At 45.5% G+C, this 246,419-nt stretch overlaps 5 protein-coding genes across 19 annotated transcripts; 4 read left to right on the top strand and 1 right to left on the bottom strand.

Moving 5' to 3' along the window:
* The first annotated feature begins 5,680 nt into the window (after positions 1 to 5,680).
* PGAP4 (post-GPI attachment to proteins GalNAc transferase 4) lies at positions 5,681 to 21,080 on the top strand. 8 transcript variants are annotated; one of them, XR_012159137.1, is made up of 3 exons: positions 5,681 to 6,809; positions 16,053 to 17,437; positions 18,225 to 21,080. XR_012159137.1 is itself a non-coding variant. In XM_073345707.1 (3 exons), exon 3 carries the CDS (start codon positions 16,178 to 16,180, stop codon positions 17,363 to 17,365), a length of 1,188 nt encoding a protein of 395 aa, XP_073201808.1. In that variant the 5' UTR covers positions 5,681 to 6,809; positions 12,949 to 13,291; positions 16,053 to 16,177; the 3' UTR covers positions 17,366 to 21,080. The 8 variants fall into 8 exon arrangements, 7 of the variants coding, with proteins under 7 accessions (XP_073201808.1, XP_073201806.1, XP_073201805.1 ...); XM_073345707.1 differs by adding an exon at positions 12,949 to 13,291 and having other exon boundaries at positions 16,053 to 21,080; XM_073345708.1 differs by lacking the exon at positions 5,681 to 6,809 and adding exons at positions 6,824 to 6,964; positions 12,949 to 13,291 and having other exon boundaries at positions 16,053 to 21,080.
* A 5,068-nt stretch (positions 21,081 to 26,148) lies between these two features.
* Positions 26,149 to 37,829, top strand: ALDOB (aldolase, fructose-bisphosphate B). Its single transcript, XM_073345696.1, has 9 exons — positions 26,149 to 26,257; positions 32,092 to 32,213; positions 32,516 to 32,727; positions 33,305 to 33,359; positions 34,359 to 34,519; positions 34,779 to 34,862; positions 35,508 to 35,682; positions 36,244 to 36,443; positions 37,283 to 37,829. Exons 2-9 carry the CDS (start codon positions 32,102 to 32,104, stop codon positions 37,376 to 37,378), a joined length of 1,095 nt encoding a protein of 364 aa, XP_073201797.1. The 5' UTR covers positions 26,149 to 26,257; positions 32,092 to 32,101; the 3' UTR covers positions 37,379 to 37,829.
* Positions 37,830 to 40,734: 2,905 nt separating this feature from the next.
* MRPL50 (mitochondrial ribosomal protein L50) lies at positions 40,735 to 43,960 on the top strand. Its single transcript, XM_073345703.1, has 2 exons — positions 40,735 to 40,875; positions 42,448 to 43,960. Exons 1-2 carry the CDS (start codon positions 40,790 to 40,792, stop codon positions 42,836 to 42,838), a joined length of 477 nt encoding a protein of 158 aa, XP_073201804.1. The 5' UTR covers positions 40,735 to 40,789; the 3' UTR covers positions 42,839 to 43,960.
* Positions 40,788 to 62,342, top strand: BAAT (bile acid-CoA:amino acid N-acyltransferase). 5 transcript variants are annotated; one of them, XM_073345693.1, is made up of 5 exons: positions 40,792 to 40,875; positions 50,237 to 50,325; positions 51,814 to 52,311; positions 57,334 to 57,536; positions 58,996 to 62,342. In XM_073345693.1, exons 3-5 carry the CDS (start codon positions 51,849 to 51,851, stop codon positions 59,590 to 59,592), a joined length of 1,263 nt encoding a protein of 420 aa, XP_073201794.1. In that variant the 5' UTR covers positions 40,792 to 40,875; positions 50,237 to 50,325; positions 51,814 to 51,848; the 3' UTR covers positions 59,593 to 62,342. The 5 variants fall into 5 exon arrangements, with proteins under 5 accessions (XP_073201796.1, XP_073201794.1, XP_073201792.1 ...); XM_073345691.1 differs by lacking the exon at positions 40,792 to 40,875 and adding an exon at positions 49,642 to 50,026; XM_073345692.1 differs by lacking the exon at positions 40,792 to 40,875 and adding an exon at positions 49,642 to 50,026 and having other exon boundaries at positions 50,237 to 50,363.
* Positions 60,486 to 240,291, bottom strand: PLPPR1 (phospholipid phosphatase related 1). Of its 4 annotated transcripts, XM_073345701.1 has the most exons (9): positions 239,577 to 239,998; positions 195,673 to 195,822; positions 171,057 to 171,165; positions 109,821 to 110,009; positions 88,256 to 88,388; positions 70,706 to 70,956; positions 65,983 to 66,159; positions 64,305 to 64,436; positions 60,486 to 62,067 (listed from the first exon to the last, which is right to left on the bottom strand). In XM_073345701.1, exons 3-9 carry the CDS (start codon positions 171,117 to 171,119, stop codon positions 62,035 to 62,037), a joined length of 978 nt encoding a protein of 325 aa, XP_073201802.1. In that variant the 5' UTR covers positions 171,120 to 171,165; positions 195,673 to 195,822; positions 239,577 to 239,998; the 3' UTR covers positions 60,486 to 62,034. The 4 variants fall into 4 exon arrangements, with proteins under 4 accessions (XP_073201802.1, XP_073201799.1, XP_073201798.1 ...); XM_073345698.1 differs by lacking the exons at positions 195,673 to 195,822; positions 239,577 to 239,998 and adding an exon at positions 240,016 to 240,291; XM_073345697.1 differs by lacking the exon at positions 195,673 to 195,822.
* Positions 240,292 to 246,419: the final 6,128 nt, after the last annotated feature.

Below are 246,419 nucleotides of genomic sequence, written 5' to 3'. Positions count from 1 at the left end.
TTCCATTGCCCTCCGCAGTCACTAGCATTTACAGCTGTGTGGTAGCAAAACAGCCCAACCAAGGGGATGGGAGAGGCACTTGGGAGGTAGAAGGGTCGTAACTACGTGGTTAATTTGATGGCAGCCCATTTCTTTTACCATTTATTGGGCTGGGGGGGGGAGAGAGAGAGAGAGAGAGGGAGATTAAATTGCATTGTGCAATATAATTCAGCAGGTGGCAGAGTTCCCTCTGAGTCAGTAGTGAGGCGAGGGGCCAGCCTGGTGCTAGCAGGCACTGCATACCTAGAGATGCTACCTTTCAGATGAAAACCCAAACCTGCATAAACAACGGGGAGTCCGTGTGGCACCTTAGAAACTAACACATTTATTTGGGCCCAAATAAATTTATTAGTCTCTAAGGTGCCACAAGGACTCCTCGTTGTTTTTGCTGATACAGACTAACAGGGCTCCCACTCTGAAACCTGTCAAACCTGCAGGTTGACAATTTGTAAAGCAAGTGAGCAGGGACCAGAGGTCAGCAGTAGGAAACATAAAATCAGTCTACAATTATTCTGTGACTGGGGCAAGTTAGTTCACCTCTCTGTGCCTTAGTTTCCCACATCCACAGTGATGCATTAATGAACATGACAGGAATGTTGTGAGGATTAATTAATGTTTGTGAAGGGAATTGAACGTGAAAGTGCTAATATCACTGCAGGTAACTAGACTATAGGATTTGACATAGCTCAGTTTTCTATCTGATTTTTAAATCTAGTTCCTCTCTCTTTCAGACCTATGCCAGAGGAAGACAAATCTCAATCCGCACAGCACACCGAGCCACTGGCGCTTGAGTTTTGATTATCCTTATTTTATCATGCATGTTATTAATGGCTGTAACATTATCCAGCCTTTGTTAAAATCCAGCTATAGCATTTCACTCTGTGATTTCTTGCAATGGCAAATTCCATCAGCTGAGCATATGATATATAAAGAAATATTTCTTTTTGTTTTAAACTGTTTTGCCACTAACTTCATTAAGAACCAAACATTTTTTTTCTTATTATGGGATCATATAAGAATGAGGGGGCTGATCAGTTTTCACTGTATCTTTCATAATCATAAATACTGTATTTCAGTGATGTCCTTTTCCTCTTCTTCTTTCAAAGATAACCCCAGTTTTTGCAGTGCCTCATGTCAAAGTCCCATTGATCCCATCTACATTGACATTCTCTGGACCTTTTCTGTCTGAGTTATATGCCTTTCTTAAAGAGAGACAAACTTTATACTCCACAAGAGAGTGTATCATTGTTCAGTATAATGTGATTATAATACAGTCTATATTGCATTCAGAGGACAGAGATGCTTTTTAATTGCTGTTATATAGTAGGCGTATCTCATTAAAGACCATGTTGCACTTTATGTTTGAATAAGGATGTTAACACTTATGTGCTAGAAAAATTCCAATTCATTTAATTACCATCTACCTCCCAAATCTCATGCTGGTAGTTACATTCTGCCATCCCATGAGGTACTTAGAATCCTCAGCTCCCACTGAAGTAATAGCTCATAACACGTAAGCAGATAGCTCGTCTGTGCAGGAGACAGAACTTTCTTGGGGGTGGGTTTGAGGCGGTGGCATGAATATCCATAGGAACAAAGGACCATCACAAACTTCACCACCTTCCACTCCAGGTGCAAGGTATTCTTCTTCAACCTGCCTTCTGTAATATAAACATAGAGCAGCATGCAGATTAAAATAAATAAATGCACACACACGCAAACACACACCCATAAAAAAGTCCAAAAACAAAAATCTACACTGCACACACAATTCTCCTCCAGGGGAGAGAATGAGAAAGAATGAATCACATGTGACAGATGTTAGTTACATCACTTAAGTCTTAATGCACTTTTGGAAGGTGCTCAGATACTGCAGTGATGAGGCCAGTGTAAGGATTTATATAGAATAGAATAGGTAGCCTCTAACCTGTGTGGAACAGTTGCACAACATTCCCAAACTGGCAAAATCAGACATTTTCACAGCACTGTCCATGCAGACATTTCTAGCTAGTATTTATGAACATTTCCCTGTCCCCTCTGAAGGAAAGAAGGTGCCAAATAGCACATCAAACCCAACCGCCCTGAACTAAGATATAAATATGTATCTGAAATTGACACCTCGGGCCTCTCTCTAATTTAAATAAGATGTCCTGACACTAAAGTTTTATTCTACCCTAATGAAATTCCCTCATTGGGCAATGACAGGTCTGGCATGTCCTAGCGTCCATTTTAAGCTTCATCTATATTAAGGAATTGCTGAAACCCTGTGAAACCAGTAGCACTTTCTCTGTGATTAGTAAGAATGAACTGGAGAGTTTCATCAAGGATTGTGCAATCCATATAGCATGGAAGGGAGTTCTCAAACATCTTAAATCACTTCTGGGCTTTATGGACTTTGGTTTACAATCCCTGTGTGCCTTAGGCTTTTCGAGCTAAATACACAAATGGATTTAGGTGCCTAACTGGCACACTAGATGCCTAAGTCCAAAATTTAGATCCTCAAAACTCCTGTTTAGTTGCAGCCGCATACTTAGATGATGTGATCATCCGTACCACAGACTGGGGAACCCACTTGGAGAAAGTTGAGGCAGTACTGCGCACATTAAGGCTGGCCTCACCGCTAATCACTCTGAGAGTGTCACACACATCTTTCAAAGGAACAGTAGCTAAAACTCTGTAAATTGTTAAATAATATGAGCTTGGAGAAATTGAGGGTGGGGAGGAGGGTTGTTTGAAGGCCAGAAAAGGGAGTTCAGGAGGGGATCCCGATAAAGTATGAGTTGTAGCTGTTTGATGATACCCCATATGGGTTCCAGTGTAGGGTGTGATAGGTGACATCTAGGGGCATGTGACTGGAGGAGGTTTCCAAGCACATCATCAGAAGCAAGCTCCCCACAGCCTAGGACACACCAAAGCCAAGCAATGTCAGACCCTGCCAAAACAACAGGTGCAAAATCTGCAGATATATCTCCAATGATCTACACCCCCAACAACACACCTTTCAAGACCCCGGGGTCCTATAAGTGCCTATTACAACATGTGGTGTTCCTCAGCCAGTGCACTAAATCCCCCAATAACAACTATGTGGGTGAAACCAGACACTCACTCTTGAATGAACTCACAAAGGAAACTGATAAAAGACAAAAATACCCTGTCACCTGTGGGTGAACACTTTTCACAAAGTGATCACTCTGCATCTGACCTCAGTCCCCCTCCTCAAAGGACACCTGCACAACACTTTCAAAAGATAAGTGTGGGAGATTAAATTCATAACTTTGCTAGACACTAAAATCATGAACTGAATAGAGACAATGGATTTATGGCTTATTACAACAATCTATAACCCACTAACGACCCTCCCCCAGCCACTTGGCCATGAATGGTCCCTTGATATGTGTTAACAATTTATGCTAAACCATCTGTTCCACCTTGTATTTAGCTGTGACTTTCTGCACAGGTGCCCGGGCTCCAGGAATATTCAGGGCCGGGGGCCTAGCTCCACCAATGTTTGGAGCCGGGTCTCTCCCCCGGCCCTTCCTGGAGTCTCCCCCGGCCCCTGCCTGCTGCCCCCAGGGTCCCAGAGCATCCCTGCCTGATTGAAAGCAGGCTGCTGCCCTGCCTCTCTGTGCTGCTCTCCCTCGCCTATCCTGCTGGCCGCTGCACAAGAGCGGCATCAGCAGCAGGCAGCTGCCTTAGCCTGCTGCTGCACCTGTGGAGGGGAGGAGGTGCACACATGATTGGCAACCCTCCTCTCCCCCAGCACCTACCTGCAGGCAATGCCCAAGAGGCTTCGGGCCTGGAGACATCTGGAGCGGACCTCACTCACCTGAGCAGCTGCTGGGGTTTTGGTGAGTGTCTGACCCTGTGATTCCCCCCAACTCCCACAGCCACCACTTCTGCCCCACGCTGGCCAAGGGGCAGCCCGATCCCCCACCACCTGTGAGGCTACAGTGAGGGGCAACAGCAGGGGAGGATGATGGTATGCCCTCCCCCCCCCACCACAGGGGAGGCAAGGGGCTTCTTGGACCTGAGAAGGGCCCTAGGTACATGTGCAGTGACAGGGATGTGAGGTGAGTGTGCTGCTGGGTTGGGGGAGAGTCCTCTCTGGCCCTAGCCCCAGGGCAGCCTGTCTGCACCCCAAGCTCCTCATCCCTGGCTCCTCCCCACCCCAGAGCCTGTGCCCCCAGCCACAGCCCTCACCCCCTGAACCCCAACCCCCTGCCCCAGCCCAGACCCCTCACCCAAACTCCCTCTTGAAGCCTGCCTCCTACATCCCCGCCTGCACCCCAACTCCCCCAACCCAGAGCCTGCACCCAAACTCCGTCCCAGAGCCCACCCACTGCACTCTAACCCCCTGCCCCAGCCTAGAGCCCGCGCCCCGCACCCAATCGCCCTCCCAGAGCCTGACCCCTCCTGCACCCAGACTTCCTCCCAGACCCTTAGGGATGGTGGGGTGGGGGGAGCACAACTTGGACCTGTTCTGGGTACCACCAAAAATTACACAAACCTGCTGCCCCTGACTCTGCAGAAGAGTGCTGTGCAAACTCTAAGGCAGTGGTTTTCAAACTTTTTTTCTGGCAACCCAATTGAAGAAAATTGTTGATGCCCGTGACCCAACGGAGCTGGGGATGAGGAGGTTGGGGTCTGGGAGGGGCTCAGGGCTAGGGCTGAGGGTTGGGGTGAGGGTTGGGAATGAAGGGTTCAGGATGTGGGAGGGGACTCTGGCTGGACAGGGGGTTGGGGAGGGGGTCAGGGCTCTGTGCTGGGGGTGCAGGCTCTGGGGTGGGGCTGGAGATGAGGGATTTGGGGTGCAGGAAGGGGCTCTGGGTTTGCATGGGAGCTAAGGGCTGTGGTAGGGGGTTGAGGTGCAGGCTTACCTCCGTCAGCTCCCAGTCTGTGGTGCAGCCGGGGTTCAGAGGCAGGCTTCTTGCCTATCCTAGCGCCATGGACCGTGCTGTGCCCCGGAAGCGGCCAGGCCCTATCCTGCCTTAGCTGGGCAGGACCACCAACAGGACTTTTAGGGATCTAGTCGGCAGTGCTGACTAGAGTCGCCGTGACCCCATCCCTTCCATTCTGTGACCCAGTTCTGGGTCACGACCCACGGTTTGAAAACCGCTGCTCTAAGGCCTTGTCTACATTACATTCACTCTCCCCTCAACATATACAGTGGTTCTCTCTCTCTCTCCTATACCCTCCACTCCCACCCCCCAGCGATTTAATTACAACTGTACATTGGCGTAACTTACATCAATAAAACTCTGTAGTGTAGACAAGGCCTAAATCTTGTCTCTCACCAACAGAAGTTAGTCCAATAAAGATTTTACCTCACCCACACAGTCTCTCTAATATCCTCAAACCCACACAGCCACAACAACACTGCATAAATCAAGAAAGACCTTTATTCTGGAGAATATAGTGGTATCACGGTGCATGACAGAAGAGCAACCGGGTTATGTCATAAAGGATCAGATGGAGGAAGGAGCTTTTAAACATAGCCAGAGAATGATCAGTGTACATGAAATCCTGAGTAGGAAAAGGGCAAATTGGGGGTAATCTGGATTACGAGCCAGAACAGGGAATTGCAACTGTCTCCAACAGTGAAGGGGTTAACATTTCATTCGTCCTACTGGAATGTTAATGGACCACAGCAGAAATCCGGGAGTCTGGCTGCAACAGGAGCTCAGTCCTTGGCTTTGTTAACATTTGTGCTGGTTATTTTTCCTCTCATTCTTTCACACCTCTTCTTTCTCTCTCGTTTTTGGTCTCTCTCTCTCTCTCTCTCTCTCTGTGGCTTGTGTGGTCACGTTTGGTTTTAAGTGCCTGTTGTAATCCCATCCTCCTGGCCTGAGAGGGAGGAGGAGGGAAACGGCATGCGAGAAGCGAGCAACAAGATAAAATGGATAGCAGAGGCAAGAAGCCTGGAGGGTGGAAGATTGTGCTGCGAGGGAACATTAGAAAGGAAAGGGGAGACGCCCAGGATTTATAAAAACCAGCGGCTCAGGTTTTCAGGATTCCTAGCTCTTTCCTTCTCTACATGCGGGGCAAGACTCCAGCTAGGAAAACCCGCAATTCCTTCTTACTGTATTTTCCAGCCCAGCTTCGGTGCCGTTTTTCCATTATGGCTTTTGCTGCTGTGGTGAGTTTGGTTGTTGTTGTTTGTTATACAGGGGTGCCAGGAGGCTTAATAAATCAATGGTCCTTTGAGATCCCCAGATGAAAGGCACTAGCTCGTCCAAGTACATGATATGTCGCTCCCGCCAGCTGTACCGTTCCTGTGGGGGAGATATAAGCGGGGGGGCGGAAACTGAATGGCTGCAGGGAGCTTTGCATGAGGGTCAACAGGGGGACTGCCGTTCTGGGAGCGAACCGCAGGGCGCTCTGATCACCGGGGCAGGGGAACAGGCACTGCGGAAGCCCCAGCAGGGACAAGATGGATGCTTCGTGCTTGCTGAAGGTTGGGGGGGGGGCAGGAGAGGTGGAGAGCAGGGGAAACGGATCGTGGTCAGGGCACGGAAGAACAAGCCGCCCGGAGGAAAATGTAATGAAGAGCTCGTGTAAGGAAGCAAATGACGGCTTCCCAAAACGATTCCTGAAGTCAGGCTGAGTGAACGTAGCCCGAATTTCCGAGGACAACCTCCCTGCAAGGGGCTTGCGGCCTGTTGGCATCTAAGGAGCAGCTGCGGCTCCCTTGCCTTGGGAGAGACTGGGAAGGGGCGAGGGCGAGAATCGGCTCAGCCGACGCTCCCTCCTCTTGGGCCACCATCACCAAGGTAACCGCCCTTCTCCCCAAGCGGCCCCGCGGCCTGTCTCCCGGCCTCCCTGCAGGAGAAGAAAGCCCCGGGGGGAAACGAGGGCTGAGGTGTGAGATGGTCACAAACTGTTGCACGGGAAGCTTGCAGCCGCGCTGGGCGTGCGGTAAACCCGCGTGAGTACCCTGGCGAGCCCTGTGCGCCTGTGGCGGGGGGAAGTGCTTGTAACCGGAACCACTGCGGGCCGGGGCCGGCTCTAGGCCCCAGCAAAACAAGCCGGTGCTAGGGGCGGCTTCCCGTGCCCCCCGCCGCCCCGGCTCGCCTCCGCCTGCCCCGCCCAGCGCCCCGCCGCTGCTCCGCTCTTTGGCCTGCCCAGCCTGGGGGGGACCCGCAGGAAGCAATGCGGGATGCCGCAGGCCCGGTGGAGGAGGAGGGGCCGGGGATTTGGGGAAGGGGTTGGAAAGGGGGCGGACCCGAGGGGGGGGGCACGAAAAAAAAGCGAGGGCGGCCAAAAATCCTAGAGCCGGCCCAGCTGGGGATGGCTCTCTCTAAAGTCGCTGGGAAGATGGCTTCATGCACAACTTCTGAACTGCCATCAATGCGCCGTGCTTCAGCACCTCAACTAGCATTTGCTGGGAGGGCAGGGGAAGGAGCTGCTCCCCTTTACCGTTAGTCAAAGCCTGCTGCTTTGCTGCCTCTCAAAGGAGGGGTGTGCAAAATATGTGTGCGCAGGCAACCTACTTTCCAGCTGCTCTATTTTTTCCCATTCACCCTCCCTTACCAGCTGTAGGGATGGGCCTAAATAGATCAGTCCTCTGCCCTAGAGCCAGTAGCATCAGGTTTGCTGTCACTTCTTGCTGGGTGGTGGGGGTGGCACATAGGGGAAAAGGCTGCCCACAGAGCTCTGAATCTTTCCGAGTTGAATACAAAGAAAATGATCTGATGCTGCTTAAGATTTCCAACTGTGTCGTTCAAAATAGGTGACTAATGTTTGCCTCTGAACTCTGGCTGGAATCTAGATCCTCTGGTTCACATTTTTATTGTGCAGGCTGGAAACTTTCAGACTTATTTGCAAAGGCCTTTGATCACAAGGAAGTATGTGCCTGAGGCTGTTTTTAGACAACTGAGAGGCAATAAAGATAAAGCATTTCCTGAGTGGCACAATGATGACCCCATTCCCCTGTGTTTTGTGCCCCTCAGGGGAATGGGGAGTTGTACTGCCATGCATGTGGCTAATGCAGAGGTTTTGCTAGTAATGAGTGTTAAATACCTGGGGTGCGGGGTGGTAGGAACAGCTCCTGACCTTGTGAGATCCTAGACAACAAGTCACTTTTCTACACCCTTCTGATTCCCCTCCTACCTTTCTTCTGTCAGGTTTTGTCTATTTAGGCAGGGCGCTCTTCAGGGCAGGGCTTGTCTCTTCCTATATTTATGTACAGTGCCTAGTCAAGGGGGCTCCAATCTCAGATGGGGCCTCTAATTGCTACATCATACAGATGATGATGATAACACCAGGGAGAGGAAGTCACCTGTAGGTCTGAAATTCCTGTAGTGCAGAGTAAATGACACTGAGAGCTGGAGCCCCACCCCTCCAGGACAGAAAGTCAGAACCCCACTTCCTCCAATCTGCTAATCAGCAGAGCTAAGCCAGCATGGAGGAGCTTTTTGGCCAAGAGCAAAGCAGATTAACTTCACCCCTGAAGTAAAGGCGGCAACGGGGAAGGAACTATAACTGAGTCATAGTTTGGTGGTTGGTCTGCTCCTGGGATGGCATAGTTTACTCAGGGCAAATTGTAAGGGTAACCTCTGGCTATGACACCCATTTACTCACTTATTTAACAGCTTGCCTCTGGTTTCACCTTCCTTTTTCAGTACTCTTTCAGTAAGCCTGCTCAAACAGAGGTAAACAAGGTTTAATTCTTTTCCGTCAATCTCCATCAATCTCCATGCACTTGTCTAGGCTAAGAAACAAAGCCAGCTGGACAAAACACGGCCCTTTCTGACTGGTGTGGAAAATGACTGTCCCACTGTTGTAGATGAAGCCGAACAAGTTCAACACCTGCCATAAGCCAGCCTGGCCAATCGCTAACTCTAGCAGGGGTCAGTCATGCTTTAGGTTTGTCTATATCAGCATGACAACCATTTTCACGACTGGTTGAAGTGGATGATGAGGGACCGAGAGCAGCGTCTAGCTGATAGCGGTCATTCACAGGCCACATTTAAGTGACCAGTCTCTAGCTGTTCTTATATGTGTAAGTAGAGTTTTGCAATGAAGGCCTAATTTGTTATAACAGCTCTGTTGTCACTTAGGCATCTAAATGAAATGACCAGATTTTTCATGAGTGCTCAGCACGCAACAGATCCCATTACTGTCAGTGGGAGCAATTGGGTGCTGAGCTCTTTAGAAAATCTAGCCTGAAAATGACCTCTCGAAACTAATCTCCAGCCTATCAGAATTTAGGGTATGAGTTGCTGTACTAGGTCAGACGAGTAGTCCATCCTAGTCCAGTATCTTGTCTCTAGCAATGCTTGGGACCTGAGGCTTCAGCAGAACTTGAAACCCCTGTAATATACCTAGCTGATGGTGTGAAGTGATACATGAAGTGGGAGTGAGAACAAAGGGAATTCTCTTATTTTTTCTTATGCGTTTAAGCTGGTCTGCCAGCAGGGTCTTTGCAGACCCTGTTTATTGCAACTGTTAACCTCTAAAAGTTCTTTATATTTTAGTGGGTTTTAACTACCTGACTTCCGCTTAAATCACCACACTAAAAATATCACCCCACAGCCAGAACTCATCTTCTCTGGCAAAGTGGGTTAGTAGTCAGAGCTGCTAGGCCCTGAGCCTGCAATTGAATCCCATGTAGGTGGACCTTGAACCTCCCGTGATGCCCGGGGGCTTGGTGTAGATGCAAAATTTCGCTCACATGGATGTAATTGCAGGAGCAGGGCACAAGTCAGACTTTCCCATTAACAGGGCCAGCTCTAGGCCCCAGCAAAACAAGCAGGTGCTTGGGGTGGCACATTTCTAGGGGCGCCATTCCGGTGCTGGCCATGCTGCCCCCCGAAATGTGCCCCCGCCGCCCCAGCTCGCCTCCGCCTGCTCCCCTGAGCGCGCCGCTGCCACTCCGCTTCTCCCCCCTCCCTTCCAGGCTTGCTGCCTGCGAAACAACTGTTTGTTACAGTCACCGTTTTGCGCAGCAAGCCTCGGAGGTGGGGGTGGAGCAGAGGTGAGCTGGGGCGGGGAGCGGTTCCTCTTCCCCCCTCCCCGCTACTTCCTGCACTCCCCCCACACCCTTGCTCACCTCCGCTCTGCCTGCTCCCCTGAACGCACTCCTCTCCCTCACCTGAGAGGAAGGGGGGAGAAGCAGAGTGGCGGCGTGTTCAGGGGCGCAGGCGGAGCAGAGGTGAGCAAGGGCGGGGCGTTGCTGGGCGGGAGGGAATGCGGCATGCCCAGGGGAGGAAGTGGGGCCCGGGAATTGGGGATGGGGTTGGGAAGAAGCGGAGTTGGGGTGGAGCCGGGGGGCATGAAAAAAAGCGTGGGCGGCCAACATTTTTTTTGCTTGGGACAGCAAAAATCCTAGAGCTGGCCCTGCCATTATACACAACCACACATTGCTGCACACGTCTGTAATCATAACAGCTGATATTTCCATAACACCTTCTATCCTGAGGGTCTACATATTGTGAGCTGGGTGAAACATTGTTACAGGTAGAGTTAAAACCTCAGGAAGTTTGATAGGTGTGAACATAGCCTTCAATTAACATAACAGTAAGGGAAAGCACTCACCGAAGACAAAAGGAGTACAGTAGAACCTCAGAGTTACGAACTGACTGGTCAGCCACACAACTCATTTGGGCAGCAGCAGCAGCGACACCCTCCCCCCCCCCCAAAACAACAAAACAAAAACCAAATACAGTACAGTACTGTGATAAATGTAAACTTAAAAAAAAAAAAGGGCGGGGGAGAGTTTGACAAGGTAAGGAAACTATCTGTGCTTGTTTCATTTAAATGAAGATGGTTTTCTTCCGCATAGTAAAGTTTCAAAGCTATATTAAGACAATGTTCAGTTGTAAACCTTTGAAAGAACCACCATAATGTTTTGTTCAGAGTTACAAACAACCTCTAGTCCCCAGGTGTGTGTAACTCTGAGGTTTTACTGTATGTGAACCCACTCAGGAGCTTTTGCTGAATATTGTTTTGAGGAGGTTTGCATGTAGGCATGTGTGTAGGCAGAACAGAAAATAAACTAGGAGAGACAAGCAGAAGAATGGAGGGATAGCTCAGTGGTTTGAGCATTGGCCTGCTAAACCCAGGATTGTGAGTTCAGTCCTTGAGGGGGCCATTTAGGGATCTGGGGCAAAAATTGGGGATTGGTTCTGCTTTGAGCAGGGGTTTGGACTATAAGATCTCCTAAGGTCCCTTCCAACCCTGATATTCTGTTCTATGAAAGCAGTGTCTGACCCTGGAAGAAGCATGAGGACAGGTTTTTGGGTCAGGAACACAGGCAGAGAAGATTATTCTTAGTTCTGTTCACAAAATAAGCTGTTTCTTACTGTTTGATTCCTACTGTGTTCAGAGACACAGGACTCTGTATATTCTGTGTAAATAAACAAAACTGCATCAGAGAAATACCAATCTGTCACCAATTTCTACTCCTACCTGGAACATCCCCAGGGCCTCAAACTTTGGCTAGCCACTTGGGTCAAAAAGGAGCAACAATATGGTTCACAAAGAGAACTCATCAGGAAGTGTGGTCACTTTCAGGTGGAGCTGTAAAGCAGTGACTTTGGAGAACAGGTTTTGTTATGGTAGGAGAGGAATGGAAGAATTTCTCTCTTCATCTTTCATGGCCTAGCCTTCCAGCCAGGTCATCTCTTTGCAGTTCTATCTCCTTCCAGCTAAAGAATCCACACCAACACCCAAACAGAGCTCCTTCTGTCCCTCTCAAGCTGTTGAAGTTCTAAGCTTTTTTACCCTTGCTGGGCACTGCAGAGTTATTTCTTTGCTCCTTTGACTCAGGACTACCTCCTAGGCTTTTTTCCCCACTCCCTCCCCTTCCTGGGGACTCTGGCAACTTCTACCAGCGACCTCCCTGCTTCATAGACACTCTATTTCCAAGGCCCCCACAGGAGTTTAATTTGCTCCGTGGTTCTCTCTACCCTGCCTTCACCAGGCTCTTCCCAGAAAGCTGGCACTTCCACTGGTCCTCTGTCCTAGATTTCCCCTTTCTGACAAAGTTTTGCCTCTACGAAGTCCTCCCTGACTCTTTCCCAGCTGGGGTCACTACTGGTAATTAAGCCACCAGATCAGGATCTGCTTGGGGGGTGGGGCAGGTAAACTGCTAAGTAACAGGTAAGGCTAAGGCTGACTTTCCTTAAAGGGCCTGCTAGCCTTTGGCAGGCCATTATACAGATGATAGGGCCAGTCTAGTTCTCTTGGCCCCTTTGACTTGAGTTCCCCCCCACACCTCTACATACCTAGGAAACAGCCTCTTGCTCCCATCTGGCTGCGCTCGAGTCCCACAAGCTGTGGTGATTCCCTTCCTCCTCCACCTGTTTATGTCTTGGTGACCCTTCTACTACTCCTATGTGAACAGGAAGTCAGTAGATGGAGCCACAACACAACTTTCCAGGCCAGGAGAAAGACAGGAAATTGCAAGCACCTCTGCGGTGACCTGCAGGCACAGTGATCTGGGGATGGCACCCGGATGACTGGCTGTGTGTGTACAGCACGGATCCCAGAGAGTGAGACCCTATGCAAGCGCACAGGTCTCAGGGTACCTCTGATTCACCAAACTGTGTTCCATCCAAGTGTCTGTTTTGCTGGCAGCCAGTCCCGCATTCCTCTCTTTCCCAAGTAGTTCAAAGATGCCTCTCCTGAAGGGTATGTGAAGAATAGGTGGCATCCACTTCCTGCTCTTCACTGCCTCAGACATGCCACCCTCAGATAATGATCATCTTTCGTGGGAGGGACCTTCTCAGACAGGGATTTCCTAGCACCCAAGTATGTGTTTCTGAAAACTACAGAGCCAGAACAGCTTGCTGCGGGCCCACAGCTCCTCCAGCGCTGGCTTCCAGTTTGTTCGGCGGAGGGAGCGTGATTTCCTTCTTCTACTCTGAGAATGTTAATGCCACCATTGATTGTGCTCCCCACTCACAGATGCGGGGCCTGATCCTGAAGGGCCTTACAGACACAAGCAGCCCTGCTGATATCAATGTGCCCACACCCATGTACTTGTGCAAGCGAGGCTTTGCAGCATCCGGCCCTTCATGCAAGTGCTCCCTTCACCACTGCGCCTGACAAACTGAGGAGCAGGGGCAGTACATTCACCAAATTAGCCCAAGATAGCTTCAGAAGTGGACCTCAAGTCTATAGCGTCCTTAGGCCTTCAGGTCCTCATGCCCTGATTCCTGAGGACCCTGGGCCCATATGCAGAACAGCAGTACAACTCTGCTGTAATACCCTTTCTGGGGTTGTGAGACATGCAAGATTTTTTTAGAAGGTAAGTCATCAAACACAAATTAAGCACAGGCACATAAGTACAACTACTTTGTTTCATCAAACCTATGTATTTCTTAACATTATACTTTTTTTTTTTTAATGATTACTGTAATAGGCAAAGTTTTTAAGATAATTGTAGTGTAATTTTTGATAAGGGCTTCAGCGCCCTAGCTGGCAGGAGGGCTGAGCAGGGCCGGAGGCTCGGACCCCGGCTGGCAGGGGTCCAGGTGGCTGGAACCCCAGACCAGCAGCGAAGTGAGCAGGGCCGGCGGCTGGTATCCCAGGCCGGCAGCAGGCAGAGCAGGGCCGACGGCCGGGACCCCTGGTGGCAAGGGGCCGGCGACTGGAACCCCAGACTGTCAGCAGGCTGAGCTAGGTGGCAGACAGAACCCCAGACCGGCAGTGGCTCACCCGCCGGTTCCTGCCAGCCGGGGTCCCGGCCGCCGGCCCCGCTCAGGACCCAGGCTGGCAGCGGGCTGAGCGGGGCCAGCGGCTGGGACCCCAGCTGGCAGCAGCGTGCCAGTAAAAATTAGCATGTGTGCCGCAGGTTGCCAACCCCTGTGTTAATGTAACCTATGTGCCTAATAGGGAGATGTCTCTTTAAGAGACCCACTGTGGGATGTAGGAGTGAGCTGTGTCTGGGTCACTGTTGCTAGGCAGATTAAGCACTCCACAGCCAGAAGTTTCTGGAATTGGGTATGGATGGTAGCATTGAGTCTGCTCCTATAGGTTCCCTGTTGCTGGGGTCAGACTCCATGGGGGCAGGCAGTCAGGGCACCTGCTGTACAAAGGGCCAACATGTGCCCTGTGTGAGTTGGGAGAAGCTGAGCCCAGGAGCAGGAAGCAGGCTGTTGTCCCTAACTCAAGCATTTTGCAGGTTAGTGATACTGTTACCTTCTAACAGGGAAGCCTGGGCAATGCTAATTATAGCAAGGGGAAATTGGGAGGAAAAAAATAACAACTTCCGTTTTAATTGTACTGTACGCTTCGAATGTTTTGATTTTAGCCAAACTGGTCCAGTTACATTGTCTCAGCTAGTGTGATTCACCAACTTTTCTTTAAATGTAGTAATGGGGAAAGAGTCACTTCTATTTTACTATTCTCAGTGTTGTATTTTCTTGTAACAGGGTTTTCTTTAAATCTAAATATGTAACTGAGCAGTTGGTTAATCCGTCAGCTGACTGGCTAGCAGTGATTTCAGCAGAGGAAGAGTCTGTCCGGAGTCCAACTGAAGATTCCTACAAGCTAGGGGAGGGATGATGTTGTTTTAGACTCAGCAGACTGTATAGATTTGGTGATCAAAGGCTCTGAGATTTAGGTGAACTAAACCTAAGATTTGGGGAACTTTCAGTTTCTTCTCACTGTGTTTCTGTGGGGACTGAAGATTTTAATTTTTCTTTATTTATGTTTATGTATAAATGAAGGCAATATATGTAGATTGTAAAATAGGCATGTTATGCTGTAAAATTAGATTATTTGTTTATCATAAGATTTTATAAAGTTATTTAAATTCATTTCTTAGTTCCTTTAGGGCCTTGAATGTGGGGAGGTTGACACTGTGCAATCCTTGCTGAAAATCCTTAGAGATTCTGGGTCTCCAGCTACTTTCCTATGGGAGTTGGGTATTTTTAGGCACTGGAGAAGGGCAATGAAGTGGACTATAGCCCACCCAAAGGTTACACTAACTGTGTAAACCAAGTGCATTAAGACTGTTAGGAGTGGGCTAGTGGCAGCCCAGAAGAGTGGGGCAGAGTAGATGGACATGGCAAAGACTAATTTTTAGGAAGTTAGAGGGGGTTGATTGGTTCAGCTTTGAATTCAAATGTTTAATTAACTCTTAATTCTGAATCTGAGTTAACTGCTCAATCAGAAGATACATCCAGTTGCTCCTGAATATACTGAGTCTTTGTCTATCCTCACACTTTTGTTGGTAAAACTTTTGCCGGTCCGGGTGTGAAAAAATACCCCCTGACCAACATACGTTTCACCAACAGAAGTGCTGGTGTGCACAGCACTATATTGGCGGGAGTTGCTCTCCTGCTGACATAGCTCCCACCACCCATTGGGGTGGTTTAATTATGCCAATGGGAGAGCTCTCTCCTGCCAGTGTAGAGCGGCTCCATGGGAGACCTTACACTGGCCAGCTGCAGCGGTACAGCTGTGCATCTATAAGGTCTGTAATGTAGACACAGCTTGAGAGGCTTGATCTGCCTCTTTAACGTGGTCCAGAAAGAGGGAGCAACCTGGGAGTAGGGGATCGGAATTGCTTTATTTAATAGAAGGAGAGGGGGGTTAATAATGCATTCTTCCACTGAGTCTGAGTTGTCTACTTAGATTGCAAGCTTTTTGAGACAGACACAGGTGTATGTACGTCACCCAATACAGTAGGGTCCCAATCTCAGTTATGATAATATCAGTATCATCATAATAATGGTACTAACAAGATCAGAGTCCCCAGCAATCTCATGGGACTCTCTGACCATTGTGCATGATGTAGTAGCCCCAATGAACTCAGCGACTCAGGATGGAACCCTGGACTCCTTCATAAGTCCTTCTATTATTTCTTATGCTGTCCCAGTACGGGACCCACTGAGCATGATGCCCAAGGACCTTTTCCCACTGCTGCTTCCGTGGCATGGCATTAATTTCCCCATGAGCACGTCACAAATTTTTGCTTTCACCAGAATGTTCGGTCTGGAAGTTCTTCCTTTGATACTGGTGGATTTGTGCATATTTTTAAATGTTTCCTTCTTTCCCTGTAGGTTGGCTGCATTGGTTGGGCCTCACTCATGTTGCACCACTGATGGCTTGCTACTCAGAGCAGAAGCAGAGGAGTGAATGAATTGGGGCATGAGCACAGGGAGGCCACACCTTGTATCCAGCAGCCATGCTCCTCCAAGGACTGCGGCTCTATGGGAAGTGGTGCCGTTTTTCTCGCCCCATTACTCAGCTCCTTACCTTAACTGTGGTGACGTTTGGCGTGTTGGCTCCCTTGATTTGCCACCGGCTCCTCCACTCCTATTTTTACTTACGCCGCTGGCATCTGAACCCCATGAGCCAGGAGTTCCTGGAGCAGAACCAGGAGGATGGCCAGGCCGCCCTCCGTTACTTCGAGGACCTGCGGACTCCTAACTCCTCGGAGATCTCAGGCGACAAGGCCCTCAGACCGTGGCTGCTCATCACTATCATCACCGTGCAGAGGCGGAACGAGTTCCACTACGTCCTGCAGGTGGCTTCCCGCTTCCACCGCCTCCTCCAGCAGTGTGGCCCTCGCTGCCGGAGCCACCAGATCTTTCTCTGTAACGTGGAGCAGGAGCCAGGCAGCCACCAGGACGCCAGGCTGTTGGGTACCTTCTTTGCAATGGTCAGCCGCTACAAAAACTGGGAGGACCCCAATGCCTCAGTGAACCAGTTTGAGAAGGAGAAGCGGGACTATGCCTTCTGTCTGGAGCAATCGCTGTTGGCCTACAGTCCAGAGTACGTCCTTCTGGTGGAAGACGATGCTGTTCCCGAAGAGGAGATATTCCCTGTCCTGCAGCACCTGCTGTTGGCACGGCTCTCAAAGCCACACCTCAAAGATGCCCTCTACCTGAAGCTGTACCATCCCGAGCGGCTTCAGCGCTATATCAACCCGGAGCCCATGAGGATCCTGGAGTGGCTCGGCCTGGGCATGTTTCTGGGCCCTCTGCTGAGCTTTGTGTACTCCTGGGTGTCTGGCCGCCCAAGCCTTACCTGGCCCATTGTCCTGTTTTTTGCCTTGTACAGCATGGCACTAGCAGAACTGGTGGGGCGCCACTACCTGCTGGAGCTGCGCCGGCTGGCTCCTGCGCTCTACAACGTGGTGCCAGCCACTGAGTGCTGCACGCCTGCCATGCTGTTCTCCGCCCCCTCCGCCCGCCGTGTCTTAGGTTACCTTCAGGAGCTGCACTGCCGTCGGGGCTTCGCCAAGGACATTGCACTCTACTCGCTGTTGCGCACCAAGGGTGAGAAGGCCTATGTGGTGGAGCCCAATCTGATCATGCACGTGGGGATGTTTTCCAGCCTCAGGCCAAATGACAGCCCTAAGCTACTGTGACCCGCCGAGAAATGCCTTTATGGAAAGGCTGGGAGGAGCCAAGGGAGCCTTGTCTGTGGACAGACATATCAGGTGTGACTTCAGATAGCATGCCAGTTGCAACTGTGCTCAGAACTACCGGCGCCACCTAGTGGAGGGAAAGGAACTTTAAAAAAAAAAAGTTTACTTAAACCTGTAGATGCATTATTTATTTTATAATGAAGTGAAAAGAGGGTGGAGGTTTTCAGGGAAGGGAAGGGTTTGCTACTATCCTTAGTCTTTTTTGGGGGGGGAGACCCCCCAATACACACACACACACACACACACACACAGGCCATTTGCACATGAAAGTGCCTCCTACAGCAGTGTCCAAGAAACCAGTCTCTGGTATCACAGACCCAAGACAGTTTGGCTGTATCAGCTGTTGTTTGAGATCTCCTTTGTCTTTTTAGCTGCCCCATCCAACCCCCCCCCCCCCCCCCACCACCACCACACAAACACACACACACTCGTCCTTCCTCACCTACAATGGCCTTGTTTCAATTCCTTCCACATTAGTCAATGCCACTCCTGTGGTCACATATATCCCAGTCTCAAGGCACTGGAAATGCTAGCCAGCGTAAGTGCATCAGGCTCAAGCTGACCTAGGAGGAAGTATGGAGTTGGAGAATAGCCCGTTTCCCCCAACCTTCTCCACGTCTTACCCCAATGATCTATTCATCTCTTCAAATAAAAACATGAAGAGACCTTTACAAGAGGCATGATGCATATAATGAGCCCCTTACCCCAGATTCTGCACATGGTTCTGGGAACACGTTTCATGCTGCTTCAGCACCTCCGGGTCTTCTCCTTTGTGGATAACACACCTCTTCCCCCACAGCTCTCCTTTCACCTTGGAGCAGAGGAGCATTGCCAGCAGATTGAGGGAAGTGATTATTCCCCTCTATTCGGCACTGGTGAGGCCACATCTGGAGTATTAGGTCCAGTTTTGGGGCCCCCACTACAGAAAGGATGTGGACAAATTGGAGAGAGTCCAGCGGAGGGCAACGAAAATGATCAGGGGGCTGGGGCACATGACTTACAAGGAGAGGCTGAGGGAACTGGGCTTGTTTAGTCTGCATAAGAGAAGAGTGAGGAGGCATTTGATAGCAGCCTTCAACTACCGGAAGGGGAGTTCCGAAGAGGATGGAGCTCGGCTGTTCTCAGTGCTGGCAGATGACAGAACAAGGAGCAATGGTCTCAAGTTGCAGTGGGGGAGGTTTAGGTTGGATATTAGGAAAAACTATGTCACTAGGAGGGTGGGGAAGCACTGGAATGGGTTGCCTAGGGAGGTGGTGGAATCTCCATCCTTAGAGGTTTTTAAGGCCTGGCTTGACAAAGCCCTGGCTGGGATGATTTAGTTGGCGTTGGCCCTGCTTTGAGCAGGGGGTTGACTAAATGACCTCCTGAGGTCTCTTCCAACCCTAATCTTCTATGATTCTATGATCTGAAACACAAAGTCCATGTTCTTCCCCTTTGTTTCAGCTTCCCCAAACAACCTCCAGCTCGCCGTATGTGGCTTGGATTCGCTGGCCCACGCACATACTCTCACACTCCCGCACAGCCTCACATCAGAACAACCTTTGAGATTGCACATACAGCTACCTCTCATAGGTGAGGAAGAGCAGATTCCCCATTTAGGCCCTGATCCTGTATCACCAGGAGCTCACTCATTAACTTTGAGTGCAAGCCCTTTAAACTGGCCCTAGATGGGTTGCCACCTATCCTGATTGTCCATGGATTCTACCTGCGACATCGAGAAGCTCCAGTTTGCCTTGGGCAGCCCAATGGATGATCCAGGATGATCATGCTTTGACATCATGTTATTTATAGGAAAGGCAAAGGAAGAATTGCAGCAGCATGGTGTGTCAGTGCACTTATCTTGCCTCAACTTGCAGTTAGATATAGATGACAGCTGCAGAAGTCACAGTTCACTGCTCCTACCATGAATAGCTGGGCACGGTCAGATGAGCATGCTTCAGTAATGTGCCCTATTGAAGGGGCCACTCCTAAATAGACACGTTAAATAACTAATCTTCTGGTCCAACTGGTGGGGAGTTTGGATGGTTTCCAAGAGTTGGCTGTTTTCTAGCAGAACTGCTCTGTGTGCATTGAAAACCAAAACCACATGAGAAATAAGATCCTGGGGATTTGTTACAAATTCAAAAGTGCCTTTGAAAGGGTTTGTACCCCATGGTCCTGATCTACAGCCCATTGCAGTCAATGAGAGTCTTTTTATTGACTTTAGGGTGCTTTGGACCCGGCACTATATGAGGAGACCTACTCCCAGTTTTGAGAGGCACTGAGGTGAAACTGTGTGCAAATCGCAAATTTTCCTGGCTTCAGAATGAACCGAGTGAAACAGTTTGGGGGCAGAAAGAGTTCCATTTGCAATTTTCTTTCTTTCATTTGTCAGAGCCTGGAACTCATGGTAAAACTAGGATTAGTAAGGGCAGATGCGTGTCTGTGTGTGAACCCATGTGGACCAAAACCAAAGAGAATATTTGCACAAGCCCCGGAGGAAGTAAGTTTCGCACAGTTCATTTTCAGGCCGTGAGGGGCAACTGACCTGTAAACTGCTCAGCACACAGGAGAGAGGCAGTCAGGCACAGGGTGTCACTAGAGCACAGAACAATGCCTGCTCAAGCTGCTGAACATCATCTCTTGCTAGATCAGCTGGGATTCTTTCAGAGGATCACTGTGGCTTTCACAAGGGCATGGACTCTAAGAGCTGACAAAACACTATGTTTTATTTTCACCTGATGAAAATTCCAAAGGTTCCACACAACAGTCACCAGCATCCCTCAGGATAGATGCTGAAACCTGTTCCCAGACTGAGTGCAGCTGGTATGGCTTCCCCGTGTCTCCCTCGCAGAGAGCCACACACAAATACCTTCTTGGTAGTGTTGTTCTTTGTTAGGTTGTAGAATTTGGGGGTCATTGTGAATTTATTCCACTAAGTGCCTGGGCATGTAGAGGGAAAGGTGACTATCTATTTATGCTGCCTCGACTGTTGAATGTTTCAGATGTGGGGTATGTTTTTTTTTCTTCTTTGTTTTTTAATCTTTGTACTGTATGGATCCAGAACAACACCCCTTTTTTTGGTGGTTGGTTGGTCATGTTAGTGCAAAAGAAAAGCCCACAGCAAGGGGTTACAAATTGTTTGGCTTAAAAAAGAGAGAGAGAAAGAACCAAGTGATGATGTTCAGTTAATAAATGCTCTGGCGTGGGAAATGATTTATCATTTTGTCAGCATGTTACTTGTCTTCCTTACCACCTCTCCATTTGGATAGTGTCTCTGAAGCAATGCATTGCTCATTTGGTGCCCTCTCCAAAGCCCACAGCAGGAGTCTTTCTATTCACGTCAGGCCCACACACAATATATATTTCACGCGGATTCTCTTTATTAATCATTTTGAATTTTTTTTTAAATGCTTGGAAAGAGACCTTAAGTACTTATTTGGCCCTCCTCCCCATAACATGTGAGTGCCTCACTGATGGATTTTGTCCTCCCAACACCCCTGAGAGAGAGAAATATTGATCCCATTTTACAGCTAGGGAACCGAGGTACAAGATGATTAAGGGTCTGTCTGCACTCGGAGCTGGGGATGTAATCCCCATCTTGAGAAGACATACCGCCCCTAAAAAAACATACCGCCCATGCTAAAAAGAGAGCGTAGTTGCAGCAGTGTGAGTGGCATGCTGCCCCAAAGATGTACCCAGCCAAGCTGCTAGATATGTACTCGGGGTGGCAAGCCCATCCTGCTGGTTGTGCTGCCGTAACTATGCTGTTTTTAGCATGCTGGCTCGACCAGAGTTAGCGCAGGTATGTCTCCTTGAGCTGGAATTTACATCTCCAGCTCCAAGTGGAGACGTACCCTAAGCGACTTGGCCAAGGTCTGAGATGGTCTGTGGTGGAGAAGGGAACAGAACCCTGAGCCCCAGCCCAGTGTCTTGCCCCTCAGCCCAAAAGCACTCCTTCTCCCCTACGTCCTTCCATGTGCAGGGCACGTGTGTATGTTGATGCTGTGTGAGTGTGTCAGGGACGTGTGTGTGAGAGGTTGTGCTTGTGGGGAAGAATTTGTGGTTGTGTATAGGGAGGATATAGTTGGGCATATATGAGGAAAGGGGAGTGTGTGATAGTGGGCATATCAGAGGGTGTGTTTTGTGATTGTCAGTAAAGGGATAAAAGGACTGGGGCGGGGGACAGTGCAGTGCATGATTGTGTGTGTGAGTACAGGGGCCCTGTGATTGTGTGCAGGGATGTATGTGTCGAGGGCAAAGTTTGTGAAGGGTTTGTGTGTGTGCGTGTAGGTGGCTGTTGAAGAGAGCTGGGATTGTGGGGGAGTCTGTGCATACATGTGGGAGGGGAGTGTCTGCTAATGGGAAACTCTGTGTCTGTATTAGTGGGTATTGGCAACACTGGGGGCCATTTTGTGTTTGGGCCCAGTGCAGACTCCAAGAGCCTTCACCCTTGCGCCTTCCATGAAGGGCACGGGCCAACTGCTGTCCCTCCTAGTGCCTCTTTGGTGTAAGTAATCCACAAGCAGGTGGCTTAGAGGCCAGGGTGAGGGCCTCTCCCCTTCTGCACATGCTGGTGGAACTGGCCAAATGCAGAGAGGAGGGTACTGTGCAGGGATGGTGCAGCAAGCCAATTCCCTCTGTAGAGCAGGAGATCTGGGATCCACGGTGCCGGCTGGTGCACCTGCTGACAAGAGGCAAACCCCACATGTCAGGGAGATAGACAGTTTTGCCAGGAGGCTGCCCTGATTGCTGTGGAGCCAGGACTGCGGCAGAATTCTCATAACACTGATTAAAGGCCAGTGTTTCTGAGATGAGGACTGTGGGATGGGGTGGGGAAACAGACTACTTAAACCACTTTCCTGATTAGATAGTGACAAACCAGCTGGACTTTGAGATGGTTGAGCAAGACTCTAAGGCATAGAAAACAGCCAGATGGCAGCTCTCCCCAGTGTGACAGGAGAGATGAAAGGTGAACAGTCACGCATGAATACTAATCTACATCAGATCGCACTTTAACCCCACCATGCACAGAGCACCCTTTCTGTGTTTTGTCAGTCCTGTCTTTCCACGTGCACACACATACACGCTCACACACACTTCCACCAATCAGTATATTTCCAGTTCCGTTTCAGTCACTTTATGGACATAACCAGGCATACAACACGGCTAGGGACAGGCTTTACGCTGCAGACTGGGTTTTAATCTAACTTTGCCCATTTCTGATGTGGTGGCAGATTGTGAAATGGTGTGAGGCAACTTCAGACATCACGTTCCTTTCCCCCAAAGTTAGGGCACAGTTTTCCTTCCTTGCATCATCATCAATCTTTATTTAAATACTTATATTAGGGTAGGACGTGAAGGCCTCAATCAGTATTTGAGGTTGGGAAGCTCAGATTGAGGGAGATCTTGGAAGTTTTTTGCTCCAACAGGGGGCATATGTCACTTCCTGATTTGAACTAGAGTAAATGGGGGATTCTCTGTAACTTGAAGTCTTTAAATCAAGATTTGAGGATGTCAGTAACTCAGCCAGAGGTTAGAGGTTTAGTACAGGAGTGGGTGGGTGAAGTTCTTCGGCCTGCAATTATGATGGTCCCTTCTGGACTTAAAGTCTGTTTGCTAGAAGCTGGGAATGGGTGACAGGGGATGGATCATTTGATGATTACCTGTTCTGTTCATTCCCTCTGGAGCACCTGGCATTGGCCACTGTCAGAAGATGGAGCTTTGGTCTGATCCAGTATGGACGGCTAGATAGACCTTTGGTCTGACCCAGTATGGCCGGTCTTAGGAGTATCAGGGACATGTTGGGCTAGGCCCTGTAGAAAAACACACACACACAGAGTCCCTGACCCAAAGAATTTAAAATAATCCTAAAGGGTGGTTCTTCAAACGGTTGCAGACGTGTATTCCACTGAGGTATGTATGTGCCATGCACACCAAAGCCAGAGAACTTTGCCTAGCAGTACCCGTGCACACCTGAGTGGAATAAACATCTCAAAGAACAAAAGTTATGGTGCAAGTAACCGACTTTTTATCATCATTGGGCCAAATCCTTAGCTGGCTCTCACCTATCAACGAGCACACTAGCTTTCTAGAGTTTTGCTCTAGCCTCTACACTTTTCCCATTATGGCTGTTTGCGTCATGGCTCTTGATTTCAATGTGGCTGGGGCTCAGTGCGACATCACGTAGGAATGCTCGCTCACTCCCAATCCTGTCTGGAAGACCACTCTCTCTAGGACTGGAAGTAGGGTTTCTAGGTGTCTGGTTTTCGACCGGAATGCCTGGTCGAAAAGGGACTGCTGAGTGGGCCGTTAGAAGTCCAGTTGGTGCAGCAGGGATAAGGCAGCTTCCCTGCCTGCCGTGGCTTTGCTCAGCTCCCGGAAGCAGCAGCATGTCCCTCCTCTGGCTCCCACGCATAGGGGCAGCCAGGGGGCTCTGTACGTTGCCCCCGCCCCAAGTGCTGGTTCCGCAGCACCCATTGGCTGGGAACCGCGACCACCCATGCCGCTGCCTCAGCCCTGATCCCCCTCCTGCCCTCCGAACCCCTCGGTCCCTGCCCGGAGCACCCTCCTGCACCCCCCAGAGCTCTCTCCTGCACCCCAAATCCCTCATTTCTGGCCCCACCCCAGAGCTGCACCCCAGCCAGAGCCCTCACCCACTCCCGCACCCCAGTCCCCTGAGCCAGCCTGGTGAAAATGAGCAAGAGCGTGAGTGTGGGGAGAGCGAATGACAGAGGCAGTGAGTGTGGGTGGGGCTTTGAAGAAGGGGCGGGGCAGGAGACGGGGCAACAGTGTTCAGTTTTGTGCGGGTAGAAAGTTGTCAACCCTAACTGGAAACAGAATTGAGTCTCCATATTTAGTCACTTTCAGAGTATTTTTAAAATTCTTCCTGGCTGCTCAGAGACGCTTCTGGGCCTGTAATTCCTGTAGTGCTGGATTTCAGCCCAGAAGGAATTGCATGGTAGGTGACATCAGATTCTTCAGAAAAACAAATCCTTTCAAAAAATGCACATTGGGCGATGGGATGTTACACTGTGTTTTCAAAAATACCCAGCAAGACTTTTAGGAATTTTGCCCAGAGTCGTTGCCCTTCTGCCCAATTTCTTTCAAGGGCCCCTGTCATATCACTTCCCCATCATGAGGGGAACGATACACCCTGGAGCACCACTGAGCTTTCAAAAGGATCAGGAGAAACAAGGTTCCAAGCTGGGTTTTCTCTGGGGCATTCAAAGGAGCAGGACAAATTTGAAAAGAGCATGTTGGTATGGTAATTACCCCGTCCTGCTTACCCCCACCAGATCCCTTTAATAAGGCTTGTCACGATAAATATCGGTTGTTACTATATAGGATCACAGCAGTTAGCGGTGAAGAACAGTTAATTAGATCACTGAATCCATCTCTCTGGAAGGGATGGAGTCCCCAGGTGAGAGATGTATCAAATAATGAAACAGATACCACAAGGCAGTTAGGGTTTTCTGGCCATAGATATTCACCACAATGGCTATACATCCATGTTATTCTGCAAACAGGCTTATCAGGAAGGAAGTAAAAAGTGAAAGGAAGAAATAACAGACCACATCCTCAGCTAGGGCGAATCACTGTAACGCCAATGACTTTCATGGAGCTATGTTTATTTACACCAGCTGAGGGTTTGGCCCTGCATTAGCTCTAATTGTGCATTTGCCATGGTCCAAGTCTCACACCATAAGGGGTGGAGAAGCTCAGTGTGGGAGGGTGCTGGCCTCGTGAAGGTGCCCTCCTTTGATAAGAAGCCACAATTCCTTCAACAAGTGTCTGGCAGCTGCTGCTCACCTGAAGGTTATGACACACGCCATAAAAAACAGACAGAGAACGTCAGTGGCCAAGCAAACATTGCATTGTTCAGTTAAAACAAGCTCTAACGTCCAAGGCTACTATGTGTGCCATTGCTAAGAGTCTGACGTTGGCTTAATGCAGTCCCTGTACTATATGTGTCCAACCCCACTGTGGTGGGCTACCTAGAATATGAAAAGCCTAAGGAAAAAATCAGCCTTGTCTATTGTGATTTGACAAACTGAAAGTATCAGCAGTATGAGCATAGATGCCCTGGAAGCCACGTACAGAGAATTCATTTGTTTTTCACAGTGAATAGTATGTACCACATAAGCCTAATCTGAGGGTTTAAGTGTTGAATAGGTCTTGTGCTCACCTGTCCTCCTCGGGTGAATTTCACCCCACAAACAGAATTCCAATTTGCACACTGCAATGCACTGAAGCAATTTGTGACTTTCATTCTGCTGCACTATTACCAGAGACTGACTCTATTACTAAGATTGCAAACTGAGCTTCATCACTTTGCAAGCCATATACAAAATCCAAGGGAACACATGGGCCCTGGCCCCAAGGGACCAAATCAGAGGGTTGCAATGCCATGGAGCTATGCTGATTTACACCAGCTAAGGATCTGGCCCTAAAATGCAAGCTCTAGCCAGGTTCACTGTAAGCATGTTCCAGTGTAGGTCTTGCAATAATTTGTTCTATGTCTTGAAAGGGACAAGGAAGCTGTTGAACTGATCTGTCAAAAGAATCTTTACGGAATTTGTCATTCTCACTTGGAAAGAAACAAAACTATAATTCTTCCAAGCCGGTATATGAGAAAGAGAATAAATCTGATTGGCTGGGCAGATTTATGGTCCTTCAGCCAATCAGAGGTGTTGCATAGAGACACCACCTCAAACAGCCTGAAGAGGAGGGAGAAAAAAAAATATTGGTGAGAAAGTTATAAAAAGTTTGGGAGTTGGGAGATTGGACCTATTTGGCCGCAGCTACCTTAGAAGGAACTTTTAGCAGAGAAGGAGAAACTGTCCTCAAACAGTGAGTGATAATAAACTACTGATTCATTTCTGATCTGAATGTGGGGGGAGGAGAGAATATGTATCTTTTCTGTAAATGTGTGGATTTTGCTTTGTCAGGAACAGCTTGTAAAACTATGACATCGCTAGCCAAATCAGGAAAGAAACGCGTTCATTCTTAGTTTTTCTTTTTTCTGCAGTGATCTCTCTCATCTATCTTCTATAAATGTAATAAGCCCCATTTGATGAAATTGCTAACTATTTTGGCTTAAATTTGTAACAAAGAACACCTGGAAGAAGCGAATGTGAACACATAATCCTCATCCGTAATTCAGGAGACTGGATCAATAGCCTGTGTGTTTGTCTCTGTGTCATTTTCTGCTACTTTGTTTAAATGGTGATTTGTGTAAGTGCATGTGGGAAGATCTGGGCTGTAGCTGCAGAATGCAATCTTCTTTTTATTCCTTGCATGCACATTGCACAGTCAGGGATGATGAAGTGTTGCAACCTGCATTCAGTGTTTAATTTCCTCTGAAGTATTATAGCAGTAGTGCTGGTGAGACTGACTTTGATAAGGGGACATAGGATAGTCTTGAAAAAAGGCTACATGAAAAGAGGTAACAGAAGCTGTTGGCAGAAATATTCCACTGTACTAGCAGTGGAGTTGGACCCCTTTGAATACAGAGGATGAGAACAGTCATCTTCAGTAAATTGCTCAGAGCTACGGAACATGAATAGGCTCGTTGGCAGCTGCGGACCCCTCCATCATCCCCAAGCCAGCACCCTCAACCTCCTAATTCACCAAAACACCAACACTGCCCCTGCTAGCATCCCAAGGACTAGAGCTCTCGAGGGGACCTGCCAGAACTTTCCATCTACTCCAGGGAAAAGTGCCAACTGCCAGCATGGCAGAACCCTCCCACAATCCCTCAGTCCTACCACTACCCACCAGGGCATGCCACCACCGCAGTCACCACCAAGAAGAAACTATCCTCAGCACCTGAAAACGAGTGCTCTAACCCACCTGTCTTCCAGCTGCTGGAATAGTCCCGTATATGACCCAGCCACTCCCTAGTCCTCAGGGCACCTGTTTCCCGGTGCCCGTCACCAAAAAGGAGATGCAGCAGCATTGAGCATAGAGGGGAATGCAGAGCAGTGTCCATTCCCTTCTGCAGCCATAAGCTCTGCTGGCCAGTGGAGACATGTGCCCTATACCCTCCCACCCACTTTGGAGCGGACAATGTGACCTTAGCTAGTCTGGTGCAAGGGCCACTTGATGCCTGCCCCCAAAGCAAAGGATAAGATGGGGGAAAGTTCCTCGCTCCCTCTCCTCTCCCCTACAACACCCATAGATATTTAGTATTCTTTCAGCAAAACCTTACCTTACAAGTTGCTATAAGAAAAGCCATGGTGCATGTATGCCCACTACCTGCACACAGAAAACCAAACAGCTGGCAATCAGGTTTTTTAGGGAATTGGGAGGTCTGATCTTCCAGCCACTTGAGAGAACTTGGACAAAATCACCATCTTCATCATAAGTGCTTGCTCATTTTCCTAAGGCAGTGGCAGTCTGAATCCTTCATCTAGGCGTTTTTCCAGATCTGAGGCATTTTGCTACATTACACTCCCCACTCCTTTTCTGTGCACAAAGGGGAAACTTCCTCTTCTGTAAGACACACAGAAAGGATCCCTTACAAACCTTCCTCCTCTGACACTTGGCAGAGGGGACCCACCCCCTAATCTACATGCTTTACATCTACAGTTTTGTCTTTGCGCCTGTAGGACAGTGCAGTATATATACTCACCACCATCAAAGCCACATGAGATGCTGATTGGCACTGGGATGGCTTTTCTCTCTCTAGCAGTTATTTTAGTTTTGTAAACATGGCTGTTGATTTAATGTTCAGCATGTATGCTTGTATGTGTAAAATTCAGTGCTTTAACTATTTCTGGATAATGTTCCCATTCACGGCATGGTAGGACAGTGCCCTGGCTTTCTGTCTTATGAGCACCAGAATGAATGTAAGTACAAGATTGCTGTACAAGAGAGGAAAAGGGAGCCCCTGCTTCACGCTCCTCATTTCCTGTAGTCATGAACGGTTAATTCCTCACTTGTTCCTCTAACAGCCGCCTCTCTGTCCCTCATGCACTCTTGGGTGTGCGTGTTACTTTCTCTCTTCCTTCACATCTGTTTTGGGCCAACCAGCCTTTTTAATTCTAAATGCATTTCCGAAAGGGCAATTTGCCTTGTATTCTACACCAATGCTTCTTTGTTTCTTCTCTTAGAGGTTCTTACTTATTTTCTTTGCCATACTTTCAGGCAATTCCCTTCCTCATTTCCCCGGGAATGAGAGGATTTTCCCCGCTTTTGTTTAGGAGGAATAATTTTTCTCAAGTCAATAGAATAATACAAGTATTAAGCATTTTAGAGCAGTTTGCATCTTCCAAGTTTAACACACGTATCAGTGTGTCACATATCACTCTCTGTACATGATCCACAGAGAATGCAGATCTGTTGCAGGTCTCATAGGGGAAGCCTGGTTCCATAGCTCAAGCAACTCATGCGTTTAGCTCTGGCGGTCCCCAATTAAATCCTTTTTGTTGGCCAAGATGCCAGCCATTGCACAAGCACTTATTACTTTTGTTTCCATTATGCAAAAGGTTAAATTTTCCATCCCAGTGTCCCCAACAGACAGCTGAACCAGAAATCAGACTCAGGTCTTGTACTTTTTGCCTGTTTGTTATGAGCCACATTTTAAAACCCCCACCCACATCCAATGGTACACATTCAGCTTTTACTCATTCAAATCACTTTCACACACTTTAAGCACTACCATTTCTGTGCACAATGGTAAAATTCACTCACACAGATCTACTTGCACATGATTTGTGCATACAAATGGGGTTTTGAGTGTGTAAATGTGAATGTACACAAGTGCTGAAGAATTGTGCTCACAAGTAATTGTGCAGACAAAGCTGCACAAACCCAGAGAGGGCCAAGTGGTCAACATGTTCCCTGCACATTTGACATATTTTATATAAAGGAGAGATAAAAGACAATCATGATCACCTGTGCCAATTGCATCCCCTCTTTTCTGCTGTCCAGAACCCAGATGTTATAACACAACTGGTTTCTCCAATGGGCAAATGATATTCTAAACCTGACACTGAAAGTATGTAAGAAACAAAGTACTGAGGGTAATAGCCAAGGGAAAGGCATAAAGAAAGAACAGATGTTTCTAACCCGCTCTGAAGTGCAACATGCTAACACCACTGAAATTCTTCCCCAGGTTCCCTCTCCCATCCCCATGTGTGCCTGCACTTTAGTCCATTTTGTTGTAATATTAACTGAATGCAATGTTTGTGCTGATGTCTGTGACAATATTTCCCTTCTGCATTGCACCACTGCGCCTACTGGGGAAAGGTCTAAATTCCAACACAGCAATATTGACTTTCATTGCTGTGTTTTTCTGGGCCAGCTGCCTCTCTGCAGGGACTGGGTTAGACAAACAGCCCTGTTTGTTTAAAGCACCAGCAGAGCTTGCTGGAAAGCTCTGCAGAACATTCTATTTAGCCACCACGCTGCATCTGATTTTGTGCATTTTCTGTATTTTTCTTCCTTTGTTGTTGCTCTTCCTCCCCTCTATCTGTTTTGTGAACAATTACAATAAACAGAAAAACAACACTCATGGGCCAGAAGCTGAAACTCAAAAGTGAGATTCTGATTGGCTGGTGGTGTATGTGTTATGTTATCACTCTCAAATTTTCTCAGCTCAAGGGTCATCACTAAGCAGGTATACAGGGCACCTAGAAATCACCATGCCTTGGTCTAACTTCCAGCAAAACCACCATCCCATACTGTGATTCACAGCTGTCTCCCACACAACTGCTGTGCACCACAGAGAGCTAACTACTCACTTGTTACATCATCTCATTGCCACTCTTAACAGGTAGATTCCATCTACTGTATCACAGATTTCCTTGCCATACGCACTGGGTGTAGATATTTGTCCTGACCCTTTTCCAAGACCTCAGAAAATAGTGGAGAAAAAAAATCTAAATATATCTTTTTCTCTGGGAGGATTCTACAGTGCCCTGTAGTAAGGGTCCAGAACACAAAGGACCAGCTTGTACAACCCTTACATTAGGGAACACTTAAAGTGAATGTGACTGCTCATGTGAATTACTGCTTGTTGACCTGAGTAAGGGTGCCCCAGATTGGCCCTAAAACTTACAGTAATGCTACTGAAGTGTTTTGAGCTAGCTCAGTGCTAGCTCTTGTTTAGGCCGTATTATAGGATACCAAGCGCATGCTAAAAGCTGGTCTGCACAGAGTCCCATTGAAGACAGTGGGGTTCAAGGATCGGTGCCTAAGCATGTAAATTAGAGAATTAAATGGGACGCGACATGTCTAATGGGTAGATGCAAGCAGTTCCACTCACCACAATAGCATCCTCTGTCATCATGTCATGGCATTGCAGGAGTCTTCACTTCTTGCATCCCCTGTTGATCGTTTCCCTGAACCTGCAATGGCCTGTTTGTGCCCACGACTTAGCCCTTCAAAGTCATGTCTAGTTTGGACCCCCTCTGGGGTAACAAGAGATCCTTTCACCCCTCGCAGGCTACTCCCTAACCCATCCTCTGGGCTCACACCTCAGCCCCATCCTGTGCTCAGTAATCCTTGTGTCGATGCTTCTAGATCCCCCTCCTTGGGGCTGATGAGGGAGCACAGAGACACTTTCTGCTCTGGGTTCCAGCTGTGTTAAAATGGGCTGCTCCTTCTAGAGGTGTAATCCTAATCTGCACCATTGCCCTGCCAGCCTGGCTCTATAACCCCACCCCAACCGCTCTAACTCTGGCCCCATGCTGTGGCAGGCAAGGCATTGTGGTGTACTCAGCACCACTACACCATTCACATGTGCTGCTGTTTCCCTGGCTACTTCCTACCTCTGAGCCCCTAGTGTTGTTTCCCAGTAAGCTGTGGTTAACACAGCCTCTCCTTTGGTTCCCAGGCTTCTCCCTAGGTCTTTCCTGGAACCAATCCCCGTAGCAAACCTCGTTGCCTACTCTGTCCCCATATCTACTGTAGCGACACCATCAGAGGACCCAACCACATCAGCCACACCACCAGAGGCTCATTCACCTGCACGTCTACTAATGTTATTTATGCCATCAAGTGCCCACAATGCCCCTCTGCCATGTACATTGGCCAAACCGGACAGTCCCTACGTAAAAGAATAAATGGACACAAATCGGACATCAGGAAATGTAACATACAAAAGCCAGTGGGAGAACACTTCCGTCTTCCTGGACATTCTATAACAGATTTGAAAGTAGCGATACTTGAACAAAAAAACTTCAGAAACAGACTTCAAAGAGAAACAGCAGAACTAAACTTCATTTGCAAATTTAACACCATTCATTTGGGCTTGAATAGGGACTTGGAGTGGCTGGCTCATTACAGAAACAGCTTTGCCTCTCCTGGAATTGACACCTCCTCCTCTATTGTTGGGAGTGGACTACATCCACCCTGATCAAATTGGCCCTGTCAACACTCGTTCTCCACTTGTGAGGTAACTCCCTTCTCTTCATGTGTCAGTATATTTATGTCTGCATCTGTCATTTTCATTCCATGCATCTGAAGAAGTGGGGTTTTTACCCACGAAAGCTTATGCTCAAATAAATCTGTTAGTCTTTAAGGTGCCACCGGACTCCTTGAAGAATATAGAGAACCTCACTCCCACCAGAAGGAGATACATGAGATTGTTGTGTCTATATCCAATCAATGTGATTTTACAAACACTATCCACAACAGACCTCAGTATGAAACAATGGGTGTCTCTGTGTCTTCTCCAGAATAGCCATCATGACCCACCAGTTTCCAGCGCTGACTCCAGAGCAGAAGAAGGCTCTGTCTGACATAGCACAGCGGATTGTGGCTCCAGGAAAGGGGATCCTGGCTGCGGATGAGTCTGTGGGTGAGTTGAACAGTTATTGATATTTCTTAGTGACCTTCAAGCCATTTTGCTTTTCAAATAATTTGAGATCCCAAGCAGGAGTCAATCAATCTCCATCTTTCTTCAGGAGCAAGTGGTCCATCAGGGCAGGGTTGGTGTCCGTAGACAGAACTATGAGGGCATGGGCTGAGGAGAGAAGCCCAGGTCTGCACAGTCACAGAAGGCCTAATTCTAAGTTACACCATCCTTGCAATTATACAAGATAAGTGAAAGGACAATCATTCCCAATATCATGTTCTCTGACCTTCAGCCCCTCTTGCTAGGTACTATGGGGAGCAGACTGCAGAGGATCAAGGTGGAGAACACAGAGGAAAATCGCCGTGCCTTCCGAGAGATCCTCTTTTCTTCGGATGCCTCCATCAATCAGAGCATTGGGGGCGTGATCTTTTTCCATGAGACCCTCTATCAGAAGGACAGCAGTGGAAAGCCATTCCCAGATGTCATCAAAGACAAAGGCATTGTGGTGGGAATAAAGGTGAATCTCTCCAAGGGCCCTGCTGGCACAATAGCCCCAGAGCCCTTCCCAGTGTGAACTGTGCCCAGGCAGGGATCTCGCTGACAAGCAATGCTCTTTTGTCATTCTGGCACCATTCTCTGCATTACCGCTGCAGCCAGTGCTCCTGTACTATTAGCCAAGGCACGGCTAAAGCCACTGATCCTGACCTGTTTTATCCAGCAAATCCCACCACCCCCTAGAGCTCTTGCTTCACCCTTCCATCCCCTTGTCCTCAAGGCTCTTGATTCCATCCTCTCCAGTGACTCTCCCCAACTCCTTGAGTTCTGGGGTTGTTCCCACCAACAATTCTGCTTCCCACTCCCAATGCTTTGTTTGTTCATTGTCATGCATTGTTCTCTCCTGCAATTTCCCCATTCCCCAGCGCTTGTTTTCTGTCTCTTCCAGTGACTCTGCCCACCGAGCTCCTGCACCATTTGTCACAGTGACTCCTGCTGATGAAGGCTGAGGAGTCTATACTAGCTCTGGGTTACAGTAGCAGAAATTATACTGATCTGTTAATTGTTAACACGTCTTCCTTTCCATGTACCTCCCGTAGCTTGATAAAGGAACAGCCCCGCTGGCAGGAACTAATGGAGAAACCACCATTCAAGGTGAGACATTTCCTCTAAACCATGAAGAATGGGGTTGCATTTCCTGACAAGGAGAGATTTAAATGACTGGAGTATTTAGGGCTCAGCTATGGTTCTTAAAGTGAAAGCCATGTGGGGCAGGGAAAAGCAGGTGCACTATACAAGCAGCAGTAGCTGAAAGTATTGTGCTTGCAGAGGGCAGGAGCAAAAGAGTACCTCCAAAGGCACAGGAGGGTGTGGGGGGGGGCATGTGCTCACTGGCACCCCTTGCTCCCCTCTTACACACTTAGGCATAATGCACTCCACCACCACCACAGCCCTCCAGGTACCAGCCAGCATGCAGAGAGCAGCCTCCCCCCGCCCAGAAACATCCCTTTTGGCTTGATGAGCGCTGCCAGCAGCACCAGGGGCTGCAAGGTAATAAGTAGGCAGAAGGGTAGTAAGTTACAAGAACTCTGTCTTGCTTCAAGGCATAAAACTGATCACCAGCTGGGATCAGAAAGGGTTTATCCCTTCACCCCCCACAAGTTAACATTACAGGGTTGTTCATGTGTATTTTGGGGGGTGAAATTAGATGGGACTAGTGGTCCTCTGAGGTATCAGGTTTTACATAGTCAGAATCAGGAGATCAGATTTTATGTACTAATCCTCTGACCTTGTGCAGCAGTTCCTGTTTCCAACACTATGCACTATGCATGATTACTGTCCCAGAGGCTTTGCTAACCATAGGTTATACCCAGGGTTTCCCTAGTTACCATCCTAGCTCTGTCCATTTAAGGAACCCCATTCCCTGAGGGCCATACTGTGAGCAGCTACTGCATTGGGCATGTAGTCTGCACAGGGACCACACAATAGCAGTCTCCATGAGAAGAAGGTAGGAGCCACAGGCCACCTCCACCCCCGCACTCACTCTGCATCCCCACCTCCACAGGGTTGCGTAGAGGACACAAAGTTCAGCCCCGGCCACATAAATCTGGAGGCTCTAACTAAGGCACCTTCCTTTCCCTTTAATACTTGCAGGGCTGGATGGGCTCGCTGAGCGCTGCGCCCAGTATAAGAAGGATGGTGCTGATTTTGGCAAGTGGCGTGCTGTGCTGAAGATCACAGAAACAACTCCCTCCACTCTAGCCATCCAGGAGAATGCCAACACACTGGCACGCTATGCCAGCATCTGCCAGCAGGTATAAACTCTCAATGTGTGTGTGAAATAGTTCCCTCCCTTCTTATGATGTGGGAATAAGTGGTGTCCTTTCCTACTCTTTTTTGAAATAGTTCCCATGTGTTTGAGAGGAGGCTTCTTTGTCTGTCATGCTGAGAGAGTCTGTTGGTATCTTCTCTTTTCCGGTAGTTCTCTTTGCTTTACTACCCCTTTCTCAGGTTATCCCTGATAGGGCAGTCTCTTGTCCAGACCTCCACTGACTTCTGTTTTTCCATTCTTAGCATGGGTTGGTGCCCATTGTAGAACCGGAGGTCCTACCCGATGGAGAGCATGACCTCCAGCGCTGTCAGTATGTTACAGAGAAGGTAAGATTCTTACCTACCAGACATTTTCATCAATCAGCATAATAATAACAACAATACTTAGCTCTTAAACAGAGCTTTATATCCATAAGTCTCAAAGCACTTTCTTTTCTCCATTTTACAGATGGAGGGTGGGGTGGGGGATGGAAGGAGGCACTGAAAGGTTGAGCAAGTTGCCTAAGGTCACACAGTAAGTAGGTGGCAGAAGTGGGAATAGTGCCCTAGCCACGAGGCTACCCTGTTTCCTCGCTGAGAAGGGCTCACCCTTCTAAGAGAAGAGGTATCATCCATGTTTCCACTACCATTCCATATTTTGTAACTTTCCCATTCCAGAGCAAGGTAGGTTTGAGGGGCTAAAGCCAAGAATTCCATAACTATGGAGAATGAATTTCTCTATCATCCCAAGGGACAAATATTTCTCCATAGCAGGTTTGGAGGGCTTGTTGGTAAAGTGATGGAAGGAGGGTTGAAGCCTAGCCTGGATAAAACATGGACAGTGAATTCCACTCTCACCCCAGATATAGGTTGTCCCTCTACAGCAGGTTTGCAGACCTGGATCCCACTGGTGAATCAGTATGGGAGTGAAGCCAAGCATTGAGCGAACATGAATAAGCATTGAACGATCCTCCTGTTCTCATTGTTTCCCAGGTCCTGGCTACTGTCTACAAAGCCCTGAATGATCATCATGTCTACCTGGAGGGAACACTGCTGAAACCGAATATGGTGACTGCTGGGCATTCCTGCCCCAAGAAGTACACCCCTCAGGAGGTAGCCATGGCAACAGTCACTGCCCTCGATCGCACTGTTCCTGCTGCTGTTCCTGGTAACTCATTATTATCCATTGCTTCTCCATGCAGACACAAGGATCATCCATCCAAGTGACTCAAACGCTTATTAGGGTTGCTTGTAGGACCTATCGTGATTTGAAACCATCAAGTCTCATGTACTGAGGTGCAGTAAGACCTGAGTGGGAGGGGTCAGTCCACCATGTCTCCCTTGTTGAGTCTCCCTTTATATGTCTCCATTTGCTTCCATTTAATGACCTGTTCTGTTCCCAAGGGGCTGGGTTGTGTGGTTGTTGCACTGGTAGATTTTAAGAGAATTTGTTGCATCTCCAGTTATGGACAGAACAGCAGACACCAGTGGTAGATTTGACTGGGCATCATATGTAATTTCACTGAGGACTGATAGGATACATTATCTATGGATATACAGTTGACCTAATTCTCTTCAGTCTCACCTAAATGCCTTCCCTGGGAAAACAGTGATTTGTGATTCTTTATGTTCCTGCTCCCTCCACTACAAGATTCTGCTTCATCTCAGGACATCAGAGTGAATCAGTGGTCTCTAAACTTTTAAGTCTTCTTTTTTTCCCCTCCTGCAGGAATCTGCTTCCTGTCTGGAGGCCAAAGTGAAGAGGAAGCTTCTCTCAACCTCAGTGCCATCAACCAGTGTTCTTTGCCCAAACCCTGGAAGCTGACATTCTCATATGGACGGGCTCTGCAGGCATCAGCACTTGCTGCTTGGGCTGGCAAACCTGAGAACAAGAAGGCTACGCAGGAGGCATTTTGCAAACGGGCACAGGTATGGGACCTTCACTTCATTATCATGACTGAGCAGACTCCAGACCTTCCAGTTCTAAGTCCAGATCTTTAAAAGAACCATCACCCTACTTCAGAGAGATACTGCACAACACATTGTGTGATAAATGGGGACATGTTCCCCAAGTTCTAAAGATGCCTGTTGCTTTGATCCATCCTTGTGTTTCATGTTCATCCAAGGATGTTTCTTTCTTGAGTTTGGTTCTTGGCTGACAGCCCCACATACAAGTCTAACACAGGAAACTGCTGTGCAAACTTCCCCTCAAAGCCCCAATAATAGTCCTCAGATCTACTCTGCAGACATCTGTAAGCATAAGTAGGTGGTTTATTCTTAGGGTGACCACATATCCCGATTTTATAGGGACAGTCCTGATTTTGGGAGCTTTTTCTTCTATAGGCACCTATTTCCCCCCACCCCCATCCTGATTTTTTACACTTGCTATCTGGTCACTCTATTTATTCTCCTTACCCAATCAATCTTTGGTTTCTTTGCTGAGACTGTCAACTAGGATGCTAATTAAAGGTAATTTCTGTGGACATGTTTACAATATGGGTAAAGTTGTCTGAGATGGTTAGCTCATTTTATATAGGCCTACAGATAGCTATCAGATGCAATAACTTTTGATCATTACCATTCTGCCTTAGAAGTATAACAGTCTTTATCTTATCTGTTTCCTAAATTCTCCAATCCCCCTCGTAAATTTTGTTTGGGAATTCACAGAAGCACTCCTTATTTCCCTGTGTTCTTTACTTCTCCCTGTTTTTTTTTTTTTTTACTCTCTCCTCTGGGTAACTGTTTCTCCCTCCTTTTTGTTTTTTCAGATTAACGGGTTAGCATCCAAAGGACAATATATTGTCTCTGGGAAGAGTGATGGAGCTGCGAAACAGTCCCTTTTCACTGCCAGCTACACATATTAGGGTGTGGGATTATACTACCACCCTGTCCCTCTAGGGGGACTGAAAAAGGAAAAATCCTAACTCTGTAAAGGAACCTGGAAATCATGTGGGTTCAAACTATGGGCTCAACCGCACACTTTAATCCTAAAATGTAGGGAGAAAATCACCTAATCTTATCCAAGAAAATGGTACCTGTTTTACAGACTTAGCCCCTACTGCCATTGATAATTTACCAAATCGGTCTCTCCCCCTGAAAGGGTGGTTTTTTACTTTGTACCCTAGAAACATGGGAATGCGGGCATCAATTTTCATCCCATGCCATCAATTTTCTCTGTTCACTAGCAAATAAAGCACAGGCCCCCTCCAAAACCACACTCTGCAGCTGGAGAGAGCACACTGGACTCCTGTATTACACATTCTAGATATTGGTTTCAATCTATGGGCTGTGAATAAAGCATCTGCAACTGTGAAATTATGTGCATCTGATTCACACACAATTAAAATGTAAGTTTAATTCTGTCTCACAAGTGCACATATACACCTTGGGCTTACTTTCAACTGCTTGTTGAATTTTACGTGTACAAACTAAACCAGACAAAATAATTGCCTGTGAACAGCCAATGAGATCAAAAACATATTTAAAAAAAATAAGAAACTCTGCATTTCTGATAATGACTTAGGCCTTGATCCTGCAATGTGAGTTCAGAGGGCCTTCAGGTGAGCTCAGGGTTCTGCCTGCAAGGCACAGCTTTCAGGGTCATAGCCATAGACAGTTAAAGCTACCTCCAAAGACTGTGTCCAGAGAATCCTTCTCTTCAATTTTATCCTGAGCCTGGTGCATATTGGGACAGGACTTTGAGAGCTGAGTTAATGATGTGCGTATAATACCTAACTCTTACATGGCACTTTTCATACACAGATCCCAAAGCACTTTACAAAGGAAATAAACAGTACTATCCCCATTTTACAGACTGAGGAAACTGAAGCACAGACACATTATGTGATTTGTCCAAAGCTACTCAGAACCCCAGAAAGAGAACCCGTCTCCTGAGTTCCCAGGCAGACTCTGTCCACTAGGTCCTGCTGCCTCTTAGATACTGATCCAGTGCACACTCTCTGTAAACTTGTAGTCACTATCACATTCTGGGGTTCAATCCAAACGAGCGAGGGGTTGTATCACAGCCTGCCCTGTAACCCTGGATGCCTCACAATGCTTTGCAGTTGTATTTCCCAACCTGAGCTGCTCACAGTCTACCACCATGCAGGTTACACCCTGAGGGTCTGTATCCAGCCACAGCCCTGGTCCAGCAGCTCTGACCCCGACAGCCTGTTAGCAAAACATCAGTCACACTCTGGCTTTCACCAGACTTGGTTACTACTTGCAGGGTGACCCCAACACACTCCCAGTTCCAAATTTTCCAAAATCAGGTGTTCTGCACTGTCCAGCCCTTTCGTGAACAGTTCCAATACTAAAGGTTGATTGCTCCTGTAAAGAGTCAATATTCAACAGTTTGCTACTTTAACTGGAGTTACCGAACAATTCAGTCTAAACTCAGCATTGGATTGGTTTAGATTTTAAAAAAAGAAAACAGGTTTATTAACAAAAGAAGATACGATTTTAAGTGAATTCAAGTATGACAGATAAAGTTAGAAATGGTTATAAGCAAATAAAAGTGAAAATACACATCTACAAGTCTAAAACTTAATCTAGCAAGGCTTTGTTCAAGATCGCCTCTCTCACCCAGTCTTCCAGTACGATGGTGACTGACCCTTTCCTTGGTAAGGATCTCTCCCCAAGGCCCAACAATATTGGTGCCTTTGTTTTCTTAGGTGAAAGAGAGCGATCACTAGGGGTTCTCTGCTCCTTTCTTTTATAGTCTAGTGAACCCATGAACTAGGTTATTCTGAAGATTCCCCTCAAAGCAAAGATTATTCAAACAATAAAGGACACAATATGGAATAGGGTGGTGAAGGAGGCACCTTTCTTCCCACCTGTGTTTGCAGAAATGCAAATTTGCTTCATCTTCTGTCAATTCCTCTCCCTGCTATCTTGAGGCCCCACTTTACTATTTATATATAAACTGAGGTAAAACACACATTCCTCTGTTTAGGATAGACCTGTTTAACAACCTTTGCCTAGGCATGGCTGTGTGGTTTTGAATGTGTGCTAACATCATACAGGGGGATTTCTTAATGTCCCATATAATGCTGCTACACACATTGCACCAAGACATTATTGACCAGCAAGTTATTAGTTTTCAAATGATACCTCACAAGGTATCTTTGTACAAAGATCATTACAATAGCGCATAGGGTGTGACTATGGGGTGCTTTTGGTCAAGTCACCCTATGTAACTCACGGTTGTGTGCAATATAACAGTACCTTTCTTCCCCTAAAAGATTACATTTCTCTGCAAAAAGTTCCCAAGATTGAAAAACACCTCTGCCATTCAAAAGTGAATGCTGCAACTGTTTCAACGGCTGCTCCTCTGCTGGGCAGCCCAGCCAAGAAGGAATGGTGGGCTGGAGTCAGCCCCCTGCAGTATGTGGTGATGTGTAATGCACCATCCTCATTGCCTGCCGGCTCTATTCTAGGTACCCCAAGTAGGGGCTTGTTAACCGAATGCATTGCTGAGTCAGGAGGCTGAACAAAGGGATTTAATGATGCAAGTGAGCACATGCACCACACCAATACCCGTGAACCAAGGCATGGCTGATGCAACCATCTCAGGCTTGCAGCTTTCGCAGCAGCTCAGTTTTGTCACTGTCATCGTTCAAAAACCGCGAGTCAGGCCCCAATGACGAGACAGGCCTAAAAAAACGGAGATCTGAAAAGTACACGTTGGGCTCTTGTTGAGTCTTCAGGCTGCACCGGGACACGCTCTCCAGCTTTCCTCCGCACCCATGAGGGCTAGAAACTTACTTTAAGCCCCCGGTCCCCGCGAAAGCTGAGATTCCCACATAATCACGGCTCTGGATCAAGACCTGGGCTTTATGAAAAGCATTTAAAAAAAAAAAAGTCACAACACTCAACATAAGATCAGGGGCCCGGCGTGACACGGAGCCGCCGCTCCCCCGCCCCAGCTGGGCCACCACCAGCAGCTCCCCACGGGCACGGAGGAGGCCCCATCCCGGTTGCTATGGCAACAAGCGCCCCGGCAGCTGCAGACCCTTCCCGCATCCTCCGGGCCTCACCCCGCTCAGCTCCACCCAGGGCACGAGCCCCCGGAGGCCGCAGCCGCGCGCCGCTCCGCGGCGAACTACATCCCCCAGAGCGCCCCGCGGCGCCGTGCCTCGCCCACGTGACCGAAACAGCCCATGACTCCCCTTCCCGTGAGGCAACGCGCGCTCCCGGAAACAGTCCGACCTCTCCCGTCGTGCCACGGGCCTTACGTCCGGGGGCGGGGGCAGTCTTTCTGCGGCCCTTCCAAGATGGCTACCGCCCGTGGGCTCGTGCGCGCCTGGAGGCGGCTGCGTCTGGGGGTCCCGCCGCGCAGGGCATTGTGGGGAGGCCTGAGGTAACCGCGAGGGAGGCGCCCGGTGCGGGGCCGGGCCCGGAGTGGGGAGGGACGGCGGCTTGGGGCTGGGGTTCGAGTGCCCGCCGCGCCGCCGGCCCGAGCCGCGCTAGCCTCGTTCTAGCCTTCAGCCCCGCCCCCCGCGGGCTGGGGCCGCGCGGCACGCCGGCGGTTGGCCCCTGCTCGAGCTCGCCGCCAGCTGTCGCGAGCTTCCTCGCCTCCCCAGCCCGGGCTCGCCTGGCAGCGGCGGGTAGCGAGTGGGCAGGGCCAGGGCCGGCTCTAGGATTGTTGCTTCCCCAAGCAAAAAAAAAAATTTTTGGCCGTCTCTCTTTCCCCCCCCCCGTTCCCGGCTCTGCCCCAACTCCACCGCTTCCCACCCCCTCCCCCACCTCCTCCCCCGGGCGTGCCGCATTTCCCCCACCCCCGCAACCCCCTGCCCTCGCTCACCGCCGCTCCCGCCAGGGAGAGGAGCGCGTTCAGGGGAGCAGGCGGAGCGCCTCCTCTCGGCTTCTCCCCCCTCCCTCCCAGGCTTGCCGCCAAACCGCTGTTTCCTGCCCAGCAAGCCTGGGAGGGAGGGAGGGAGGGAGGGGGGAGAAGCGGAGCGGCGGCGGCGCGCTCAGGGGAGCAGGCGGAGGCGAGCTGGGGCGGCGGGGCCACATTTCGAGGGGCGGCCTGGCCAGCGCCGGAATCCCGCCCCTAGAAATGTGCCGCCCCGAACACCTGCTTGTTTTGCTGGGGCCTAGAGCCGGCCCTGGGCACCGCGTAGCCCTACTAACACTGCCCGCGCCACAGCAGCTGAGCTCGCGGAGAGCTCGTATCTGCCTGGCTTGTCCTGTAGACTTAGGGCTTGTCTACACTGCGACGTTGTGGACAAAGCTTGTTTCTTTCATGGGTACTTTAAAAAGTCCCCTTGGGAAGGACAAATTTTGCTGAAGCAAATGGCAGTGTGAACACTGCCTTGTCTCCTGCTGACAGAGCTAACGCCGCTTGTGGGACTGGAAGTATTTTGTCTGCAGAAGTGCCGACAAAATACCGACAGAGCGTTTACACACGCTGGCTTTTAGCGACAAGGCTGTGTTGGCACAGCCTTGTCGCTAAAAGCTGCGTAGTGTAGACAGGCCCTCAGCGACACAGACTCCAAGGGCAGCGTAGACATGCCGCCAGGGCCCGGCTACCCGACAGCTGCTACATTAGCACAATACCCCGCTGCAGGTGTGCCACTAAAGTACCATAAACCTTTGTTCAGTCATTGTGAGCACCTCAGTCTGAGGCTTCACAGAGATGCTGTGAAAGTGCAGGGGCACTTGCTCCGTGAATATTATTGAAGGTGGGCTTTCTGGAAAAAGCTGGGACTAGGCTCAGAGTGCTAATGTTTGTATTGAGTGTGTATGCAAATTAGTGAAGGAAACAGCTTGCTCTGTCTTCAGTGCTGGCATATGTAAGCGCTATCAAATTGTGGTAGCGAAACCAAAAATGAGTGTGAATCAGGGGAGGAGGGGAATCTAACCTAAATGGAAAAGGACACTCAATTCAATAGCCACTGGGAGATTTAAAATACTTCCTTCTGATTAACAGGAAGAAGGTGAAAGAACCAGAGGAGGTTGAAACAGCTGTACTAGTGAAAGAACCACCCATCCTGGTGTGTCCCCCACCACGCAGTAGGAAGTACCTTCCCCCAGAGGATCTCCAGAGTCGTCTTGAGTCTCATGTCAGGGAAATTTTTGGACCCTCACTCTCTGAGGACTGGCAAAAGGCTTCACTAAAAGAAAGCAAGTTAAAGTATCACCTGCTGGCACAATTGGCTGCAGAACTAGGCCATGCGGTCCCCAATTCACAACTCCACCAGATGTGCACTGCTGGGGATGTCTTAGCTTTCTACAGCACACAGGTCAAAGATGCCTCAAAATTTGATGAGCTATGCACTGCAGAGCTGCCCTCAAACCTAAAGATTATGTGGGAATACTGAGTCATGCCAGAGAAGAGGGATGACTTCTGGGATGATGTCTAGGTGAGATTCATCATGGTGATGGTCTACGCATCATATACTCCATTGGGAGTTCATTTAAATATCTTCAGATTTAAAGGACACTGCTTACTGCTTCAAAAAAAAAAAAAAAACCATGCTTTTGTTATGATGCGTCAGTGACAGCGTGGTCAGTAAAGAGAACAACGTTTGTATCCCCTCTATTCCAGGCCATGCTCCTTATTTAAGGGTACATACAACTGTAAAAACAAACAAAACTAGCATCGAGTTTCAGAGCCTGTGTCAACTGACTCTGGCTTATACTAGGAGGCTCAGACTCAGAGCTGTAGGTCTCTTTTGCTGTGTAGACGTACCCTACAAGTAATAGAGATTGAGGATAAACAGAGGGCACTGATCCTTGCACCACTGTAAACTTCATTACTGGAATCTGTATTGCATAATGCGGCTTTGTGACCTTGCATATATATGATGTAGAGAGAGACTGATACTGAGGGAATCTGTCAGACTTATTCATGTGTGCTGGAGCTAGCAGATTGTGGAGGAGGGGTGGGGAAAAAGTCACCCTCTCCTTTTCTCCAGTGTATCTTGTAACAGTCAGCCTTCTCTGGATGGGGTGGAAATGTAGGTCCTATCAGCAATAGTACAATCAAAAGCAATTCCAGATGCACAGTCTGTAAATCCATTAGATGTTGGGTGTTTAGATTACAAATTGGCTGCTCTTGAAGAAACTGCTATGTGGATGTACCAAAACAAACTGAACTGGTTGCTTTTAGACAATGAGCTCCAGCCTAACTCAAAACAACCATGGTCTTAAGTAAACATTTTCAGGTATCACCAAGATTCAGTATCGCGATTACATTTCCTAGTTAAGGACTCCCACCATATGCTAGGAAACTGAGTTCTGGTCCCCTCAGCAGTTGCTTATTACAGTGTTCACTCTATTCAGAAGTTTTCCTTACCACACAGCGTAAGTGCATCTCCAATAGTTAGTCCGCAAGAGTAGATGGTGGTGATTTGATATACATACCCATCAACGATGTATGAAACAAAAATAGAAACATTTTGTAAGGAGATGTAAAATAAATGACAAGGTGTGGAAATGTACTGGTGTTGATTATGTGTGACTTCTGTCTTTCACAGACAAGTTTAAATGCAAGAGTGGTCATCTGTGGGTATGTGTGAGCGTGGGTCTGGGGGAGGATGAATGTATCTACACCATCACACATGGTGAGCCTGGGTGGATCCCTTTGGGTAGGAGGCATTTACAGTAACTTGTATTAACAGATAATGCAGCATTGTGGAGCAGGCATAGAACTGCTTGGATTGTATTGCTCAGCAGACCTTTTCATCATCTACATGTGGCACTCCTGCTCTAGGATTTATTTTTACTTGAGTGCAAACATAGGTTGTGTCAGTTTTGAAGTACAGTGAGCAGCTTTCCTTTTCAATTGCGGATTCCTATTACAAAGGTTATTTTGCTGCTTTAATCAACAAATTTCATAGCCATCACTTTATCACAATTCCCAAAAAGTTACTAGGGAACTCATACTCCCAAGTGCCTCTTCCCTTCCCAGTCCAGAGGAGTTCTAGCTTTGCCTCACAGCGATTCTTTTAATTGTTTTGGATGACGCTTTAGTAGAAACAGTGCTACTTCTGGTAGCTATGTATATGGGTGGGCTGGGAGAGGTGTGTAGAAGTTAACTCACCATAGGTGCATCCCTTTGTGACTGGGCATGGCATAACAGGCTCTCCTCCTCTAGCACCTTATGCTGACAATCACTCTGGTTCTTGCACTGGTCTCCCTCTTCTTGTACCTCCGCTCTCTAGTCAGGTCACATTTAGTCTTGCCCCTTCTAGGATAATAGGAAGTCTAACAAACAAATGTGTGATCCCTCCAGCCAGTCTGCCACTATCAATTCAGAGCCCAGTAGTCCATTCACTGTTTTCTCAGGGTATCCAGTAGTCCATGTCACCTTAGAGGCTTCACACCACCTTATCAGGTGAACCCAGGCCTGCCTTCTACACTGGGTTCTAATCCAGGGACCCTAGGGCAGGCAGTCAAGGTTCACTTCACCAGACTCATTGCTGCTATCCTTCCTACAAAGCCTTTCCCTGGGCTTTCTCCTCACAGTGCAAGAGCCTTCTCATTCCCTCCAAGCCTCTTCACTGCCTGCCCTAGGGAAAATGATTGCAGAGTTTCTCCCTATAGCCCCTTCTGTTCCAAACTTCCTCTGTTTATAGCACCACCCAGCTCCTTCCCAGCTCGGCTTCATCATTAATTAGGCCTGGCCCACCTCCAGGTCCCACTAAGGTCCACGTTAACCCTTTCTGAGCCAGGACAGGGTATACACTGCATCACATTTAGAAGAGTTGACTCAGCACAAGCACACTTCTGGAGATACCCATGTCATACTACAAGTTAGGAATTGTAAACGCATCATAGAAGATTAGAGTTGGAAGAGATCTCGGGAGGTCATCTAGACCAACCCTTTGCTCAAACAAGGACCAACCCCAACTAAACTATCCTCACCTAAACTATGAAAGATCTTCATTTGTAATGCAAATACCTTTCATATCAGCACCTAGCATAGTGTGTGTAAATAGAGGCAATGTAGCAAACCCAAAATATATAAATCTGTCCATAATTGTGGGAGGCAGGCAATGGTTGAGGGCTGATTCATAGATTCCAAGGCTAGAAGGGAGCATTGTGATCATCTACTCTGACTCCTCTATAACACAGGCCATAGAACTCCCTCAGAATAAGTTCTATAGCTCCAATAAGATGAAGAAACCACAGAGGCATTGTTGGGTCCTTAATAACTCTGTTTACTAACTACAGTCTTAGCTATATACAGCCTGCTGCACTAGCAGCATCTAAAACACAGAACATGGTGAGTGTTTCTAAACAATTTACATAAGAACGGCCATACTGGGTCAAACCAAAGGTCCATCTAGCCCAGTATCCTGTCTTCTGACAGTGGCCAATGCCAGGTGCCCCAGAGGGAATGAACAGAACAGGTAATCAAGTGATCCATCCCCTGTCACCCATTCCCAGCTTCTGGCAAACAGAGGCTAGGGACACCATCCCTGTCCATCCTGGCTAATAGCCATTGATGGACCTATCCTCCATGAATGTATCTAGTTCTTTTTTGAACCCTGTTACAGTCTTGGCCTTCACAAAATCCTCTGGCAAGGAGTTCCACAGGTTGACTCTGCATTGTGTGAAAAAAAATACTTCCTTTTGTTTGTTTTAAACCTGCTGCCTATTAAATTTACATTATTTCTGTGTAATAAAGATGTTCTAAATACTGGAGTCTTGTTAGTGGTTTCTGGTGAGTCAAGTTTGCAAGTACCTTGCAAAAAGGATTGGAATGGAGAATGACCAAATCCTATAGGGTTTCTCATATATTTATGGAGTGCCCTAATTTCAAGGAGCCCAAAGTACATAATAAACTATGTATCTATAAGAATGGCTTCACTGTTGCAATTGAGCCATAGGGGAGGTGAAAGGGAGCAGGCAGGTGGCATGTGTGGAATAGCAGGTGTAGGAGAAGTGACGACAAAAAGATAGGTTTCAGAGTAACAGCCGTGTTAGTCTGTATTCGCAAAAAGAAAAGGAGTACTTGTGGCACCTTAGAGACTAACCAATTTATTTGACCATAAGCTTTCGTGGGTTTTTCTCACCCCGCCCCCCCAACACACACACAAACTCACTCTCCTGCTGGTAATAGTTCATCCAAATTGACCACTCTCCTTACAATGTGTATGATAATCAAGGTGGGCCATTTCCAGCATAAATCCAAGTTTAACCAGAACGTCGGGGGGGGGGGGGGGTTGTAGGAAAAAATAAGGGGAAATAGGCTACCTTGCATAATGACTTAGCCACTCCCAGTCTCTATTTAAGCCTAAATTAATAGTATCCAATTTGCAAATTAATTCAAATTTCCTTTTGACAAAAATTTCCTTTTGACTAACTTTGAATTTCCTTTTGACAAAAAGATACCCGCCCAAAGTCAAAATTTCACAGAAAGCACTGGGGATCTTTAATGTTTATACTAAGTGACAGAACCTGGTTTTTGAACCAAGTTACCTGAGGGTCTTTGTCCTAAAGATCCATGGATGGTAAACTGTATGGAGTTCAATGATCTACCTCGGCAGAATCAGGGCTGGCCCTAGACCAAATGGCGCCATAGGCAAGGAGTGTCTTCAGCGCCCCCTCCCTCCATTTGTTAAACTTTTGAATACCTTATTTTTTATTGCATTTGTAGCCCATTTCATGACTTTGATGCATGTCTTGCATGCATGATTGATCCCTGTGATATAAGATGATAAATTTGATATAAGATGCTATAAGATGATAAATTTACACTAGGATCTGTAAATCTGTATTTATTCATGCCATATATAAGCAAATAAAAAAATTAGTTTCCTCTAAGCTTATGGAAACTTTTTAATTGTAAGAATAACTGATATGTACTAACATCAAGAAATTAAACTGTGCACCAACATTGTATGGACCACTATTAAATAGTGTTACACTAGGTGACAGCCTTAGAATGTTAACCCTCGTCCGTTAGTTCAGAAAGTCATTTTTCTCGCCTTTTCCCCGCAAAATGAAGCACAGCATCAGAGAGATCTAAAGACTGGCCAATTCATTTCCTCTAAGCTTACAGAAACATTCCAGGAGGTTAGTGAAACATGAATCCATGTATGGACCACCTGAAATATTTTCCTTCAAACATTCTGTTTTCCCTTTTGTCGCTAACAACAAAAACAGCACCCCAGGCCAGGCACCCCTCAAGCCCGGCACCCTGGGTCACCTGCCCCTAAATCCAGCCCTTGACAGGATGACGGACTGAGTTGACTCTTTTGAAATCTGAACATTTGTTTTGAGGGAGTTGAAATATTTCAAACCTAATATTTGCCCACTATGTTATCCCTTCTGGACGGATGGAGAGAAGCACACATGCACTCTTTTTGATGTTCAGCTAACATGGTCAAAGGTGCCAATATAATAGGTAGATAACTGCTGGTCTTTTCTGAACAGCTGGAAAAATATTTTTGGGGATTTTTTTTTTTTTAAATTTCAATTGGATGTTATTTAAATTACAAGTTTTTCTTTTGTTTAAAAAAATCTGTTTAAAATGAGATCTGAATTTAATATAAAATAGAGTAAGGCCAAAATTTACTATAATCTCTTAAAACATTTAAATTAAAATATGCTGAATCCATGAGCCTCTATCAAGAATTTTGAGCTAAAGGCTGCTTTTCTATATAATGAAAGAATCAGGGGGCAAATATCTAACTTTTATGGTCAAGCTTTATAAATATGGCACAATAGGTTATGTCCTGTATTAAGGACTTGATCCTGTGGGGGACCCAGGGACTTTGCTAAAAATGCAAGAGACTGGCAAAGTCATCACAAGCCTCGGGACTTGGCCTCAATACCATCATGTATCTCTCAGGTGCCTCCCCTGAGCCCAGTGGCGTGGTCTAATACTCCTACTTTCTAACTTCTCCCTACCTGAGCTCTGATGGACTCAGTTCTCAAATTATGAATACTCATGACTCCATATATCAGTTTCTAAAATACTAAAAATGCACAATAGGCATCTGAAAATACTAAGCTACATAATGACTTAAATAAATGTATGATAATCAAGGTGGGCCATTTCCAGCACAAATCCAGGTTTTCTCACCCCCCCTCCCTTTTTTTTTTTCCAAAAACCACACACACAAACTCACTCTCCTGCTGGTAATAGCTTATCCAAAGTGACCACTCTCCCTACAATGCGCATGATAATCAAGGTGGGCCATTTCCGCACAAATCCAGGTTTTCTCACCCCCCACCTCCATACACACACAAACTCACTCTCCTGCTGGTAATAGTTCATCCAAAGTGACCACTCTCCCTACAATGTGCATGATAATCAAGGTGGGCCATTTCCAGCACAAATCCAGGTTTTCTGACCCCCCCCCCCAAAAGGGGGGGGTGAGAAAACCTGGATTTGTGCTGGAAATGGCCCACCTTGATTATCATACACATTGTAAAGAGAGTGGTCACTTTGGATGGGCTATTACCAGCAGGAGAGTGAGTTTGTGTGTGGGGGGGGGGGGGTGCGGAGGGTGAGAAAACCTGGATTTGTGCTGGAAATGGCCCAACTTGATTATCATACACATTGTAAGGAGAGTGATCACTTTAGATAAGCTATTACCAGCAGGAGAGTGGAGTGGGAGGAGGTATTGTTTCATGGTCTCTGTGTATATAATGTCTTCTGTAGTTTCCACAGTATGCATCCGACGAAGTGAGCTGTAGCTCACGAAAGCTCATGCTCCAATAAATTGGTTAGTCTCTAATGTGCCACAAGTACTCCTTTTCTTTTTACAAATGGAACAGTTGATTCAAATCAGTGATTTAACTCAAGGCTTTCCGCTCAGTGATTTACCTGGTTGATTTAAGTCACTCCACCCTGCTTGTGAAGCACTCTCTTGGCAGTGCTGAATCAAATTAAACCAGTTTTAGTGGCAATCTGAATGGTGATGTTCCATCCACAGAGCACACAAAAGAGACTCAGGGTGACTTACATCCAGGCAGCAAGGAAAGGGTTACAGAGCTCACCTCTCCAATCCGCTTCCTAGTGCTTTTCCTTGGCCTTGCCCTGAAATCCTCCTCCTCTTTTCTGATGAAGTGGGTTTCAGCCCACGAAAGTTTATGCCCAAATAAATTTGCTAGTCTCTAAGGTGCCACAAGGACTCCTCTTGTTTTTGCTGATACAGACTAACATGGCTACCACTCTGATACCTCCTCTCTCTCTCCTGACTCTTCCTTCTCACAGGAGGGGACAGGACAGGAAGATCAGGGAGGGAAAAGGGGACGGCTTAGGAAAGAGATGCGGAGGGAAGGAGACAAGAGACAGGCTGGGAGCCTGGGAAGAAAGGGGAGGAGATTGAATCTATTGGTCTGGCCAGCCTCTCCCCTTTTAACGAGCAGTCGTTTACTGCATAATCCAGCCAAACTAAGATTTCTCGGGGCAAAGGTCTTCCTCTCAATGGTGTTTTCACAGTAGCCCTGCAGGAAGCTATGGGTAAACTGACTGGGGCTGATTTGCAATGAGACAGGATCGGACTTGGGAACAGAGGAGTCAGGCTTGTGAAGCCTAGAGGGCGCAGGTAAGAACTGGCCTCAAAGGCTTGTGCAAAACTGCTGAGCACTGGGGTGCTAAGGGCTAGATGTTAAAAGCTACGTGCCCACCTCAAACTGCAGCCAGGCACTTAGGTGCTTTTGAGAAGCTCACTGGGTGCCTAACTCCCCTTGATTTCAGTGATATTTGCATCTTCAGGTGGCTAAATATGTGTAAAAATCTGTTCTTAAATTTGCAGGAGGCTAATCTCCCTTTGTTGCATCTCAAGCCAGGAGAGGGGAAGAGAAAGGAGGTGAAAGACACTGCGACAGGAGCTTATTGTGATTGGTGAGAGAGGTAGTCTTGTGAACCTGTAGGGACTGAGGGTAGGTGTGTGAGCCTCTGTGGAATCAGCAATGTACTCAGGGAATGTCTTTGTGAGTGTGTCTGTTAGGAAATAATTAAGGGAGAATGTCCTGTGTATAACCAAGGGGTCATTAGGTAAGGGCAAAGTCCCACATTCCCAAAACAAGTGGCCTCACGCATACCAAGAATAGATTTAGGAGTCAGGGCAGCTTGGAAGTAGTCCTGGCTCTGATCCTGACTTGTTGTGTGGCTTTAGGCATGTCACGTGAGTGCTCTGTGCGGGAAATGTAAGTCACACTGTAGAACTGGACATACTGATTTTTTTCCTATATGTGGATTTGGAAAATGAGCAATTGTTTCTAACACGTGGCCGTGCATTCTGGCAGAGGATGCCCTGGAGGATGAACACACAAAGATGGTGCTTTGGAACCAGCACCTCTAGTACTAAAGTGAACAGCTCTACAGAAATAGTTCTCTGTCTTGCAGGAGTGCTGAGGCTAACTGTGTCACAGATGCTCGCATGAATGCTTGTCAAATGCTTTGAGGTCCTGGCATGGAAGGTGCTACTGAAGTACAAAACATTACCACTATTTCTGCCCAGAGAGCTGTACTTCATACCCAGCTCTCACTGTCGAGGGGCCCTCAATAACTAATACAATAGAAAAAGCAGAGACAACCAGTTGACACAAATAAAGTTGAGCACTTTGGGCACCAAATAAGTGCCTTAGCCGATACAGGCTTTCATAGGATCACTCTGCTTAGTTCTGGAAAATAATCAGCTCTCAAACCTTTCCTCTAAGGCCCCATAATTCAGAAACCCTCAGTTTCAGCTAAAGATGAGCCTGGCCTCTAACTCCCTCTGTTTTAGGTATTTACAGAGCACCAGTCCCTGAATTATCTGGGGTGCTGTAACATACTGAAAGAAAAGAGGAACAAGTTTCAAACAAAAGTTGGCTCTACTCAGTGGGATCTCAGCATGTTCTTCCTCAAACCCGGAGAAATGTGGTCCTTGTACCTCTAGCACATTGCTATTTACATCTTAACTGGGTGTGGAGGTTGCAGTAAAAACTATTCCAAGCAGGGAACTAGCAGACGAGCCCCTTGTTCTGTGATCAGCAATCCCTGTGGCATCCAGAAATCCTAAGCCCCACAATCAATCGAGCTGTTCGATGGTTTTTTCACGAGTTTCTCTGAACCGTGAGCTCCACTCAGACCTTTGATTCAGTGATACCTTGGTGACTGCCGCTGAAACCTCCTAGTGCACCACATAGCCACATGCACAAATGCTGCTCACGGTGCACAAGTGTTCACGCCATTGTGATTGCATTTGCTGTGAGCAAGACGAAGTATTACCAGGCAATGGGCTGGATGGCCTGACTTAATAGGAATCTTCCATGCCTGCCTACCTCCTATTTCAGCACACTGTAGTTTAACCGTTTGGTATTCCTTTCATCTCTACTTGTTTCCCAGGTACCTGAGGGCTACCGGCAGCCCCTGCTTTAGCAATGATCAGGCTCACAGTCACCCCGAAGATAGCCCTTGCTGATGAACCACTGAAAATCCAGGTCTCTGGCTTGCCCCCCTCCCAGCTGGTGACCCTCCAAGCCTCTCTGACCGATGAGAAAGGGGTGCTCTTCTGCTCCAAAGCATTCTACTGGTCAGATAAGGCTGGTGAGGTGGACCTGGAGCGGGCTGCTGCCACTGGAGGGGATTACACTGGTGTGCAGCCCATGGGTCTGTTTCAGTTCCTGAAGCCGGAAAAGCTGTTCCATAGGCTGATGAAGCGGGATGTGATGCAGAGTCCCTTCCGGGTCCGCCTGGACGTGTTCAACTCATATCACATGCTTTCCTCACCCCACAATCAGCCTGCAGCCAGCCAGACTGTGGAGCGGTGGTACGTGGCACCTGGAGTACAACGGGTCCAGATCAGGGGCAGCAGAGTCCGTGGAGCCCTCTTCCTCCCTCCAGGTGAGAGAATCCCCGTCTCCTTGGTTCTAGAACTGGGTGAATGAGTCCTAAATAAGGTCTTGATTCAGCAAAGCTTACTTTTTCTGTTCACGAATGGTTTGCCAACTGATTGCAATCTTCTCCAATGTATTTGTTTGCCAGATAATTTCTGTGACTAATTCCTGGCCTAAAGATTGTCCCCAGCAGTTTGTCATGGGTGTAAAAAATCTCAGCTGCGTTGGTTAGTTATGATTGGATCAATGGGTCACGTGGTGGTGATTTTGCTTTATGACTGGATGAGCATGACTTTCAGGATTCGGTTTCCATTGAGAATACTCAGATTGATGAGTTCTGACTTACTCTCAGTGACGCTCTTCCAGCATTGGCTTGCCATTTGCTGTTTCCACAAACATTCCTGCGAGTAAAACGCAAACACAAACACACACAGAGCAAAGCACATTCATTCAAAAAAATTCATTCATGAGTATTCAAATTTTCCTTGCTTTTTTCACCCAATTCCATTCCTTTCTGGTATCTCTATCTTCTCTTTTCTGTCCTCCACCTCCTTCTCATCTGCCTCGTCTTTCTACGTAAGGTATAAGCCCCAATTCTTGTGAACAGCCAGGCAGAGCTTTCTTCATCTTAGTAACCGAGCTCTCTGTGTACAAACTGGAGATCCCAAGGCGGTTACACTGTTCACGTGGAAAAACAACGATCTGTTTGCACATGCCTATCTGTGTGTGTGAATGTGTGGTGAGCAGAGGGATGGGGTGGTTGTAAAGTGCACAGTCATCCAGCTGCATGAGGGGGCTCTGTAAAGGGTCATTATTCATTTTGTGGTCTAAAATTAGAAATAGGTCTATAGGCTATTCCTGGAGCCCAGGAATCCAGTTAAGGCTCTTCTCTTTCAAAGGTCTATCTTCAAACATTTCAGGTGGGCAAGTCCTTTCCACATAACTAGAGAAATCAAGTTCAGACTCTTCCTCAGTGGTTTCCCCAATTTCCACTTCTGCACAGCCCCATCCCTCCCTAGGGTGTATAACCAGCTGAGAGGGTTAATCTACTTTTTAGACTGTAGCCTCTTTGGGGCAGGGACAGTTTCTAACGATGTGTTTGGGGCTTTGTCTAGTACCTAGTGTGGGAGTGTATTGACAAGATGAGGTATTGTTATCACATCACTTAGTTGGCTCTGTTGGACCGATTGCTTTGTTTACTTTAAATGCAAATATACTTTCATTGTCTCTGGCTTACAAAGCTTGACCCAGGACTGGCAAATCCAGGTACCTTTGTCTAGCACAATCCTGGTTATCAGCCCGACTTGGATTGCTTGGTCTAAACATGTTTTGGTAACACATTTCCAGCATACTGATATAGCTCTACACGTTAACCATACATACATCATGCAGTGATATCCATGACCAGTACGTCACCAGTTTTCATAGGATGCCTTACAACACACTGGTTAGATAACTATTCTGACAACTTTGTGTTGTCGGTAGCACATATGTCAGACTTGCTGAGATTTATTTTTACATATCACTGTGCACCCTGTGCCAGTCAGGATAAAAGGGCTCTTCAGGTCACACCATCTTGGCTGGGCTCCACGTCACAGCAGTTGTGGGGCTGTTGTCCTAGGGTTCTAGTCGATTCATCTGAAAGTAGAAAGGCAGATACCAGAATTCTGCTCTGCTCCCAGGAGTGGGCTATGAGAGGTAAGAATGGGAAAGGCTGGGTTCAGTGGCGCTGTTAGCTAGTGACAACAATTCCAGTTCTAGCCATTTTGACACTGAATCGTGTTCTCATCGTGCAAGTCGTGTTCTCGTCCATCCTCCCTGTTGAAGGAAAGGCCCAGGTAGGGACCATCGAATTGTGGAAATAAATGCGTGGTTGCACAGGTGGTGTTTGAGAGAGGGCTTTGAATTCTTCGACCATGGGATGCTGTTCCAGGAAGAAGGATTGGTACGAAGAGATGGGATCCACCTAACAAAGAGAGGGAAGAGCATCTTCGCAGGCAGGCTTGCTAACCTAGTGAGAAGGGCTTTAAACTAGGTTCGCTGCGGGATGAGACCTAAGCCCAGAGGTAACTGGGGAAGTGGGATTCCGGGAGGGAATAAAAGGAGGAGGGTGCGAGGGGGAGGGCCTCCTCATCTCCACTGAGAAAGTAGGGCAATCGGCTAGCTATCTTAGGTGCCTGTACACGAACGCAAGAAGCCTGGGAAACAAGCAGGAAGAACTGGAAGTCCTGGAACAGTCAAGGAACTATGATGTGATTGGAATAACAGAGACTTGGTGGGGTAACTCACATGACTGGAGCACTGTCATGGATGGGTATAAACTGTTCAGGAAGGACAGGCGGGGGAGAAAGGGTGGAGGAGTTGCACTGTAAGTAAGAGAGCAGTATGATTGCTCAGAGCTCCAGTATGAAACTGGAGAAAATCCTGTTGAGAGTCTTTGGGTTAAGTTTAGAGGTGGAGCAACGTGGTGGGCATCTGCTATAGACCACCAAACCAGGAGAATGAGGTAGATGAGGCTTTATTTGAACAACTAACAGAAGTTTCCACATCACAGACCCCGGTTCTCATGGGGGACTTCAATCACCCTGACATCTGCTGGGAGAGCAATACAGCAGTGCCCAGACCATCCAGGAAGTTTTTGGAGAGTACTGGGGACAACTTCCTGACGCAAGTGCTGGAGGAACCAACCAGGGGCCATGCTCCTCTTGACCTGCTGCTCACAAAAAGGGAAGAATTGGTAGGGGAAGTAGAAGTGGGTGGCAACCTGGGCAGCAGTGACCATGAAATGATTGAGTTCAAGATCCTGACAAAAGGAAAGAAGGAGAGCAGCAGAATACAGACCCTGGACTTCAGAAAAGCAGACTTTCACTCCCTCAGGGAATTGATGGGCAGAATCCCCTGAGAGCCTAATATGAGGGGGAAAGGAGCCCAGGAGAGCTGGCTATATTTTAAAGAAGCCTTATTGAGGGCAGAAAGAATAGCAAATGTGGCAGGCAACCAGCTTGGCTTAACAGAGAAATCTTTGGTGAGCTTAAACACAAAAAAGGAAGTTTACAAGAAGTGGAAACGTGGACAGATGACTAGGGAGGAGAATATAAATATTGCTTAAGTATGCAGGGGTGTAATCAGGAAGGCCAAAACACAATTGGAGTTGCAGCTAGGAAGGGATGTGAAGGGTAACAAGAAGGGTTTCTACAGGTATGTTAGCAACAAGAAGGTGGTCAGGGAAAGTGTGGGACCCTCACTGAATGGGGGAGGCAACCTAGTGACAGATGATGTGAAAAAAGCTGAAGTACTCAATCCTTTTTTTGCCTCGGTCTTCACAGACAAGGTCAGCTCCCAGACTGCTGCACTGGGCAGCACAGAATGGGGAGGAAGTGAGTAACCCTCACTGGTGAAAGGACAGATTAAGGACTATTTAGAAAAGCTGGACATGCACAATCCATGCATCCGGATCTAATGCATCCGAGGGTGCTGAGGGACTTGGCTGATGTGATTGCAGGGCCATTGGCCATTATCTTTGAAAACTCGTGCGATGGGGGAGGTCCTGGATGATTGGAAAAAGGCAAATATAGTGCCCATCTTTAAAAAAGGGAAGAAGGAGAATCCAGGGAACTACAGACCGGTGAGCCTCATCTCAGTCCCTGGAAAAATCATGGAGCAGGTGCTCAAGGAATTCATTTTGAAGCACTTGGAGGAGAGGAAGGTTATCAGGAACAGTCAACTTGGATTCACCAAGGGCAAGTCATGGCTGATCAACCTGATAGCCTTCTATGATGAGATAAGTAGCTCCGTGAATATGGGGAAAGCGGTGAACATGATATAACCTGACTTTAGCAAATACGGTCTCCCACAGTATTCTTGCCAGCAAGTTAAAGAAGTATGGATTGGATGAATGGACTATAAGATGGATAGAAACCTGGCTAGATCGTCAGGCTCAACGGGTAGTGATCAACGGCTCAATGTCTAGTTGGCAGCCGGTATCAAGCGGAGTGACCCAGGGGTCGGTCCTGGGGCCGGTTTTGTTCAAAACCTTCATTAATGATCTGGATGACGGGATGGATTGCACCCTCAGCAAATTCGCAGATGACACTAAGCTGTGGGGAGATGTAGATATGCTAGAGGTTAGGGATAGGGTCCAGAGTGACCTAAACAAATTGGAGGATTGGGCCAAAAGAAATCTGATGAGGTTCAACAAGGACAAGTGCAGAGTCCTGCACTTAGGACGGAAGAATCCCATGCGCTGGTACAGGCTGTGGACTGACTGGCAGTTCTGCAGAAAAGGACCTGGGGATTACAGTGGATGACTCATATTCAGCTTCTCAACAGTGTGCCCTTGTTACCAAGATGGCTAACAGCATATTGGGCTGCTTTAGTAGGAGCATTGCCAGCAGATCGAGGGAAGTGATTATTCCCTTCTATTTGGCACTGGTGAGGCCACATTTGGAGTATAGTGTCCAGTTTTGGACTCCCACTACAGAAAGGATGTGGACAAATCGGACAGAGTCCAGCAGAGGGCAAGGCAAATGATTAGGGGGCTGGGGTACATGACTTATTGAGGAGAGGCTGAAGGAACTGGGCTCATTTAGTCTGCAGAAGAGAAGAGTGAGAGGGGATTTGATAGCAGCCTTCAACTGCCTGAAGGGGGGTTCTAAAGGGGATGGAGCTAGTCTGTTCCCAGTAATGGCAGATGACAGAACAAGGAGAAATGGTCTCAAGTTGCAGTCAGGGAGGTCTAGGTTGGATATTAGGAAACACTATTTCACTAGGAGGGTGGTCAAGCACTGGAAAGGGTTACCTAGGGAGGTGGTGGAATATCCATCCTTAGAGGTTTTTAAGGCCTGGCTTGACAAAGCCCTGGCTGGGATGATTTAGTTGGTGTTGGTCCTGCTTTGAGCAGGGGATTAGACCAGATGGCCTCCTGAGGTCTCTTCCAACCCCAATCTTCTATGATTCTGTGAGTCTATGCTTTCCTTTCCTTGTTCATGTCTCTGGTTTTCACTCATTTTCTCTTCCTTGTTCTCCTCAGGGGAAGGTCCTTTTCCAGGGCTGATTGACATGTTTGGTGGTGTGGGTGGACTCACTGAATTCCGAGCCAGCCTCCTTGCCAGTCGTGGCTTTGCTGCACTGGCCTTAGCTTACTTTGCGTATGAAGACCTGCCCAGGTGTCTAGATGTGGTGGATCTGGAATATTTTGAGGAAGCTGCCAACATACTCTTGGGACATCCAAAGGTATTTTCTGCTCACAGATAAGTTCTATATCGTTTCTCCCTAATGCAACCACTGCTGAAGAAAGCCAACAAACCTCCATAGGGTGTAGCTTGTGTGTCTAAGGATATAAGTACCCTGCAAAAAACAGTGTTTTCTTAACTTGGGTTAGCTGACCCAGGTTAGAAGAGCAAGGAGGACACAGCAATGTGGCTTTTAACTCAGGTTAGCAACTCGAGTTCACCCCCATTCTCCCATATAATCTTTAACTTGAGCTACTAACTTGAGTCGAAAGCTGAATTGCTGTGTCGTCACTGCTATTTTAACCCAAGTTAGTTAATGTTGGTTAGCTAAGCTGAGTTAAAAACACACCATTTTTTTGCAGTGTAGACATATCTTGAATTACTGCCTGAGCCATATTGCAACTCCCTGCAATCCCCTCCATGAACGGGGTATTCTTCCCCGCTGTCACACCTGGGGAAGACAAAGATGACCAACTGCAAGTTTTATTCTCCTCCTGTTGAGTTTGCTCAGAGCTGCTCCAGACTTCAAATTATCTTTGGCCTTCTGACTAGATCTCAGTCTTCTCTGCTCCACAGAATGGGTCCTGTTGGGTCTGTAGGAAAACTAGCTCTGCGTTCAAAGAGGAACATGTCCGATCATTTTGAGTCTCACTGAGCGTTAGGCACTATAACTTGTTATTGAGCAAGGCAATAGGGTCGAGACACCAGGGTTTTTATTGAACATTTTTTTGGGGGGGGGGAATGCAATGGGATTTCGATGGGGATGGACGAGACGGAACCTCATCGAAACTTCTTCCGAAGGATGACACGTCTAGTGGTGCAACCCCATTCTCTTCGCTCATATTGCTCAGCAGGGTTAACATCACGAGGTCAAGCCCCTGCCTGCTATCTCAAATGTCTACCCAGCTATCAACAAGCATGTATGGAATCAAAGTTGGGTTTTTTTTTAAAAAAGCAGAGCTGGTGATGGTGGTGGTAGGGAGACAGAGAGAGAATTTCCAAGGTAATTGTGACAGCCACATTTAAACTGGAAAATATGGGAAGTGGATACATAGTTCTGGAGATGGAGATAGCAAGATGGACATTTGCCGTTAATACTTACAACTGCACATTTAATTTAATTGCACAACTGCACGTAGCAAGCTGAATATTTACATACATCTAACTGGCCATGTGCAAATACAGTCCGCATTTGCAGCCTTGGTGTTTGCCTTGCATAATTTAAGGTGCAATGGTGAATATCCATCTTTCAGACTTATGTCAGTTGGATGCTTATGTTATCTTGACCTACTAGTGAAGGTCCAGATATCTTCGTGATGGCCACACTAAATATGCTTAGATAAGACTGTCACTGTTGTGCCACTTGATCAGAGAACAGGAATCATTAAAAGGCAGAATAAACACACAAAGGCTGGACATTAGTTTAATGTTTAATGTATTTCTTTATGGTGTGTTTTCAGGTGGGAGGGGCAGGAGTTGGTGTAGTTGCAATCTGCAAAGGCGCTGAGATTGCACTGGCGATGGCAACGTTCCTACCACAGATCACAGCCGCAGTTTGCATTAACGGGACCAGTGCCATTCACGGGACTGCGCTGCACTACCGTGATCTCCACATCAGCCCAATACCTTACAGACCTGAGTGTGTGCGGCTCACACCCGCGGGGCTGCTCTCTCTCTCCAGTGTCTTTGGGGACACTCAAGCGGAGGCAAATCAAGGTAGCATCATCCCTGTTGAAAAGGCTCAGGGTCAGATCCTCCTCGTCGTGGGAGAGAGCGACCAGAACTATGACAGCAAAGCATATGCTGAGGAAGTGATGGAGAGGATGAGGAGACATGGGCGAAAGAACTGCACCCTGCTGTCTTATCCAGGCGCTGGGCACCTGATAGAGCCCCCGGGGTCCCCGTTCTGCCACAGCTCAAGGAGCCCCTTTTTCGTCTTTCCCGTGATGTGGGGAGGTGAAGCTCAACCCCACGCCGCAGCACAGGAACATTTTTGGAGAGAGATCCAAAAATTCCTTTGGCACCACCTGTGCCCAACAGGAAACAGCAAGCTCTGAAAACAGGGATGTAGCCGTGTTGGTCCCAGGATATTAGGGAGACAAGGTGGGTGAGGTGATATGTTTTACTGGCCCAACTTCTGTTGGTGAGGTGATATGTTTTAGTGGCCCAACTTCTGTTGGTGAGACAGACTAGGTTTCACGCCACACAGAGCTCTTCTTCAGGTCTGGGAAAGGTACTCCCAGTGACACAGCAGGGGGTAACAGATTGTTTTTAGCGTAAGTAGTTAGCGTCTATACACATGCACTCTACCTTGAATGGTCCCTTAGAATATGTGCTAACTACATATGTGAAACAATGGTTCCATCTTCTAGTCAGCTGGGATACTCGGAGATCCTTTCCCAGACGTGAAGAAGAGCTCTGTGGAAGCTCGTCTCTCTCACCAACAGAAGTTGGTCCAATAAAAGATATTACCTCACCCAACTTGTCTCTCTAATAACCTGGACAGGACGGTTCTTAAAAAAAGTCTCCCTTCATCCATGCCAGGGAATCAATGGTAGAACTATTCTCACTGATCTGTTTTCAGCTGTAGTGGGGTAGAACCTGTAAGAGGCAGACCTGCACACTTTGGATCTACCTCACCCAGCTGACAGAAACACGGTTCTTTCTCATCTCCTTTCTATTGGTGTTTGAAAATGGCTGAGCTGCTATTGCAGAGAGCAGATTTCACTGGGCTTTGGCTCAAGGCCCAAGTGTGGAAACCTGAGACCTATCAGTAGTTCCATCGGGGGTCGCTCAGGAACCCTAAGACCAATCCCATGTCTACATTCTGCCACTCCCAAGGCAAAAAGTAGATTCCCAAGACAATAGCAAGCCAGAAGAATCACGTATAAGGCAAGACACAAAGAACCATCCCAGCATTTCTTCAAAAAACAAATGACAGAACCCTGGATGCAAGTTTTTTTGTGATTTTTTTTTTCCATCGGTTTTGGGAAAAAAATATACAAAAAAGCCAAGAAGCACCAACTTGGAAGAGTCAGGTAAACATTCCAGTGAAAGTACAGAGAGAGGCTCTATTCCTTAAAAGGGCTATACATCAGTTATCACCATGCTAGAAAAACGAGAGGCAGGAAAACCTGAAGAACAAATAAAAGCCACAAAGTGAAACTATTGCTCTGGTTCTGTTTGTTGTAAAGAGGGTCCCCTTAGTTTATTTCTAACAATACTGTGCAAACTGTAGAAGAGCAGGTTTGTTAAAAACTCTGGACAATATGATTTACAAAAAGTGCAGACTCAGCTATTATGGCCTGTGCTGTTTATTCTTATGGCTCATTGGAGGCTCGGAATGAAACAGCATGCTAGACCCCATGGAGATCATCAGGGCCAAATTGACCTCTTGGTCACACCAGTCCAAATCCCAAGTAACTCCCTTGACTTTAGTGATTTTGCTTTTCATTTGCACCAGTGTAACAAAGGACACCGATTAAGTGCAAGGTTCATGTTAGGACACTATAATGCAGTTATGAAACATGGACACTCCCACCTAAGAAAAATCTGGGGCAAATCCACAGTAATGCCCTCAAGCCCATATGGCCCTATTTCTGCCCTTAAATGTGCACACCTTACCTCAAGCAGGAGTTGTGTGCGTATATCCGAGGGTGGAACTGGGCCCTGCACCAATGCTATTGTCAATTGGAGTACCGTGGGTCGTCGTTGCAGAATAGTCGAGCATTTTTTAAAGTGACCAACTTATTCTCACAAAAATCAATTACAAACACTGACCCTATTATTTTAGTTATTTTCTAAGAACTAGCACAATCTTCCTCCTGCCCCAGCTCAATCAGGCCCTGATACAGCAAGATTCTAAAGCCCTTCCTAACTTCAAGCACATGAGTTGTCCCATCAGTTTCAATTGGATTATTCCCATACTTAAAGATAAGTACATGCTTAAGTAACTTGTTGAATCAGAGCCTGAGGGTGTATTATTTGTCAGTACCCTTTGGGCTAGATTCCTGATCTCAGCCAAATCTGAAGTATCTTTATGCAGCTAATACAGATTTACACTAAGATTCCTGAGGTCAGAATCTGTCCCTTTGTTTGAAGTGTTTCCTATGATAACAAAAGGTAAAAGTGAATTATTATAATTATTTTATTTCAATGTATATAAAACAAAAAAGGAAAAGTCTGTGTACAAATATCACATAACAACATCAACAAGTCCATAGATGTAGTTCCTCAGTGCACACTTTAAACAAGAAAAGAGGTTGGGTTCTTTTTGTTTGTTTGTGTTTTGTTTTTAAATTCTGGCATAAATATATTAAAGCTGACAAAAAAATCCGGGCAAGCTACATCACTTCCTCATACAAAAAATGTACAAAACATCAGCCTCTAACTAGACATAACATAATACTGGTTGTCACTGTTGGACATTTAGTAACTGTGTGTCTTGGAGCATTGTACTGAAGGGTAATAAAAAATAACTTCTCTTGCCATCTTCCAGCTCAGGTTACTTCAGTCATAGAGGCAGAGTGATTCTACAGAGAGGAAAATGCAAACACAGGAAAGCTTTCAATACAGTTTGATTAGGGTGTCGAGATATTTGAAAGGGAGGGGAAGAATCTGTATACTGACTCATCGGGAAATAGTCCCTCAATCTCTAAGAGCTTAAAAAGAAAAGATCACAGCAGAGGGATCATTGCTGATTCTTAACCCGGGCCAAGATTTCCAAGAGAAACTAGTGATTTTGGGTGCCTAACTTGGGACACCTTAAAGGGGCCTGGTTCTCAAAGTGTTGAGCACCCTTCTCCCCACCCCTTGAAAATCAGGCCCCAAATTGGGCACTGCAGAATTGAGCCACCCACACTCACTGGTGGCTCTTGAGAATCTTGGTGCCAGTCATATTCCTAATTTGGAATCTCAGGGGACTTCAGTTATAAATGCAACCCCAGGGAGAGTTCTCCCTTCCTTATGGACTGGACTAAGCTCTATCCATGGACAGGTGCCATGCAGCTACAAAGGAGAGTGACTCAAGATGCACTGGATGCAAATGTTGTCTAACAATTCTGTCCTCATGCATGCAGAGTTCTGCAGAAAATGGTCCAGCTGTCCATGCAAACTGTGCATATGGGGGGAAATGGGTAAAAGGGGGCATGTTGGGTCCTGCCCAGCTTGATGATCCTGTAGTGCTAGGCGAATTCATGTCAGGGGGCAAGGAAATATAATGTAGAGCTTACACATGCATAGAGGTGGAATAAATCTAGCATAGCAATGCACAGCCAGCAACAATCCAACAAAAAGATCAAGCGATGGAGAGGTGCATATTGTGCAGACACAGCCAGGGTAATAATACTACCACCCAAGGTAGACATAACCTCCTTGGCTGCCAGTATCCTGCACCTCACCGTGCTGCTTTGAGGGGATGGGGCATCCGTTTGGTAGGGCCATTCCATAACTATGGTACTTGGGAGGTGCAAAGGAAAATGAAGTGGGGCCATCTGCAGAAACCTGTGCAGCTGGGGGTGGATCCCTTTCCCATATTTGTAGAATTAGTCCAATAGGTAACCACTCACATGGTAAACCATAGAGTAAAACCTCACTCTGGGCCTACTCAGTGTATGTGTTTTTACAGCCTGATCCAGAGCCCACTGAAGTAAATGGAGACTCTTGCTGGCTTCATTGGGCTTTCGATCAGGCCTTTCGGCAGTTCTCACACCTAGAAGGTAGACTTTGGCCTTCTTTATTTATGCCTCATATATCAAAAAGCCGCAGATATTTATCTGTATCTGAAAAGACAAAGCACTAATATTTCTATATACACTGAGTATGCTTGCCAGGTTGGTCTTCAGTTTTTTGACAAAAAGTCAAAATTTCCCTGAGGAAAATCCCTCATTTGCTGAACATCTGTAATATCTATACATAATTTCATTTCTGCAGAATGCAGTGCCATTCTCTTAAAGTACTAGCGTTTCTTTACCAGGAAAAATAGGTAGGGCACAACAGGTATATTTTGAAGCAAAAACCTCTTATATCAGGCAGCCTGATTACTGGGGGCAAAGTCTTCTTGGTTGCACTGTACAAACAATGGACGTGAAAAGGGTAGCCTCAATGTAAATGAGAAGAAAATGTCCCACTGCTCATCCTGGATTACTCGGTTGCAAACATGTAGGAAGTTTCTGTTTTTCTGCTGCTGAGTTAGAGAACGGTTTGCTGGTTATTATTATTACAGAGGATGCTGAGCATCCCAATGGCCCATGAAGAGGAGGTGTGAGGGCTTAGGTTCTGTCCCAGACTTAGGACCACTGTACAGCACACCTGAGTCTGTGTTCTGGATTACATACATGAGTGTCAGATTTAAGGGAAAGAGAGGCATTGTAAGGAGAGAGTTCCAAAATGCAATCGGACAGAATTATCAACCGTCCTCCCCTAATTTTCTGCCGAAGCACCCAAGGAAAGGGTGAAAGTTTATTCCCCAAGCAACATGTGTGAAGATTCGTTGTCATTGATTGCATATGCTAAATCTTGCCTCTTCAGCTGTAGATGTGTGTCTGTGGCATTTGACATCTACAAGGCTGGGATACAAGGGATATGTTAATAGATATGTATAATGGAACAAACTCATCTCTGGTATAACTCCACTGTCTTCGCTGGAGTTACACTGGGGATGAAACTGGCCCCACCATTGCATGTTTACAGTGAGGTTAAAAGGTGCTTTTACTCAGCTGTGCCTGACAGTGTTTCTGATGACTGTCTGTGACTGAGGGATTTACGGTACCTGTGCACTCAATGTCTCCAGGGGACTTTCCACTCTTGGAAAAGCCATGAGGGGCATCCCTCGGGGATCTTCAGGCTTCGGTTTAGAAGGAGCTCCATGTGTTCCTTTAAAGTTATGGACAACACACATTCCCTGCATGATGTGGAAAAAAGAGCTAAGTCATCATATGACCTCCACCAGTAGGCTTTAACTAGAACCTTTGCCTTCCAAGCATTAACTTGAAACAGCAAATTTGGGTCCTGATCCAAATTCTTTCAAAGTTCTGGGTATGTCTGGAGAGGGATTGGATTCCAAACCATCTCCTTTTCAGAACTGGACGACTGGCAATGTGATTGACACAGCTGGGAGCAAGGGGCTATCTCAGTAACCTGGCCTGTGTAACTGTTACCTGTGGATATGAACCATTATTACTGTTACTTTATTATGTTCCAGAGAACAGAAGCCTTGATTACAATTGTGTTACACTTTTAGAACCACTAATTGTAATTGGCCCTGCACTCTACAGGCCAAACTTTGCATCATGATATGTGATTCCCAGACAAGTAACATTCAGGACCTCCCATTCCATTAAAAGAGCAGGGATCACTCCTGATGACACCAGGCTCAATTATTCATGCTTTAAAGCAAAGACCATGCCCGTATCATGCCTAGTTAAGGAGAGACTTGTCCATCCCAGGCCTGATGTTTGCATCCTCCCTGTGTGGTGCTTGAACTACTGTTTGTAGGGGGCTGCTGTATGTCTGAAAGGATGTTTCACGGGAGTCACATTGTTTCAGACCCTGCAGGTCACACAGCAGCACACTTGGGCAGTAACACACATTCATTGCTAAGCACTCAAAGGCAGAGGACTCTGGAGGTTTTTTGATACATTTTAATTCTTCTTAATTGGAACCGGGCACATTTCTCAATACAAATGCCTGAATTAGCTAACAAGGGAGCAAGAAATCCGAGGTCTCACCCCGAAAGATGCCATTTCTGGGCACTTTGAGCATTCCAGACCCAGGGGCCTTTGGTGGGGAGATCCCTGGCTGGTACTGTTGACTATCCCATGTCATCTCATGGGGGTGAAGAATCATCCCAAACCCCTCGTCTCAAGTGCCAGAGTGGGAGACACATGTCTCCCAGACAGGCTCAGCTTTGAGCCAACCTGATTCTCCTCTCTGTTACACTTCTTTGAAGTTTGTGTGATTCCCCTGTAACAAAGTGGAAAACCAGGCTCTTTGTTTAGAGCCTTATACACTCAAAGTCAGATCTCGAATCCCACACTTGCCAAACAAAAGACAGCCAACGAGGCTGTGAAGCATGGGTACCAAGACTCGCATAGGCAGCAGCCTTAGGGCTACCATGCTGCCCTTCCGGCACCTGCTGCATTCTTCTGCATGCCAGAAGCGCTTTCCCAGGACAGCCTCAGAGTCGACACTTTTCAGTGATTAAAATACCACGGAAATGTGTGTAGATACAAGTCTAACATCACATTCGCCCTTTTAATTAATATCAGCCTGATTTCATGTTAGGTTTTGCTCTGAAGATAAATCCAATTAGATGACACTTGAATTAGCCGTTATAGGGTTGTGGGTTGAGTATTCAGCTGTGAAAGACACCTATAGTATTACCATGAGAATTTTTCTCTGACTTTAGATTGTCCTGACATTGGGCGGGAGAGGACTAATTGGCTTACCAGAAACAACGCTACCGCGCTTCCCAAGATGAAGCCTGCAATCACATCCGAACAGTGGTTTCGATACTCGGAAACTCGATTTAGCCCGGTGAGGAAGGCAGCACAGAGGGTCCCCAGACACAGCACAGGCTTTGCTAGTCTGCTGCTCTTTGTTTTAATTGTGCTTGTGATGTACATCTGAAACACAGCGCAAGCTGCACGTGAAAGGGCATGGACAAACACACAGGTCATTTTTCATCTACACATGTTGTCCCAAGCAGGAATGTGACAGATGCTCTGACCCCTTGCATTCTCAGGGGGCTTGTGTAGCTCAGAGAGGGGCCTCAGAAGGGGAAAAGATATTGGAGACAGATGGCTTCAGCGTGTCTAACATCCACTCAACCATATCCAGCAACAGGGCAGTCAGGGCTGGTATAAAAGGGCACCGTTCCCTTGGCTACCAAAGTCGTACAAGAATTTGCACGTGTGCAGTTGAACACTTATATTGCATAGAGGCTATGTGAGCCAGGGATCTGTGCATCCACCCAGCCAGATGCAAATCCCCAATTTTTGCAGACACATCCCCATGCAAACTAGGCGCGCAAGTGACCAAGTCGCGTCAGTTTGAAAACCAGACCCTGGGCATTAAAAGCAACCAATCACACCCTTTTTTCCTGCCATGGACCTTTGTTTTGACTTGGGGACTTAATAAGTGGGGGAGGTTTAGGTTGGATATTAGGAAAAACTTTTTCATTAGGAGGGTGGTGAAGCACTGGAATGGGTTACCTAGGGAGGTGGTGGAATCTCCTTCCTTAGATATTTTTAAGATCAGGCTTGACAAAGCCCTGGCTGGGATGATTTAGTGGGTGTTGGTCCTGCTTTAAGCAGGGGATTGGACTAGATGACCTCCTGAGGTCCCTTCCAACCCTGATATTCTATGATTCTATGATAAGTGATAGAAGTGGAGAAGAGTATGGGAGGGTTTGTTACTGAGAACTTACATGGTAAGAAGTTGTCCTGTGCTCAGAAATATCTGTTCAGTAAACTCCACAAGCTGTGTCAGCTCATTCTTTTAAGGGCATTTTGACAAAGAAAATAAACTATGTGAGGAGCAATTAACAGCCATGCACTAATTTCAGAGCCTGTGATTACAGGAGTAGCATGAATACAAGGATACTGTAACAACTAAAAAATTTGACAGCATAATGATAACCAAGTAAACACAATGGAATCCTCCCCAGTGAGAGGTTAAGTGTGAATTTCTTTATGCCTTCCAAACACAGCATGGCTTTGTTAAGCAAAGCAAATGCATCAAGTGTGCTGTTACTTTGCTTGTCAAAAATGTCTCCAGCAACAGATTTCTCTAGTGTGCCATAAACAATAGGCTCTGCCACCCCCAAGGGTGATGGGGACCAGGGGGCTTTTGTCCAGGAAGTGGGATGATCAGGACGATCCAACTGTAATATTCATTGGTAAGTTATTACCTTGTATGTAGTGCCCTATAGCTGCTAGCTTGTAAATGGACCTGAGCCGCACATTATTGGCTTGATCCGGGCAAAGAGCCAGCAGAGGGTTTGCAAATCCACAGACACACCGCGAGAAGCAGGAACGTTCCTTTGGTAGCTACTGTATAATGCTGAGGGCTGGTCAAAACATTTCCATAATGGGAAACTGGGTTTTCACCAGAATAAAAACATTTCATGGAAAACGTCAGCTTTCCTTGAAAAAAAAATTATTTTTTTTAGTTGGAAAACCAAACATCCCCAATCTGAAAATACATTGATTTTCAGCCAGTACCTTTTGGTTGCTGAAAACTGAAAGGCAGACAGCACAACAAGAGCTGTTCAAAGAGTGGAGGTACCAGTTTGCTGGCAATTTTGAAAAATCAGAAAAATCGTTTCAGGTCGAACCGAAAACAATTTTTTTTTTCAAATTTTCAATGAATCAAACCGTTACAAGAAAGTGTTTCAGGACAAAGCAAGATTGTTTTGACTGAGTATTTAACCTTTTGCATTTAAAAAAAATTAAAGCCATTTCAAAATGCAATGAACTTTTCACATCCCTGAGCGATATAGCTAGTTGACTTAAGTTTTAGGTGTAGACCAGGCCACACTTGTGCTGGCCACTAAAGTAGGGGGTGGAGCCAAAGCTCTACCCATTCTTGCCCCTTCCTACCCGGATGCTTGGGACAAGGTAGGCCAAGCAGGGGATTAAGGAGAAGTCTTACTCCCCTGTGCAAGAGTGTGTCCCAAGTCATGTTCTAGCCCTTAATGTTAGTCCCATATCACTCCCCTCCCCAATAGCAAATTCGTGCATGGAAGAGACGGTTCCACTGCTGGGTTAAAGGAGGACACAGTCACCTCCATGCTCTGCCCTCCAGACCTGTGGAGGGTGCCCCATGGGTCCATGCTGGGGGATGGGGGGGAGCCGGGGAGCAGTGGCCCAGCCAAAGGCAGGGCCTGCAGTGGAAGCACATTGTCCTCCCTCCAGCCCAGAGAAGGTTCCCCAGAAAAGTTACATCAGCTTGGGACTGTATTATCCTTTCTGTGGAGTCTTGGCCCTCTGGGGAATCAGGGGTAGCGCAGGCCAGGAGGAGACCGGGGTAGTCTGGCTCTAAAGGTATTGTTCTGGGGGAGGGCTATCAGTGACAGAGTCAGTGAAGAGAGGTGCAGCCTGCATCTCAAAGCAAGTAGCCAAAACACCTGCTGCTCCCAAAAGGGTATGTCTACACTGCAATTAAACACCCGCAGCTGGCCTATAGCAGCTGACTCGGGCTTATGGGGCCCAGCCTGTGGGGCTATAAAATTGGGGTGTAGATGTTCGGGCTTGAACTGGACCCCTCGAGTGGGGAGGGTCCTTGATTCTGGGATCCAACCTAAGTCCCAGTGTCCACACTGCAATTTTACAGCCCCACGAGCCTGAGTCAGCTGACACAAGCCAGCCATGGGTGTTTACTTGCAGTATAGACATATACAAAATGCTATCTACCAGGAGCTTATTTTCCTGCATTACTATTATTATTCATTTGTGCTAGTGCTCATGATGAGCCAGACACCTTCCAAACACCCAAAGGCAATCCCCACTGAAAGGAACTCACAATCTAACGACAGAGATCAGGGGAATAACAGTAAGCAGCTTAGACACAATTTATATTGCTCTAAACTATACACTTTTGCAGCTATAGCTGTGTCAGTCGGGGTGTGAAGAGGTGTGATCCCTATGGGGTGACCAGATGTCCCGATTTTATAGGGACAGTCCTGATATTTGGGGTTTTTTCTTATATAGGTGCCTATTACCACCCTCCCGGTGCTGATGTTTCACACTTGCTATCTGTTCACCCTAGGTCCCTGACCAACACAGCAGGGCCAACAGAAGCACCTAGTGTAGACACACTGTAGTGTAGACACACTGTAGTTACACTGGCAATACTGTGTTTTGGCTGGTATCGCTTATTTCACTTAGGGTGGGCTGGGGGTGGGGGTGGGGTGGAAGGGCAGTTTTGTGGTATAGCTCTGCCCCCACTGGGAGCACTTTTTGCCAGTCGAGTGTCCCTAGTATTCCTAGTGAAGCAAAGTGCTCCGAGTGCGGTGATGTTCCTAGGCTAGCTAAGTTCACGCTTTTGTGTCACTTTTATCGTTCGTGTGACACACAAGAAAAATATGCAACAAACAAAACAGCAACGGCCTTGTCTTTCCTACTCTGAATATAATTAGTGGCCTTTGCGTCTCATTCATCAGCTACCAAGGAACGTTTAAAACATTCAGCATTAAGACATTGAAACGCTGCATTTGCTGCTACACCACGAAGAGAGAACAACTTTCTTGGGCCCAATCCTGCTGTCTTCGAGCCAGACTCTGCCACTCTTACTTTGAGTGGGACCTAACTTTCTGAACAGTCTCATTGATTTCATGGAGTCTGCTGGTGGATCAAGATGCTACTCAACCTGAGCAAAGGAGTCAGAATCTAGTCCATTGCAATGAATGGCAAACCTACCAGTGTCTTCAATACTGTTATAATCCTTACTGTATCACTTAAATAGCCCTACACAAACTGTAACTAGTATCGCAGTACGATGTTATAACGTTGCTAGAGAAAACAAAGGCGGATGATTATTTTTAGACGGGCTTTTACAGACGTTGACTATTCCCCATATGGCAGGAAAGCATTATTGCCTTTAAACTGTACACCAAGGACTCGATCTTACCTTTATTATGATGGCAAAATTGTAAGACTGCCTTTAATGGGACCTTTGCTTCTAAGAGGAGTTTACGCCTAACAGGGGACTAAAATTTAGCCCAAGCAAACAAGACTCCCCCCAGAATAGTAACATTTAGCACTTGATATTGTACGGACACTAAGGAATAGCAACTAGCTTTCCTGTGAGGTAGGTATTATCATCATCATTTTACAAGTCAGGAAACTGAGGCAGGGAGGTGTGGTGACTCACCGTGGGCCACATAAAGTCATTGGCATAGCTGGGATTAGAACTGAGGATCTCCTAATTGCCAAACTGGTCCTCATGCCTCCAGATAAGACTGCCCCTCACTGGGAAAGTAATGGGAGTTACACTTGATTACACCAGGGCTGAATTTGGCCCAGAAAAGCCACTGACCCCATGAAAAAAGAAGGGCTCTTCCCCATACAGCACAGACAAAAGAAAAATATAGGTGAGATTTAAATGAAACAGAGTAGCTATAGCAACTGAAACCTGTCATGGGAACTGGCAAATAACACATGCACTCACCGTGGCATAAAGGGCTGAGTAAATGCTCAAAGCAGCATGTTTGGATGGAAAGGATCTCCTTGCCTTTTCAATCACCTCCAGGTCCCCGGTGCAGATATTCCCATTGTTTATGAACTGATGGTGAGCCCGGCAGTCGCTCCCCGTGTAGTTGGGTTTACACACCGTTAGGAAGTAAGGAGCCAAGTTCCCAGTCACTACCTGGCCAGCATTTACAAATATGTCAGTGGCAAAAAGTCCAAATGCAAACACCCCTGTGAAAAGGTTAAAAATAATAATTATTTACAAATGTTTAAAACATTCCTGGAGCAGGAGACAAACAGGAGTAATGAGAGACAGAGGCCAAACCCTGCAGTCCTTACTCAGGCAAAACTCCCACTGACGTCAGCTGGAGTCTTACCTAACGCCCTGATTCATGAAAGCACTTAAGTGTCTGCTTAACTGTAAGCATGTGCTTAACTCCCAGTAAGTCCCATTGACTTCAATGGGAAATAAGCATATGCTTAATGTTAAGCAGACACTTAAGTGCTTTCCTGAATGAAGGCTTAAGCGATGACTGGGCAAGGACTTTAGGATTTCACCGGAAAACATCAAATCAAAATAATTCTCATAAAGTTTTCCTGATGCCAAAGACCGTGACCCTGTAATGTCTTATGCATGTGCTAACCTATAAGTATGTGAGTAGCTAGGACCATTTGTATGCTTAAAGTTAAGCATTATGTAAATGTTTACAGGACTGGGACCAAAGACGGGCAGAAAACTGTGTCCCCTACTGTAATGCAAGAGGCTAAGGAAGCAATCTTAAAAAGACACTATCGGATTATTGAGCCTCAAAGTTTGATTTATCAGAGAAGGAATGTCCTCTGGATTCCGAATATCCACCAGTCTGATGCCAAGAAACCTAGATTCTGATCCAGCAGCACTGACCATTTCCCACAGGCCAGATTCTGCCATCTTGACTTACGGTGAACCGTACCTTACTTCTTGAGTTGCCAATGGAGTTGTTAGGTATTACTCACCTTGGTAGGGTTGCCAATTTTCTAATGGCACAAAACTGAACACCGCTTCCCCGCCCCTTCCCGCTCCATTCCCTCCTCCCTCCGTTGCTCACTCTCCCCCACCCTCAGTCACTTTCACTGGACTGGGGCAGGGGTGTGAGGGCTCTGGCTGGGGGTGCAGGCTCTGGGATGGGGCTGGGGATGAGGGATTTGTGCTGTGGGAGAGGGCTCCGGGCTGGGGCAGGGGGTTGGGGTGCGGTATGGGCTCTGGGTGGGGCCAGAAATGAGGGTTTCAGGGAGCAGGCTCTGGGATAGGGCAGGGGGTTGGGATGCGGGAGGCGGTACGGGCTCCGGCTGGGGGTGTGGGCTTTAGGATGGGGCCAGGGATGAGGGCTTTGAGGTGCAGGAGAGGGCCCAGGGCTGGGGCAGGGGTTGGTGTGTGTGTGTGGGGGGGTGGGCTCTGGGAGGGAGTTTGGGTGCGGGAGGGCACTCGGGGCTGGGGCAGAGGGTTGGGGTGTGGGAAAGGTGGGGAAAGGTGGGGAAAGGGTTGGGGTGCGTGGTCCCGGCGGCACGTACTGCAGCTCCCAGGAAGCAGCCGCCAGATCCATGGAGCCCTTAGGTGCATGGGCAGCCAGGGAGGGCCGCGCGTTGCCTTCACATCCGCAGGCACTGCCCCCAAAGCTCCCATTGGTAGCGGTTCCCGGCCAATGGGAGCTGCAGAGCCAGCACTCGGCGGGGGCAGCACAGGGAGCCTTCCTGGCTGCCCATGTGCCTAAGGGCTGCAGGGACCTAGCGGCCGCTTCTGGAATCTGCGTGGAGCTAAGGCAGGCAGGGAGCCTGCCTTAGCCCCGGCCCCTGCTGCTCTGCTGACCGGACTTTTAACAGCCCAATCGGCAGTGCCGACCAGAGCCACCAGGGTCCCTTTCTGACCAGGCGTTCCGGACGAAAACTGGACGCCTGGCAACCCTACACCTGGGGAAAGGTGAGCAGAATCTGTGCTCATGTGACCAGTAACACGGATGTCAATGGGAGCTCCCCTTACAGTGCACAGTCAGGGGGGACAGCAGAAAACACACATGTTAAACAGACCCTATTTCCAGAACCACCCTCGCATCAGTGTAAATCGCTCCTGCAAGCCTTGCATGCTCCAAGCTCCCAGCGACGTTAATAGCAGTTTGATGTTTGCATGGCTGCAGTCCTGGGCCCCGTCAATGGTGAACATTCATAAACAAGGAAACAAGAGAAGGCCCAGCTGGCTGGCTTGTGCTCTGCGCACCACATATACATTGGGGGCCAGGATGAAGGACAACCAATAGTTAATGCCTGGAAAAAGACCGCAGTGGTATGCATTGTAGCAGGTTACTCTAACAGCCTGTTTTATAAGAACACCCTGCATCTCTGTGGTACCTCCCAGCCAAAGACCTCAAAGTGCTTTACCGACATTAACAAATGTACCCCCGTACAGCAGCTACTAGTCTTCCCATTTGACAGACAGGGAAACAGAAGCACAATTTTCAAATGTGTCCAGTTAATTTTGGCTGCTTTGAAATTTGAGGTGTCCCACTGAAGACAACCTGAATCTTATTTTCAGCAAAGGAGGCACCATTGGCTCCAGCCAAGGTCAAGGGGAGCTGTGGGTGCTCAGAATCAATCCCTAGCTGTCTCAACCTGGACACCAAAGTTGACAGACAGTTTTAAACACGTGGCCTGAATTTCTTGCTTGAGGCCGTGTGGAAAACTTGTGGCAGAGCTGGGAGCGGAATCCAAATCTAGAGCTGGGACTGGAACCCAGGTCTGTGCTTTAACTCCAATATCCTCCTTCCCCCCTTTCACACTTAAAATCATTTAAACATAAATTATGTAGGTTTTAATCATTTATATGAATTTACCCCTATGTCTTGGCCATATTCCAAAACAGGTAACTCTAAGCGCCTGCTGCAGTTTAAATTTAAAACGGTATTGTCCCCCCTAGCCCCCCGTCCTACACTACAGAGTAATGTTGCTGAGTGCTGCTAAACAGCTGCTGTCTTCCACCCTAGAGATGGCTGCATTTCAGTGGTGGGTAACATCATTCTTATGAATCCCTTACCTAGTTCAGTTTTCAGAGTAGCAGCTGTGTTAGTCTGTATTTGTAAAAAGAAAAGGAGGACTTGTGGCACCTTAGAGACTAACCAATTTATTTGAGCATAAGCTTTCGTGAGCTACAGCTCACTTCATCGGATGCATGCAGTGGAAAATACAGTAGGGAGATTTTATATACACAGACAACATGAAACAATGGGTGTTACAAAACATACTGTAACAAGAGTGATCAGGTAAGGTGAGTTTTTTCTCTCCTGCTGGTAATAGCTCACCTTACCTGATCGCTCTCGTTACAGTGTGTATGGTAACACCCATTGCTTCATAGTCTCTGTGTTTATAAAATCTCCCCACTGTATTTTCCACTGCATGCATCCGATGAAGTGAGCTGTAGCTCACTAAAGCTTATGCTCAAATAAATTTGTGAGTCTCTTAAGGTTCCACAAGTCCTCCTTTTCTTTTTCCTTTCTGTTGTCGGTCTATTATTATGTGATGGATTACTGTATCTATGGCAGTTTGCTTTGATCCTCGTTAATTTTATGAAAAGAGCTGTTCGGTGAATTGTACTTCTGGCTCCTTTCTTATGTCGCTGTTTGGGACTTCTATCACTCTGAATATAGCAATCAAAATAAGACTGAAAAAAATACACAGCTCACCAGTGAAATAAACGTAACCATAGTGTTTCCAGCTCTTAGGATTTCATCAAGAGCTTAGGTGCTTTTCTTGAAGCTCCAGGTGCTGGTTTTATGTGAATACCTAAGAATCTCAGCTTTCTTACGTTAAAAAAAAAACCTTGCTGTCATGGTGGTGCAGGAAAACTTGAAAATGTGACCCCCTCAAAGCTTCAGAACCAGAAAGCAAATTAAAAAGACCCAACACTTCTTATTTCGAAATCTCAGTGTAGAAGTGAGAAGTGTAGAAGATCTTTTTATACACACAAAGCATGAAAAAATACCTCCCCCCACCCCACTCTCCTGCTGGTAATAGCTTATCTAAAGTGATCACTCTCCTTACAATGTGTATGATAATCAAGTTGGGCCATTTCCAGCACAAATCCAGGTGTCGTCGTCGTCGTGTCCCCCCCCCCCCCCGCCACACACAAACCCTTGTTAAACCTTGGATTTGTGCTGGAAATGGCCCACCTTGATTATCATACACATTGTGAGGAGAGTGGTCACTTTAGATAAGCTATTACCAGCAGGAGAATGGGGTGGGAGGAGGTATTTTTTCATGCTTTGTGTGTATAAAAATATCTTCTACACTTTCCACAGTATGCATCTGATGAAGTGAGCTGTAACTCACGAAAGCTTATGCTCAAATAAATTGGTTAGTCTCTAAGGTGCCACAAGTCCTCCTTTTCTTTTTGCGAATACAGACTAACACGGCTGTTACTCTGAAACCTAACAGAAAGGAAGTAATTGACGGAGTAACATGTACCCAATTTACTCAGGGACTGTCTATGTAGGGATATTTATACTGGCATAGCTACTCCAGTGCAAACCCCTAGCATATGTTGTACTGATGTAAAAAGGGGCTTATCCCAGTGTAGCTCACCCAGGGCGTTTGTACCAGCATATCTGTCTTAGGCTCTTATATGGTCCCCATTACCATGGTAGCTTAGGGGTGTGTGCGGGTGCGTGTATTTATCCTCACTATACCTCTGTGAGGTAGGAAGGATTGTTAAGTGATATAGACTGGCCTTTGGGGAGAAATACACCAAAGCCCAAGGCAGTGGGGGAGGGACGCTCTTTTATTTGTCTGTAAAGTACCATGCACATCCGCAGTGCTGTATAAATAACTGAACGGCAATAATAAAGAATGTGTGCAAGTTGCTAACTTGGGGACACTACTATGTGGCTGCTAGGCCGCTCAGTGCCGAGCTTCTTAGCCACTGGATACACATAAGCACGGAGCCAGTTAATACTTCTGGAGAAGGGGAAAATCCCCAGGTGCAATCAAACTGCTTGCTTGACCCCACACCTCCCTGCCTTGCTGCAGGCCTTGTACTGTTGGGAGGGCAGTGGGAGGATCCTCCATTCTGGATGGAAAGTCATCCCCAAGCAGGCTTTGCCACACACTGGAGCAGGGAGAGGGCTGTGTGAGTATAATACAATGGCTGGCTCTGGGCTGCAGAAGGGGGCATGTTCTCAGATTTATGTGCTCCAGGTTTGATGCTAGAGATTTTATGTTTTCAGAAAACACACACAAACACTGCCATTAAGCAGCTACCTCAGTCAAGCCAAGTGCCATCTGGGGTGGAAAAGCTTGACCAGAGGTCAGAAGGCTTGGTGCAAGAGAGAACTGGGCACCAAACTGGGGTTAAAATATACCCTCTGTAGCCTGGACCTTTTAAACCCCCCTTCGGCCAGACCCACACATGCACTGGAGGTCTGTTCACTTAATTTGGTGGCGAGGGTACAGGTGACTTTCTGCCACCTTTTTGTCTCCCACCTCCAAATCCCAGGGGTATCCAGGAGCTGGTTCAACTCCCAGTATAGGTTAGAGCAGCTTCAGGGCTGTTGTAACTTGTTCCAGCTTGAACTTGCACCCTGGAGTGCATTCCTCCAACCCAAGACAGCGGGAAGACAGCATGCTCCAGCCACACTGTGTCCCCACCCCAGCACAGGCCCAGAATGCCTGTTATGCTAGGGGGCCAGGAGCAGGTGGCATAGAGCCAATTATGCTGGCTTCACCCCATCTAGGGATTCCCTGGCATAAGGGAATCCTCATCTCCCATGCTGGAGCAGGTGTCTAGCCCCTTTCCACTGTAAGTGCGGCACAAAGGGATGGTGGGGAGGGAAGCTGAGGATCTGGCCAAGAATCTTCTTTTATTTTAAAGGGGATGGGATGGAGGAGGGGCTTCCTGCCCCCTTATTCCCCTTTATCCACCAGTGAGACACCAGGTCTTGGTCTCACTGACATCAAGAGAAGTTGAATCATTGGTATCAATAGAAACATGCTCGGGTCCTTAAATCCTGATTAAAGAGAATTCATTGCACCAAATTGTTCCCTGGTGCAACGATACTGACTCCAATGGTGTTACACCAGAGGCAAATGTGACCCCTTTTGTTTTAGGTCTAAATATATTATGCCTGAATTATCAGTAAATTCCATCTCTTGTGTTCTATGAATCAAACTGTGAGAAGGGTGGGTCTGCTTTGATTATTCTAAATTACTGAGCATCCTAGGTGTACTTGGCCCTGTGCAAGACATGAGAAAAACTCAATCCTTGCTCCATGGACATTACTAATAAACTAGTCAGATAAAAGCTGACACACTTAGTGTCAGGTTTTCAAAAGCCCACGTGCAAAAATGCACACGGACTTTTGTAAATCTGGCCTATACGATAACACGAAGAGGTCCACTCTCAAAGCAGTGCACCGGGGGCAGCGTGCAAAGGGGTTCCAAGGCTTTGCAGAAGTGGATTTGATCAGTGTTCTCGTAGTACAGTAAATGCAAGTTGGCCTGTTTTCAGCTTCCAAAGGCTGCAGCACTAAGGATACGGCAGATCAGGCTAAGGCTGAAACCTTTATTTTGCTTTTATTGTGATGTATATTGATCACTGTAATTCCCTTTTTGAAGCTCTGCCAAACTGTGCTCTACGAAAATTACAGCTAAGCATTGCAATGAATTCAGCTGGCTGGGTTTTAACCCTTACAGAGGATACTGCTTATGCATCAGACGTTCTCCGAATACTTCCAGATGGCTTTTGGGCTCACCCATAATCGATTTTAAAGGTTTCAACACTAGTGTACATCAATATCGAAGGTCCAGTCCCCTGGTAGCTTTTATATCTGGGGAATCCATTTGTCTCCACAAAGTCACTTCATGATTTTGCCCAAAGTACCTAAAGTAACTGACCAAAGCACAGGAATTCAGAGATGAGGCTGATATCTTTTTAAATGCGAGACAAGGTGGGTGAGGTAATATCTCCTATTGGACTACCTTCTGCTGGCAAGCTTTTGAGCTACACAGAGCTGTTTTTTTTTTTTTTTTTAAAGCACAGGAGTCACAACCGAAAGCCCTAACGTGAAGGTTACAAGCCACAGCTCTTTGGGGAGAGCTCTGCTGAAGTCAATGGTGACATGCCAGAGTAAGTCTGATGGAAGTGAGAGGTGAATCGGGTCCTGTGAATTCACACCTGTTCCCAGGTCCATCAACAAGGCTGTGACCATCTCCTCATGGCTTGGAAGAGGCTGCTCCAGAGCAATGCAAGGTGTGCCCTCTGCCTCGGGACTGACCCCATTTACAATATTTTCAGTACCCCATGGCCCAGAGAACCAGGGAATGAGCTCCTTTCCCAAATTCAGGATAAAATGATACAGGACGTTAGTGCCCAAGCCACAGGGCGTAAGCTGATCCCTGAGATAAGGAAACGATCCTTCCAAAAGACAGCAGTGTGCTATTAGATAGACAGCAAAAGTGGAACACACACGAAGGGCCTTATTCTCAGTTACACTAAGGCCCCTATAACCTGCTCAGGGAGCAGAAACAGTCCCTGAAAATATCCCCTGCCCGGGGGACTGCCTGGCCAGCAGAAAGCTGGCATAAGGGCTCTATATTGGCCTTGCTCCCAGCTTGTCATGGACAGCCAGTGCGGCTGGAGAGCACTGTGCTATGTCTATTCTCTCTTTCCCAGGGCCGCTAGAGATCCACGGGAAGCAGAGCATACATTACAGCCACCCCGAGACTGCTCTAATTTACATCAGGAGCTTAAAGCTACCTCCTGCTTCCCCACCAAGCCTGGGGATGGAGGAACTGAGAATCAGGACTGACACGGCTTTTCTTCCGCTGACTTATAAACGTGTCCACTTTTCCTCCACTGCTGACATCTTCCCCACAAAATAGCTTGATTTCTCTCCTCTCATTGAGATCTGATTCCTACAGCCCTCTACACCTGTTTTTCCCCCTTGACTCCCTCCTCAACCCTTTTCTCCCCCAGATCTCTCGGACTCTGGTACGTCAGCTGAAAGCAGACTCTGTGGAAACTCTCGGTGGCACAGATACTTGATGGTAACTATAAATGGCATTTCTTTAAAAAAGCCACCTGCGAGTGGTAAAAAAGCAGCTGGCAAGGCAGGGAGAAGAGAAGAGTGGCACACGAGTGGCTGGAGAACCAGGAGCAGAAGCCCTTTATTACAGAAAAAACATGGAGCCCTGTAAGTAAAGTGACAATGCCCTGAAGGGTGTGCGGGACATCAGAAGCTCTGCTCCTGCAAGTTACGAATCCAGGTCTCCCTTAAGGCACATTTCCTTAAAGCCCACAGTGGACTCACCGTACTTGTCATGTTCAATTTCATCTGCCATAGAAAAGTGATATCATCATATGGCTCCTGAAAGTACATAGAATTCAATTATAGGGAGTCCGGCAGGATTCTGAGTGTCAGAGGAACACTGATCCTCAGTCGGTCTTTGGAGGCTTTGTGGTCCTCTAGACAACCACTACCCAAGCATAAAGCCACCAGCTTACAATTTAATTCTAAGTGTTCTGCTGAGGGATCCATGTAACATAATAACAGCTAGCTCTTATACAACACTTTTCATCCATAGATCTGTCGGTACTTTACAAAAAAGGTTACTATCATTATCCCCATTTTAACGATGGGGAAACTGAGGTACGGAGCAAACAGACTTGCCCAAGGTCACCCAACAGGCCAGGTGCAGAGCAGGGACTAGGACCCAGGCCTCCTGAGTCCAGGTTTAGTGCTTCACCCCCAAAGCCACACTCCTTTATAGAGACTTTATGTTTACGTGGTAGGTTTGTGTCTCAGATTCATCCATTGATTCCTTGGGGCTAAGGAGGTTTGCAGTACTGTGCTCTAGGGAATGAAAGCGTGGGGAGAACTAAGCTTGCATGAGTCTGGCTCTGATGTCTGCTAGGAAGTGGCAGATTAATGGCCAGTTCCTACTCCTACTAGTTATTGGGAAGTTTGTCACTCACTGCAATGGAAACAGGATTGGGCTTTATACTAGGTTTCCTTGGAGCAATCAGACTCTGATCTCAGGACTAGCTTGGGCCTCCAAATTTGGAACACAGAGCACTGAGCTCCAGGGAAGAACTGGGCAGCAGGCCGTAGCAGGCTGGGAAGCCTTGACTGGATGAGAGATGGTGGATACAAATTCAGTTTTAACTCCGTTAAGTGCTGATAGGACAATAGCAGGGCTTTACAAATTTCAGAGCAGCTGAGCCAAGTAAAGCAACGGTATAAAGGCATGTGAATTACACACTGCAGCTGCCTGGAGAAGTGAGTTCAGAAGCTCTCTGGTTTATATCCTTCCTATCATAGTAAACCCAACAAGTGTATAAACGCTGTAAGCCTTTACTTGTTGAAATAAAGCCTTAATTTCATTATTTTGCGGCCCAGTGTTAGATGTCACTGTGTTTTAAATTAAGCTGTTGGTGGAAGCTGAGCCATGAATTTGTTAACACAAATCATGCAGTCATAAAATTCAAGCTATTGGCAACAAATCCATATCATGTGTTGCATTTCTAAATGTCTAAACAGGAGAGATTGTTTGCCTGGTAGCAGGTCGATAGCTTAATCATATGAATTAGAAACCCTAACAGAGTGAAACACTCCACAACACCCTGCCAGCCAAAGTCAGTAAGGTTTCAAGCCACAGTACAATAAGGCTGTAGCCACTGTATATAAACAAACCAAATACTCATTGTGCTCCATTGATTTAGGGCTTCTTGGAGCTAGAGTTATATGAGGGCAATGTAGGGTTTAGACACCTGCCATTCTGCCTGCATGGGCAACCTTAGTTCTGGGATTTGCTACCTTTTGAGTGCTTATTGTTAAGGTTGTCTGACACGGATGAGATTTTGGGGGGGAAGTTTGAACTAAAATGGTTCAGGCATTTTCGAGCCCAGGTTGAGAACCACTGATCTAAATGAGTTGACGTGCCCCCTGGAAGACCTCTGTACGTACACGTACACATACCTCTGGTTGAGAACCACTGCTCTATAACCCACAATCACCAATGGGTAAACAGCACTTGCTCTCACTGTAGGATGTACAATATCTCCATATTCAACAACACACAGTTTGATGGTTCAACCTGTGAAAGGAAATTCAGTTCCCGTCTTAAAATGTAGTTCTGTAAATTCTGCACCCGTCTGTGTCAGCAAAAGGGGACAGAAACCCAACATATGTAAACCCCAGTCAGACTTCTAGATCCTTTTCTCAGCTCAAGGCAGTCTGCAGTACATGGAACAACTGGCCCACTAGTATAAAAGCCGACCAGAGAATGCATTCATTGCAGAATCACCATAGAAAGGGAGTTAGTCCCTTGACTTGTGAAAATGAACTTGCAAACATTAACATACTAAGTAGACATGACACTTCCTGTTTCATCCTTGCTCCAGTCAGGGAGTTGTGGGCCCAGCACATGTTTAAAAATCACAAACGGGCTCTGAAAGTGGAAGGGCCCTAATTCTGCAGCGTTGGGTGCCTTCTGCAAAATGCAGGACAGCGTCTTAATTTGCTGGTTACAAATAGGGAGTCTAGAAAGATCTGACTGTGGGCTCCTGATTTATGAGGAACTGGGAATTGGTCCTGCTTTGAGCAGGGGGTTGGACTAGATGACCTTCTGGGGTCCCTTCCAACCCTGATATTCTATGATTCTATGATTCTATGAGGTCATTATTCCCCTCAGCCCAATAAGCATCTGACTACCTAACCCATACCTGGGACAGCTATTTTAAACATTTCTAGCTTAAACACCAGAAAGGACACAGGGCAGGATTTTCCAAAGTGCTCAGCTTTGACTTAACTCTGCCACCATTCAGGTCAATGGGAGGAGTTTTGCCATGGGCTTCAATGGGAGCAGACTTAGGCCAGTGCTGAGCACTCTGGAAAATCCCACCCATAGTGCATTACTCTAGTCAATTTAAATCAATCATTGTCTAATGTGAGCAAGTACATCGGACACATCTGAAGTAATGCATCCTTCATGCCATTCAGTAGGATGAATAGGGTTGGATGTTTTATTTCATAATAATAATATTGTTATGGACTACTCAAAGCTCCTGGGTGCCTTGACAAAATTTAACGAAATCGATTATCAAAAGGCCCCAAACTAATCATCAGACTGGTGCAAAATATATTCCCCAGCAATAATCTTTGTTACCTGGAGTTATGGATGCAAATATCTAACAGTCCCTTGCAGGAGAAAAGACGTGCAGCTTTCTCATAAGACACCAGGGTTCGACAGTGGAAATTCCAAGTTAAGGCTATATTTAAACAAAACCAACCAAACATGAGAGAACAGAGATAACTGTGGCCAGGTGAGAGAAAAGACTGAAATCCCTTCACAGCTAAAGAAAAAGGAGCTTTTGGCCACCACCAACCCTGGGAATCCAGGATCCTAAAGCACTACCAAGCAGAACCTCTTGGACAAAGAGTTGACAAATCCCCTCAATATTATGGATAGGCATCACTCCTACCACACTCCCTAGATGCTGCCCTCAACCTACAAGCTCATTCTCACCCTAGTCCATTTTAGCTAAGCACTGGCGAAGTGAAGACCTCAGTAAACCAGCATAGTGTAGAGACTGGTGTGACCTGCACTTTGATGGCACTGTGATCCTTGTCACACTCCCTTTGATAGCAAGGATGACAGAACAGATCTCTCAGGGAATCCACAAAAGAGAGGCCTTGTGAGGAATTAGCAACCTGTAATGGGATAAAGCCACCATACCGTACACAGACGATCAACCTAGAACAGATGCTATGTACCTCCATAAATACCAGCCTTGATAAACAATAAAGGATTGCAGTCACAAATTGTTTGCGGTTGAAATGCTATCCATCTCTAGATTAACAAATGCTTCACACATAGGTTAGGCTAGGTAAACAACTGGAATTTCAATCTTTGTCTCCCTAGTCTTGGAGGTGATGTTGACACATCCAATACGATGTAGTTGGCTTCAGTAGAGCTCTGCCAATTTATAGCAGCTGAGGATCCGTCCCCTTGTGTTCTAATTCTACAAAACACTTCCAGATAGCATCCTCCTTAAATATTGTGTAGCACATCGTACAGACTCAACAGGTTGTACAAATGGCTGTGATAACTGCAACACTCTCAGCCAAATGCTGAGCCACAGATGCAGCAGCCACTCTGCAGTTGGTATTTTTATGTGCTTAAATGAATTCACTGGGTGGAATTTGTGCTCGGCAAAGTGACAGAGTGACCTCAGTGACCAAAGTGAACTCATGATGTACTGTCCTCACTGGCTGTCTGTTTACATGCAGGACACAGGTCAAGGATCTTAAATGTTCTCCAGGACTTTACACTGTATTATTGTACCTAGCTTGTCTTTTGACTTATTAACTCCACGTCCCATCATTTGCTCCTACACTGCATCTGTCACTCAGAGTATCCAATTGATCTTGGTGGATTCATGGTTGGCTTTACTCTGTGCTTTACCCAGTCACACTCAATATATGTTAAATTTATTTGGGCATAAGCTTTCGTGGGCTAGAACCCACTTCATCGGATGCACGGAGTGGAAAATACAGTACTAGGTATAAATACATGAAAAGATGTGAGTTGCCTTACCAAGTGTGAGGTCAATCTAAGGAGACAATTCAACTGACAGCAGGATACCAAGGGAGGAAAAATAACTTTTGAAGAACTTTTCTCCCTTGGTATCCTGCTGTCAGTTGAATTGTCTCCTTAGACTGACCTCACACTTGGTAAGGCAACTCACATCTTTTCAGGTATTGATACTTGGTACTGTATTTTCCACTCCATGCATCCGATGAAGTGGGTTCTAGCCCACGAAAGCTTATGTCCAAATAAATTTGTAGTCTCTAAGGTGCCACAAAGACTCCTTCTTGTTTTTGCTCATACAGACGAACACGGCTACCACTCTGAAACCTGTCAATATATATTAGAACTTAATTTTAATTCTGTCTTTTAAATATACTTGTTTACTTATGTGCTGCCATTTGCAGTAATCTGTGCTGATGACTGAAATTTCTCTCTCCTGATACTGAGAGCACAGTATTGAGAATTATGTCAAAGGCACTAAATAGCAAAGCTTTTGACAATTATTCTGAAGGTATTTTTGTTTTTACTTTTTGTACTACCTTCTGTATCGTTTTCTACCATTTCTTTACTTTCATCTTTAGAACCTTCATACATCCAAAGAATAAACAAAATGTGATGGTGGCACAAATATAGAGAATATAACCATGTGACATTACTATGAGACCCCGCTGAATTTAAAGGGAGTGGAAGTGTACCTTGTAGAATAGGACCGTTGCTCAGCAATGGCCATGTTTTCCCAACCACCTTGCTCAAATGCATAGGAAAAAGTTTCCATATATGCCCACTCCACCCACAAATACGGGATTTGGGTCGACAATCCCAGTTTGAATGTGCAAATGTGGACTGGGAATGGAAGATGCAATATCTGCACACACACTGTTTGCAGGCATGACTCAGAAGGTTAGCTTGGGCCTGAAATAAGATCGTTAATAGTTGATATTTTGAACCCAACTACAACCTCTGTGAGCTTCAGCCCCAAAAGGAACTAATTTTGAACCTTGTTCCAGCCACTACAGCATTTTATTAGCGAAAACAGATGTAGCAGGAAGAGTTTAATTTCAGTCTTTTCTGAAAACACACTTCCCTGGGAGAAGTTCATTCCTGGTGTAGAACATTCTGTACCACTTCAGCACAGTGCGTACATACATGACACATCTCTGGGCTGGGCCCACATACTCCAGAATTGAAGTCCACCAATGGTGGTGGCCAAGTAGTGTCTGCAGATCTGAGGTTATGCAGATTGACTGGCGCTCATATCCTTCAAACCCAATGTATAAGGGCTTCCGCTATTATTCTATGTGCTGGAATAGGAGCTTGTCTGTGCAGCAGGCCCACATCTTGTCCTTGGGTTGGTGGAGGGGGAATTATCATGTCCCCAGCATCTCTGTATAGAGCCTGAATACCCAGGCTCTATGCTGGTGAGGTGAATTTCATGCCCAGTGAATAATTAAATTCAAAACTGGAGTCACTGGAAAGTGAGCCATCCAGCACAGGCCCTAGTCAGTCCCCACATTCCTGTCAAACGAAGGAGAACAGCACCAACGCTTGGAAGCTTGCGTTTTATTTTAGTTCAGTTTAATTTAAAGTTCCCTGCAATGGAGCAACACTGCAAATTGAAGCGACAAGGATATTAAATGAATTCACCATGAAGGGGCCTCAGATTCTGTGACTAGGTATTTGGCTAGCTCCTCAGCTGGTGTAACTCAGCGGTGGATCTTTTTACACCAGCTGATTTCAGCACAGTAGGAAAAATAATTTACTTCTGGCTCCCCAGAGTCTGAAGCCCTCCCAGGCGGAGATCACCACAGGCTCAGGGGCAGGTTCTGAGAGAACTCATGGCCTGAACTAATGGCCGGCAAAAGCAATGGGTCTCTCTCATTTGACAGCAATGGGCTTTGGAAGATGAGCGTTTTGGAGGCTAAAGTCAATTGGAGTTTTTTTCTTTTATATTTGGTGGGAGAAACAGTCTAAACAGAAGCCACGTGCAAACATTCTGATCGTCTGTCCCCATGTTCACGTTCCAACAGCTACCTAGCCTTCTGGAACAAGCAGCTATTATTTAGTTACCAGTGGCTATCACCACTCAATATCTAGCTCTTATTAGAGCTAGATGAAATTTTACATCAAAATTTGGAATTTTGATTAAAAAAGTGAAATTTTGGAAAACCATTTCATGATTTTTGAGGGGGAGGGACCCCATTTCTCAAATAGCTCCATTTCTTACATTCTGCAGGGGAAACAAGGATGCTCCTTAAAAAGATCTTCTTCCACCAGCAGGGTGAAAGAAATCGCACTTTGAAACCAGGGGGTCAGTTCAGAAACATTCGGGGGAGGGGGTGAAATTGTGTCAACACCCCTGCTTCTGATTCCCCACTGAGCCTGTGGCTGCTCAAAGGGTGTTAGTGGACCGATTCCTTCCTGAGGTTAGAGTGAGGAAGGGGCAGCAGGTCATGTGCACGTGTCTCTTACTGATGGCTGGCCTGGGTCAGGGTTGGGGCCTGGCTCGTGCTGCACCCAGCTCTGGCCCTGGCCAGCAGTGCTGCTTCTTATCCGGCCAGTGAGACAGCAGAAGCCACTCAAGACAGTCTGCTTCCCTCTCCTCATAGGGCTTAGGTGGCAGATTTGGCCTGGCTGTCCTCCTGCTATGAGGGAAGGATAGCTGGGCCCAATTTGAGTGAGTGGCATTGAGACCTAGAGCGAGGGGTTGCCATGCCACTCAAATTTGGCCCAACCAGCCCTCTGTCACAATGGAGGGGTGGCCAGGCAAATCTGCCACCCTATGCACCTGTCCAGAAATCTACCACCCTTGGCAGCTGCCCAAAAGTCTGGGAGGGCAAACCAAGGTCACCCCCAGCTTACAGCATATGCCTCCCCTGTTTATAACAAGACCCATGTTTAAAGCAATTTATGACCAGGTTAACTTCCTCTCCCTCTGGAAACAAACAGTCCTGCAGAGCTGAGACTGATTTGTGTGGAGAAGTTAATATTTTGCTGCTCTCAGAGGCTTCACTGTACACAGATGTAATTTTTTTTTCCAGATGAGAAATGGCTAGAGCAAATGCTCAGGAATAAAGCTAATTAAAATGAAGGCTACACACAGGGAGAGCGGCCTATAAGAAAACACACACAGCAAATGTTTTGCCTCGTTTGTCTGAGCTCTTTTAGCGCTGGCCCCACAGGCGAGAATATTTGATCAGTCTATTGTCACACGCTGAGAATGCTGGGACACAAAACAGCTCTGAGTGCCCAAATAGCAGCCAGCTTCCTGCTCCCTGTTAATGGCAGTTTACTGCCCATTAATGTGAGCTAGAGACTAGCTGAACTTCAAGGGTATTTGGTTTTTAATGAAAGCTCCCTGATCTTTTATTTTCCTACACGGTACATCTGAAGAACTGATCAGAGAAGTGCCATGCTGAGGGTCAGACGTGCCTATTCCTTGTGTCTAGGGGGGGTGTAGAGTGGGAGAAGGTGCAAGGCGTCTCTTCCACCCCTCCCCTGTGCTCTCTCTCAGGAGCAATCCCTGCATAAAGATTGCTCTCTCAGTTTGCCCCTGGTGGTGCAAAGTGCCCCAGAGGCAGCAGAAGAGGAGGTAGGACCATGCCCCTTCTGCATCAGTGAGTGCAGAAGACCGAGCAGCTTCACAAGGAGAGCTCAAGGAGGAATAAAGGGTCCATGAAGCACAGTCCTCCCAACCAGGATGTTGTCTAATTAGAACAATGCAGCCCGTCACCACCAGCACATCACCCTTTCGTTTCCAAGCAAAACTGTAAAGAATTGCGAGGGGGAGGGGGAAACCCCCACTAATGTTTCAAGCCTCATTTCCTTTGAGCTAGATTATGACTTTAGGCAAAGCCCTGACCAGGGAGTGGTACGTCTCCTCTGACTCTCAGTTCCTGCTCTTGTTCCGTGGGACATAGGATTTACTGCTGGCTTATACCAGCAATAAACTAATATTCCCCCACCTGTGTGCTGGTTCAGCTACTCTGACCAGTGAGTAGGGGACGTGGAGCCAAGGCTGTGCCCATTCCCTGTCTCTAGCTGCCCACTTCCCACATACTTGGTCCAGGGAGGGAGGAAGTGGGCAAGTAGCTCTGCTAACTTTGTACATGTCCAGTCCCAAGATTGTGGTAGGCCATGCAAGGAGTCCAAGAGGTGGGGCGAGGGTGGGGTGGGGGGGATGAAAGGGGTTCTTACTCCCCCAGGTAGGATAACCTAGCCCTCAGTCAGTTTGCCAGGCTTTACAGTGCAAGCGACTGTGTTATTCTTCCCACTCTGAAACAACTATAGGATGATTCCCAGTGATAGCTGCTAAGTTAACTTTTCCATTAAGCGAAATTCATGAACTAAACATAGCTGCTGGTAAATGCCACCAGAGGAAGCCTTCAAAGTGTTTGGAAGTTGCATGTTTTTCACCAGTTCCTTAGCAATTAACTTAATAAAGTCTCTAATGAAAAATGAGAGGAATATTATGTCCGGGGTCTCTATGTTTGGTTTGTTTGTTGGTTCAGCTCAGTTGATTATTACATATTGGCGCTTCTCAGGTTAATTTATATTTGGAGAAAAAAAGGGTGAAGAGATAGGCTGTTGAGTAAAAAATTGTAAGTAATTGTAATTTGTAATATCAATGATAGAAATATTCAGATAAGGATTTAATGGGCATAACCTTGGTTCCAGGGTCCATGAGAAGCATTAAACCTAGCAAAATTGCATATAAATCAGCTCTATACAGTGTGATTTCGCACATTTTAAATATTACCTTGCAAGTCCTGAGGGGAACTATCCCTCTAAGGTGGAAGAAGCCTGCAAACATTTCACAGCTTAATTAGTTTTGTGCTGTAGATCTTAAGAAGTCGGTGTTCTTTTGTTTCTTTTGTTTCCGCAAGCAGGGGCAAAACTCTCTGTGTTTATGGACACTTACCTATAAACCGTATAATTCTTCGTAGTAATGGGTTCAGGTAACAGCACTCTCCGGTCAAGATAGTTTTCTCCTGGACAATCAGGGTTTCTCGGGTTGATTTTATAAAATACATGGAGATCTCGCCGATAAAAATCTGTAGCAGCGGGAAAAAAAGAAAGGGAAGTTTAAGAATCGTAAGGACACATGTTCAAAGGTGGATGCCTGAATCAAGGCCATAGACAATACTTCTGCACCAGTGTACCTACAGACCATTGCACTTACACACTGTTACCTGTCAGCTCTGTGTTCTTGGGGAGCCAGAGCGCAGTACCCAGACTGTCTGACTCACGAAAGAGCTCCCCCGCAGACCCAGCCTCCGCTTGAACCAAAGCCGATCAGAAGGAAGACTTACAAAAAGCAATGAAAAGGCAGTGGGAGACACACCTAAGCCCCTGGGATAAGGGCAACAGGATTAAGGCAACTTCCCTAGCCTCATTTGCATCAAAGATGGAACAAGGAGGCATCCCCATTAGCATACAGAATGGAGAACAGAGATTCCAAGGCAAGAACCGCACAGAACTCAGGGACCAGAAAAGCAGCGAAGCACTGCATGATGGGGGATCTCTGCTCCAGATGTTAATGAACCCATGCCTGCACACACCCAGCTCAGTAGTTATCAGACCAATTCTAGTAATAAATCCTTTATTGGTATCCAAAATAGTGAAGCTCCCTAATTGCATTGTGAGCTCCCTCCAAGGAACACCGCCCATAGGCAGAAGTGGTCAGCTCCCATTGTCTAACCTTAACAAAACAACTTTGGGATACTCCCTTGAGACATCAGTTTACACATAAACAAATCTCAGGTTTCAGAGTAGCAGCCCTGTTAGTCTGTATCCGCAAAAAGAAAAGGAGGACTTGTGGCACCTTAGAGACTAACAAATTTATTTGAGCATAAGCTTTTGTGAGCTACAGCATCCGATGAAGTGAGCTGTAGCTCACAAAAGCTTATGCTCAAATAAATCTGTTAGTCTCTAAGGTGCCATAAGTCCTCCTTTTCTTTTTTATAAACAAATCTAGTGTTCTCCCTTGAACCACTGTTGTTTCTCTACAAAAGCCCCTACCCACGCTCAGCTAAATGCTCTGATGCCTGAATCCAAAATCTGCATCAGTTCCACTGGGACTTCATCTTCTCCTGACTGATAGTGCTGTGGGCTCTGCCTGTCTCCAGCACTCCAGACCCTCAGCTATACCACGTGGGGCCCCCGATCGATTCAAGCTTCACAGAGCGGTGAGAACCCAGCTCTCTCTCTCTCTAGGTGTAGCCTTCTGACTCTGACTTGTGTGATCAGCTATAGTTTTCTAAACCTGACTTTTATAATCAAGTTTAAGTTAGATTTAGTATTATAACTGTTTTGTTTGTTTGGCTCCCCAGTGGTTATTACCTGGCAATAAATAACTTTCATGATTAAGCTGGTTGCCTCTCTCTCTCTCTCCCCCTTGTGCGTGTTTTTTGGTTTCCTCATTCACTCTGCAACAACGCTCCTCGTACCTAAGCTAAAATATTCCTGCAGCGCCCAAAAATCCTGTGGGATTTGCTCTTCAAGTGGGTTACTACCAGAACAATGTCACGTGAAAGTCGGGATAGGGATGTGCTGAACCTGGGGCATATGAGGGTGGCAGCTTGGAAGTGCTGCTCGACCCAGCCTGCTCCGGCGTGCTCTATTCCGGTGCGGTGCCCATGGCAAATGTGGGTGACAGCTTGGAGGTTCTGCTTGACGCAGCCTGCTGAGTCCAAGGGCCTATGAGGGTGGCAGCTTGGAAGTGCTGATTAACCCGGTCCTCTCAGATTCACTCTGTTGTGTGTGCACGTGTGTGTGTGTTCGTCTGATTCTGAGGCTGGAAGAACCCAGCCCTGGGGAACCTAGGTCCTGCAGGATAGCTCCATTGGGAGGGGACTTGCAGCAGGGAGAATGAGAACACAAGTGACACATATGAGAACACAAGTGACACAAGCAGTGCATTGATAGAAGCACAGAAACCCCCTCCCAGAAGAGTAACCCAAAAAGGAGCATACCGCAAAGTAACGGACAAAGCTGGTAACAACACCTAGGCTTTATTGTCATCAGGAAATAAACGGTGTGTTCTTAAGTTAGCTAACTCAAGACACCTAACAGGAGGTAAAATCCTAGAGAAGACGAGGCAGTCTGTACTTTCATACACACTGGCAGGTTAGGCTCTCCCATAATCTTGACCTTGACCTGCTAGCACATGTGAACACTACACACAGCCTTGTCTTCCCTAGGATTGTACCTTGATTTTGCTAACTCAGCTTAAGAACACACCTTTTTACAAGTGAAGAAAAGGCTCCCAAGCATGATCCTGCTCCCTTGGACTTCAATGGCACTGTGTTTATCCCTTGGTGCCAACTTATGTAACTAGCCAATACTCACACACACATTTTTTTGTGTGTGGATGCAACTGAGGCATCCACACTGGAAAATGAAGCTCAATTTTCTGGGCTAAATCCTGACCCACGCTCTGGAGATGTAACAGGACCATAAAGCCTCCACAGGTAGGCAGTTGAGGAGTCCCCTGGCATGGAGGAATGCAACTCTCTACACCCTCCCCTCCTGGCTTTACTGTAGGGTGGCTGGAATGCACAACGTGGCTACATAATGGCCTCTTGGGAGCCACTGCAACTACGCATAACTTAGAGCAGCCTTGAGACCACTCTAAATTATTCTGGGGATTGGAGGATAAACAAAAATAAACAGAGATTTGGTGCAACTGTGGATCCTGTGGGCCTCTTTTTTTTTTTTTAAACTGGAATTAATATGAACAATGGGAACTAGTCTGAGATCACTAAACTTATTTGAGATAGGGTCACTGGAAGTTGATTATCTTGGGTTGGATTTTCAAAAGCTCTTGCTACTGTCCGAACTCTGCTGCCACTGAAGTCAGTGGAATTTGACTATTATATATTTATAATGGACTTCAGTAGAAAAAAGAATCCAGACTGAAGTAGCATAAATTAACTTTATACAAAGGGTGTACTCACAGCAATTCTACGTAACTGAGCTAATAAGGATGTGGGAAAAGAAACCACGCCATTAGGAGAGGGCCCAAGTAGTAGATAATAAAACACATGCACTGAGCTCACCTATAAATATCAAATGACTATTCTTAGAGCACTTTATTTGTTGCAACAGTACATTGTTTCCAGTGCAACAATAATTTATTCTTATTAACCTAGATGAGCATCCTTATTGATTCAAGCCAAGTATGCCCAGCCTCATTGTAATTCTAACTGCTGATGGGTAGAGATGCCAGCCTTATAAAATGCACGTTAAAAATGGAATTTGAGAGGGAAGAGCCAATGTGTGAAGCTGCACTGAAATATTGTCTTTATCCAGTTTATTCTATCTGTGCTCAGAGCTAGCACATAGTTCAATGTAGTTCAATTCAGTAGCCGGAGTGGAAGAAAATAAAAGACCATCAGCGCAAAACAGTTTAAAAGTGACCCGGGATTTGTTCCCCTTTGTTATTTGTGCTACTGCAGTACCCGGAAGCCCCAATCAGGATTGTGGCCCCATTGTACTAGGCGTGTACACAGCATCGGTAGAGCTTCCAATCTAATTTAAGAGGAGGCACAATTAGGTGGATAAAGACAACAAACGTTTTCAGGCAGGAGACATCTAAGTAGAACACACAAAAATACTGATCAAAATAAAAGGTCTCCTTTTAAAACAATCCATTGACTTCAGTAGTGTTACTCCAGATTTACACCAGTCTGACTAAACTAGACTAGATACCCACAGTCCCATGGATTTCTGTGCTTATCAAATTAGCATAGCACTTAAGAAGCAGTTAGACAGTGTTTGTGAGGTAGCATCAAATGGTTTGACACAAGGGGCCTGATTCTTCTCTCCAACCAGTTTTATAGCAGTGTGACGGACGCAGACATTTCCAATGCAGATTGCGATATGGCAGAGTACTTGAGCATATGCACAGCTTCAAGCATCTCTGTAGTCCTGCTGACTTCACTAGGACTACTCCCATGCTTGAAGTTATGCACAAAAGGACCCTGTTAAATCAGGATATTAACCCACTGTTCAACAAGAATAAGGCCATTGTAAATGGAATTCAGTTCCAGATTTGACTGGCGTATGGTATATTTCTAGATAAAGTATCTATTACTGTTACTTCCACTGGGGAAGAAAGTAAGGCTCACAAGCTGCCGTTTCCTACTTAATTAAACAGTCGAGATGACAAGAAAATTGCATTAGAGGGTGGGGCTTTTTATTCAGTGCTGTAAGAACTGATGATGTGCTGTCTATGGTGATGTATGCAAAAAGAAACAAAGCCAGTATTAGAGAATCGTTGGCCCGGATACTGATCTCACCTACACTGGTGTAAATCTGGAGTAACACCGCTAAATTCAATGGAGTTAGATCGCTATGAGACTAGTTTGGGGGGAGCTATAGAATGCCCAGTGATTTCTGGTTGTTGCAATAAGCTTTGTACATTTCCTTACATTTCTGCTTTTGGGGGATCTCGTTATTAATCCATCGCCTCACTGTTTTTTAAACACAGTCTGCCATTTTTAAGCAAGCATTCAAAAACACCGCACATACATACATAAAATAGAATCAATTCTGCAGCGTTGACCGATCAGTAGCAAAGTATTATGTCTGACAGTTTAGATAGTAGAAGCTATTCTCACCAGGTATTCGAAGTTTATTTCATGGACCACTACATTATGTAACAGAGGACACCTCTAGTTTGAAAAGGCTTGCAATTACAAGGGAAGAATGCTTTCGACAATATTTGTGTTGGTTCTCTGCTCTGATGTTCTGCTTTTGATATATTATATTATTTTTATTATATTTAAATATTCTGGGAGTGCCCATAGGCCCCCAACAGGGATTGTGCTGAGCACTGTGTAAACACAGATCGGAGACAATTCCTGCCCTGCATGAGTGGCACTCCCCTTTCTTGTACTCTGCTTATAACCAGCCAGTTCCATAAGAAAATGACCTCCTTTATTTCCTATTGTTTGCCCAGCCCTTGCTCTGTCCATCTGATAAAGAAAAGAACCAGAAAACAACCCTATAATCATGTAAAGCTAGGCCTCTGTCTTTTTTCTATGCTTATCTGTCTTCTCTCTAAGGTTACTGTGTGTAACCTGTACTCCCTGTTTTGGGGAAAGAATTCCTTATACAGATAAGCCTCCATGTTTATACCTACCCCAGAATTTCAAACAGACTGGGTTAACCGGCTTGAACTGGAAGAGATATCACACTGTATGTTGAACCAGGCTATAAAAGCCCATCTCTGTTCTTTGTTTGGGGCTTCACCATTTTCGTCTGTAAAGGAATTGGTGAGCCCTTCAGCTGTCGTACTTGCTAGCATTAAAGTGCCTCACTTTATCAAAGAGCCAAGACTCTGTGTTTTGTTTGGCTAATACAGAAGTCCAGGGAAGGCTACCCTCCTAACCCTAGATGGGAGGGGAAACCTTTTTCCCTAACACATCCTCACCAGTGTCAACAAAACCGTTCCCTTCAATACTGGAGTTTACCCGATTGTCAAAAATCTGCCATTGTCAATGAATTCCTTACTCCCTCCCCCTGGAGCCTGACATGCCGTCCAATGACTGATCCTCCTCTAAACTCTCCTTTCTCGCAAAGAGTGCGATAAAGAGGCCTAGCGAACAAAGCACATATCACATAACAATATCCTGGACAGATTCTCATCTGACAGGCCATAGCATGGAATCCACAATCCTCCCTGTAGCCAGCGGATGCCCTTCTTGTACTGAAATTTTACTTCCCTCCTCCTCCACATCCCCCTTGATCTCAACTCAGCTTTTGACAGTATGGTTTGTGCCATCCTCCTTGACTGCTTCTGGAGCTGCTCAAAATTTTCAATTTTTGGTGGGGGCGGGGAGAGAAGGAAGTGTTCCCATTTTACAACTAGTTCTACCAGATAGCTGTGTAGGCATCTTCTAGGTCTTGTCTTCTTGCCAAATGACTCTTATTTGCCTCTACTGTCCATAAAGTTGGCATCATGCTTAACCCCAAATAAGCCCACCATGTTCCATGGCTGTATATCAGCCTCAACTCTGCCTTTGCTGAAGTCTTCTTCCATGCCTTGCTTGTATCTTGGGCTCCCTCAGCAAACTCCCTTTCAGCCAAGTCCCAGCTCTCCAGACTCCAGCAGGCACAATGCTGCTGCCTGGCTTCTCACCCTACTCCATTGTCTATTCCTTCGCTTCAGGGTCCAATTTAGAATCACTCTCCTTGCTCTTCATAACCACTAAGGGTTCACTCCAGCCTACCTGAAAAGGCTCCTCTCTCTGCTCATTGAGCACTGGCCTCCTCTCCACACACTCAGCATATGAGATGCAAGAGCCTTCACTTGGAACAAACTTCCCCTCTCTCTCCACCTGCCTTATTCTCCATCTCATTTCAAATCTCAAATACCCTCTTCCCCTCCCTTGCTTTCATCTCTCCCTCAGCTATTATTTACCTCAGTCATTCTATTATTTAGCTCTGCAAACATGTGCGTGTGTGAGGAGCATACAGTTGGTCTGAAGGCTGCTGGACACAAAATATTATACTTCTGTTAATAAGATTTAAACACATGCAGGGAGGACAGAATGTCAACTGAGATCCACCCAGGGCATATCTGGTACTAGAATTTTGCTCTAATTTGGAATTGTCTTAAAGTCCGTTTATTAGAGAAACATCCTTCACCAGTTCTCACCAGAAATACAGACAAAAATAAAAGGAAGGACCTACACTGCAAAGACTCTCGCAGCCTATGAGAGCTCTCTCTGTTAGGTACTTACATAGTCTCCATCACCACAGTATCCAAGACCCTCACTATTTTTTAACATAGGTATCCTAACGACACCCCTGTGAGGTGGGGAAGCACTGTTATTCCCATGATACAGAAGGGGAACTGAGGCACAAAGAGAGTTGCCTGAAGTCATACAGGAAGTCTGTGGTGGAGTAAGGAACTGAATGCTTGTCTCCAGAGCTCCACAGTGGCACCCTAACCACCCTTTCAGTGAGATGCTGAAATGGAGCTTACCCCTCACCAGCTATCAATTCAAGGCGTGAAGCAGCTAAGTGCTGTAGGATGTTGACTGAATTTAGTGTATGGGAAAATTTGCGTAGATGCATTTTTAATGCCAGAGTACAACAGCAGAATGAACTAAATTAATCAAGAGCACAGCACTCAATTTGCAGCAGAGGAATGTGTCCCATCGGAGAAGGACGTACCCTACGAGGCAAGCTGTGAGTAAATCAGCAAGGAAAAGGGAAAGGAAGGATTCAAACTGCTGAAAGTTACAGAGCTCTCAGCCTCAATCCACCAATATTTAAGGCCCCATGCAACCACCACCCTCAAGCTTTGAAAAATTACTTTCCCTGGAACAAATCTGTCCTGCCGAGCAAAGCCATGCAAACAGGCACAACCATTACAATGTGACCTGTTCCAAGTCACTGCAGCAGGTTTAACTTTAAAGTGAAGGAAAGATGACTGAAAGCCAGCAAGTGTTTCAGCAATTTTTGCTTCCCTTGTGGCTCAAATACTCAAGCACATTCGCTCTCTCATATCTCTCAGGATGTGCATGAGCCCAGTTGCAACTATCACACCCACCCAGGTGCTGTAAAGTGGTTCATGGCTCCAGTTCGTTTATCGTCACTTACACAGCGGGACATTTTCAAGAGCGTCTAACAGATTCAGGAGCACCGAGCGGGGGTTCACTCACCCCTGAGCACCACCTCCTCGTGGCCGGGAGTGGAATAATGGCTCCCTTTCCATCCAGTGCCCCCTCCCGATGGATGCTCCAGCATTGGGGTGGTCTCGCTTGCTGTAACGCAGCCCTCCGGCCAAATCACGATTTAAATCCATCCCTTCTGGGGTAGCAAAAGTACAACGACAAGCCTAGAAGTGTCCCAACACAAGAGATTCTTCCACCCCTCATGGGCTATTTCTTGGCCTCTCCTTCAGGATCAGTCTTCAGCTCCTACCTTGGGCTTGTACACCCCTCCTTGTGGCTGGTAGGGAAACTCAGGCCCACCCTCTGCTCTGGGTTCTGACCCAGGGACCCTGTATTAAGCAGCTAGGTCTGCTCCTTTAGATGCACTGCTGCTGGTTCCCTGAGTAACTTCCAACTTCCGAGCCCCGTCTTGCTTCCCTGCAGCCGGTGCTTAATGCAGCCTCTCTTCTGATTCTCAGTCCCCTGGCTTGCTGCTGCGTTCCCCCAGCTCCTTTCTCTGCTGGAACGCTGATGCTTAGGGCTGATTCTCTGTGCCTGGCTCCCTTTCCAGGGCCCATCATAGGATTTATTCCATCCCTGTGGCCTTTTTTCAGTCGGCCTTCCCCAGGCCATTCCCAGAGAGAGGGAGCGCCCTACCTCCTGTCTCCTGGGTGTCTCTACCATTTCTAGTCCCAGAGAGCGATGGCAGACTCTCTCCCGGAAGCTTCCCTTTGCTCATACTCTTATCCCAGCCCTTCCTCAGTTCTGCTTCATCCTCATTTAAGCCTGGCTCTCCCTCCAGGTCCAGCCTGGTATATTAACTGGCCTCTCAGGGCCACATTAACCCTTTTGGAGCCTGTGTGGGGTACATGCCCCGTCACAAATTCCACGGTCTTTCATTGGGATTTGTATTCCTAATTCCCTTCAGCAGTTTTGAAAATCTCCTCAGTGGTTGCTTTTAAGAATAAGAAAAGGAGGACGTGTGGCACCTTAGAGACGAACAAATTTATTTGAGCATAAGCTTTCGTGAGCTACAGCTCACTTCATCGGATGCTGTAGCTCACAAAAGCTTATGCTCAAATAAATTGGTTCGTCTCTAAGGTGCCACAAGTCCTCCTTTTCTTTTTGTGAATAGAGACTAACACGGCTGCTACTCTGAAACCTGTCTTTGAGAATAAGACAATTCGCACTTTTGAAAAGCTATTGATCAGCTTTTGTATCTGCTACCTATAATTTTATTGCGAGATCCAAGGATACTTGATATTCCATAAGCAAGCCTCTGGTAGCAAACACTGAACAAGAGGAAGAACCTGTTTCCTTATTTTTTCTCCCTGTTCACATAGCCCTTTTCATCCAGAAGGACATCACAGCACTTTACCAACCTCATCAATTCTTAACATAGGGCCCACGGAATTTGCCATAACACTGCACATCTGCTTTTGTGAAAAGTAGCGTGGGATTTTAAGAGCACCAAAGGTCAGCACCTGGCCTTTATATCCCCTCCAAAAGACAGCACCTTTGTCTTCCACCAAGCAAAATGGGGTCCTGGTTTATGACTGGGGCTACTAGGCACTACAATAATACAAATAAATAATAACAACAATAGTACCCTGGGCGTGATCCTGGAGTAGGTCTCAGGCTAGGACACAGATTCAATATTGGTTGAGAGGGAAGAGTCAGTTCCCGATACCAGTCAGTGCACCACCTGAGTTATTCTCTGGAGATCTCCCATCCTTACAGTCACCCAGTATGACCCTGCTTAGCTTAAATAGGTACGTCTATATTCTTGTGCCTTCAATTACATGTGAAAATGAAGTATGACAGTCAGTTGAACATTGCAGTGCAAATCTACCCAGGGATCCAGTGATCCCATAGATGAGAACAGAACCAAAACGTGAATTCTTCCCTTTGTGTTCCATTTATGACATAATTATTTGAAAATAAACGAGGCTGTGACAAAGAAATCCATAATCTATTTTAGGGCAAGTATGGAAAAGAATTATTGCAGGAAACAATTATTGGAGCATTACAGTGGTTTTTCTATTGAGATGCTGAGCCTGACACCAAGCCCGATTCTCCAGTGTCTTGCCCCTTGTGCTGCCATTTACACCTGCACTTGATAAGTCCCAGGTAATTAGAAGAGGAGACTGAATTGGGAGAGATGAGTTATTTACATGTATCTGTCACTGACTTGCTGTGCAAGGCTCTTTGGACCCGATTCTCCTCTCCTTAACGAAGCTGGTCGAAAAGCAGCAATTTTTGTGTGTGGAAAATATCGTTTATTTAGCCTGAAATTTCCTGCAAGCATTATTTTGGGTTTCTGACTGGAAAAAAAAGTTTCAGATTTCAAAAAAAGTTTGTTTTTTTGTTGGAAAACTGGAAAATGTCCAAACTTACAATTTTCTATGGACATTTTTGTTTTGGGTGAAAAGTGATTTTTTTTGCCTAAATATGTTTAGACAACAATATCTACCCCTTAATATCTACTCCTGCGGGGGGGGGGGGAGGGGGAGGGAAGAGAGCAGCAGTGCTGGGGCCAATGGGAGCTACGGGGGCAGGGTCTGCCTTGGCCCCCCCACCAGGGGCCGCAGGTACATGCTGGCCACTTCTGGGAGCAGCGCATGGAGGGGGCAGTGGGCGGAGACCCCTTGCCCTGCTTACCTTAGGCGGCTCCCAGTCGGCAGCGCAGCGGAGCTAAAACAGGCTCTGCCCCGGCAGCTCCCATTGGGCACGGTTCCCAGCCAATGGGAGCTGCAGAGTCGGCGCTCGGGGCATAAGCAGCGCATGGAGACCCCTGGCACTGCCCCTCCCCCCGCCCCGGCCACAGGGATGTGCCGGCCGCTTCCTGGAGCAGCGTGGGGCCAGGGTAGGTGGGGAGCCTGCCTCAGCCCCGCCGCACAGCTGGCCGGGAGCTGCCCGAGGTAAGCACCGCCCAGCCAGAGCCCGCACCCCTCCCCGCTCCCACACCCCAACCCCTGAGCCCCTTCCAGCACCCAAACTCCCTCCCAGAGCTTTCACCCCGCATCCCCTCCTGCATCCCAACCCCTTGCCCCAGGTGCAGCCCAGAGCTCCCTCCCATACTCCGAACCCCTCGGCTTCAGCCCAGAGACTGCACCCCCTCCCACACCCCATCCCCCTGCCCCAGCCCAGTGAAAGTGAGTGAGGGGTGAGGGAGAGCAAGCGACTGGGGGGGGGGAGGATGGAGGAAGTGGGGCAGGGCGTCAGAGAAGAGGCGGGGCAGGGGCGGGTTCTCAGGGAAGGAGCGGGGTAAGGGTGTTTGGGTTTGTGTGACTAGACAGTTGGCAACCCTAGGAGACACCAATGGCTTATGAGGGAAACCTGAAATGCTGGCAAATTCCTTTCTCCTGTCTCAGTAACCCCACAGTTCTGCATTTCTGGTGTAAATCATTTCCCAACACTGGAAGCCAGAAGAACCAACATTTATGTAGAACAGAGAGAACTTGGGGAGTGAAAGGAGACATTGGAATGCTCTGTATTACACAATACCACAGAGAAAAAAGGACCAGCTTTTTCTATAAGGATGGAGGTATGGAGCGGATGCTGCAGGAATGTTTCCTCTTTCCACAGAGAATTGTCAGCCTTCTACCTTACCCTCATAACTTGCCCTTGCACTGGAGCTCTCTGGTGCGCAGAGATTTCTGCCTGAAAATCTGGAAGGATGTTACCATAAAACAACCCTGAGCTGAATTAACTCCCTTTTGGTTTCCTCAGCATCTGCTGCCGAGCAGCCAGAGGACTCGACCAACATGATGCAGGATTTTCCTGGCTTCTCTTTTAGAAATAAATCACTATAATAATACAGTTCTAATAAACCAACAAAAGCCAGGAAGGAGAGAAAACACATTTAAAAGGAGCACATTTCCAAAAATTCTGGAATAGATTCAAGGTTTAGGGGGAAAGCTGCACATGGTTTCTTCCTGCCTTGTACACATTTGATCATCACTGGATTTAGAGTGGCTTGACTGAATACTACATGGAAATGTCATCCTCATCCTTTTTGGCTTGTGCAATCCATTCAAGGTACTTACAAAAAATATCACACAAAGGTTGCTTTTTTCCCCATCAAGAAAACTAGAGATGATGCTAGGGACACTTTTTAAACTTGTTTAAAAAAAACCTGTCTGCTAGAAATTTCCTATTGCAACCCAACATTCAGTTCAGCATAGAACTTTCTCTTTTTGAAATAAGTTCTCCTCCTTCCAACAGTCAAACCATAATGGACAGGCCAGTGTAAGTAGAAGCCTTGAATTCTGTCATGATTATTTGACATAGGCTAGAGTTTGGCCCAATCACATAATTCCATATTTTGGAAATTAGTTTTGAAGGGCGGTAAAATGGCCTGAACCATCTTTTTGTCCTGTTGCTACTCAGGTCTCATGCATCAAGGGATGGAGGGTGCTGAAGTCTACCTTATGTATATACCATATTTATAGATGTGCAAAGTGATGTCCCTGGCTAGGTCAATGGCAGTGGGGATCAAACCTGGCCTGGGACCTTAGAATTTAATGCATGAGCCTCTACTGCCTGAGCTAAAAGAACCAAGAGCCAAGGGGCTCTTACTGAACGGGAGAGGCAGCCTAGTGAGAGATGATGTGGAAAAAGCTGAAGTATTTAATGCTTTTTTTGCCTCTGTCTTCACAGACAAGGTCAGCTCCCAGACTGCTGCACTGGGCAGCACAGTATGGGGAGGAATGAGCAACCCTCAGTGGTAAAAGAACAGATTAAGGACTATTTAGAAAAGCTGGACATGCACAATCCATGCATTTGGATCTAATGCATCTGAGGGTGCTGAGGGACTTGGCTGATGTGATTGCACAGTCATTGGCCATACTCTTTGAAAACTCGTGGCGATTGCGGGAGGTCCTGGATGACTGGAAAAAGGCAAATATAGTGCCCATCTTTAAAAAAGGGAAGAAGGAGAATCCGGGGAACTACAGACCGGTGAGCCTCACCTCAGTCCCTGGAAAAATCATGAAGCAGGTGCTCAAGGAATTCATTTTGAAGCACTTGGAAGAGAGGAAGGTGATCAGGAACAGTCAACATGGATTCACCAAGAGCAAGTCACGGCTGACCAATCTGATCGCCTTCTATGATGAGATAACTGGTTCTGTGGATATGGGGAAAGCAGTAGACGTGATATACCTTGACTTTAGCAAAGCTTTTGATATGGTCTCTCACAGTATTCTTGCCAGCAAGTTAAAGAAGTATGGATTGGATGAATGGACTATAAGGTGGATAGAAAGCTGGCTAGATCGTCAGGCTCAACGGGTAATGATCAATGGCTCAATGTCTAGTTGGCAGCCGGTATCAAGTGGAGGTCGTCTGGGGCAGGGGTCGGTCCTGGGGCAGTTTTGTTCAACATCTTCATTAATGATCTGGATGATGGGATGGACTGCACCCTCAGCAAGTCTGCAGATGACACTAAGCTGGGGGGAGAGGTAGATATGCTGGAGGGTAGGGATAGGGTCCAGAGTGACCTAGACAAATTGGAGGATTGGGCCAAAAGAAATCTGATGAGGTTCAGCAAGGACAAGTGCAGAGTCCTGCACTTAGGACGGAAGAATCCCATGCACTGCTACAGGCTGGGGACTGACTGGCTAAGTGGCAGTTCTGCAGAAAAGGACCTGGGGATTACAGTGGATGAAAAGCTGGATATGAATCAACGGTGTGCCCTTGGTGCCAAGAAGGCTACCGGCATATCGGGCTGCATTAGTAGGGGCATTGTCAGCAGACTGAGGGAAGTGATTATTCCCTTCTATTCGGCACTCGTGAATACACATCTGGAGTATTGTGTCCAGTTTTGGGCCCCCCACTACAAGAAGGATGTGGAAAAATTGGAGAGTCCAGCGGAGGGCAACAAAAATGACTAAGGAGCTGGGGCACATGACTTATGAGGAGAGGCTGAGGGAACTGGGCTTATTTAGTCTGCAGAAGAGAAGAGTGAGGGGAGATTTGATAGCAGCCTTCAACTACCTGAAGGGGAGTTCCAAAGAGGATGGAGCTCGGCTGTTCTCAGTGATGGCAGATGACAGAACAAGGAGCAATGGTCTCAAGTTGCAGTGGGGGAGGTCTAGATTGGATATTAGGAAACACTATTTCACTAGGAGGATGGTGAAGCACTGGAATGGGTTACCTAGGGAGGTGGTGGAATCTCCATCCTCCAGGGCCGCCCAGAGGGGAGGAGCAAGTGGGGCAATTTGCTCCAGCTCCGGGCCCCCCAGGGGCCCCCACAAGAATTTTCAGGCACCCGCACAAGAGTTTTCGGTGGCACTTCGGCGGTGGGGGGTCCTTCAGTGCTGCCAAACACACCCAGAGTGAAGGACCCGCCGCCGCTTCTTCCGCTCCGGGTCTTCGGTGGTACTTCGGAAGCAGGGTCCTTCCGCTCCATGTCTTCGGCGAAGTGCCCTGGAGACCCGGAGCAGAAGGACCCCTGCCGCCAAAGACCCCAGGCCCCCTGAATCCTCCGGACGGCCCTGCCATCCTCAGAGGTTTTTAAGGCCCGGCTTGACAAAGCCCTGGCTGGGATGATTTAGTTGGGGTTGGTCCTGCTTTGAGCAGGGGGTTGGACTAGGTGACCTCCTGAGGTCTCTTCCAACCCCAATCTTCTATGATTCTATGAACCAACTTTCTTAGTCAGAGCTGTAGCAGGCTCATCAACTTCTGTATGTGACCCAGCCACCACTAGGAGGGACAGAGTGCCACACTGGGTGGGTGTGGGTTACACATACAGATGAATTGCACTGATATTTTTTATGATACCCTTGATTTTTAGGATCCCCACCACTGGAAAGCCAGATAAGATTATGAGGCACATATCTTATATAACTCAAATACACAGTTCTCATTTTGAAAACCCAGCTCTGAAAATGACGTTAGCATCCTCACAGCCACTTTGTCTCTTCCCTAGGGACATTTGTCCATTAAATCACTGGAGTGAGAGGTTGGTTAGTGTCATTTGGATTATTAGAACTCCGCAGCATCTAATTTGAGAATTTAAAAACATCTGGCTTTCTGAATGCGTAGTGATTTCTGTGTATGTCAACTTCAGTCCAGAACAGAAATACCTGATGGAGACTTAAAGAGCTATGGCAAGCGGCATTCTGATTTTGTACCCTGCAATCTCTTCAAGGCATGGTTCAGTGAAGAAGGAAGTTTGCAAGAAAAGGATAGAAACACAGTAGAGAGGAACAGAAGATCCCACAGACAATAGAGTGCTAGCCTATTTACCCACACACATGAAGCTCTATGGGGAGGTCACTAATATAGAATCATAGAAATGTGGGACTGGAAGGGGCCTCAAGGGGTCATCAAGTCCAGGCCCCTGTGCTGAGGCAGGACCAAGTAAATCTAGACCGTTCCTGACAGGTGTTTGTCCATCCTGTTCTTGAAAACCTCTGATGACAGAGATTCCATAACCTCCATTAGAAACCTATTTCAGAACTTTGCTACCTGTTTCAGAACTCTAGTTAGAAAGTTTTTCCGAATATCTATCCCAGCAGTTCTCAAACTTCATTGCACTGCAACCCCCTTCTGACAACAAACGTTACTATGCCAGCCCAGTGCTCTGTGTTACTTTAGAATCAGGGCTGGTGTTAGGGAGTGGCAAGCGGGGCAATTGCCCAGGGTCTCACATTATGGGGGGCCCCCACAAAACTAAGTTGCGAGGTGGGGCTCGGGATGCTGTTCATCACTGTAGTGCCATTGATGTCAACGGAGCTGGCCCCATTTACGCCAGATGAGGATGCAACCCTGCTGCCTTGTTGAGCTTTTCACTGTGCCAGGAACTATCTGTCACTGCAGGGAGCATGTAAAATAAACACAATTCCTGTTAACATGACTCCAGGAATGATTCTTCTACACCAAAGCTAAAGGAAATGTTAAGATTCGAGAGGTGAAGATTTATGATCCGGAGGAGGCCAAGTTATTAAATCAGAAATAAAAATGCCAGCACTTTCTTTGGAATAGAAAAAAGCCACTCTGTCCTTGTTTAGGTGCAAATTACCATTTCATTCACCACTTTTCTGCTGCTTTACAGAGAAGATGCTAATTTCATTGCACTCAGAGTCTAGAATGACAACTGAGCACAGCAAGATGAGACCATTTGAACTATCCGCAATGGAACATTGGGGTGAAAAATGCATTTCCGAGATTTGAGGTCGGTGTGTGTACCTTTTATTTATTTAACTGTGACCCAATGAGATGCAAGCACTTCCCCTTCCAGGGACTTCCCATTATCAGACAGCAAAAGGTTACGTCAGATATTACATCAAAAGATGTTTGTAACCCACGAGCCTAGTGATTACACATTCAGTGCAGCAGGGAAAATAGCTTAATGGATCCACTTGTGCAACAGCAAGTTTCGACAAGCACAGAAGCAGGGGAGTCTCATTCACATTGCAGGTACTAGATAGCTAAAAGCACACAGTATGTTACCAAATGAAAAGAGGGTTTCTGATAAGGGTACATGGATTTATGCATGCATTTCGCCACCCGTAGTCACAGCCCCATTTGATTCCAACGTGGATTGCAAAAACAAACTTTCCACAAGATGCGCCGTATTCGCTAACAGGCTCCCCGCAAATCCTGCAACATTTCAAAGCTGCACTAGAATTAGGACTTTCAAACATGTGCATGTGGGACTGCACCTAAGCATGCCTGGCTGCTGTATGCCAGTGTATGCACTGGACTAGGCGTGTGGTTTTGCCAAACTCTCTCCAGTTGTTTTTCTTTGAGATGCCAAGAAGCTGGGTTAATAGTTATTTCCCTCATGCCATGTGGTGCTGGCACTGTGATAAAATAAGGGCAAATCAGATTCACAGTAATAAATCCTCTTAGCCAAACTGACCCATTGCTCTGACTTGGACTCTGCTTACAAGGGCACGCAGTGTGTTTGGTAAGCCCGAAGCAGCATGTTGTTCATGGTTTATGGGTTAATCTGAAGTGAGGCAGTGTCTACTAGCCCCCTCCCCCCAGTGCAGACAGCTCTTATCAAATGACCCTGCAGATCATCTTGTAAAAACAGCAGCAATAATCTCACTTGTGAGGATCATTGCTATAAAAGAGGACTGACATTAGCCTTGATTTTAATGCACTCTCCGTAGGCCTGGCTGTGGGCTGACAATGATTACTCTTGATAGCAGAGTGCAGAGAATGAAGCTATGGATTAACCTGCCATGAGTGTAGGCTCTCTAGATGCATATGTGACTCTCATTCATGTGAAGCAGAGTTAGGCAGATACACAGAGGGGAGAACCAACCCCTGCACACCTAAAACTTTTACCTTGAACATCATCTGTTCAATGAGCCACAGAGGAGTTCTTCATATGAAGCAGTTTGGTCTTTGAGAAGGAAACCTGATTTGGGGTTGTTCTCTTGAGGATACAATTGCCATAGCATATATGGAAGAAACGGGATACTTTCGTTTGGCTGAACCTCATGTGGGTTCCACCAGCTTTCAAATCACGTCCCATGCTGCAGGAGCTGCAAGGGCTGTAAGCATCAATAAGGACGTGTACGCAGGGTGATTTGGTAGGCAGTGCAATGCACAATGACCAAGTCATGCAGGTTAGGGATGTGGGTGACAGTTTAGAGATGCCACAGTATGGCAGAGGTTGCTTAGAGATGATGCTTCTCATGGTTGGTGTGTGAGGAAGTCGTGCACAGAAATAGCTGCTGGGAGTGGGAATGCGGGCCTGTCACCTGAGTGTACTGGGGGTGGGTAGGAAATGGTGGCCTGGAAAGAAATGGGTGAGGATGTCTTAGGCCTGGTCTACACTATGGGGTTAGGTCGAATTTAGCCGTGTTAGGTCTATTTAAAAATGACTACGTCCACATAACCAACCCCATTCCGTTGACCTAAAGGGCTCTTAAAATCTACTTCTGTACTCCTCCCCGACGAGGGGAGTAGCTCTAAAATCGACCTTGCTGGGTCGAATTTGGGGCAGTGCGGACGCAAATTGACGGTATTGGCCTCCAGGAGCTATCCCAGAGTGCTCCATTGTGACTGCTCTGAACAGCACTTTGAACTCTGATGCACTAGCCAGGTACACAGGAAAAGCCCCGGGGAACTTTTGAATTTCATTTCCTGTTTGGTCAGCGTGGCAAACTCAGCAGCACAGGTGACCATGCAGTCCCCCCAGAATCGTAGAATGTTTCTGCGCTCCCCCTATCATCTCCGTCCCTGAGGTTATTGCAGATTAAAAGGCGGAAAAAACGCACTCATGATGACATGTTTTCCGAGCTCATGCAGTCCTCCCGCACTGATAGGGCACAGCTTAATGCATGGAGGCATTCAGTGGCACAGGCCACGAAAGAATTAAGTGAGCGTGAACAGTGGAGGCAGGGCGCGATGCTGTGGCTAATGGGGAAGCAAACGGATATGATGAAGCATCTGTTGGATCTGCAGGAAAGCCAACAACAGCACAGACCCCCGCTGCATCCACTCTGTAACCACCTACCCTCCTCCCCATGTTCCACAGCCTCCTCACCCAGACACCCAAGAACGCGGAGGGGGAGGCTCCTGGCACCCAGCCACTCCACTCCAAAGGATGGCCCAAGCAACTGAAGGCTGTCACTCAAACAGTTTGATTTTTAGTTTGGCTACAATAAGGCCTTGTCCTTCCCTCCTCTCCCACCCCACCCGGGCTACCTTGTCCGTTATCTCTTTTTTTTTTAATTAATAAAGAAAGAATGCATGGTTTCAAAACAATAGTTATTTTATTTTGAAGGGGGGGAGGGTGGTTGGCTTACAGTGAATTAAAATCAACAAAGGGGGCGGGTTTGCATCAAGGAGAAACACACACAACTCTCACACCAAAGCCTGGCCAGTCATGAAACTGGTTTTCAAAGCCTCTCTGATGTGCAGCGCACATTGCTGTGCTCTTCTAATCGCCCTAGTGTCTGGCTGCTCAAAATCGGATGCCAGGTGATTTGCCTCAACCTTCCACCCCGCCATAAACATCTCCCCCCTTACTCTCACAGATATTATGGAGCAAACAGCAAGCAGTAATAACAGTGGGAATGTTGGTTGCACTGAGGTCTGACCTAGTCAGCAAACGGCGCCAGCAAGCTTTTAAACATCCAAAGGGACATTCTACCACCATTCTGCACTTGCTCAGCCTATAGTTGAACTGCTCCTTTCTACTGTCCAGGCTTCATGAGCCATGGGAGCAAGGGGTAGGCTGGGGTAGGTGTGACCGTGTGGTGCTGCCGGCTGGGAGAGCAGCCTCAGGCAGAAGCCTCCAGCTCGTATGATCTTCGAGGCAGGACTGAATCTCCATGAGATGAAACTTAAAGAAGAGAATGACCTGGAGTCTCTGGCTCCCATTCAGTGCTCTAAGAGGAGAATAACCATGTCTCGCCAGGCACCCCTGATTGACCTCACCGAGGTCTGCCAGGAGCACCCAGGAGACATACAATGGCTATCCATCCTACTGCACTGTCTGCCGCAAAGGCAAGTAGCTGCTGTTGTGTAGCAATGCAGTACCACGTCTGCCAGCAGCACCCAGGAGACGTACGGTGACGGTGAGCTGAGTGGGCTCCATGCTTGCCGTGGTATGCTGTCTGCACGGTTAACCCATGAAAAAAGGTGCAAAACGATTGTCTGCCATTGCTTTCACGGGGGGGGGGGGGGGGGAGGGCTGACAACATGTACCCGAAACCACCTGCGACAATGTTTTTGCCCCATCAGGCATTGGGAGCTCAACCCAGAATTCCAATGGGCAGCAGAGACTGCGGGAACTGTGGGATAGCTACCCACAGTGCACCGCTCTGTAAGTCGATGCTAGCCACAGTAGTGAGGATGCACTCCGCCAACTTAATGTGCTTAGAGTGGACATACGCAATCGACTGTATAAAATCGGTTTCTAAAAATCAACTTCTATAAAAACGACCTAATTTCATCATGTATTGAATGTAGAAATGTAATAGTAATGTATTGAACTCACTCAGATCAAACCATTAAAGTTTGAAGAAATGAGACAGCCCCGGCACATGCGTTGTTTTGAGATTAGATGGGAAAAAGAACCCAGTGCTAGACACCAGAATATACTGAATGAGAGACAAAAAAGGCTTTAGAGGGCTGGTCCAATAGCTCTTTGAGTTTGACTCCCAGGCCTGATCTTCCATTCCCTGGGCTGGCAAGGGCTATGTATGCTACAAAGGCAGCACTGGTCAGTGCCTGGCAGCAGAAGCACATCACATTAGTCTGTGATTGAGGAAGGATCAGTCCTGAAGGGCTCCAAACATAACCCCACTCAGCCCTTGTTGGCCAAGGAAGGTAGCTGAGGGCCCTGAGGAAAGAAAGCTCTGTCACTGACCTCTGGGGTGGAGGGAAAATGTTTCCCCAGTAAAACAACATTTAAAATGCCACAGCAACTTTGTCCTGCTCACATGAAGATGCCCAAGGGAAAAAGTTCCCAGAGAGTAGCATTGTACCAATACTTGGCCATCCCATGCCAGATCCAGTTCCCCTGAAGTCAAAGACAAGTCACCAATTGAGTTCAATTGTGCAGTATCAAATTCATAGTGAGGAGTGCATTAAACCTCCCGGTACAAACACTGCTTTCCAAAAGCTACTTCCCTAGATGGCCCAAAATACATTTTGGTGGGAAAGGATGGGTGTAAAGTGACAACATTCCCTGGTCTCAATGCAACTCCTTCATTTGCAAACCCTGAAATTGGTGCAGCATTAAGTGAACTCGACCAGGTCAAATTACCTATTGAGCTTGGAGTGCTAATGCAGAAAATACAATTGCTAGTAGGGAAGATTTTCAAAAGTGCCTAAGGGAATTAGGCATACAAGTCCCATTGGCTTTCAGTAGGACTTATGCACCTAAATACCTTAGCCACTTTTGAAAGTCTTCCCCTTATTTTTCTGATTATTTTCTGTATTGTCTGTTTCTGCTATTAGTTCAGTTATGATCCCATATTTGCAATAAACTAAAAAGAAACCCCAAGAAATTTAATGACATACACTTCTGCAATCACCTGTCTTAAAGATCCACATATACGAGTTAATAACCTTGCAGAAAAAAAGACACACAAAAAGGACAATATCTAATTAAATTGCATTCATTTAGCTAGATTAGTAACAAAGCTGGCTATTAATTATATTTGTTATTTTTTGTGCAAAAAAAGAAGAAACACAATGTTTTGAGATTAGGGTGACTTTAAGAAGCATTTTAGAGCTTTTGGTGTCCTGCAACTTGAAAACGGCTTTAGCATATATAACTGCACGGTGTTTTGTGGGATCATAAAAGAAAAACAGGTAAAGAAGAGAGTTAACTGTATGTCTGTGTATGTGAGAGCAACACACATAAAAATAAAGCACATTTGCACTTGTCAATAACTAGAAACTGTTATAAAGCAGCTTTCCCCTCATTTGAGTCCTCAGCAGTCCATTCAGAACAGCAGCAAATAGTTCTGGCTGTATAATTTCAGATCTGATTCAAATTTTACGACGGTTATTTTATTGCCAAGAACACGTAATCTTTGCATTTGGGGCCTCTCTGGAAACCATGCAATTCATAACCAACTATTAAAGTGAGCTAGCTACTGTACATTCTTAAACTGTAGGCAGCTTCATCTTGCTTTCTGACAGTATTAGAATTAACCAGAACCTCTGTGGATAACTGATGCGGATTTTAGGAGTCTGCTCTCTTTCTTTGGCTACAACAGAAACATACATGAATTACAGTTGAAAAGAAGAGAGGAGAAAAAGGAAAATCAGGGATTACAGGGATTTTTTGTCTTCTTTTTTTGCATCAGCATGGAAGAATGAAAGTGTTTTGATACTTACAATAGCTGTCGGGGTCGAAGCCAGCACGCAATACAGCACCAGAGGTGAAATAAAACTCTCGTCCTCCGTTCCTGGGTAAGGCTTCATCAAATCTCCATCCTGACAGAAGAAACCCTGGATATGCACCTGGAAAGTGTCAGAGCACTCGAAGTAGTAGGCGAGCAGAACGGTCCCAGCCATGATGACGAGCTGAAAATACAGCATGGTCACACAGAGACATTAGTTGCTGTTTAGCAGATGCAGCTGGGGCTCTGAGCTACTTTAGTCCCACGGAATATCCTCCCTCCATCACCCCACCAGCTCTTCCAGTATTGTTCTGTGTGTGTGTGTGTCTCTCTCTCTGCTTTGTAACATCTGTTACATAAACCTTTTGGCAAACGACACTAATGAATGTCTCAGATCGAAGTGGGTCTGCAGCACGGCTCACAGAGGGACTGGAGCTTTGGCGGCTACTTTATCAAAGGGCGTATGAGTGTCACCAGCAGCAACATTCCATGCAAACTAGCAGGACAGCAGGCAGGGCCACAGACTTTGGTGGTAACAGCCTAAAATCTGTGCATGCTGGCAGGGGGTGAGTTTGAAAGAACAAGGGTTGTAGGGGGACCAAAAGCCATCGGCTTCCCACTGTGGAATTCAGCCAGTGCAGGGGAGAGTATATACTGTGACAGTCCAGTGAAGCCCCGTGTGGCTCAGAATGGGGACTCCTCTCCAGGTAAAGCAGAATATCGAGTTTGCCTTTTCATGGAGCTGCCACTTAGAAGGGAAGCTTCAAAAATCTATTCAGGAGGAGCCCAAAAATCTGCCAAGGGGAACAATGGACCCAGCCTGTTTGCCAGCAGCTCTTCCTGTGACCACGTCTCTGCTCCGGGCTTCACACGTTTGGGGCTCTGCTGGCTTTCTACAGCCCCTCCTTCCCTTTCCTAGCACGTAGTAGATGGCTGTGCCTACTTTTGTACTACTAGGATTCCCTTCAAGGTCTGCTCCAGCATAGACCCTCGACTGAGTCTGGTCCTTTAAACATGCTTATTTCACCAGGATCCATCCTGGTCTCATTTTTTGGTTTCATTGTAATGTTTGATAACGTATTGCTGGGGAACAATGCTGGCCTGGCAGCCCCGAGTCTGAAGCCTTCTATTTATCCCCAGAACAGATCGGACAGGGCCACAGTAGTGCAAGCTCCTCCCCAAATTGCTGACGTCCACTTCCCTCAGCCCTGACCAGGAGGGATTATGCTACAGAAGTAAGAGGATAAACCCATTCGCTGCTGCCGGCTTGCAATGGGACCAATTAGCACAACAATCTGAACCTGGCACATCATTTTTAACATTATCATGTTGTCTTGTGAACATATTAAAGGCTCCACAAAAGGCTCTTTTCCTTTGTATGACTGACCACCAATCAGAGCTGTGCAGGAGCAAAAGCTGGCTGGCCAAAAGCCAGTCCTCTAGGTGCACCATTCAGTACAAAGTAGGCCTGATTCTTCATCACCCTGCACTATGTATAGCCCATGAACGCACGCTGACCTGGTGGCATTTCACACCCACTTTGTACCACCATAAATGCCTGCACAAGATGCAGAACAACAAAAATTCAGGCCCAAGATCCTGTTTACAATCATCTTTCACAATGGAGGCACGTTAGTCATAAGTATGTTTCCAGAGGCGTCATGAATGCAAAGCTATTTAGTAGTGAGCTAGGGAAAAAATCAGGGCAGGAATAAAATACAGATCTTAATTTGTCTTTATTTTTTAAAGTCACTGTGCAGTGGATTGAAAATATAGTGTTGCAAGATTATAGGAATAGCCATTTAATATTAATTGCAATTCTTCCACAAAGAGCCATTTACAAGATGTTTGTGCATCTATCTAGCTCGTGGCCTGACCTTGCACACACATTTTGTCAAGGATGCACAAGGGAACCACAAAAGATGTGGAGAGTTTGATGGAGATGCCAGACCAAAAGCCGGTGCAGCTAGATACAGCAGGTAGGAGGCAGTTGTCAGGACTACAGAAGCTTAAATTCAGATTTGGCATGTGGTCACATCATTGAATTAAATATGAAAATGAATAATTCAATCAGTGCAGAAGGCCTTGTGTTTTTTCTATTTATATTAAATTCAGTTTCCTTTATACTGTCCCTGCATTTTCAGTTGTCAATATGTTGGAGATGGACTCTGAAACCTAAAAATGACAACAAGCCATTAGGATATATGGGGTGGTTCACACCTCTCGGGATATTTCTTCAAGCTTTCTGCATACTCAGGCAGATATCACTCCATCAGTTCCACTCAGGTCAGATCTTCAGTCTCTTCACATTCATGAAGGCTAAAAACATAAGGTAAATTTGCAAACCCTGGTTCCATTGAACTCAGTCGGTGAAACTATCATATCCCTTAGGCCAATGCCAGGGGGCTGGGACACATGACTGATGAGGAGAGGCTGAGGGAACTGGGGTTATTTAGTCTTCAGAAGAGAAGAGTGAGGGGGGATTTGATAGCAGCCTTCATCTACCTGAAGGGGGGTTCCAAAGAGGATGGAGCTCAGCTGTTCTCAGTGGCAGATGACAGAACAAGGAGCAATGGTCTCAAGTTGCAGTGGGGGAGGTTTAGGTTGGGTATTAAGAAAAACTATTTCACTGGGAGGGTGGTGAAGCACTGGAATGGGTTCCCTAGGTAGGTGGTGGAATCTCCCTTCTTAGACGTTTTTAAGGTCCAGCTTGACAAAGCCCTGACTGGGATGATTTAACTGGGGTTGCTCCCGCTTTGAGGAGGGGGTTGGACTAGACTCTTCCAACCCTAATCTTCTATGATGGCTTCTGAAAATCCCACCCATAATTTATTTTTCAGAATGAAAGCTGAGATTCAGGAGCACAACTCTGAAGCCAGGGGTTAATTCTATAGCATACATGAGGCCCACATTATTTTATGCCTTGCAGAAACAACAATTAGCTGCATGAATTAGCTGCACCCACTTTAGCGGATCACAGAATTTTGGTTCCATCTACAGGCAGATCACATTGCCCTAGATTTGAGGGGTGTGTATACCCCAGAATTGGGATCAAGTTAATTGCAACCCTATTATGTGCATTCAGCCACCCTGAAGTAATGAAATAAAACACCACATAGTTAAGGGTTAATTTGGAGACAGGCTTTCAGAAGCAAGGTCATATCTAGCTGGCAGCTTCTGCTAATCAGAATGGGAGGAGGAGACAGGCAAGAAAACAACTGAGACTGAAACCTTTGGTGGGTGGAAAACCTTGAGTCTAGACGCCTCTGATATTAGAAAGTTTATTGAAAGTTAGTAAAAGGATGATCCAGTAGGGGTCATTATGACCTATGTGTTTTGTAGTTACAAAAGTACACTCTATTAGCTGACCTCAGGAGCAATTCTCTGAAACCATCTTGAGAGATGTTTTTCCTGACACCCTTTCTCCCTGGTGGGTGAGCAACTGGCCACTGCGAACCTGCTGCTAATTACTCAGTACTGTTCCAGATGTTAGGTAAATATCTGGGACGTTCTAAATCTACTGTTTATGTCTGTGTATGCTTAAATCTAATAAACTGCAGTGTTAGACAAGAGCATGCTGACTTGCATTTAATCCTTGATCAGACAGAATCGCTGAGTTCCTGTTGATTTATTCTTACCACCACCTAGAGCAAAATAGTTTAGTTGCCCCTGTTGGGGGTTCTGAAAACCCCAAGTAACAACATAGGCTCTTTTTTAAAGGCTTACTCAAATGGAATGAAGTTTGGTAATTAATCCTTACAATTAGGGCCCTACCAAATTCATGGTCCATTTGGGTCAATTTCACGGTCATAGGATTTTACAAATCATAAATATCTGAAATCACGAAATTTATATCTGAAATTTCATGGTGTTGTACTTGTAGGGGTCCTGACCCAAAAAGGACTTGTGTGTGTGGGGGGGGTGTCGCAAGGTTATTGTAGGGGGATTGCAGTACTCTACTCTTACAGTCTTACAGACTGCTACTCTTACTTCTGCGCTGCTGCTGGCGGTGTCAATACCTTCAGAGCTGGGTGGCCAGAGAGCGGCGACTGCTGGCCGGGAGCCCAGCTCTGAAGGCAGAGCCGCCGCCAGCAGCAGCACAGAAGGATGGCATGGCATGGCATGGTATTGCCATCCTTACTTCTGTGCTACGGTCTTCAGAGCTGGGCCCTTGGTCAGCAGCCACCATTCTCTGGCCACCCACCTCTGAAGGCTGCAGCATGGAAGTAAGCGTGGCAATACTGTGACCCCCCCTAAAATAACCTTGTGACCCCCTTTTGGGTCAGAACCCCCAGTCTGAGACACATTGGTCTCCCCCGTGAAATTTGTATAGTATAGGGTAAAAGCACACAAAAGACCAGATTTCACAGTCCATGGCGTGTTTTTCATGACCGTGAATTTGGTAGGGCCCTACTTATATTTAAATCTCCGAAACATACATATTTTTCACTTTTTCCCTCTTAAGTTGAATGCTAGCGCATTGATATAAAATTTAGAAGTCATTGCTTTCTGCAGTTTTTAGTTTGCTTTCTCTGGGTGAGTGTGACATTCCCCTGGTGTTATCTGGACTGGTGATCTACTAGGTCACTCCAATCCTTGAATCTGGGAGCCAGCCTTACCCTGCTCTGCTCTGAGAACTCTCACTCCCGGGCTGTTCACGCACAGCCTCTAGCATGTAAACTGCTCCCACCTACGTGAGGGAGCAACCGAATGACACTAGCCAATAGCTCCGGTCCCAGACACAACCCTAGGAACCTCTGTCTTGCAATGCCCAGTTATTCCTGCTGGATGCTGCAAGCTTGTATGAGTTCGTAAATTTAACAAAGAAATTGATATGTACCAGGCTTGTTATCCCAAGGGGAGTCTCTGACACACTTCAAACCAAACGCACTGCTTCAGGTAGAATAAACAAACAAATTTATTAATTAAAGAAGATAGATTTTAAGTGATTATAAGTCAAAAAGTCAGATTTGGTCAAATGAAACAAAAGCAAAACACATTCTAAGCTGATCTTAACACTTTCAGTGCCCTTACAAACTTAGATGCTTCTCACCACAGGCAAATGTCTCTCCCTTTTATTATGTTCTTTCTTCGCTCTTGGCTTTGCCCCCACCCCTTTAGGGTCAGGTGAGCATTACCTCATCATAGTCCCAAACTGACCAAGGGAAGGGGGGTGACTCACTCAAGAGTCTGACAGATCCTTTGTTGCTGCCTAGGCCAGTGTCCTTTGTTCCTGTGAGGCTGGGCTGGGTTTGTCCCATACATGCCCTGATGAGATGTGAACTGCCCCTGTACTCCTGGAGAGTTTTGCCTGGGTTTGTTTTAAGCCATGAGGACACATTTTCAGCCTCATAACTACATACATGATATTACAACCCATAACATTAGTATAACAACAATGCTCAGTGCATCATAAGCCTTCCGAAGACACCCGACATGACAAACTTTGCATTGGATACCACACAATCATATTATAAGGATGAACATGGGGGTACAGGATGTTCCCCCGATGTATAGAGTGTCACAGAGTGACAGTCCTTAAATTTGAGACTTTACAATAGATCACCTTGCAACCAATGAGAGCTAAGCCACCTGCTTTACCAGAAATCCACACAACTGACAAATAAGCAAGTCTCTGCAGAGATCTGAAAACAACGAAGATGCTCATTATTTTGTTGCCCCACCAACACAGCCTTCTAGGAGAGGAACTAACTCTACATGAATTGGGGACACCCCACCCCGCTGAAAGCTGGTATCGATCACTAGGATAGGAATTGATGAAATGCCAGTGTTATAGTTCAGATCTTCACCTCGGTCTGCAAGGGGAGATCTGCATAGCACAGAAGGCAAGAAGGGAGAAGTGCCAGCTTTTTAGTATTGTTTTTCTCTTCCCACTAGATACCCCATCACCCTAGGAATCAGCATTAACACTAGGAGACTAGGTAGGAGCGGGGGGATGGGTTGGATTGTCTTCTACTCTATGTGCAGCTTACCACCCAGTCATAATACTTATAGAGTCAATATTAACCCAAGTGCTCCCCCTTCCACCCCAGGCTGGTGGCTGAGCTCTGGCACCACAGGAAGCAAATGAGCCAAGAGAACCTGAGGGGTTGCATGACTCAGGGCCTTGGCATGGGCAGTTCTTGCATCGTCAGCTTGGACAAAATCCTCTTTCAGCGTCGGAGGCTGCACCCTCATTTGTTCTGCAAAAGGAGGGGCAAACTTCCTCTTCCTCTGAGTCTCCTGTGTTCTCCATCTGCTTAGGATGTAAACACCTCAGGGCAAGGACCACGTCTTCTCCTGGGTCTTGTGCAGCACCAGTCACTCTGTTAGCATTTAATGAGTAATACATGATGACTACAAGGGAAGTTTAGGCAGAAAATAAATAAAAGAAAAGAAATCATCATCTTCATCATCATCCAACCTAGCATGAGGACAGGAGACTGGAATTAACATTCAGCTTTTGTGAAGGGAGCCATGAGATATTTCATTTTAAATGTACTGTGTCCAGTTTTGGGCCCCACACTACAAGAAGGGTGTGGAAAAATTGGAAAATGTCCAGCGGAGGGCAACAAAAATGATTAGGGGACTGGAACACATGACTTATGAGGAGAGGCTGAGGGAACTGGGATTGTTTAGTCTGCAGAAGAGAAGAATGAGGGGGGATTTGATACCTGCTTTCAACTACCTAAAAGGGGGTTCCAAAGAGGATGGATCTAGACTGTTCTCAGTGGTAGCAGATGACAGAACAAGGAGTAATGGTCTCAAGTTGCAGTGGGGGAGGTCTAGGTTGGATATTAGGAAAAACTTTTTCACTTGGAGGGTGGTGAAACACTGGAATGTGTTACCTAGGGAGGTGGTGGAATCTCCTTCCTTAGAAGTTTTTAAGGTCATGCTTGACAAAGCCCTGGCTGGGATGATTTAGTTGGGGATTGGTCCTGCTTTGAGCAGCGGGTTGGACTAGATGACCTCCTGAGGTCCCTTCCAACTCTGATATTCTATGATTCTATGAAATGGCCACAAGTGATCAGTATTTCAATTTACTTCTCTTCAGAAAAGCAGCATTCCAGTGGCAAACCACCCCTTTAGCATCATATTCAGGGACTGACCTCTTACAAAGAGCATCTACCGACTGAATTACAACTTCTCTAGCAACTCGGTGGTCTCCTAAGTACTGATCCAGTCTGAAATTGCTTACCTAATGAATCTGATGATCATATGGAGACTCTGCAAAGTGCACTAGAGATTTTGCTATTCCTATTAATTTTATTAAGGTACTCACATACTATGGTGATGGGCAGCACATAAGACCCTAAGATAGGGAGACAGATCCATCTAACTCTAATCATTGTTATTTAAAAAGTGAAACCAAACTTTAAAATACACATGCCAACCTAGCCTCCATATCAAGATGACTAATTAGAGCAGTATAATACAACACAATAACAGAACTAGAAGCATGACTCATCCTAATAAATATCTGCCATTTGCTAACTTGACATTCTGTTTGCACGTTGCAAATAAAATGGGTTTTAAACATTCTGTCCATTATTTAATTTACCTTGCTTAGTGTAATAATGTGCTACACTTTTAAAAGAAAGGTATTAATCAATTTCATTCCAAAATGGAATAAAAGGCCACACCAATTACTGCCATGGTTTCCAAATCTAAAATCTGCTCTCCTTTTAAAACGTGCTGCCCCATTCTGGGCTTTACCGAGTAACGCTGCCTAACTTCTATTGACAGCCAACCAGCCTCTTTGAAAATCCCAGCCCCAGGCCTGGTATCCAGAATGGAGATTCCACGCTTGAAAGATAGTACAACCCCTTCACCGTGTCCACAGCCCAGTCCCCCAAAATAACCTGTCTATTTACCAAACCATGGAAATCTGACACTCTCTTTGTCAGTGTCAAAGAGGGGATTATTTCAAAGATAGCTGACAAGGAAGTCAAAGTCACTAAGATAACAGCCTCAAAGACCTGCTACCTAAATTATTGTTGTTTTAGCTAGGATAACACGTAGGGCACCAATTAAGAGCAAGGCCACATAGTGCTAGGCTCAATGCACTATGAGGGAATATCTACCCAGTTTTTGGTAGACAGTTTTTGGACCAATTTAATTGTATCTGTTCTAGAAAGAGATATTTAAATTGGTGCAGCTCTTAGTTGGTTACAGTGACACTCATATAAAGGTGCTTATATTATTTCATGAGCTTTACCTATATAAGTACCTTTGTCCTGTTTCTAAAACTTTCCAAACGGATATCATTACATGGGTACAACATGTGCATTTAGACCAACCTTACGAGACAGTCCTGCTCCAAAGGGCTCATAGGTAACCAGACAAGACTAACAATGTGCTGGAGTGTTATCATGCTTATTTTACAGGTGGGGAATAGAGTCACAAAGAGATTAAATGACTTGCCCAAGGCCATATGTAGTTGAGCCAGGTATTAAATCCAGTTCTCCCAAATTCTGTGTCAGTGTCTTGACCACAAGACCACTTTTATTCTCTTGTGCTTTCTGGGTGTTTAAAGGACATTTGGGGAATAAGAAAAAAAGAACTGGAGCACTGAAAGGTTATTTGGTTTTTTTTTCCAATACACCAATCAAGTATCGTTAATAGTAAAGCTTCATGTGAGAAACCAATTCCCATTGAAACTTTCATGATTCCTTGAAATAGACAAATGTTACTGCATCCTCAATATGGACACTGTGGCGGGGCGGGACTCACTGGTGCGGCGCCTCCTGCTGGTCATCTGGGGAATTAGCTCACCAGCCTCCGGAGCGCCCTCTGCAGGCCGGTGTCCCGCTTGCCACTGGGCCCCGAGTCCCTCCCAGACACCGATGCCCCTTTCACACTGGGGTGCTGCCCCCTGGCAGAACCCTCACAGATCTGGGTCTCCCCACCCCCGGGGAACCCCACCCTCTATACCCACCTCACCTCAGTCTTTGGCTACTGCCAGTCACCACCTAGCCCCTGCTCCCTGGAACGGACTGCTGTATAATTGCCACTCATCATTGGCAAGGAGGGTCTGGACCTGCTGCTTCTGCCTACTCTTGGGCTGCCCTCTGCAACCCCAGTACCCTTTTCCTAGGCCTTCATCAAGGCCTGCACCCTGGGGATTTCTCAGGCCAGAGCTCCGCAGCTCCTCTGGCCTTTCCCCAGCCCTGCTCCACTTTAGGTACCCTGCTCAGCTCCCAGCTGTCAGGCCCCTCCCGCTCAACATCTAGAGAGAGACTGTGTCCTCCTGGCCCACTGTCCTCTTATAAAGGCCAGCGGGGCCCTGATTGGGGCGTGGCCGCTGCTTTGGCTGTTTCCCCAATCAGCCGAGGCTTGCGGCTTTCCCTAGCAGCAGCCCACTCTCAGCCTCAGCCCTCTCTCAGGGCTGATTTCAAGCCCTTCAGGGCAGGAGCGGGTGACCACCCCGCTACAGACACCAAAGCCATGCTGAATGTATCTTGCATGATACTAGAGCCTGGGCTATATAATTAAATACTAATTAAAGAAAGAAAGCCAGTACAATAGCCCCTTGTCTTTATTTTAAGGTACATTAGGGACCATCTCCAAGCCCACTGAAGTCAATAGGAGTCTTTTCAGTGATGTCAGTGGGCTTTGGATAAGAAAAGCCCACTGTAAATTTTTACTTCTTGCCCTGTATGTGACTGTGTTGCCCCCATACGTGCTTTCCGCAGTCTAGTGTTTCTCGGATTTAGTAATTAATTGGAAGAATGAAGCCTTTGTAGGCTGCTAGTATTATTCTCACGTTTTTTTTATTCTCATGCTGCGCGATTGTGTCCAGGTTTACAGCCACTTTTCCAGTTCCATGTATATTAGTTGTACGGACCATGCTGCTATTTTCCAGGCTGGATGTCTGCCCAAGGGTGACGTCTTTAGTACAGTTAGAGCAAGAATTACTCAGCTGCCACTTTTGTGTGCATTGCCCCAAAGCCCTGGAAAGAATTCTGGCTCACTCTGCCAAAATTCCCTTGAGAGGAAGGACGGAAGCTCTCATCATCTCGCAACTTGATTACTGCAACATCGTTCCTTGACAACTGCAGCCTTGCTCTGTCATAGCCATTCGGAATACAGCTGCAAAGAACATTTTCCTAACCTGTCACTTACACCATGTCACTCCCTCTTTGAATTCCTCCCTAGCTCCCCCTTCTCCTTGCATTGAACATAAGATGCTTATGATCACTTTAAGGGCTCTTAACAACCAATCTCTCCCCTACCTATCATCTTTCACTTGCTACTGAGATATAAATTGATGCTTCCGATGTGCCAATGATACCAGCGTCCATCACCCGCTTGTTACATTTTCAAATAAGAACCTTCGTGCTTTCTCCCATGCTGCCCCTCATGCTTAGGATCCTACACAAACATCCACACAACTCATTCATTAACCTCCCTCAGAGCCCTCCTTAAAACTTGTTTGCCATGATGCCTGCAAAAAGCTTGACAAAGGTTAAACTGCTGGCGTGCTGATACCACCGGCTGTCATGCAGCCCAGCACTGTCTCATTGTTTTCTTGTACTCTCCCATCTGTCTGTCTCCATCTGTTGTCTCTTGTCTTGTACTTAGATTGTAAGCTTTTTGGGGCAGGGACTGTCTTTCTGTTCTGTGTTTGTACAGTGCCTAGTCTTTCTGTTCTGTGTTTGTACAGTGCCTAGTGGTCCATGTCTACGGCTCTTAGGTGGTATGGTAATAAATAATAGCAACAGCCCAGAGTTCAGGAGACCTGGGTTCAAATCAGTGCTCCACCCTGGGCTTCTTGGGCGATTTTGAGGAAGTCACTTAGGGGATGTCTACACTTTGAGATGGGGGGGTATAGTTCCCAGCTCAGAGACATACCTACACTAGATCTGATCGAGCTAGCGGGCTAAAGACAGCAGGTAGGTGAGGGTGGGGTGAGCAGCAGGCCTACATACCCCTCCAAGATGCATAGCATTTACTTGGAATGGCCAGCCCTTCCTGCCCTTTCCACCTCCACTTTATTTTTAGTGTGCGAGCTCAGTCAGAGCTAGCATGGGAATCTCTCTGAGCTGGGAATTACCCCCCATTCCAGCTCGAAGTGTACATGTGCACACATCTCTCTGTGTCTCACTTCTCTGGGATAATAGCATTGTCTTGCTTCACAGGGATGTTTGCGTGGATAAATACATGAAAGATGGTGAGACACTAAGGGGACGTCTACTCTGTAATTAGACACCTGCGGCTGGCCTGTGCCAGCTAACTCGGCTCGCTGGACTCGGGCCGTGGGGCTATTTAATTGCCATGCGGACGTTGGAGTTTGGGCTGTAGCCCAAGCTCTAGGATCCTCCCACCTTGCAGCCTTAGCCCCACGAGCTGGAGTCAGTCGGTATGGACCAGCCACAGGGTTTTAACTGTACTGTAGACATACCCTCAGATTCTGTGGTAATGGAAAAGGAGGACTTGTGGCACCTTAGAGATTAACCAATTTATTAGAGCATAAGCTTTCGTGAGCTACAGTTCACTTCATCGGATGCATTCAGTGCATTCCACTGCATGCATCCGATGAAGTGAGCTGTAGCTCACGAAAGCTTATGCTCTAATAAATTGGTTAGTCTCTAAGGTGCCACAAGTCCTCCTTTTTACGGATGCAGACTAACACGGCTGCTACTCTGAAACCTGTGGTAATGGAGAATGTGCAAGTACCGTGGATAGCTCTCTCAGAAACATGCCCCATGCGCTCCTTCCCTCACACCTAAGCACAGCTTGGGCCGTAGTGGAAAGTTACAATCCCCCCTTGTTTAAAGCTTATTAATTGGATTTACAGCTATTACACAACTAAGCCTAGTATGGTCATTATGCATTATTTGTTTTCTCTACTGGAAAGAATTAATACCCAATAAGACTTAATCGCCTAGTAACTGTATTGCCAATTATGGTGGCCCACAACATAATCAGGTGATTTACAGGACTACAAAGGTGAGACAGTTTTGTGTTTGAACTACATTCCTGTACAGTATAATGACAGTCCTTACAGTGCTGATGCCAAGCTTTAGAAACAACTAATTTTAGGCCCCAATCCTTCAAGCTCATATACATGGGTAGATTCTTTCACCCATGTGAAGCCCCAGTGAAATCAACAGGGCTCTGTACAGGTGCACGAGTCAACACAGTACTCACGTTACCCTAATCAAGAAAACAATGAGACAATACTGGTCAGCACGATATGCAAGTGTGGGCAGGACGGGGGAGAACACAAAGGGGCTTGTTTGAAATTTAACAAGTGGACGATGGAGGGTGGCATCATGGGCCGATCGGAGGCAGGAGTCAACATCCTGACAGCGAATGAGACAGGACTGATCTGGTGTGGATAGGTCATGAAGGGCCATGAAAGTGAAGGCAAGCAGCTTATGTTTGATGCGATAAAAAAGAGAGAGCTGGTGGAGGGATTCAAAGAGGGGATGACATGGTCAAAGTGCAGGCTGTTATCTATGCAGCAGCATTCTGAGTGGAGATGAGTGGGCCAAGGTTGCATTTGTCAAGGCCAGAGAGAAGGATATTGCAGTAATCAAGATGAAAGATGATGAGAGCCTGGACCAGAGTTTTAGCTGTGTGGATGGGTAGGAAAGGCCATAACTTGGAGATGTTATGCAGAAAGAATCTTTGACATGGAGAGAGTTTGAGTCATTTAAAACTGCACAGGCTAAAAGTAGTGTAGCATATAATTTACACAAAAGTAGTGGCCTAAATGATCTATTTCTAATTCAATTTCAGATTCATGTGTTTTACATTCAGAGGTAAAGATACAACATGCTGTGTAACTGACTGGGGCCTCTGATTGAGCTTCTGCAGGTATGTCCACCCAGCTTCAGTACACACATACCCGGAATGTCACAATGAACTCATCATGAAACACCAAATAAGTGTCATTAATGGTCACTTTGAACAAAAGAACAGCTTTGATAGGGTCCACGCTCATCTGACTTTCCCTGTCACCCCAAACACCATTCATCGCACTGTACTCATATTCAGTGGACTCTTTGTCCCTAGTAAACACAGAGCAAGTTCAAGGCAGTGTACCAATGTCTCTTGAACAAACATTTCCTACTTGTAAAAAAATAATTAAAATGTTTTTGTTACTAAAATAAACCGGGGCGAAATACTGTCCCTATTGAATCCAGTGGGAGCTTTGTCACCGACTTCAGTGGGTCAAGGATTTCACCCTAGGTCATTTCAAGTATCCAAAAGAATTTCCTGGGACACGGTATGAAAAACTGGGACTGAGCCAGTAATTGTAAATAGTACAAGTTTACTTGTAGCAGAACAAGCCCATTGTCATCTAGGAAATTCATGGCATCAGTGTGCTGCAACCTTGGCCAGCTGGGACAGCAAGGATGGAACTCACACCATCTGCTCCAAACAGAAGACAGCCCTACTCTTTGTGCTAAAGGACAGCCTCATTTAACTCTTAGCAGCAGTGTCTTAAGATGCCCAGGGGAGCAGTTCGGAGGTTATCCAGCAAATGGCAGTGGCAACCACTAAACAGGTTTCAGAGCAGCAGCCGTGTTAGTCTGTATTCTGTAGCTCACGAAAGCTCATGCTCAAATAAATTTGTCAGTCTCTAAGGTGCCACAAGTCCTCCTGTTCTTTTAACCACTAAACAGTGCACGATAATACTGTATGAATGTAGCTATATAAGAGCTAATTGCCCTGGCATACGAGCACCTTGGCAATAGTTAAAACTAATGCAAGCGGTAATGCAACCTCTATTCCTGAGGACACCTTGCCCTACAGCACATGTATAATACGCCCTCACCACCCCCGCACAGTAAATGCAGTGGGGCAGTGAAAAGCATCGTGTGTGTGAGCACATGTGGTGGTAATGTCAGATCCTGTCTCAGTTCGCCCCAGAGATTAATATGCTCAGCCCTGTGTTCTGCAGGAAGTCAGACTCGACGATTTCATGTTCCCTTCTGGCCTTAAATGAGTCTACATCTAACTTTCTAAAGACAGCCTGAATTTCAATATTCTGGAGGTTGACTGGTAGGAAGGAACACGTTCCAAAAACATGGATAATGAGAAAGATTGAGACAACACGATCATTACAAGTCCATTCCATCCAGAGGCTGACCCAGGGAGGTTGTGGAATCTTCATCACTGGAGATTTTTAAGAGCAGGTTTGACAAATACCTGTCAGGGATGGTCTAGATAATACTTAATCCTGCCATGAGTGCAGGGGACTGGACTAGAGGACCCTCGAAATGCCTTCCAGTCCTATGATCCTATGTTTCTAACTGCTACAAAGTCTATTCTCCCATTGAGCTGTGAGGATATTAGATCTGTAGCTGCCATTAATATTAATGCAACTTAATGGTTTAAATTCCTTGGGAACCAGCACAAGACTAGGCCTATAAAGCAGCTGCTTAAGCATCTGTTCTATTCCATTTCATCATGAATGACATTCTTTGGGAGAATGACTCATCTTGATACATCTACAGCACATCCAAGTGCACAGAAAAGGGAAAGAACATATACACTGCAGGGGTCAAATCCTGCTCATCTTGCTCTCGCAAACTCCTCCTGAAGTCTATGGAAGATTTGCACGAGAAAGGCAGGAAGGATTTGGCCCTCTCTGTAACCTTGCACGGTTGGGGAGGGATCCGATGCAGTGAGCAGTCTTTGTCATAGGTGAAAAATGTTATACCAACAATGAAGTCCAGACACTACAGTGAGGAAGTGAGAGGCCTGCGTACACAATTAATAATACACTTGCAGTGAGGAGGAAAAATAACCTGGACTGGGTTTCTGTGCATTAAAGAAATGATTCTAAATGAGTGGCCTCAATATGCACAATACATATTTTTAAATAACATCAGAACATACGTAAAAGCCCCCATATATATATTTAAACATTGCCTCACATCCCTAAGTATAGAGTTCCCTGCTCCTCATCCAAGGTAGCTGACTTTGCAACCTGATTCCCGAGACGGAGCGTTCTTAAGCACCTGTGGCAAGCACAAGTCATGATCCACTCTAAAAGCATTCAGTTCAAGAAAATGGCTTTGCTACAAGACATTTCAACTCTAATCAGCAATCTGACACAGGCTGGAAAGCTGCATGGATGCTGGGGAGGTGTTACTAGCAGAGGAACTCCTTTGAAGTTGGGGCTGTGTAAGAATCAGAGTGGTCTCCCTGGAACTCGCTGGGAGTCTATTCCAAGAATTAATTGTATTATCTTACCATTTCACTGTAATAATTAAATTAGGAATAAGAATAGCTTATAAAGACTGAAGCAGACCCCCTCTGCCAAAATAGGCCCTCAGTGACTTCTCAAGACATCTGTTACAGTAAAAGGAAGTTTCTGAGAAGACTACAAGATCCTAAAGCATCTGAAACTATATACACTTCATCACAAGGTAAAAAACACAGCATCTGATTCTCATTTCCAGGAACACTAATGCCCCTTGATAGCACTTTGTCAGTGTAAAGGGAAATCTTAAAGAATTTCTAGCTATTTTGAATGCCCTTTTCACTGCCAGAGGAACGTAAAGGAGCCCCATGGCTCTCCTATACTGGTATAGTTACACCAGTACAACCCCTAGTGCAGACACCGTTATACTGATATAAAAGTGCTTTCACTGGTAGATCTTATTCCTGTATGGGAAGGGGAATAAACTATACTGGTAACAGATATTACCTGACCCACCTTATCTCTCTAATCTATTGAAGTAAGGCACTTTTATACTAGTATAAGAGTGTCCACATTAGGAGTTGTAGTTGTGCAACTATACTGGTAAAAAATATATACACTCCGAGCCAAAATGGTTGTACCGGTATAAAATCTCAGTGTAGACCAGGCCTTACAACAAATGGCAATCAGGCTCCTAGCACCACAGGAGGAGGTGTCTGGATCTGCTGCTGGTATCCTGAAGTCAAGGTGGAACAAGTGATTTGTGCGTAGTTTGATGGAAGTTTGTAAACTCTTAAATAGAACAGCCGGAATCTAAGAATTGCAATTTTTCAATCACGAGCCACAATCCTCAACTTTTAGTATGTAAAAAATCACCTGGTGGCTTGCAGCTTTGCAGCATCCCAAATAAGCAAGTGCTGGGGATTGAGGCTAGTGATACTAGACACAGCCACGCAAGACAGAAGCAAGAATAGGTTCTCTGGGTATTACCTTGGAGATACAGGTAGAATGACGGCAGTCAGGGGCACATGCTGTCATGGAAAGAACTGTGAAAATAGAGTAGCCTAATAATGGCCTAGATTGTCCCCCACAGATCTAAGCACAGAAGTAACCCAAAACTACTGAGTGTCAAACTTCACTTAGTCACTGACAACTTCCTACTGCAGACTTTTAATACAGGAATTAACATGGGCCCCCAATGGCCTGACTTTGGGGTAAGTATTACATTCGATTCTGTTACCCCTAACTTCATCTCTTCCTGCTACAATATGTATGTCAGTTTGGGGCCTTTCTACCAAGAACATATTTCCAATACCAGCTGTGGAAGTCACGTCGACTTGCCACTTGGGAACAGAGCTCGGGTCAAGATGTCTTGCCATGACAAACATGAGCACACCAGCTGGCATTGCCCTGTGAAAGTCAGGACAGTAAGCAACCCTGCCCAAGCCCACTGAAGCCGGATATCGTCTTTGTCTTGAGTGCAGCTGACCTCAGCAGCAGTTCCCTCCTCCCTTTTCCGTCTCGGCTGCTGGGAGAGCTTCCCATTCAAGGCAGAGGGAAGCTGTCTTGTTTCAAGTCCCTCGGGTGATGCTCCCCTGTCCTGTGAAAGCTGGTAGCAGTATGTGTAGAGACATTTCATTATAGCTGCGCGGGAACAATGGCCCCTGACTGCAGATCAGTGCACTTTCCCTTCTTTTTATTTCCCCACCTCCTCACGTATGTGCAATTAAAACCTTTTGATGGAAGCTCACAGTAATGGGGAGACTGAAAACAACTGCTCTTTATTGATTATGAAAGATACTTCCTAAAAAGCAGCTGTTTCTAGCTTCTTGAGGATACTGGTTATCCTGGTGCTAAGCATGGGTGGGTGGGTAGCAGGAAAGGCTGTAGGGTTTTATACACTGTAGGCTTTGCACCAAGTCCTCTTTACAGTGGCAGTGTAAAGGAATCGTAAAATGGAGTATAATTTACACGCACTTTAAGGCTCCTTGGTGCTCACAGAGGGGTGTAAAGGGGCGTTCGAGTAAATGAGAATCTGCCCCCTTGTGTAGGCATTTACAGCTGTGCAAAGTGAACGCTGAGTAGGTACAAAACACTACCGTTGTCACCTGGGAGCATATTGCGCCCCCTCTGCACTCGTGGCAACGTCAGATACAAGGCAGTGGAGAATGAGGTCTGGTCTATTGGGGGAGGGATAGCTCAGTGGTTTGAGCATTGGCCTGCTAAACCCGGGGTTATGAGTTCAATCCTTGAGGGGGCCATTTAGGGATCTGGGGCAAAAATTAGGGATTGGTCCTGCTTTGAGCAGGGGGTTGGACTAGATGACCTCCTGAGGTCCCTTCCAACCCTGAGATTCTATGATTCTATACTACAGCCCTATATCGGTATAACCACAACACTCAAGGTGTGAAAAATCCACACCCCTGAGCAACGTACTTCTACTGACCTCCCATTCAGACAGTGCTAAGCTGGCAGGAGAGCTTCTCCCGCCAACATAGCTACCGTCTCTCGAGGAGGTGGACTACCAACGCCAACAGGAGAGCTCTCTCCTGCCGGCGTAGAGCATCTTCACTCAAGCGCTACAGACGTGCCCCCAGGCTCAATATCACTTTTTATTTCTAGTATCCATGGTAAATAGCCATCCTCATTTAACTAGGGCCATTGTGGAATCTCCATCACTGCGGGGGGGGGAGGTAAGAACAGGATGGACAACCACCTGCCAGGGGTGGCCTAGGTTTACTTGGTCCTGCCTCAGTGCAGGGGGCTGGGACTAGATGACCTCTCAAGGTCCCTTCCAGCCCTACATTTCAATGGTTTAGCAGCTGCACGTTTACAATGAAAGCCTGAGTGGAATGTATTAAAATTTACCAGAAACCACACTCTGTTGAAAGCCACGACGGGAAGGAATTACATTTAATGGAAGCCATGGCTTCCAAATGCAGATGTACGGTATGTGGTGTGCCACTCTCAGGAAAGGACAGAATGGAGATTCAGAACAGGTGTTTGAAACATGGAACAAGCGGCCTGATTCTGCGCCCTGTCTTTAAGCTCTGTGCAGTCATTTGGTGCAGTGCTCAGCCCTTACATCCACTTGGCACAAGTGTAAATGGACAATGCAAGATGCAGGGCAACGGAGAACCAGGCCCACTCTGTGCCAAATGGTGCAACTGAAGACGGGCTCAATGATGAGCTGGGTTCTGTGAGTGGAGTTTTATCGGGGTGGAAAGATCACCCTAAAATGAAACTGCAGTGTGACCTGCAAGTCCCGCTAGGGGAACAGGCACGCAAGGGAGAACAGATCAGGGTGCAAGGCCTCGAGGGAAGTCCCCGACTCCCCAGCTTGTTTCCTCTTGAACCTCTGTTCCCTCCAGTCTACTTCCCCATTTGGTCACTTCAGCTTTACATCCTCATTAGCCCCCAGTCCATCCTTTTTGCCCCTCTCCCTGCCCACAAGACCCTGAGGCAGCCAAACTGTTGCATCTGGCTGGGCACCTGCAGGGGTGCATTAAGAAGGGAGGGTTATCACAACCTTCCCAAAGGCAAGGAGAAGGGACTATGGGAAAATCCTGCTCAGTCATTGCTACCATGCAGTGAGAGGGTCTGTAGCAGAAACGGGGACAAGCACCCAGGGAATCGGAGGCAGCCACTTCCATTTTCTTATTATCAAGGTGGTAAATCAATAAATAGTGATACTAAAACAAAGTTCAAGGCGCCGCCAGAACATCGGCCAGGTCCCATAGTTTGAGGACGCTCTTACTAAATGACCCAAAGGTCTTTCCTTTTTACTAGTCACTATTTGTACTAGGAGTGCCTAGAGGTCCTCATCAGGGCCCCATTGGGCAAGGTGCAGTACATACATGCACTTGGTAGTTTTTAACCTCTGTTGCCCTGAACCATACTGTACCTGTGTAACCCACTGGTCGGTGTACGTTCCACCTCCTTCTGTGCCCAGTCCACAGAGGATGTAGGTCTGGTACAACTCTACAGCTTGAGACTCAGACTTTTAGTTCTGGAGGTCTCCAGTTCAATCCTTGTACACTGACCTGTAGGGGACGATGCTGGGATACTAATGAGCAATGTCTCGCAGTCTTCTCCCTTTGACAAAATAGGTTTTTAAGCTTACAGAATGTGCCTGTCCCCTGCACTGCCTGTTACCAAACGCTCTCCTTTGTATTCATATTTTATACCCACAGCACTTGCGAAAGCTCACAGTGCCCATTATGCTGGTGTGGGAAATACCGATCTGCCAGTGAGCTATTGCAGGTTTTTCCACGGCAATCTGTTCAGTGCCCGGCTGAAACAAATCGATTCTCTGCATTCAGCATGAGTTATCAATTAACAAGAGTCAATGAGAACTACTGGAATGCTGAGAGCACAGCGGACACATTCCGGACTTCGTCACCCTGCCGAGTGACTGAGCTTTGCTGGCACCATACACACAAAGGAGACCACTCTAGGCATGGGATTTTGTTGGTGCTTGTCAAAAGTTGGGATTCCCCCATCAGGGGCTGGTCCAGTGAAAGTCAGACTCAATGGCAGGAACTGACCTAGGCATAGTCCATGAATTAAGTACTAGAGGGGGTTCATTCCATAGGCAATCTTCCACATTGCCTCTGCTCAGAACAGTGGGTTGAATGATCATCTAGTGAGAAGGCCAGGACACTATTAACCCATACACGGATATATCCAGCCGCGTCACTCTAACCTGTTGTAGCCATGTAGCACAAAACCCTGATCTGACAGTTCGGGTTCCAGCCCACCGCTAAATAAATGCTAGTGTCACGCACATCACAATGAAAAAAACTAGAGGCTTTGAAGTAAGAACAACCAGAGAGTCAGATCAACCTCTAGTGGAAAAAGCTGAGAATGACACCTTCTCAGACTCAAGGAGTGAAAATCCAGGGGAGACCCAAAGCAAACCATCACACTGGTTAAGATGAATGTACACCAATAGCAGCAGCGCAGAAGGAAGGATGGCCTGGTATGGTGTTGCCACCCTTCCTTCTGTGCTGTTGCCTGCAGAACTGAGTCCTCAGTCAGCGGCTGCCACTATCTGACTGCCCAGTTCTGAAGGCAGCAGCGCAGGAGGAAGGGTGGCAACACCATAGCAGGCCACCCTCACTTCTGTGCGGCTGCTGGCGGGGCGCTGCCTTCAGAGCTGGGCGCCCGGCCAACAGCCGCTGCTAACTGGCTGCCCAGCTCTGAAGGCCACGCAGACGTGAGGGTGGCAATACCACAACCCCCCTACAATAACCTTCTGACCCCCCTGCAACTCCTTTTTGGGTCAGGACCCCCAATTTGAGAAACGCTGGTCTCCCCCATGAAATCTGTATAGTGCAGGGTAAAAGCACACAAAAGACCAGATTTCACGGTCCGTGACGCATTTTTCATGGCCATGAATTTGGTAGGACACTAAACATTAGGAATCACCGAGTAAGATTTGATCTGCTTCAAATTCTATTTTCAAGATTTGAGATTCCGGTGGCCAAACTATTGCTAGGATTCACCAGGGCTCTGCTTTAAGCTGTCTGCACGGCACACGTTATGGAGGAGAGCACTGTTAATGTGTTGCAGAACGTGTACGTGAATTCTGCAGACAACACGCAGTTAAAATAAAGTGGACGCTAGGGACCTAGGCAGCCACCGAGTAAGCCACAACTGGGGTAAGCTGCAGCACTCAAGTGAACGGCTTCTTGCTTTAAACAAGCATCGAAAGATTCACAGAAGGAAGAAAGCCGGGTTCGTTTCCTGCGGGCATTGTGCTTGTCCAGCATTCCTGAGCCGCTCACCCATTCCACCGATGACCCTGACAGCCGTGTTGGTGGCGTGGTGTATTACTGTTACTGCTGAACAATCCCGCGTTGCTCTGGGCACCAGAGACGAGCCCAGCCCTCTACCATGCCCTGGGCACCAGAGACGAGCCCAGCCCTCTACCATGCCCTGGGCACCAGAGACGAGCCCAGCCCTTTACCACGAAGTGCAGCATCGTTCTGAAAAACCTCGGTATTTGGTCTTGCCTTCAAATATCAAGGCCAAACCCTCCTCTCATTTACACCAATGCAGCACAACTGAGTTCAGTAAGAGAGCAGAATCCGAGCCAAACCTTTATGTTCTTGAATCCCTGAGGCTCCCCTGCCAGGGCTAATGCTGTTCTCATCCTACTGGCCACTGCAGATTATCCCTCTGGATTGCCAGCGCTGGCTCATAACCCCTTCACCCTGGTGTCACATGGGTCATTGCAGTCCTCTCCCCTCTGCCTCTCTCTTTTAGAATCTCCTCCCCCCTGTCAAGCTGGAGTCAATTTAGTGCTGGTTAAAGGGGTTGGAGAGACAGCACCAAACGTGGAGACATCCACTTTCCCTACAGAACTTGTACGTACCAAGGACCTGAGTCAAACCTTTTTGTGGAGATTGGTGTGGAAGGGGGCCTCGCACAGGATGGCCGGTAGAAGCCCCTCATAGCAGGTTACTCCCAGTCATTCTACAGGTGGGAGGGACAGTTTGGCCCCAGCAGTTCTGACTGCAAACCCCACGGATCCTGGTGGGTCTACAGCCTCCCCCTACACATGGATCCCCAAACCCTGCAGAGGGTGCTGCATGGAATCAGAGGCAGAGGGGGACATATCCAGAGTGGACCCCCTACAAGCTTATTACCTCCAAGCAATCCAGCCTAAGTGGCTCCTCCACCCCACCCTGAGTTTCATGCAGAGGCTGTTACACATCACAAACAGACGAAGGGATAAACAGACAGGGTGCAGGGCCATAAGTGTTGGTGCTATCTGGAAGAAGTGTACCCGTGTAATTGTAACTATAAAACAGTATTGCAGGAATTATGTTTTTTCCTAGATAAATTCAGCAGTCAAATAAATGATCCCTGGATCTTTTATTGCAGCATTTAATATCTGCATTGACATTTTCAACAGAAACTATATAAAATCTATAATCATGATCTCTTTTTTTTTTGCTAGCAATAGATAATGCTGAACACAGTGAAAGGATTTATTAGTTAACTTTTACAGACTGAACCTAAATGGCAATACATCTGTTCAACATTTTGCAGTCTCTAGATTTTAGCAAGATACTTTTCATTTTTGGTCTGCTTACTAATTTGCTTTTAAAATATTTTTAGTGGTCTCTTTTTTATTGCTGCGGTTATATTTTTCTCTTATGAATTAGATTTAGCTCCAAGCAAGCCATGTTATGTCAACTTGTTCTTACTACTAAACAATCACCAGAAAAGGGCTTATTTGTGATAATGATTGTTCTAGGGGTTTGGTTTTGTTTTGTTGTCAAGGCACAGAGGCATTTTGCTATGGAGGGGCATAACATTAAATTTTATTATTTAAACTGAAATCAGTTTTGAGGAAAGTATATTGGATTTTTTCTTTCAATTTCAGAATGATATTAGTGCAAAGTATTATTAAATATTTGAGTCTCATGTATCTGTGTTTCTACTTAAATCCAAAGCAGTTCTTCTGGGGCTTATCAGCAGGGGACATTAATGCTACATTAAATTCAAAATACCAAACTACCATACAAGAAGTGCTGTCTGTAGTATTTCATGATTTTAATTTCACTTGCTTTCTTCTAAGTGTATTTTCCTCAACATTTAATTAATTACAGTAGAACTCGAATTCCAGATAATCTTCTGATGGGGCAGTTTGCTTACTAATTGCTACATGCATTGTACAGATTTCAAAAATCCATCGTATTATATTTTAAAAAAAAAGAAAAAAAAAAGAGGTGGTTGATTTTAGGATCAACAACAACATCTGTCGTTATGCAGTAGAAGGGTGCATCTTCAGTAGGCCAAAAAGGTGTGTTTGCTAACAAGTGGTAACTAATATGAGGTAAAATCCTAGTTAAGATGAGGAAGTTTGTAGTTGCAATACAAATTAACAAGTCATGATAAACCCGAGGTTTCCTCAAAGCCTTTAGCTCATCCTACTAACTCCTATTAAAGCTACAAACTGCCTTGTCTTCATTAGGATTTTGCCTCATGTTAGTCACCACTTGTTAGCAAACACTAGTTAAGAACACACTATTTTTCCTTGTCTTCACTAGTATTTTACCTCATGTTAGTTGGCACACATTAGCTAACAAGTTAAGAACACACCTTTTTTCCCTGTGAAGACAGCTCACAAAAGTCTTGATTTAGGATGTAAACTGATCATTGCAGGGGTCAGGAAGGCAAAAATAGGGCTAGCCTTGTGTTGGCCTTCTGCATAGGGCAGAATTTCACATCAGGTGCATTTTGGGCCACTCTTTGTCTTGCTGACATTGGCCACTGCTGGAGGAAGGCAGGCCATTCCTGACAGTCCTAGTTTTCTAAGGTTTGTCCCCCAGCTAGTCCTGAGACAAAACCAGATGAAGTTTTGTCCAACATAGGGCAGGGCATGCCATTTTGAAGAGTATGCTTCTATGCCCCCTGCCTCATATGCACCATGCGTGTGAGATCATGCTTGTGGGGACAGAGTGGTGCGGTCTTCAAAATGGCATCTCTTGTTTGGCTTGATCTTGAACGCATTGTGTGTGGTCACACTGGCAGGGGCAGAGCAATGCATGCTTCAAAATGGTGTCCCCCCATGCAGCATGACCTTGCGTGCATGGTGCCTACACAGTCACACCGGTGGGGACGGGCCTACACCATTCCCGGAAGTACTGGAATGTCCAATATTCTGGGAATCCATGAGTGGCCACCCTATCTGAAGGCAGGTTACTGGATGTGAGAGATCACTGGCTTGCTCCAGTGTGGCACAGTCTATGTCAACCCCAGAAGCTCTTGTAATAATACATTGTATGTTACCTTTGAAGATGCTTTGAATAACTTTGCATGAGTTGTACTCAGAATTCTAGTTGGGATTGCCAACTCTGTGAATCCAAACAAATCATGAGTCAGCTCCGCCCCAAACATCAAGACACTGTTTTTAGATCTCATGATCTCAAGCCAAAGACAAAGAGATCCACAGGTCCCAGACTCATCCTCTGCTGACAACCTATCAGGGGCAGCATAACACTTTGCATTCTGATTTTTCTATAACTAAGATAAATACAATAAGTCACTTAGTATAACCTGTGTAAGGTAAAAAGAGCACAAGTCATCTGCTCCTTTTGTTTTATGAGAGCAGGAATACGTCTTAAAAATGTTACATATGTCCCTGAACAAGCAACAGTAATTATGGACTTCATAAATCCCGGCGAAGTCAGCGGAGACTTGTATGTGACCGGATACGTCCTTTAACAAAACTTTAAGTGATGTCTATACTGTAGTTTTCACATAACCCATGAACAGCATGAAATATTAGGTCTCCTTTGCTCCTGGGGAATATCAGTAAGATTTATGCAAGTATCAAGAGGAAAAAGTTAGACCTCAAACTATCCAGAAGAAAGCATGTTGGATTTTTTTAAAATGAAGAATGGTATTACTGCAAAGTATTATTAAAATGCTTCAGCATTCATGTTTCCGATTCATGCTCCTGCTCTCCTAAAGCAGATCTCCTAAGGTTTATCAGTAGGGGGCATTGATGCTCTGTCAAATCCAGTACACACCAAAAAGTGCTGTTTCCAGCACTTAATACCTTAAAACGATCCAAACTATGGCAGAGAGTAACTATTTTTCTCAGAAAAATCTGCATTAAAATGTCATCTGTTCTGAATGAATCTCTTAGCAATGAAAGCAGAGCATGGATGTAACTAGACTACACTGCATTAAATTAAAGATGCCCAGGGCTTGTTTTTCATTTCAGGATTGTATGTGTCTGTCAAGGCAGCTGCAGAATCAGCATTTCCAAATCAAGAGAACACGGCTGAATTTCCAGCACGTGCCCGTGCATCAGTAATACTTGCACAACTCCCCAGAAAAGGAATGGGAGCTTTTTCACAGAGCTCTCTATGTCGTTTGCTTCAAAAGAAATCACCCTTGGAACTAAAAAGTGACAGAGAGGGGAAAAAGGGAGTGACAGAGACACCGGCATCAGAGCACTAGGGACTGAAAGTTAGTGGTATGAATTCTGGGACTCATTATAGTGAGTTCTGGACCACTGCAGAGAGGGTAGTGCTAGATCTAGGGACAAATGACACAATGTCAGATTTTAAGATGAACGCTTCTGATCAGAACTTTCTGAAAAATCAGACTGCTTTAACAACAATTTACTTTGGCACAATTTACCAAGGGTCGGGATCAATTCTCCATCACTGACCATTTTAAAATCATGATTGGATGTTTTCCTAGGAATTATTTTTGGGGAAGTTCTATGGCCTGTGTTCTACAGGAGGTCAGATTAGATGATCACAATGGTCCCCTCTGGCCTTGGAATCTATGCATGGTATCTGAAATTGGACACCCAAAAACCAGTGTGCCCAAAATCTCCAGTCTCCTGGAAATCTAGGACTTAAGGTTCAGTATCTCATGACCAGACAGGATGAGACACAAATGCTTTGGAAAGAGGCATTCTCTCACTTTGGGACAGTTGGAGATTCAGAGCATTTGTTGTTCATTCCACAAAAGATAGGGTTGGACCTTCCCATCTCATGGAAATGTCCAGAAGAGGGGGCTTGGAGCAGAGAGAAACTCAGGATCTGCACACACAGTAGTTTCCCAAAGTGTTCCCTTTTGGCTGGGGGCTATTGCTTGAGCCTTCTGCTCATCAGGGTGTGACAGACTGGGTCCAGATATCCCATTGTACAAGGCACTGGTGAGACCTTATCTGGAATGCTGTGTGCAATTCTGGCCTGCCATGTTTAAGATCAATTCAAACTGGAACAGGTGCAGAGAAGGGCTAGTAGGATGATCTGAGGAATGGAAAACCTACCTTATGAGACTACTCAAAGATCTTGGCTTGTTTAGCCTAGCCTAAAGAAGGCTGAAGGGAGATGTGATTGCTCTCCATAAATACATAAGAGGGATAAATATCAGGGAGGGAGAGGAATTATTTAAGTTAAGCACCAATGTGGACACAAGAACAAAGGGATATAAACAGAGCATCAACAAGTTTGAGCTTGAAATTAGAAAAGGTTTCTAACCATCTGTCATTCTTCCCCACTCTGAACTCTAGAGTACAGATGTGGGGACCTGCATGAAAGACCCCCTAAGCTTATTCTTACCAGCTTACGTTAAACGCTGCCACCACCAAAGTGTTACACAAAGAACAGGGGAAGTGCCCACTTGGAAACGTCTCCCCCCAAAAATATCCCCCCAAGCACTACACCCCCTTTCCTGGGGACGGCTTGATAAAAATCCTCACCAATTTGCATAGGTGAACACAGACCCAAACCCTTGGATCTTAAGAACAATGAAAAGCAATCAGGTTCTTAAAAGAAGAATTTTAATTCAAGAAAAAGTAAAAGAATCACCTCTGTAAAATCAGGATGGTAAATACCTTACAGGGTAATCAGATTCAAAACATAGAGAATCCCTCTAGGCAAAACCTTAAGTTACAAAAAGATACAAAAACAGGAATATACATTCCATTCAGCACAACTTATTTTATCAGCCATTTAAACAAAACAGAATCTAACACATATCTAACTAGATTGCTTACTGACTCTTTACAGGAGTTCTGACCTGCATTCCTGCTCTGGTCCCGGCAAAAGCATCACACAGACAGAGAGAACCCTTTGTTTCCCCCCCGGCCCCATCCAGCTTTGAAAGTATCTTGTCTCCTCATTGGTCATTTTGGTCAGGTGCCAGCAAGGTTAGAATTCTCTAGCTTCTTAACCCTTTACAGGTGAAAGGGTTTTTCCTCTGGCCAGGAGGGATTTAAAGGTGTTTACCCTTCCCTTTACATTTATGACACCATCAGAGGAGTGAAGTGCTGGAACAGCCTTCCAAGGGGAGCAGTGGGGCTAAAAACCTAACTGGCTTCAAGCCTGAGCTTGATAAGTTTATGGAGGGGATGGTACGATGAGACTGAATACAATGGCATATAGCTGATCTGCAACCGCTAGCAGCAAATATCTCCAATGGCTAGTGACACTAGATGGGGAGGGAACGGAGTTACCACAGAGAATTCTTTCCCAGGTTTCTGGCTAGTGGGTCTTGCCTACATGCTCAGGGTCTAACTGATCACCAGATTTGGGGTTGAGAAGGAATTCCCCCCTAGGTCAGATTGGCAGAGACCTTGGAGTTTTGCACCATTGGTTTAAATGGAGTAACTTTGGATTTACAACGAGGCAACTGAGACCAAGATCAGGTCCTAGTGCTTTAGTTAAACTAGAGTTCTAAGATGTTGGAATGTATGAAGCACAGGTTTTTAACTCAAACCGTTCTGGAAGCAGCAGACGCTAAGGCTACATCTACATTTGGAGCCGGGAGCGCAAGTCCCAGCTTGACTAGACAGCTCTCATTGAGCTAGTGCACTAGAAATAGCAGGCTAGCTGAGGTGGCATGGTCAGTAGTGAGTGGCAGCATTACGAACCTGCCTTACCCCTTTGGCTACGTACTAGGGACAGCTACATTGCCCGTGCTACTGCAGCTAAAGTAGTATTTTAATGCGCTACTTCGGGTATGTCTATTTGAGTTGGGAATCAAACCCCTAGTTCATAGAGTAGATGTTGCCTAAAACAGTTTTGGAATTGAGGAGGGAAAGGAAGATTGTATCATCAGAATGGCAAGGTTCATTTTATTGCAACACCCAAGTCAAGCTGGGATTCTCAGCTTTCCAATAGTACGAGGCCGTTATTTTAGCATTAGCCAGTCAGAAGATTTTAAAACCATGTCATTCTGATTCATAGAATCTTAGAAGATTAGGGTTGGAAGAGACTTCAGGAGGTCATTTAGTCCAACCCCCTGCCCAAAGCCAGGACCAATTCCAACTAAATCATCCCAGCCAGGGCTTTGTTAAGCTCGGCCTTAAAAACCTCTAGGGATGGAGATTCCACCACCTCCCTAGGTAACCCATTCCAGTGCTTCACCTCCTAATGAAACAGTTTTTCCTAATATCCAACCTAGACCTAGACCCACTGCAACTTGAGACCATTGCTCCTTGTTTTGTCTTCTGCCACCACTGAGAACAGCCTAGCTCCATCCTCTTTGGAGCTCCCCTTCAGATAGTTGAAGGCTGCTATCAAATCCCTCCTCACTCTTCTCTTCTGCAGACCAAATAAGCCCAGTTCCCTCAGCTTCTCCTCATAAGTCATGTGCTCCAGCCCCCTAGTCATTTTCGTTGCCCTCCGCTGGACTCTCTCCTATTTGTCCACATCCTTTCTATAGTGGGGGGCCCAAAACTGGCAGCAATACTCCAGATGTGGCCTCACCAGTGCTGAATAGAGGGGAATAATCACTTCCCTCGATCTGCTGGCAGTGCTCCTACTAATGCAGCCTAATATGCTGTAAGCCTTCTTGGCAACAAGGGCACAGTCATATCCAGCTTCTCGTTCACTGTAATCCCAGGTCCTTTTCTGCAGAACTGCCGCTTAGCCAGTCAGTCCCCAGTCTGTAGCAGTGCATGGGATTCTTCCGTTCTAAGTGCAAGACTCTGCACTTGTCCTTGTTAAATCTCAGATTTCTTTTGGCCCAATCCTCCAATTTGTCTAGGTCACTCTGGACCCTATCCCTACCCTCCAGCGTATCTACCTCTCCCCCAGCTTAGTGTGAAATCAGAAAGCAAATTCACACATTCTGATAAATACCATATGGCTTCTCCTCCCTCTCCAGTTTAATTCTCACATGACTCTGATGGCCTCTCTCCCAAGAACCAAATGAGTTAGATGACAATGCTTCACACATTCATGAAGCTTGGAAATCCAGCTTTCAAATGGTTCCAAGCATTATTGTCTTATTCTGGTGATTTGAGAGATGCTGGCTGATATAATCCTATCCAAACTGAAGTGAACCCATAAGAAAAACAAACAGGTATAATTAGAGAAACACAGATTTCCAGGTTCAGTGTCTCATGATGATCTACTCGGATTCAAAATGGTTTGTCTGACCAGTGTAAATGCTTTGAGGAGCAGCAATCTATTCCGGGCACTTGTCCTAAACCAGTGATTAGGAAGAGGAAAACAAATTAGTCCTTGAAACAAGAACACATGCCTGTATATTATAGGGAAAAGAAAATGGTAATACTATTGTCTACCATTTCAGTCTAATAAGTGCTTTATAAAGACAACCCCATTTTCCTTAGACTTCTACAGTACGCTCCACTCGATACAAGCCTATTCATATTCTTTACAGTTGTTGCGTGCTTAACTGAAAACTTTAGTTTAGGTCCAACAATAAAGCTAGATATTTTTTCTTTGCCACGTGAACTAGTTCACTACTAACGGAAACTAATAGCTTATTCCTCCCCCAGTGCACCCCTTTATGCTTAAAATAGATATATGACATTTCATATTACACTTTTGAATCCATTTGTCGAAACATTCAGGCTTATCCAAGAAAACATCTACAACCACCTGATTCTTAACCATGTGTTACATTTCAGAATCATCTGCAAAGATTGTTAATAAACATTTAATATATAGAAACATGTTGGACTCAACTTTGCATCAAACTTCAGTGCAGAATATCGTTAATTCCAATCCTCTGTTTTCCCTCTACTAAACAATTCCTATGGAATCTTAATTTATCACTTACATCATATTTAGTGAGTTTATACAATAAAATATAATGTGATATTGTCAAAAGCTTCCTGAAAAATCAAGGTGTATCTGTACGAACCTAAAGGTATTGATTCTCTTCTATTTAGTCCAATAGTGTAAAAAAAGAATAAGATTTCTCTGACATAATAGATCTTACACAATTCAGTGCTGACTTACTCCTACTGACTTATGTATGCAGTGTAGCTGTAGCTGGGTTGGTTCCAGAATATTAGAGAGACAAGGTGGATGAGGTAATCTCTCTTATTGGACCAACTTCTCTTGGTGAAAAGGACAAGCTTTTGAGCTCTTCTTCAGGTCTGTGAAAGGAACTCCCAGTGTCACTGCCACTAACTTGTAGTTTTAAAAAATGATTTTTTAAACTAGTCCTAAATATCAACTAAAAACATTTCCTTGTCACAGATGACAGGCTATGAGATAGGTGAGGTAATGTCTTTTATTGGACTAACTTCTGTTGGTGGAAGGGACAAGCTTTTGAGCTTCATAGAGTTCTTCTTCAGCTCAATTAGACTAACAGGTCTAATTTTCAGCCTCTGCCTTAGAACCTTGCTTTTCATATTTGGGAATTATATTTACTATTTTCCAATCATCTGGTAGTTCTCCAATATCAGAAAACTCCACAAATAATTATTGACTCCTAAATTTCAGATCTCCCAAGGGAATAACCCATTGCCACCTAATACTTAGTCTACTTTTGCACTACCTTACCCAAAATACTTCCTTATTACTGAAAAAGTAATCTCATTCTTCTCCAGTTTACTCTCATTAGTACACACAGACCTCTTCCATATATGTTGTTAAAACTCCTCCTTTCAAATACCAAAGCACACATCCCTTCGTTCTTCTGCCATATTTTACAGCCCCAGTTCAACCAAGCATATACGTATGTGTTCAATTTTCAGTATGTCAGTAATCCCATTCCTATTCACCAGCACACTTATACCTGTGGTTAACTTTAAATTATTCAAGGACTGGAAAAACACTTTAGAATGAGAGACTTAAGGAGCTCAAATTGTTTAGCTTATCAAAAATAAGGCTGAAATTACTGTGTAGAAGTACCTTCACAGGGAGAAAATATAGTGTACTAAAGGACTCTTTAGTCTAGTGGAGAAAGGCAGAGCAAGAGCTGAGGTTGGAAGTTAAAGCCAAACAAATTCAAATTAGAAATAAGGCAAATCATTTTTAACAGTGAGGATGATTAGCCACTGGAACAGACTACCAACTGAAATGGTGGATTCTTCATCTCTTGAAGTCTTCAAACCAAGACTGGGTGTCTTTCTGGAAGATATACTTTAGTCAAACACAAGTTATTGGGCTCAATGTAGGGGAACTGGGTGAAATTCTTTGTCCTGTGTTATATAGGAGATCAGACTAGATGTTCTAATGGTCCCTTCTGGCTTTAGAATGTCTGAGAATCCAAAACAACAAAACAAAACACTCATAATATCATCATGAAAGTTGATAAGACTGTCAGTGTAAACTCACAGTACCTCCACTGACTTTACTGGAGTTACTCTGGATTTATACCAGTTTAACTGAGAACAGAATCTGTCTATCAGTGAAAAAGGTGGGGTTTGATCACGGATTGTTTTTATACAGTGAGTCATACCCCGGACTTCATTGCCCATAATAGGCCAGCCATACTCTCACCGGAGAGAGCAGGTTCCTATGACCAAGAACTTCTATAATTCACTGCCCACCCACGACTAATTGCAATATACTAATTTCCATATGTGCTCATGGGGTCGTTCTGAAGCAGTGCAGACACTGCTAAGTGCGCCTTTGACTGGCACGTACCCAGGGATTGCACAACATATGGGCTGCAAGAGTGTCTGATCCTATAACACTAAAGTAAAAGTACTGCCTTTGCTAAAGCAATTTCCTGGTTACTGTACATCCCTGAGAGCCATGGTGCGCTGACAGATATTTCACTGTAAAAATGACCCATAAAAGCTATTAAATCTGTCATTTGCTCTAAAAGCTTAATGACAAAAGTTTTAACTTAATGATTATTTTCACTTAAGCAGGAATTGTCGGGAAAATCCATTTCTCACATGACACTAGACGGCAGCCCTTCTGACATGACACAGGATTCTGGCTCAACACTCTGATACATCTTTTTCGTACAGTCATAACTACTCTGGGGTGTCTTCAGCTGCAGACCCCTCTGACTACTGAAGGAAGTCCAAGGTTGTCAGGGTTCCCTCCCCACTCTGAACTCTAGGGTACAGATGTGGGGACCCTCATGAAAGACCCCCTAAGCTTATTTCTACCAGCTTAGGGTAAAACTTCCCCAAGGCACAAACTCTTTGCCCTTGGAAGGTACGCTGCCACCAAGTGATTTAACAAAGAATCAGGGAAAGGACTACTTGGAGTTCCTATTCCCCCAAAACATCCCCCCAAGCCCTTACACCCCCTTTCCTGGGGAGGCTTGAGAATAATATCCTAACCAATTGGTTACAAACTGATCACAGCCCCAAACCCCTGGGTCTTAGGATCATAGAGAAATTGGTCAGGCTCTTAAAAGAAACAGAACTTTATTAGAAAGAAAAAAGGTAAAAGAAGCACCTCTGTAAAATTAGAAGGGAAGCTAATCTCACATGGCAATCAGATTTAAAACAGAGGATTTCCCTCTGGGCAAAACTTTAAAGTTACAAAAAAGCAAGCCAGGAATACACCTTCCCTCTCAGCACAGAGAAAATCACAAGCCAAAACAAAGATAAGCTAACGCATTCCCTTGCTAGTACTTATTCATTCTAATGGAGTTGGAGTGCCTGATTCTTTTGATCTGTCTCCGGCAAGCACACAGAACTGACAGACAAAAGTCTTTCCCCCCACCCTAGATTTGAAAGTATCTTGTCCCCTTATTGGTCCTTTCGGTCAGGTGCCAGCCAGGTTACCTGAGCTTCTTAACCCTTTACAGGTAAAAAGATACTGTGTCTATGGCCAGGAGGGATTTTAAAGCACTGTATACAGGAAGGTTGTTACCCTTCCCTTTATATTTATGACAAAGATACACTGAGACTTCCAGATTACACAGTCGCCAGGATGTCCTTGCAGCAGGAAAGAAACAGAGCTCCTTTTTGAAGGCTGAAATGAGCGACACTGGGAAGCTCTAAGACACGGTGGAATTATAACACAGAAAAATAAGGGAATAAAGACCTAAGGGAAGTAAAAGCTGAGGTCTTAAATCAACTGTGGTCAGAACTAAATAAAGATTTTGAGATCAGATTGTGAGATCAGATAATGAACCACAAAGGTAAATGATGCTTTGTTTCAGGCCCGTTTCCCTGCTAGCATATTGATTGCAGATCCTGAGAAAACTGCATGGGAAGAATAGGTCCTGACCGCCTTCTAACCAAACCTATCACATGTATCACAGCAGGTTGGCCATGCTGCATAGCAGTAGCACATTACAATTTCATTTAGGAGAGCTCAGTTCAAATCCCAAGGGTGTTATTCCACTCTTCAAGATTCTTTCCTGAGATTTGGCCCATTTGTGTCACACGGGGGAGAGGGGCTGGATTCTGGCTGCCAAGTACCAGCACAGGACTACCATAGTGTAGGGGAACTGCTTGCCAGTGCATTTAGCTCTGGTCCCCACCGCTTCTCCCTCCCAGCATCAGGGTAGAAGTAGGGGTGTGACAAAGTGGAGCTGTTATAGGATCTTCCCTTCAGGGGGAGATCACAGAGCAGCCTGGAAGCAGCTCTGAGCATTGTTGTGGCCAGGGCTGGCCTTGAGAATGAGGAAGCTAGTGATCAGCATCCTAACATTCCTTCTTCTCTGGCACAGGAGACCATCCTTCCAGCTCTCTTTTTCTGTATTACTCCCCAGACTTAGGAGCATGTTACTACAGCTTTGTCCTAATACAGGCGGGAGATAGGGATGGTCATGCTGGAAGGGTAATATTGCTAATACAGGCTAACGCAGAAGGATTGCGCTTGATGCGCGGTCCTTGCACGGAACATGGTGAATTAGGTATGCTGCTTGCTTTTAGCCTTGAATCCTTGCATGACCCTTGCACTTTTTGCAGTGTGGATGTCATGCAGTGATCCACAATTGCAGGTGGCTAAATGGGGGTGGGAGGGATGTGGCCCACCATAAAGCTGTGAGTACATTCTTCCACCCCCATGTCTGCAGTCCCTTATAATCCTAAACTGCCAGCCCTGCAGCTCCCATTGTGTAGGGAAATCCATCCAAATAAAGTCACAGAATAATCGTGCATGGTTGGGAAGTCCCCCCAGTTTAGAGGTTATCCTTACCCCACCCCCACACAGAGCATACATTACAAATCCACCTGTACCACTTTGGCTCTTGCTTTCCTTCTCAGGTCTTTTTTCCGCTGTGTCCATCTCATTCCAAACACAAAAGAAGAGCCTCCTAATCCACCCCAGTTAATCAATGTGCCTGTCATAAGCCAACCTCACTTACTTAAGAGTTGCTGCTTTGGGCAACACCAAGCGTTTCAGAGGCAAAACCACAGTGGGTAGGAAGGAAGAGCAGCTATAAAGCGAGCTAGTAAAATTCCCCCTCAACTTTCCCAATCTTATTTGTAAATACACTGCAGGTAGCATCTGGGACTGAAGCCCTTGGGCTTCAGCTTTGGCCCCCTCACCTGGCGCAGCAGGTCTCAGGCTTTGGCTCTGCCTGCCCCGCTCCCGGGGGGGCGGCGGGGCTTGGGTTGGCTCAGGCTTTGGTTCCCCCCTCCTGCGGTTCCATTACATTTTTTGTTATCAGATGTGGATCGTGGTGCAATGAAGTTTGAGAACCCCTGATCTAGTTAATCTCTGATTCGGAATGTCTTTTCCCAGGTACTGTTTCTTCTTTTTCCTTTCATTTTCCTGGCAGGGAGCAAGAATGAGCATTGAGTGCTGACTGCTGTAAGCCAGGCATGTTCCTTTCCTTCATATCTGAGGTTCTGATGATTTCATCAATTACAACAAAAGACCGTTTTAATTTTTCCCCCTGCTCGCCAAGTGCTTCAGTAATTTCTTCTTGTAGCAATACCTCTAATTTACTCCTCCCTTTTATTTCCTGCTGCGGCATAGCCGTTTGGCATGTTTTAAGGTGGCTGCTTAATTATCTCCCCCATTTGTCTATGGATGAAGGCATTTTAATTCTTTTTTTCTTAAATGGCTGATACCTCACTATTTCTACTTTGCTACCTGCTGGGGAAAGAAGAGAGCCGTAATAATGGTTTTGAAGACAACTACTTCATAGGTGGTTTTATAGGTTTTTTTTATATAACTCCAATTGGCCCCTTTTCTATAGAGCTGAAATCTTGTGGATGTTGTTCAGTTTTAAGTGGATGCTCTTTTGCCTGATGATTACTGCACATCTTGTGGACAGGCCAAGGCTCTTTTTAAAATCCAAGGAACTTCCATGGGACAGTGAGAGATGAATTGCTAGAGGTGCCGAACTGTATGCAGGTCTCATTGGACCCACAAGAGTGGCAGGGCAGGACACTGGGAGGGGAGCTTGGAGAGCTCAGATCTGACACTTACTTGCTGGATGAGCGTGGTCAATTTATTTATGCACTCCTTGCCTCAGTTTCTCTATTTGTATAAAATTGAGATAATAGCTCCCTATGTAACAGTTGTGTTGTGAGGCTTAATTCACCATGGACGAAATTCATCCCTCTGCAAGGGACCATCATGATGATCATGACCCACTTATGTGCTATTCTGAGGCCCTTAAGTGGAACCCAAGTTTTGTGCTGGCCCTCTGCACAGGGGTGGATTTCACCCTTACAGCACAGAAAAGTTTCTACTGCACAAGTGTTATATCATAAAAACAAGATTAACAGGATCTTGTAAGAGGGATAAGGCAAAATGCCACATTTATTGTAAATACAATAAAAAGATAAAAACATTATATTACATGAGGGTGAATGGCTACAGAGCAAGTGTTAGAAAACCTCCCAGCATGGGAATGCTGGGCTCCATTCCAGCTCTGTGTAACCCATCACAGAGTGAGCAGCTAGGAGCACTGGCCGCTGAGACCATGTTTGCATAGATCGAGTGGCTATAAACCCCAGGCTACAGGCTGGAATAGCAACAGCAGAGGGACAGCATAGTCCTTGGTCTGAGAATATTGGGCTTCCTCCCATCTCTCCCCAAACACGTCCAACTCAATGCCCTAGTGTTTTGGAAGTGCTTCGATATCCTCGGATAGAAGCACAATTGAAACAACATTGATTCTATTATGGATTACCACCACAGTGCAAAAGGTTACACGATCCCAGGCAGTGCAGCCTGGCTTTCGTCCAAGCACTCCTTGCAAGTCAAAATAGTGTGGGCGCATCCCTGCCTGGGAAAGGAAAGGGGCTTGCAGGATTCCCTCATCCTAGCAGGTAAGAGTGAAGCCACCCTTCACGCTGGGAGCCTAAAGAGGCCTGAGGGATAACAATAATACCTTGGCAATCACTGCATCGCAGTAACAGTGTGCGTCTACACGGCTAAAGAGATGCATGGTCTAGTCTACCTGAGCTAGCTTGAATACAGCTAACACTGGTAGGCACAGCAGTGAAGACAATGCAGCAGGAGCTTCACGTACAGACAAGTACAGCCCAGCACACGCTCTGCATACGTACTGGGCTCGCTAGCTTGCTCTGCAGCCCGCTTGTTCTGCCTTCATTGCTCTTGTTACCAGCAGCGCTAGCTGGAGTCAAGCTAGTTCGATAGGCTAGTCCCGGTACAGCTTTTGTTGTGCACACATACACTCAGACTTTGTGCCATGGCTTTGAATAGCCTGTCTTTCATTGATGATGGAGCTCTGTACCTATTACAAACATGGAATCAGATGTGCTTAAAAGATCTCTGAGTTCCATTGTATTTGCCTTGACTGTTGGATTTGATGCCCTAACACACAGGGGTACTCATCCTGAAATCATTTAGATTAAATAGAAACTCTAATACAAGTAATCAAGTCCGGCCCACTTCATCATGGCAGGATTGATTTCCTTATTCCCAAACCATCCATGAAAGATGGGTCTCTGGTCTAGTCTTTCGCACCTCCACTGATGGTGATTTCACCATCTGCCTTAGCAGCTTCTTTCATTGCCTATTGCCTTACAATTAAAGTTTTTCTTTGTAGCTTGACAGCCTGATAGACAGTTAGGGCACAGAATACCTGGCTGTAATGGAACAGCACTCATTGAAATTCATGAAACTTGCCTACATTTACAGTCCTGGGTTCTTTAATAGAGCAATGCAGGTGTATATTAGTACAACACTGATGAATGCAGCAATGTGGGCCAGAGGAAACTGACAGGTTGCTGATTTGAGACCACAGAATTCTCACAGCAACCATAAGAATAAAATGGAGACAGCATTTTAAATAAACCAGGAAACCATCAGATGAACAAATACATTTTACAGCAGCTTAAGAGGAAAACCATCCTATTTAAAAAGAGGTGTTTTTATTTTATAATCAGCTGTCCTTGCCTCTTCTATTTTAATCATCAAAACTGAAGGATATTTTTAAAACCCAATTCATGTTCCACTCCTAATCATGTGTGTTTGCTTCACCCCCTTTCTACTCCTCTGCCTCACAAATTATAATTCACCAGACATGTATAATGTCAAATTAAAAAGCTCAGTTTCAATTTTCCTTCAAGACGGTTTCCGTTTTTGGTTCTTAGGCATGAGTACAATGCTGTAACGTTGGGTTGACAAGAATGTCCTTCTGGAAAAAAAGTCAGATAATTTAATAGGGATGAAACCAGTCGTGTGTCATGTAAATTAAATAGGGCTCTATTTCCATTACTCTAAAGAAATAGTCTATAAGATGTAATAGAAATATATCTCTATTTCCATACAATTTTTTAAACCAGCCTACAGAATTTAATAGAGAATAATCTCCTTGCTGTAGAATTCTATAATCTGATTTAAGAGTCCTACAGAAAGGTTACCATTCTAGATGGCCTTTCTGTAACAGTTCAAGGGAATGTTTAAAAATAAAATACAACAAATAACTGTTTTCTTTGGAACTAAAAATAAAAGTGGAGACTTTAGATTTTTGTAAAATCTTTTTATAGAAACCTAAATGTTGACTCTAAGTCAACCTGCACCCCTTTAATTTAAAAGATAATACTCCTTTCACCTATTAACCCTGTCAAAACAAGTAACGATGAAATGACAGCAATTGCAATTATTTAAGCATTAAGAGGGTTTGTTGGAAGCTAGATTTAATAGGTAGGTGCTCTCCATGGAAGGAGAAGTTTCAGGAGTAGAAAAGCCAGTGTGAAGAGAAATCTCTCATATCGATAAATGGCAGTGTCATCTTACCTGTGAACCCAAAATCTTTCTAACCCAGGGCAGGAGAATGAGAACTGGAAAGCATTAGGTAGCAAGTGGACCCTTTGTTAGACCTGTATCAACAGGAAGCATGGAGAAGTCTGGTCAATATAATTTGTGAGACAGAAGCTTAGAAAGTTGGTAACGCAACCACAAGCCATAGCAGGCTACTGATCTACAAAGCAGACAAGACGAGTAAGAGTGAATTTTGAAACTCTGATTAATATTTTAGGGACCCAGCAATGCCACGATGGGGAGGTGGAGGGGAATTCAGCAGATTGACTGTTGGTAATTAGCCCCCCTGTTGAACTCCATTTTCTTTAAATACACAGAATGAATATATTATCTGGGGAAACTTAGTAGGAACAAACGTCAACTTGGTTTGGAGGTTTAATTTGGATATGTCCCTAAAGATCAGGGGGTTTTATTAAATTATCCAAGACTTTACGGATCTCCTTTTGCCTTTCTCCTCTTTGCCACATCCCACCCTTCTCTCTTCCTAGCCTAACCACCTACTTCTACCTTTCCATCTCCCCAGACCTTTTTTCACCCCTGAGCCCAATGGGCCCCACACCTTTAGTAATATTCCAAGGAAGTGGCCGGGGGGAGGGGCGGGGGGAGGAAGAGGAGGAAGTGGTTTCAAGTTTGGCATTTTCTTTGCTTGGCTCTGGCTGCCTATTTTATTCAACTCATGTATGCTCTGGGGTTTTCCTGAGTCAGAGATATCCCATAATGCAGTTCCCCCGTCACCCATCATCTCTACAGGACTCCTGTAATAAGTGTGAAAAACGTATAAATCCATGAGGTAAAGAGCACTCCAATTCCTCACCCTCTCCCCTCCCCCCCTCAATTTGGCCAGTCAAATTAACTTTAAAGCTATTTATTGTGAGTTTGTGAAATGCCTGACTAACAGTTCACTCTGATTTTTAAAATCAGTGCGAGCAACGAGCACATATAGATCACTAAGGACAACTTCACTACACTGCTAATTTAATGGGCTCTCTGAGTCAAGTTCAGTAATGGCCCAAAGATAATAAAAGTGTAATCCTTTATCCAATCTACTTGAAAGATTACTCCACTCCATTGTAATTGGATTCTTAAATTAGTCAGGCACTAACACAAATATGGTTTACATTTCCAGGAATAATTTACATCTATCTATAATATAATTTTATTAGAAATGCAGTCTCAGTTATAGGCTGCAGTAAACCAAAGGCAAATAAAATCAATAACTCCACTATGTTAAACAAAAGATCACATTCTATTTTGGGGAGTCCAATCCTTCATTCCTTTCTCAGTCCTAAATATGTCAAAACTCTTATTAACATATTAGTACTCACATTGTAAGACAGATAAGAATTTAAATTCTATTAGAATTTAAATTCTGGTTGTCCTAATAGCACTGCTCCATTCAATGATTGATTAGTAAGGACTAATTTTGAAACGTTGACATTTTAATAGAATATATGCCAAACCTTTTAGGACTAACCAAATCCAATCTCTCTAGATTACAAAATCTTTGGAGTGGAGATGATGGGTGAAATCATGGCCCCACTGAAGACAAAGGCAAAACCTCTCATTGACTCCAATGGGCATTTCACACCATGTCTTTATGCTTTTGTACAGCACCTAATAGTGAGAACTTGATCCTGATCGGGACACTGAATGCTAGTATAATATATCTTAAATGGTCCCACTTCATTGTGAGGGTGATTTATAAACAGTCTATAACAGGTCAATAAATGATTAATAGATGTTATAACAGACATGAGTGTGTGATATAGATTGTTTTAAGCACATCCGCTGAAGATGGTTATAAGCAACCGATTGACCTCTTAAATGATATAACAATGAAATTGTCATATATTAAAATGTCACATATAAATTCATCATTTATATATAAACTATTTCTAAATAGAGCCTTAATAGAAAGTTATAAGAAGGTCTCTCCTAAGAAAAGATAAACCCTGAGTTCAGATCCTGTACACTAATGCTGTAGTAAGAGCCAAATACAACTTATTGTTATAGATCTGTACAGAAATCATAAATCGCTGCCATTATATAGCCTGCATTTGCTAGGCTAGGCAAGACTATAATGCTAGGCATCGTATAAAGCTGGAAAATTACCATGAAGATTAAATATCTACTAACCTTTGCTTAAATTAATAATTTCAATATCTTCTTTCCATATTTGTTGGACGTCATTGTCTTTATGACCTCCTTTTCATAGGATGTCACTGCTTTGGAAACACTGATTCACTGGTGCTGCAATATTATCTTAATCAAGAATTCAGTCCTGTAAACACATTGATGCACATAAATAATTTCGGTCTCCATGAGTTGTGTCACTGAATCGTCCAAAGGGAGTACTCGTATGAGTAAAGTATCCAGCATGTGGCTCTAAGGCAGTATTTCAGGAACATTACAACTTATGAGGGGTTATCTGAGGATGGACACAGTTACTATATCTGACTATCCTGAAAACCATCTTATACATAATGTGTCATGAAGACATGGTGGCCTCTCTGCAGTTAAGGTCACCCAGCAGTCTTTGCCCTGGTCTACACTAGGACTTTAGGTCGAATTTAGCAGCGTTAAATCGATTTAAACCTGCACCCGTCCACACAGTGAAGCCCTTTATTTCGACTTAAAGGGCTCTTAAAATCGATTTCCTTACTCCACCCCTGACAAGTGGATTAGCGCTTAAATCGACGTTCCCAGCTCGAATTTGGGGTACTGTGGACACAATTCGATGTTATTGGCCTCCGGGAGCTATCCCAGAGTGCTCCATTCTGACCGCTCTGGACAGCACTCTCAACTCAGATGCACTGGCCAGGTAGACAGGAAAAGAACCGCGAACTTTTGAATCTCATTTCCTGTTTGGCCAGCGTGGCAAGCTGCAGGTGACCATGCAGAGCTCATCAGCACAGGTGACCATGATGGAGTCCCAGAATCGCAAAAGAGCTCCAGCATGGACCGAACGGGAGGTACGGGATCTGATCGCTGTTTGGGGAGAGGAATCCGTGCTATCAGAACTCCGTTCCAGTTTTCGAAATGCCAAAACCTTTGTGAAAATCTCCCAGGGCATGAAGGACAGAGGCCATAACAGGGACCCGAAGCAGTGCCGCGTGAAACTGAAGGAGCTGAGGCAAGCCTACCAGAAAACCAGAGAGGCGAACAGCCGCTCTGGGTCAGAGCCCCAAACATGCCGCTTCTATGATGAGCTGCATGCCATTTTAGGGGGTTCAGCCACCACTACCCCAGCCGTGTTGTTTGACTCCTTCAATGGAGATGGAGGCAATACGGAAGCAGGTTTTGGGGACGAAGAAGATGAGGAGGAGGAGGAGGTTGTAGATGGCTCACAGCAAGCAAGCGGAGAAACCGGTTTTCCCGACAGCCAGGAACTGTTTCTCACCCTAGACCTGGAGCCAGTACCCCCCGAACCCACCCAAGGCTGCCTCCTGGACCCAGCAGGCGGAGAAGGGACCTCTGGTGAGTGTACCTTTTAAAATGCTATACATGGTTTAAAAGCAAGCATGTGAAAGGATTACTTTGCCCTGGCATTTGCGGTTCTCCTAGATGTAGTCCTAAAGCCTTTGCAAAAGGTTTCTGGGGAGGGCAGCCTTATTTCGTCCTTCATGGTAGGACACTTATCACTCCAGGCCAGTAACACATACTCGGGAATCACTGTAGAACAAAGCATTGCAGTGTATGTTTGCTGGCATTCAACCAAAATCCGTTCTTTCTCTCTCTGTGTTATCCTCAGGAGAGTGAGATATAATTCATGGTCACCTGGTTGAAATAGGGTGCTTTTCTTCAGGGACACTCAGTATAGCCCATTCCTGCTGTGCTGTTTGCCTGTGGCTGAACAGAAATGTTCCCCGCTGTTAGCCACGGGGAGGGGGGAGGGTTGAGGGGGTAGTCACGCGGTGGGAGGAGGCAAAATGCGACCTTGTAACGAAAGCACATGTGCTATGTATGTAATGTTAACAGCAAGGTTTACCCTGAAAGAGTGTAGCGACTGTTTTATAAAATGTGTCTTTTTAAATACCGCTGTCCCTTTTTTTTTCTCCACCAGCTGGATGTGTTTCAATGATCACAGGATCTTCTCCTTCCCAGAGGCTAGTGAAGCTTAGAAAGAAAAAAAAACGCACTCGAGATGAAATGTTCTCCGAGCTAATGCTGTCCTCCCACACTGACAGAGCACAGACGAATGCGTGGACGCAAATAATGTCAGAGTGCAGGAAAGCACAAAATGACCGGGAGGAGAGGTGGAGGGCTGAAGAGAGTAAGTGGCGGGCTGAAGAGAGTAAGTGGCGGGCTGAAGAGAGGGCTGAAGCTCAAATGTGGCGGCAGCATGATGAGAGGAGGCAGGATTCAATGCTGAGGCTGCTGCAGGACCAAACCAGAATGCTCCAGTGTATGGTTGAGCTGCAGCAAAGGCAGCTGGAGCACAGACTGCCACTGCTGCCCCTCTGTAACCAACCGCCCTCCTCCCCAAGTTCCATAGCCTCCACACCCAGACGCCCAAGAACGCGGTGGGGGGGCCTCCGGCCAACCAGCGACTCCACAACAGAGGATTGCCCAAAAAAAAGAAGGCTGTCATTCAATAAATTTTAAAGTTGTAAACTTTTAAAGTGCTGTGCTTAAAGTGCTGTGTGGCATTTTCCTTCCCTCCTCCACCACCCCTCCTGGGATACCTTGGTAGTCATCCCCCTATTTGTGTGATGAATGAATAACGAATGCATGACTGTGAAGCAGCAATGACTTTATTGCCTCTGCAAGCGGTGATTAAAGGGAGGAGGGGAGGGTGGTTAGCTTACAGGGAAGTAGAGTGAACCAAGGGGCGGGGGGTTTCATCAGGGAGAAACAAACAGAACTTTCACACTGTAGCCTGGCCAGTCATGAAACTGGTTTTCAAAGCTTCTCTGATGCGTGCCGCGCCCTCCTGAGCTCTTCTAACCGCCCTGGTGTCTGGCTGCGCGTAACCAGCAGCCAGGCGATTTGCCTCAATCTCCCACCCCGCCATAAACGTCTCCCCCTTACTCTCACAGATATTGTGGAGCACACAGCAAGCAGTAATAACAGTGGGAATATTGGTTTCGCTGAGGTCTAAGCGAGTCAGTAAACTGCGCCAGCGCGCCTTTAAACGTCCAAATGCACATTCTACCACCATTCTGCACTTGCTCAGCCTGTAGTTGAACAGCTCCTGACTACTGTCCAGGCTGCCTGTGTACGGCTTCATGAGCCAGGGCATTAAGGGGTAGGCTGGGTCCCCAAGGATACATATAGGCATTTCAACATCCCCAACAGTTATTTTCTGGTCTGGGAAGAAAGTCCCTTCCTGCAGCTTTTGAAACAGACCAGAGTTCCTGAAGATGCGAGCGTCATGCACCTTTCCCGGCCATCCCACGTTGATGTTGGTGAAACGTCCCTTGTGATCCACCAGAGCTTGCAGCACTATCGAAAAGTACCCCTTGCGGTTTATGTACTCGGCGGCTTGGTGCTCCGGTGCCAAGATAGGGATATGGGTTCCGTCTATAGCCCCACCACAGTTAGGGAATCCCATTGCAGCAAAGCCATCCACTATGACCTGCACATTTCCCAGGGTCACTACCCTTGATATCAGCAGATCTTTGATTGCATGAGCTACTTGCATCACAGCAGCCCCCACAGTAGATTTGCCCACTCCAAATCGATTCCCAACTGACCGGTAGCTGTCTGGCGTTGCAAGCTTCCACAGGGCTATCGCCACTCGCTTCTCAACTGTGAGGGCTGCTCTCATCCTGGTATTCATGCGCTTCAGGGCAGGGGAAAGCAAGTCACAAAGTTCCATGAAAGTGCCCTTACGCATGCGAAAGTTTCGCAGCCACTGGGAATCGTCCCAGACCTGCAACACTATGCGGTCCCACCAGTCTGTGCTTGTTTCCCGAGCCCAGAATCGGCGTTCCACAGCATGAACCTGCCCCATTAGCACCATGATGCATGCATTGGCAGGGCCCATGCTTTCAGAGAAATCTGTGTCCATGTCCTGATCACTCACGGGACCGCGCTGACGTCGCCTCCTCGCCCGGTATCGCGTTGCCATGTTCTGGTGCTGCATATACTGCTGGATAATGCGTGTGGTGGTTGATGTGCTCCTAATTGCCAAAATGAGCTCAGCGGCCTCCATGCTTGCCTTGGTATGGCGTCCGCACAGAAAGAAGGCGCGGAACGATTGTCTGCCGTTGCTCTGACGGAGGGAGGGGCGACTGACGACACGGCTTACAGGGTTGGCTTCAGGGAGCTAAAATCAACAAAGGGTGTGCCTGTACATCAAGGAGTATTTCAGGCAGGACTTCACGGAGGGTTCCAATAAGAAATGGTGCACCAAAGTTATCGTTCTTATTGGAACAAGGAGGTTAGCCTGGCCTCTGATTGATACATGGCTAGATTAACCTCGCTGCGCCTTCTCTGTGACTGACTGCAGTGTGATCTAGACAGGGGAGGAGGAAAATGAGTCCAAAACAAATCTGGTCTATGTCTTGTTCTGACCCACTCCATCGATCCTTTACATCTTTGGCTGGCAGCAGACAAAAAAGGCACAAAATGATTGTCTGCCCTTGCTTTCACGGGGGGGAGGGAGGGTGGGAACGGGGTCCTGACGATATGTACCCAGAACCACCCGCGACAATGTTTTAGCCCCATCAGGCATTGGGATATCAACCCAGAATTCCAATGGGCAGCGGAGACTGCGGGAACTGTGGGATAGCTACCCACAGTGCAACGCTCCAGAAGTCGACGCTTGCCTCGGTACTGTGGAAGCGCTCCGCCGAGTTAATGCACTTAATGCACTTAGAGCATTTTCTGTGGGGACACACACTCGAATATATAAAACCGATTTCAAAAAAACCGACTTCTATAAATTCGACCTAATTTCGTAGTGTAGACATACCCTTAGTATCATAAAGAAAAAGGATGTTACAATCTAAATTCATGAATGCAAAAATACTACAGTTCTTGGGGCAAAGGTGGTGTGGGAGAAATCCTTTCAGACTACTTGGCAAACAAGAATATAAGAACATAAGAATGGCCATACTGGGTCAGACCAAAGGTCCATCGATCCCAGTATCCTGTCTTCCAACAGTGGCCAATGCCAGGTGCCCCAGGGGGAATGAACAGAACAGGTCATCATCAAGTGATCCATCCTCTGTCGCACATTCCCAGCTTCTGGCATACAGAGGCTAGGGATGCCATACCTGCCCATCCTGGCTAATAGCTATTGATGGACCCTATCCTCCATGAATTTATCTAGTTCTTTTTCTCCAGAAGATGAAGGTTTATTTTATTGTCAGCTAACATTAAAACTACCTAGCAACTCAACAGAAGTAATCCAATGTTCGATAGACACCTGAGATTCACTGAGATTAAGCCAGTTGTGCAATATGGAATTATCTAGTCATCCGTAACAAAGGTAGAATAAGGCCTAGAGATGAAAAAAGCAAATAATAAGGAATGACCTGGCAAATACGGAGAGTTTAAAGAGAAATTAAAAAATATGTAGAGAAATTAATATGTATTATGAATGAACAAGGTGAGAAACAATGGAGCTCGAGCAAATTAATAGAGTGGAGCATTTGGACCATTGAGAAGTATTGTACGTTCTCATAGGAATGTAGCGTAGTACCACTGTGAAACTGTATAGCATTTTTTACCATTGCTTCATGGAGGTCTGTGGCCCTCATCACCATCATATCTAAGCACCTCACAATCTTTAATGTAATTATGCTCACAACACCCCTGTGAGGCCGGGAATGCTATTAGCCCCGTTTTATAGAAATGGGGCACAGAGAGATGAGGGCCCAGGTTCACAAAAGTATGTAGGCTTCTAACTTCCATTGGTTTCCATTGAAACGGAGCTGGGTTCAAGTGGCTTGACCAAAGTCATACAGGGAGTCAGTGGTAAAGCAAAGAATTAAATACAGATCTCCCAAGCCAGGAGGCTAGCCCCTTAACCACTGGTCCATCCACCTTTCTGACAAGTCAGCAAAGCATGACAAAGACTGATGCTGCCACATCCTACAATTATAATTTACTTAAAACTATTTGAAAATAATTCAGCTCAGGGTGACCTTATAAACTATATATTCTAGAGCAGGGATTCTCACAAGAAATTGTTTGGTGGCATCAGTGCAGCCACCAACTCTTGTTGGTGGCCGCACTGACACGTTTCATGAAATTATTTTTTTTTCCCCTAAAGTTAATAAAGAAATATACACATCTATACATCCAAATCATGGTAATTTATGTACGTAAGGTTTTGGGTTTTTTGGTTTTTTTGCAGACTCCGTAATAAAAGTCAAGCACAGTTATCTCTATTCTTTACTAATTATAGAAGTCCAAATAATAATGAAAAACATCTCTGGGTGGCTTGGGTCTGGGGAGAGGAGGGGAAGGGAACGGAGGCACAGCTGCGGCCGGCCCAGGGCTCCTCCAGTCAGGTGTGTGGGTGGGTGGGTGGGGGGCAGTGAGGGGGTGTCTCATGGCTTCGGCCAGCCCGGGGCTCCACCGGCTATGGGGGGTGGTGCTCATGGCTCCAGGCTCAGGGGGTCTCGGGGCTCCAGTGCAGGCAGAAGGGGCGCAGTTGCGGGCTAGCCTCCCCCAAGGGGGGCTCCGCCTGCTGCCCATGAGCCTGCCCCTCGCCTCCACACCCCTGCCCCTAGGTCTGTTATGAAAATCTCAACACGTATATTTTAAGTGCTCATAATTGCGACACCATCGCTGGGCATCCTTGATACAGCTCCGAAGGGTTGTCTCACGAGCATTAGGAGAACACTAGTGATGTTAACCTGGACATTCTATGGCAGCTCGAGCTGGTTGAAATGTTTCAAGTTTCTAAATTACAACAAAAATGTGCATCAAAATTTTTAATTTGGATAACTCCCCTGCCCCCTCCAAAAAACAGGAAAACTTTCACGAATTTACCCTCCATTTTTTAACCAGCTCTTGCCTCAGTTCATACACTATGAAAAGTGTAACTCCCGCCTCCAAGTCCCATCTTTCATTCTCCAGCTGTGGGGAAAGAAGGAATGAGGAAGCACATTACATGACACCGCCTGACACGTGAAAGGTCCCCGGTTCGAAACCGGGCGGAAACAGGTCATTGTCCACTGGGGGGAGGGATAGCTCAGTGGTTTGAGCATTGGCCTGCTAAACCCAGGGTTGTGAGTTCAGTGCTTGAGGGGGCCATTTAGGGAACTGGGGCAAAAATTGGGGATTGGTCCTGCTTTGAGCAGGGGGTTGGACTAGATGACCTCCTGAGGTCCCTTCCAACCCTGATATTCTAGGATACATTATAGTCCTTTGAGCCATCCTTCCAAGGCCACAAACATCAGATTCTAGACAGAGTTTTCTTTACTGGAATGAAGGTCACCACAGACCAATGGCTTTCTGAGGATAGGAAGAAAGAATAGAGTTTCCCAAGGAAATAAGGATGGAAAGGAAGTGGCTCAAACAGTAGCCCACCCCTATCAAAGATACTTGCTCTGAGGACTAGAGTACATGAAAATGTAAAACCTAAAGGACCCAATTGTGTTTCCATGGAAGTCTATGACAAAACTCCCATTGACTGCACTAAGTCTAGTCGCAAGTTAAGAAGGAAAGAATGGTACAAGAAAAAGGGGGGAAATCTTTCAAGTTTCTAGACAGCTGAAACAAAAACTTAAATTAAAAAAAGGAAACGTTTACTCCATTATTTCAATATGCTTCCAGCCTTTTTGTAGCAATATAATCCCCACTGTGTTACTGACGACAAACATGCGTTCAAGAGGCACTTGCATAACATAGGGAAGTAATCTAAGGCAGTATCACAAAAAAGTTCAACTGAAAAACATTTCCTCCACCTGATTTATCACATAAAAATCACTGCAGCAAAATGCAGGGAGAGAAATAGAGAAATGCTTTGCCGCCCATGTGTCTCTAAATATTAAAGCTATATATTTTGTATTTTATGTGTGAGGAGGACTGCAGGCCTTCTCCCATAAAACATAGCTATTTCAAAGCAGGTAGCAAAAATAGCACTTTTATGAGCACTTCCGCTGAAAATTTCATTTCCTGGCTGTCTTTAAACGAAAAAGAACGCTGCTGCATTGACTAGATTTATAAAACGGTATGAAAGGATAATCTTCCAAAGGACTGCGGGCACAAATCAGCTGACCAACAGTTGGTCTAATTTCTAGGTTGTTATGAAGGAGAGAGTTCATAGCAAATCTAGTTTGATTTTTTTTAAAAATGTATTTTAGCAATTGGCTCACTCACGGTGTTTGGCTCTAGAGCTGCATCTGAATTTTCCCAACATTCAAGGGTCATCAGGTCTGATGTTTTGGTTTGTTCAGCAATTTAGGAGGACGGAGATCAGACATGACGTTCACAACATTTGGAAACGGACCAAAATGGTTGTTCCAAAAGAATTATTTCAATATACGCCCCCATCAAGACACTCTTCTTCTGAAAGACGTGCCTACAATTTCAGTAAATTTCCAAGCATAGACAAGCCCTAAGATCCCGAAACAGCAAAGCACTTCAACATAAACTTAATTTCACCCACATAAGCAGTTCCACTGACTTCTCCCCACTTTCCGTCTCTCTCACCAGAAAAGAGACAAAATGTGGATAAATAAATAAATGGAAGGCATTTTATAGAGCTGGTTGAAAAATCGTAATTTTCCATGAACATTTTCAAAAGAAACTGAACATTTTTGTTATGTTAGACTTTCAATGTACATTTTCACTTTTACCAGGAAAACCAATAATGGAAAAACTCTAAACTGAAAAAAGGAAAGGAGGGAAAAAATGATTTTGGGTGTGGGGGGGTGGGGTTGTTTTTGAAAACAACTTTCAGTTTCATTTTTTTGATGGAAAACAAAATATTTTGATGAACACAAATTCTTGAGAATATTTTTTAAATCAAAAAGCCACTTTTGACCAAAAATAATTTAAAACAAAATAATTTTGATCAGCTCTAATATTTTTCCTCCTTGGATTTATTCTCTTGGCTGTGGATATTTTTTAAGTTGACAGTTCAAAAATGCAGGAGTTCAGAGTCAACACAGGCATTCTATAAGTGCTCATCCTATGACAATATGAAAAACTACCAAAATGGCAATCAGAAATGAAGATAATACTACAGGGTGGAAACTGTGGAAAAATCCAATATTAGACGGATGACTCAATCACCTGGCCTTCTGAGACTCCGTATTTCTTCCAGCTGACACCTATTCTTCAGCAGTGTTTGTGTCCAATCTCAGGGAACAAACCTAAAAGTTTAGGTGGTATTGTATGTGCACTGAGGTAGATAGGTAGGGGTGTGTGGGTGTGTGTTACCCCCCTACGCACATAGACACACACACGCAGTCTGTTTTTAAGAGTACAACTGAGATTGGTTATTCTTACTGTGACATATCAATCTTTTGTCCCAAGTACCATAAGCAGAAGTGGTAGAAGTAGCAGAGGGTATACAACAGAAACCAGATTTGCAGTCGAAATAAGCCCCCTTTTCCTGCTTTGCCAGTGTAAAAGGGTATGATGAAAAGGTAACCTACATACACTTTAAGGACCCTTTACACTGCCAGAGTGGTGTAAAAGGGCTCATGAAGAATGAGAATAAAGCCCCAGAAATGGCGACATCAGGAGCATCAGTACCACACACCAACTGAAGCAATTCTACTACCCTTTTGTAACTGGTTACCTTAACGAGGAGTCCTGTGGCACCTTCAAGACTAACAGATTTATTTGGGTATAAGCTTTCGTGGGTAAAAAACCCACTTTTTCAGATGCATGGAGTACAAATTACAGATGCAGGCATTATTATATATGAAGCAAAGGGAGTTACCTTACAAATGGAGAACCAGTGTTGATAGGGCCAATTCAAATAGGGTGGATGTGGTCCACTCCCAATAAGTGATGAGGAGGTGTTAATACCAAGAGAGGGAAAGTTGCTTTTGTGGTGAGCCAGCCCTCCCAGTCCCTATTCAAGCCCAAATTAATGGTGTTTAATTTACAAATTAATTTTAGTTCCGCAGTTTCTCTTTGAAGTCTGCTTGAAGTCTGTTATCTTAACATGTAAATCAATGTACTGACTAGATTTTTTAAATATTATGAAGTCACAGAAAACAAGAGCCATCACTGCCAAGGACACCTCCACCCATTGTGGCAGAGACAGAGTTAATCGCCTGATGAGGGAACAAACAGTGTGGCTAAAAAAAAAACCTAAAAAAACTGAAGATCTGATGACAGCATGGAATGGGGTAATGGATCCTGCAACGGCACAGTGAGATCCCCCAGATCTGCTGGTTGATGAAGGGTAGGTGTACGCCAGGCTGTCCTGGCCCCAGGGGTGGGAAGGTTGCCAGTGGCTTGGACCTCTATCTTTCAGAGCCACCACATCACTTCCAAACCTAATGATCAAAGAGCTATGGGTAACATGGCTTCAGTGAGTCAGCAGTATCTCATCAGCTGAAGTGTAAATAAGTTTCCATTACTTTGCTTGGAGATAGCAGCTCTACACAAAAAACTGTTCCCCACCTCCACCCCCTCCATGCTTAGTTATGCCCTGCTGAAATTTGGGAAATTTGAAATTTGACTTAGCAGTGATCATGCATGGGACATCCACAGCTAGAAGGAAGGCAGTTCCTACTTCATACCCTGAGGCACGCAGACTGGCCATTTTTGGCCAGTATTTGTGCTTCTATCTTTCTTTCCATGCCTAAAAGAGAAGGGGATGATCAGCAAGGCCTACAAAATGTTGTGTGCGCGCTAATTCTGGCTAGAGATGAGACAAATGAGGAATCTCTTGTTTAAGGTGATCTGCAAAGTAAAATTGGAAATTGCATCCAGCTCAGATTTATATTCTGACTGCTCCCATTAACCAGGCTGTGGGGGGCCATTAGCACAGAAATACCTTTTCACTAACCTTTTAAAAAAATCTTCCCTTTGTGAGAAGTCCCTTGGTGTGGAATCTCTTCATGTACTTTACTCAAGATGGTCCAGAATGAAACAGCAACACCACGAATATCATGGGTTGGCAATGAATATTTCTGGTATAGGTGGGTTCATATTCAAGGATAAGCCTTTGATCCAAGGACAATGTCAGAAGATTTTACAAAGGGGAAAGCAATTCTTTAAGAAGTCCATTAGAATTCATCTCTCTTCTGAGGGTACATCTACACAGGATGGCTATGGCTGGCCTGGGTCAGCTAACTTTGGCTTGCGGGGTGCAGGCTGCAGGGCTAAAAATTGCTGTATAGACATGTGGTCTTGGGCTGGAGCCCGAGATCTGGAACCCGAGCCCTTGCAGGTTCCCAGAGCTCAGGCTCCAGCCTGAGCCCAAATGCCTACATGGCAATTTTTCAGTCCGGAGCCCAAGCCCCATGAGACCAAGTCAGCTGACCTGGGCCAGCTGAGGATTTTTTTTATCCCTGTGTAGATGTACCTTGAATGACTTCCAGAGATTGGTTGCGGGGTGGAGGGGAGTTGAGCATAGTTCGTTGGTTTCACTCAGATTCCATTTTCATTTTGCCATTTAGCTCCAAGGAAATTCAGCAGCACCAAAGACCAACTCTCTGTGCAACTAGTTAGGACCGTATCCTGCTTGAAGGGGAGATGGGTATTATAGCAAAAGTACAAATGGCATCAATGGAAGATGAGTGTACTGATCGACGATAGGACACGGCATAGGTCTTTTGTATTTTACCTGTTTTCATACTGTAATAGATTCTGAAAATGAGACATTCATTTAGATCTATGGGGCATTCAACTCTGATCTGCAATGTAATCAACTGAATTAAATGATACAGTACAATGTACACCACTATGGACCAGACTGTGCTTGGATCAGACGCCTACACAGGGCCATAAAGGTGAAGTAAGAATCCCCCTTAAACTCCTGAATGGGCTACTAGGACCTTGGGTCCAGGCACGCAGGATAAGGAAGATCTGCAAGCCTACTATTCCCTCCATTCCAAGCAGGAAGATGGGTCGAGCCTGGCTCTGCACCCGCAATGCACCAGGCAGGGCTTGCGGGAGAGGTGTTGCAATTTGCTCTCATAGGCCAATAACTCCCAGAGTAAGAAGAAGCAAGGAGGGAGCTGTGCCTTCCAGAAGCACAATCCCTTCCCTGCCCTATGCCTGGGACAGCACAGACATGGCATTGTCCCACACACAGGGTGTGGGACAAAGCTGCAACCTTAGTTACATTGTGTTCTGCTGGATTTTCCCTTTGTCTAGTTCTGAAATCAGGATGAATAACCTGTTGGCTTTTTATCCTGAACTCTTATTTGTCATACTAGCCTGCAGGCACTATTTTTATTTTAGTTATACTGGTGTAAAACTAAAACCAGGAAACGTAAGGAACATTTGCCCTAATGAAACAGGGATCCCATAAGGTCAAATATGATTTACTACAAGTGAACGTTTGGATCAGACGAGCTGCATGACTGTCTTCCTCTTTTGCTACATCTTTCAGCAGCTCGCATCAGCTTGGAAAAAAAAAATCTCCTGCAAAATCCTCTCGATTCTATGCAGAGCACTATACATTGAGTTGTCAAGAAGACACAGTTTCCGCTCACTGGCAAAAGCTTTCCTGGAGGCATAAATCAAAAGGCTTTGCACAAAGAAGTAGGCTCTTCAAATTGCAGAGTTTGAAGGCTGTCTAACCCACTAAGCTTTGATGGTACTGTTGCTTGTTCCAGTCCGTCCCTACAGCACTCCCGTCATCCGTGATTACTATTCACCAGAGCAAAGAACACCACAGCACATATTGTACGCATCAGAGTCACTCAAATTAGATACCTCTCTGTAATCTGTGATCAGATGGAGACATTTCCATTTAAAAGGTGTGCAGGAAAATTGCTTTTATAACACAAAGCGCTTTAGAGCCTGTCCATCATCGTGTTTGCACACAATGGTTCAAGTTCTGCCCTCAAGCGTACATACGGAGCCCCACTGAAGTCAGTGGGGTTGTACATGTCTTACTGGGGGCATGTTGTTTTCTCATGGTACAAACACATCTCTGTCTTGATGTTTGTAGCAAACTAGCACACTGGAACTAGCTTTCTAATTTCTTTTCACAACAGTCAAAACATTGCAAGATTCAGTATATTTATACAGGCCTCGTTCCTACAAACAAATACACACATGAACAGGCCCATTGGAAACAACGGAACAACTCACAGGTGTAAAGTTACTCATGGGAGAGTCTTCAGAATCAGGGGCCTATAGTCAATAAGTATGTGTTTGTTTTGTACAATGCTGGAAAATATGGCTATAAATATCACACATTTCAAAACAAAGAGGAGAATGAACACTGGTTTAAATGAAGCATGTTAAAAATGAGATGTTACCGAATAATATGAAAAATAGACAAGTAATTACAGCAGATGCATAGAGGCCCTATTATGCTAAGTTTTATGCATATATATAGAAAGAGGCAGTCTTGCCCAACAGAGATTACAATTTAAATAGGCAAGACAAACAAAGGGTGAGGGGAAAACAGAGGCATAGAGAGGGGAAGTGGCTTGCCCAAGGTCACAAGGAAAGCCAGGGAACAGAACTCAGGTCCTTCAGAATATTAGTCCCGATAGCCCCACTTTTTCTCAGTGTAGTGGGCTGTAGCCCACGAAAGCTTATGACCACATAAATTTGTTAGTCCCTAAGGTGCCACAAGGACTCCTCGGTTTTTTCTGCCTACAAAGTGACCCCTAGTCAACAAACAGCCTCAAATCAAAACTGATGTCCCCTGTTCAATAATTCTGTCCACATGTACCATAACTGACCTATGAAAATTCTGGGTACGAAACATACCTCCAGCTAATCGGGGCGTTACTGTTCTCTACTGCAATCTCCGCACCCACCATCCTTTTAACACAATCAACCAGCTCTGATTGGGTGGGATGATTTCAAGCCATGTTTGGTTGTGTGTGTAGTTCATCAGGACTAAAGGCGCAGTCCTACAGGGATGCAGACAACGCTAGCGAGCGAGCAGCACTGAACCGTCAGTAGGGCTGCTTAACACAGCTCCATCAAAGAGAGGACTTTGTGCTCGTACTCCCCCTCGTAGCTGGGCCCTCCCCCTGCTGACAGCCACTCCAGCCCTGCAGCAGTCTGCTGCTTCTTGTGGCTCAGCCCTCCGTCCAGGTCACATTTAGTCTCAACCCATCCAGGGTCACAATGTACCACCCTAATCAATGTTCAGCAAGACATGGTTGATCAATCCATCATCTGATGCCCCTCCTATGTGCTTCTGTTCAGAATACCCTGTCCCAGGGCTTCTTTCCTAGAGACCCCTGATCCATTCCTCCTTCAGAACACCAACCCTCAGGGCTGCCTCCTTGGCGTCTTGCCCCTTGACCCAGGATCATCACAGCAGCTCATTCCTCTCCTTTAGCCCTTCCATATCTTTGCTGCTCCTTGCCCTTTTGCCAGAGCTGCCTTCTCAGGAGGGGAATCCCCAAACCTACTCTCCCCCGAGGCCTCAACACCAGGATTCCTAACCCCCTAGTCTCCTCCCACCAACTGAGCTCTCTCAGCTCACTGGGGTCCAATCATTACCCGAGGCCACCTGATCTTCAGCTGAAGAGGATCAGTTGGGAGGGCAGATGATCCCCACAGGCAAGGCTGAGCCTGACTCCCCACAAGGAACAGCCAGCCTGTGGCAAGTGCTTTGGTACTCATGACCTGATAGTATGAGGGGGAGTACACCCTACAGGGCAGTGTTTCAGTCATGACCCTGTGGCCAGCATAAGTCATGAGACATGGACGTTAGGGACAGTTTTCTTAAAACCCACACACACTCTGCCAACAGCAGATCTTAAGCACACCCAATACCTCTTAAGTGTTTCCTACATGGTGCAGGACATGCTGCATCTCTTCCCCATTTTTCAAGTTGTCCCAAGGTCTCTTATTGCCTTTCCAAAGTCCTGCTGGGCTCTGAGTGGCTGCTGAACCAGGGGGGCAGCTGTGGCAATGTGTGTCCAGAGAAGCAGCCAGACTCAACTCCCGCCCCCCACGCCCCTCTGGGTGCCTGGGTTGGGGAATATGGAGAGCGACGACTGGGAGGTGCTACTGAGGGGCCCAGGCTTCTGCCTCAGGGGAAGATGCTGATGCTGGAGCCCTGCTAATTGGAAGAGAGATTTGCCCTGGTGCTGGCAAGAGCAGGGCCCCTGGACCCCTGATCCCAACAACCAAAATCCCTGCCCCTGGACCACTTCATCCCTGCTCACAGAATCATTGTATAGCTTCAGTATAATAAGTTCCAGAATATTTGTATTTTTGTATTTATTTTTTTTCAAATAAAACAGTTTGTTCAACAAAAAATGTGTCCCCCATATTATGCAGTGCATCAGATGGGGAGGGCTCTGAGTAACTAGGGAGAATTCTTTCCCAGGTGTCTGGCTGGTGGGTCGGGTCTTGCCCACATGCTCAGGGTCTAGCTGATCACCCTAACTGGAGTTAGGAAGGAATTTCCCCCCAAGTCAGACTGGCAGAGACCCTGGTTTTTTTTCCGCCTTCCTCTGCATCAAGGGGCACGGGTCACTTGCTTGTTTGAGCTAGAGTCAATAGTGGATTCTTTGTAACTTAAAGTCTTTAAATCATGATATGAGCACTTCAGTAACTCAGCCAGTGGTTAGGGGTCTATTACAGGAGTGGGTGGGTGAGGTTCTGTGGTCTGCAATGTGCAGAAGGTCAGAGTAGATGGCCATGATGGTCCCTTCTGGCCATAAAGTCTGAGTCCCTCAGTTCAAGGTGTGTTGTCCTTCATTTTGAGGGTCACAGTCCCCCATTTCAGAGTCCAGAGGTTGAGACATATGAACACACCCGAGTAGCCAACAGTCTTGGCTTACAATAGGAGTAATTGGAAATCCTAAAAATAGCGGCTATACACTGTTTGCATTCACTATAATACATGTAAGGCTATGGCCAATGCACAGACCTTATCTCCAGCCCCACACACTTTGCCTCCCTCCTTACAGAGCTCCTTTCAAACCCAGTAGACCATTGTGCACATATCCCTCTGGAAGCGCCTGAGCAAATAAACCCTAGTGCGTTGGGTCTCTGCATTTCTGTTAGCAGCCTTCAATAGCTTGCAGGACCAAGGCCCATGAGCTGTACAGTCAGATCCTCATCTCACCACAAACTGCATACCAGCGCTGTGTGACAAAACTGGTTTTAAACTCACCTTTGCACTGCCCTGCTCTTGTTGCAGGCTCTGTGCACCATCTGTCCCCCCAGTGCTGGATTACAGCATCCTGGGGGCTACTCTAATTTACACTGGCGGGAACCAGCCCCAGGAGTCCTGTATTAGCAAGCAACATAGAAAACCTGAGACAGATTACGTATTCCTTATCTTTGTTAAATAAAAATTGATCAGTACCATCAAGATTTGCATACATAAGAAGAGTGAACACTCCTCTCTATTTCCCATATCCTTTGAGTATGTATATAACATAACATCTAATATAATAAATAATCATGGCAGTTCCTGTCATATAATATTTGGAGATATAAGCTGCACTGCATGTCAAAATATAATGGTATCTGATACAACACAATAAAAAGGAATGATCAAGACAATTGCCTTGAATATTTTAGACACAGACATATATTTGATAAGTGACTGAGAATTATTTTAATTAAGTCTTCTTTAGCCTTGAATGTGACATAGCTTTTCTAATTAGGGACTGAAATTTTGATTTAACATTTCTGTCATTACAGATTAGATGTTGCATGTTACCTCTTTATTTAAATGTCCACAATCTGAATGTATAAAAGAATTTGGAAAAGTCAACCCCGGGGGAAAGTCCTTACAATGAGCCATTCACCTTCAGGTCAGGTTTTATAATAACTAACTGCCAAGATAAGTGAGCTGAGTGGAGAAAAATAAGATTAAGAAAGTGATGTTGAAAATGGAAGTCTGAATAACCATCGGAATTATAAAAACTATCAAATATCAGCATAAGCAGGATGATTTTTAAATATCAAAACTGTGTGTCTAATACTTTCATATTCAGTCTTGAGCTCGTCCAAACCTGAGAGCATTGTAGCTGATATTGTAGAGCAGAATCATAGAATCACAGCTGGAAGGGACTGTGATGGGGCTTGTGGGCGGACTCGGTGGAGCAGGGAGGGCCTGGGTCCCCCCACCTGGCCGCCACCCTTCCCAGGGTGGTGGCCCACTCCCCTAACAGGCCACTAGGTCACGCAGCCCCACAGAAGGGGCAGTGATACTGACTCAGGTCACTAGGCCATGCAGCCCCAAGAGAGGGCGACCTTACTGACTCTGACCATTGGGCCACATAGCTCTGAGAGCGGCCCTGAGAGAGGGCAGCCATACTGACTCTTCCAACTAGGCCATATTGCCTTGCTGAGCCAGGCGGCCACACTGACTCTAACCACTCTGACCAAACCAGGAAGCCATGTTGACTTAGGCCACTGGGTCCCACAGTTCTGTGGGAAGGGGCTGTTACCCTGACTCTGGCCTTTGGGCTACACAACCTTGAGACAGCGAGAGCGGCCATAGTGATTTTATCATTAGTCCACATACCCCCAAAACAAGGGGTGGTCCTAAGGACGTGACTGTGGGGAAGTAATTACCCCGCCCCGCCTCAAAAGGGGACAGGGTGCACTTGTCCCATGACAGGGACTTTAAGGGTTTATCAAGCCCAGCCCCCTGCACTGAGGCAAGACCAAGTTTCATTGTGAGCAAAAATGTACTGGCATGAAATTTTGGTGCTCAGCTCAGTCAGGAATTGAAAAATAAGTTTTAGGGCAACGTGCTTAAACTTTATCAGTGAGTGGATAAAACCTTATTAGGAAGATCAGTGAGAGAGGCAATGGGATCCAGTGGACAGGCCTCTGAATTAGGACCTAGGAAACCTGGGTTCTCTTCCTGGCTCTGCCACTGAGCTCATGTGTAACCGTGGGCAAATTGTTTAATCTCTCTGAGCCTGTTTTCCCTTCCCTGCATCTGTCTTGCCTATTTAAACTGTAAGCTCTCCCAAGCAGGGGCTGTCTCTTCCTGAGTCTGTGCAGCACCTAACACACTGAGGCCTCAATTTCAGTTGGGGGCTCTAGGTTCAACATAGAATCATAGATTAGGGTTGGAAGAGACCTCAGGAGGTCATTTAGTCCAACCTCCTGCTCAAAGCAGGACCAACCCCAACTAAATCATCCCAGCCAGGGTTTTCTCAAGCCGGGCCTTAAAAACCTCTAAGGATGGAGATTCCACCACCTCCCTAGGTAACCCAGGAATATCAATGATGATCATACAGATTGTGGGCCATCTCTCCTCTCATTTGTCATCACATAACACCACTGTTTTACCAGAAATTGCTAAACATGGAAAAGAACGATTAGGAAATCACACAATATGTTTCTAGCTGTCCTCAATGTGACTTAGCAGCTGGAAACAAGCAGGAGGAGAAGCCCCATGTAATCAGCCAGCTCTCCTTGGGTCACCAGGAAATGCTGAGAATCATTGGTTCAGGGCTATCATCAAATTACTGACATGGGGCCCAGTGCTACAAAGATTAATTAGTATAGAGCTTACCATGAAGAGCAGTAGTGGCTTCTCAGAGTGAGTGGGCTGCTGTCCATCAGCTCTGCCGTCCCAGTGGGAAATCAAATTCTAAGAGCTGGTTAGATCTATACTACTTGGGATAAACATAAATAGCCTACAGAGTCCAATTCCGCTGCGCTGAACACGAACAATCCACATCACTTTTCCAGAAAGGCAAACAGTAACATGAGTAAAAGATGTAGCGCAGTGAATGGGAAGAGCTGGCATTAGGCAATGCCAGCACAGGGAACATCCATTTTAACACCGGTTCTCTGTCTTTGCATCTGTTTCTTAAGAAAAATAGACTGTTGTCATCACGTCTAGCATGCCAAAGGACAGGGGAAGTATGCTCAGGCAGTGAGCAACGATCTTCCCTTCCTCCTGGCACTTGATTTACTTTTACGTTCACGTCAGCCTTGTCTATAGGCCAATTTATAACTCTGTTGACCCCGCTACCCTCAGACTCATCGTTCACAGATTAGAGGGCTAAAAATCTTCAGAGATGATTCAGGCTATAAATTTGAAAGATCTTATTTCTCACCTTTCTGGTATTTCTGATGCCCATTTGGGAAAAAATGTGGTTTGGGGGGATGAATGAAATAACGATGTATGGATTTCTGTCCTTTCCTGTTTTTGAGGTTACCTAAGCAATTTGGTCTGGTTTCCACAGGAGACAGAGACCTCTATTCTTTGAAAATGTGGGTATTATGTCAGTGATAAATCCCCAAGGACAACCGTAAGACACAACTGAGAGTCAGTTGCCTTAAACCACTCACTAGCTATAGCTTTCTGCTATGACTCCACCTCTTGAGATGCACTACGCTGTTTCTACAATGGTTTTGCAACATTTCCCCATAACAATTGGTTAATCAGCCCTGGCCCATGTGATTATGTCCCACACCTATACAGCTAGTACCTTCTTCAGCCAGTCAGATTTCTGATTATGATAGCAGCTAACCAAAGCTCATTCAAGGCAATAGGAAGACTCTCTTTGACTTCAGTGGGCTTTAGATCAGGCCCATACAGAAACTGATCGCACTCTCAGGGCACACCTCTGTGAAACAGAAGGTGGGGAGTGGGTGCAGAGAAGCTCTCCCTTAGCGGGAGCGAACACAGTCCTGGATGTGTGAGGCCAAGAGAGGTACCTGTTACAATCACATGCTCTAGCTCCCTTTGTAGAGGTTACTATCCTTGCATTAAGAGAGCAAGCCTCCTTGCTTGCATGGGGCCTCAGACAAACTCCATATCCAGCCAACAAAGGCCCTGGTTCCATGCAATGGAAGGTCCCTCCATTGACTGCAGTGGGAGCTGGATCAGGCCCACAGAACACAAAGACCAAGACTGTGACTAGGCCTTCTAGCCCTTTCCAGTGGGTTCTTCTTGTGCCCTACTCCCTCACTCCTGCTCCTGTGACCCTCACAGACCTAGTCACAATCTGGCCCACAATGTTAATTTTACAATTCAGGACTAAGGGACAACAACAGGTGTGGGGGTATGGATTACACAGCAATAGGTGGATGCCTATGACTCCTTAATAGTATAGCTCTCCCCAGACAAACTTTTAACAAAAGTTTCCTTGAAAAATAACCCAAATCCAGATCCTCAGGTTGAGATGTGACCTACTTCCTAGTAGGGAGAGAGAACAAGAGGTTTTGGTATTCATTTATTTTGATCATAACAGGAAACAAACTCACTAGAGTGAATAAACGACCAATAAAGAACCTGCCAGGCTGATAAAAGAAAAGCAACTCCATAACCAGCAAACAAAGGCACTGGTTGTTGGATCCCGTACTTAAATTAAGTGAGCATTCACTCACATTACTTCAACATTAGTTAACTCACAATGTTGTATCATCTGATTCCACCACCATGTTTCAACAGTAGAAGCATCTCACTAGATTCCCACTAGACCATTCACCTGAGTGAATGCTCACCGACTGCAGTAAGAGTTGAACAACCGGCCCCTCAGTCTATAAGCTGGGCTAGACTGAGAATTAGTTCACTCCCCCGAGCAAGGGCTGGTGCCTATGTTGCATCAACCTGGGGTAGCTCTAGGGACTGTATGCCTCAGAGACACCCATATAAATAACAACAATTCTTCCCTCCCTTTCTTCTTGCTCCAGAAGGCAGTGGCCACTTACAGCAGTAAATGATGACACCCCCTCCTAGATCAACTATGCTAGCCAGTGAGTTGGGCAGGGAGAGCCAACGCTCCCTCTAGTCCCTACTCCCCTGCTCCAGGGATGGACTAATTGAGACTGCAGCACCTGCTCATTCTTCTGCACCTGGATCTGAAGTCTGACAAACCTATATAGGGCTGTAAGGGAGGGATGGGGGAATCTGCTTACACCCCATTGTGTGATTGTAATGTGAGACCAGTCTGGCCCTGATGCCATGTTAAATAAGCAAGCTGTGTTCATGTGTGATATACAATCCTTGTCACCTTGTCATTTCTTTATCAAAACAGGATGCATTTCACAACTGCTGACTTGCTACTCTTCATTCTTACAGAGTTTAGCTGTTTTGTCCCAGCTTCATCACAGCATGACACAAACTTCTGCAGCATCTGTGCAGTGCACTCACCTCGACGAAGATGAAACATGGGATGATGGAATAACTTCGCTGGGTGTTGTTTCCTAAAGCCATTTCTCATCACACCTCTTGGGAAAGCACTGTCCAAAACTTTACCAGACTGAAAGACAGACAAATATGTACAGTAAGTTACATTGGACTGAAAGTTCTTCATTTAATTCAGCTTGGAGAATATCACAGCAAGCTCATGTAGCAAGCAGAGAAAAAGAGGAACAATATTAAGTGCTAGATTGTAGTTTTACAACCTGTCTAGTGTCTTGTTGCATAGCCCCTGGAGCAGCCTCAGAGGTGAGAGTGTGACTCAGACAGAGGTCACCAGGTTTAGGGTGGTGCAGATTATATCTCCCATTGAGCAAGAAGGAAGCAGAATCAAAATCTCAATCACAATTTGATTCCTTCTCTGCTTCTGGACCAGTGCAACCATGCACTACTCCTTAACTCAGAGCAGATTGCAAGATCATAATCCAGCGCAGAAGTGATTGTACTGTCCATGTCATAAATGGTTTAAATCAATTGTGTTTTATGCTAAATAAATGATGAAATCATACTTTAAAATAAGACGGGTTTACAGTGACATGAAAGCCACTCTGTGGATGATCAAAAGATTTATCTGGGCAAATGTGTCCAATTTAACATGCCAGGACAGCTTACGTAGGCAAAACTATTGACTTCAGTGGGAATAAGTACCACACGATTGGTAGTGAAGGATTGGGCCCTTTCTGTAAAGTACTTTTGGCCCAACGTTAATTAGTAGTTTAAACCACAAAACCCCTTCCTGCTAAGCATTACTTTGAGATGCTGACTACTGTAATTTTAATTGAACATAACCTGGTAACAATCTGCACTGAGACGTTCAATCTCTTTGCTGTACACAATGTGTGGAGAACAGAACTCTAATGGGAGATTTAACTGGAGGTGTGCCAAGAGAGACTTAAAATGGCTTTAGAGATCAGCACTAGGCAGTGGTATAAACCAAAGGAAAAACCACAGTTGCCAGAAAGCTGCCCAGTACCCTACCACGCACACTCACACAGGACAATGCAAGGGAAATGAGAGGAATGGAAACTCTAACCTCATTAAGAAACAGCCAGGGTGCCATGGGGCACAATCCCACTCTCAGCACTCTGAACCCTAAAGAAGCTCTTCCATTTGAATTCCCAGTTGCTGGGGCACTGTGCGTTTTGGCAAGGCATGTATGGGGGTAATGGCTGGTTAAAGTAGCATCAAATTCTGGCAAATTTTCATAGGATGATGCCACTTCACTTGCACAGAGATTTGCTCCACATGGCCTGTCTCCTTTGAGAGGGGGATGGAAAGGCACTAGGATGGGGAGTTGATATCATCATGGCTCCTAAGAACTCCTAACTAAAGAGGGATGAAATTTTTTGACTAAAACATTTTCCAGCAAACAATGCAGATTCAGTAATGCTGAAAAAATTCATGCATTCACATCAATTCCACAAAACTGATTCAGTCAACTCCGCCCCCCTTCAAAACATTTCAATTTTTCAAATCAAAATGTTTCCATTTTTCTATTTAATGTAACTTTGTTTTGCAATTTCTTTTAATTTTTTTAAAGTACAATAATGCCCAAAATCAAAATGAAACGTGTGATTTGACCCAAAACAATTTTATTTTTCAGTTTGTCAGAAAATTTCATCTTCAGTTTGAGCTGCAACAATTTTATTTTCTCGTTTTATATTTTGGAATTGCCAGCAAACAACAACAACAAAATCCATATTTCACCTAGCTCTGCTCCTAACTGGGCAGGCGTACATGAGTGATTTCTGTTCTAAATGGCTTTTGGGAGTGTTTAATGGGATGATAGGTTAAGGAAGAATTCTTACTGAATTACAAGAATTGTGCACATCATTACTACTGAAATCCTGTCAGCACCTTTCTAGCAATTACCATGTTTAAGGACGGCATTAATACTGTTCCCCTGGCCAGTGCAGCCAGAGCATAGTAATAACTGGATTTTGTCAATCCAGTGCCCTGTGACTTAACACCATGCCTTCGATTCCATAGGTATATTATGGAAAACAGTAAGGAGTTGGGTGTTTTAAACTGAAGTAGTGTGCTGTGAGACATTTAATTAGGTTCAGAAGAATCTGGATCACGTGTGTTAAGAAACTGAATAGATTATAGCAAGGAAGCTGAAGGTCCTTTGTAGCACCATTGCTCTGCCTAATTGAATGTTGCGGCCCTTGCAACTATGTCATAAATATGTAGAGTTTATGACTGTTCTTGCAAATTTACTGTTCACCATCAGTGAGTCTGTTACTACAATAATTTGCCTATGGAAAAGAAATGTATTTTATGGGCCAGATTATCTCCTGCATTCTGGCCATTTGATGTTGTCCTGGAAGCTCAAAGAGGCAAAAAAGCAGCCAATCTGAGAATTCCCTCCCTATGGGGGACCTCTCAGCTGGCATAGCCAGCCTTTTCGCCACTCCTCTACATTTGGCTCAGACGAAGGGGGCAGGACAGTGGTAGGGTGGGTTATGACTGGAATATGCTGCACTCGGTCTGTCCTCAGATGACACATGATTCCTTGGAGGCAATTGCCAGCTAGCATAGGCTGCTCCAGCCTATGCTGTGATCAGAGATGGCACAGATCAGCCCAGAGAATCAGGAAGCTAGAACTAGATATTGGCACAGAGAGAATTTGGGCCTATATCTGTGCATCTCTCTTCCTCCTGAGGAAAGCTTCTCTCTACAAACGATAGCGGATACCTTAATTAGCATCTAATGTCACCATCTCCATTTTTTATCGTCATTTTGTCCTGATTGTTAACTAGGAAAAGCTTATTTAGATACTACTAGCTCTGACCTTTTAATCTGGGAGCATGAACACTGCAATGTGAGGTGACTTGGTCAGACCTACATGAAGGGAATATTAATATTACCCATCATGAGAGGTGCTTCTACTCTTTAAACAAGGTAGTGTAGTTGAATAATACAAAGGTTCTGAATTAATTAGCATTAGTTAGTTCTCATCTTGCCTAATTCCCCCCACATACATTTTCAGAAAGCCCTTCAACTGCAGTGTGGGAGGTTATTGTCTAGCATCTCCTGGGGAAACAGGCAGAGTCCTGGAATATATATATGAGCGAACTGAAAATTAACTAAACGGCAGTCAGAGAAAAGAGAACCATGAAGGCAAACACCTCAGGCTGAAAAGATTTTATTACCACAGGGATCTGTCATGGCCGGGGGGGGCGGATTCTGCCCTGACCACCAACTCCACAGCTCCCATTGGCCAAGAACTGCGGCCAATGGGAGCTGCGGGTACGGTGCCTGCAGGCAGGGGCAGCATGCGGAGACCCCCTGGCCCCCCGACCTAGAAGCTGCTGCCAGAGGGATGTATTGGTCGCTTTCGGGATCCACCCAAGATAAGCGCTGCCCGGCCAGAGCCCTCACCCCCTCCTGCGCCCCAACCTCCTGCCCCAGCCCAGAGCTCACATCCCACACCCAAACTCCCTCCCACAGCCCGCACCCCCTCCCACACCCAAACTCCCTCCCAAAGCACGCACCCCCCCCCCCCCGGCAACACAACCCCTGCCCCAGTGAGGGTGGCGGAGAGCGAACAATGGAGGGAGGTGGGATGGAGTGAGTGGGGGGCGGGGCCTCAGGGAAGGGGCGGGGTAAGGCTGAGTCGGGGAGTTTGGGGGGGGTCCCGAAAAATTTTAAATCAAAAGGGGGGTTCTCGGTTTGCTAAAGTTTGAGAACCACTGCTTTAGTCTAATACAGGCATAGAGCCTGATCCTGCCTCTGGATCCAACACACGGGCATTGAAGTCAATGGGGCATAGGAGTCCACCTGCACAGAACCAGTGGCAGCCTAAGGGCTTATCTCCACATAGAAAGTGCATTGATTTAACGAAATCTGTTTGGGATCTAGTTAAATCAGTGCAATCTCTTGGTATGAACATTATGCAACTGGTTTAAGAGCAGTTTCGCTGAATTTGGCTTGTTAGACTTTGGCAAATACTGCAGTAGGTCAATAGAGGGTTAAATTATTTTGCCTTGGTCAAAGATCTGTATAGTATTAAAATCTAGATACTTTATAAAGAAGGGATTCAAGGATACAAAGGTGGGATTTTCTACAGAATTAAGTGATAGTAATTAACCTTTTGTCCTGGCTGGAGAATAAAGAGAATTCTAGACACGGGCTTAAGAGTTAACACATGCAGGAAGCACCAGAAGAGAATCATGCATTCTAGAATCTGAGGAATACGATTGGCGATTGCAACTGGCATTCTAGAGAGAAGACAGAAGGAAGAGCTAGAGTTTGGCATCTGGCTGGTCTGGACTGGATAACAGCAACACAAAGCCAGTCTACGTGTAAGTCCTGCTTACCCAAAGAAATTGACCTATCAATGAAAATACGTCTCAGCCAGGAATCTCCTGGGGCCAGCACTCAAATTATTGAACTGTTAATGTAAGCAGGACAAACCCATTGTCAGCACCACCGCGGACAATAATCTTGTGCCATCCACCAAGCCAACGGAACACAGCGATGGTGAAAATTGTCCTTCCTTCACTAGCAAATGTATCATTTCTGGGCTCTGATTAGAAGAGTAAAACAAATGATGAACAGGGAACAGCTAACAGCAAATAATGAAGAGCGAATACTATTGTTCACACATTCAAGGTGAAATTCACCATTATTTAAAGGGCCAACAAGAGAGACATTCTAAACACCAACCAAGACCCCAAATTATAAACATTCCCCCAAGCAAAGTTTTGACCCCGAAAGGGGAGAAGTGCCAGAGACTCCATGTAGTCCACTCAAGGACTTCACTATTGGCATGGATTTTACATGGCAGGTGTTCAGGCACGACAGGGATGGTCAGTCGTATAAATCATATTAGATTACATGTGCCTCTTATGTGCACGTCATCACATGGGATGACTTTCACCACCGAAGAACAGCCATAGCAAATAAAAAGTTGTACAAACATGGCAGAAATGAAGAACCACGTGGAAGTCAAAGGACTGTTCCCAAGGGCTGTTTTGTTGTATTCACTCAACTCTGGTTTTTAAGTGTCATCATGGATGGGCAGGTTCATGTTGTGAGGTGCTTACATCCCTGCCAAATTGTTTAGCATGTCACTAACTCAGCGTTACCTGGAGTGACAATTCTTAAAAAGCAGCATGAAAATCAGAAAAATCACAGGGGTGAAACTGCCTTACCATCTAACTCATACAGCCGCTTGTCTTCTTTTGTGATTGAATTATCAGTCCACAGTAGAGGAGAGGGAGGAGGATTACAGGATTCATTAAGAAATACTTTAAAATATCAGGCACTCTTTGTAAATACCACCAACAAAATTTACCGTACACCATTAAAGGAGTTGATTCTACTTCTAACTTCCAATTAACTAAATAGCCAATTATTCCAGCTCTCCTTTCATCCCTTCCAATTTTAGAAATTAATCTAACTGAAAAGTCGTGCATGTTCTTGGGTGGAAAAGGGGGACTATTTTTGGCCTCCATCCAATCACCTGAAGATGTTTCATCTTAATTTAGATTGATTAATGGGGCTTGCAAGGTTCTTCTGAAACCAATGGGAAATGCAAGTACTCATTTCTTTACACACAGTCAGTTTAAAGCTCCATCTATTTTTGAATGTGTAACAACCGTGTTAGTCTGTATTCGCAAAGAGAAAAGGAGTACTTGTGGCAACTTAGAGACTAGCCAATTTATTTGAGCATAAGCTTTCGTGAGCTACAGCTCACTTGCATCCGATGAAGTGAGCTGTAGCTCACGAAAGCTTATGCTCAAATAAATGAGTTAGTCTCTAAGGTGCCACAAGTACTCCTTTTCTATTTTTGAAGCCACTTGCAACAAAGGAATGGCAGGCGCGATCAGCAGTTAGGACGTAATTTGTAGGAGAAGGGGACTCTGGATTCCAGGAATAAAGGGCAAAATTGGTCTAATGAAATTATAGTAGTTAGAGTAATTTTAGGGACCGGTCCCGCAACAGACTGCACCCGTGCATAGTCAATTATATTGGGACATTCAGGTCTCACTGGCTTCCAGATCAAATTTGTTCAGTTTGCAAGTAAAGTGATCGTTTTTCTTATTGGCATGCCTGCAGATTCACGCTGGAACTTGAATGTCAAGTGCATTCGGTCTGTCTTCTGGAACATGACCATTGTACGGATTCTACAAATTTTGCCCTCAGTTACACCTGTACAATTCCACTATTTTTTGTAAGTTTTCAAAGGGCAACTGGAATCCTGAGCATTACAGGAACATTTTTAAAATGTATTAAACAAAGAATGAGAAGAAACAATGTTGCACCACCAAGAGTCGCTTTAAGGAGCCTCTGCATATGGTACTCCCACCTGCATACAAATTTCCAGGCAAGCCAGAATTATGGGATTTTACTGAGTTTTCCTTCTATTCCAGTTGGACTGTTTCAGTCAGATGCAGCTCATGTTCACAGGACATCCTGCTGGACTGTGGCATGCAAAGCACAAGCGTTCATAGTACATCCAGCCCAGGCCATTTCCACAGCATGGATTTCTGTATGGGATCATTCTGTACTTCCGTTTGCACATGCACTGGGTTTCTCTCTCTCTTCCCCAGCATATGCCCCACCAGTAGTCAGCTCTGCACAGTTGAGGACACTTCGGAGAGCAATTGTTTATAGAGTTACACTGAGCCACAGTCTCTTTCCCTGTTCCAGACATTTTGTGCTGCTTGGGTTCTGTGAAGTGCCCACAATCTAGCCCTACCTGGCCAGCAGAGAATTCCCTAGTGTAGAATAAAGCCAGAGTAGCTGGCTCCTACACCATCTGCTCCCCTCACCCTGGTATACGGAGGACGAGGCAAAGTACTCCTGCACACCCCCAATTCTCAGCTGGTTGGCATAAGTTAGAACCATGTCTGTAGGCTGTTCTAATTTATACTGGAGTCAGGGAAACTTGAGAATCAGGGAACTGTGATGGGCTCCCTGACTTCCCTCTGTACAGAGCAGATCTTGACACATGCCTCTCTCAGTCTGAAGGGGCCCAAGGGGATATGATTCTGAACAACTCCCGAGACAGATGTGGAGATCTCTTTGCAATTTTTCTTTCATGGGTCTGGGAGCCCAGTGCTTTCAGGAGTGAGATTCTTCAGTGTGAAGATATAAAGATATGGAGGGTCATTTGGACATCAAGACAAGAGTCCAGGATCTGGGAATAATTTTAGAACTCCCTCCTCCACCGCAGGGAAAACAGTGGGGAGGCCAATCAATCAGATGAGATAGACATTGGCCATCAGTCAGGATATGACTACTACTTTGAAGGCTTTACATTCAAAATTGGATGGGCCTCCCCCTGTGATACATAATAGAGAGAGGGAAAGACTCTGAGGACAAAAAGCTTATTGATTTGAGCAGGCAGTCTGGAACAGAAGGAGCAAAACTGAGCAACCCATTGAGTACAAGTGCCACTATTATTTAAAAAAATAAACCACTACATGACCCCACTGCAACCGCTGGCATTCAGGTGCAGGAGCATAATTTGTGTGTTACCATCTCACTCCCCAGAAAATTCTCAGACTCTCATAGGCAAGGAGTAGCTCCCATGCATCACAGCTCCCATGCATCACTGAAATTAACAGTGCCATATAGATAATTTCAGGCACAGTAAAATCAATGCCACAACTGTGACTTCCTGTATTGGCGCACATCCACCCACGCACCCCAAATTCATTGCGACAGGAGAATCCTTCAGGAGTCCCATCACATTCAAGAGAACAAGGGCCGTCCAAAAGATGCAGATCTAAATAACATACCAAGATTCTGAGTCAAATCCAGAAAAACTTTTTTGGCTTTCAGCGCAGAGCTTGAAGACTCGGGGTTTTCCCCCAAAGATCAATGGCAAGCAAGATGGACGGACATCAACATCCCAAACAAACTGCTCTTCAAGGAGCCAGACAAAGAAACTCATGGCTTTTCATTCCAATGGAAAATATGATCCACGGTGAACTGCAGCCGCATATCACATGGGAGATGTGCCAACTTCCTCCCTTAATGGAAACTGAGACACAATCCTATGGGTGACTGCAGAAGTGGCCTTCAAACTATGGAACACCTCATTAACCAATGTCCCAAACAATCATATCCTCCTGATGGTATCTCTGCCATCCACTCTGCTTTACCTGAAGCAGTCAATTGGATCGCCAATCTAGACTTGGACTTCTAACATTGCTTTTTTAAAGCTACACAAAAGAGGAAGAAGAAGCTAGGCAGGGAGTTGGGAGAGACAATGCACTTCAGCTGTGTGCAGAGAAAGTGTCCTCCTGGTCAGCAAGCTCAGAAAGGCATTTATTTGAGTTTAGTACCAACCTACTTCTGTCTGGCTTGGTCAATAAAATCTGCCTCCCTCCCCCACTCCCCAATGCCATGCAAGGACCGGACACAAATGTAGCTCCCGCTCTCAGGGCAGTGCAGGCCCTGCTCCCTCCTACCAGCCTCTGCGTTACAAACCACCCCTAAAGAGAAGAGATGGAGGCCAAGACATGACGCTCTTCCCCTCACTCCCTGCACTGGTCCATGATGTCGCCTGGGGGAGCATGCGTAACTCATAGCAGCAGAGTGGGAGCACCGGTCCCCCGCTACTGGCTGGCCCACAGCAGAGATTAATCAGCCTGTTCCAGCATCTAGCTAACAACCTTTACATTTTAACTCATGGAGATAGAGGCTTATGCTTTTCGTGCTGCCTGTCACAGGTTCATTCTCCACAAATACCCCAAGCAAGGCTGTTTCACAAAGTGGAGGATTGTAAGAGATTGTGCAGCATACATATGTATTCCCCCTTGGGGCTCCCTCTCGGGTAGTGCAGCTCTGCACTGTGCCCTAAACACACCTGGGTGTTAATCACATAGTCTGAGCCTTCAAAAGCTTAAAATCCACCATCTACGTTATCCCTCATGTTTGCTTCCTAACAGAGGGCTAATGTCAGTGTGATGGCTGCCATCTTGGATAACACACTGGGGACAGAACCAGGGACCAGCAGCACTAAAAGTGTGAGCAGCAACATGAGCTAAAGCTCTCTAGTTTGAGCTGTGATTGACTCCTCCACAGCCACAGATCAGGCACAGGAGTGGACCAGTAACACATATCCACAGGTGGCTCCTCCTAGCTCTATAAAAAAAGCAAGAAAAGACAAGTCAAATGTCTGTTCTCTTCTGCCAGAAGGGGATGTGTGTGGAGATACCTCAGCTCCTCTCACAACTGGATGTACAAAAACGCCTCTCCCAGAATGCAGCTATCACAAAAGCAGTAAGGGTGGGGTTTTCCAAAGCACTGAGTGCTGGCCTAACTCTCCTGCCATTGAAGTCGATAGTAAATCTCCCCCAGGGAGCAGAGTTAGGCCAAAGATGAGTGCTTTCACAAATCTCAGCTGGTTCAATTCTGACTACATACACTAGTTGGGTTTTTTTCTTAACCTACACATACTGATAGCATAGGTGGTTCTCCTGCCCGCCCCCCAAATATCCTGGCATGGTAAGAAAGAAATTCCACGAGGACTTTAACAAGCCAGATGATGAAATAAGTTATTACGAGTCTGATCCTCTGGAGCTATCTCCACAACAATATTGACTGGCATAATGGAGTCCCACGATGAGCAATACAATGATCAATGGGACTGGAGGGACTCAAAAGGAGACATTCATAAGGAGACAGCTAAATATATCTAAGTTGCCTAAGCAATGACTAAAGGGGACATGCTAATAGTTTACATGTATCTGGAGACAGGAAATATGACGGGCCTGGTTTTCCGTTGACTTCAATGTTGTGCCATCACTTACACTTGGGTGCATACTGATACCATTTTGATTTATTAGCACTTTACACCCACTCCGCTCAAGGGTAAATGATGACAAAGGTGTCTGCAAGGCAGTGGAGAATCAGTCCCCGAGTAAGGGAAGATCGGTTTAGTATGTCAAAAAGGGGTCAAATAATAGGGGTAATGGGATGAAATGTAGACAGGGAAAATGGGGCTGAATATCAGTGAAGCCTTCCTGCCAGATATATTTAGCCTTGGAATGGTCTCCCAAGAGAGTGGCAGAGACCGGAAGCTTTTAAAAGTAGGCACAGTAAAATGTTCTGCAGTGAAGAATCCTGCAGTGGCCAGGGGATTGGTTGGATGAGCTAATAGGTCTTTTCCATCTCTAATTTTAATGCTGAAGCATGTAGTCTGTGGAAAACAAATGCACATCACCATTACAAAGGGGCCGGAATATAGGCTGCATCGTCCGACTCAGTTTGTTTTTGGTTTTTAAAGTCCCTGCTTGTTCCAGTATTGCAGATTGCTGGCCATGTGGACTGGGCAGTCATACAGATAACAAGACTATCCAGAGTTATAATAGCTAATGCTAACAAAAATTTTGGAAGGCTATTTAGCCTCATGATTCAGGGTTTAAGCCTATCTCTAGCTATTAGAGATGAGGATGAGGGCTAATGTGAGGGGCAGATTGTTCCACATCTGCGGTCCTTACCCCTGCCTCCGAAGCAGCTGATACAGCCATGGTAACTCATACCAAACTGCTACAGTTCACTACAAACGTCACATAAATTGTAAGGCAAAATGCACACGAGCCCCACAGCCTCCTGCGGATTTATCATCCAACCCGGAAAGTTGGCTCTGCTTCTTCAGATGGCACCTCTCTTTTCCCCATTGCCACATGGCAGCACAGCAGAGCTTATGCTGACCCAGAAGGCGCAGACACCTGGGAAGGAGGAGTGCCTTTGGTTTTGCATCAGCACCATTCAAAACGCTCTGGGTGAAACCCTGGCTCCAGTAAAATCGGTGGCAAAAGTCTCACTGACTTCAATGAGGTCAGGATTTCATTCTCCATTTCTAACGGGGCACTGGCTTCAAGCAGTAGTAAAATGTGCCCACTGCTACACTAACATGGGCCTTGCCACCAAGCAAGGATTTACTAGGGACAGGAAAAAGCAACATTTTTAGATTTTTTTTTTCCAATGGAAGCCGAAAAAAATCCTCCAATTGCACTAAAAACCAGGAGACAAACAGGAGACAACAGCCTTTAAACCTTGATTATCATACACATTGTGAAGAGAGTGGTCACTTTGGATGGGCTATTACCAGCAGGAGAGTGAGTTTGTGTGGGGGGGGGAGCGGAGGGTGAGAAAACCTGGATTTGTGCTGGAAATGGCCCAACTTGATGATCACTTTAGATAAGCTATTACCAGCAGGACAGTGGGGTGGGAGGAGGTATTGTTTCATGGTCTCTGTGTGTATATAATGTCTACTGCAGTTTCCACGGTATGCATCCGATGAAGTGAGCTGTAGCTCACGAAAGCTCATGCTCAAATAAATTGGTTAGTCTCTAAGGTGCCACAAGTACTCCTTTTCTTTTAGCCTTTAATCTGTGGCTTTGTCTCCTATGGACTTCCAAAGGATCTTAAGAGACAATTCCTACTCTCCTTCCTAATGCACATAGTTCAGCTGATGTCAATAAGACTAACACCAGAGTACAACGAGCAGGATTTGCCCCTGAGAACATACCAGACCGTGTTATCCTTGCCCAAGTGGAACAGCGATCTCCACTTCAGCAGTTTGTAGCTTTCTGTAGGATAGTCAGCGAAGTAAGCCAGGGTCTCAGGCCACAAGTAAAGTCTTGGCCAGATCTACTCTAAAGATTCAAGCCAGCATAGCTACGTTGGTCAGAGATGTGAAGAGGATCCCTAACACACAGGGCTATGCCAGCACAAGTTCCTAGAGTAGACACCGGTATACCGGCAACACTGTGTTTTTATCGGTAGAGCTTGTTCCACTTAAGGGAGCTGGAATAAGCAATGCTAGCAAAAGCACAGTTTTGCTGGGATAAGCCGCGTCCGCACTAGGAGTGCTTGGTCAGTATGGTATGTACGGATATAATTACACCGATGAAACACTCCTGTGTAGACCTGGCCTGAGTAGTATGCTGCAAAGATCTGAGTGTTGAGCATCCTGAATTACCACTGACTTAAACACAAGTTCAAAGTGCTCAGCATGAAGCAGGAGCCAACCTACGCTCGGCACTGAGCAGGAACTAACCTATGCATGTTACCAGAGACGGTTCATGGGCTGAATAGCCAAATAATTGCATGGTCTCTTCTGACAGCTCTCTAGGTTAACTTCGAAACCAAGGGATAGAGGGTTATTTCCAGCACTACTCTGGGCACTGGACTCGGTTCTTCTACCCTCAGCACCAGCGTCACAAGGAAGCAGAGAAACCAGCAGCAACAAATGTTCTATTCAGCGTGGCTTTGCTCCAGTTCACACATTCCCTGCGAACACACACAGCTAGCAACATTTAAAAACAGAGGGAATATCAGGTTAACCTGTTCCAAAAAACCCCCAAACATGTCAAATAAAAGCCAAGTTAGAAAAATCAACAGTTCATTCCTATAAACAGGCGATACCTTAAACCTGCCATGTGGGTGGTCAGTATCTTTTCAACATGGTTGACAGTGAAGTGCTGCTGTTTTAGAGCTCCTGTTTAACATATTCATTAATGAAATGGAACAATTATTTAGATTCCTCAAAGCTCCTAATGGAAGAACATAGGGACGTTTAATTAAACTGAAAGGCAACACAGGTAAATGTGATAAAAGGATTTATTTTAAACAATGCGTCATTAACCTGTGAAACTCATCGCCACAAGGTATCACTGAGGCAAAGAACTTCATGGGATTCAAACAAAGAGTAGACTGATAAGAATAAAAAAATAACCACTTAAATTATATTAGAGTTATATTAGAGGATGAAAAAAGAGACATAAGAAAAAACATCATTTGTTGGGGGCAGGGGTGGAGACGCTTTCCCTATAGGGAAAGCAGCTAATTCCATTAATTCTCCACTGTGGAGTTTCTTACTCCTTGCTATGGTGTATCTGGTACTGTGCCCAGAGACAGGACACTTGACTAGATGGTCTGGTACAGTTTGGCAACTCCTATTTTCCTATCTTCCAATATACCGTATTTACTTTTTCCATTCACAGTTTTCTCTTTCCCCTTCTCAACTGTTTGTCTTTCATTTGCATTCCTCCGGCCCTCCAGGCTATCTTCCACTTTATAATTTTAAGTGGTTTTTTTCCTCTGCCCCCTTTTTAGCTCGTGATTGCAATATATCTCCTAAGAAGAGATGAAACCCAAAACCCTGGAGTGGGTTTGATATTAGGCAAAACAAATTGGCCTAGAGATCACAACAAGTATTGCCAATGCCCGTTGCTCCAAAATCATGAGTCAGGTCCCCAGAAATCATGAGGCTGGCTTAAAACTCTTGAGATTTTAAAATATAATAAATTTTGTGTCTTTTTATTTGTCATCTGGTTTTTGAGCCCTTGAGATACACTCAGTGCACATTTTGAAGCTCTTCTATGTAACCATAAGGGACTAGAAACTGACTTTAAAATGCAATCTGAGCTCCTCATGCAAATCACATTACCATAGGAACTGAGGCTTTAAGCAGAGCATGCAATAGTGCAAGGGTTGGCCACACTGCAGACCCGTGCATAGAAGCCTGGAGTTGGTGAGATTCTACAAGTTTGGTTCTTAGAGTCTGGATGAAGACTGGTAGAGGGTCATCTGCTTGAATTTGTTTCTGGATGTTATTAAAGCTTTGGGAGGTATGATGTGTTGGAAAACTATGTTGCTCAAGATGGAACAGGTCAGGAGGTTTGGGGGAATTCAGAAACAGATTTTCTCTATGATAACCCTTTCCATAAACCCTTTGAATACAGAGTGTATACGCTACAGAATGAATTTATTAACATGCCCCTTCACAAATGACATTTTGTTTGCAGACACTGCTGAAGAGAACACAGGATATGAGCTGCCAAGAAGAGGCTGCCTGATACATTGAAAACCACTGGAGTGAAGCATCATTAGAGTGTCGCTTCTCTCCCTGCAAATGGAACGAGTTCCCTTTCTTATCCATGTTTATTGAACCAGCATCTCAGTAACATTACCTGCTGTCTTAGGATAATAATAATAAAGCTCCGGGGGAGGGGGGGGGGAGAATTCTGGGCCTTATTCCACCACTGTATTCCTGCAGTATTAAGAGACAGAAAATTTCAGAAAAGGAAAATTTACGCTGAATATCAGGAAAAGCTTCCTGAAAGTAAAACCTTGTCTTCATGCAAACTGCAGAGGTTTAACTAAAAATGTGGTTTTAAACTGATTAATTAAACTGCAGCAAGTTTGTGTGGAGACACTCTTAGTTTGGTTTAAACTTTGGTTGTCAATTTTTTTTTAAACGATCATTAAGCTAAACCAAAATAATAGTCTCTAAACAACTGAAATAAGCGTGTCTGTGTGATGGCTGCCATCTTGACCAACACAACTGGGACTCAGCTTGGGACCTATAGGCCCGAAGGCTTGAATCTCTACACCTCGAGCTAAAGAACTGACCTCTGTGGCTGGTTGCATTTCAAACTCATAGTCTGAATGGACTGGTCATAGGGGGGATGCTTAGAACACAAACTGTGGTGCAGTTGGTGTGTACACCTGAGGACTTAGATTGTGGAATAGTCTCCAAAGGGAAGTGGTGGAAGCCCCATTGAAAACTAGACTGGACAAAATATTAGAAAACATACCATAGGGGAAACTGCCTCGATGGCAGTAGAACTAGGTTAAAAAAAATGATTTGCACAGAATATTTCCAAAGAAAAGAACACTTTCTTTTTGTTTGAAATATTTTCAAGGATTTCTTCCTTTTTGCCTCAACCACGACTAAAATATTGAAATGATCCTAAATGGAAATTTTCATTTAACTTCTAATTCAAATTTTTTTCATGTTTTTCCTCCCACTTCTCTTACATTTATTTTTTTCTCCTTTTCGCCATTGGAACCAAGGAGGGGAAGAGAGGGAGTGAAAAAAAGCAAGAGGCTTTTTTTTAAACATTACTGTTGCACACATTTTTGCAGTGGAAAAAGATTAAAAAAAAGTAAAAGAAAGTGGGTTCCTTACATCTCATTCTCTCATTTTATTTACTTCTTTTTCACAACAAAGTAAAAGAAGCAGTGAGACGCAAAAAGGCATCCTTTAAAAAGTGGAAGTTAAATCCTAGTGAGGAAAATAGAAATTTAATGTTGATAAATCCAAAGTAATGCACATTGGAAAGCATAATCCCAATTATACATATAAAATGATGGGGTCTAAATTAGCTGTGACCACTCAAGAAACAGACCTTGGAGTCATTGTGGACAGTTCTCTGAAAACATCCACTCAATGTGCAGCAGCAGTCAAAAAAGCAAACAGAATGCTGGGAATAATTAAGAAAGGGATAGCTAATAAGACAGAAAATATCATGTTGCCTCGATATAAATCCATGGTGCGTCCACATCTTGAATACTGTGCGCAGATGTGGTCGCCCCATCCAGGGCTGGCTTTAGGTTTTTTGCCGCCCCAAGCAAAAAATTTGCCACCCAAGCTCAGGTGGGGCTGGGGCTCGCAGGCGGCACTGGGAGAGGAGGGAGTGATGTCACCTTCTCCCAGCGCCTGCAGGGGCTTTACCCCCTCTCCCGCCCGGCCTCGCAGAGAAGCCCCGATGTAAGGGGTGGCAGAAGACAGCGCAGCAGCCAGGGCGCAGAGGAGGTGATGCAGTCCCGGCTCCCCGGCAGGACTTGCCCTCTCCTCCCCAGGTAACAGCTGGGCCCTGGCAGCTCAGCACCCCGGGGCTGGGGCTTCCCCTTCCTGCTGCGGCCAGGGGCACGGTGCCCTCACCCCATCTGAGTGGCGCAGCTCCAGGAGCACAACCGCCCCCCCAAAAAGGCTGGCCGGAATGCCACCCCTGGAAATGTGCCACCCCAAGCACGTGCTTGCTTAGCTGGTGCCTAGAGCTGGTCCTGGCCCCATCTCAAAAAAGATATATTGGAATTGGAAAAGGTTCAGAAAAGGGCAACAAAAATTATTAGGGGTATGGAACGGCTTCTGTATGAGGAGAGATTAATAAGACTGGGACTTTTCAGCTTGAAAAAGAGATAGCTAAGGGGAGACACAATTGAGGTCTAAAATCATGACTGCTATAGAGAAAGTAGATAAGGAAGTGTTATTTACTACTTCTCATAACACAAGAACTAGGGGTCACCAAATGAAATTAACAGGCAGCAGGTTTAAAACAAATAAAAGGAAGTATTTCTTCAGACAACGCACAGTCAACCTGTGGAACTCCTTGCCAGAGGATGTTGTGAAGGCCAAGACCATAACAGGGTTCAAAAAAGAACTAGATAAATTAATGGAGGATAGGTCCATCAATGGCTATTAGTCAGGATGGGCAGCAACACTGTCCCTAGCCTCTATTTGCTAGAAGCTGGGAATGAGGGACAGGGGATGGATCACTAGATGATCACTTGTTCTGTTCATTCCCTCTGGGGCACCTGTCAGTGGCCACTGTCGGAAGACAGGATACTGGGCTAGATGGACCCTTGGTCTGACCCAGTAGGGCCATTCTTATGTTATTATGTTAGAGAAAGTCTTGAACTTACTTTATTTGACTTTTGTTTTTAATTTTCCTCTCCCTTTTCTTGGGGAAGAACGGGGAAATAATTAAAAAGTGATGGAAGGGGAAAAAATAAAAAAATCCAGATCCCAAAATGATTTTTTTTTCAAAATGAAACCAAAATTTTCATTTCATTTTGAAATTTTTTCTCAAAGTATGTAAATTTCCAGATGAAACAATCTCATTTTGATTGAAAAGACATTTTTTTGGTCAATGAATAGTTTCAAAACAACTCTAATTGTCAAGAAAATGGACTGAATAACTTAGTAGGCTTTTGCCATTGCTTACTTCTGTGATTCTGTGTAACCACCCTGTGAATAAACAGGAATCACCAGGGTTATCAGTTGGTGACTTTTCACAACTCACATAATTTCTTTTGGTATAACCTCACACAGCCTGATTACTAAGGGCTAGCTCAGGCAACCCTTACTTGTGCTCATGGGCACTCACCACACATTGTTTAGCATGAGTATTTTATTCTCTCTATTCACCTGTGTCTAGGTAGCAGAAGGGAGGATCGGTCAAACAAAAACGAACAAGGCTGAAGGGCCCCAGTCCGTTTTCCAAGGGTAGGTCTGGCTGGCCCTAAGGACACTCCTGTGGCTTTGGACACCTCTCAACTTGCTGCTGGTGAAAAGGATAACTTTTCCCCACATCTCTGCCACATGTAGCATGGTATGGCCCCCTGACCAGATTTCACACACTCGGAGATAGGCGCACATTCCTTCCACCCTGCCCTCCACTCTTGACTGAGACGGAGCTCTAGGAAAATGATGTTTTAATTCCCCAGGCATTTTAACCCTTTTCCTCCATTGCTTTTTCCTCAGCAACTTGATTCTGAATCACTAGCAAGTGAAGCATATTGACAAAATGCTTTCTAAATCCTCCCCACACTCAGAAGAGGTGCCTTGGCTTGAGGCTTATTACAATTAATCCCTTCCCTTTCCTCATTTTAAAACCAAATTCTTTCCCCTCTCTTGGCTTTTTCATCTTGTCTCGTTGAACACTGCACCAGGAATACACCACAGCATAAAAGGAGCTCTGCAGTGCCACTAGAAACCAGACTGTCCCTGGCTCTCGCGTGGGTGTGTATAGGGAGGGAGCAGGCAGCCTAATCCCTTACTGTGTGCCAGATGCTTACACAACTGACAGGGCCGGCGGGACAGGGCCAGCCTTGCCCACAGCAGCTCTTCAACCTCTTTGTCACTAGGGCATGGTTTACACACCCCATCACACACAGACATCAGCATTTCACGAGCTCTGGGGAGCACATTGTATCCAAATCTCTCAGAAGGCTACAGGGACCAAGCAGGACCAAACGGCTTGGGATGAACAGACTTCACCATCCTGGCACAATCCTCCCAGTGCATCCCCGAAAGCAGTGTGAGTCTGCACTGTCTCCTGCTCAGAGCTGCTAAATGTCACAGTCTGATGGTAAACACATTGCATGCTAGAGGGTGGTTCGATAGAAGGGGTCATTTGAATGTATACCAGTGTTGCCAGCTCTTGTGATTTTATCCTGAGTCTGGCAATAGCTGATGTCCTTCTTAAAGCTCCAGCTCATGGAATCACATGACTATGTGAGAATCTCAGCTTTTTTTTTTTTAAAGCAAGTTTCTAGACTGAACAGTTGTCGAGAAAAAGCTAGAAAATGTGAACCCCAAGGGTGCAAAACCAGAAGACAAATAAAAAAAGCCACTTTCTCAAAAAAGAATGTGATGATTTTGGGGGGTCTGACTCATGATTTTTGAATGCTTGGGGTTGGCGCAACTGACATTTTTGCATTTTGCGGGGCTCTTGTCTCAATCACACTCTACGATCTGGTAACACAGATCCTCTACACAGGAAGTTGCTGTATGTTCTTATCGACGGGCAGCTGCAGATTTTACAAGGCAAGTAAGTGGGATGCTTGCCTACATGTCTGCAAGCAAACTCCACTCCTTCCAGTTCAGGTTTTTGTAGCACACCTGTTAAGCAACATATTGGGCCTTGTCCCACTCCCACTGGAATCAAGGACGAAATTCCCATTACCTTCAACAGGAGCAGGCCGAAAATATTTTAAACATGCACATTTGAATTAAGACAACCTCTAAATAGGTCTGACATCAATAATACATGGATTACAGAGCTCCGTAACTACGACACGCAGGAGTGCTAAAGAACTCCTGTCTATACTGTATAGATCTGTTGTCCTCCATCCATGCTCACCACTCCTGTTGACACTGACATGAATGGGAGCTTTGATGTATACAGAGAGGAAACTAGAATCCTAATGCTGGCCAGAGATTCAGCTATTCAAAAGTTTTCAATATCTACAGTGTCCTCAATGGAGTGACTGAATGCTGAGCACTTTTGACAATCTGGACACTTTATTCAGGTGCCTAAATGAAACTTGAACTCTCTGGAAAATTTGGCTTCTCATTTAGGTACCTAAATGAAAGTGGTTGGGTGATGCACTCTTTGGAAAATAAAGCCCTTTAAATACCCAGAGATACTAGTTCAATGAACAGACTAGTGATTAGCAAAATATCTATTTTTTAAAAAATTGGAAATATAGTGTGTTTTGAAAGTCCACAAAAAAGAACCTGAAATCACCAAGTGAAAATTTGTTTGAACCTAACCAGTGTTGTAGACGCTTGAGAGTCTCAGAGGGGTGCCAACTTTCTACTCGCAGAAAAACGAACACCCTTGCCCCGCCCCTCCTCCAAGGCCCCCCCCCTGCTCACTCCATACCCCCTCCTGCCATCACTTGCCCTCCCACCCTCACTCACTTGCTCATTTTCACCGGGCTGGCTCAGGGGGTTGGGATGTGAGAGGGGGTGAGGGCTCCAGCTAGGGGTGCGGGCTCTGGGGTAGGGCCAGGGATGAGGGGTTTGGGGTGCAGGAGGGAGCTCCAGGCTGGGGGGTGGAGCCGAGGGGTTCGGCGTATGAGAGGGGGCTCCAGGCTGAGGCAGGGGATTGGGGTGTGGGAGGACGTATTGGCTCTGGGTTGGGTGTGTGGGAGGGGGTTGGGGCAGACGGTTGGGGTGTGGGGGGGTGAGGGCTCTGGCTGGGGTTGCGGGCTCTGATGTGGGGCTCGGGATAAGGAATTTGGGGTGTAGTAGGGTGCTCCAGGCTGGGGCTGAGGCAATGGCGTCCTTCACTCTCTCCAGTCTTCGGCACTGAAGGACCCCCCCTCCACTGCAATGCCGCTGAAGACCGGAGCAAGTGAAGGACTCGATGCCGAAGTGCTGCTGAAGACCCGGAGCGCCGCCAGGTGAGTAGCAGTGGGTGGCGCCTTTCTTTATCTCCGCTCCCCCTGACCCGCCGCTGAAGACTCGGAGAGCCACCGGGTGAGTAAAAATTTAAAAGGCGCCAAAGAATTAAAAAAGCACCACTTCAGCTCGGTGGGGGAGCAGCCGCTGCCCCACTCCCCCCCAGCTATGCTACTAGGCTGTGGGGTTTGGAGTGCAGGAGGGGGCTCTGGGCTGGGGGTTAGGGCACGGAGGGGCCCTCAGGAACGCAGACCCTGGGAGGCGCTTTATCTCAAGCAGCTCCCAGAAGCAGCGGTATGTCCTCCCCCCCCGGCTCCTACGTGGAGGTGCGACCAGGCAGCTCTGCAAATTGCCCCATCCACAGGTGCCGCCCCCACATCTCCCATTGGCTGCGGTTCATGGCCAATGGGAGCTGCGGAGACAGCACTTAGAGCCCCCTGGCTGCCCCTAAGCCTAGGAGCCAGAGAGGGGGCATGCCGGCTGCTTCCTGGGAGCTGTACGGCACAGAGGCTTGCAGGGAGCCTGCCAGCCCTGCTGTGCAGCACCGCCAACCAGACAGTCACCCTAGAGTCTCATGATATTTAGGTTTTTTCTTAAAGCCCCAGTTCCTGCAGATATGTGATTCAGTGAGAATCTGCTTTCATGTTACAAAAAAATATATTAATCTAGTTCTTCTGGTTGTGAAGAACAGCTAGAAAACATGATGCAAGTGCACCTTAAAGAATCAAACACCAGAAGGCAAATAAAAAGAACTCCAAATTTATTATTTCTAAAAAAACACTCTTGGATTTTTAAGCCAATCCTATGATTTCCAGGGTCTGATCTGTGATTTTGGAATGCTTGGAAGTGGCAAGTGTATACTACTTAACATGGTCAAGCCAATTTAAAACAAACTCCAGGCCTGACATCCAGAAGGGCTGATTACTCATAACTCAAAATGAAATCAACAGAAATTATGCATGCTCAGCACCTCTGAAACTCAGAACCTTGTTTTAAAACAAAATGGGTTCCTGAGCTCAGATCTTATATGTCGGGTTCCAGCCGAATTACCTTTAAAACAGAGGTTCTTAAAAGAAAAATTGATACTACTGGGACTCTAGTAGATTTCTTCTGTAGACGCTAGTATATCCCCTCTTGTCTCTTTAGCACTCTTCCATGTAGTTATTACCACAAAGTCCACAGACAAGTCATTAAAGGCAAGGATGTTGATTTCTTTATAGTTAAAATTATTTTATGTGCAATGATTTGCTGTCAATCAGAAAGCAAGCAAGCGAGCAATAGAAACATTCTCTTCCCTGGAGAATTCATAGAATCATAGAAGGTTAGGGTTGGAAGGGACCTCAGGAGGTCATCTAGTCCAACCCCCTGCTTGAAGCAGGACCAATCCCCAATTTTTGCCCCAGATCCCTAAATGGCCCCCTCAAGGATTGAACTCACAACCCTGGGTTTAGTAGGCCAATGCTCAAACCACTGAGCTATCCCTCCCTACCAACCATGAAACTTCTTTTCAAAAAAGAAAAGAAGGGACTTTCTTTAAAAGCGGCATCTGATTTACAGCAACTGGGACAAAGTTATCTCAGGTTAGTAATATTTGCACAGCACTAGTAATAAATGAAAGGGCAAAGGGAATGGAAGATAAAGGAATCAGAGTGCCTTGGTGTGTTTCATTGCAGATTTCAGAAAGCCAGTACATAGCTCTGCTTGTTTAGTGGACTGTATAATGTCAGATACTACCGTGCAATGGAAAAGAGATTAAACAAACTGTTGATACATTCATAGGGCTTTTGCTGCACATGTAAAAGCTGCTGCATTCAGATTAACTCTCATATGCCAGACGTGGCTGATTAGAGCAGTTGCCTGGCTTCAGGAGTGAAAAGTCCCTCCAAAACAAGACAAAGTCCTATTTTTTACAAGAGCAAGCTGGAAACAATAAAGACAAATCATGGCAATGTTTGTTTTCAGGGTAAAGAATACAAAACAGGTCCAGGATTCGGATGTAGTATCATTTCCAGATGTTGTTAATTTGACTGTCACGGGTAGCAGTACTTTTTCCTCACTGTTTCTTTCCATTACTCTGTAAACGATATCCTTCAAACATCACGCTGTCAACACTAACAATTTCCCCAACCAATGCATGCAGACAGAGCAAGTGCAACAGCGGCTGGTGTTATGTTCATGGCACACACACCCAGAGACATTAGATTTTAAAAAATGCTGTTGCTGGAAGGTCACACCGTCATGTGACTTTATTTCTTCTAATTCAGAACCATAACACACAAGACCCCATTATCAGAGAAAGACAAATCAGGCTGCTCCTTAGAACAGAGAGGCACAGCTTATCCCACCTTACTCAAGGTTGGCTCTCCGCAAACTGAACTGCTGGCATGCCCAAACTGAATGCTCCCCTATAGAGACCCCTAGCCTGCCCCAGATTTAAAGTGATAGTTTGGAATTTTACAGTTTTCAATACACCACAAGAGCGGAAAGGCAGAAAACTAATATTAGAAGCAAAGAGCCTGAGCCCATTAGTATTTTAAGCACTCCCACCTGACGCACTCACGCCAAGTCACACAATCTTGCCAAGTGCAAAACTTGCTTTCAGTTCACATCACCCCTTTTAGATGCTGCATTGTTCATTTGAAGTCCAATCTGTCAATTATTCCTCCTCTGTTAAGTGCACAATAGCTGCTGCCTCTTCTCCACCGACCTAATTCAGCCTTCAGTTTTACACTAACGTAAATGTGCCATTTGAAATCAGTAGAATTATTCTGGATTTATACCAGCAACTGGCTCTGCGTGAGTCACTGCTCCTGTAATGCCATGAACACCTTTAAGAGATTACATATTATCCAGGATAAAGTAAGGCTTTATTTACCCTCTAGCATTTCAATGAAAAAATAATGTGAACTCCTCTTTGATCACGAGCTGCCATCCCAACTTTTACAGCATGTAGTAGGAGAACCATATTGTTACAAATACAAGGTACTTCGAAGAAGTGTCCCTAAGCAGTTCATCTTTACTAAGAATGTGCTAAATTCTATCCTTGGAGCCGCATTGCAGATATCAGAGATGTGTGAGGAAGCCACATCGAAGACTTCTATTAATTTCAGTGGGCTTTGGCTCAGGCTCTTAACCTGCAAAAGATTTCTACCTACATATGTGGTGTTAGGTTATTATTATCCCTGAGGTGACATGAGCCAACTAAAGCATGTAAAAAAGAGAATGAACACAGAGGTTTGATAATTTTGGATGTCTTTCCAATAAAATCCAGCATGGGAGTCATTAGAAAATGTAAACATTCCGTAAAAATCACTTCTTCTCCATATGTTTCTAGCACTTAGCTTGGAATAAACTAACAGCACTTCCTGGGGTGAGCAGTGAAACTTTACATTGCAGCAGCATTGAATTTGTATTGGGGGGGGGGGCAGGGGGGAGTGAGAAAACAATCCATAAAATCTTTTTTCTCTTAAAAAAATAAATCAGGAATAATGTGCCTCTCCAGCTGAATTAGCTCTGCCTCAGTGTGTGACTCAGAAACTGATAAAGATCATCACTAGGAGCTAAACGAATTTTTTAGAATTAAAAAAAAAAGCTACAGAAGACATGAAATTAAGCTACATTGTTTTTTGTACTTGGAAGTTCTTGGAATACTAATCTAAACACAGCAGTAATATAATTAGTAGATCTTAAAACTTCTTACAAAGGAAGTAAATATCATTATCCCCTTTGTACAGATGGGGAAACTGATGCACAGAGGCAAAGTGACTTGCCCAAGGTAATCCAGCATGCTTTACGATTACAATTACTATTAAAGCAACAAATAAAAAGACAATGCCCAGTTACTTTTCCCTGGGGTGTAGGCAGGCCATGATGGATTTCCTCTACAAAACTGACACATTTTAACACATATATACACATCCAAATTACATATTCATTAGTTCTCTTCCAACCAGCGTTAAGTATTATGAATATTATATCTTACGCAACTCATACAATACATATGTAAGAGCCAGTCTGCAGGACTTTTGCTGTCCATGCTATTTTCATGTTGTTATTTTTTCTAACTGATTTATTACCACTGATCAAGCATACTTGACTAGGCCACTTATATCCTTTACTCTGTATATGGACTGTTTGGAACTTTCCCAATAGTCTCAGGGCAATACATTCTGTTTATCCATTATGCTGACTCCCCTCTACATACATAATATCCTAACATTTGTGCACATCCTGTGGTCAAAACAACCCCTCTGTCCTCTACAGCAGCAGCTGCAAGCAAGGTTTCTTAGTAACAAGGTGTGATGGGTTGGATCACAGAAACCCTTTTGGGACTCCCACCTGACGTGCCTAGACTACCTCTGAGCCCGTTTTCCCTGCCAGCTTGGGATTTCAATACCTTGCCTTGTTTGAGCCAGACACCGCTTGCCTGCTGCAAACACAGATCCAAGTCTGAACCACGTCGCCCACAAGCTGCAGGCTTAACTGAAAACAGCTTAAGAAGTGCTCCGGTTTCTAGCACTCAGATACCCAGCTCCCAATGGGGTCCAAACCCCAAATAAATCTGTCTTATCCTGTGTAAAACTTATACGGGGTAAACTCATAAATTGTTCTCCCTTTATAACACTGACAGAGCACAGCTGTTTGCCCCCCGCCCCCAGGTATTAATACTTACTCTGGGTTAATTATTAAGTATAAAGTGATTATATTAAATACAAAAAGTAAGATTTAAGTGGTTCCAAGTAATAACAGATAGTACAAAGTGAATTACCAAGCAAAATAAAATAAAACACAAAGTCTAAGCCTAATACAGTAAGAAAGTGATTATAGATGAAATCTCACCCTCAGAGATGTTCCAATAGGCTTTTTTTCACAGACTGGACGCCTTCCTAGTCTGGGTCCAGCAACCACTCACACCCCTGTTGTTGCTGTCCTTTGTTCCAGTTTCTTTCAGGCATCTCTTTAGGGTGGAGGGGCTATCTCTTGGACCAGCTGAAGACAAAATGGAGGTTTTTCCAGGGGCTTATATAGCCTCCCTCAAGTCACATGTCCATACATGACTCAGCTCTTTACAGGCCTATGCCATGTTAGCCGGAACGTTCCCAGGAAAGCTCAGATGTGGATTGGCATCTATCAAGGTCCATTGTTGGCCAAGTACTCCCAATTACTTGAATAACCCCTTCACACTATGTTGATCAAATCTGCCTTAGGTGCTTTCTACAGCAAACACCTTAAATACAAGCATAGAGCCAACGCTCCTAACTTCAGATATAAAAATGATACATGCATAGAAATAGGATGAACACATTCAGAAGAACATAAGCTTTGCAAAACTATGTTACATGACATATGTAGCAGAAAACATATTCCACTTATGTCATATTTACATTCATAAGCATATTTCTATAAAGCATTATGGGGTGCAATGTCACACAAGGTCACTAAGGCAACACTCATGTCAAGCACAACTAGGCTAAAGCCAGCCAAGTCTGCATGAGTATCATCTTGATCTGTCCAAATTTATTCATTCGAAATGACCCGTATGCCAATTCCCAATAGTCCAGTACCATGATAAAAATGATAACAGGAAACCTGAGCTATGAGGAAAGATTTAAAAACCTGGGCATGTTTAGTTCTGAGAAAGGAAGACTTGGCGAGAGATCTGAAAACAGCCTGCAAATATGTTAAGGGCTGTTATAAAGAGGATGGTGGTCCATTGTTTTCCATGCCCACTGAAGGTGGGACAAAAAGCCTGGGGCTTAATCTGCTAGCAAGGGAGATTTAGGTTAGATATTAGAAAAAAAAATCTTCCTAACTACAAGGATAGTTAAACTCTGGAATAGGCTTCCAAGGGAGGTTGTGGAACCCCTTCATCAGAAGTTTTTAAGAACAGGTTGGCAAACACCTGTTAGGATAAACTTGGCTCTGCTTCAGTGCAGGGGCTTGGACTAGATAACCTCTTGAGGTTCCTTCCAGCCCTACATTTCTGTGATTCTACAAAACTGAATTTATAGTGATATTTTTCATGCAAATAGTGTTTTCACTGAAGAAAAATGCAGATCTGGGTTGACCAAAAGTATTTGTGAATTTGGGTCAAATTTGGCAAAAAGTTTCAGCTAAAAAAAAGGAATAAAATCCAGAATTTTTACACCCCTGCACCCTCCACACAAATGAGCAACCTCCCTATCTCTCCCCCCAAAAGGTTTTGGGTCAAACAGCATGTTTTGTTTTATCCTAAACATTTTTTCAGCTCTTCGTTTTGTTGAGAAAACCCGGCCCAAATATTGTTTCAGTTCAATCCAAAATTATTTGTTAATTTTTTACTTTGACCACCGAACCAAATAAATAAAAATCGGTTATTCACCCAGCCCTAGTTTCAGTGTTTTGCAACATGCTGGTTAAGATGTTCCTTTGTACAGAGTCAAATCCCAGACGCCATGAAATGACCAGCAAAACTACCACTTGGGTTCATCAGGTCTAGGGTCTGGGGCATAGTGAATTAGTTCTGTGAAAAGAAGGACATCTCTACGATGATGCCACATGCTTCACAAAGGCTTTCAACTGCTGCCACTGCACCCAGCAACATGCTGAATGTGAATTTCCAGAAAGGGAGCTACCGCCAAAAGGACTGTGTTTCCTAGAAATGCCTGTTCAGCCCAAAGTGAGATACTTAATTGCAAATGTGACATAGGAACCTTCTGCAGGGGGTGTTTCTGAGTACGGGGAATGAACCAATTAGACATCCCACAACTAGGCCAGCTGGAACCAGTGCTTCCTCCTACATTTCGAGTAGCAAAGCTGCCATCTCAGCAAACCTGCTTCCCGCACTCCTGTGAAAGTGCTGAAGGCACCCTACTGACACTGCCAAAGGTAGATACTCATTGCTCCTCGTACCCTAGCAACAATGCATAGGATAGAGAGCGGGATTAGCCCAGAAGAGAGACAATCATATTCGAATAACTATACATTGAACAGTCTCCATAATAAGTTAATGTGAATGAATCCAGAGCTTAAGAATGATTAGAGGGTTTAGGATAGGAAATTTTGGAAATTTAAAATTAAATTGAAAATTCAGGGACAGGACAAATTAGCTGTCTGTTAAGGCAGCTATTAATATTTTATCATAAAATAACAATAAGATGCCAAAAACTGACTTCTTCACTGGTTATTATTCGGTTTACATTCAATGGCGATCAGGTAAATGCCAAGCGAAGTCAATCAGAATGTGCCTAGTAAGGACAAAGTGTATTTTTCATGTATACTAGACATCTATATATAGCTTCTGCAGGACTTGGCTGAAAATTCAACAGAGTTCTAATGCAGTAATTTCCAACCTTTCCTTTACTGGGACATCCCCTCCCACCTCGCAACATGAGAGAGTCAGGATGCTCATGACCCCTTGATACCTGTTCATAACCTCCACACTGAGAATGAGAGCTGTCCAGAGGACAACAATTCCAATTCATAACTTTTCAGGTTTCAAAATTTTGTTTTCATCCCGCATGGAACCTTTGGAACATTTTCATCAAAACTGCTGGTTTTGGATCCAAAACTCAGGTTTTTTATTCCTTTCTCTCTGGTCAGATGTGACCAGAGAGCACGAGTCCTCAAAGTCTATCCTGATGAAAACTTTGTCAAAACCATAAAATTACATCTCCACTAAATGTTTTGGCTTCAGTGAATTTCACTTTGTCAGAAGTGGTCTGACGAGCTGTACTGAGAACCTCTGTTTCAATGCAAAAATGACAGAGAGAGAGAGAGAGAACAATCTGAATATGCTGACAGACGTATATTGTCCTGGGGATTAAAAAAAGAATGAAAAGTATTAAACATTCCACACTAGTGCAATTTCTGTTATTTGTCTAGATACAAAAGAATTGGATTATTCATTTAGAAAGATAGCTCAGCATTTCACACAAAACTGGATAATCCCTCAATTCAGCATGTCGAACATATAACATTTATACCCAATCATCACTGAAAAGTTTCAGAGTAGCAGCCGTGTTAGTCTGTATTCGCAAAAAGAAAAGGAGTACTTGTAGCACCTTAGAGACTAACAAATTTATTTGAGCATAAGCTTTCGTGAGCTACAGCTCACTTCATCGGATGCATCTATATCACTCCCATTTACTGCTTTATCTCCCTTGCTAGAGTAAAGCTTTGTTTCTGATTGTGGTCAGCATTTTCTGTAAGTGGTAGAACAGGGATTTTGTCTGTACAGTCACCTTTGTCCGGCTTGTTCTTGTCCATCCCTCCTCGAATGCAAGTCAACCCCCACACCATTCTATTTTGTTGTGAGCTTGTTCTTTCCATTTCTGGTGAAAGTGTTTTGTCATGGGATCAGCCCAGCAGTTGCTTGTGGTCTCTGGGGATCCAGTCACTGATGTGGATTGTCCATCTATTATCTTGCCCGCGGACTAAATGACCCGCCCATCTTCACAGTTCCTTCTAGCCTTAAAGTCTATTAATCTGCCCCTACATCTGGAACAATGACCATATTTTCATCCACCAAGCATTCCTTCCTCAGAACCCACTCGCTTCTAGCAATCCTTCCTAATCATAAACCATGCCCACAGCCTCCCTTGCCTAAACTGTTGTCTTAAGTCTTTATCCTATCTTCATTGTTTTATCTAATTTAGATTATGATCACTCCAGGGCAAAGAACGTGACTTTCCCTGTGTACATAAAGTGTGTGTAAATTTCCAGTAGTATATAAATATAGGCCACGTTGAGATACCCTAACTTTCACTGAGCAGTACTGGGCAGCATGCAAAGTCCTATTAAAGTCAGCAGGAATATTCATTGAGTAAGGTATTAGCAAACATGATTAAGGAGTGTCAAAATGGTGCCCTAAATGATTTATAAAAATCATCCTAATAATCTTCCACCCACTTAAAATTTATATCCTCTCTCCACTTCACCTGCCTCCTGATTAGAACAACAGGAATTGAGTGAGTGACTTCATGTACTGCAGAACAGAAAGTTATTCTGTGGGTGTTTTCTATCAAATTAAATCAAAATTAGCCAGGCAGCAAAGTGTGCCATCAGTCAAGGACATTCCCTACTCTCTCTAACGATTATTCTGCAATCAGCTAAGATAATTTAGCCTAAGCTTGGCAAATGATTTCTGCATTTAAGCTACACAACACTGTTTATAACAAAGGGCACCCCAACTGCACTGTATTTAGGTTAATATTTAATGGTGGCAATTTTGTACATTTCAAAAACCAATCCTCTCATTTACACAAAATCCCTCCATGCTTATTATACGAAAATTACATTGTGTTCTGCCCCGGTGTATTCCTAACCACTAGTGGCTTGATAGCAGGCTATTACTCTTTTATCTGTTCACTGAAGTTCTGTTTCTCATCCCTGATAATGACTGCACAAACACCCTCTTCCTTGACTAATGTGCAACATATTTTCCTCATCTAAAATGTGTTCAACCCTAATAACAGACCATGTGTTTTCTCCACTGCGTCCTTCTAAACAACGGGTCTATAATAACAACCCTATCTCATCTGCAATTGGTTTTGTACATTTAATCAAAAAAATTGCAAATATAATATTTAAATAACACATTACATTTTATTTGGCACTTGGGAAAATGTAATGAAAGGGTGGGTTTTGGAACGTCAATGGGATAAATAAATAGGATTCCACTTGATCACATTGAACCATTCTGTTATATGGTGTGTTGCCCAGAATACAGTCATTATGAATAAACTATTTTGTACAATACTCAACCAAAGTCCAGCTTCCTTAGGCAAAAACTGGAAGGCACTGAGGAATCAGAAGTCTCATGAATTTGCATATTGCTGTGTCCGTGTTTCTGGGATCTCCTTAAACTGAAACATAGAGACGTAGTAATGAGGCACATGAATATGAGTTTTATTGATTATATCTGCACTGTATGCGTATCCACGCAGCGTTGACTAAACTCTCCACATCCTGTCCTAGCATGCTGTGCGCTCAGTGGCAGGGCTGGAATGGATTCTCCTGGTGCTGGTTCTTTTTGTTTGTTTCTTAACTCTGGTTAAGGATCTAAAAGGAGTACTCCTTGGGCATTGCAATTATAATATAATCCACACTCAGTGTGGTGCTCTGTCCCCCTCTAGCGGTGGGAAGGTAGGCCATATACAGAGGTTAATAAGCTTGCTACAGCCACGGCTAACAAAGCTGGGTGTTTTAGCTCCAGCAGTAGAGGTTCATGGTTTTAGAGTCAAAGACCCTAGGTTCAATCCACATTGTCAAAGACCAACCCAGGGGCATGGCATAACTATATCCTTCAGTCCAAAGTAGGAGGACAAGACTACAATTTATCAAAACACGTATAGAAAATTCACATCTGTATGTCTGGCTGCTGCTACCTTTTCTTTTTTCTTTTTGAAGTTAAACATCAAATATTAACATGCTTTGAGGGCCTTTTTCCCCACAGACAAACTGGACAAGGCCACCCAACATAGACATTTCCAATACTATCTTCCTAACACTAAGATAACAGCCTGGGGACTGTTCTCCTTTGGTCCACGCAGAGGGGACCCTCTGTTCACATTTCTTTCCCCATCCAGCACACAAGTGGGGCTCATCTACCTCCATGGCACTATCCTAGCCATCCTCTAGACACCATGGACAACATTTCATGGGTCTGTGTGGAGGTAGGGGCTGGAGGCTGTGAGCCAGGGGCATGCAGTGCAGGATGAGGACAGGATTTAGAAGGGGACAGACATACACAGTCTCTCCTCCCACCCTACAGAGACACAGACAAGGGCAGCATTAGCTTTTCCATGGAGCATGTGCCTTCCCTCTTTTGGCCCTGCAGGCCACCACACTCACTGGAGACCCTGGTGATACCATGCAACCATGCTGTGAGGGAGCCAGTGAAGACAGGAGGGGTCAAAGCTGGTGCAGGAATTCCAGCAGATCCATTCGGTTAGGGGGCAGGCCCATGTCCCACTGCCATCCCGCTGCTTCCCCTCAGACAGAGCCTTTCACTGCCACGTGTACCTATGCACCACCGTGACAGGGGCGGACACAGCCTGCCTTTCACTGTGACATGCAGCCGCACGGGTAGTGCCTGGACTCCACATGCCGCCATAAACGTAGGCAAGGCCTGTGGGGGAACTCTCTCAAATGTACAGCTTTTCTTACCTACGGGGGCCAAGCTTGGAAACACACACACATTCCTGGTGCCTTGTGTTCCCAACAGCTCACCCACATTACTGGGCTGATGAGAACAAATCAGGTGTTTACAACATCAAATGGTCATTTAGAGGCTTTTGAAAATCCCACTCTTAATAGCCTAATTGGCTACTCGCATGAGAAACTAGCCTATTTGCAAATGCAATAACATGGGAATTATGAGGGGAAACATACGTTTGCCATTATACAGCACGGAATAGGCAAGGTCCCTGTCCAAGCAGTCTAAACAGATAAACAGAAGGAAAAAAAACAAACAAAAACCAGAAAGACACAGACACACGGAGCTCCAGGAGACTGGGAGAGGGAAAATCAGAATGTAACTATGTTTTTGCAAGTGGTCCTAATGTGTTTGAAAATTTGTCCGTTTAATCATTAGTTGGCTGATAAACTTGAACTACTAGAGAATGCTTTTTACCCATTCAGGCAATAGGGTTGACAACTTTCTAATTGCACAAAACCGAACACCCTTGCCCTGCCCCGCCCCTTCTCTGAGGCCCCACCCCCCACTCACTCCCACCTCCCTCCCACTGTCGCTCGCTCTCCCCCACCCTCACTCACTTTCACTGGGCTGGGGCAGGGGGTTGGGGTGCAGGAGGAGATGATGGCTCTGGTTGGAGGTGCGGGCTTTGGGGTGAGGCCAAAAAGGTGGGGTTTAGCATGAAGATGGGGGCCCCGCACTGGGGCCAAGGAATTTGGAGTGCAGGAGCAGGCTCAGGGCTCCGACAGGAGGTTTGGGGGTAGGAGGGGATGTGGGGTGCAGGCTCTGGGAGGGGGCTCAGGGCTGGGGCAGGGGGTTGGGGTGCAGGAGGGGGATCGGGGTGCAGGCTCCAGTCAGGTGGCGCTTACTTAAGGCAGCTCCCGGTCGGCAGTGCAGCGGGGCTAAAGCAGGCTCCCTGCCTGCTCTGGCCCCATGCAGCTCCTGGAAGCAGCCAGCATGTACCTGCAGCACCTAGGCGGAGGAGTCAGGGGGCTCTGCATGCTGCCCATGCCGATAAGCACCACTCCCACAGCTCCTACTGGCCACAGTTCCCGGCCAATGGGAGCTGTGGAGCCGGCACTGGGGCACCACGCGGAGCTTCCCTGATCACCTTTCTGCTTAGGGGCCGCAGGGACATGCCAACCACTTTCAGGAGCTGCGCAGAGCCAGAGCAGGCAGGGAGCCTGCCTTAGCCCCACTGCACCGCCGACCGGACTTTTAACAGCCCGATCAACGGTGCCGGTCAGTGAAAACTGGACACCTCCCAACCCTACCAGGGAAAGCAAACGAAATATAAATGTTTCACTTGTACATCAACACACAGGGCTTTAATTGACAAATGAACCTCTCACATTTACTTTGCTTTGCATTTAATAAGAGTCACTCATAAAGGACCTGATCCTGCACCATTAAAATCGATGGGAGCTTTGCCATGGATTTCAGTGGGCACAGGATCAGACCGATAGACCCCTCCAGCCTGTAAGTCAGTAAGAAAACCCCTTTACTGAGACATAACAATGTGACTTTAACCCACTCATTTGTTTCTGGATCATAATTTACCCTCAATTATTGCACAAAACACGCACTGACTTCAACAGGAGTTGGACATTCACAACAAGACTTGTATATCACGTCTGTACATATACAAGAAGATTTTTGTTTTTGAGCAGTTTACAAGGGTATACTTATTAAAGCTAGTTGAAAAAAACTTAGGGTGAACCATTTTCCATCTGAAAAGGCAGTTACGTCAAACCTGAAATGCTTTGCGAAATCGTATTGATGTTGTCAAAATTGCGTTTTGGAGAAGCACCATGAAAAAGTTCCAACAATGTCAAAAAAAAAAAACAACCACCTCAATTTGTTGAAATGAAACATTTTGATCAATCAAAATGATTTTTCCCCAGAATTTTCTTTAGCAGAGATTTTCTTAATTTACAAATTTCATTATAATATCTGAACAAAAGTAAGTTTTGAAATCTCAAAATGCTTCAGGAAATAAAATTTCCATCTTCCGTACACCTCTCATATAAATATATACATGTGTTGTGTGAGTTTACATGTAAATTGCTCAAAGACAAAAATCTTTCTGCTTATTAGCCAAGCACAAATAAGGAAAGCTGACAATCAAATTAAGAACATACCAGATTACTATTAAATATTTAGCATAAAAATATCATAAGCACAGAGACATTATGCATTTTTATTTCCAAATAAAAAACTACTACTAGAAAATTGAGTCTCTTATCATAATGGGAGCTAACCGGAACTAGTGTTTCAGTTGTCATTTAGTAATCGGGTAATTTTTAAAGCCATTTTATTATAACATCTGTGGAAATTCTCTTGTGACTTAATTACAGCTTTGTTACAAAGGCTGCAATGTGAAGACAAAAAGCCCCTCATATTTGTTGTGCTGCTCTCTAAATATTGCAATAAAGCCAACAGAATAAATATTTTGACATCCCATTTACAACTGGTAGCAGCTGGGAGTTGCAATGGGGTTGTGCTGACATGATACATTTTTAAATACATTATAAAATTAGAATAATTTCCAAATGATTAAAATACATAATTATAATTCCTTCTTTAAAATTAGTTGTGAAACAGATCCTAGGCCAAATTCTTCTCTAATTTACACCAGTGCAAATCCAGATTTACAAGAGTGTAATTCAGAGCACAATTTTGACTCATAACTTATATTTATGTCACAACCATCTAGATCATGACTGGGGATTGATCCAGAAATTTCCAAAGTAAAAATCACGAGCCTGTACACCTTCAGTTAAAGCACTAAGTTCCACTGATGTGAGCGGCAACAGACTCATATCGCTGAGCACAGACGGGTGTTTGTAACACACACTGAACACCTGAATCTTGTTTTCATATAGGGTGAAATTAAACCCTTTACACACGGTGGCCACAAATACTGTGCATCCTTTAAACTTTATTTTTAGGGTCTACATGGGACTTAAGTGGTGCACAGAGCCTAGTTCACCGCATGGGGTGAATTTCACTATAAAAGATTAAAATATATTTGGCCAAATTCAGTGCTAACTAATATCCTGCGCAATTTGAGTAGCCCTGTCAAGGTTCCTTCCCCACTCTGAACTCTAGGGTACAGATGCGGGGACCTGCATGAAAGACCCCCTAAGATTATTCTTACCAGCTTAGGTTAAAAACTTCCCCAAGGTACAAACTTTGCCTTGTCCTTGAACCCTATGCTGCCACCACCAAGCGTGTTAAACAAAGAACAGGGAAAGAGCCCACTTGGAGACGTCTTCCCCCAAAATATCCCCCCAAGCCCTACACCCCCTTTCCTGGAGAAGGCTTGATAAAAATCCTCACCAATTTGCATAGCTGAACACAGACCCAAACCCTTGGATCTTAAGAACAATGAAAAATCATTCAGGTTCTTAAAAGAAGAATTTTAATTAAAGAAAAGGTAAAAGAATCACCTCTGTAAAATCAGGATGGTAAATATCTTACAGGGTAATCAGATTCAAAACATAGAGAATCCCTCTAGGCAAAACCTTAAGTTACAAAAAGACACAAAAACAGGAATATACATTCCATTCATACAGCTTATTTTACCAGCCAGTTAACAAAAGGAAATCTAACGCATTTCTAGCTAGATTACTTACTAATTTAACAGAGTTTCTGAGACTGCATTCCTGATCTGTTCCCGGCAAAAGCATCACACAGACAGACAGACCCTTTGTTTCCCCCCCTCCAGCTTTGAAAGTATCTTGTCTCCTCATTGGTCGTTTGGTCAGGAGCCAGTGAGGTTATCTTAGCTTCTTAACCCTTTACAGATGAAAGGGTTTTGCCTCTGGCTAGGAGGGATTTTATAGCACTGTATACAGAAAGGTGGTCACCCTTCCCTTTATTTTATGACAAGCCCAAATTCAATTCCTAGTGTAAAACCACTGAAGTCAAAAGTATCACACCAGTGGGGAATGAAAGAATATAAGATAAAAATGCCAACAGCACACACCAGGGGTAGTCAAGAGGCAGACGCAGACCAAGTCCAGACTGCGAGATACTTTTGAATGAACTCTGAAATCTTTGTATTTCCTTCTTAATTATTATTATTGTATTATTCTTTTCTCTAGAGTCTGGACCTTGACCAAGAAATCTGGACCTTGACAAAAAATTATTGACTACCCTTGGCATACACTCTACCTACTGCTGGTTAGTATGTTCTCCCTAGAGTTTGATTACCATGCCACAGAAGACGTTCGGTTATAAAAACAAGCCAACGGACGTGACCCACACCCAGGTGAAGGGTGTGCTCCAGTAGTGTGCATTTAAGTCGTTACATACTGAAAGCTGAGCCAGTGCAAATGGAGTCTGTGTTGAGACCCCTCTTGAGGCCCACGGTGTACTGGATAGAAATGGGCACGTTGTTTGGCCTAATCTTGAACTGACTCATACAATATAGGTGCCAAATTAGGCAGCAAATTTGAACATTACTTGCCAAGAGCGTTACTTGCTATTCTTATAATAAGGTATGAACCATAAGGGCCACACTTGTGGCTTTTACCTACAACACGCACATAGCCTAGTGGCGCTGCTCTTCTCCCTCCTGACACTGTGGGGGAGGGTTTCATCTGGACAATGCAAAAGGTCAGCGAACCCTAGAAACCTAATAAACCACGAGAAAGGTTGTCCAAATTCAGTATGCTGCGGGGTCAGCCAACCTAGTGTTAAAGTACAGGACAGTATTGTTTTAATAAAGCAGTAGATTACTGTGTACACAGGCTGGATTGTCAATGCATAATACAGCATAATAGCAAAGCCACACTGATGGAGCAATACACTTTTCCCCCCCAGCTTCTTTGTCAGGTTTGAATGATAGAAAGCGACAGAGTGGAAAAGCTTCCCTGGTCTGACTATTCTGTCTTTCTTTGGAAGTAAGAAATCATTCAGCCTTGTCTCCTTCAAGCACGCAGACACAGCAAGCGGCTCTTTCTTAAATGGATTTGAAACGTGTCTAGTGGTACCGGAAGTAGGGCAGGGATGTGTGTCTGAATTCAACATCCAACAAGGTGGAAAGATGAAAGAGGTGCCACTTAAAGTCCACCGCCCTTTAAATTGGAGAATACAGTGAGGGCCACTTTGCAATTCAAAATTGTTTTCATCTTCTGTACAGTCGGGGTAATGAGACAAAAATGGATTAAAGGCAGGATCTGTGATTCAGAACAGAATCAGTTTTACTTCCCAACAGCTTAAGAAGACCATACAGTTTTGCTGCTATTTCTGTACAATGTGGCCACAATTTTCAGCAACTTTCCCCATTTTTTTTCTTCCCAGCAAAAATATTTATACTACTACTGCCTTTCGAGAGCACTGGTTAAGAGATGTATAGTGGTTCTTGCTGAGGACCCTCTTGACTGAAATAACGTGTATGAGAAAATTCTGTGATTATTATGGAAACTCACATATTGATAAATGATGCTAACAGAAATTTTTAAGCTGAAATGCAAGAAATTTCAGGAGTTTATATATAGGCAGCGCAGAATGTGACAGCCCGATTCTAGCTGAGGATGCATAGTGGTGTCTGGCTGAAAATTTACACCATCAACCAGATCACATACTAGAAACCAACCAGCCTAATTGGACATCCTCCTTCAAGTTTCTAAGAGATGGCTCTGCAGTTCCTCTGCGAATGACGCTGCAGACGTGCATGCTGTGACATGGCTATGGGGGAAGTGGGATAGTCCACAAGTCCTGTGTTTATGTAGACGTGACTGCCCAGACCCAGTAAAGATCCTGACTAGTGGTCACATGTAGAACATCGGCACAGAGTAACACCACTTTTACAGCGTGTGTCTGTGCTTGTTGGGGGGGACATCAGGGAATTCACCACTTCATCCTCTCCTGACCTCAATGTGGCCCTGATGGTACAGCCATGTTGGCAGGAACCATTTGCTCTATATTCAGTAAATATGTTTTGTAATAATTAAATGCAAATCTAACCTTTAAAAAGACCCCAGGTCAGTGCTTGTCTTGTTACTAACCCAAGACCATAATAACCATGGATTACAGAGAGAAATAGGCTTGTAAATAAAGAAGTCTGTGCGTTATCTGACTTCTTATGGGAGCTCCTAAAAAGAACTATTCAGAACTAATTCCACAGACCCTCTATCATGAATAAGACACAGCTGCATAGGACTAAATTCTGCCCAAAGTTACACTTGTGCATCTTCATCAATTTCATGGGGATAACTGAGGGCAGGGTCAGACCACGACGTCTTCAATAGCCCATCAGGACTGCAGTCTTGCTTTGTATTTTACACCTTTATCACTGACCTTTTTTAATCACTCACCTTTAATTGTTTGCTTTATTATTGAGGGCTCCCATCTTGTCAATAGTTCAAAAGACACATTCACTGTGTAAATACTTCAGTACAGTGTACTAATTGTACCATTAAAACCACTCAAAAATGGTTCTATTAACAGTCTGGTCATTATACTTTCCTGCAGTGCCTTAAAAACTAACACGGCCTTAAGCTTAAAGGCAGATCTTCTGCTTGAGTAAAATGTCATAGCTCCATTGACAATTTATACCAGATCTGTCCATGGTCAGTAAAATTTCAGCCAAAATGACCTTAATCCCCCTGTGACTCCTATATATATTTCCAATGTATCTTTCATTCACAATTCCCTGTATTCTCCCTTTCACTCTCTGAAGGTGGTTGCTCTTCCTATCATCAGCCTGTGTACGTCCATCCTTCAAAGACAGCTAAAATAAATACAGAAAGAACAAAGTAAGACAGAAATTAACCCTCTTTGAAAGGGGAAATGTATAGAATGGGCCAATTTCTCCTGTCATTTACACTGGGGTAAATCCATTTAAATCACTGGAGTTATGATGGATTACAGCCAGGATCAGAGAGAGGAAAATTTGATCCAAATTATTCCTATGGATATGCAGGGGCATAACTGAAGACAGAATGTGGCCTAACACCTGACTGGACTGCAAAGTAGGAGTTTATAGACAGAAACTGAATTAAGACAAGACAGTATGTTAGGATTTCATTTTCAGGAGCTGCTTAAGGGAGTTGGTCACTCAATGCCATTCATTTTAATAGGGATTGGCCAGCCAAAAAAATCTCACACTGACTTTATAATATGCACATCTTTTCTATCTACACATTTAATTAGTATCAGATTTCATACATGTTACAATACGGGTTTGGGGTCTTCAAATAGGAATTGGACTTTTGAAACACTAACAGAGGCTGGAATCTGGTATGTTCAATGCACTGAACTCTACGTAAGGGCTGCTGCTTCTGAAAATGCTTCTGGGGTAGGTACAAAACACGGCTAAAAACCAAACACATGAGGAGAGTGTGAAAGAAATAAAAGAGCAATAAGGGTACCTGGACGTCATCAGTTGCAGCCCACTGTGATTTTAGAAGACACATTCCGAACATCTGAGAACAGACTTATCTGACAAAATCAGCAAGCAGTCTGCTGAAGAAGCTGTGTAGATTGATGCTATACAAGGTGAAGAGATATTGCATGAAACAAAACAGCAGAAACTGACAGAAAGGCTGCTCTTCTCCAGGTATCCTAAAGCTGATCCACATTTTTGCTCTGTGTTGAAAGACCAGAGCCCCAATTCTTTGGTCTAAATTCCGATGGCCCCTTCAGGTTTTTATGGCAGCTAAGGATCGTTGGGGTGCAGGGATGCCCTAGCAATGCTGTTTTATCCCTAGTCACATCCCGTATCCCAGGGCCAGGTGGGGCAATGGCATAGGAGCCATTAAGGTGGCTCTGCACCACCCAACAATTCCTTAGACAGAGGGAATCTTATATGGAACCTGGGTTTACAGCTGCTTTGTGCCTCCACAAGAAACACAAAACAGCCCTATTGTACCACTGAACTAGATCCTCTGGGCTTACTAAAAGCAAACCATGTGATTGCGTTTGCTTTTGTGTATGGACAGCCTGAAATTTTGCAGCACTGTCTACATTCATGACTGTGCATTTGAGTAGAGTTGGTCAGGAATTTTCCGACCAAATGTTTTTTTCCCCATCAGAAAATGCCAATTCCTTAAAACAGGCACTGTCCACAAGAAAGGGTCAGTTTCAACAAAATTTTTAAACAAAAAAAAAAAGCATTCGAAACATTTCAACATATTCTAAAGTTTCATGTTTTGATTCACAGCAATTTTTGTTTAGAAATTTTAGTTAATTTATATTTTAAAACATTTTGAAATTATCAAAATGAAATGTGTTAATGGAAATGATTAAAAAAGGTTGGGATCATCAGCTCAAAAAGTTTTCAAGTTTTGGTCCCGGTGCAGGATGGGAAAGAGTTTCAAAATCCTGAAGCCTTTTGCAGAATGGGAAAACCATTTCTGGCTCAGCACTATACCTGAGCAGAGTTAAGGTTAAGATTTCAAGCTAACCATTTAAGAGATGCCTGAGAGCAAATAGTGGTAATAGGGTCAATCCACATGTATTCAGGGACAACAGAGACAGGCGTCTTGGATCCTGGGGAATTTACTTCCTGCATTTGAAGGGAACTAGGATGTAGCAATGTGGCAGCGCTGGTACAACACACAGCATACAGCAGCTTGCTATTTTTTGGTCTGCTGGCGTGGGCTTGCCACAGCGAGGACTCTTCAATTTTGGGAAGTCTATTCAAGGACTCATCATTGTGGAAAGGCAAGCACCCATGGGAAGGAGGACCTCAATAGCTGTGTTGGTTCTGTTGAGCTGTCACTGGTGGCATTTTCGAACATGCATCTTCATGCTTTTTGCCCTACGGTCCCTCAGACTGGGAGCAGCTCCCTGTAAACTCCCACAAAGCTACCTTACTGTCCTCCTTTAAATCCCTCCTTTGCCATAATGCCTACAAGCAACTTGACAATGGTTAGGTATGCGGAGACCACCACCTAACACGCTGCCCAATATGGTCTCATTCCCATGTACTCCCCCATCTATCTGCATCCACGTGTTGTCTCTTGTCATACTTAGACTGTAAGCTGTGTGAGGCAGGGGCCATCTTTTTGGTCTGTGTTTGTACAGTGCCTGGCACACTGGGGTCCTGGGCCATAGAATCATAGAATATCAAGGTTGGAAGGGACCTCAGGAGGTCATCTAGTCCAACCCCCTACTCAAACCAGGACCGATCCCCAATTAAATCATCCCAGCCAGGGCTTTGTCAAGCCTGACCTTAAAAACTTCTAAGGAAGGAGATTCCACCACCTCCCTAGGTAACGCATTCCAGTGTTTCACCACGCTCCTAGTGAAAAAGTTTTTCCTGATATCCAACCTAATCTCGCCCACTGCAACTTGAGACCGTTACTCCTCGTTCTGTCATCCGCTACCACTGAGAATAGTCTAGATCCATCCTCTTTGGAACCATCTTTCAGGTAGTTGAAAGCAGCTATCAAATCCCCCCTCATTCTTCTCTTCTGTAGACTAAACAAGCCCAGTTCCCTCAGCCTCTCCTCATAAGTCATGTGTTCCAGTCCCCTAATCATTTTTGTTGCCCTCCGCTGGACTCTCTCCAATTTTTCCACATCCTTCTTGTAGCGTGGGGCCCAAAACTGGACACAGTACTCCAGATGAGGCCTCACCAATGTCGAATAGAGGGGAACGATCACGTCCCTCCATCTGCTGGCAATGCCCCTACTTATACAGCCCAAAATGCCATTGGCCTTCTTGGCAACAAGGGCACACTGTTGACTCATATCCAACTTCTCGTCCACTGTAACCCCTCGGTCCTTTTCTGCAGAACTGCTGCCTAGCCATTCGGTCCCTAGTCTGTAGCGGTGCATGGGATTCTTCCGTCCTAAGTGCAGGACTCTGCACTTGTCCTTGTTGAACCTCATCAGATTTCTTTTGGCCCAATCCTCCAATTTGTCTAGGTCCCTCTGTATCCTATCCCTGCCCTCCAGTGTATCCACCTCTCCTCCCAGGTTAGTGTCGTCTGCAAACTTGCTGAGGGTGCAATCCACCCCATTCTTATCCATGACTGGTGCTACCACCATACAAATAATAAACAGCAAAAGGTAGTAAAAACAAGCCTTTCTCTAAAGAAAATGGAAAGGAATATACCAGGGAGCAGATCAAGTGTCAATCATTCATCATCATTTTTCAGAGTTAGAACCACACTGAAATGTTATTCATTGATTTTAAGGCCAAAAGACACCATTATGATCATCTAACCTGATCACGTCCAAATACATAATTTGTTTGGTTATTCCAAGGGAACTGTTAAGCACTGGAAGAATCACGATATCTGAGAGAGTCAGACATCTGGACATATTTACTTTCTGCTAAAATTTGTAACCAGTTCTGGCTAGGAATAGATTCCAACAGAATTGCAAGAGCCAGTAACATATCAGCCACCTACATTTTGTGTAGCAAGATGGATGGAGTAGATAAATTTAAAAAATAGTTGTGACAGTGGAACCCAGCTAAAAAAAGAGAGATCAGGCCAAAATGTTCAAAGGTGGGTGCCTAAATCTAACTCTAAAACCAGTCACATATAGAAATGTGGTCCCTTCTCAATAGACAGCAGGGAGAGACTCAAAGAAGCCTAGGAGGGGAAGAGGACAGAAGACAGACCCTCAGGAAGGTGAGGCTGGGCTCAGCTGGAGACTGGGGTGAAGGCTGTGTTTTGTGTTTGTTTTGGACTTGGATACTCCGAAAGGGATGGACTTTTTTATTAATGACTGAATCGAAGTCACTGCAGCAACCAAACCAGGATGCAAGGTCGGGAGATCCAAGCTGAGTGAGGGGAAACTGAGGCAGCAGCTACCCGCACGCCACCTCAGGAAGGTGGCATTGTACCGACTGTATTAAGGGTAAATCTCCCATCCCTGTGCAGGCTTCTAGTTTTTAACATTCCTTGAACTGCAGACAGAAATATATGGCTAAGCAGGTGATTAAATATTTCGTAGAACTCTGGGGATATCTTTCTGGACTTAAAGACCTTCCAGAGACCATAGATTCAATAGCTTGAACAATTTCTGCTACTTCCTTTTGAGCTCAGTCCAGTTCAATGAAGTGAAAGAAGCACAAACGTCTTCAGAAATGTCTCAAAAGCCTTTGACGGGTGAGGTGAGGTTGCTTGGAAGGGCTGAGGTAATCAGTAATTAGTATTTCCATGCATGTAATTGGCAAAGCAAGCTAAACTGGGTTTTAACTGTCCCTTCTGTTACTATTAAACTGAAAACAAAACAAAAAAACCCAAAATCTAAAAAACTCGTTAAAAAATAAGAGGGCTCCCCAAATCCAAAAGCGATCACTCATAGTGTTGTTTCATTTGCAAGGCTATGCAGGCAGCTCCCACTGATGTCAATGGCAGCTGCACACCCATAGTACAGGGTAGAAGTTGGTCTTTTGTGTGTCAGAAAAAAAAACCTGCTTGCAAACTGCCCTCCCATAAATAATACAACAGTGGTTATTGTATTCCCCTTGCCTGACCTTGTGTTTTCTGAGGCCAAGGAAGCTTGTACTTCTCTGATTAGGACAATCAGACACTTTGGGTGAAATCAATGGCAAAACTCCCCCTGACTTCAGTGGAGCCAGGATTTCACTCTCTGTCCTTGGACTGGAGCAGACTCTGCCTTTCTCGTCTTGTACCAGTACTATTTTCAGCACTAAGCAGTTGATTAGCACATTGGTAGCCATGGCTTCATTCACAGGACAGATCTTTATTCAGTATAAAAGGTTGAGATCATTCTGAACGTTATGTAAGTGCCTAGAGACCCCCTTTTGATCACATTAATAAGGAAGAGACTTGGTGATGAGTGAACTTGAGTTAATCAAATAATACAGACTAAATTCAAGACCAGCTTATTTCCCAGGCCTATGCTAGAGGCTGTACAAAGATAGCTACCCATAACCTTGACTATGGTAAAGGAAAAGGAAAGAAAAATGACAAACTGGTAGGATCCTCTTCTGGTTTGCTAAGTTTGTAGTGCTTATAGGCACTGATTCAGCCAAACCCTTAAGCATGTGCTTAACTTAAAACCCCACTTAAGTCCTATGAAAATCAGTGGGATTACTCTTGCTTCAAGTTAAAAGTTAAGCATGGGAGTAAGTCCTTTGCACATGGAATTTTATCTAACTTTTTTAAAGATATAGAGCGGATACTCTCTTCAGAAGTAAGGATAATGGCTTTCTTTACGTAGCAGTGGCTTATTTTACAGACACATGTATTTATCCAAAATTTTCTCTTAATTCTGAAGTTCTTCACAGATCCATTCCTGTATGCTTAATGCGAGGCACCTAATGCCATCTTCAAATACCTGAGTAAAAGAGGTCTGATTTTGAGTGATGCTTCGTGCATACAGTTCCCAGTGACTTCAATAGACGGTGAGGATGTCCAGTGCCTTTGAAAAATCAGTCTATGTTTACCTAGGCAACAAACTATGAAGTTAGATTTAGGCAGCCAAATGTGAACACTTTGCCCTGACCTCTTTTGAGCTGATTCCATTATAAACATGTTTTAAAATGACCATGGTTTTAGTTGTAGCTTGGGCGAGTGGTCCAGACGAGTTTCTTTTGCTCCAACCGGTGACCTTTTAGGAATCCACCCATGGAATCTTTATGAACCCCTTTGAAGTTTTGAGTTCCACCACTGAGAACTAGAACTTCAATTTCTGTTCTAGCAGTTTTTCGGACTGGTTTTTAGGCAGTGCTTTTTTCTATATGCATTTAGTAGGAGCTGAATGAATAACTAGCAACAAATAAATAACTGCGAACTTAATCTTTCTGGCAAGGCAAACATCATCAATGCAAAGAGAGGCCAGATTTTTCGCATAACCAATGTTAAGGGTCTCTAATGCATATGAATGAAATTAAAAATGCATACAGACATAAAAAGGAGAATATCGCAGAAAAAAGACTAACTATACCCAACCTTGTTGTAAAACAAGACACATTTTGCAAGCTTTAAAGGACTCTGGAAATTATTAACGAACAAGCCAGAAGAGAAACCCTGAGCTTTACCTGCAGAGACACAAAAGTCTGAAATTTATTGAAGAGCTGAATGGCTCAAAGTCCTGGGAAATTCACTGGAATGAAGCAGCGGTTTTCAGAGCTATGTATTTATGCCTTATTTACAGCCCAATCTTAATTTAGAGCAGACTGTAATTCCCCATTGTGCCAATAGCACCTTATCATGGAATAACACACCAGCATCGCAACACTGCAATGTTTTATGCGAGTATTTTCCAGTAGAAAATTTTTCATGGTTCTGTCTTGTGAACACACTTTCCTTGCTTTTGAGGTGTCATATGTGGATTTTAAATCTGTCCCTCTATACTTCACTCATTAGGGCGATAACTGAGCACTCGATGCAGGCTCCCTGAATGAATGGCATTTTAGAATATACCAGTGCCACTCTCTATAGCGGGGGGAGCAAATTTTTTGGCCCGAGGGCCACGTTGGGGTTGCAAAACTGTATGGAGGGCTAGGTAGGGAAGGCTGTGTCTCCCCAAACAGCCTGACCCCCACCCCCTATCGACCCCCTCCCACTTCCTGCCCCCTGACTGCCCCTCTCAGAACCTCCAACCCATCCAACCCCCTCTGCTCCTTGTCCCCGACCGCCCCCTCCCAGGAACCCCCACCCCTAACTGCCCCCCCCCGGACCCCACCCCACATTCAACCACCCCTGCTCCCTGACGGCCCCGACCCCTATCCACACCCTGCTGCCTGACAGGCCTCCCGGGACTCCCACACCTACCCAACTCCCCCTATTCCCCGTCCCCTGACGGCCCCGACCCCTATCCACACCCTGCTGCCTGACAGGCCTCCCGGGACTCCCACACCTACCCAACTCCCCCTGTTCCCCGTCCCCTGACGGCCCCGACCCCTATCCACACCCTGCTGCCTGACAGGCCTCCCGGGACTCCCACACCTACCCAACCCCCCCTGTTCCCCGTCCCCTGACGGCCCCGACCCCTATCCACACCCTGCTGCCTGACAGGCCTCCCGGGACTCCCACACCTACCCAACTCCCCCTGTTCCCCGTCCCCTGACGGCCCCGACCCCTATCCACACCCTGCTGCCTGACAGGCCTCCCGGGACTCCCACACCTACGCAACCCCCCCTGTTCCCCGTCTCCTGACGGCCCCGACCCCTATCCACACCCCCTCCCCCTGACAGGCCTCCCGGGACTCCCACACCTACCCAGCCCCCCCTGTTCCCCGTCCCCTGACGGCCCCGACCCCTATCCACACCCCCTCCCCCTGACAGGCCCCCCGGGACTCCCACGCCCTATCCAACCCCCCGTGTTCCCCGTCCCCTGACGGCCCCGACCCCTATCCACACCCCCTCCCCGACAGGCCCCCCGGGACTCCCACGCCCTATCCAACCCCCCTGTTCCCCGTCCCCTGACGGCCCCGACCCCTATCCACACCCCCGCCCCCTGACAGGCCCCCCGGGACTCCCACACCTATCCAACTCTCCCCCCGTTCCCCGTCCCCTGAACGCCCCCCCAGAACCTCCGCCCCATCCAACCGCCCCCTGGGACTCCCATACCTACCCATCCGCCCCCTGCTCCCTGTCCCCGGACTGTCCCCCAGGTCCCCCGGCCCCAGCCCCCTTACCATGCCGCTCCAGATCTCCTGCCTCCTAGGCCAATGGTTGGCAGCCACGCCGCCCGCCCGGAGCCAGACACACTGCCACACTGCCCTGCAGGACCGCACATCCCGCATGGCGGCGAGACTGAGCAGAAGGGGGGACAGCACGGGAGGGGCCGGACTAGCATCCCCGGCCGGGAGCTCAAAGGCTGGGCAGGACGGTCCCGCGGGCCGTAGTTTGCCCACCTCTGCTCTATACGGTGGTTTGTTCAAAAGCACTCAATGCTGGTTGAACGATGCTCCCACTGACATCAGCAGGAGTTTTACCATTGACCTTAATGAGAGGAGAATTAGGCCAAAGCTGAATGCTTTTGAAAATGGCACCCACAAAATCTAATCTGGGTTCAAGTCACACCTATGTGATTTGTGACACTTGCACACCGGGACCCAAACGCATCCTCTAGCAACACACTGTGTGACGACATCTCCATTGTTATCAAAAGCAAGTGTACCTACACATTTATTTATAAATCTGTAACAGCTGGTTCCCAGTGCCAGATTCCTGGGGCCAGGAGAGCTTTCCCTTTCATTTGCAGGGCTGGAGCGAATGCTGAATTCATTTTTGGGTGGTCCTGCAGCGACAGTCATGTTTGAATAAAGCCCAGTGAAGCTTTCCCCACCTCTTATATTTACATAGTAAGTGAGACCAAGCCTTGGGCAAGAAAGCAGGTCCTGGTTTGAAGCCGGCATCCTAGGTCATACGCTGAGTCGGACCAAGGTCACATGGGGTCTGCTTGAGCTAGCATGCTAAGAACAGTCGGGTGGATGCTGCAGTATGGGTGCTGGCTTGGGCTAGCCATTCCAGGGGGTTGGCTGGCTTGTACACAGCTGGCTAACCTATGTCACTTCCTTTGCCCCCGCCCATAGGGCAACGTCCACACTGTTAGTGGTAGGGCATTAGCTACACTCCCAGCTGCAGAGTAGGCAAACCTAAGACTAGAGTAACGCCCACTGATACAAGAACATCCAAAATCCATCTCTTTGCGTCAGTCTGGCCGTCTGCACCCTGCGGGACTCATCCAAGTGGCTGCACCTCCATCTGCCCACTGATGGTCCCAACAAGGGAGAGACTCCTCGGGAGTCTGCTGGTGGAACCGACAGATAGGCTATTCAGCACATTCCTTATCTCCCAGATGTGCTTCCCAGCCAGCGGTACTTTGCTCCAGCTCCTCTGGGATCCCAGCAGGGAGGAAACGGCTGGGTGCTTTGCAGGCAGATTAGTACCCACCCTGGGTCGAGTTTCCTACACCAGCACCCTAATGGCATGTTCCTGTCTATTCTTCGGGTCTGCAGATGAAGCTGCAGTAACCTTCTCAAACTAGCTCCTAAAAGAAGCGGCTTCTCCCACCTACTGGGTCATTTACCAGCTGTCTGTTTTCTCTGCCATTCGGAAGCTGTAATGGTAATGATCTCTTGCCATCATGGGAATATAAACTCCTTGCAAGTGAAAGATGCTTGCTTCCCCTTCTGTTTAACCCCCTCTGCTAAAGCAGTCATCATCCCCGGTTCCTAATGAGAATGTTCTCTGTGTAAGCGGAGAGAGGCAAAAACATTAAAGCTTTCCATTCACATCCTCATTAGTTTTCATGCAGAGCAAAACCTCTGAGGTTCCCTACTGAACCTTTTACTTGAAACTGTTATTCTGGGGACTTCGGTAGGCGAAGCCAAGCTGGGCAAACAGCACCAAACGTTTTCCACGGACGTCAACTTGAATTTTAAAATGAATGTGCATCGTCCGTGCTCCCGCCCACCTCCCAGCGACAGCGTTTGGCTCATGCCATTGTCCCAGAACATGAATCCAAACTCTCTTGTGGAGCTGACTGACAACATGGGGATTGCCTCCCTGGCGAAATTTTTGGTTTTGATGGAAATTCAAATACTGGAAAAATGTCAGCCAAAACCAACAACAAATGTTTTGGCTAAGGTCACACTGGGAGTCTGTGGCAAGGCAGGGAACTGAATCCAGATTTCCTAAATCCCAGGCTAGCACTGGCCTCTCCTTCCTTTCTCTGAGACAGATAAGGAAGAACATCCTCAGGGGCAACAGTGTAGCCAAGCAGCGCTCAAGGGAGGAAAGGGGACAACAGGGAGGACCCTCCTGGTTTATTGGAGGCCTATGTGGGGGCACTTGTCTGCCCACTGTTGCCCTCTATCGCTGAGCCTGAATGGGATGTTAAAAGCAGGGATTAAGGCTGAAGGAGAATGACCAGCAGGCCTTGAAGAAGGACCAGCAGGTCCTGGCTCATCAGCGCTCGCTGTTGCTATTGATGCTATTGCTTCTCCTATTACTACTAAGACAAATAAACAATGCGTAGAGGCTCAACCATTGTGCTAGGCGCTCTACACACACATTGTAAGAGACAGTCCCTGCCCCAGGGAACAGGCGATCTAAACAGATAGGTCAGATATAAGTAGTGATATTATAATTCCCATTTTACACATGAGGAACTGAGGCACAGAGAGATGAAGTGACGTGTCCAAGTCATACAGGGAGGCCATGGCAGAACCAAGAATTGACTCCAGATCTCCTGCCTCTTAGGCCAATGACTTAACCCATCTTGCCTCTTAGGCCAATGACTTAAGACCATCCTTCCTACCCATACTGCGGTTGCTACTGCTGGAAGTTCCTCACTCCATGCAGTCCCCTGTGCAACAGCCCCAATGACCCTAGCAACAAAGCTCACAAATCAGCTAGGTCCAGCTGAAACAGGAAGCACAGTCATTGTGTTGGAGATTCCCTGAGTGTACAACTGTCACTTTTGCATTGCCTGACTTTAGCGTGGCTAAGCATGTGCAAGGTCCCTAGAATTGATGTTTTACAAACAGATTTATATTGTACATATTTAGTAATAATTTCAAATATTTAGTTTCGTATGTATTTTTGTTAGCGGTGATAGAAGTTATACAGAAAGAGAAATGGGAGCTGCCTCTTTAAGAACAAGGTGGGGGCACAGCAAGTGAGCTACAGAGGGGAGGGCGTTGGCATGTCCAGATATGTTGCTGTTGTGAGAGGAGGCTGGCCTGTAGCTCAGCACTGAGGAGGTTTCTGGTTGCAAGATGACCCTAAAGCAGCAGGTTTGAATCCCCAGAATAACCACTGGTCTATTTGAAAACCTCACTCTTGTGATTAAGGGTGTAACACATGCAGCCTTCCATTTCCCTTAAAGTAGGGGGTTGGACAGAATAGAGTGAAGACATTCGAAACAATAGGACACAATAGCAGAAAAAGCAAGTCCTGCCACAGTTTGGATGAGACCCTGCAGTCCACCCTGAATCTTGACTCTGTCAGAAGTCCCACTAAGTTTACTGAAGTCAATGGGAGTCTGCCTGAGTAAAAAAGAAACAGGGCCCCTAGTCAATTATTGTTATGAGCTGGCTGAAACCCTGTTATGCAATTGATACCGATTGGTGTGAATTCACTCTTCAGTTGACATAACTGTAAGCCCTCCCTAAGACAAAACGAGCATGAGAGCCCAGCCAGGAGCTTTCGCTGAGTATTGTGGGGGCAGTAGGGAGGCAGAATACAAAGAAACTGAAGACAGACATGGCTGAGAGACAGCCTAAAAGGAGCAGCTGAAAGCATGGTGGCTGACCCTGGAAGAAACCTGGTGACAGGTTTTTGGGTCAGCGGTGCAGGCTGAAAGAAGCCCTCTTGATGCTGTGAGCAAAAGAAGCTGTTTACTGCTATTTGATTCAAACTTTGACTAGCTACTCAGGTCAAAAGGGACAATGTTCTATTACACAATGGAGACAACGCAGAATGTTGGTAAAATTCAACCCTGCTAGAAACAAGACACGTGATTAGCCACCCAGCCCCAGCTAGCCAAAACTCAAATTTCAGCAGTAGGGCACCTGCCATGCAGACTGCTAGAGAGTTGGACTGAGAATAAGGCAACTCAGTAGATCAGATGGGAAGAAAATGCAATGAACACTTGTGAGAGCAAGGATGACAACAGGACAGTGAATGAGGAACTGAAACAAGAAAATGAAATTGATCTTAGAATTGACAGAGAAAATATATGCCATCCCCAGCTGCCCACAGAGAAGGAAGGAGCGCGTTCCCAAAATTGTATCACCGGGCTTGAAAACAGCCAGATTACATTGCCATGTGCCCACAGCCACACACTGGTCATTTCACTGCCGTTATTTAAAATGCAAAGGACTGACTGGCCAGAACTCATGCTTTCTTTCCTTCTATTTGCACAAGGCAGCTTCTTGAACACTAAAAGGCTCCTCCATACCTTAATAATGGACATTTAACATTGGCAGGAGGCGGAGGAGGTCTTAGCCTGACTCCCAGTCAGTGAATGGGAAGCTTCTCTATCAATCAGCAGTCCTAGGAAAAAGCCAGTCAGGTAGCAAGGAGTCATGATACTGGTCAAAGCCAGATCATTCTTCTAATCGGTATGTAGTGCATAGAATGTCACTGAACATGCGATAATGTTGTCACCTCATGCTACAGAACCCTAGAATAAGGCAAACACTGGCAATAAATGGCCCTTAATAAATTAGCATACAGGTACAAGATACTTCATTCTGGTTATTACTACATCCACTTATTATTTGGCAATACACTGTGATGTGTTCCTTTTGGCTGGTGCAAATGACCTAGAGAAATCTTAATTAACCAAACAAACAACATCCAAGAGATGAGCAATTAAGTAAGCCAAGTAGTTACCCTCAGAGATTGAGGAGAAAGGTCTACCATGCTGTTGTAGTAATTTACCACCTGCTATCGAGTCAAAAACAGACTTAGAGCAGTGTAACTATTTGTTCGACGGCTCCATTCCCATGCTGGTACCAAGAATTCTGAGAGGCTTGCGGCAGGATGCACAGCTGGTGTAAACTAGCACATCTCCACTGAACTCAGCCCTTCATTTCCAACTCAGATCTGGCCCTTCATTTCCAACTCAGAACTTTTCATTCCAGTCCAGAGGATGAAGTTAGCCTTGGAATATCCATCACCATGATGGTGGCAAACCACCTTGATTTTGCTTTACCAGCATCCCAACAAAGAAGAAGTGTTCATTGTGAAACCAAATAGGCATGACAAGCACATTAGGTGATTTGTGTTGTAATAAAAAGGTCTGGAAGGAGCAAAGTCTGGAGGTGTCACAGAGTGAGTGTGACAAGAGTAGAAGGCCACACAGAAGCAATCCCAGGAAGGAGAGTGAGAGGAGGACACAACAGGGATGGTTCATTTTGTGGCCTCAGCAGAGGAAAGGGGCAACCTGTGTGGAACAAGTTAGAGCAAAGAGGCAGGAAGGAGACTGATTTAAAGCCCTGTACCACCTAAGGAAAGAAGCATGAATTTCCTGGCAAAGCGAAGGGAAAACCAGTACAGGATACAGAGGGCCAGACACTGCTCTTCTTTACATGCGTTCAGCAGGGCTACACTTCTGTAAGTGAGAGCAAAGCACAGCCTTTTTTATTCAATAGAATCTGAATGCGGCTCTGGTTGTAGAAGGAAGAACTTGATTGTCAGCAGAAAATAATATTTGCCAAGATAACCCTCATGGGTCTGCTGGAGGAGAAAGGTCAAAGAGTAGGCATTCAGAGATAAAGGGAAATATGACAAGAAGAGATGATCAAAAAAATATAAAGTGCTGAGATATCTTATCCCCCAGTTTTTATCTGAAGAGCACAGACCTTGGAAGGCAGAAACAATTTAGCTGCCAGTGGTTAATATGTCCACATGAAGTATTTGTTCATCTGAGGAACTGCATGACAGCCATGTCCAGCAAGAGAATGACTTTGTGTGAACAAAACAGAAGATGTCTCCGTTTCCTAAGAGCACACCCCTGTGCTGTGGAGAAACAGGTGGAGAAGGCTGTACCATACAGTACGTAACAATATCTGAGCTGGTCCCAAAATACAAAAGCATTTAACCAAAAAACACCTCAAACTCAAAGTTGCTTAGAGTTCACAGGGTTCAAACGGATCCATTTTCAATTTTGATCGAATCAAGATGTTTTTGGTGTTTTTCATTTTGGTTATAGAAATTTTCCCTTTTCAAAAAAACAAACAAAAATATTTCCTGTAAGCAAAATGCCTGTGGTTTTGATAGTGTTTTTAATACAGAAAAAAAAAAGCTGAAGTTTTCAATGTTTTGACAATTTCTTTTATTTTCGGAAAGGCCATTTTCTTGATGACAATTTTTTTTATTACAAAAATTTCAACCCCATCTTGAAAACATCTATAATTGGTTTATAATATTAGCGGAAAACCAGTCATATGCTATCTTGGATCCACATACCATTTGAACAAGCAGGTAGCTAAGTGAGACTAACCTTTCTAATTTACACCTTTTTTACTTCCAAGTTGACGTTGTATTCTGTGTAATTCTGAAAGATTCACATAAGGCTATTGTGTTGTCATAAAAATGGGCTAAAAGCATATCCATCAGGCCAAATCTGTTGTCTCTTTGTTGCATTCTTCTGCTCCTGTGCATGAATTAATGAACAGACACTTGAAATTCAAAATCTAAACCTCTCAAAGTATTGACACATGCTTTCTTAAACAACTCTTTCACCTCTAGGTCACTGGCTCACACCATGACTAAAGTTCTGATCTTGCAATGAACGTAAGCAATGAGTAGCCCCATGAAGGGAATCATGTGCTTAAGCCTTTACAGGATCAGGCCTAGGTTTGTAGGTTGCTACTACCTGATGGCTGCTTGGGGTCCTACATGGAGTGAGTTGCTGGTCTCAGTACAGGTTCTAGTAGCTGTCCACACATCATGAAAAAACATCTTCACCACAGCGGTACTGCCCTCCTTTTTGGTTTCAGGGAACCCAAGGACAGGGATGCCTAACTATATCTCACCCCCACAGGTGGGCCCATAGGGTGAGGCTTATTGGGGATGCACTTATTGGAAAATCTCACCCTACAAATGTCTGCTCTGTAACGGCTCTGTGGATAAATGGAGGACTTCAGTTAGAAACATTGGAATGATGGCTCAGAGCAGTGGCCCATCTAGTCTAATATCTTGTCTGCAACTGTGGCCAGGACCAGATGCTTCAGAGGAAGTTGCAAGAAAACTTGTAATAGGCCACTAGGGAATAACCTTCCCAGAGGGAAGTTTCTTCCTAACATCAACACACACCCCCAATCAGTGAGGGATTGGCTTATGCCCCAAAGCAGGAGAGTTTATACCCCTTTCATTGCTGTTAATTTAAAATCTTTTTTAAAAAAGTTTCCAGTCAAATCTTATATCAAACAAAACATCCTAACGAATTCTGACAACTCTACAGCCCTTCCAATGCATGGCAGTGCATTTGAAAACGCTCTTATCCTGCTTGTTGACGGTGGAGAATCTAATTTGGCTTTTATCATCTTTCAGTCAGGTACTGAGACCAAAGATAAAGCCAGCTGAAATGAAGAGAAGCTGACAAGAAAAAACAGACAAATACATGCTGACAGTTGGAACAAAATAACCAAAGCTTATCAACTTAGTATGATGTGGGAGGGCCTCTTAAAAAGCCATTCACATTCAGTGGTGATGTGTACAACAAAAGTACCCATAAATAAATACTAAGGGTTGCACTGTGAAGGGGCCTTAGTGTAAATGAGATGAAAACATGCATGGAAATTGAAAAGAGAAATATTTCAGCAATCCCTGGTCCAGTCCAGCTCCACTGAACTCAATGGCAATACACCCACTGACTTCCCAGTGGACCAGGATCAGGTCCTAAATTAATAATCATTTTCCTATGCAAGACAAAACTCATGTTCAGTGCAAATAATCATGCCTGGCTAGTAGATTCCATGCACATACTGAGTCAAACTTTGGCTCCACTGAAGTCAATGGGAGTTTTGCCATTTACTTCAAGGGGATCAGGATCTGACAAATATTGTGCAACTATGAAAGAGATCATCCGATGAAGTGAGCTGTAGCTCACGAAAGCTTATGCTCAAATAAATTGGTTAGTCTCTAAGGTGCCACAAGCACTCCTTTTCTTTTTGCGAATACAGACTAACACGGCTGTTACTCTGAAACCTATGAAAGAGATGCCACTGTAATAAAGAAAAAGCCTCAAAGCCTAGCTCTTCCAAACCATGGAAGAAACAACCTCAAAAGGCACAATGTATTATCTGAAATACTGACACTTTATGGCGATACCTACATTTTTCAGTTTGTAATTTATTTTCGGTGTCTCTTTTTCATCCTTAGGACTTCACTGATGACCAAGAGTTATTCAAGGGCCTCAATCAGCACAGTGGAGATCCCCCTTTGGCGAGACAAAAGGTATCATTGAAAGAAACAGAGCAACTGAGAGTCTGAGTTCCTCTGACCTCATTGCTCATCCTCTGTGAACTGGCAGTGGAGGGACAGGTGAACACCATTCACACTGGGTGAAATTCTCCCTTATGCAGAGAGGCAGCACCTGACCTATGCACTGGGCCTTTCGTTTTCTGTTTTTATTTTACTTAATTTTTCCTGGGAATTTATCAGTGTTTATTACTACGACAACAAAACCAGGTGAAAATTGGTGGGGAAAAACTATTAATATTTCTGGGTAAATATCGGTTTATTCTGGTGAATGGAAGAACAGGGGGAAAGAAGTATTCAGTCGACTGAATTCCATCCATCAAAGCATCAGTGTGGTTTGCTGCGGAACTAAAACAGAACTCAAAACACAACGCCACCGCTGAGTTTAAGAAAACAATAGAACTCTAATCCCCAAAGAAAACTTTTCATTTAAATAAACTGTTTACTGTTGTAGACTTAGAGCAGTTAGCCTATATTTACATGTAATAATTGGACCACACTATTTGCACTGCATACATTCAACTTCATCCTTTTCGCCTGTTTTTGTTTTTTTTAAAACTTTCAAATACTTCGAGGTCTGAAACATATTCTGATACAGATTTTTGTTTCGTGTGTCAGATCTTTTAACCATTATCTGCTAACAGCTTGAAATATGTATGTGGTGGGCGTGAGATTCATCAGTACATTCAGAACCTGCGTGCGGGCCTGTTTGTTTATTGTGTGCATCTTCTAGACTAATACACAGCCTGACTTCAACAGGCAGCTTTGTGTGTACACACAGACTACTGTGTTGTCGTAATACATACATCTCATGCCATGCATTGTATTTTCTTAATAAAACACATTATTTTTCTATATTTGAATGATGGAAAAGTAGGGTGAAAATCATGAAAAAAATGAATTCTACTTTTTGTAAAACCCGGGATTTTTCGGTAGAAATCAGTTTAAACTGAAAACAAAGGGACTCACCTAATTGGGAGTTGGTTGTTGTTTTTCCCAGGAAGCCCAAGCAGTTCAGGGCTGTGAACGGCTTGGACTGCCTGGGGGGGAAAAAAACCAAAGAGAAGAGAAAAGTGCTGAAAAATGTGAGTGCTCATTCTGCCACACCCGTAGGCAGAGATTCTGCAGAACTGGCTCCTCTTCCCCTCAGACCTAAAGGAGAGCCCTGCATAACTCCAGAGCTTGTCTCTTTGACCAACAGAAGGTGGCCCAATGAAGCGTATTACCTCACCCACCTGGTCTCTCCTCTTCCCTCAGTTCAGCAGCAGAGATCTCCCCATAAGAAAACTGCTGGAAGCTTTGAACCAGATCAAAAAGCAAACCATTTTAGAAAGCCAGTTCCAGGCTGCTGCTAAAAAGGTGGAAGCTACTGTGGGGAGCTCAAGCAACAGTGCTCCTCAGCTGCTCGATTCTGCAGTTACCGCCAGGCGTATCTTTACTAACTCCTGTGCGTAGTCCGGATTGATTTTTCTACCTCCTTTAGCAACTGTTTGCAGAATCAGGCCCCAAGGCCACATTAACTGTAAATGAAAAAAAGAAAGGAGGCAAGACTGGCAAGAGATCAAATGAATTAAAAAGACTCGAATGAAAAAGGGAATGTGGTCAGCCCTTATAACAATTAGAGAACCAAATCAGATCTACAAATCTTACGCATCTTCCAGATTCCAGTGGGGAGGAAATGGATGGATCTTGGGGAAAACAAAATCCTGGCTCTGCTGGGTCTGATTGTTAAGGATAATCCTGGGGACTACATGTTGGAAGTAGGATTTTGTGAAAAAGAAGAAACTGAAAAGATGACAGTGGGGCAGAGGATTCTGCAATTGTCATTCTGATTCCTGGTGCAGAAAAATCATGTGATTTTTTTTCTTTGAAATAAAAATCCAGGGACAACATTAATTCTTTCCCTGACTGAACCCCGGAACTCAGCAAAGACGGAAAATGTCACATGCAGTAGAGAAGGATGTAACTGACAGAGGGGATTCCATGCATTTCCATATCTGGCTAAGCCCTGGAAGATAAACAAGGCTGGTTTGTTCTGGCACGAGTTCTTCGTGCTTCTGAAGATTTTTTATGAGAAAGAAGAAGACTGAACACAGCAGGCTAGAGTGGCTTTTAGCTCATCCCTGTGTTAGGGACAGTGTGGCCCTGCCCTGTGACAGGGCAGGCCTGGTGAGGGATGAAGCAGATCCCAAAAACCCCATAGCAAGAAGATGAGCAGGTTGCACCATCCTGAAGGCCAGGCTGGAGCAGCACCAAAGTCATGGCCTCACGTCATCCCTTCTATCTCCCCCCAAATCCTGAGCAGCCATGCAAGGCCCAGTCATAATCTCTCTTTCCAGATACTTAAATAGCCCTCATCATCACAGTAGCTCAGTGTCTTGGCCCCCATTCTGAAACTGAGCCACTGTGGAAGATTAATCTGACCAGTGTATTTTTCTCTCCTGTAGCTCGAGGCATACTCTGCTTAGGACCCACATTGTTCTGTTTTCTCTTCTCTAGTTAATACACAATTTACTGTCCCTCACTCATTCGCCTGCCCTTCCACTCACAGTCCGCAGACGTCATTCCGCCTTTCCTGTTTCTCTTGTTGTACGCTCTATCATAATAGGGATCTCTGTTACTCCTGTTTCTATTATTTGTGCCAACTAATGTCCTATGATGAAGACAATAAGATAGAGTTAATTCTACTAGCAGTAAGTACATTGTATTCTACCATGTACTGATTAACTGCTCCTCTTTAGAATAGAAATCTGAGGGGATGGCAGCTTTTAAACGATAGTTTTGCGTTATTTCAGAATACATTAAATTTTAAATAGCATGTTGTATGAAACAACTGTAAATAGCGTGCCTGTTCTCTACCAGCTCCAGAGTAAATTCAACACTAGATCTAAGCTAATAGGGTTTACATGGCATTTAAAAGGTACACAGCCCTTCTGCAAGACCTCTGCGCAGGGATGAAATCCACATATCGGTCTTAAATGGGATTTAAAGGTAGATACACCCAGGGGTAAGTTCACAATTTGATATTAAATGCATCTCTGCCCATACAATTATTCAGCTTCTTAGACAATTTCTGTTCCCAAAGAGATCACATTTTTATTGCTGCTGCTGTTTTTCACCCCTGTCTACAGTCTTTAGAACTGAGTATGGAATAATTTATCCAGTAACCAACTTTTGTTGACCTCGCTGATGGATGAGCATGTCATTGGATATTTGAAGCCATCTTGCTGAGTTATATGCCCAAGAATCCAATGATCAGATTAAGTCATCTTTAAGGATGCTGAGATACATCCATCAGAGTGAACCCAGTGGCAGAAGCAGGCTCAATTATATAAACAGAGGGGGGCGGGAGGGGAGACATTTTAAGATAAATGAAACCTGACTATTATAAAGGGATGGGAAACACTAATAACATAAGAAAACATCAGTTATCTAAGAAAATCTTCCTCACTGTCAGGGTAGTTAAGCACTGAAATAAACTGCCTAGGGACGTTTTGGAATCTCCATCACTGAAGGTTTTAAGAGCAGGTTAGACAAACACCTGCCAGGGATGGTCTAGATCAGCAGTTCTCAAACTTTAGCAAACTGAGGACCCCCCCTCAGCCCTTGCCACACCCCCTTCCCCAAGGCCATACCCCTGCCCTGCCCTTCTTCGAGGCCCCACCTCCACTCACTCTATCCACCCTTCCCCACCCTCACTCACTTTCACCAGGCTGGGGCAGGGAGTTTGGGTGCAGGAGGGGGGTGAAGGGTGTGAGCTCTGGGAGGGAGTTTGGGTACGGGACGGGGTGAGGGGTGCGAGCTCCAGGAGGGAGGGAGTTTGGGTGCACATCCCTCTGGCAGCGGCTCCTAGGCAGGAGGGGTGGGGCAATTCCCAGCCAATGGGAGCTGCGGAGTCAGCGCTCGGGGCAGGGGCAGCACACAGAGACCTCCTGCCCGCCCCCATCCCCCAGGGCCTAAAGGACGTGCCAGCCGCTTCCAAGAGTGGCATGGAGCCGGAGCAGGTACAAAGCCTGCCTTCACCATGCTGCACTGCCAGACTTTTAGCATGCAGGAGGCGCTGGGAGGGAGGGGGAGGAGTTGATCAGTGGGGCCCGCGAAACCCCTGAGGTACCCGCAGAGACCCCCAAGGGTCCACGGTCCCCAGTTTGAGAAACCTTGGTCTAGATAGTACTTAGTCCTGACTTGAGTGCAGGGAACTGGACTAGGAGACCTCTCGAGGTCTCTTCTAGTCCTACAGTTCAATGATATTATTGGTTTCAGAGTAGCAGCCATGTTAGTCTGTATCCGCAAAAAGAAAAGGAGGACTTGTGGCACCTTAGAGACTAACAAACAAATTTATTTGAGCATAAGCTTTCGTGAGCTGCTCAAATAAATTTGTTAGTCTCTAAGGTGCCACAAGTCCTCCTTTTCTTTTTATGATATTACTGAAACAAATAAGGGCATGTTAAGCAAGGAAAGTTCTGAACAATGAACTCACTAAAAAAAACAAACCACCCTGTCCCCCAGCAGGATCAGCATTAGTCAAATAGAAATGTTAATTAAAAACTAACAGTTAGGATGAGCTTTAAACATACACAATCAAGTCTCAAAATATTTAACAAACAAAGCCCCAATTTAATCAAAAATACTATTACCGACAAGTTGACAAAGCCAAGCCGGGCCTGGGAGGCCAACAGTATAAAGCTCTCAATTTAGCAGTTGCATATCATCTTCACTCTATTTTACTATGAATTAAGCTTATTTATGCTCCTTCCTCAGCCTTCGATATTACCCTGGAATTTCACAGCAACCCAAGGGACAGACATGGAACATAAGGACAAAGGCCCGTCTATGGAAGATGGCAGCTTACCTGCATTAATGTGTTCAGATGCTGCCAGCAGGACAGACTGACTCACCGCTAAGCACAAATGTTTTCTAAGGCAGCTTGTCAGTTCATGCCCTCCTAGGCCCAATTCTGCTTACTAAATTGAGGTATGTTGACATGCGTCTAGCCTTGGCCACCGATAAATAATATAAATATCAAAGTCCTGTCAGAAAATATTCAAAATAAGATCATTAAACTGCCTTATGCCCTTATGAAGAAAACACACCACATATTGTGCTCACACCCTCCACAAAGTCATTTTGTCTCACCTGAAATGGAACACAAAGCACTTGTCATTTGATAAATAATGAAGAAGGCAGTGTAATTAATTTTTCTGGATGTTCTGTAAGTGCTTACCAGGCTGCATGAGATTATTGAATGGGATCCTGCTACAAATGGGTTAGCTGATCCCATAATGGCTTTTTTCCACCCCTTCTTCGTAAAACACACTGTCAATATTGCTTCCAAAAAGATGGGGTTTAGACTGGGTGGGCTACTCTTAGCTGCAGATCTTTATATACTGAAAAATGCAGATTTACGAGGCAGTACATGCAAATCTATCAATGCTGGGAACACACGAGTAAGCCTAAAGCCTTTTGCCCATGTTTTGTGAACAAACATAGCATGAGCTATAGAGGAACAGTAATTCATAGATCCATTGATTCATCGATTCCAAAATTGGAAGGGACCATTGTGAGCCAGTCTGATGTAATATGTACTTGGGTTTGTCATTCTGGCATGGCTGACATGCATTTTCAAGATTGTACTGCTGGGGAAAATGAACTCCAGTGTTTCTAGGAACGGTGCTCCCTGCTAAAAATCAAACATTCAGTTCAAAAGCCTCTGGGTAATGGCAGAATAGTCACTAACACACAGCTCTCCGCTCTATTCCCATATGTAACAAGTTCTATGCACATGATACGCAACCATTATAATCTTTTGGAGGGATTGCATTTGTCCATCATCCATTTCCTACTCATTCAGCTGCTTCTCTGTTGATCCCCAAGTTGCCTGCTTCCCTTTCTGCTAAGAGAAGAAAATGTACCAGTAGAAGTTAGCAGTGTGACTGAAGCGTCATGCAACCGGGCGGGCAATAACAAATGGTCTTGATGAGTTCTATATCACTACATTTTCACTAGACATGTGAGACCACCTAGAAAGACCTGAGCATGGAACTTCAGCTAATGAAAATTCAGTTTTGAGCAGTCTGGGGCTGAAAATCTATTGGAGTTTCAGTTTTTTGTGGAAAATGAACATTTTCCATGGGGAAGGGGAACCACAAAAAACAACAACAACAAAACCATTTCCCAACCAGATCTAGTCAAAATTGCCTTTGCCTTGTTGTGAATGAAGAACCGGTATGGGATCTCCCTCCAACAACTCCTCATGCAAGGTACCCTCCTTCTGCAGGGAAACTCTTTTCCCTGCTGAAACCCAGTGCACTGCCAATATGTAACAAACATATTTCATCCATGTTGGCCAGATGATGTAAGTCCTGTACAATTCATTTTCAGTATCCCTGAATTGAACCTAATGATAGACTGTGGGTAGGCTCAGGTGCTGTATTAGATATGTGTATGACATCTGTCCTAAGTTAGGGTTGGCAGGATAGATGCATGTGGCCATAAGCCATTTCTCAATAAAGAATGATCAAGTCTGAGTGGGACATCAGATCTCTCGTTCACTTTCCTTTCAACTGTCTGTGCCCTTATCTAATATTAGACGTCAGACGTTTTCCTCGTTATTTCTCAAATACATGGGTCACTGGCTTCACGTATTGTGTGAGCATGAGAGCAGAAGCAGTAGTACTGAATTTGGCTACCTTATATGCGTGATGGCCTATCTTTAGTCACTGCTGTGACAATGCTTGTGATGACTCCCTGCCACTGAACCTTTCGAAGGTGTCACAGTTGCCACGTGGGTGCAGTCCCCCAACCCACAACCTACTGGGAATGCTGGAGGTGCTGCAGGCTCCTGCTATGAGCTCCTTCGCGTCTGGTGTTTGGTCCTTCACACACTCTCTGACTCTGCAGCCACAAGGCTGAGACAGATGCAGGTGATAGCTCCCCGAATCTTACTCAAAGTGGTTGTGGCAAATAGACTCAAGGCACACGGTAGGGCAGATATAGGCTACAGCCGTTTTGTTTGCCTTAGCTAAGGCCTGAGGAAGCTGTGGCTTTCCGGAATTGTGCTTTTATCCTGTTGATCTCCGAAGAGACGTCGATAATCATGAAAACCCATTAAGGGCAGGTAAACTGTACGTTGGCACATCGCCTTGTGCCTCTTTAAATAAAATTAAATGCATGCTCAAGATGCCAGAGGTGTAGTGATGCAACATTGTGAAACTTCAGCAGTTTGTGAATTACACTTCCACAGGGGAGACCTGTACTTCCCTAGAGTAAAGACAGTGCCAGAATGATACCGTTAGAGACTAGTGTCTTTTGATCCAGAAGCTCAAGTACAGTATGAACAGCAGCAGTAAATAATTTCCCGCCCTACCCAGATCTGTCTCAGCCTGGTCCTTGAAGAAGCAGCTCTGAGGATGAAAGGCTGCACAGTTCATAGATTCTGAGATAAGAAGGGATCATCTAGTCTGACCTCCTGCGTAACACAGGGCATTGAACTTCCCTGAAATAATTCCTTTAGAAAAACATCCAATCTTGATTTAAAAATTGACTGTGATCAGCTTTATGCAAAACCAGCCCTTGTCCTCTCTGCCATGAAAGGTGCCAACTAATGGCAAGTTTTATGATGCAGATATCTGTCTACTAGCACTTGAAACCATTAATTCATACTGTACAGGTGACCCAACACCAATTAGATGTTCACTTGCAGTTCTTGGCAACCTGGTCCTCATTCCAACTGGTGCCCAAGAGTAGAAAGACTCTGTAAGCTTATTAAAAATCTCGATCTGTCTTAGAAACCCCCTGCGGCACATTAGGAAGATGTGCAATTGGCCTCGTTCAAAATGTGACATATATTTCCTGCTCTGCCTGCAGAATTCTGAGCACTTACATTAAAAAAAAGAAATAGAGCAGGGAGGAATTCATCAATGGTAAAATGCCCAGAAATGTCAACAGATGTGATTCTTATAATGAAGCAAATGGCACCTGTTTTGCTTTGCATTACGGTGATCTTCTTAGAGTGACTGAATTTTTCACACTTTCCTCTATTACGCTGACACTTTTGCTTGATGAAGTTGGCATCGTATTTTATGAGTTGGCACAAGTCCAGTTTAACAGGTAGGAATGAGTAGAAGCATGCCAGAGAATCAGCATTAGGTTTGATCTGTTAGCGACCAGATTCCTGCAGGAGAATATCAGAACAGCTTCTCTAACTGTTTTTGTGCAGATGTGCTTTTCCTACTCCAGGTCAATTCTGGATTACGTTTAAAAATGGCAAACACGTCTTGCCCCACTGAATCTGATCGGTGGTTTGCAGGGAAGAAAAGATGTATTGTGTTATGATGAGTCTCCATCCCGCTACTTCTCCTCTCCTTCCCCATAAACAGCTCTCCATCGGAGTCCCCAGAAATCCTGGCATACATAATTTTATAAAACCCAGCCAAATTTCCTACTGAATACCTTAGCCAGCTTCAAAAGAGAGAGCTATAATTTCCTTTAGTTTAAACTTTGCAGGATGCCCATGTATAATGAATGGAGAAGAGGGTCTCAACAAGTAGAAAAATCAGTTACTGTACAAGATACAAAATGCAAATAGAAAAGCAATTACTAAACAAATAGAATAAATTATTGTACTTGTGGAAAAGAAATGTACTTCATCTTGTTTTCTGTGAATATGTTACAAATGTGACAGAAGCATGCAGTGGAATGTGAATGGGATGCAATTGCCATCAGATCTGGTTTTATTTATCTGAACTCAGGGTCGCTGGACCAGAATTCTGACCTTATTTAGCTCACTGGTGTCTCACAGTGATAATTAAAAAAGTAATCTCAAGAAAGAAACACCTTTGAATTGTAATTGCAGTGGTAGGATCTCAGTGAAGTTACTGAACATGGCCCCACTTAGACCAGCTGCTCTGGGTGGGCAGGAGCCTGAGCCCATGCAGAGTCCCCTTGATTCAGTGGGGCTTCAAGCGGGCATAAACATTTGCTCACATGGAATCGCTTGCAGGAACCATCATGGATGAAATTCAGCCCAGTGCAGAGTCTAGCACAAGGCTTATGCATCACCTAAGCCTCACTCAAAATAGGGTTAGATGGGACTGACGTGGCACGTGGACCTCGTGATGAGTCTAATCACCTATTTTTTTAATTGACCAAATTCTTGTCAGTGTATGCACCCCAGCCCCCTTGTGTTTGTCCTTTTACTCTAGGAGTTTGGCAAACTGTATCTTTGCCAGTAATAACAGGTGCCACTAATATTTCTCCTCTGTGGGAGATCTTTCTGAGCAAGGCCTGCAGGAATTGGCCCTCAGATGTTTTCTTTGCTTGTTACATCGTTGCAAAGAGGAAACAAAGATTGAAAGAGATGTCTTAAATCTGAAGAGTTATTCAAACAACTCTTTTGAAACAATGTAGGAAGAACAGCAGTTTAGCCGCCCTGCCTGTTGTAAGTAAAAGTGACATCTAAAAACAAACAGAAACCTTTCTTTTAGTCCAAAGAAATCATGGTTAACTTTAATCAAAAATATAAAAAGAGACATAAACCTTGCAGACACCATTCTATTTGTCAGTGCTGGTGTGAATTGCAAGGTCTTGCATTTATTCCACTTTTTGGGCCCCTAGAGAGGGTGTGTTAGATAGCTGATTAGTACGTTTGTGCATGGGGGTCTGTCTGGAAGCTACTAGGAGAGAGAATAATGATGGAGCACTAAGCTTGTGGGATAACTGATCAAACCTCTGTCTATTACATTTTGTTCTCTCCCCCTTTCCAGCTAATTACATCTTCAATCACTTCTTCTGTATTATTTTTAATGTAACCCGAAGGATCTCAGCTGTACATGACAAATCAGAAACAATAATAAGATGCCCTACATATTGCACTAGCAAAGCTCCATACTTTTAAATATAAATATGCCTCTTGGTGTAAGCCCCATTTGAATAAAGAACATTACCTTGTCTCTCGGGGGAAGCACTGGAAGATGGGATAAATATAAGGCATGTATTTGTGAAAAATAAAAGCTACATACACATTTCAGAATATCACAAGAACCTGAGTGTCCCCCCCCCCCCCCCAATGGATGTGCGTTGCTGCACTTCATTATCATAGATGTCTGGGGAAGCCCCACGCAAAAGGTTCAATCTTGCATTTTCATGGAGGCATAGGGTGCATTGAAATATGCCTAAATGTAGCCTATATCGTTATGCTGGGTAGGAGGAGACACCAAGGAATGGGCCAATTAAAACAGGGACTGATTCCAGTTTACACAGAGGCTGATTTGCATCACTCTACCCATGGAAAACAGCCTTAGGATATGCATTTTAAGGATTCCAAAAGGGAATCAATAGATGAATATTTGGGGGAATGGTACCTATTAACTGATAAGCAACCCAAACAATCCTTCCGAGAAACGAGTGATGGAGGGCCAAGTCTTTTAAGCCTTACTCACACAAATTAACATCCTACCGGTGTGACTCTAGATCATTCATGGGAATAAGAGTTGCAGGATCAAAACATTTAACTGAAAACTTTCACACACACACACAAACAAATGTATAAAACCTTCAGAACAAGTAGAGCGGTAGTTTCAGCAAATGTTCTGAAGGCAAGATATTGGAGGGGGACACAGCGCACGTTTACGATAAATGCTGTTGCACTCCAGGGCTAATCAACGACAAGGAACACACTGTATAAAACATGTAAATACGAATACGTACAGAATATATAAACAAGTTGTTCGACCAGTTTCACATTGAAGCAATAATACATGCAACCTTTAAAAAATGCAAAAAAATCCCCCCAAAATGGATAGTCATAAAAAGATATTGAAGTCAAAGGGAGTTTTGGACATGCAACGAATACAGGACTGAGTCCACAGATATTGTACAGTATTCATATCCAGATTCTACAGTCCTTGCACAGGCAAAACCCCTATTACAGTCAATGAAAGCTTTGCCTATGCCTAGACTTCAATATTGGGTTTACAGAACACAGAATATAGACAGATAGAGAGCCAGGTCCTGCAAGTAACTGAACACCCTGTTTCCATTGAATTCACCATGGGATACAATGGGCCAAATTCTAAAAGGAGCTAAGCATGGGTCTCCCATCAAAGTAAATGGGACAAATCTTGGACTCACTCCTCATTGAATCACATGGCACTTTTACCTGAATAAGGACTGAATAAAAACAGAGCAAGAGGACTTCAAGATTTGACCCAAGAGAAGTTGAACGTCCTCTCACCTTTTAGGAGATGACCACCTTGTTCTCACACTACACAACACCACTGACTTCATTAGGTTTGCATGACTATAAATGAGAATAGAATTTAATTGTGTTCAGAGTTACTCTTGACATAACCCAGAAGAGGGAAGCTCAAGTGCTTTATAATGTCACCAAAATCTCAGAATTTTTCCTTGTTTTACTGCTGTTATTCTCAAAAAAATGTGTGGTCCTTAGGGGGAAAAAATAAGTATAATCTTGAAGGTATTTCCCTTGAAAAACATTATCTCACAGAAAAAGCAATGTGGACTCTCTATCCTCCTCTGCTGGATTTTGAAAGGTATTTGCTTCCCTTCCCTTCCCTCTCTCCTGTGCCCCAAACTTTCTCTCAGTAGAAAATGAAATCAGAACCGATCTCCAAATTTAATAAACTAAGATTCTATTCCGATGGCAAAGTAAGAAATGCTGACTTTTAAAATGCACATTTTAGAAACCAATTCTAACCATTACTAATGTGCTTCCTGAATACTTCCTGTACATTCATGGGTGAAATACAGCATGACTGTTTGTAAACAAAAATTAACTATATGCAATTGATTAATTTTTGCACACTACTTTAAGAGCCCAATTCTACAGTTTTGTGCAAGAGGACCCTTACATCTCTCAGAGCCCCACTAGGGTCAATGGACTCAATGTGAGGATCCAATCCTGTGGGAACAGTGCAAGATTGGGCCCACTGAGTGCTACATAATTGCTAAATATTATCATTATTGCTATTTTATTAGTCACACAAGAAAACTCATGAAAACCAGACTTTTGTAACTGGGAAATCTCTAACAAGGGGAATATCTAAACTAAAAAAAATTCTACTTGATTCTGTAACAACATCACAGCTTGTTGTTATGGAAATCCTGGAGATTTCACAAAATTCCACATCCAGACTCTTGCTGCTGGATGAAATAGGAAGGAGGGGAAAAAGAGCTGTGAGACAGAAATTTGTTTAAAAAAAATCTTGGATGACTAGCAAAGCTAGCAAAGAAAATTAGGGAATAATACATGAAAAGCTAACAGAATTATGGTGTGATTAAATGTATTTTCAAAGCCCTCCTTCTCTTAGCATGGAATTTCCTCTTTGACTGATCTCCCGACTCATTTCTAAATATTTCCTAACTGCCATAGAGAAACTGCATCAGACCTTTACAGAAGATAGCACACTCCAGCCCCCTTTCTGCCTAGACGGCAGTGCTGGACAGCCTGTCAGGCAGAGCCACGTGCAGTCTGTCTATCCAATGCAACCATCCCCAAGATCTGCACTGGGACCCCATACTCTGCTGTGTAGGACCAGGGCACAATTATGTCCACCAAAAGTTTTTCTAAAGCACCCATCCAGTGGGACTTGCACACCATTCCCTAAAATTAGAAGGAAATAAGTTCCCTCAAGGAGGAGAGGTGAAAAAAATCCCACCTGTCCCCAAACAGAGTGAAGGTTCTTACAAAAACAACAAGGAGTCCGATGGCACCTTAAAGACTAACAGATTTATTTGGGCATAAGCTTTCGTGGGTAAAAAACTCACTTCTTCAGATGCATGGAGGTTTTTACAATGTCCAGGGCCCAGTTCTGTAGTCCCTCCACATTAAAGCCAATGAGAGTTTTGGCTACGCAAGAGATGCAGAATCAGGACCATTGTGACACGTGGAGTGAATGTTGAACCCGGGATTTAAGATGGTGGCGGTCTCTGTTTTGACATTTATTTTTGAGGATTTGGGTTATCCATTATATACTGCCTCAGTGTGTGGTATGTTTCAACATGTGAAACAGACATATGTTGCAAGGGAACAACCTGGGAAGAAACAGGTGCGGGAATACAGGAACAGAAACACGGTATTCACTGCTCACATGCACTTCCCTTCCTCTCTTTGGGTCACTGATGTGAATCCCAAATCCGCCCCTTCTCTTCTGAAGAAGGTAACCCACTTCTTTTCCTTCCACTACAGGAGCCAGGTAGTTTCTTCCCATCATCAGAAGTATTCCCTTCACACGTTGTCCCATTTAAAAGAGAGATTGGGCCAGAGGCTCAGCAGATGTCAACCGGAATAGTTCCATTCAAGTCAGTAGCATGACATCGATTCACACCAGCTGAGGATCTGGCTTTATGCATTGAAACATTTTCTATGGACAGGGCACTACCATGGTTCCCAAGGAGGAAAACATCTTGGGGGTTCATCTCTACATATGCAGGTATTTACATGCCGTAGGAGCCACTCCCTTATCAAAATGTGTTGTCTTCACAGGCATCTTAAAGATATGGAAGAAATGTTTATCACTTTTCCTATTGATACTCACAGAAGTAGAAGGCAAAAATAAGGAAAACAGCAGCCCTGTCCTCAGTCAAGTGCGGAAAGTGTCCCTTGTATATGCCACACTCTCACACATACCCTTCCATCGTAAGAATAAAGATGCAGCCAGCACCAGCTCATTTTGCCTCTTGGGGAGACTCCAGCTCCTTTCATCTCCTGAGGTTGATTTCAACATGCCTCGCAATAACTCATCGTTCATGCCCATTAGTGACCCAAGTGTCACCTCAGCTGTTTGTGGTACATGCACAGAAAGAGCAACCATCAAAACAACAACACCCCTTCCCCACCCCCCTGCTCTTCTGTTGAATACAGCACACAGGTCACTTTTTAATCTGCTGGTGAGGCATAGGATGGAGTCCCTGGGGGCTGTGACGGAGCAGCAGGGAGTGGAGTGTCATGTCCCAGCTGCATATGTGAATCCCCTCAGCTCATCAAAATACAGCCCAATGTCTACTTGAGAAAGCAATCCACCCACACAGATCTTAACACGGAGAGACAGGGAGCCACATGTATCAGCATCAGGGGGCTGCAAACATATATACACAGAGAAACAACAGACCCATAAACACACAAAGAAATACACAAATACACACATGCATCTAGCCTGTCTCACTGCTGGTGTCGCTCCCATTATACACCCCCCCCACACACACACATGGAGTAACACAAACAGACCCACAACACACACAGAGTGAGACACACAAAGAAATATACATGCAAAGGCAACCAAGATACACCCTCCACCCCCAACACAGCCACAGAGGGAGAGAACTAGCCATGGCAAATATTTACATGCATGCAGATCCACACTCCCATATCCACACCCACACCAACCAACCCTTCTGTGTCCTTCCACAGCCAGCCCCAGACTCACCCCACACCCAGCGGCCAAGCCCCCTTTGTCCCCACATGAAAGGGAATAAAAAAATTAAAAGTTTGCTGCGGCCAAAGCAGGTGGGGGCTGCACCCTGTCAGCTGAGGAATTAAAGGAAACCCCCCCCCATCTTTCTCCCCCAAATCTGCCTCCAGACACCTCCTCCCCCAGCCAACCCCTCCCAGCAGCCCCCTAGCAGCCCGGATCCCCGCAAAAGGAGCCCCCAGCCCCTGACTCACCTCCAGCGCAGCCTCCCCTCGGTCTCTTTCTTTACGGGGCTGTCCAGCTAGGAGCAGCGGCATCCAGGCAGCCTGCTGCCCGCCGCCCCGCTCCCCAGCCAAGGCATGGTGACCGCGGGGCGCCTGGGAGGGCCGGCCCGCGGGCCGGGCTGGGGCTGCGGGGGGGGGGGGGGGGCGCTGCGGGGGCGATCCCGCCTCCTGCTCCTCCTGCCTGCTCCTGGCGCGGCTGCTGCCCGAGGGCCAGGCTCCGCTGTTTGTTGAGCACCAGGACCAGCCGGGCAGGAGCGCGCAGGCGCAGGGGAGGGGACCCGGGGCTTTCCACCACCTCCCGAGCCCGGGGCGACCCTGGGCGGAGAGCGGGGGGCTGGCTGCCTCCCGCCCCGCCGCGCCGAGCCCGGCTCCCCGGGCGCCCGCCCGGCCGCTCCGCCTTCCCGCTCACCTGCCTCCCGGAGCAGGATCTTCCCCTGTGCCTGGCAGGCAGCCCGGGAGAACCGCCAGGGGGCGCCTCGCTGCGTCTTTCCCCTGCAAACTCGCGGGGCCCCGCTCGCACCGTGCGACACCCAGCCCGGCGCCCAGCCTCCGCTCTCTGCCCTTTTCCTGGCGCGGCAAGCCCAGGGGGGCTGGGGCTATGACCTGCCGAGCCGAGAGGTGCCAGGCCCCAGCCCTGGCAAGCCCCCGGCACAGTCTCAGCACTGGGTGCTTGGCTGAATCCCGGCGACCGCTAGGCTTGGCCAAATGCGACGTCGCTTGTTTTCCCTTTTCACAGATCGTATGGATGTTTGGTTTTAAGCAGTTTCACACACACACCCGATTTTTATCCATGTATATGTTCACAGTTGTGGGACGTTGGCCAGGGGGGGTGGGGGAGAGGCATCAAACAATGCAGAAGGGTCAGACAGTAACGATCCCATAACAGTTGAGCTGCAAAAAGTGTTAACTGTGGCAATGCAGTGTCAACGTCGCATGTCAAAAGATACCAAGGCAAGAGCCTTAAATCAAACTCTAAATTCTCAAACAGCATTGGGCTCTGAGCAGGGGGGGTGGACTAGATGACCTCCTGAGGTCCCTTCCAACCCTGAGAGTCTATGATTCTTGCTTTGCCTGTCTATTATCGATGGGAATATTTTTTCCTCAATTTGTGCATGTACGGAGAAATCGACATTTACCAGTAAAAATCGAATCCTCCCAAGCTGATCTATAGCACCATATTTATTGTAGGCAGTGTTGCAGCTATCCTGGCTCCCCCTCCCAATCAGTGGGGTTTCACAAATACAAAATACAGCCAGGCAGCAACACTGGGGAGCAAATGGAGCATAAAATTGTCTCCAAATGATCTAGGAGAGAACACTTAATGTTTGCAGCCCTGATCCTGCAAGCAGATCTTGACTCTGTGTTGGCTGGGCCCATGTGTAGCCCCCATCACAGTCAATGCCTGCATGGAATAGAGTGAAGGTTCAGGGCCAATCATTCTAACTTACATACAGATAAAAGAAAAGGAGGACTTGTGGCACCTTAGAGACTAACCAATTTATTTGAGCATGAGCTTTCGTGAGCTACAGCTCACTTCATCGGATGTAGCTCACGAAAGCTCATGCTCAAATAAATTGGTTAGTCTCTAAGGTGCCACAAGTACTCCTTTTCTTTTTGCGAATACAGACTAACACGGCTGTTACTCTGAAACCATACAGATAAAAGGTGCCATGCACTTTCCTATGCATTATAAAGACTCAGTACAATCAGGGCCACAATCAGTGATATTTCCTAGGGTTTGCTGATTTGGATTTTATTGTAATAAGAGATGTAAAGGCCCCCAATCACGCAAGTCCTTCCTAACATGAGTAGCCCTTATTCATACAAATAGTCTCCCTGAATGAAGCCCATGGGACAGTTCACCTGAATCAAAGATGGCAAAGACCCAGCTGCTGGTGTAGCATTTCTGAATCTTAAATACTTTATAGGGTTCTATAATATAATAATGACTTACAAAATGACCCTTGTGTTAAATTAAAATTTGCCTACAGCCCACACACTCCTGCTATTATCATCCAAGAGAGGTAACAGAAAATGTTACTGATGCTTTAAAGAAACTAACTTCACATTTATTTCCAGCTTCCCACACAGGCAGTTTTTGGTACGCTCCACCTGTTGGGTCTTTGTCCCAAAGGAAGCAAGGGTGGAGGGTCCAGTGATTAAGGTGCTGGGTCTTCCAAGTCCTTCTTCAATTCCCTGCTCTGCCACAGACTCCTTGTGTGACCCTGAACAAGTCACTTAGCCTCTTTGTGCCTCAGTTGCTCATCTGTGAAATGGGGATAATATCACTCCCCCCACATGGGTGTGGTGCAGATAAATACATTAAAGATTGTGAGGCACTCGCACACTATAGTAATGGGTGCTGTGTAGGTACCTACACAGGTACCTAACTCTTATATTGCACTTTTCCTCCATAGATATCAAAGTGCTTTATAAAGGATGTTGGTATCAGCCCCATTTAACACAAGGGGAAACTGAGGCACAGAGAGGTGCTATGACTTGCCCAAGTTTACCCAGCGTGTCAGTGGCAGGGACAGAATCTAACAGAATCCAGGACTCCTGTGTCCCAGTCCACTGCTCCATCCTCAGGGCTCATGAGACCCAGTCCAGTGTTCTGTCCATGAGGCCATATTGCCTCCTACAATACCTCAGACAGACAGATTTATCTCATTGTCTCAGATTGAGTAAACTGGTTTGGAGAAGAGTCACCCACTTTAAACCAAACTTGAACTTTTGGAGCTTCAGATACATATCTTGTTTCCTATCTTCTCCCCTTTCACAGCTCTCTCATGTGGCCAATTGATTCCCCCAGCCGCATCTGGATTATGGAAGAAATAACAGCCGAAAAGCACAACAGCTGTTTCCCCACTCGCAGCAGTCGGAAAGTGAAGTGGAAACAGTGCAGGAAAGCTGGATCTCCTGTTTTTTTCCCTGGCGCCTATGCTCATGCAGAGTTCTAACCTGCTTCTAATTTCAGGGAAGCGCAGCAAGGGGTGAGGTTTTGGTTTGTGAGTGTGGGTGGTCGTGTGGCTTGCCTGAACCAGCAGCAGCAACAAGGGCTATTTTTAGCCTAAAGTAGGCCAGGCAGCCCCAGAAGAAGCTTTAATAGGAAGAATATTTTTCAAGGAAAATAACCAAAAATAATAGAGAAAGGTAAAGAAGAGTGATCATTGAGCAGTGCTCCACACTAACAGCTGCTAAACAGGCATTCAGACAACCTATACGCTGTATTTTAGGAAACCTGCCTCTTTCCCCCCCCCCCCAAATAAATAAAAGTCAACCTTTCAAAAAACTACATGTAACTTTTGGAACAACTGTATACCACTGATGGGGGCAACACTCCAAGGCTGGGATTTTAAAGAGAAAAAATATTATTATTTATTACCGTATTATCATCACACACAGGAGCCCCAGTCACAGAGCGGGACCCCATTGTGCTAGGTGCTGTACAAACACAGAACAAAAAGGTGGTCCCTGCCCCACAGAATTTACAGTCTAAGCTTAAACCCTGAAGCAGCAGTGTATCCTCATTCAGCAAGGCTTTCAAGAACATGCCTGACTGTAAGTATGCACCTAAGTCCCATTGAATTCAGTAGGACTTAATTACGATTAGGATTAAACACATGCTTCAGTGCGTTGATGAATCAGGGGCCTAAGTCAGTGAGCTGCCCAAATCCAGTTGAAATTCAATGGGAACTGGGTGCTACCTCCTTTGCGCCCCTTTGACAATCCCAGCCCAGGTTCAGTAGCGATTTGTCATTTAGTGGGCCCAATTCTGGTCTCAGTGTGGTGCAAATTGCTAGTACCACTGTAATTTTTCAGATGGTTATCATCAATAATAAATGAAAGAGTCATCATCTCCAACTATAAGGAGAGTCTCTCAAAATATTCTTTTCTTCTTTCATGTCACCTGGCGGCTCCCTCTTCTGGAATTAACATTTGAAATATTTAGCTCATTACTGTGAGACTTGACACTACAGGTTTTGCTGTGTTATGGAATTATCCTCCTCCTACTGTGAGTTGTATCCTGGGACACCCACAGTATTAAAAACAATAGTGGCCATAGTCAGTCAAACCACCAGTTCAGCTAATTTAATATCCTGATTCTAGCGATGCCTAGTACCTCATGTTTAAGAGAAAAGCATTACCAACAACTCTGCAATACATTTAAGATTTAATCTTGTAAAGTGATCCACCCTCTGATTTATGTGTAAGCATGTGAATAATCCCATTGAAATCAATGGACTACTCTCATGCTTAAATTAAGCATGTACTCAAGCTCTTTGCTGGATAAAGGCCAGAATCCTGAGCAACTTGCAGTATTGTGCTCTTAGAAATTTGCACTGTGCTGAACACAATGGGAAAATGTATTTCCTAATCCATATTGGCAATCAGATTAGATCCCTTGGCGTGAAATTATACTTATTTTAGCATGCAGCCCTACTTTAAAATCCAGCAACTATAAATGACTCAATAACCTTTGCAGCAGTATCAGTATATGTCAAGAGAATAAATATTCCCTAAATTTGTTTACCCTTAATTTCATCAAGTGAGCTCTTGGGACAAGATAAAAAGAAAGAACCGCTCAATTTCCACAGCTCAATTTTCACTTTATTCTTCATAGTCATAAATACCTCATTCAAGTCCCCTCTAACTTGTTTGTATCCCAGTCATTAGGCAGAGTGTTTCACAGTGAAGACACTCCAAAGTTCTAGTGGACTTGAATTTGAAATCGGTCTTTATTATTACGATATATTAGAAGACACACAAGTTCTTGGAGTTTTGGGAGATACATTGCGATATCTACATTTTATAATGTTCTCGCAGAGAATTGTCTCAAAACACAGGGCAAGATTTTTGTTAATGGGTCTGTGACCCTAAGGACCTCTTTATGCCAAAGAGTGTACTGCTGAGTAACAATAAATCCCAGCCGGTCTGACAAACTCACTATGCCCAACACGCAGAATATTTAGCCAAACTCTGTATTGTAAGGTATCATCTGGTAAGGGGTGACATTCTGGTCATGAAGAGCATGGTGTGATATATGTAGGGGTTGTATATAAGAAGTTCTTTTTCCAGCACACATACATGTTCTTGAAACATGTTGTGGAAGCAGTTGGTAAACAAGCCTGCCTTAGACAGAGGAGTGTGGATTTACCTGTGTTCACAGATCAGCTGACAGGCAGATGAGAAAACAGCACGGCCTGATTACAAGCAAAGGCCAATAAAAGTACATGTTTATCTAAGGTAAACTAGGCAGTCCAGAAAGCAAATGGACCAGAGGATGAAGAAGGGGCTTGGGACCAGCCAGCCAAAAGCACGCAACAGGGGAGAGGAACTTTGTCTGGGTTTACTTTTCAAAGAATACATTTCAAGGGTTATCTGAACTATAAAAAAGAAAGGGGTTCCTTTGTTATCCATCACTTAAGGGACGAAACGGACCAGTGATCTTGGAATCTGTGAAAGGTTGACCCCACAGTCATGCGGGTTGAGGTTGCTGAGAACTGACGGTAGTGTAAAATTCCCTGAGACCAGGAGTATAATCTGTTAAATTTTAGACACTAGAATGCATGTTTTATTTTGTTTTACTTGTAACCATTTTCTCTTTCTGTTATCTCTGCATAGTACCACTTAAATCTCTGTTCTTTATTAATAAACAATTTTAGCTTTACTATAAAATCAACTCAATCCCTGTTATATTAAGGTGAGGTGTGCAATCTCGGCTGAGCCAACAGGCTGGTGTGCATTCTGTCTCTTTTGAGACAGCAGACCTGGTGTTTCTGTGGGCACCAAGTGGCAGGGGCTGGATGCTACAGAGGAACACTCTTCCAGGGGATAAGCTTCAATCTCAATAAAGTCAGTGGGACTTAACCAAGTGCTTCAGTGTATGCATATGCTAAGCACTTTGCTGAATTGGAGCCTTAAAGTAGTTTAGCAATAATTTTACTGATGGCATGACTGGCATCAGTTACATTTTTTGTCTGTCATATGCCATTCAGGAAAGCCAGGGTTAAATGCTGCAGTGATGCTATGGGATTCATGCCTGGAGGATTCCTTTGATGTTTTATTGCATCTTCCTATCTTGAAGTGACATTACACATCACTCATCACTAGCCAGTGCCAGAGTCATACTGATCTCTGTAGTAGCAGGAGATTTGATTTAGGGGAAAACTCGGTGTTTATTTACAAACACGTCAATCTTTCTGTATTCTCACGAGCTGGACCCAGTACCACAGCATTACTAACTGTTCGAAACTACATAAAACTACAGATTTGAGAACCCAGTACTGGAAAGTGCTCCGTCCCCTCAGGTTTCAGAGTTGAGAGCGCCTCCTCAGACAGTGAGGAAAAAATAATTTTCCCTACTTTTTGCCAATGTAGTGGCAATGTAAAATTTTGCATGAATTCCCAGTAATTGCATGAAATTCTTCCAAATTATACAATTTGTACCGAACTCAGAAAATGGCTCTCTCTGCACCTGCAAGCTTGTTTCCAGAAGCTAGATTCCAGCAATGCTGATAAATTATAAAATGCTGCAAGATTATTGACCTACTAATTAAGGCCCTGATCCTACAAAGACTTAAGCAAAATGAGATGCTTGCTGCATCAGGGCCCAATCCTGTGAGGATTTGTGAATATGTTTAACTTCTATGCCTTCTGAGTAATCTCATTGAAATATGTACATAAAATTGAGCACATGCATAAGTCTTTGCAGAATCAGGGCCTAACCCAGCAAGTATCTCACTTTGCTTAATTATTAGTAGTAATAATCCATCCTGAGATAGCACTTCAGCTAGGTTGGGAGCCCTTTGT

Source organism: Lepidochelys kempii, chromosome 5 (assembly GCF_965140265.1).
Source record: "Lepidochelys kempii isolate rLepKem1 chromosome 5, rLepKem1.hap2, whole genome shotgun sequence".
In the NCBI taxonomy this organism is placed as follows: domain Eukaryota; kingdom Metazoa; phylum Chordata; order Testudines; family Cheloniidae; genus Lepidochelys; species Lepidochelys kempii.
The sequence above is the reverse complement of the archived record's forward strand: the minus strand, read 5'-3'. Positions and strand labels throughout refer to the sequence as shown.

Coding starts and splice junctions, on each gene's coding strand:
- PGAP4 (XM_073345705.1), top strand. CDS start 16,178: ATGCTCCTCCAAGGACTGCGGCTCTATGGGAAGTGGTGCCGTTTTTCT.
- ALDOB (XM_073345696.1), top strand. CDS start 32,102: ATGACCCACCAGTTTCCAGCGCTGACTCCAGAGCAGAAGAAGGCTCTG. Junction 33,360..34,358: donor TGGAGAAACCACCATTCAAG/GTGAGACATTTC, acceptor TAATACTTGCAG/GGCTGGATGGGCTCGCTGAG. Junction 35,683..36,243: donor TGTTCCTGCTGCTGTTCCTG/GTAACTCATTAT, acceptor CCCCTCCTGCAG/GAATCTGCTTCCTGTCTGGA.
- MRPL50 (XM_073345703.1), top strand. CDS start 40,790: ATGGCTACCGCCCGTGGGCTCGTGCGCGCCTGGAGGCGGCTGCGTCTG. Junction 40,876..42,447: donor GCATTGTGGGGAGGCCTGAG/GTAACCGCGAGG, acceptor TCTGATTAACAG/GAAGAAGGTGAAAGAACCAG.
- PLPPR1 (XM_073345698.1), bottom strand. CDS start 171,119: ATGGCTTTAGGAAACAACACCCAGCGAAGTTATTCCATCATCCCATGT. Junction 64,437..65,982: donor GCGCGGTAGCGTTGTTTCTG/GTAAGCCAATTA, acceptor CACATCATGCAG/GGAATGTGTGTTGTCCATAA. Junction 62,068..64,304: donor TGGAGACATTGAGTGCACAG/GTACCGTAAATC, acceptor TCCTCTCTGTAG/AATCACTCTGCCTCTATGAC.
- BAAT (XM_073345695.1), top strand. CDS start 51,849: ATGATCAGGCTCACAGTCACCCCGAAGATAGCCCTTGCTGATGAACCA. Junction 52,312..57,333: donor AGCCCTCTTCCTCCCTCCAG/GTGAGAGAATCC, acceptor TGTTCTCCTCAG/GGGAAGGTCCTTTTCCAGGG. Junction 57,537..58,995: donor TACTCTTGGGACATCCAAAG/GTATTTTCTGCT, acceptor GTGTGTTTTCAG/GTGGGAGGGGCAGGAGTTGG.